The following is a 288,358-nucleotide window of genomic DNA, read 5'->3' as shown; positions in this document are numbered from 1 at the left end:
TTTAACTTTCTTTGTAAGACATTTGAAAAGCAGTTTTTAGTTATAACAGCATGTTTTCTACAGTGTGGCCATTTTTTGAAAAATATATCATTTTCTATATTTATTTATTGAGTTTGTTTAAATATTAAATTCATCTTTTTTTATGTGCATTATTCCTATTTTGTAGCCCGTTATTTCTTTTTTTGAACACTGTTGACTCTGCACTGATTTCTTCTCCAGTAAAGGTAAATTGAATTTTAATCTACAGTCTATAGTGACCGTTTCTGGGGGACGTTGTAGATTGATAGTAAGGTTGTTACTTAAATGTTAATGCCATTTTTTGGTTAAAGTTAGCATTTAATTTTTTCATAGTTGTATTCAGAGGTCCCCTGCTACTCCTGCGGGACCCAGCACAGATTCCCAACTGAGATGGCACATGAGGGTTCCACGCTGAGTCCCAGGGGCTGAGGTTTTTCTGGGGGGCCATAATGTAAGGGAGTCGAGGTACTGCTACCCATCTTCTTTATATCTTAATGTTTTTTTTCAAGTTTCAGGATCAGTATATGTCCTTGTTCTGCTCCAGTATTACAACATTTACTACTTCACTCCATAAGATTACTAATGTGTCCTACAACAGCAACTGTAACATCTCTGTTTCTGTTGTTGGCAGCCAAACAGATTGCTTGGTCCCACCAGTCCCTGGGCACCAAAATGGCCTAAGGGAAAAAAAGGCTTCTCGACCAAACTGAGCACTCTATTTTTGAATTTACAGTGCTGCAAGACCACTATGGTACTACCACAGGATGAACCATTCAAATATCACTAAAGGTTTAGTTCTCAAAACAGCTGAAACGATTTACATCAATTCACAAAAAGTATGCTTTCCAAGTAAAGATCTACCATTCTGCCATATTTGGTGTACTGCTTTTCAGGTGTTTTTCCTGTAAGGCTTTTTAAAATTCTTATGGTAAATTGCAGGAGGTGAACACATTTTGGGATCTCCATTTTGTCAGTCCCTGCTTGATGGGACACAACAAAACTACAGAAAGGAGCTGAGGTGGCTGAACTTTTTTGGGAATATTTTGTGAACACTCATCAAATGGTGCTAGAGTTATTAGAAAAACAAAACACTTTGGAAACTCTTCCCCAACTATAAATACACAGGGGCTTTAGACATATTTATTTTTTTATTTATTTTTAGCAATTGTTAATCATTTTTCTTTTGTTTTGTTGAATGGATGATATTTATTGTGTCTTTATTACTTGTTTTCAATATATTTGATATGGTTTACAGCAATGTTTTTATAGTCAATGTTTATGTTGTATGTATAGGATGGTGATATTTCTTTTTTCAATGTTTTCTCACAATATTTTTGTATTCAATATTATTTATCTCAATGCTATTTCATATAAACAATACGTTTGTGGCCACACTGAAATTAACATGGATTGTGAATGAGTAATCATGATATCTTACAATGAGACACATTATTTGCAGCTTATATTGAGTTTGAATGAATAACATGTGGGAAATAGGCATTGATATTTAAGAGAAACTGCATATATATGTCAATATTTGGTTGTGAGGTAATGGACTAGACACTTACAGTTTTTAGAAATTGGCTTTGGCCCTCACCCAACCTAGGCCGATGGCACATGCATGGATGCCACTCCTTGAGTGTCATATGGAGACATTGAAATTTGAAGCTACAGGGGGAATTTGCAGCAGAAAAATAAAATCATTGGCAGTGGCCTTACCAGTCTATCACAATTCATCATTTGATAGGAGAACATACAAATAAAGTTGTAAAAAAGCAGATGATGGACACAGGATGAGTGCTAGGTTTATCTAGAATCAAGAGGTGAGTCTTTAGTGGCTTGGATGAAGTCCTACTCATTGATCCCAACACTAGTAGAGTTGCTGCCTTGAAGAGTTCAGTATGAGGAAGAGTGCACAGTGTCATGTGCCCCAGCTTGAGGGCTGGGTGGTGACACGACCCTCAAGAATTTTCTGTGACAAAGGCACATTCTCTTTGATATCCTGCTTGGAACCACTTGTGGAGAGGGTAGCTTGGACAAATCGATTTTTCCTAAAAATGTGTATAAAGTTAAACCTCTATTGGTGCAAGTTTATTGTGAGATGGAAAGTTTGATAATCAATGCATGAAATAGAATGGGCATGCAAATAAATATTGTGCACACATCAACAGTGTTCACAGTGATGCGTGGACATCACATGTGACAAATATAGTCAGTGAAAAATAAGTCATTGTATACATGAATTGATCATTTTCAATGGACACAGAGTATGTATTGTACACAACAGGGTTTTGTCTTAACCTGTAGGGTGCCTTGGACGAGGTGATCTCGTCCAAAGCACCGGTTCTCAGGTGCCTTGGACGAGATCACCTCGTCCTGCACCAGACCCAAGGGGGAAGCGCTAGCGCTCCCCTGTGGGCCCCCCTCCCACACCCCCGGGTCGTGGATGGAAGGGAAATCCCTTCCCCTTCCACCCGACCCCCTCCTCCGCAATCTGATGACGTCAGCGCGCTCACAGCGCGCCGACGTCATCAAGTATTGCCGGGACACACTGGAAGCCATTTGCTTCCAGCACGTCGAGGAAAGATGACTCGGAAGAGGTGAGTCCTTCCCTTTTTGGGGGTTTGGGGGGGAAACAGACACGGGGGGAAAGGAAAGAGTTTTTTCTTTCCCTCTGTGCCTGTTTTCAGTGGATTCCTGCTCCACGATCGTGTCCCCACTAGGCACCAGGGATTTGTTTTTATCTTTAGTTTTGTGAGCGACCCCTTGGGCAAGGGTCGCTCCTATTGGGGGCTATTTTTTTTCCTATTTCGGCCCCCCCTGAGGGCAGATCGGCCGATTTTTCTGCTGACCTGCCCCCATGGGGGGCCAAAAACCACTAGACACCAAGGATTTGATTTTTGTAATGTATTTTGGGAGCGACCCCTTGGGCAAGGGTTTGCTCCCATTGGGGGCTATTTTTTTAATCCTATTTCTGGCCCCCTGGGGCAGATCAGCCGATTTGTCAGCCGATCTGCCCCCAGGAGGGGCGAAAACCACTAGACACCAGGTATTTGATTTTTCATATGTATTTTGGGAGCGACCCCTTGGGCAAGGGTCGCTCCCATGGGGGGCTATTTTTATTTTCTATTTCAGCCTCCCCTTAGGGAAGATCAGCCGATTTTTCAGCCGATCTGCCCCCAGGGGGGCCGAAAACCACTAGACACCAGGGATATGATTTTTGTAATGTATTTTCGGAGCGACCCCTTGGTCAAGGGTTGCTCCCATTGGGGGCTATTTTTTTATCCTATTTTGTCCCCCCCTGGGGGCAGATCGGCTGATTTTTCAGCCGATCTGCCCCCAGGGGGGGGGGTCCAAAAACCACTAGACACCAAAGATTTTCTTTTCTTTACGTTTTTGGGCAGTGACCCCTTAGGCAAGGGTCGCTGCCCCAGGGGCAATAACTTTTTTATATGTTTTGGCCCCCCTGGGGCTAAATCAGCCATTTTTTGGCCAAGGATTGTGTGGTGTGTGTGTTTTGTGTGTTTGGGGCACCCCTTGGGCAAGGGTTGCCCCCCCAAAGTGGGGAAATTTTGTATTGGTTATCGGGCAGATGGGCCTATTTTTGTAGGCCCATCTGCCCCCAAGGAGGGCAGAAACCACCAATGCGCCAGGGATTTTTTTTTGTTCCCCTTTTTTTGTTTTGTGCTGGGGGTGCCCCCTTTGGCAAGGGTCGCCCCTAAAGGAGGCATAGAGCTGTTGGCCATTTCTGCCCCCCTTGGGGGCAGATCAGCCAAATTCTTTTATGCCCATCTGCCCCCAAGGGGGGTAGAATCCACTTAGGCACCAGGGATTGTGTGTGTGTGTGTGTTTTGTGTGGGGGGCTGGCACCTTTGGCAAGGGTCACCCTCCAAAAGGGGGCACATTAATGATGGCCATTTCTGCCCACCTTGGAGGCAGATCTTCCCCCAAAGGGGGCAGAAGGCAACAAAATATCAGAGATTTTTTTTTTTTGTTCCCTTTGTTTTTTTTGTGCTGGGGGCATCCCCATTCGCCCCCTTTGGCAAGGGTCGCCCCCCCGAACAGGGTGCAGAGCTGTTGGCCATTTCTGCCCCACTTGGAGGCAGATCAGCCTATTTTTTTTTTTTATGCCCATCTGCTTCCTAGTGGGGCAGAAGCCACTTAGGCACCAGGGACAATTTCTAAGTTCTTGGTGGCGGGTGTTTGTCAACTAGCGAAATATTTGTATTTGTGATTATAACAGTTTATTTCTTCTTTTTGTTCTAGTTCAAAGCTTTTGTTTCCTTTGCTGTGGTTCCTCACGGTTTTGGCAGTAGCTGTCCTGCGGTTTGCATAGTTGCATGTTTTAGGTAAGTGAAAGCAATTTACTCCAAAGGAGTATTGTTGACATGCATGAATGACATATTTGTAGGTGGTGTACTAAATGCAGTATTGTGTGTCAAATTGTCCTTAGATTTGAGCACAATGATATTTGTGTTGTCATATGTCTAATTTGCTTTTTTCCTTTTTGTTTTTAGTGGGATATCATTGGTGATTGATGTGTCTGTGCAGAGTAGTTGCTGGTGAGTTGCTTTTTCAGGCTAGTGAGTGGCATAGTTTTTTAGTACATAACTCTTTGTGATAAAGCTCAGCAGGTTGTTGGCATGGTCTTTGAGTCATCTTCAGACCATGATTACGAGACTGACTCTGCATCTGAGGCAGAGGAGGAAGTGAGAGATTCTGGCAGTGAGTTTTCTGTCCGAGAGTGTTCTTCTGATGAGGAAGCTACTCTTAGTGCAGATGAAGGGCCTGTGTTAGAGGAGGACATTGATGTGCCAAGAGTGCAGCATCCTGGGGCTGAAGGGTTTCCCATTAGAAGGCCTGACACCTGGATTGCCCCAAACATGGAGCAGCCACAGTTACCTGCATTTACTGGTCTCCCAGGGTGTAGAGTCAATACGGAAAACTTTTTGCCTGTCCATTTCTTTCACTTGTTTATGGACGATGTGTTTTTGGAAGATATTGTGGAGCAGACTAATTTGTATGCAGAGCAATATTTAAGGGCCAACGCTGCCACACTTAGGCCTCAGTCTACAGCTACTCAGTGGGTTCCCACATATCTGGAAGAGATGAAAACGTTTTTAGGTTTGACTTTTTTGATGGGGTTGATAAGAAAGTCGTCACTGGCTTCTTATTAGTCTACTAGTCCCTTGATGGCAACGGCTATATTTCTTTGCAACTATGACACGTAATCGCTATTTGCTTCTTCATCGTATGCTGCGTGTCTAAGTCTTACTTGTGGTATAAAAAGTTGGCCCTGCATTTATTTCATTTGGCAACTTTTAATGCTTTTATTGTGTTCAAGGATTGTTCACCTGAGTCAAGGATGACATTTGTTAAATTTCAGGAGTCAGTGATAGAGAGCCTTATTGTGGTGGAATGGGCAAGAGTTCCTAGAGTAGAAGTGGTGGAGGAAGTGGCTAGATTGAAAGATCGCTACTTTCCAGATCACATTCCTCCCACTCCCAAAAAAGACTTGCCCACAAAGAAATGTAGAGTAGGGGCCCGGAGAGCAGTCCAGAGGTAGAGCCGGATGTACTGCCCTGAACTCCCTTCAAAGCCTGGGCTTTTTTGGGAAATACCGTGAGCGGAATCTGCCTGTTTTATATTTTCATATGTTCAGTTTCATGGTTAGCATTACTGTCATGTATTTAGTTAGAGCTTTGGGCCCATATTTATAATTTTTTAGCACTGCATTTGTGCCGCTTTTTAACGCAAAAGCAGCGCAAACTTACAAAATACAATTGGATTTTGAAAGTTTGCGCCGCCTTTGCGTAAAAAAGCGGCTCAAATGCAGCGCTAAAAAAGTATAAATATGGGCCTTTGTGTTTGTAGTTTTGTACTTATTTTATAATTAGTTAGTGGTTTCTTTGTTGTTTATAAACAAAATAAAAGTGATGTGCGTGGGGTGGCGCTTGGCTGGTGGTGTGCGTGGCGTGGCGCTTGGCTGGCGGTGTGCGTGTGGTGGCGCTTGGCTGGCGGTGTGCATGGGGTGGCGCTTGGCTGGTGGTGTGCTTGTGGTGGCGCTTCGCTGGCGGTGTGCGTGGGGTGGCGCTTGGTTGGCGGTATAGGTGGTGTGGTGCTTGGCTGGCGGTGTGATTGGGGTGGCGCTTGGCTGGTGGTGTGCTTGGGGTGGCGCTTGGCCGGCGGTGTGCGTGGGTTGGCGCTTAGCAGGCGGCGTGTGTGGGGTGGCGCTTGGCTGGCGGTATGGGTGGGGTGGCGCTTGGCTAGCGGTGCCAGCCAAACGCCAGTCCACACACTCATCAGCTGGTGTGATTGCTGTATCAGGCATGTGGGCGTATGAAAGTGATGGGCACTTGACTGGCACTGTCTCTCGATGCGAGTGTTGTAATGTGCAGGGCCCGTGGTTGGCGGCGTGAATGGTCTTGTGCATGTCATGTATGAAAGGTGTGTGAATGGACCGTAAATCGGTTGGTGCCTTGCCGTGGCTTTACAGCTCACGAGCTGTGAGTCATTGGTTCAGTTTTTTTGGCCTTTCAGTTATTACCAGTGCATTTCACTATTGTGAAATCTCTTGTTAATAAAATTTGATCTACTGAACCATCGCTCACCCTCGTACCAAATCCAACCAGTATGTGTGGTAAAAATTCAAAAACCTGCTCTGCTGTAATCAGGCGTCGCAGCACACTTGTGGCACGCTAGGTGTCTCAGGTGGGACCCCAATGATGAAGCATGCCACCAAGTTGGTGAGGGGTCTTTTTCACATAACCTAAGTGCCTTTCTTTTCACAATTTTAGTGTTTGGCACATCACAGACGTATGTGGACACACCAAAATGATATATTACAAAACTACCTGTGTTTGGGGTGGAGGGGGCACCTATGTTTTTGGTCCTGGGTGCGGCCTTCATCTAGGGAAACCTACCAAAACACAGACATTTTTTTAAACTAGACACCCCAAGGAGACCAGGGAGGTGTAGCTTGCGTGGATCCCCCAACATTTTCTTACCCATTCTCCTCTGCAAACCTCAAAATGTGCTTAAAAAAGCATATTTTCCTGACTTTTGTTTGCACAATCACCGATCCAGCACAAAATTCCTACTCCCCAGCGTTCCCCTCAGTCTCCCAAGTAAAATGACACCTCACTTGTGTGGGTCCCCAAAGCAGAGTCAGCCTAAAGATGTATAAAAGTAGAATATGTGCTTATCAACTCACTGTGCTATCCCCAAAATCTCTACAAGTTTGTGGCCTTTTTCTGTTGCAGACGCCTGGCCCACACCCACAAGTGAGATATCATTTTTATCGGGAGACTTGGGGGAACGCTGGGTGGAAGGAAATTTGATGCTCCTATTAAATTCCAGAACTTTCTGTCACCGAAATGTGAGAAAAACGTGTTTTTTAAGCTACATTTTGAGGTTTGCAAAGGATTCTGGGAAACGGAACCTGATCAGAGCTCCACAAGTCACCCCATCTTGGATTTCCCTAGGTCTCTAGTTTTCAAAAATGAACCGGGTTGGTAGGTTTTCCTAGGTGCTGGCTGAGCTAGAGGGCCAAAATCTACAGGTAGGCACTTTGCCTAAAACACCTCTGTTTTCTGGAGAAAAATGGGATGTGTCCACGTTGTGTTTTGGGGCATTTCCTGTGGCGGGCGCTAGGCCTACCCACACAAGTGAGGTACAATTTTTATCGGGAGACTTGGGGGAACGCTGGGTGGAAGGAAATTTGTGGCTCCTTTCAGATTCCAGAACTTTCTGTCACCGAAATGTGAGGAAAATGTGTTTTTTTAGCCAAATGTTGAGGGTTGCAAAGGATTCTGGGTAACAGAACCTGGTCAGAGCCCCACAAGTCACCCCATCTTGGATTCCCCTAGGTCTCTAGTTTTCAAAAATGCACAGGTTTGGTAGGTTTCCCTAGGTGCTGGCTGAGCTAGAGGCCAAAATCTACAGGTAGGCACTTTGCAAAAAACACCTCTGTTTTCTGTAGAAAAATTGAATTTGTCCACGTTGTGTTTTTGGGGCATTTCCTGTCACGGGCGCTAGGCCTACCCACACAAGTGAGGTATCATTTTTATCGGAAGACTTGGGGGAACGCTGGGTGAAGGAAATTTGTGGCTCCTCTCAGATTCCAGAACTTTGTGTCACCGAAATGTGAAGAAAACGTGTTTTTTTAGCCAAATTTTGAGGTTTGCAAAGGATTCTGGATAACAGAAACTGGTCAGAGCCCCACAAGTCACCCCATCTTGGATTCCCCTAGGTCTCTAGTTTAAAAAAATGCACAGGTTTGGTAGGTTTCCCTAGGTGCCGGCTGAGCTAGAGGCCAAAATCTACAGGTAGGCACTTTACAAAAAACACCTCTGTTTTCTGTAGAAAATAGGGATGTGTACACGTTGTGTTTTGGGGCATTTCCTGTCGCGGGCGCTGGGCCTACCCACACAAGTGAGGTATAATTTTTATCGGGAGACTTGGGGGAATGCTGGGTGGAAGTAAATTTGTGGCTCCTCTCAGATTCCAGAACTTTCTGTCACTGAAATGTGATGAAAATGTGTTTTTTTAGCCAAATTTTGAGATTTGCAAAGGATTCTGGGTAACAGAACCTGGTCAGAGCCCCACACGTCACCCCATCTTGGATTTCCCTAGGTCTCTAGTTTTCAAAAATGCACAGGTTTAGTAGGTTTCCCTAGGTGCTGGCTGAGCAAGAGGCCAAAATCTCCAGGTAGGCACATTGCAAAAAACACCTCTGTTTTCTGTAGAAAAATGGGATCTGTCCACGTTGTGTTTTGGGGCTTTTCCTGTCGCGGGCGCTAGGCCTACCCACACAAGTGAGGTATCATTTTTATCGGGAGATTTGGGGGAACATAGAATAGCAAAACATGTGTTATTGCCTCTTGTCTTTCTCTACATTTTTTCCTTCCAAATAGAAGAGTGTTTGTAAAAAAGACGTCTATTTGAGAAATGCCCTGAAATTCACATGCTAGTATGGACACCCAGGAATTCAGTGATGTGCAAATAACCACTGCTCCTCAACACCTCATCTTGTGCCCATTTTGGAAATACAAAGGTTTTCTTGATAGCTATTTTTCACTCTTTATATTTCAGCAAATGAATTGCTGCATACCCGGTATAGAATGAAAACCAACTTCATGGTGCAGCTCATTTATTGTCTCTGGGTACCTAGGGTTCTTGATGAACCTACAAGCCCTATAAATCCCCGCAACCAGAAGAGTCCAGCAGATGTAACGGTATATTGCTTTAAAAAATCTGACATTGCAGGAAAAAGTTACAGAGTAAAACGTAGAGAAAAATTGCTGATTTTTTACCTCAATTTCAATATTATTATTTTTTCAGTTGTTACTTTCTGTAGGAAACCCTTGTAGGATCTACACAAATTACCCCTTGATTAATTCAGAATGTTGTCTACTTTTCAGAAATGTTTAGGTTTCTGGGATCCAGCATTGGTTTCACGCCCCTTTCTGTCACTGACTGGAAGGAGGCTGAAAGCATAAAATCTTGTTTTTTATAATTTGGTATGTCCCAGTAAAATGCCAAAATTGTGTTGAGAAATTGGGTTTTCTGATTCAAGTCTTCCTGTTCCTGAAAGTTGGGAGGCTGTTGATTTTAGTGCAGCAAACCCTTTGTTGATGCCATTTTCAGGGGAAAAACCACAAGCCTTCTTCTGCAGCCCCTTTTTCCCATTTAAAAAAAAAAAAAAAAAAAATGTTCACTGTATTTTGCCTAATTTCTTGGCCTCCTTCAGGGGAACCCACAAAGTCTGGGTACCTCTAGAATCCCTAGGATGTTGGAAAAAAAGGACGCAAATTTGGCGTGGGTAGCTTATGTGGACAAAAAGTTATGAGGGCCTAAGCGAGAACTATTCCAAATATGCCAAAAATGGCCTGGCACAGGAGGGGGAAAAGGCCTGGCAGCGAAGGGGTAAAAGAGGATGGCTGACACCCGTAAACAAAGTCACATACGTAGTTCTACTACATAAAATGTCTTTTGTGATACTCTTATGAGTGTAAATATCACACCTAGCTGGTGAACGAGTAAGAAATCATTAGGCATTTAGTGGGTTCATGTGCAAGGGTTTATGCATGTGTCATTGAACCTAGTTGCATGTTACCCTGATGTACAGCCTACATATGGTGGATGAGGTGGCATATCACATATTATCTTGGCCAGGAAGGGCAGAAATGGCCACCCTGCGTGTGACATTAAGGAACTTTCATAATGCTTATGGAGATGCAACCAATATGTTTTTTACTGAATTGATGAGGAGACACTGCAAATGAACAGCTATATGTCTTGATGACACAGTAAACAGGGATGCACATATTTTAGCTTTTATACCACTCTGAATCAGCAGAAAAGTGGCCCCAACTTGTCAACTGGACAATCAAGCAACAAAGAGTCATGGGCGGTTTGATTATGGCTGTACCTAGGCCGATAGCCCTCTAACGTGGGTTTAAGGAAATATCCTTGGGACATGGAGTTGGTCAAAAAATGTATGCTGGTCTTTGAAAACACCCTAGCGAGGCAAAAAGGTGCCAATACGAAGGAAGCATGGGGTCTCAATTAGAAGCTAATAGACAGTCAGATAGTTCTGCCTTTTGAAAAGTAATCAATGACCCTTGCTTAAGGGAAATGGCTTGCCCCACTCTGGAAACAGTAATCCCACCACCCCCACAGAGTGGGTAAACACTTTAATTCAATCTATTCTCCGGGGAAGTTGTGGACAATAGAGGCTATTTGGAGCTCCATCATGAGAAGGAGGAGTTAATAGCTAGCCCTTGCGATCAATGTTAGTAAGGCGATTAGTGCCATTAGGACTAGCCAGAAAAAGTAAGCCTCAGGTCAGGATGGTTTTTCTTTAGATTTATTCATTGGAAATATTGATTTTTGGTCCCCACAGTATTAAGATGAAAATGTAAACTTATCTCCTTGTTGGACACTACACTCAAGGTCATGGGAAGGGTACTGTTGGCCAAACTGAGATACAGCCAGGAAAATAGGGCTTGATTGTTTTGAACATGCTACTTTGCACAATCTGTTTAGTTAAAAAATTAATTACTGCTTAAAACTGCTTTTTAACTTGTTTTTATGATAGAAAGTAATTGATTCTGAAATCTTGATATTAACTGCATGTTTTTACTGATTTGGACAAGTTCAATTTTGTTTTTTGGCACCATCGATTACACTCTTGAATGCACTGTTTATCCCTTCAGTCAGTGCTGCTAACACTGAGTTAGGGCCTGATTAAGACGCTGGTAGTCAAAGTACCGCCAGTCACAGTCCGGCCGCCGCAATTGTGGTGGTATGACTACCACATTACAACCCTAAAGGACGGACCCACCAGGGGACCGCCATACCTGCTAGGAACATGATTCCTGACATGGTGACGGCGGTTTGAGTTGTACTCTGCCAGGGCGGTGCTGAACTCTGTGTCACCTGGTTGCTTACAACTCCACTTTCCACCAGCCTTTGCATGACAAGGACCCCACCATGGAAAGGTTTGTGAAAAGCCAGTGCAGGGGGCCACAAGAGGGCTGTGAGGCTGGCTGCCTTATGACCCAACCAGAATTTAGCTATTTAAGGAAATGTGTTATGCAACCAGGAAATGAAGGCTTGATTGTTTTGAATTTGCTCCTTTGCACAATGTGTTTCATAAAAAAAAAAATTCTGCTTGAAACTTCTTTTTAATGTACTTTTATTATAGGAAGTAATTGACTATGAATCTTTATTATTATCTCCATGTTTAAACTGGTTTGTACAACTTCAAAGTTGTTTATTGGCACAATTGATAATTGTCTTGATTGCAGACTGACTCAACTCTTACTCCTTCTGGTAGGCCTTACCCTGATGCCATTCTTGTTTTTGCTTCATATGGCAGATGTGTGCAGTGGGTGCACCCCGGGTGTGCCAAATGCATGCCAAATGCAAGCCTGTATGTATCAGTCCACAGATCAGTCAATGTCCACACTAGCTACATTGTCTGTTTCAACACCAACACAAGCAAATGCACAGGCCTGCCTCAATGACCTACTATAAGGTATGCTAGGCAATGCTTGAAAAGGATGGGGCAGGATTACTGTAATTTCAAGGGTAATAACCCTACCTCTACAAAGAAGAATGAGCTACACCTCACCCGAAGGATAATGTCTCCTTGAGGACCACACCAGCAACCTCTGTTAAATGTAACCTGGTAAAATAATACGCAATAATTAATGCATGTTTGTTGGTGAAACATGACATGGAAATTAGAGAGCTTCTAGTTGATTTAACATTTGATATGTTATGCATTTCTGAATCTTGAACTATTGATAATTCTGAAACCTAGGTGCTGCATGATATTAAGGTTTTAATGTGGTGCACTTGCCCCGCCCTGCATGTCAGGGGGTGGGCTGGCTTTAATATTCAAAGAGCATCTGATTTTTTTTTTAAACTCTCACTACTGATATTTTCTAGGTCAGACATTCTTGTTTTTTTTTTCTCTCCAAATATTCAGTTCTCTCACATTAACAGCCATTATCAGCTATTTTCCTCCAAGCTCAGCAGTAGCGTTCATTGAGGAACTGGTTGATTTAAGTATGCTGCATTCCTTTCTCACTCAATTTTCTTTCTATTTGGAGATTTTAACAAATGGACATATGCCTTCTTATAAACATTCATCTAATGAACTCATTGCTAGCTTAAGGAGTTGTACAATTTATCTCTGGTCCAACACATAAAACAGTTCATATGCTAGATTTAATCATTGACCCTGATATAGCAGAAATCTTAGGGCCAGATTTAAGAAAGGTTGCGCTGCACCCAGTGCAGCTACACTTTTCTTGCACCCCTTAGCACCTCCTAATGCCACAATTTGAGCGCCATCTAACCGGTAGTAAAGGATCTAGTGTCAACATTTGTAAAATAGCGTTTTTGGCCATCTAATACCACATTAGCGTAAAAAAATGATGCTAATGTGTTGTTAGATGGCACAAGGGGTTCTTAAATCTGCCCTTAGTGTTTTCCCTCATGTCACAGTGATCATCTATACATGACAATGTATGCTTTGTTAACTAAAGTACTAATAGTTCTAATTTAAATTGGTGCACTGAAGGACATAATAACGTGCATTCACTCTAGGTCAGCAGGCAAAACTCATGTGGTATAACATTTGAAATTTATGTTTGATGAACTAATGTGCTTCTTTGATATAGTTCATGACGTAAACTAACAGTCTGCATTTAAACAATATTTGATTTTATGTGGTAAATATTTTTTAAAAGAACCTGTAAACATGAAGAATACATTATCACCCTATAGTTACATGAAAGGGTAAACAAAATCTTTTTGTTTTGAAGTTACTGTAACATGAGCTAGTTTAAACGTTTTTTTAAATATGAATTTAAAGTTTAAGCATGCCAAATGAATAATAAATGCAGAAATGAATGTGCCACTTTAATTCAGTTGCATTAGCCTAAATGAGGCCTGTGAGGCTTTGCTTCATCACAGTGCAGAAAATGTTTAGTTAATCTTGCTAACGTGAACTTTCTTTCACATATCATTCCCATGAGAAAGCACTTGGAAATAGATATTGCATTTTATATTATGCATAGCAGGAGTATGAGTTAAATCTTGATCCTCGAACATTCAGGAACTCCAGACTATATATTTATACAATTGCATCAATTTTGCATTGAAGAGTACAGATGGAACTTGTTCACATGAAGTCCCTGAGAAAGTTCTTCAATGCTGCAGTCTAAATTGCTTGACTGTTTGCCATTGGACACTTCACCTTTTGTGTAATCTGGAGAAATGGATGGACATTGGCTTGCCCTATGAACTGTAACATACCATTCCCATACTTCACTTTTGTCAGAATCAAAAGAATCCCTTCCATTCTTCACTGCTTGCTGAATCCCTTGGATTCTGAGAGGTATATTCCTCCCTCCTCTTTGCCCTTTGAAATGCCTTGCTGACACTTTGAAAGATTTTCCACTGACTGTAAAGAAAAAGTCACATGATCGTGCTTCTTACATGTTAATGCCTTTCCTTTTTACCTATTTTTTGTCAACTTTAGTCTGTTGAATCCCCAGATTTCCGTTTTCCAAATTCTTTGTGTCCTTTTTGTACTTTTTGGCTTTTTTCCCCACATGTATTTGTCCCAACACATGTTAAATGGATTTGCTAATTTGTAGGGTTGCCCTTGTGGAGGCTTCTAGGGAGTGTAAGTTTAGAAAGCTAAATGACGAAAGGAACTTAGCAGCACATGTTTCATCCCTTTCAGGATTTTGTATTGCTCTTGTGTGTTGCTGTAATTGAGTGTTTACTTTTTCTAATGTTAGTTTGTCTGAAATTCTTTAGGAGATTTAGGTAGCGTATAATGGTTTTGTATCTTTATCGTCTAGTTCTAAGAATTAAGTCAGGCGAGGAAGGTGGCGAATGCCAAGAGGTGCTTGCACATCTGCAAAGATTATATCAACAGTAAGATCAGAGCCAAGTCACAAGTTCAAACAATATGGTGTTGGGTGCCGGGCTAGCCAAGACACCTGCCACCACAGGTGTCGGAGGGCCACACACTGAGGAGTGGGTAGTTACCTATATATTGAAAGAAGAGTGGCCAGGGCACACCAGTATCATAGATCCTGAAAATTTTCAAGAATTTAACTTCAAGTCAGTTCTTGGAAGAAGATGTGTAGGAGTTTATTGTAGATGCAGGTGTAAAGTAGAAGTCTCAATCAAACAGGCTGCATAGTACAAAACGACCATGTGCCAGAGGAGCCTGAAGGTGATCAATGTTCAGAGTTACAATAGTGTGTTCAAATGTAACGATAAATCCATACAGCAAAACAGCCAACACGTGTTTCGTCTTCAAGACTTTGTCAAGGCTGTTCTGTGAGAACACTCTGGTTGAGATTGCCTGCCACCAGACAGACTTTATATTTGTGCGCAGTGCAAGAGGAAAACACTGCTTTACATGTAAACCAGGAACAATTTGCCACCTTGAGTATGTGGCACAGACAGGGGAGGACAAGAGTGCCCCTGGAACTTTGGATTAGAAAACTATCTGACTTTGTGGAGCGCTGTACTCCTTTTGAAAAACAGCTTTTGGCTTGTTATTGGGCTCTAGTGAACACTGAGCAAATGACATTAAATGATGATGTCATTCTAAAACCTGAATTATCAATGATGCAGTGGGTGACGAGTTCACCTAAATCTCACAGTTTAGGACAGGCAGAAGAGGCTAGTATCATGCACTGGATCTGGTACGTACAAAACAGGGCTTGAGTTACTGCAGCCCTACATGAACATGTGTCACAAGCCCCTTTACAGGATGAGGAGAGGGTGCAGGGAGTACCACAGGTAAAAGAGTCACTAGTGAAACTGAGTGCACCATTTAAATTATTGTCCCCTGAGAATAAAAAGCGTGTTTGTTTGACTAATGATTCATTGAAATGCATGAGTACTAAAAGACAATGGAAAGCAGTGTTATACAATCCAGTTACTGAAAAGTTGTTGTCTACCACAGGAGAAGGAAAATGTAACCAATATGCAGAGTTGTACAATGTGTGTCAGATTTCAAAGCAAGAGTTGCTTGAGACGTGTCATTTTTACACTGATTCTTGGTTCACTGCCAATGGATTAGCCGTTTGGTTTTCCACATGGCTTGTACGTAACTGGTTCAATTCCCTTGTAGATGTTAAAAAGAAAAATTCAGAGACAGAAGTGTCCACCCAGAATTCTGACTTAGTGGGGATGGGGCTAAGTGGGTGTACCAGAAATGTGGACATCTGGGAAAAAAAGCCATTTACAGGTGGGCAGAGATTAGAGAGATGCACATTCCCCTACATTTGATAAAAACTGTGATTTTGCACTGTCCTATTTGTTAGCACACACAACAGTGATCTGTCCCACTAACAGTCAACGATCAGTTGGGAGAGTAAAGTTACCAGGACAGATATGGCAAATTGATCAGGTTTTAGGGGGAGTGATTGCTGCAGATTACCAAGGAGAAATTAAAATTATGCTGATAACTAGAAGAGAATCTGATTCATTCATACAGATTGGAGACAGAATTGCCCAACGTGTCATAAGTGCAGCGAATGGAGGTTTGGTAAGGAAGGAGTCTGCCCCAGCCCTTCCAAATCCCTAGGTGACCCTCCAGAACCTGCAGAAATTATAGCAAAGGGTCCCAACAATGTTCTGTTGATCATGAAACCAGGACAGGAAAAATGGGAACATATTCCAGATAACAAATGTTATTTGCAAGAAAAGTCACACTTTTTTATTTTGCAGATCCTACCACGACTCGCCACTGACCATGAGTGTGCTGTGTGGTCTCCCTTCGGGTGTGTGTGTGTGGGGTCTCGGGAGGGACCGCCCCCCCCCCAACCAGAACCTGATTGATTAAAGTACAAACCACATGGATCCATTTTGTGTAACTGGCGCCTTCAGTTCAAGTTCTACATAGGATCAATATAAAGTTTGTCAACTTGTTTTATTACATTCTTCCACTGGAACTAAGCAACATTGCCAGTTAACTGTTTGTTTTTTCGTGTGGAACTCTGACTTTCGCTTACATTCCAGCAAACCTTTCAGGTGTACCTTTACATGAGTAGAACTCATGCTACATCAACTTGCTGTTTTAGAGACACTATTATCCCAATCAGAGTATATAAGTTTCAGTCTTTTCATTGTAGATGTATCTGATTTGAAAGCTTATGCGATCAATATGTTAATCCACTTCCATTGCTTTACAGTGATTACTTTTATCATTCAAATCTGATTTGCTTGTAATGTTTTTTTGTGTTGTTGTTTTTTGTTTTTGTTTGAAATAAGAGGTGTGTAAACACAATTCATTGGTCTTAGGGTGGAGATGTTATGCCATTAATTGTGTTTAACCAATGATTTTGTGTTTCACCACTGCGCATATTAGTTGCTCAATGTTCACCAGTAGCACATTACATGTTCTATTCAGTTTAGCTGCCTATTGGCTTTAACGTGGCATTAGACATTACATTTGGTATTTAGGTTAGCTGCCTATTGGCTCTAACATGGCATTAGCCATTACATTCTGTATTCAGTTTAGCTGCCTATTGGCTTTAACACGGCATTAGACATTACATTTGGTGTTTAGGTTAGCTGCCTATTGGCTTTAACGTGGAGTTAGACATTGCAGTTGAGACATTGCAGATGAGCTGTGTTTTTCCACATGGTTGACCAAGCTGTGTTTTTTAAATTGAATTCACAAGAACCCTAACGTGATAAGAGAGCGTATATTTGGTGTTTTCCTTTCTGCTTAGCCTTGGGAAGAGGAGGGGCCTAGGAGATTTTGCCAATCTCCAATGGCTTGTTTTATTTCCCAAGTCTGAGAGGAAGGGGCAGGTTTTTGTAACGGTGGCCCCGTGGCAGCAGCAAGGAGAGATCTTTCAGGAATTCAGTCAGGAGCGGATGTCAGCTGCCTGGCTCCCGTTTGGGTGGAAAGTCTCTTTCTCTCAGTTGAACCGGAGTCATCAACTTGAAGATAGGAGAAAGATGACAAGCAGTGGTAGGCCCTACGGTGATGCAATTTTGACTTTTATTCTTTGCTTTGAAGTTATGCTATAATATAATCACATGTATTTGCTGTGTACATTGCAACTGAGAAGTACTTTGATATATTTTGCTTTCATTGGTGCAACTACTTTTAAACGAGTGCTTCCAACCTACTAATCTCGTCTTTCAGGAACCTCGTGGTGAAGTAATAATAATAATAAATGTCTTCTATAAAACTAAGAAGTGCATTCCAGAGAAGTTTTGTCAGCTCGGTCATAAGATAAGAGAAGGAAAGCAAAACAGTGGGAGAGGACCATATAGAGTGACTGGAAAAAGGGGAACATTTATTGTTAAATGGCAAGGGTTTAGGGAGGAGTAAGGAAGGGTTTAGGCATGGGCATAGAGGGGTTTAGGGAGGGACATAGACGTGCCTGCTGTTTTGTCATGTGTATAGAATTAATTCCAAGTTTTATCTTAGTAAAAATTTAAGTTACGTTCATTTATACATCAAAAAGTTTGTTAAAATATTGTATTATTAAATCATGATTATGTTTTTAATTTAGATAATAAACATTAAATTACATTAATTCATATTTTTTGTGATTTAAAAAAAAATTAATTTAACTTAACATTGTTTCCTTTAGGATATTAAGTCCACATGGGAGGGTACTGCAATATGAGTGATTGATCAAGTGTGGTGGTAGACTTACTACTGTTTCGTTCTGGCAGCAATAACTTACACTTTTGGTTAGATCCCCATTTCCTGCTGTGGAGGTGTGTAAGTCTATGCTCTTAAATAACTCTCCTTTATGAAAAATTTAAAAATTGCTACAAAGTACGGGTGTAATCTACACATGTAAATTACTCACATGTGCATGTTACCTTTATGAATAGCCCCAAATGTATCTAACCTGAGAGTCCTTTCAGATCATAATTAATTGGTTTTCCCTGCAGATGGATTTTTACCTCCTTAAATGTTTTCTATTTTCAATGTTTTAATGCCAGTACCAATGAGGATACACCTCTATGGCTACAATTTCCACTGCTTCCCAACTTAGAGCTTTTTAATGTGTGAGACTCCAGCAAGCTACAAAATCAAAGTATCTGACCTTGTTGAGCCCTGCTCAATTACATCTTTGCACCATGCACTGCTGATGGATCTTGATTTCCAAATATGAAACTGAAGGATAAGTTATAGTTTGGTGAAATGGGTAAATCATTGTAAACTTGTGGTTCACCAGAAACGTCAGACTTGCCGAACTCACACCTCATTTATAGGAAGGAGGATCCAAAGTGTTTCCAATGGCTGAGCCTCAGTTAATTTCACAATAATACAACTCTTCCTGGAGGTTTGCTAGCCACAGGACTGCCTGGCTCAATGCATTTTAAGGTTATGATGCTCAAATTTCCTGGGATCATCATGTGACACATGACAGACTTAGAGAGTTAAAATTGTAAGTTACCTTCAATCCCAAGGTAAAAACAATAGGGCTAGCATTGTTATCAAATTTTTGTATTTCAAAAGAAAACTCCAGCGTTGTTTTTTTTTTCCTGTAATACAAATCAAAAATGTTGACAGATGCCATGATAGGGTGCGTCATCACCATTATTTTGAAAAACAAAAATGATACAAGCACATCAGATGAACCACTTTCACGAAAACTATACCACCTACCCTTTATTACCCTTTATAAATGACTACTAAGTCAAAAGGTAAAATTGATGAGCTGGACAAACTTCCAAGCTTTGCTTGACCTCGATCTATTACCGACCAGCCTAAATACAGGAAAAAGTGCAAGTCGTCTATAAATCATACTCACTTCTTCCTGAGTCCTCTCCATCACCACTCAACCTTGGAGTAACCGTCATCATTCTATTGAATATTTTTTCCAGCATGATCTATGGACATTTTAAAAAAAGAAATTTTACAACTCTCAATCCCTACATTCTATTTTAGCCATTTTGGTGTCATTTTAGTTAAGCCATTAAAATATATATTTAATTACTTTGGCTTTGAAATTTCTTTTTACCTACTTTTGACCTGAAATGCTTTTTTGATATTGCTGTTCAAACTACATATGCTTTTTCTTCGAAGAAAGACTTCTCTGCTTGGGCAAGATCCCAAGTGTAAGCTTGTAGTTTCTTTTTGAAACCTATTTGCTTAATAGGAACAATGTTTTTTGACATTTTGAGAGCTCTGGCATTATGTACATCAACACTGAAGCCAGTCTCCACCAAAGTTTAACAATCTGGCTCCAGATAGAAGTCATAATGTTCATGAACGCTGAAAACATGCTGACAGAATGCAAACACAATGACAATCAACAAGACAGAATACCCATAGCCTCCAAAGAATAGAGGCATTGTTTCAGTGTTTGGAAAACTGACCTACTGTAACTGAGAAGGTAAAAAATCTCCCTGTAACTGAGAAAATAGCACTTGCTCCCATTTTAGGCTTAAGTGGTTTGATCCCATAAAGAGGGATACTTAGAACATGGGACCCCTTGGGCCCTTACTCATCGGGGACCAAATATGTTGATGAAGGAAAGAAGACCGTGGTCTGACTCACAGCACAAGTGCAAATCAAAAGGCACAAATGGCTTATTCTAACTGGCAGCTGGCAAGGAAAACTGGCACTGGACCAGTGAGTGAGCAGCATGATCATTAAAGAAGTAATCACCAAATGATAGAACAAAGAGGGTGTTAGCTCACCAGGTAGAGACAACACTCACCTCACCTGCATATGTCATAGTCTATTATTTGGAAAGGATACCTACAGTTTGTAATAAGGGTCACAGAAGGATTGCTTTAGACTTCTTGAATTGGTGAATGGCTTCCACAGTTGCAAGGTCAACAAAATGAAAGCAGGCCACAAAGATTTTAGGAGGACCATCATGCTTGGTCAGAGTCAGCAATGAATGTGACTCACCAAGGTCCACAGTTGTGTTTGTTCAAGTTCAGCGGACTGTAGGGAAGCTCGCTGTATTGTTTGGCAGTTCAGAAACATTTCAGTAACAATTTAAGCCAGTGCTTTCCACAAATGTTTACATTCATTGAATCATGCTAATGCAGTAACTCCTTCCTTTGAAAGCGTCCTGTCAACACAATCCCTTTCCCTTTTCTGTATATGACTTGTGTGGCAAATGTCTATATGCAGATTGACAGTCTACCTTCCATGGGGCTGCTCATGTGGAAAATCCATGCTATTCACTCTAGTTTGAAATGGAAACTAAGAACAGGAAAGAAAAATGAAACAGATGAGAACACATTGTTGTTGCCTTTTGTGAGCAACACCCAACCTCATTTACAATTATTGTTCTCACTAATAAATAAACATTCACAAATATCTAGGGATAGCTAATGATGAGGTACAGCATGAGTGTTCACAAAGCATTTCCCATGCTCACACATTCTTATTGCAGTTAATTTTGCCAAAGCTATGTTGCTATAATCTTTTTTAAAATACACAAAATAATAAACATAAATAAGCCACCATCAGCCTCAAGTACCCGTATATGGTTTACAGAGGGAGGCAACAGCCCTCTGGCTACTACATCAAGCAATACTACCAACCACTGTGCAAGCAGACAGAGTCAAAAGGAGCAACCCATTTGAGAATATAGAGGTGAAGGTCCAATAGAGGATCTGACAGTGTCTGGACACAACTAAAGGTCCGTGATGAGCAATGCTTTGCAGTTTGAGGAGCCAATGAGTGTGTGAGTGTGTTATTAAGTAAAAATGAGAACCAATGAGTATGAGTAAGTTTGTACGTGATTAACAGTGTGTGGGAGTGAGTATGAGTGAGAGAATGTAAGTTAGAGTGAGTGAGGGGTAAGGAGTGTGAGAGTGAGTAGCCTTGAGTGAGGCAAATGTTTTTTAAAAATGGGATGAGTTTCTTGCCAGTATTATGCCACACCACTTTCAACAATCACCAGCTGCAAAACAGGTTTAAAAAACTGGTGTCCAAAAGAAAACAGACCTTTGAAAGATTAAATAGAATGTCAGCTGTGACAAAGCTGCATTATACTTTGTGGATTGTTTTTCCATGCTGTTAGGACATATGGTAGTGCTAGGGTTAGGCTGGTGTATGTCATGTCATGTCATGGTTATGTTATTCAGATTTGTAGAACATACTATCACCTAGCAGGGTATCCTGGCACAGAGCAGGTATGAGCCTATCTAATCCTGTGGTCTAATGGGAATACCCCAAAAAGCCAGATCTTCATATTTTTGTGGAAAGCAAGTAGTGAGTTGGAGGTTGTGATGTGCGGTGGCAGTTCATTCCACATTTTAGTGAGGGTGTTGGAGAAGGCCCGACCACTGGATCTCATTCTATAAATCAGTGGGATGTGTGAAAGTAGGACTTCAGATGAACGGAGGTGTCTGGAAGGTTTTGAAAGCAGATGTGATTGTTGCGGTATGCTGGGCTAGTGTTATGTAGTGCTTTGAAATTGTGGGTGAGAAGTTTGATTTGTGCTCATTTGTATATGGGGAGCTCCTTCAGGTGATGTGTGATGTGAGGGCGGTGTGGTGTGGAAGGTCAAGAGTGATTCTGGGTGCCAAGTTTTGAATGGTCTGCAGCCTTCTGCTGAGTTTTTTTGTTGATCCTGATATCCAGAGTGTTCTCGTAATCTAGCTTGTGCATGACTTTTTTTCTAGATATTAAGTGGGACTCATTTGAAATTCTTCCTCAGCACCTTCAAGGTATGGAAGCGTGAGGGGGTAACTACACTGACTTGAGCTTTCGTGATGAATTTGGTGTTGATTATGATCCCAAGGTTCTTGGGATGGAGCGTGGGGGTGGATGTCGGTCCCAGCTCTGTTGGTCACTAGGTGGAGTCCCTGAGTGAAGTGCTTTTCCTGAAGATCACAATTTTAATCTTGTCAGTGTTCAGCTTTAGATGGATAGGGTCATCCAGTGGGCAATATCAGTCAAGCAAGCAATGAACTTGATCCAGGTACTGGGCGTCTTGTCCATGAGGGAGAGAATGATTTGGGTATCGTTGGCATGGGTGTTGATGTTGTGAGAGCGGATGATGCTAGCTAGAGGGATCATGTATATGTTAAAGAGGGTCAGGCTCAGAGAGGATCTTTTTGAAACTCCCCAGGTGTTGTCTTGGGTTGTAAGGTGTACTTTGCCAATCTGAATGACTGGGTCAGGAAGGAGAAGCTCCATCAGAGTGCATTTCTTGGATTTCAATGTCATGTAGGCACCGGATGAGGATGGGTTAGAGACCAAATTAAACACTGTGGAGAGGTCAGGAGGATGAGGGCTGTAGTGTCTCCTCTGTCCAGGGCTATGCAGATGTCATCCAGGTTAGCGATGAGCCCAGTTTCTGTGCTGTGATTAGGTCTGAAGCCAGACTGAGTGGTGTTGAAGAGTTGGTGATCATTGAGATATGTGTTAAGGTGTCTGCTGCTTATTTTCTCTAAGCTCTTGGCTCAGAATCTGAGCAGGGAGATCTGTCTGTATTTATCGAGTTTTGAAGGGTCCATGTAGGGTTTCTTTCACAGTGGGAGGACACGTGTGTTTAAAATATATTGGATGATTGTGGAAGAAATGGAGGCAACTAGACTGGGTGTGAGCAAGAGGATGATGGGTTGCCGTCCTCTGGAGTAGGCATGGCAGGGCCAGGGGTCCAATGGGGCCCTTGAGTTGATGACTTCATGGCGGTTTCTTCTGGGGTGATCATGGGCCATGTGGTTTGCATTGGTTCTTTAGAAAATATTGGGTTACATTTTGCAAGGTCTGGTTGTGGATTTAATTTGTTGTAAATGCTGATGGTTTTGTTACTGAAGAATTGAGAGAGATTGTTGTGGAGGTCCACTGAAAGGGCTATCAATTTGGAGGAGGCCACTGATGAGGTTAAACCCTTCACAATCATGAAGATTTCCATGCTTCTGTTGGTGCTGGCATCGATGCAGTCCTACAGAGCAGCACATTGGATGGTCTGGATCACATAGTGGTGGCCTCTCAGGGCAACTTTGAATGTGCTCAGGTCTGTATTGTCTTGGTTCATTTTCTAGTTGCAGTGGTGTTTTATCAACCTGAGTGTGTCTGTGGCCTAAGGTATAGATCGTGTTGTATTGCTGTGTATGAGGGGGGTTAAGGAGTGGGCACAGGAGGTGATCCAATTTCTGAAAGTTTTGATGGGTATGGGGAGGCTGTTTCTGTGGTTAGGTTGGTGGGTGTTGCGAGCAGTGTCCTTCTCAATGATGCTATTCCAGTTTCAGCAGCCTGGTCTGGAGGTGGTACATGTGAGTTTGACTAGGATGAGGATGCTGAGCTTGATGAGGTTGTGGTCTGTCCCGGAGACTAGCACTGGCTTGTTGAATCTGATGTTGACAAAGGTGGTGAAAATAGGGTCCAGAAGTTGTCCAGCAATGTTAGTAGGTTCCTTTACTCATTGGGTGGGACACAGGCTTCCAAGGCATTTGATGAGTGCTTTTGATTTGGGGTCAGAATGGTCTGCCAGATGAAAGATCAAGTCTCCAAATAGGATGTATTTGCTAGTGTGACAAAGTCCATGATGGAGGTCGTGAAGTTGGTTTGCACTCCCCATGGTCTAAAGATGAGAATGACACTTTCGGTGAAGTGGGCTGTGATGTGGATCTTGAACAATAGGTGTTCATTGTTGGAGAATGATGTGTCCTTGGAGGTGGTGCAGCTGGGCTTGTGAAGTCTGTCTTCCCTGATGCTTTTGTAGCTTGGGTGTTGGCTGTGGAGATGTCATATGCTAATGCAAGGTTAGTCAGGTTTCCATGAGAACAGTTAGGCATGGGGTGTTGTTGTACAGCAGATCTCAGATCTCTGTGTTGTGGTTGGTGAGTGAGCAGATGTTGAGGAGCATGGATGTGAGTGCACAATGTTGTGTGAGTGGTTGTAGGACTGTGCGAGTGAGGGAGAGTGGGGTGTTAGGTGCTGTTGGTTTGGGTGCAGTGAGTGTTTGTTGTGAGTAAGTGTATGAAAACCTGCATGAAGCTCAGAAGAACCCTCCCTTGGTGTTGTGGTAAAGCAGTATTATGTGGAGCGGCAGCCAGAGTAGAGGTCGTTGAGGGTTGTAGTGAGGTAGTGGCAGGAGTGGGGAGGACAGAGTGCCTGGTGCTGGGTTGGGCTAGGTGTGGAAAGATGTAGGCAGGCTTATCTTTGATGCAACTTCAGCATGCCAGTGACGCACCCAGTGAACATGTACACTGAACACAAGAGCTACCTTGCCATTAGGTAGGTCCTAGGAGGGAGGATGAGCGATGTCACTTCCTGTGTAGATGGTTGATTGGAAATTTTGCATACATTCCCTGGAGTACACCAGGAAAATTGCACCTGGCACAGCTTTCCAGACCCACATCTCTGAACATTGAGGGGGATATTTGCAAGGGGACACAACTACAAAGTCAGGTTTATCAAGCCACATAAGGCCAGCTTGAGTGCCCCTGCATTGCTTGATAAATCTAAAGTAATACAACTCAGAGCAAAGTGCTGTGTTGCACTGCTCTGCCCCAGGAAGGCATTCCATGGGTGGATCATGGGAGTTCCCACACATCTACCTAAAGATTTTGGTCTATTCGCGGCATTCGTAAACCTGGGACTGCGTCAAAATGGTATGCCTTCACAGGGGACGCACAACGATGAGAAATATCTTTATTACTTCTTGTTGTTTCCTCTTTCTAAGTGTTCTGGGGTTTGCAGCACACTTAGAAAGAGAACATGCCTCAGAGTATTGATTTTGTGCAGGAAGGTACACCTTCCTGCACAAAACAATCTGCGTACAAATCATGTACCCTTGTACCATGACACAAGGGTGCCTGCGTTAGCCCTAGCCAGCCCAAAGGGTGTCTGCACAATGAAAGAACATGTTTGCATCATGTGATGTTCAATACAACACATTCCTGCCCTTTCTCTTTCAAGCTGAACAGCATAGCAACATGGTTGTTGTGCTGTGCTGTACTGCTCTGCAGGAACGTTTGATAAATGACCCCCTGACTGAACTCAAGAGAGTCATACAACTACATCCAGGTGGAGGTAAAAATCTCTACCTGTAATTTCTTCCCTTTGTTTGTAAATCTGGCCTAAGATGTGTTATGGTAACTGAAAACCCAAATACTTTACATAATTTTCACCAGCAGAAACTGGTAAAGTAGAAAATACTTATGTGAGGCATCTTCTCTGGTTGATACCTCACATGCCTTTTCAAAGTGGATATGCTCCCACATTCACTTTTACACAAGATAATAGGAAGTTAATTTTGCTAAATGTAATGTAATTTTATACAATTTCGTAAATTAGCTCAAAGTTTTAGGTAGAGGAAATTCACATTTTTGTAAAGCCCTAGACAAAATGGGTTTGAAATCTGCTACCGTTAAGCTCATATGGTTGGTGGGTACTCTCATTTCAAGGTCTATCTGCCATCTTGTCATTCAGAATAGTTCAGCCAGAGGTATGATGGTGTCCTTGTCTTCTGCCCCTCATATTCAATTAGTGTATGGCTGCTGGGCAGCCTAACTACCTGATCCTTCCGGGGTTTTCCATCCTTATCACTTAGAGGTTACTGATGATACTGGTGCGGTGAGCAATAATTTGGTGGTGTCTTTTCAGTTGTGACATTTCTAAAAATGAATATATGCTCTGTGGTATATCATATGTTGGCAGGTTTTTGAATGAGGAAGTCATGATGCAACATGATTGTCTGATTTACTTGGGGGTACTCTTCATTTTGACTGTTCCTTCACGTCCTTGTTACACTACTGACCTCTCTTTCTCCCTGCCATGCAGAGTGGTGTCATGGTATAAAAAGTGCATCTCTTTTACCCATTAGTTGTTGGTTGAGAAGGGGCAAAGCTCAACCCAGGAGAGGAAGTCCAGGCAAGAGCAAGAGAAAATACTTTTGCATGCAAAGCCAGTGGCTTTGTGCATCCAATGGTGAGGACGCAATCCCCATGTATTCTAGGACTACTGCTAATTCCTGTTTCTGGTCATGCTGATATTTGTTTTAATTACGAGAGTGTTTTGTAAATGTTCAATATTGAATCAATGGACTGAAAGCGTAGTGTATCTCCACATAATGTATGACACGTGCACTGATGCCTTGTGCTTTTTGACGGGATTCCTCCTTTCATCTAAGTAGAACAGATAGTCATGCTTTTTATGCAAATGACATTGTGTTTCCAACAGGTATGAGGACATGATATGCCAACATAACTTAAAACAGAAAATAATCAACTGAATTGTGATAGATGTGTCAGCTATTGCCAGGGGGGCTACTGCTTGGTAGCAGTGCCTTCGAGCGGCCCACCATCTGGCACGTGAGACTCTGATTCTGATTAACAGAGGCTTCGAGAGGAAAGACAAGGGGAAGGGAATTAGAGAGGGTACTGTGGGGAGGGAGATTAAAGTTTGTCAGGTCGCTAAATTATAGACCATGCTCCATGAACATATACTGACACCTTGAGAGATTATTACCTGTGAAATGAAAGATGACTGTGCTAATTCCCAGGTCCATGATTTCTGGAATAAACTTGGTTTTACAGAATGTTCAAGATATTTGCAAATCACCTTAGATAGGACTTTAAATTCCCAATATCTGATTACTGTTTTTTGAAGCAGACTTGATGGCCATGGAACAATTCACACCTGTTCATTGTTCCTCAGATTCATGTCTCATACACAAGGACTTGGATCTACCTGTTTTAAAATGTCTGAGGTCTAGAAAAAAGGAGTTATGCATAAACAATAGTGTCATACATTCAGTAATGCTGAGTGCTCTTGGTTAGGCTTTTGTCTCGGAAAGTCATACACAGGTTTCAAAACAAACTATTCAGAGTGATAATCATTTCAGATAGCGTCTCTAAGTCAAGCTCATATGACAAACAAACCTCTTAAATATGCAAACTTTTCCCAGTTTTACTTGCAAAGTTCAACTATCTATAGAACAAAGCGAGCAAGTTCCATCTCGCTTTCAATAATGGCGAGCTATTCTAAATCTCGCTTGTCACAGTAAAATGTTTTCAAAGCAAGTGTGAGCAATCTCCAATTTCACTCATAACTCTAATGTCTCAAGAACACATGCAAGTGATTTCCAAATCTCGCTCAGAACTGTAAAATGTTTCAAACGTTAGTGCAAGCAATTTTATGTAAAAACCGGAGGCGAGTATTATGCTTCTCTAACTTGCTTTATTTAAACAGCAGCAGTCAAGAAACTACAATTCCCCTGAGGCTTAGGGAACAGAAAGCAAATGGGAAATAAAAACGTATCTTCACATGCACCAATAGGAATCCCAGGAATAATATAATCACTACGCTTGACTGCGACCAGCCCTCTTTCTTGCTGCTTGAAGTCAAGATAAGTGACTATTCCTTATTCCGCAATAATGTCCTAATCTGCTATTGATTTTTAGCCTTGACGCTCACTTTCTCTGTTACTATTTAACTTTTGCACTGTGTTTCAGCCTTCGCCTTCCCTGAGCACTCGGGCACTTCCCCTTGTGCTTGAAATGGCCAACAACAGTTTCTGTCAGGGTAACGGTCGTCGGCTCATATTTTACCTTGCACTTTGTCTGGTGCCTCTAGTCTTCTACGCAGCTGCTCGTCCAACTCCCTCCTTGCTTGTTTTCACCAAGGATTTTCCAATTTCCAACTTCCAACTTCTGCCTCTGCAGCGTCAGTCACGCCCCGTGAGGTGTGTACTTTCTTCAATTTGTTTAGTTTCTGTCAGGAAACTAATCATGGCTTTTGCTGCCAAGAGTTATTTTGCTGTGTTTTTTTCCCTTGTTGCAAGATACATTGGAGCGACAGAGCTCTTTTGAGCACCTAGATAATGATGATGATATTGAGGCTTTTATTAATAAGGCTGTATCCAAGGCTGAACATGGTTTTCAAATCCTTGATGGCCCAATCTGTGGGGGATAGCAGCAAACGTAAACTAAAGGATTAGTCAGCACAAAAAGCCCTCCCCAAAGTCACATCGGATGGCGCTTCTTTGACTGGTGAAGTTTCCTCACCCCAGATTGAGGACGAGTCTCCTCCCAGGCCTCCTTCTAAGGAGGGAATTCTAAGGTCTCTCACGAAAAATGTAAATCAAAAATCAGACATACTATGATTGCGCCTAAAAAGATTGTAATTTCTCATATTTCAGATACCGATGATGAAATGGGTGACTTGAATGATTTGGACGACAGTTCAGACATTTGGGTCTCACAGTCTCAATCCTCCCCTCCTTCCAAGAAACCTAAGCTAGATCCTTCTCCTTCTATCCCCTTAGCAGCCAAAACAATTTAGGATTCTGATGGTAATCCTATGCTCAACCTTTCTCTCCTTCATCACCCCAACTCCATGGAATGGTGTCCCTCGTCCCATGTTGGGGATTATATTGCCTCTAGATTAAGACTCCTGCTGGGGAAGGCGCGGTCGTGGATGGGTGCGCTGCGGGGGCGTGAACATCCCCTCCGGGGCACATAGCTGATCGGGGGTGACGCGCAGGGGGAGCCGCCTCACAAGAGTGTCACGGAGCAAGAGCTCTGAAGGAATCAGCGTCGCGGTGAGGCGGCCCGAGAGGGGCCTTGTAGCCGCGACCTCCAGTTGCATTGGGGCCCGCCGCCGCCGAGGGAGGCCGCGGGGCTCAGGGACGAAAGGAGCGCCCCTGAGCCTATCTTTTTCCTGGGCCCATTGTCGATCCTGCCCCTCGCCAGCGCACCATTCGTCCCTCCGCCTTGCAGATGGGGCGCTGCGCGAGGTGGGGGCAGAGAGAGCTCTGCGAGGCTGGAGCCCCGGAGCCATCTCATCCTGGATGCTGGGGCCGATCGCTGGGACTCGGCAAGACGATGACACCCTGGGGGCACAGAGAACCAGGGGGAGCCTCGTGAGGAGTTGGGGACCCTGGAAAAAAGTAAAATAAACACAGAGGGAAATTAAAGAATGAAGAACTAAAAAAAAAAAAAAAAACAGAAATGAAGGAACAAACCACCAACAGAAAGTGAAGGAGAAGGGGGAGAAGAGACTTTGCCTTTCCCTCTCACTGGGGGCCTCCCTACTCCCCTCGCGTATACCTGCCCCCCACCTTCTCACACACCTGGATCAGGGAGATGGGAGACAGTGAGCGAACGACCCAGTGAATCAGAGGAACGCCAGGGGTAGCGACGGAGTAAGGTGGGGCAGGTCGGACTACCTCTTACTTCTCAGACCTCACCGCTGGGCACACTGCCACATCTACTGGACATAGCCTGTCTGCCCCCCCTCCACACTGTGTGCCCTGAGGTGAATGAGCAGTCTGGAGGAACTATCATCACGGGCAAGCCAGCACCTACCACCGTGATCTAACTGACATCCTCACTGGGTTGCTAGCTGCATCTCGCCCCCGCCCCGTCACAACAGACATGGTCTGGTGGACTTGTTGTGCTTCAATGTGACGATAGTGCCAGTGTTACACCTATTGCAGAGACCTACGGAGAACGGCCCACACGCAACAAAAATAAGGGGATCCGGTACCCCTCCCTTACCTACCAGAGTATCCTGGCTCCGGCACGCGAAGCCTGCAGTTTGTGACCAGCCGCCCCCCCCCCCGTTTTGCCATCGCACCGGACACCTCCCTTTCCTCCGGATTGCGACCTTTTCCACTACCGGAGCACGGGTGACGCGGCGGCCTCTGAGGGGGCGGAATTACCCCTTAATTACCCGCTGACCAAACCACGGTGAGACCGGGAACCCTTTGGTTCTCCCCCCCAACCACCTACTCACCCACGCGGAGTGGGACCAGCTACAGCCCCAGGAGGGGGCCTCGGAAACTCCAGATCACCTCCCCCCCATGCTATTGCCATCAAGCCCTATGACGAAGGCCGGAGATGCCAGGCAGAAGGTCATCTCACAAGAACACGGGTAAGCCGGCCCGGCAGTCACTCTTCTCTGAGACCTTGTTCCAGGCAAAGGAGGTCCCTCCACCGACGGCAACACAGACCTCTGCCGGGCACTAAGAGAAGGCAGACCCAGCCCAGGAGCCCACAATGGACCGTATCCTTCAGAAAATCTCAGAGGGGATGGATAGCGCAATGGTCTCAATGGCGGGCGAAACAAAAAACATCCGTACGGAAATTGCAAGCTTTTAGACTTGCGTCCTGGGACTGGAACAACAAGTGTCAAAATTGGAGGCCCACGTCTCTACTTTCCAGGACAGAGATCAGGAACTCCTCTTCCTTCGTAGCAGGTTGACGGACTTGGAAGACAGGAGTCGAAGAGACAACGTCCGTTTCGTAGGATTTCCTGAAAACATGGAGATTGAAGACCTCCACAGATTTCTGCGAGACACGCTGCCTAGACAGACTGCCATTACCTTTGAGCCACCCCTGGAGTTCCAAAGAGCCCATAGACTGGGCCCCCGGAGAGCTGGCACGGACGCTCGCCCCGACTGATCATAGCCTGTCTCCTTCGCCATACACAAGCCTGTCAACTAATACAGAGAGCACACACTCAAGGTCCCTTCCAACTAGATGGACACACAATTCGAATGTCAGCAGATTTCTCCAAGGAAACCAGTGACCGGCGCAGGGCATTCCTGGCCCTCCGTCCGCGACTCTGCCAGCTGGAGGTGAAATATGGCCTGTTTGAGCCGGCAAGAATGTGGGTAACAAAAAACGGCGCATCCAAAGACTTCTAAGATTCGGAAGACTTGCGCTCTTTCTTGTATGGTCTGTCTCTCATAGACTCTTCCACCTCGACTCCACACCGAGACGCAATGGCTACAGACCAGAACTTTTCATCTCAAGAACTTGACCGAGGAGGGTCAGGGTCTGCCCAACAACCTCCTTTCCCCTGCCCCAGGGGACGGGATATGGAGAGACTGGAGGCTGGAGAGACCTTCTCAGTCACGACGACAGGGGACAGGTACTACACGCAGTGGCGCTCCATATGCAAGTGGCAGACAGAGACAAATCCCGCTTCCCCTTAAAGCCCCTAGCGGAGCCTACTTGAACCTGCCTTATCCTCTGGGATGCTTGAAAATGAGAACATTGCGACCATGGCCCCTCCTTGGTCTTGAAACAGCAGACTCTCCACTGACCCGTTGACTGGCTGAGTACAGCTTTTTTCTACATAATGTTCAATGTTTTTCCTTCTTTTTTTTATATTATACTTTCATTATTTTTGATAAGCAAAGTCTTCTTTTACATTCATCAAGGTGGGGTCAAACTGCATGGACTTATGAAGATTGTTTATACTCCAATGGGTTTGATGTAATGTGGGATAACTCATACTCCTTAAGTTTTATAGCCCTGTAGTGGCTTTATTGACATAGCTGTTAACAGAGTGAAGAGTGCAGTGCGAGTTGATTATTTTTTATAGTTCTGTTTCCGATTTGTAGACCCTGTTCTGCTCTCTACACCTTCTCATCCCTTTAAGCTGAAGTTTAAGTTTAGATTTAGCCATTTCTATTCCGCCCCGTCACTCCCTCCCCTTCCTTCCCCTCACCCTAGGTGGGCCTATCCCTCGGCGGTGTGACACTGCGTTACCTTGCCACCCCCTTGTTAGAGGATATCAAGCCAAAATATATCTTCTCATGATATGCCCCTACCGAGGGGGAACCCGACACCGGGATTATGGGAAGCTGGTCTCAAGGGATAATGGAGGCCCGCACTGCGACCCCGTCCCTGGCCGTGGCCTGGCCAGCCTTGCCCCGTGCTGGGACTAGTATATCCGGGTATAGCCCCGCAGATTAAAGTTTAGGTTCCCTGGGGCCTCAGTTAGCTCCATCCTCCTATTCCTCCCCCTCCTTCCTGCTTCCTTAATTTTAAATCCCCTTCTATTTTTTATTTTCTATTCCCTATTTTTATTCTCTCTTCTTTCCTCCTTTCCCTCCACACACTTATTCTACATTCTTATCTCCTATCTCCTGTCCGTTCCGCCTCCTCCCCCTCCTGGTGTCTCTCTTTATTTTGCCTACCTCTCCTCCCATCCCCCCTCCACACGCCACCTCACCATTTGCAAGCCACCTAGGCCTAAATTCAGCAGCATCCAGCACCTTCCTCACCCCTTTCCTTGACCTCCTACTCCACCTCTTTATATCTCTCGCTCTGCTGCCTCTAAAAGTTTTTCTCCATGGCTGGACATGCGCATGCCCCGCCTGCCCTGTTACGGGTTATTTCCTGGAACGTCAACGGTCTTACCCACTTCATCAAACGGAAGAAAGTACTCTCATACCTTAATACCAAACGAGTGGACATAGCCCTCCTTCTTGAAACCTACTTTACTAGAATCGAATCTGATAAACTACGGAGGGACTGGGTAGGGACCGTGCTATCCAGCTGTAGTACCCCACCACTGGATGATCAGAACGCAGTGCCGCAGAAATGTGGGACAACGATATTGCTGCGAAAAAGCCTACCCTTCACTGTTACCAAATCATGGGCCGATCCGGAAGGAAGATATGTATTTGCTAAATTGAAGTTGGGAGGGGCCTCGTTATGTGTGGGAACCGTCTATGCCCCAACAGAACCCAAGAGACAATTTTGTCTCCGTATTAATCGTCTCCTGACAGAAATTGGATGCCCGGTACATTATTGGCAGGGACTGGAACCTAACCCGAGGCACCGTATTAGACAGGACAGGGCCTTTAGACACCATCAATAACGGAGACAGATCCTTACAGTTCGTTGTATTGCAGGATAACGGCCTGGTGGAACCATGGAGACTGACGCACCCGAATGATAGGGAGTACACTTTCTTATCCCCAGTCCAGGGCACCCAATCCCGACTGGACTACTTCCTTATCTTGCACAACCTCATAGCACAAATGCGGGACTCTCGTACTCTGAGCGGGGGCTTGTCAGACCATTCCCCGGTCTTGTTAGCCCTTCAGCTGGGCATGGTGTCCCCAGGCCGCAAACCATGGCGCTTTGCTGCCCAACGTTACTGAACCCATCAGGGGAAGGCTCAACTACAGGCACATGCATCCACACATATCCAGGACAACCTTGGGTCAGTGATATCCAAAAGGATAATCTGCGCTGCGGCCAAAGCCACGATACGGGGACAGATAATGCGTGATGCCGCACTGGCGAATAAGGATAGGGTGGAACGACAAACGGCCCTAGAGACTGACATAACACACCTGGCGTGGCGCTACACACCCCACCCCTCCCTTCCCACCCACAGGGACTTGGAGAGAGCCCGCATGGCTTTGAACAAACTCTTTACCTCCCAGGCTGAATACACGCTGCAACGCTTACAGGGCAGGCATTATGAACAAAGGGAGAAGGCTGGGCCTCCCCTGGCCGCACAATTTTGCCAAAGAGCATCGTCCCTAGCTATACCAGCTATCAGAGCTCAGTCGGGAGAGACCCTCACGCATCCGCAGGACATAGTGGACGAATTCGCAACCTTCTATCGTTGCCTCTATACCTTGGGCTCACAGTCCTCTCCCACTCAAATAGAAGCTTTTCTTAGTACTATCACCTTACTCTCCCTATCCGATGAAGGCCGGGAACTTCTGGGGGGGGGGGACATCACACGCCAAGAAATTCTACATGTTGTTTCCGGTCTCCCGAACCACAAGTCACCAGGTGAAGACGAATTCCCTGCGGAATTCTATAAATGGGCAGGAGAAGAGACGCTTGATGTTCTACACGAGGTGCTGGAAGAAGCCTGTCAGACCAATTAGTTGGGCGCGATATCCAACTCCAACGCCATTGCTGTCATACCAAAACCGTGTCGGACCCCTTGCTCTGCAGCAGCTATCGGCCAATATCTCTCTTGAACGGGGATATTTAAATACTGGCCAGCGTCTTAGCGGCCCGACTGCGTAGGGTCATACCGTCCCTTATACATCAGTCACAGGTCAGCTTTTTGCCAGGCTGCAACTCACAGAATCCTCTTCGTACATTATGCCATGCCCTCTGGGGGGTCTGGAATACACCTGAGGCTGCTCTAGCACTGTCCCTCGACACTGAAAAAGCGTTTGACCGAATAAAATGGCCAAAGCAAATCAAGGCACTGTATGCACCCGACCATGATACTAACCAGTTCACCTCCACAATGTAACTCTCACCCTCTCCATCCACAGGTGCCACTGCCACCTTGCAGAGGATGCCAGAGACAGCCAGCCCTCCCCAGGATAATGGCCCCCATTGAGGACTTCTACTCTGGATTTCTGGACAGTGACAACTTACATGGCCCATCTGGGACAACTGGTGAGTCCTACATCTGAGCCCCCTACTCCTGTGGCATCGACATCACAGCCATCTCCTTGTCCCCAGACCTGTGTCCCAAGGCCTGTTCAATCAGCAGTGTACCCCACAGTACAGGGACCAGAGTCTACCCCATACACCCAGGACAATGAAAGCCCTGGTGTAACTGGGAGTGGGGACACTGTGCCAGGGGCCCAGGCACTGGGGGCCAGGGGCAATGGGAGAGCACCTGTGGGCAAAGGGATGAGGCCCCCAAGGGAAACAACTGGCCAGGAGGCCCTCAACCAGGTTCTGGGACCATACCAGCAATCACAGGACAAGATAGACCAGATTATTTCAACCTTACAGGAGAACCAGAGGCTGCAGAGGGAATACCACCAGGAGACCATTCAGTACTGGCAGGCACACAATGCCACCATGGCCTCCATTGCAGGGGTGCTCTCAGAACTCACAAGCATCCTGCGTGTGTCCTCCTCCCACCATCAGGCCCCTTCCACTAGCCAGTTATCAACTGTGCCATTCACATCAGCCGTAGCTAGTGGAATGGAGGCCCTGCCAGAAGACCCACAGGCCACTTGCACCCCTGCCTCTGCAGCTGAGGAACCCCCACGCAAATGAGGTCGTCATCAAGACATCCTGCAGGATCTGATACCAAGACCAAAACCACCGCTAGCAAGTGATCCCTCTCTTGAACATTCTCTCTTGTATGCCACTGAGAAACTATGTCAGCTATGATATCTCCAGTTTCCCATGCCCCCTTGGATACTGAACCTGTACTACCTACAGCTGGGCCAACTACTCCGATGATTTCATTCCCCATGACCCCACTTATCACATATTGCACTTGAAAATCAAAATAAACACCATTGAAAACAGCTACTGCTTACGTGTCTTTATTGTAACAAGCACTATTTCATGTAGTGTAACATGTAATGTCAGTCCAACCATTGAGCAGAAAATGTCTGTAAGATGGACATAGAGGGCAGCAATTTGTAGCAAGTACAGTAGTACAACAGACATATTCTGAAATCCTATTTCAAGGGAGCCACCAGCCAAGCCAGGAACCAGTGAAACACCACACAATAAGACCAAGACAGGGACAACCATCATGATAGGTGTCAAGGTTGGCCACTCAACTCACATGCAGTATATATTTGTCCTTGTGGAATTTTAACACAATTTACCATGGCAGGTCGGCCTTTCCAAGACATGCACTCACAATGGACTATTCCTCACAGCTGACATTACCCAACTGAAGGCAGATTCCACTGTCAGTAAAAGTCAGGTACCATAATCGCCCATTGGGAACTGTGAGGATAAGTAGCAATACTGATGACACTACTTTGGAAGTTTACATAGAAGTCCTGGGAACATACAACATGCCCAATCTTTTGCAGATGTGATGCTAGCCAACAGCACAATTCAACATTACTCTAACAGTTGTACAGTAACACTTCCCCTGATGGGCAATATATTTCCCTCAAAAGCTACACAAAGGAATAGCTGCACTTTACACCTCCACTGATGCCACACACCAGGAGGAGCAATGTCACAAGGCAGACAGGAGTACAGTTCACATACAATATAGTTTGCACATACCTGAAGTTCAATGGAAGTATTTGTGGATCAACTCTGTTCTACTGACAGCTGCCTCCTCATCATCTGCCTCCTCATCACGTTCTATGTCACCATCATTAGCCACTGGTCCAGCTGCCACTTCCACTACATCCAGTAATGGTATGTGAAGTCTCTGGGCCAGATTGTGTAGCGTGCAACAGACAACAATGATCTGGCAGACTTTTTGTGGTCTGTAGAGCAGGGCACCTCCTGAAACGTGTAGATACTAGAATTTGGCCTTTAACAGCCCAAACGTTCTCTTGATGACACACCTCGTACTTCAGTGGGCCTCATAGTAACTGTTTTTCCCATCTGTTGTTGGGTATATCACTGGTGTCAGCAGCCAGTGATGGTTAGGATAGCCAGAGTCACCTGTGTGCACAAAGGTTGGACGTATTGCAAAGCCGGTAGTGACACAGGGCAGAATGTGAAGAAAGGTGGCATTACAATTGGACAAATGCAATGGGATACATACCAATGAGACAGGCTCTCTCTCTCTGCAGTTGTACCATCATGTGTGGGAGATTGATGTTCCTCAGAATGTTTGGGTCATGCACAGATCCAGGAAACTTGGCTGCCACTTGTGAGATATACTGGTTAGCGAGACACACCACCTGGACAGTTAGAGAGTGAACGTTTTTCCAGTGCTTGTACACTTGTTCATTGGCCCTGAGAGGAACCAAAGCAATGTGGATGCCATCTATGGTTCCTACCACATGAGGGATGTGTGCAATATCATAGTCGTCCAATTTAATAGTGGCCTGATCCACACATTGGAACATGATGTAGCTGTCTAGGTGTTTGAGTAAGGCACACAGTACATCCTGCTACACTATACTGAACATCGGCTGTGATCCCAGCAGCCAAGCTCACTGTAAAATGGAATGAGCCAGAGGCAAGGAAGTGCAGCACAGATAAGACCTGTACTGTGGGAGGGATAGCATAGGGGTTACGGATGCCAGGCAACAGATCCAGCTCCATCTGGGTACACAGTTCCATGATGGCCTGATGGTTCAGACAAAAGAGCAGTAAGATGTGGCGTTCCTCCAGAGTAGCTAGGTCGACTACAGGCTGGTACACTGGTGGATGCCTCCTGCGCACTATTGCACTGTATCTAGGAATGGGATAGAGGAAAGGCACAAGTTCAAGTCAACAGTTTACATGACAACTGACACAATACTTGTAGCTGAAGTATACATTGACTATATGGGGCATGAAGACTGAACGTCTGTGCAATCGCAAATGACTGTGCAAGACCCAGGCAAACTGATCGCAACACACAACATATGTGGAACTTCCATGTAACAACACCCTAGTCCCCCAGGTAATGATCTGTATGTAAACTGCACACATACAGATATGGTAATCCGGTCTATGAGGCAGCAAATGATTGCACATGTCCTCTCATAGTCATCAGTACACTGTCCACGTATGGCACAGGTGTGAACCCAGGTTTGATGTGCAAACATTGTTATTCCATGCACATATCAATAAAAATCATCCATGACACACTTATAAATCACCTACAACACTGACTACATGTAAAATGTCAGCCGCCTGTCCTGCATGGACAGGACAGATGGAAGTGAGCTCATTCCACCAGTGTTAGATGTCATGGAGGTAGGCAGTCACAACCACCATGCAACTCCTCATTGGATTACATTGTTGTCTGTGGCACACTGGGACGAATGATGATCACCACCAGCTGCGAAGGTCATGTTTGCGGCAGACGTCCCCGCCATTTTCTTCAGCCTACCTCACTTGACTCCTGACACGCATGCAAGCAAGACCTCCACCGCATTAGCTGCTGTGTTCTGTCTCTGAGAGCCATGGTGCCACATCCTGCAGAAGATAGGACCCCTGCCTTCACAACTGGAGAGGCTGGTGTATGAGGTCCTACCCCTGTACGGACAGTTGTATGGGGCACCAGAGCAGCAGGTGAATCCAGTGTTACTGTCCTGTCAAATAGTGGTGTGTGTGTGAGGCTGGAATACAATCTGCATACGGATTGGATCACAGTGCATACGGATTGGATGCATGCTCGTGGCAAAGGAGTGAGTCCGTTAGTGCGGTTAACACACATTTGCATGGGCATGAGATGTGTTTGATGTGTGAAGGTCAATGCTTTTACTGTGATGCCACTCAACATGACTCTCTCCTTGTGCCTTTGTATCCCATGCAACTCAGCTCCTGTCAGAAGAAAGGGATCTGGCGTGCCATCGCCAAGCAAGTGCGGACCCTGGGGGTCCATAGCTGGCAGAGCACCCACTGCAGGAAGCGGTGAGAGGACCTGAGACGCTGGGTCCAGAAGACAGCTGAGGCCCAGCTGGGGATGACCTCCCAATGATGGAGGGGTGCCAGTCGGACCCTTATCCCCCTAATGGGCTGCATTTTGACGGTGACCCACCCTGATGTGGATGGGTGCTTGAGAACACACAGCAGCCACAAGAGGCTGGTTACAGACTGTAACATCTCACTTTTTAGCCCTTTTATGGATTTGACTTGATTACCTTTGGGAAGATGTGGTGTATCTCATTGGTAGATGCACATCGACTATGGGTGTTAGGGTCTATCTAGCTTTTGTGTGCCAGTACCATGCTGACAGTGACATATGAGGTGACTCACTCCATGTTTGGGTTTCTCTGGATACCCTCCATATATTTAGGTAGAACAGCTCCTTCCTTCAGCATCAGTGAACCAGAGGTGTTAGGCCAATGCCATCTGTATAGGTCAGCCAGTATGACAGTGGTAATGTGTGTGTTCTCGACCAGCTGCCATGTACAGATTATGCAGCTGGCCGCAGAGGGGACAAGGAATTAATGACCACATTGTTTAGGGATATGTGGCCATGCAACCTTAACATGCAGAGGCAATTTGAGTTGTCAGTGCAGTACATGTCTGTGTCATCTAGCATGGGAATGTGCCATCCATTCTGCTACTATGCATTGTTACAGGCTTCATTAAGTAATTCAGTGAAAATATGCAGCAAGCCACGCAACATCTGTGTGCGGACCAGTGTGGCCTGGGATGATGAAAATGTGCAGCAGGAAGGCCTAGATTATGAAGAAAGGGAAGAAGAGGGCCAACAGCCAAATGAGGCCCCAAGTGCACCGAAAAGAGCAGTTTGCAAATAATTTCTTCATAGAGGCCTGAGAAAAATCAAGTCACAAATAAAAAGACTGTGGACGAGAGTACAGGTCAATAAAAATGCATTTTGTACAACCTGCAATTAGTAAGCATTCTGCATTCCAATGTATATAAAGCAAAAAACTGCAAATCTGAAGTCCTAGTCACCGGCAAGCAACAAAGGTACTTAGCACTGTGTAACAAACAGGGCTGGACTACATCATGTAATTTTAAAATAGAGAGCTGTGGCAAATGCAGACCACAAAAAATGTTTTGTAATGTGTCAAAGGCAGGACTGCTCTTCATAATGTGGCATGTAGCATTGCAAATAATATCAAACAACACAATTCCATCAAAACTGTTGACACAGGGCTGCACCGCACCGCAAGCCTTCTATCTACAAGTGCATTCCTGTCCCTGTCTCCTGTACTCATGCATAATGGGCTGCATGTGCCAGCGCAGGCACCCTTCGATCCATGCTAGGGAGTGTGTAGTGCTCCCAGAGGTCTGAACTAGGGGCTGTGCAGGAAGGAGGTCCCACCTTCACCCTGCTAGGATGGCTAGTGATTAGACACATCACAGTGCTGAGCTTTAAAAGCTGCATGGCCATTGCTGGCCAAAGGAATTGGTCCACAACTGAAGTACGAAGCTCCACCTACCCCATACATCTTCTAAGGTGGGCAGGTGAGAATATTAGGAGGTAGACACTCCCCTAAGGCTGAACACACCTCTAGGGTGGGCCAGCTGGAATGGACCATGGCAGATGACCTGTGCCATGTTTAAAAGGCTTAAGAATAGAGGGTTCTGGGTAGTTTAGTGATGTACTCCCCCGGATGTGGTCACCTCAGGTGTAGGTTAGACACAAGTCTAGATAGCCATTGACCACTGGTCCTCACTCCCCTTAGCACCCCTAAATGTAGGAATTAAGGAGCATCCCTGACATCAGAACCTCAGATCTGCTGTGAAACAAAAAGTGACCCAACTCTAAGACAAGGCAGGACTTCACGAAGAAGAGGCAAAGTATCTGCACCTGCTGGAGCCACTCTGCACTCTGCTGGACTTCGACTTTCCCCAAATCAGAGACTGGTTCCAAAAGTGAGGATGAGCGCTGTGCAAACCAGACCCCTTTGCCAGGACTCCCTAGAACTAAAGGAACTAGTCCCCTGATGACAGCAGGACCAGACCACGTTTTCCATGACCACTGAAGTACTGTCCACTAGGCCCAAAGCATGGCGGCTCAAAAGTAAATGGTCAGTAGTCTTCAGAGAATTGTAAATTGAACCTTTAGCAAGGCTCAGCTTAATGGATCCTTCACCTGGTCCTCTGGAAGAAAATTTCTCAAACCACTGTGCTTGCCGGCACCAAGGCTTGTTGTTGGTCTGCCCGAATATTACCTGCTTTTCTCAACGCTCCACATCAAGGAAACATTGTCACTGTGCAACCACCCACCTCAGTGGCTCCGTCAAACAGTCTTTGCATCTCCTTTCACCCTGCATTTGTAAGTCTTGTAAAGCCAGCACCTGATCGTGCTCAGCACTCCGGACAGCAAGGAGTACCTCTGCACCAAAGTCACCGTAGTCCCGCAACACCAGCCAAAACTCAAAAAGCTTCACTGCCTGGTGATTTCTGATCCCAGCTCCCCACTCAAGAACCAAAGGACATTGCCTAATTCGACCTGCAAGATACCTTTTTCTAAGGTGCCACTCCAAGTTCACAGGTACTGCTCAGCACAAAGGACAGTCAGCACCGCTTTGCATCCCGGCCCCACAAGCCAGGTAAAATTGTACAGACTGTTGCATGGTCTGAGGGTCCGCAAGACCTTAACCCCAGGTGAGTTTCACTGAACTCACCCCACAAGTGACTGATTGTGTTTTCTCCTATTGACCGCAATGATAGAGTTTGACCATGAAGTCACGCACAGCTATGCAGGCTTGCTTTGCAATGCACAACCAGCATCAATGAGAGTCCTGTGCACCACAACATTCAAGAAAGGTAGTTTCCTGTGTGGCTGGATCTGTTAATATTAACAGCATAATGACATGAAATGTAGAACATTACTGCTTCAATCGGCTACCAGTCTGCACCACTATTGCACTACTATTGTTACAAATCCATTAGCCAACTGGACAAAACTCAACACAAAAGAGACTAACTGACACCCCTTGTGTGTGTCTCAGTAACATTATTACTCATCAGTGTCCAGTGCTGCAATGCATCACATTTCATTCTGAAATACAATCCACGTGGGATACAGAGCCATTATCCTGCATCCACACATGTTTATCAGGCAATAACTGATTAGACAAGGCCTATAACCCAAGTATTGCAACTTTACCAATGCATCACATAGGATGGCATGGCCATGAGAGCAATATGTCTGAGACATTGTCATTGACTATTCACATGTGTGTGGTATTGTGCAACAAACATGGGTAAAATTAAGAAACTGCATTTGTTACTTTTTGTGAATGAACTGGTCGCTTCCGCCACATAAACAATTGTAGAAACAACACAGAAACCCTTGCAACATGCAGCAAAGGTGCCTGAATTGCTTCCTGTCTGCTTGCTGACCTAGCAGAGCTGCTGCTTCGTGTTCAAGGTGGATTCCTGACCTCTCCATCACACAAAGCACATGCCATCAACTTGCTTAACTTCACTGCATAGGGTCAATGATTAGCCTGCAAGGGGATCTATGCTAGCCAAGTAAACCAAAGCTCTGTGTCCAAAATGCAGTTGTCCTTGAAATATTTCTCTGTATATAGCTTTGCCATGCAACTACCATGGCAATGCGTCTTTGCACCCAAACCCTGGCCTTAGTTAAAATTGAAAAATGTATGCATTTTCAAAGTTAATGCAGGATGCACCGCTTGTAAGCTGTGTGGTTTTTCAATTATACAAAATGTCCAACATAGCTATGGGTTTACTTGAAAGTCCCTTGCACCGGTAGTGCATCATATTTTGTGATGCATCAGCAGTGCATAGTGCATGACCATATCAACAAGCCCATGCATAGGCACTTTGCGTTGCTTTTCCTGATCCCATACATATGGTATAAGGCAACTCAGTTCAAGGCACTATGTTGCAATACACTGCATCAGGGAGGCCTGCCAAGAGTTTTGCAATGGGTGTTCCCATGAAACAACCATGGCTTCGAAAGCATTCGCAGATTTACAGGAAAATGTATACCAGGGAATGCATCACAATTCTATGCCCACCCAGGCGAGGCATAACAAGTAGAGAAAGATGGATTTCTTTTTGTTTCAGCCCTTGCTATGTGTGCTGTATTCTAAGACAAGCATGGAAAGTGGCTGGACTAAGGGCCTTATTTATGAGTTTTGGTGCAGGACAGGTCCGCAAGGTTATTTGATGCACTGACCAGCAAAATAAAAAAGGACAGGAAGACTCTGTATCTATGAGATACAGTGCAATTATTGTACTTTTCCCCTCCACTGATGCACAATGGGCTGGCATGTACTGACACGGGTACCTTTGCACCATGGTACAAGGGTGCCTGCATTCGCACGATGAAGCCAGTTCTGCCCCAGTGCAGGGGGAACGTATAGAAATGCACCATATCTTGTAGATACAGCCCATTTCTGCTTTTTCCCTGTGCAGCTAGGTTACCTTCTGTGCTGCCCTGCATTACATAAGCCTCTGTTAGACCTGACAGCCTTAGGGTGGTCACCGCTAACTTTTTGCCTGCCTCCCTCCACTTTTTAGATACTGTTTTTGCTGGTTTTAAGACTCTGCACACTTTACCACTGCTAAAAAGCGCTAAAGTGCATATGCTCTCTCCTTGTAAACATTGGATCATACCCAATTGGATTATTTAATTTACTTATAAGTCCCTAGTAAAGTGCACTATATGTGCCTGTAGATTAAATACTACTAGTGGTCCTGCAGCACTGATTGTGCCACCCACTTAAGTAGCTCCTTAACCTTGTCTCAGGCCTGCCATTGCAACGCCTGTTGGTGCAGTTTCAATGCCAATTCGACTTGGCATTTAAAAGTCCCCTTTTTCACATATAAGTGACCCCTAAGGTATGCCCTAGATAATCCATAGGGCAGGGTGCTATGTAGGCAAAAGCCAGGACATGTAGCTGTGGAGTTTTCATGTCCTGGTAGTGTACAACTCCTAAATTCATTTTTACACTGCTGTGAGGCCTGCTCCCTTCATAGGCTAACATTGGGGCTGCCCTCATATGTGGTTTGAGTGGTAGCTGCTGATCTGAAAGGAGTTGGAAGTTAATATTTAGTATGGCCAGAATGGTGATACAAAATTCTGCTGACTGGTGAAGTTGGACTTAAAATTACTACTTTTGAAATGCCACTTTTAGAAAGTGAGCATTTCTCTACACTTAAATCCTTCTGTGCCTTACAATCCACATCTGGTTGGGTTTAGTTCACAGCTCCCTTGTGCATTCACTCAGATACACCCCAAACATAGGATACTCAGCTTCACTTGCATATATATGCATTTTGAATGGGTCATTGTGGGCTGGGAGGGTGAAGGCCTGACACTCGCATTTCCAAGGACAGTAGCCTGCCCGTACACAAAGGACTGCCACATTACTGGGACCTTGGCAGACAGGATTGAACAGAAAGGGGACCTTGTGTACTTCTAAGCCACTCTTTGAAGTCCCCCCATTTCAAAGGCACATTTGGGTACTTAAACAGGGCCTCTGCCCCTACCAACGCAGACACTTCCTGGAGAAAAGAACCTGAACCAGAACTTGCATCATGCCAAGAAGAACTGCCTGGCTGCCCAAAGAACTCACCTGACTGCTTTCTGTGGAGGACTGCTGCCTTGCTGTTACCCTGCTGCCTTGCTGCTCTCTGGCTGTGGTGAGAAGTGCTCTCCAAGGGCTTGGATAAAGCTTGCCTCCTGTTCCCTGAAGTCTCACGACCAAAAATACTTCATCTCTACAAGAAGGACTCCTTATGCAGCGAAATTAGACACACAGCCTGCCAGAAACGATGCACAGCCTGCACTGCAGCAAAAAATTAACCGGACGCCAAACTGGAACGACACAGCCCGACTTCGCAACAAGAAGATCGACACAGTGCCAGCGTAGCAAGCGGAAATTCAACGCACGGCCCACTCGATCGATGCTCAGCCAAGCCAGAACATTGCTGCTCGACTTCCAGAGAGGAATCGACACAGCGCCTGCAGTGCAGTAGAAATTTTCATGCAACGGCCACCGGATCAACGCAGCCCCTGTGACTTCGTACTGTCAGCGCTGGAAATCCATGCAACGTCCCCGGGGTGTCCAAAAACACCAAATCCTGAAGAGGATCTACGACTGAGCACCAGAAATCGACGCACAGCTGGCCCTGCATGAAAACTAAATGACGCATCGTTGTGTGCGGCCTGAGAAATCAACGCACACCCCTTTGTTTCCACGCATCTCCTCCTCTGCAGTTCTTTGCGGAGATATTGAACGCGAACCAGGTACTTTGTGCTTAAAAGAGACATTTATTGCTTTTTAAAGACTAAAGACACTTTATATCACTTTTACAGTTATATCTCAACATCTACCTATTGCATTTTACTTGTTTTGACCTGCCTTTTATCAGATTAATATAATATATTTTTCTAAACATTGTGCGGTGTATTTTTGTGGAGTTCTACTGTTTCATTGCATGATTTATTGCACAAATACTTTACACAGTGCCTTCTAGTGCCTGACTGCTCAGTGCCAAGCTACCAGAGGGTGGGCACAGGATAATTTGGATTGTGTGTGACTTAACCTGACTAGTGTGAGGGTCCTTGCTTGGACACGGCGTAACCTGACTGCCAACCAAGACCCCATTTCTAACAGTCTCTTATTGGGTTTACAGTGATGCAACCACTCACACATACATGCACACTCAGGGCCTCATTTACAAACAGCTTGCACCACCAGTGCATCTTTTTTTTGACTCCCCTGTGGTGCAGACAGCAGGCCCATTTCTACAAGCCATGCAAAGCCAATTTGTGTGGCTTTACATGGCCTTGTACATATGGAGTAAGGCAATGCAGTGCAGGTCGCTGTGTTGCCTTACTCTGCATCAAAGAGGCACTCCATGTTTGTTGCTCAATCAATCAATCAATCACTGCATTTGTAAAGCGTGCTACTTACCCGCAAGGGTCTCAAGGCGCTGGGGAGGGGGGTGCTACTGGTCGAAGAGCCAGGTCTTGAGGAGTCTTCTGAAGGCCAGCAGGTCCTGGGTCTGTCGTAGGATGGTGGGGAGAGTGTTCCAGGTCTTGGCGGCGAAGTAGGCGAAGGATCTGCCGCCGGCGGTGGTTTTTCGGATGCGGGAGACTGTGGCGAGGGCGAGGTTGGCTGAGCGGAGGCTTCGGGTGGGGAAGAGGAAGCTGAGTCGGTTGTTGAGGTAGGTGGGTCCGGTGTTGTGCAGTGCTTTGTGTGCGTGGATCAGGAGCTTAAAGGTGATCCTTTTGTTGATGGGGAGCCAGTGCAGGCCTCTCAGGTGGAGTGTGATGTGGCTGCGGCGGGGGACATCGAGGATGAGTCGGGCCGAGGTGTTCTGGATGCGTTGGAGTCGTCTCAGGAGCTTGTTTGTAATTCCTGAGTAGAGGGCGTTCCCGTAGTTGAGTCTGTTGGTGATGAGGGCCTGGGTAACGGTTTTTCTCGTGTCGAGGGGGGATCCATTTGAAGATCCTGCGGAGCATACGGAGGGCGTTGAAGCAGGACGCAGAGACGGCGTTGACTTGCCTGGTCATGGAGAGAGTGGAGTCGAGGATGACCCCCAGGTTGCGTGCGTGGTCCGTGGGTTCCGGGGCTGTGCCTAGTGACGTGGGCCACCAAGAGTCGTCCCAGGCTGATGGGGTGGGTCCGAGAATGAGGACCTCTGTCTTGTCTGAGTTCAGCTTCAGTCTGCTGTCCTTCATCCAGTCGGCTACGGCCTTCATTCCTCGGTGGAGGTTAGCTTTGGCGGTGTGGGGATCTTCGGTGAGGGATATGATCAGCTGGGTGTCGTCGGCGTAGGAGATGATGTTGAGGTTGTGTAGTCGTGCGACGTGGGCGAGGGGGGCCATGTAGATATTGAACAGTGTCAGGCTGAGGGAGGATCCCTGTGGGACGCCGCAGATGATCTCAGTGGTTTTGGAGCGGAAGGGTGGGAGGCGGACGCTCTGGGTTCTGCCGGAGAGGAAGGATGTGGTCCAGGCCAGGGCCTTCTCTTGGATACCGGCATCATGGAGGCGTGCTGATAGGGTGCGGTGGCAGACCATGTCAAAGGCTGCTGATAGGTCCAGGAGGATGAGGGCGGCTGTTTCTCCCTTGTCCATCAGGGTCCGGATGTCGTCAGTGGCGGCGATGAGGGCGGTCTCGGTGCTGTGGTTGCTGCGAAAACCGGATCGGGAAGGGTCCAGTTGACTTCGAGGTAGCGGGTCAGCTGTTTGTTGACAATCTTCTCGGTCACTTTTGCCGGGAAAGGGAGCAGGGAGATGGGCCGGAAGTTCTTGAGGTCCTTGGGGTCCGCCTTGGGCTTCTTCAGAAGGGCGTTGATCTCAGCGTGCTTCCAGCTTTCTGGGAAGGTTGCTGTCTCGAAGGAACAGTTGATTGTTTTCCGGAGGTGGGGCGCGATGGCTGCGCTGGCTTTGTTGAAGATGTGGTGAGGGCAGGGGTCCGATGGGGATCCGGAGTGGATGGAGTTCATGGTTTTGATGGTGTCTTCGTCGCTGACGCTGGACCAGACGGACAGGCGACTGGTGCGAGTGGTAGTCCCAGGGGTGGTGGACTCGGTGGTGGGTGCGGGGGGGTCGGGGTTGAAGCTGTCGTGGATGTCAGTGATCTTGCGGTGGAAGAAGGTGGCCAGGGAGCCGCACAGGTCTTGAGATGGCGGGATGTCATTGGTGATGGAGCTGGGGTTGGAGAGTTCTTTCACAATGCTGAAGAGCTCTTTGTTGTTGTGTGCGTTGTTGTCTAGGCGGTCCTTGAAGGCGGACTTCCTGGCGGTCCTGATGAGTTGGTGATGTCTGCGGGTGGTGCTCTTGAGGGCTGTGTGGTTGTCTGGTGTTCGGTCGTGGAGCCATTTCTTCTCCAGCTTCCGACAGGTGTGCTTGGAGATCCGGAGGTCCTCGGTGAACCAGGCGGCTTTCTTGTTGGTGTGGTTAGTTGTAAAGGTCTTGAGAGGGGCGAGGGTGTTGGCGCAGTCGTTGATCCACTGTGTGAGGTTGGTCGCGGCAGTGTCTGGGTCGGTGAGTGGTCTCAGGGCAAGGGCGGTAGTCAGTTGGTCCTCGGTGACCTTGCCCCAGCAGCGGCGTGGTAGCTGTTGGGTGCAGTGGTGTGTGGTGGGTTTTCTGAAGGTGAAGTGGACGCATCTGTGGTCGGTCCAGTGTCGTTCGTTGGTGTGGTTGAAGGAGACGTGGGGGCTTGCCGAGAAGATGGGGTCGAACGTGTGTCCAGCGGCGTGAGTGGGTGTCGTTATGAGCTGCTGTGAGTGTTCCCATGAAACAGAGGTTTTGTAAACCTGGGAAGGAAAAAGGAAGACGCAATGAGGAGAAATACCTTTTTTTGCCTTGTTTTTTCCTTTTTCAAGCACCCATAGAAAGAGGAAAAAGCCTCTTGTAATTGTTTTTGTGCAGGAATGGGTTCCTTCTTGCCCAAAAACAATCATCCCCGCAATGCAGGCATGGGTGTCTGAGTTGGCGCATGGCAGCCCATTGTGCACAAGTGAAGGGGAAAAGGACAGGAATGTGCCGTATCCTGTAGATATGGTGCATTCCTGCCTTTTCCTTTTGACACAGGGCAGCGCAGCAGGAAGGCTTGCGGCACTGCCCTGCATAACAAGATTGTAAACATGCCCCTCAACATGCACATGGCACCCATTCATATACACCAATCATATCCTCTACAATAGTCTTATGCAATGCACTAATCCAGAAGCTTTTTTACATGCATTTCAACACACAATACACCATAAACACACATTTGCACCGTTGCGTTAAACAAACACTCATTCAAGTAATGCATGCATTTTTGCAGCAAGTGCTTCATGCAAATGTGAAGCATCTCAGCAGGCTTGTGCAAAATTCACGCATTGGTGATGTGTTAATTGGCTATGTGAAATAAATGACGCATTAGCTAAAGACGTGACACATCCACCCAGAGAATGATGCAAACAAGGAAGTGAGGAATTAGTTTCACTTTGCTTCACAGTCTTTTTGATTGTGCTTGGTGGAGGTTGTGTCGTGGCTGTGCTGGAGAGTGTGTTGGTGTCTTTAAACAAATATTGTAGTGTGTGCTGTCCCTGTACTGTCCTTGCAGTTTGATATTTTGTATAGTAATTGTGTTTCTTTTGGGATTTAATTGTAGTTAGGGGTAGTTGTGTTTTTTTTGGACTACTTAGATAGTGTGAGGGGTCATATTGTTTTTGTAGAGGGCAATACCTGGTAAGGGAAGGGCAAAGAACAAGAATGTCCAGGAGTTCTCAGGTTTCCTGTGGCTTGTGTCTCATTACCTGCCAAACATGATAGCAACTGGTGGAAGGGTAAAACAGGGCTACCCCACACATGATCGTAAGAATGTATTGGAGAAGGTGCAGAAACACATGCTGCAAATGTTTGAGAATGAGCAGATGGTTCACCAACCAAAATATCGCTGGGAGGACGCGATGAGCCGTGAGCGTGACATGCTGCACTACATTGCCATCGAAGTCAGTGAAGAAGTTGTTAAGTACACATATTTGGTAATTACTTACCTGTGTGCCATTTTCCCCAAAAATATTTGGGTTCATGCGTTAATGGCCAGATTTGCAAACTTATGACGCAGGGCAGCACCGCAAGCCTTCATTCTGCACTGCCCTGCATCAAAAGAAAAGGGCAGGAATGCCGTATCTACAAGATACAGAACATTCCTGCCCTTATCCTCTGCACTGGTACACAATGTGTTGCCATGTGCTAACACTTTCATCTTTGCACCATGATACAAAGGGGTTCTGCATTGTGGGGATGATTGTTTTTATGCAGAAAGAGACCCCTTCCTGCACAGAAGTAATCACAAGAGGCATTTTCCTTTTCCTATGTGTGATGCAGAATGCAGCACACATAGAAAAAGAAAAAACAAGGAGAACTAAACCTATTTCTACTCATTGCATCTCCCTTACTCCTCCTCTGGGGAGACATAGGCTTTTGATCCATTCACAGGTTTATAAAACCTTTTAAATCTGGGAATGCCTCAAAACCAATGAATGCTGGGTTGGCGCACCCACTGCAACAGCCATGGAATGCCTCCTTGTTGCAGAGTGAGGCAATGCAGCGACTTGCACTGTATTGCCTTACTCCATATCTACAGGACCACGAAAAACCACACAGCCGCACTGTTGACAAGAATGTATTTAGGCAGGAAAGAACACCTTCCTGCACATTCAAAGGCATTCAAAGGAGTGTTTTGACTTTTGCAATGTGTGCATTGTAATACAGCACACATGCAGTACTGAAAACAGTTAAGACAGATGTTGATGCGCCTTCTAGCTATGCCTCCCCTGGGTATGGCAGCCAGTGATGAGGCATTACATGCTCCACATTGTTTGTGAATCCTGTGAAGATATAAAAAAATATGTTTGTTGTGTGGGTCAGCTGTTGCAATGTTAAAGGTATGACTCCTTGATGTAGAATAGGGCTTCACTGTGCTTTACACTGCCTTGCCTCACTCCATAACTGATTGCATGGCAAGCCATGCAGGGGGGCATGTCATTGCATTCTAGACATGACTGTAAGGGCTGGCCACTGGAGTGCTTCTCATAATTGACACTCCAGTTGTTCATACCTCCTATAAATGTGTCCAGATGTCTGTTACAGGGGACCCCACTCACATCTAAGTTTGTCGCAATGTATGACAGACTGTATTAGACACATCCGAAAGTATCTCATACATGTTGGTGTTTATTTTTCAAAATATCATCTTTGGAGCTGCACAGGGCATATATGGAAAATCTGTGGTACTATGTAGCATTGACAGGTAATAATGTCAGCTTTGTTAGGGAACAATAATGGCCACTGTGTGATGTGTAAAGCAGAGTAATGGACATGAAAAGACAAGAGAAAGACACAGTAATTGTAATACCTTGCAAAGTAGGTGTCAGAGCCATGAAAGTCAGCCACCCTTGTGACATTCTGGAGTAGTGCGTAATTCAACTGGTACCACAAACTGGCCACCCGATGCATGGTGCCACATCCAATGTGTATCAACTACTATGGGGGTCATTCTGACCCCGGCGGTCTAAGACCGCCGGGGCCAGGGTCGGCGGGAGCACCGCCGACAGGCCGGCGGTGCTCCCAAGGGCATTCCGACCGCGGCGGTAAAGCCGCGGTCGGACCGGCAACACTGGCGGTCTCCCGCCAGTGTACCGCCGCCCTTTGGAATCCTCCAAGGCGGCGCAGCTAGCTGCGCCGCCGAGGGGATTCCGACCCCCCCTACCGGCATCCAGTTCCCGGCGGTCCGCCCGCCGGGAACCGGATGGCGGTAGGGGGGGTCGCGGGGCCCCCGTAAGAGGGCCCCTACAAGTATTTCACTGTCTGCTTGGCAGACAGTGAAATACGCGACGGGTGCAACAGCACCCGTCGCACCTTCCCACTCCACCGGCTCGATTACGAGCCGGCATCCTCGTGGGAAGGGAGTTTTTCCCTGGGCTGGCGGGCGGTCTTTTGGTGACCGCCCGCCAGCCCAGGGAAAAACTTAGAATACCCTCCGCGGTCTACTGACCGCGGTGCGGTATTTCGGAGGGGGGAACTCTGGCGGGCGGCCTCCGCCGCCCGCCAGAGTTAGAATGACCCCCTATCTGTCTTACCAATGTGTGTAGTTAAAGCATGTGAACTGTGCATTTGAAATAATTCCAAACTGAGCAATTACATGGCTAATTGTTATTCATAGCTACTGTGCTTCACTTTCCCACAGTGTATGTGTTTACCAGTCAGAGAGCAATATTTCTGGTTATGTCTTGTAGATGGACCAGAACCATACACAGTTGGAGAGATTCAAAATTTCAAGGACCCTGATATTCCCAGTGAGTGAAACCGGAATGGTTATTGTGCAGTGCTGGGATAGACCGTGATGTTGGATACTGTGTTCAATGCCAGATTCAATGAGCATCCCTAACACAGAGGCCCATATTTATAACGTTTTGTGATGCACCAGTGGCACAGGCTGCAGACCCAAATCAACAAGTTCGGGCAAGGTCCTTTTGCGTGGCTTCACATTGACTTGTAGATATGGATTATGGCAAGGCGGAGCAAGTCACTGCGTTACCTTACTTCTCATCAGGGAGGCATTTCCATGGGTGTTGCGTGGGTGTTACCATGAAACACCAATGGGGTTTGACTCATTTCCAGATTTACAAGATTTCACAAATCTGGGTACATGTCAAAAGCCTACTCCTCCACAGGGGTGGTGTAAGGGTGGGGTAAGAGGGAGAAATCACATTGGTGGTCATTACAACCCTGGTGGACGGTGTTAAAGCGGCGGTAAGACCGGCAACAGGCCAGCGGTAAATATTTAGCAATTACAACCGTGGCGGAAACCGCCAACAAAGACAGACACTTTAACACTCAGACCGCCACGGCGGTACAAACAAACAGCGCGGCGGTCACCGCCAACAGACAGGCGGGAGACAATGTACCGCCCACACTATCATGACAGGCCAATCCGCCACCTTTTCCGGGGCGGATTCACTGCGGATAAAAACACGGCGGAAACAGGCATTTCGAAGGGAAAACGCTCACCTCTACACACTCCACGAGGAACGACGACACCATGGAGCCAGAACTCCATATTCTTCTTGCACTAGTCTTCCTGCTCCTGTACCAGGAGCACCAACACCGGCGGCGAAGACCACGGTGAGTACTGCACCTACGACATAGGAGAGGCAAAAAACAGGGACACACACACGCAACACTCCCACCCCGACCCTCACCCACTACAACACACACACCAATGCATATCCAAACATTACAGTAAGACCCTCCCAGCCCCCCTGGAAGAATGCAAAGACAGAAGGAAATGACTGTAACCATTGTAATATATCAAAATAGAGTAAGCAAATATATACATATATACACTATTAACAAAATATACACCACAAATAGTAGTCCAGGTATTGCACCATTCATAGTCCGTGGACCACTGGGCCCAAAATGCATGGGCGAGGCCCACACAAGATACCCGAACATGACGGAGAGAACACTGCAGGGGCATCAGTTAGAAATACAACAGGCACCTCAGGGGGAAGGGAAGGGGGGGCACCTCAGCCGGATGAGTGCGCAACGCCAGATCCACGAGGGGGCTCCATGCCCATTGATGTATCCTGGGGAGTGCAAAGCCACAGTCTCTCAAGTCTCTACAGTGGGTGGTTTGCCTACTGTACCATCCTGGGGAGTGCAAAGCCACAGTCTCTCAAGTCTCTACAGTGGGTGGTTTGCCCACTGTACTATCCTGGGGAGTGCAAAGCCACAGTCTCTCAAGTCTCTACAGTTGGTGGTTTGCCCACTGTACCATCCTGGGGAGTGCAAAGCCACAGTCTCTCAAGTGGATAACAGTCTCCACTGGTTCTGGAGGGGGCCTGGTGCCCAGAGTGCTTCATCCTGCCAAGGACAGACGGAGTGGATGCAGGTCTCCACTGGTTCTGGAGGGGGACTGGTGCCCAGAGTGCTTCATCCTGCCAAGGACAGACGGAGTGGATGCAGGTCTCCACTGGTTCTGGAGGGGGACTGGTGCCCAGAGTGCATCACTCACCCTGTGACGGTCCCTGTTGCATCACTGCCCCTGCCGCTCATGGGCTAGCGGTGCTTGAGTTGGCGGTCCTTGCCCTGTTCAGCGCTGCTTTCCTTGGTGGTCCTTGCCCTGTTCAGCGGTGCTTGCCTTGGCGGTCCTTGCCCTGTTCAGCGGTGCTTGCCCTGTTTAGCGGTGCTTGCCTTGGCGGTCCTTGCCCTGTTCAGCGGTGCTTGCCTTGGCGGTCCTTCATTGCCCAGCTGGGCTGGGGCTGGCGGTCCTTCATTGCCCAGCTGGGCTGTGGCTGGCGGGGCTCTCCTGGGCAGCTGGGCTGTGGCTGGTGGGGCCCTCCTGGGCAGCTGGGCTGTGGCTGGCGGGGCCCTCCTGGGTAGCGACGATGGGGCTGGCGGGGCCCTCCTGGGCAGCGACGATGGAGCTGGTGGGGCCCTCCTGGCCAGCGATGATGGGGCTGGCGGGGCCCTCCTGGGTAGCTGGGCTGTGGCTGGCGGGGCCCTCCTGGGCAGCAACAATGGGGTTGGCGGGGCCCTCCTGGGCAGCGATTATGGGGCTGGCGGGGCCCTCCTGGGCAGTGACGATGGGGCTGGCGGGGCCCTCCTGCCCAGCGGGGATGATGGCGGTCTTCTCTGCCATGCTGCTCCTCCCAGACTTTGCGGGTTTCTTCTGCCCCTGGCTCCGTGATACACTGGCTGGCCTGGTGGCCGGTGCACTCCACATACCTGTGACAACAGGCACCACTGGTCCCGGTGATTTTGTGGCTGAGGTGCTAGTACGGGACCTGTGAGTTGGACGGGGGGTAGTGGGAAATAGGTTAAGGGTGGACAGGAAAAGTTGTTTGGAGACACTGGGACGGGTAGCTGGAGGGGGTTTGGGAGTGGAGGAAGAGGAGGTGGTTGTAGGAGGTGTAACTTTTGTGGCTTTGGGTGCAGGTGCATGCGCTGGAGGCTGTTGTGAGGTGGATGTATGTTGGGTGGGTGTGTGCCTGCGTTTGTGTATCTTGGGAGGGGGCCTCACAGACACACTGGGAGAGGACACAAGGGACGTGTGGATGGTAGTGGGGTGGTGACTGCACGTGAGCGGGGTGTGCTGGTGGGTGTGCTGGTGCAGGACGTAGTGGCTGTAGAGGTAGTGCATGCAGGTGTGAGTGTAGACGAGACTGGGAGGGAGGAGGGAGACAACGAGGAAGGAGACACAGTGGAGGCAGTGGATGTTGGTGTGTCTGTATGTGTGTGATGCTTGCGTGAGTGCCTGTGGGATGTGTGGTGCTTATGTTTGATAGAGCTTCCCTTGTGTGTTGAGGTGTGTGCAGGCTGGTCGGATGGTGTGCTTGGGATAGGCAGAGGTACAGGGGATTGGGTCTGGGTGGAGGAAGTTGGAGGGGGGAGGAAAGACACAGGGACAATGGCTGCCATCAGTGCTGAGGCCAGAGTTTGAACGGTTCGATGAAGGGCAGCCTGACCAGAATGAATGCCCTCCAGGAATGAATTTGTGTGTTGCAACTCCCTTTCTACACCCTGGATGGCATTCAAAATGGTAGACTGCCCAACAGTGAGGGACCTGAGGAGGTCAATGGCCTCCTCACTGAGGGCTGCAGAGGTGACTGGGGCAGGGGCTGAGGTGCCTGGGGCTAAGGTGATGCCCACCCTCCTGGGTTAGCGGGCACGGGGCGAAGGCTGAGGGGCTGCTGGGAGGGCGGTGCTGGTAGGGGGGGTGGCGGCTGTACCTGTTGAAGTGGGGGGCACAGATGTTGCCACCACCACAAGGGAGCTCCCATCGGAGGACGAGTCCGTGTCGCCGTTTTCAGATCCTGTGATCGCCGTGGTGCTCCCCTCGCCCTCCGTCCCACTGGTGTATTCAGAGTCCGTAGTGTGGGCCTCCATGCCCATGTGGGATGTATTTCCCTCGTGCTCCGGTGCCACTGCACCTCCGCCTGATGATGCTAATGCACACAAGAACAGGGAGCCCGCAAAAAAAAGGGGGGGAAACAGAAGAAAGACATGCTGTATGCATGCATTACCACTACCGTTGGCGGACAAGACAGACACAGCAGCCCCCTGCACTACGTCGTGCTGTTGGGCTCTACAGTGCAATTCCTGGGAAATGGCCTACAAGCTATGGACGACATCTGCACACATAGATGACACAGGTGCATGAATAGCTGTACTTGGCACTCTACAGAGGTGGGGTGGGGGGGCCACAGGGCCATGCCTTACGAAGAGGCCTAGCCTACAGAACTCACCCTGGCCTAGGGAAACCCACAGCCCTTCTCCCCACCCAGACCCCCCCACTGCACGCAAAGTCAGCAGAATGAGACTGTACTCACCCCCTTGTGTCTGCTGTGATGCCCTCAAGCGCCCATCCAACTCAGGGTAGGCCACCACCAGGATCTGGAACATCAGGGGGGTCATGGTTCGACGGGCACCCCTCCCACGTTGGGAGACCATCCCCAGCTGAGCCTCTGCCGTCTTCTTGCTCCAGCGGCGAATGTCCTCCCATCTATTCCGGCAGTGGGTGCTACGTCTGTGGTGGACCCCCAGGGTCCGGACGTCCTTGTCGATGGCACGCCAAATATCCTTCTTCTGATGGGCGCTGACCTACATGAAATGTACAGGGGAAGAAGAGAAGTCATTACCAACTGCACCATCAAAGTGAGTGGCCCCCATCCCTACCCTTGCCATATGGCACATGCACCCACCGTCTTTCATGGACGCAGAAATCTGCCCCCTTCCTTCTTACAACCAGCCCTCTCCACACAGGCATAGCCCATACAGCATACTCCCTGTGTACTTATCTGTTGGTCTGGAATACCGTAGAGTAGCGTGTACTGGGGGAGGACCCCGTCGACGAGCTTCTCCAACTCCTCCGATGTGAAGGCAGGGGCCCTTTCCCCAGACGCACAAGCCATTGTCTCTTCCAGACTGAGGTCACAGCAGCACTTGCAGTGTAGTTCCTCTCCTGTCGAATATCAGGTATTGAGTGATTCAACAGCTAGAAAATGGCGGTCACGTCCGCAGCGGTCATGTCCGCAGCGGTCACGTCCGCGGCAGTGCGTACCATCACCGCCGACGTATATCGTCATTGGCTCCTGGGACCCATAGGGTCCAATGTTAACCAATGCAGCATTGCGCTGCGGTCTTCGACCGCCTAAAGCGACGGTGTACAACACCAGCGCTGTTACCTCACATCCTATTGTCCCGCTTTAGATGTCAGGCAGCTGCCATTTCAGGGGCCAACATGGCCTAATTACCAACTGCGTCACACATACCTAGGCCTACTCTCAACACACATACAGGCCAGATTGTGTGTATGGATCGTGTTCTGTCTAGACTGTGGGTACATACCTCTGAGTTGTTTGACTCTGTGCTCGCTGTTGTCCTTCATAGGCACCGTCTGCTGGGACATGTGAGGAGATGGCGGAATCCTCCGGTGTACCGACCGCTGGTGGACCTGTCGACAATGGAGGAAAGAAATTTGATCATCACCTATAGGTTTGACCGTGCCACAATCCAGGAACTGTGTACTCAGTTGGAGCCAGACCTGATGTCAGCAATCCGCCATCCCACAGGAATCCCCCCTCAAGTGCAGGTGCTATCAGTGCTCCATTTCCTTGCAAGTGGGTCTTTTCAAACAACTGTGGCCATGGCATCAGGGATGTCCCAGCCTATGTTTTCCAATGTGTTGTCCAGAGTGTTGTCTGCCCTGCTGAAACACATGCGGAGCTACATCGTTTTCCCTCAGGTGGAGGACTTGCCTACAGTGAAAGGTGACTTCTATGCCCTTGGACATATCCCCAACATCATAGGTGCCATTGATGGGACCCATGTGGCTTTGGTCCCCCCCCCCCACAGGAGTGAACAGGTGTACAGGAACCAGAAGAGTTATCATTCCATGAATGTACTGATGGTATGTTTGGCAGACCAGTACATCTCCCATGTGAATGCCATGTTCCCTGGCTCAGTGCATGCCGCCTACATCATGCGGAATAGCAGCATCCCTTATGTGATGGGTCAACTACAGAGGCACCGGGTATGGCTATTAGGTGACTCTGGTTACCCCTACCTGTCATGGATACTGACCCCAGTGAGGAATCCCAGGACCAGGGCAGAGGAATGCTACAATGAAGCCCATGGGCGGACTAGGAGGGTGATCGAACGCACCTTCGGCCTCCTGAAGGCCAGGTTTAGGTGCCTCCATATGACAGGTGGATCCCTATTCTACTCACCAAAGAAGGTGTGCCAGATAATCGTGGCCTGCTGTATGCTTCACAGCTTGGCTTTCCGACGACAGGTGCCTTTTCTGCAGGAGGATGGTCCAGATGGCGGTGTTGTGGCAGCTGTGGAGCCTGTGGACAGTGATGAGGAGGAAGCAGAGGAAGAAGACATTGACAACAGGGACTCAGTCATCCAGCAATATTTCCAGTGAAACACAGGTGAGAATACATTCCTGCCTAATACAAGTACTTTTACACTTCTACCTCTCTCCTGTCTGTCGATTTCACCCAGTGTATGGTCACTGAGTTGTCACTTTCCCTTACGGTTTCACAGGTGTGGGTCCCAACGTGTGTCATCTGCTTAGATTCCTCATGGACTAGAGCTGTGTGACATCGGTATGTTGACATTACTATTTCCTGGAAATTTTGTCACTTTAATTGCAAATACACTATTATAGTGATGGCGGAGGAGTGTCCATGGCAGAGTCCAGTCTATTTGTCTCATAGGTGCATTGCTCATATGGGCAAAGGAAGTGGAGCTGGGGCAGTTCCAATATGGACAGGGTGACAAAGTGGGACAGTGGGTTGACAATCAGGGTGGTCTCATTTCTTGGTGGGGGTCTTGGCATCGTGCTCTGTCTTGTTCCTGGATCTCAGGGACCACTTGCGGGGTGGTTCTCCATCTGCAGGGGGTGGGGTACTGGTGTGGTGGTCCTGTGGCAGTGCCTCCTGTCCACTAGCGCCGGCGGAGGTAGTGGGCAGTTCATCGTCCATGCTAGTGTCAGGGGCCCCTTGGAGTGCCACAGTGTCCCTCCTGGTGTTGAGTATTTCCTTCAGCACCCCTACGATGGTGCCCAAGGCGGAGCTGATGGTTCTGAGTTCCTCCCTGAACCCCAAATACTGTTCCTCCTGCATGCGCTGGGTCTCCCGAAACTTGGCCAGGACCGTTGCCATCGTCTCCTGGGAGTGGTGGAATGCTCCCATGATGGAGGAGAGGGCCTCGTGGAGAGTGGGTTCCCTTGGCTTGTCCGCCCCCTGTCCCACAGCAACCCTCCCAGTTCCCCTGTGTTCCTGGGCCTCCGTCCCCCGGACCGTGTGCCCACTACCACTGCCCCCAGGTCCCTGCTGATGTTGGGGCGGTGGGTTATCCTGGGTTCCCTGTAGTGGTGGACACACAGCTGATTGACGTGTCCTGGGGACAGAGGTATAGGACCGCTGGGTGGGTGCTGTGCTGGTGTTACCAGAGGGTGGAAGGTCTGTGGTGGCCTGTGCCTGTGTGAGGGGAACCGACTGTCCCGAGGCCCACAATGGTCCGGGCTGGTCCTCTAGATCCAGGTGGACAGAGCTGCTGTCATCACTGTGGGCCTCTTCTGTGGGTGGGGTGGAGATGTCTGGACCCTCCTGTCTGGTGATGTTGGGTAGTGGTCCTGCAGGGGTGGAAAAACATGATTATTGCATCTGTGTGTGTCATGGTGTGCAATGGGTGGGTGACCGTGTACCCCAGTGCTGGCATTCCTTTGTGGGGGCTTGTGTGATGATGGTTTAGGGGGGTGTTATGGCTATGTGCATTGGGCATGCTTTAATGATGGGTGTCCATGCTTTGGTGTTGCATGCAGGGCTTGGTGTTGGGATGGGTGGTTTGTGATATTGGGACATTTGTGAGGAGTTGGAGTGATGGGGGTGAGGGTGGGGGTGTGTGATGGCATGCAGGTAGGGTGGGGGATGTAATAGTTAAGATTTGTCTTACCAGAGTCCATTCCTCCACCGACTCCTGCGAGGCCCTCAGGATGCAGAATCTCCAAGACCTGCTCCTCCCATTTTGTTAGTTGTGGGGGAGGAGGTGGGGGTCCGGTGCCAGTCCGCTGATCGCCTGGTGGTGTCTTGAGACCACGGAACGCACCTTACCCCATAGGTCGTTCCACCTCTTCCTGATGTCGTCCCGATTTCTTGGGCGTTGTCCCACTGCATTCACCCTGTCGACTATTCTTCACCATAGCTCCATCTTCCTTGCAATGGAGGTGTGCTGCACCTGTGCTGCAAATAGCTGTGGCTCTACCCGGACAATTTCCTCCACCATGACCCTGAGCTCCTCCTCCGAGAACCTGGGGTATCTTTGCCGTGCCATCGGGTGGTGTAGATGATGTGTGGGGTGGTGTGTGTGGTGATAAGTGTGGTGATATGTAGTGGTGGGTGGTGTTTTGTGCATGGAAGTTGTGTGGGTGATGGTGTTGAGTGCCTGTGGATGCTAGTTTGTAGATGGTGGTGTCTCTCTCTGGCCTTCTCTCTGTAATAGTGGTCGTAGGGGTTTGTGGGTGATGTGGGTGTGTGTTTTATATTGTATTGGTGTGTGGGAGTGGTGTGCGTATGTGTATCAGGTGTGTATTTCGAATTGTCCAATGTGGCGGTGTTTTGTATGTGTGTGTGTATTTTGAGCGCAGCGGTGTGTACCGCCAATGGAATACCGCGGTTGAAAGACCTTCGCGTGGATTCGTGTGTCGTGATAGTGTGGGCGTATTTCTGTTGGCGTGACGGTGGAGGTTTTGTTTTTGCCAGTTTATCACTGACCTTTGGTGTGGCGGACTTGTGTGGGTGTCAGAATTTTTTCGGATTTCGAGATGTGGGTCATAATAGCTGTGGCGGAATTCCGCGGCCGCGGCGGTGTGTTGGCGATCTTCTGCACGGCGGTAAGCGGCTTTTACCGCCAATGCTGTAATGACCCCCATTATTTCTCTTATGTTTTTTTCCTTTTTCTATGTGTGCTGCATTCTGCTGCACACATAGAAGGAGGAAATCATCTCCAATAAAAACTTTTTATGCAGAAAGGTGTCCCCTGCTGCACAAACACAATCATCCCTGCAATGCAGGCACACTTGCACGATGGTGCAAGTGTGCCTGCGTTGGCGCATGGCGGACAAGGACAGGGTTGCACCATATCTTGTAGATATGGTACATTCCCGCCATTTTGGTTTAACACAGGGCAGCGCAGCAAGATTGCTTGCAGTGCTGTCCCCTGCCAAAATGTTGTAAATATGGCCCAAAGTAAGCATACATCATGTGAAGGTTATATATTTGAAAGCTTCATTTAATGTTTTGCTTCTGTAGCTGGACTAGACTTTTGTCAGAGTGAATATATCGCCAATATCTGATGGACAACATGAGAAGTGGGCTGAGATAAGAGTAATGACCAAAATGGCATATTCAGTGAAAACATGTTGTAGTGTGTTCTTATGTGAACATGGCTGGGGATGGTAACACTTCAGAATGTATGTCAGATGTCCAGTTCTAACAAAGATAATGAGATTGCATTCTCTCTCCAAATTGTTTGGCAAGTCCACACAGGAGGGTCTGAATGACACAACAATAAGCACAAAGCTTACATGGGCTATCTTTAGAAGAACATGGAAAGCCAAGTAGGCTGACTTCATGTATGCTATTAAAAATGGCACTGCTGTGTGTGCCACAGGACCGTCACTAAAAGTTAGGTCCTGGCATTACAGAGGGACTTTACAGTAAGCCCCTAAGCGAATCAAACACAGGTGTCAACAATCGACACATGATAAGGAATTTTAATGTCCCCCTCATGTTGTGTAATTTAGCATACTCCACGGTAGGTACATGAACATACCTTTGCCCTGATTTATCTTAATGCCAAGATCAGTCTGATCAGAGGCATGTCTGCACAGCATAGCAATCCAACATACCATTGCCCAATCAACCTTCAGATTGTCCCGCACATGATATTCTTCGTTATTTGTATCAATCAGGATCACACTTGGACAGCAATAGCGATTTAGATCACAGGATACCTGGGCAGATGAGATGTAGAGTATGCATGCACACATCCATCACATGGATATTCTGGGTGCTGATTTGCAGCAAGATGACATTTATATCTGACATGTAGGAACATACATTTGGCTGTGTGGAGGGACATGTGCTATTACATTAGCTGCATGTTATGGGCTATGACATACTTCACCATGGGATTTCATGAGTTAATATAGGATATGTTCCTGACCTGTCTGTGTGATATGAGTTATCTATCCACCCCCATTTTGAGATATCATACCTGGCACATGCTAATTCTATGTAGCAATGTGTCCAGACTTGTGTCCTTGCAGTATCAGCTACCCACTGTTGTTATACAATATATGTACTTTGCAGACACTGCTCAACTTACTCTGGCTGATGCCAGTGGAATCCATGCCATTGCAAGATGCAGAAGGGGCACTAATGATCAGTGGTTATGACATGTGTGCCACACCATAGGTACAAAACAGCATTTTCCAAAGCCTTCTCTGTACTCTTGACAATATACCTAGATGTAGTAAGATGATGCAATTATATTAAACAAGCTTTTGTATTCCTAAATCTTTTGACCCTATTAAATTTGTTGGAGGGAAATATGTGAATGTATGCTCACTATTATCTTTGGGTTCATTGTTAGGAATAGGAAATACCACATACCACAAGATTAAAATTTGGTTTAATCTTGATTAATCCAATTCCTAGTGACCCTTGGACTGACAGTTTTCATTCTGCTTCCACAGACAACATGACTCCAGAGCAGAAAGGGCAACACTACATCCTGGCCTAATGCTTCAGCCAAATCCTGAATTGTCTGGAAAGCCTTTAAGGCAATGAAAAGGAAATATGCTAAGTAGGTCGCCTCTGGAAAATGGTGCATCACAACTGAGGCACCCACAAAGAAGGATAAGTTAAAAAAAAAGGGATGACAGTGCAGACCGGAGTGATCAGCAGGACCCATTGCCAGCACCTCACAAAGCCAGCTAAATGGACCAGCATTGCCACCAGTTACGAGTACAGGACAGAAAAGCTCATTTAAACAAATGATTTTGAAATATGTATTGGATCTGAAGTACAGGGAAGCTGGACTTGGTATAAAATGGACTCTGTGATCCAGCTGTTTCAAGAAATAAAGCAGGCTGTCCAAAAACATTTTCAACCATAAAGAGCCACGGGAATTATTGGTGTCCTTCCCCATATACATAGTTATTTTTAGTTTAAAATATTTGCTTAGCTTAGTGTAGGTTTTATGCAAATGTAGTGTAGGTTTAGTATTCCGTAGTTTATAGGTTGGGTAGGTACAATTTTAGTGGCTTGGGGGTTGTGGTGCTTTTAGGTGGGGGGTTGATGTGTTGTATATAAATTAAAAATAAATAAAACAAATCTTTAAAAAATACCAAATATATATTTGTTTCGGCTTATATGTGTAGTAGCTTTTGTATAAGTGTAGTGTATGTTGTATCTGTGTGTAGATGTGTTGTAAGGTGGGTGGAGGGTTGATGTTTAGCCTGTTGTGTTATATGTTTAGAGTAAGCTAAGTTAGGCTAGTTTTAGATGTTTTTTAGGAAAAGTTAGTGCAGGTCATATAGCTTAGTTTAGAATAGGTGCAGTGTGGTTTCAGCAGGTTAAGGTAGTGTAGTTAGGTTTTGTAATATAGTATCTGTTCAATTTTAACATAAAATCTGTTTTAAATCAACATAAGAGTCTAGCTCATGTTTTCAGTGTAGGTGTTAGTGTAGATGCCTACGTAATGGTAACTACATGCATTTGTATTTTTTGCATTGTTTTTTAGTCATGCATGACTTGGGAAATGCATATGAAGAGAAATCTGTTAGGTGTGGCATGGAATGACCTTATGATTGGTAAACAAAAGTTTGCTATGTAAGTAACACTTAATGTGACAGGGGAGACAGGCCAAACCATGTTGTTTTACTTCATTTCTTTGTGTGTGTGTGTGTGCCTCATGTCAAATGCATTGTGGGTTACTTTGATTGTGAACCATTGTCAACTATCTGGGCACTCCATGGTAACACACTGTTTGACAGAACATTACTCACTGATGCTCTCCTCATTTGCTTGTCACAGCAGTGTAGTTTGTAGCCTAGTGTCCATGAATAGAGTACCCACCAGGAAGGTAGCTTATTTTACCCTTTACATTGACAAAATGTGACAAACTAGTCTATAGACACATAGGCTTAACATGACCAAATACCCTTGGACGGCGGTGCTTTGTCCAGGGCACCATTACACCTGTGTCATTTTGAAGAGTTTGTTTCATTTGGAACTCACACAACACCACAGGCTGTATTTATTACATACTCTTACAGACATACAACACACAGATGTGATTATGTATATTCATTTTTATGTGGAACGTTGTTTCAATCAGAGGCACAGTTGTTGCAGTAACTCCCACAACCCTTTTTTGCCATCAAATGTCCAGACAGAGTCCATGTACTGCATGTGTCATGGGGAGTAGAGGAGTGGTTCAGTGAGGAGGAAAATGAACAAATTGCCATTAGGGAAGGCCACTTTGACAGAACAGACATGGTTGAGGGCAACAGATGGGACAACAAAATTATATGATTACCAGATGTGAAGTTTACTGGTATAGTCATAAGCAGGAGAAAGTGGTTTATTGGCATAGAAAACTGCTATTGGGAACTTTTACACTGGAAACAAGCGAAGCCCACATCTTCCTCGTCTGATGTGTGTGTTGTTTCCTGTGAGCGTGGTGTTGTAGGTGCTGAAGGTGACAAGGGAGGCACATACACATTAGGGCAGAAGATGTGGCTCCACAGTCCGCAGCAGCATTTCTCTCTGCCAAGAGGTGAACAGCAGTGCACTGAGAATGGCCTTCTGGTTTGACAACACAGCACCAAGGTTGCAAGTTTGTCTGTGTCCTGCTTCCTCTACAAAGACTCCAGGATCTGATGTATAGCCCCCGGCTGTGTGGCACCCTCACTGGTGCCACTTTGGCAGGGAAGTTGTTCATGCACCTGCCTCAAGACACCAGCAATATCTTCCAGTGACTGTTGTAGTCCTCAGAGTGGAGTGGAGGTGCCCCGTATAGCAACTGAGGTCTTCATCCCCACCTGCACCACATCTAGCATCTCCCGCTGACCTCCTACTGCCTGATGTTGAGAATCTACTTGGGGTCCTCAGAGTCCAGGGCTGGGGGTGCTGTAGCAGGTTGTGGTTTTTGTGTGCTGGGTGGATCTACAGGAGGCCCCACAACACTGTTGGCCCTTCCCACAACCAGAGATGATGTGTCAAGGGAGCCCAGGATTTTCAAGGAGGCTGTCTTGATCAAGGATGGGAAGGCTGACATCCTCAACCAGGTCCTCATTCTGGACAGGCAGCTTCTCAGGAAGAGTAGGTACATCCTCTGCAACGAGAGAGAGCAATGTTAAGGGTGTCCTTTGTGAGATGCTGACATGGCTAAACTGTTTGACTATCTGACTTGGTATTTTTTGACTTTCAAAACATTTTTGTCTAGGATGTATTTTACACAGTCATGGAACACAAGTTGTATTGTAATTGCCTTTCAAATGACAGAATCTCTGCATTATCACTGCAACCACTGTGTGACCTGACCGACATTTATGCTCATATCACTTATTGCAACATTGTTACATAGGTCAATGGGCCTACCTCTCCTGGACATATGTAAAGACATCTTGAACACATCTGTCAAGTTGATTTACATTGGTTGACATGATGCCCCTAGTGATTGTGTTCAAACATCTTGACCCCACTGCTGTTGTGATTCCACCTATTCCTCAGGTTGGCTGCATTCCCTGTGCCAGCATTCATCTCACGGCTCCTGTGCATGTGATATGGCTCTGCTTATGACATTGTTATGATCCAGCAATCTGGGTTTCACACTGTACACTATGAGACTCTGCCTTGTTGTGCTGTTTACCATGTACATCATGTATTAATGTGTTCAAGGGTTGAATTTGTTACACTTATCCTGTACAACCCTACAAATGTTAGAAAAGTGATAGACTGCTAAAATTTGTGTGTGCATGTACTTCCCATTTAGTACCTATTTCTGTCTACTGCAATGTCTAACTCCACGTTAAAGCCAATAGGCAGCTAACCTAAATATCAAATGTAATGTCTAATGTCATGTCAAAGCCAATAGGCAGCTAAGCTGCTATTGTCATGTCAAAGCCAATAGGCAGCTAACCTAAATATCAAATATAATGTCTAATATCATGTCAAAGCCAATAGGCAGCTAAACTGAATACAGAATGTAATGTCTAATGTCATGTCAAAGCTAATAGGCGGCTAAACTAAATACAGAAAGTAATGGCTAATGCCATGTCAAAGCCAAAAGGCGGCTAAACTGAATAAAACATATAGGGCCTGATTACAACTTTGGAGGAGGTGTTAATTCGTCCCAAATGTGACGGATATACCACCAGCCGTATTACGATTTCCATAGGATATAATGGACTCGTAATACGGCTGGTGGTAAATCCGTCACTTTACCGTCACTTTTGGGACGGATTAACACCTCCTCCAAAGTTGTAATCAGGCCCATAATGTGCTACTGGTGAACATTGAGCAACTAATATGAGCAGTGGTGAAACACAAAGTCATTGGTCAAACACAATTAATAGCATCACATTCCACCCTATGACCAATGAATTTTTGTTTCACATACCTCTTATTTCAAACAAAACCAAAAAACAAAAACATCAACACAAAAAAAAACATTATAAGCAAATCAGATCTAAATGATAAAAGCAATCACTGTAAAGCAATGGAAGTGGATTAACATATTGATCTCATAACCTTTCACATCAGATACATCTACACAGAAAAGACTGAAACTTGTATACTCTGATTCAACAGTGTCTCTAGAATAGCAATTTGATGTAGCATGAGTTCTACTCATGTAAAGGTGCACAGTCCACCTGAAAGGTTTGCTGGAATGTAAGCGAAAGTCAGAGTTCCACACGAAAAAACACAGACAGTTAACTGTTAAGGTTGCTTAGTTCTGGAGGGTCACTTGGGGCTTCAACCCACACCTCAGCACTGAGGTTTTTATCTGCTGCACCACAGCTTCCCTTTTCTTGCACTCTCAGAAGGGTTGGGGCAGACTCCTTCTTTACCAAACCTCCATTCACTGCACTTTTGACAAGTTGGGCCATTCTGACTCCAATTTGTATGAATTAATCAGATTCTTTTCTAGTTATCAGCATAATTTTAATTTCTCCTTGGTAATCTGCAGCAATCACTCGCCCTAAAACCTGATCAATTTGCCATATCTGTCCTGGTAACTTTCCTCTCCCCAACTGCTCTGTGACCGCTTGTGGGACAAATTGCTCTTGTGCGTGTTGCACAGTTTTTATCAAATCTAGGGGAATGTGCATCTCTCTCATCTCTGCCCACCTGTAAGTGGCTTTTTCTCCCAGCTGTTCACATTACTGATGCACCCACTTGGCCATCCCCACTAAGACAGAATTCTGGGTGAACACTTCAGACTCTGAATTTTTCTCTTTAACATCTGCAAGGGAATTGAACCAGTTATGTACAAGCCATGTGGAAAACCAAACTGCTAAACCATTGGCAGTGAACCAAGAATCAGTGTAAAAATGACACATCTCACGCAGCTCTTGCTTTAAAGTCTGACACACATTGTACAAAACTGTTCCTTCTCCTGTGCTATAAAACAGCTCTTCAGTCAATGAATCATTAGTCAAACACACATGCTTTTTATCCTCAGGGGACACAAATTCAAATGGTGCACTCAATTTCACTGGTGACTCTTTTACCTGTGGTACACCCTCTACACATCCTGAAAAGGGGCTTGTGGCACCTGTTCATGTAGGGCTGCAGTGACTCTAGCCCTGTCTTGCATGTACCAAAACCAGTGTATGATCCTAGCAAGGGGCACTCTTTTCTTCCCCTGTCCCTGATTTACATGTAAATCAGTGTTTTCCTCTTGCACTGCGCAGAAACCTAAAGTCTGCATTATTTCATTTGCCAAATCACAAGCGCACAGCTGCTTATATTTTTTCCTAGTGACTTTCTACCAAAGTGTTAGGATTTCACTCAGATGAGGGCTATACTGTTTCCAAAAATCAAACAAGGTAATGAAACTCGGTGTCTCTTGCTTAGTGCAAACAGTAAGAAACTCTAAAATCTTTTGTTTTAATTGTGCCAGTAACTGCACATTTTGCGACGGTACCTCGTAAATCACATTCTGAGCTCTGTTCTCCGTATTATCAGTTAAGGAATGCACTTCGACTGCCAAAAAACCTGGCTCACACGGAGGCTCAGACTGGCTCACAGCGGTCTTAACCCCCTCATTACTGGAATGGGAAAAGACAGATTCTTCTAAAACAGCATTTTTATACATTTCAGCATTATCTTGCATTAATGTGTTCTGGCTAATTTGCTCACGTAAGTTCTTATTTTCATGTTCTAACTGCCTAAATCTCTCCTGCATTTTTCTGTAAGCAGATAAAAGTATTGAAACCCTTCTGTCCAGAACAAAAGGAACATCATTGCTTTCAAAAGGCACATTTTCTAAATATACTTTATCACAGCAAGAAAACATGTTTCTCACAGCACCATCAGGCAGTTTAACTTCACATGCATTTTCAAACATGGTCTGCCGTGCTTCTGTAATTCTCTAAACAACAAAAAAACAATTACACTTTTAAATTGTGCATGTAGAAATCTCCAATTTCCAACTCTGAAAATTGACGCTACGCCATAATGTTCTGCTTTCCTACATATCTCCTATCGGAGCTTACAGAACCTCTCTGGAATGCACTTCTGAGTTCAAAGAAGACCTTTATTGTTGTTAATTCTCCCCCACCCACAAGTTCTTGAGAGACAAAATTAGTAGTTTCAAGCACACGTAGTCGCAGCAATGAAAGCAAAATGTATCACAGTACTTCTCAGTTGCAATGTACACAGCAAATATATATGATTACCGTATCAAAGCAAAGCATAAAAGTCAAATTCATCATCTTATGGGCAAGGCGGCAGGGCCTATATATTCAGCTTCATCTTTCTGGGGTCTGCACGTTGATGACTCCGGTCAACTGAGAGAAAGAGATTATCTACCCAAACGGGAGACTGGCAACTGACGTCTAGCTCCAGCCTGAAGTCAAGCAGATTCGAATCCCACTCACTGTAGCCCAGAGTCATCCTTAAAAGCAAACTCAGTGTGAGATTTGAACGACCTTGGAGAATGGCCAGTTCTCTGAGCCATTCCGCTCTCAGACTGGGTTGCGAGGTAAACACAAAATCTACGTGCTCTTATCAGCCAAGGTCTGGTGTGAAGAAAACAGCTTGGTTCATCTTGTGTAAAAACACAGCTTGGATTCTCAACTGCAATGTCTAACTCCACGTTAAAGCCAATAGGCAGCTAACCTAAAATTCAAATGCAATGTCTAATGTCATGTCAAAGCCAATAGACAGCTAAGCTGCTAATGTCATGTCAAAGCCAATAGGCAGCTAACCTAAATATCAAATATAGGGGGTCATTCCAATATTGGCGGGCGGCAGGCGCCGCCCGCCAAGCAGAAACCGCCAATTGGCCGCTCCGCGGTCAAAAGACCGCGGAGGCCATTCAGACTTTCCCGCCAAGGGAGCGCCCGCCGGCCCAGCGGGAAAGGCCCTGCAACACAGAAGCCGGCTCCGAATGGAGCCGGCGGTGTTGCAGGGGTGCCTCTGGTGCAGTTGCACCCGTCGCGATTTTCACTGTCTGCTGTGCAGACAGTGAAAATCTTGCTGGGGCCCCCAGGGGCCCCACGACACCCGTTCCCGCCATCCTGTTTCTGGTGGTGAAAACCGCCAGAAACAGGCTGGCGGGAAGGGGGTCGGAATCCCCATGGCGGCGCTGCTTGCAGTGCCGCCATGGAGGATTCTCCCAGCCGGGGCGACCGCGGCTGCCTGTTGGCGGTGCTTCCGTGGACAGCCACCCTGGCGGTCTATGACCGCCAGGGTTGGAATGAGGCCCATAATGTCTAATATCATGTCAAAGCCAATATGCAGCTGAACTGAATACAGAATGTAATGTCTAATGTCATGTCAAAGCTAATAGGCGGCTAAACTAAATACAGAAAGTAATGGCTAATGCCATGTCAAAGTCACCGCCCGCCAAACTTACGCCGCCAAATGACCGCTCCGCGGGGGCCATTCAGACTTTCCCGCTGGGCCGGCGGGCGCCCGCCAAGGGAGCACCCACCGGCCCAGCGGGAAAGGCCCTACAACACAGAAGCCGGCTCCGAATGGAGCCGGCGGTGTTGCAGGGGTGCGACGGGTGCAGTTGCAACCGTCACGATTTTCACTGTCTGCTATGCAGACAGTGAAAATCATGCTGGGGCCCTGTTAGGGGGCCCCTGCACTGCCCATGCCAGTGGCATGAGCAGTGCAGGGGCCCCCAGGGGCCCCACGACACCCATTCCTGCCATCCTGTTTCTAGCGGTGAAAACCGCCAGAAACAGGCTGGCGGGAAGGGGGTCGGAATCCCCATGGCGGCGCTGCTTGCAGCGCCGCCATGGAGGATTCTCCCGGCCAGGGCAAATCCGGCGGGAAACCGCCGGACCCGGCTGGGCGACCGCGGCTTTTTTGGTCGGAATGCCAAATGAAGCACCGCCAGCCTGTTGGCGGTACTTCCGACGACATCCACCCTGGCGGTCATAGACCGCCAGGGTTGGAATGAGGGCCATAATGTGCTACTGGTGAACATAGAGCAGCTAATATGTGCAGTGGTGAAACACAAAGTCATTGGTCAAACACAACTAATAGCATCACAGCCTCAAAGGCATCCAGCTCCTCATGGGGTGAAAGGCTCCCTCCTCCGATCTGCACTGCTGCCTTCAAGTTATTTGCCAGTTTCTCCTTTGTCCTGTGCTTATAATCATGCCAGCACTTCTTGCAGTCAGTAATGGTCCTTCTCACTTTTCTCACGCTGTTGACTTTCTCCATGTTGGCCTGCCAAAAGGCCTCTTTTCTCCCGAATGACAATTTTGAGGTGACAAATAGCTAGTGTTGGTGCTGGGTGACATCAGGGATCAAGTTGTCATTCTCCTCATCACTGAAGTTACAAATCCTCTTCCTCATCCTCTGTGAGTCTCTCTAGACAGGTGTTGGGTTGTTGACTCTGCTGCTACTGCCTTCTGCCTACTCCATTTCTGCCTTATGTGGTGTTTGACATTTTTTTTAATGCATACTTTTTTTTACCGTTTTTGACGCATTCCACACTCAAAAGTGACACAGGGTCGATCTGCATCACTTTCTGTGCTGCAAGTCAACCCTGTGCCACTTTTGCAGGAGAAGTGTCAGAATTCTTCACCACATGGTGCACAGGGATTGTAAATATGACGCATCTAAGTAGGATTCTGTTGTACCGCTGCACATGTTTTTTTGATGCATTGCTGACGCAACGCAGCAGTGTGTAATTTGGTTCACCATACAAGCACAAATTAACATACTTTGAGTTTTGACAAGGACCCCTTGGGGTTCTACATTCAATGGTAATGATGCTAAAGATGAACCTATGTCTGACCGGAAAAACAGATATGCAAAAGCTTGTGGTCATGGGCCCTGATTTATACTTTTAAATGCAAAACTGCATTAGCACAGTTTTGGGTGTTGAAGTATACTGCAGGCTAGTGCCATTCCTGGATGCCGTATGGGTGCCATAATAATGGAATGTCGCTAGCCTGCCGGTAATGCCTGTTTAGTGTCATTGGAAATGACTCTAAACGAGAGGGGGAGGTGTAGGTGGAACCGCACGTTGTGCGCCAAATTATGGAGCTAAACTGTTTAGAGGCTAAAAGATGCCTCTAAGCAGAGTATCGCCATTTCCTGGTTCACAATCCCCATGGACATAGCTCCTGTCTTAGTAAAAACAGGAGTCATGCCCACCACCCCAATAGCCATACCCAGGGGACAGATGCCCCCCGGGCATGGCCATTGCAGCCAATGCCAAGCAGGGGGCCCCAAGTTAGGGCCCCCGAGAGGGAAATAAATAAATAAATAAAATACTTTCCAGGACTTACTTGGGAAGGGGTCCCTCACCCTGTGGTGTCCCTCTGATGTGGGTGGGGGTGTCCCTGGGGCCAGGGAAGAGCACCTGTGGGCTCTTTCCATGGTCTCTGACCACGGAAACATGCCCACAGATCCCCTAACGCCTGCCCATAAACAAGCTTATCACCATTATTTAAGGCTTCCATGCCCCCGTGCTTAATTTTAGCACTGGGGATAAATATGGAACTAAGGCCAATTTTCATTTTCTGCACAGGAACGCCTACCTTGCATCTCGTTGACGCAAGGTAGGTTTTCATGTCCATAAAATGACGTTAACTCCATAACTTTGGCCCCAGGTGGGTCTAGCGCCAAAGTATAAGTATTAAGTTATTATTGTGCTGAAGTAGCATCATTTATTTTGCTGCTAATTTAGCACAAAGCAAGTATAAATATGCCCTATAGAGTCCTTGAAATGCCCTGGAGCATGATGTTATTTCTGCTCTGATTACTGATCTATATGATCAATATTTTTTAACAAACATAATCAGAGCCAACTGTTTGGCCATAAATTGTAACTTTCCCTAGGTAGTATTTGAAATTCCTCATTTTATTGAAAACACCAAGGTAATTATTATCCCATATCAAACACAGTTTCCTATTGGGAGTAATGTAAGGTAATTATCAACCCCAAGTGTCACTGCCACCTTCAACATCTGGAAGACATCCAATTCAGGTTTGCCAGTAGTTACAAGCCTTTGATACCTTCTTGAATAACAAAGAAAAGCTTTGAAAATAATGTTGAAGGACCTAATCATTCTCTCATTCTTTAAGTGCTGGTGGTGCAAGATATTTTTGTCTTCCTTTTTGCTTCAAGTTCTCCTCAATATTCATTTCATCACATGTAACTGACTCCTCTGATTAATAGACTACTGCTGTTTCTTTACTGATTAATATTGCTTCAAGGGTCGTGGCGAGTGTAGTTTTTTGTTTCTCATTCATTTCCCTCTCTTTATTCAAATCAGGCCTTCAAGACTCTACTTAGGAAAATTTGCGTTTGTTATGTCTGATATACAATTCTTAGCAAAAGGAAAAAGAGGAGTGTGGTAGTCTTTGAAATATGTGTTCTGTGTGAACATATCAGGTTGACATAGTGCACTGCAGTCGCAGGAAAAGGAAACAGCAGGAGGTAATTGAGAAGGAGTAATGGATTCAGGCATCTTTACACGGATATGTCCAAGCAATTTATTTCCAGCCAAAGCTATGTAAAGCTTAGAGAGAAAGTGCCAAAAGGTATGTTGAAATCTGTGCAAGAAGATAACTTTCAGCATTTCACTTAAATGAAATGGAGACAAAAAGGAAAAGGAACAAGGTCAATACAAAAAGATAAATTTAGAAATAAATTGTTGATAATAATCGCTTGCCTGACAGAAAGACGCAAAATGTCCTTTCTTTTCTTGTGTTGCTGTATTCTGTGCAGCCATGTGTTAGTATATGATATCGTGTTCGGTGGCAACTCGTTTAAAGTTGGTGTAAATTCGTCAAACTTTTCGGCCAGTGTTTAAACTGCTAGCCTTGATGTGGATGTGTTTATCTGATTCCTTTTATACTACTGTCATTTGTAACTTGCGTCTAGACATTTTAAATCCATTTTTTTCTCCTGGGAAAAGTTTGAACACTGCACCATCTCTAAACTTTAACCTAAGGGTGAACTCCATATCAAACAATAGCATCTAAAATTAACCGGTTTTGCGAAAACTTACAATTAGGTAGAAAAACTAAAAATAATTCCTTGGTCTCCATACTTTTTAACAGCATCAATCAGTTTTGATGTATACATAATATTAAAATTAATGTATATAATTCTTATTTAATTTAAAGTAATAATGCAAAATAAAGTAGTGTTTAGCAAAGCATCCAAAGAATAAAAATGCATTTACAATCGTTACACGCTCGTTACACGCTAAGCATACGAAGTTCTTTCTTCAGGAAAGTACATTATTATAGTTTATATAGTTTAGAAATACGAAAACATTTTTATATAAGTCTGAATATTACCTATCTAAGACTACTCATTGACTCCCTCTCAATTAAGGCGAACACGTCGAATAGTGTTACAATCTTTACTATTTCTGTCAGCTTTTTTTTCAATTGTTTTTTCTTAATATTTTCTCAGCTTCTAAATGTGTTTTGTAATTTACAGAGGTTGTCTTCATTACTGCAATCCCATTGAAGGAAATGCGTTGCTGGACTTTAAAAGACTTGGCCAATAATACGTTCTCACAAGTAATGAACTTTGTCACAATAGCTAAAAGAAATATCAATGCTCCCTTCCACCAAATACCGAAATATTTCACAGTTAGCAACCCCAATCAGTCATATCTCAAGATGTCCAAACAATGATAGGCCTAGGTAGAGATCACGGAGTTCCACTCTGCGGAATTCCGTGGAGTTGATTAAGAACTCAGTAGAATTCCATAAAGGCGAAGTTCCCAGTCCTGAATGTGCCTGATTTTGGAAGCACTAAGCTTTGGAGAGCAGGCCAATTCAGAAAAGGGCCGTAGGCAGTGAAAGCTGCCGTTTTAGTCCTCTTGTGCACCGGCCTGTCCCGTGTGAAGTTCACACGGGGCAGGCTGGTGCACATGAGGCCTGAAATTTCAGCTTTCTTTCGCTGTATGCATTTAGGCCAGGACCATAGGCAGCAAAAGCTGCCAGGCCTCTTGTGCACCGGCCTTCCCAAGTGCACTGCATACTAGACAGGCCGGTGCACAAGAGGACTGAAACTGCAGTTTCACTGCCTACGGCCCTGGCTTAATTCAGGCCAGTGCCATTTCTGGCCTCTTGTGTACCAGTGTGCACAAAAGGAAAAAAAAGGAACAAGGACATACCTGGGTTCCCCAGGGGGTCCTTCTCATCCTCTCTGCCACCTTCCTAGAGGCCTGGCTCTCTGCCTCCCTCTGCCCTCTGGTCCCGTGCTGCTGGCAGAAGGAGCCCTGGATCGGTCGCCGGTGTGCACTGCAGCCCAGTTATGGGCTACAAAGCACAAGTTCAGACTGTCTGCGCTGGCACTCTGTAGCCCATAACTGGGCTGCAGTGTGCACCAGGTCAACTCCGCTCCACCAGCAGAGCAGAGCTCGCTGCCCTCTCCTAAACAACAGCCATGTGAACCTATTTACTGGGTAACCCTTTATTTAATCATGGAATTCAGAGGCCCGAATTGGAAAGACAGTTCTCAGTAATATTTTATTGATTTTAACATTTCCAAAAGTTCTAAAAGTAAGACTTGCCTAAGAAAGAATGTACTCTATTACTATGCGGAACTAGTGTAAAAACAAGAGTTAGAGCTATTGGCATCATAAATCCATAATTGGACCTTTCTTGCCACATAAAGTGGTCAACCCTGCTGCATAATTTGGTCCTCTCCTGCCATATAATTCCAGTGACTCTGCATATAACTTGAGTGCTTTCATTTCTATATCTGCAGCACAAAATGAAAATGTTGCCATTTAGCATCCTAATTCAAATCTGCCATGCTAATTGTGGGATGTTGCCTATCTATTTAGTGTACACAATTGACATGCCCTGTGCAGAGAGTCAGGCAACTCCACCCTAGTTTAGAGAGGTGAAAACTAGACCACCTAATGCTGTAATTGTTACGGTAGCTAGTCGAGCAGCTAAGCCAATTTGGAGAAGTGCTAAGCATTTGTTGTACTCACAGTATCAATAAAGGTGGACACACACTCATAAGAATTACTCTAGATCAATTTACAGAACAACTTCTGATTTTTATAAACATTTTAAGACCAAAATCATCAAAATCAGGTAAGTACGTTTTAAGTTATGATTTTTCAAAGTTTAGCAAAAATAGTCTTTTGTGCGTAATTACACACCATAGGAATCAATGGGAGAAAACTTTTAAAATGCATCTAAAATCAGGCAATGTGTTTACCAATGTCTCCTTCCATTTATAGGTCCAGGTTTTTGAGATGTTCTGTGGACCAGCTGGGGAAGTTCGGATGGCTGCCAGTTTCAGTGGGAGCAGCATCTGAAAAGTCCTTGGAGCTGGTGCAGGACTACTGAGGGGGACCACTTGGAAAAGCAATGCACACGTGGACTTCAAAATGAGTCCGGTGGGTCCCTTTGGAGCGTAGAGGTTGCAAGGCATTTGGGACCCTGAAAGCACAGCTGGTTCTCCAGTGCTGGGTCTAGGGAGACCAGGTGCAGAGCAGTTAGCTGGGCCAAGAACTATGTTCAAAGTTGGCTGTTTCTTATGTGACCTGAAGTACCTCGACTGGAGCTTGCTCATGCACCTTTTGGAGTCTGGAGTGGACTTTTCTTCTGGTTGTTCAATGCTGGGGCCTCAATACTACTGGCTATTGCATGATTCAGCCACTGGAGGTAGCAGTGTCACCAAACTTGCCACACTTTAAGAATTTGTCCTCCGGGTCCGTCAGGTGGAAATGGTCGAGGTGCTGTGTCCAGTTCATTGGTCAGCGGCCGATCAGTAAACTAGACTTCACAGTTTTTTTGCTTTTTTGTTGCAGTGAGTGATGCCTTCCCTCTGGAGGGAGATCTTTGGCAATTTTTTAGAAGGGTGCAGGTCCTCTAGGGTTTTGTAGAGTCCGTATGATGTTCATGGAACCCCTAACCGGCGATTGTCAAGTCCTGGGAGCAGCAGGCAAGGTTTGGCACCTTTTTCTTTGTGCAGCAGGAATCTTAAGCCTTGGGTCTTCTTTGTTGCAGGCCTTCTTGTGTCCTTTCAATCTGAACTGCAGGTCTAGGACGTGTCCTCACTAAACATTGCATTTAGTGGGTGTTTACGGGAGTCCCTAAAAGTGACCAATGGGTCATCTACCTTAGGGTAGCTACACCCACTATGTGACCACTTTCTGTGGCCAGAAGTCACTTCCCTATTCCTTATTGTCTATTACCCTACCATGCTAGATGGAGGAAAATGAAATGGAGAGGTCACCTTGCATGCAACACCTTAGGGGTGGTGCAAGCTGGGGGTGGCCACTCCTCCTGTAATTGGTGCGTTTTCCAGCCATTGATTCCACCAAAGGTATGGGTTTGCAATGGGGGCAGCCATTCAGCTGCTAACAGCAGGGCTGGGGATGGAGTTTCAAAGGCAACAAGTCCTATGAAGCTCACTGACAGGGCAGTGCACATTCCTAGGGTAGGAGGAGTAACCCAGAGAGCAAGGGCTCTCACCCGAGGGTTCCAGAATCTTGTCTGCTGGTGGCATGGCCACCAACCATGCTAGGATTCATTAGCTTTTGTAGAGGGCACTCTAAGGTGGCCCCTGGGTACAATCTAATACCGATACCAGTTTTGATTTATTGTTCTGAGTTGTTTGACACCAAACAACCCAGGGTTTAGAGTGGCCACCACGTAGCTGTGAAACTCGTACTGATCAGTGTCCAGCACAGGCATTTAAAATAGCTGCTCTGTTCACTTACTATGTCCCAGGTTTGGCAAGGACACAGTAGGGTTATATTGCTCATGCATCAATGCCCACACATGCATTACCGTGCACCCTGCCTTAGGGCTGGAAGGCCAGTCAGAGGGGTGGCTTACCCATATTGCCTACACTGTATAGTGGTCAGGTCACAAAAGCTGTTTGCCATGTCAGTTTTGCATTTTGGGATTGCACCAGGACACTCAGCCTCCAATGGTAGTGTTGGGTGCACTTGGATGCACGGTCCCTGAAGATGGCACAATTTGTGCTGCTGCCCTCAGGGGCCTACCCTTAGTACCCCATGCCCTGGGTACCTAAGTACCATTTACTAGGGACTTATAGTGGCATCTAAAGTTTTTGCCAATTGTGCTAATGTACGACAAAAGTTTTGGGAAAGAGATCTGGCCCAGGGAACATGGTTATGAGGGGCCCTGGGCATGAACAACTTTGAAACCACATCAAATACTAGGCAAAACGTGGGTGCTAGCCATGTCAAAAAAGGCCCTTTCTCACACTAATTACAAAAGAATATGATTTTCACCACCCCACCATCAGAATTGCTGGTTGCCTAACACTATCCCAAAAATAAACAAAAAGACTCAAGACAGCATAGAGGAGTAACAAGAGTGCAGGTACATTAATGGAGCTGGAAACTGTCAAGAGAACGGATGGGCTACAGTGGTCAGATATTGACTGAGGGAGCTTAACCTGCCAAACAAGTTTTATACTACACTCCCAAGCACTATAAATTACAGGCGTTGTTAATATGCAATCTTTATTGTACTCAAATTGTCTGTCCCAGTGGCGGCAGTCCCGCACCATGTACAGCAGTGGGCACTTCATAATTACAGGTACAAACAACAACTCATAACCACAAAGTTGACAGACACTAGATTCACTGATTGTGGCAGAAGGTGCAGGGGTGCACCTCAGTCATGGATAAGGTGGGAGTCAATCAATAGAGCATCACATGGAAGGCTGGGAAGCTGAAGCCACCACACACCCACCTAAGACCCAGAGACAGTGAGTGGAGCAGCGACACAGACAGACAGACACCCCCCCACCTTCCGAGGGAGCTCAAGGGCCACAGAAGGCCATTATTGTTCAAAGCAGATTTTATAGACTCTCTTCTTACTGCCAGAGTCTGCGTACAAGGGCAATAACGGGAGAAGACACAAAAGCATTCTCAATGGCCAGCTGTATACCGTGACCCTGTCCTCAGGCAGAGTATTAACCCTAATTTCCATTAGGCTGTTTGCTTCCCCTGTTAAATATTCACAGAAAATTATATAAACAGCATTTTGACAGTCCCACCAGGCAGCTCCGATTGTCCCACTCACCCTCACAGCCATTACCAGAATCAGGAAGAGCACAGCAGGAGGCAAATCGCAGCCCAGGCGTGGAACAGGCTCTCTCTCAACCTCAGATAGCTTGCCTCACTAAAGCAGTTCCGGAAGGATCTCAAGACCTGCCTCTTCGAGTGAGGAGCACACCCGAAACAGCGCCTTGAGACCCCATGTGTGATAAGTCATGCTTTACAAGTGATTGATTGATTGATGAAAAATAAAGATTATTTTCTGGGAAATCAATGCCGATTTGTCACTCATGTCCAGACCAGGTCTCCTAAATCAGTATTCTATCGTGAAAGGAACATTAGCACACATGATGGCACCCACCACACTCTCGAGGCATACACACACACACAAACACAAAGGCACGCACACACACAATTGATGACTGATTGTGAAAATAAGTTGATAGGTGCTAATTTCACCCGAAGGTAACATACATCGCAGATAAAAAGAAAGAGGATGAGAATGTGCCCCCTAGAGCAAAAGCAAAGACACTCATATTAATTTAATCTGCCAAATATATTCCAGTAACAAACCTCAAAGATGACATTACTTGCACAGTGCTGAAATGGCAGTCTTGCTCTACTGTAAATGCTTTAAATGTACAAAGAAAGGGCAAATGGGGCAATGACCACGAACAGAGGCATTGTATTGTTAAATATGTGTTTAGTGAGCTCATGACATGCAGGCCGCAGTGGCACGAGGTCACACAAGGCTGTCTATTGTTAATAAACCCAAGGAAGGAGGGAGGCTGAGGGCTCAGGGCTGGTCGGGAAAGGGATCTCTGAGGCCCACAACAGATTCCACACAGCACAGCGCCAGCTTCTGTGAGTGGATGCAGGGACGAGGTAACATTCACTGAAATGCAGAAGCATGTCACTACAATGCATTATAATTAAATACAAACTGTACAATTATGTATGCAGTAAAATTAAGTTTAAAAATGGCATGAACAATACAAAAAGCAGTGCACTAATTACTAATGAAACTTCAACCCAATGATAGTTCCTCACATCACGATCTGTGGCATCAGTGTGCACTTTATTTGAGCACAAGCCCTGGGTTGTTTTCATGTAGCCAGCTATAATAACTGTGTCGCTGGTAGCGCGGGATAATTGTCAAGGAAACCCATTGCTAGGTTTGTTGACCTACCCACAAGTAGGCCATTTCCATAGTGTACATCCTGGAAGTGTTTGTTGATCCTGCTGTGCTGGAATATGTAGGTGTCATGCACACTCCCAGGATGCTTGGCCAAAATGTTAGTTAATAGTCCCCAGTGGTCCACTATGGGCTGCACATTTATGGAATGCATGTGCTTGCAATTCCGGTATATGTGCTCAGGTGCTGCAGGTGGCACAGGTCGGACATGGGTGCTGTCAATTGCACCAAGCACATGGGGGAAGCCATGAAATTGCTAAAACCCCTATTTAATATCCTGCTGCTTTTGCTGGGGATTGGGAAAGCTGATGTGGCGGGATGTCATGGAGATTATTGTGTCTAACACCTTTGGCAGGAATACAGAGAATGACGGCTCAAAGGCAACGCAGAAAGCAGGAGAAGGTACTCAGAAACAGGACAATACTCCATGGCCTAAGGGAACAAGACATCGTAAGGACATACAGACTCAACCGGCAAGCCATACTTCACCTGCTGCACCACATTGAGCCACAAATCACAGCCAGCCTGCAGACCCCACACAACATACCACCTGTGACAAAGCTGCTAACTGTCCTGGACATACAGGCAAGTGGCTCATTTCAATCAACGGGTGCCCTGGTTGCTGCTGTGTCACTGCCGTCATTCTCAGACATCAGATTGTTATAATATATCATTGTCCACTCAAGTGTAAAGAAGAAATTACTATGTGGGTGATGCAGTCACAATATCTTCAGAAGCATAAAAGAGATTCAATTTGCAAAGCATTTCTATACCAATGTCTATATAAAAAGTCTACCAACAGGCCAGAGTAGCTGTACTATAGTTTGCCTTTAAAATATGATTAATTGCAATAGTTAAAATTAAGAGGGTGAAATATAGATCCTCATGCCAAGTGGCTGCTTAAATTATGATACGTGTGGTAACTCCTTTTTCCTCATGGGTCAGAATTATGAGAGTGATGGATTTTATCATACTCTTTACATCTTGGAATGCGATAAAAAGTACCTCCATGGATAAACTTTGTTAGGACACCCTGTCAATATTTATCCATGGAAAAATGGCTGATAAATATTGGCACATTAATAGTTTGGTGTGATATGCACCAAAATCAGCATGTTATTCATGATCAATTTTAGGGGGGAGTCATAAGGAAAACTTATTTATCACACACTTTGCTGTTAACACTGATCCGCTCTTAATGAAGGTCTTTGTTTATGTAACCCATAACACATTTATACACAAAAAAATATTTATGGTCATGAATAAAGCTATACATCTCATTTTGTAACCAAAGGTTTTATAAAGATGATAGTGTCATATTATTTCTATTTTGGCTTTTGAAGCAGTGACATACCTGAAGACTGATTCACCAGTCATTCTTCCACAAGTAGTTGTGCCTTATTCCTGGAAATTTAGAAGTATGTCAGGAATAAGTAAGGAGCTGGGTAAGTAGTTCCTACTCACATCTAAATCCTTAATAATTGAACCAGTGACCGCCATAGGTTTATTTAGAAGCAGGAATGGGTGCAATTCAGCATGTTTTCTGTATAGAATCCTACACATTGTTTTATTAATAGTATGTTTAAATTCAAACAGTCAAGGAAAAGAAATACTGCATTTGTATCTGGCAAGTGTCAGACGTAATCAGAGTGATTTGACCTAAAATGTTGGAAACATTTATAAGATGTCACAAACTTGTGAACCTTTCGGAGGTATCAGGAAATTCATACAGAAAGAGCAACCATGTGTGATATACACATCGCTTTGAGGAGTTTGAGATAAAAGTTGCCAGGTGTAGTAGACCTGTGGTAAATGTTTAGCATGTACAATGTAACTCGATCATTCATTTGCTTTTGTTTTCTGTTAGTTGCTTAATGATTGTTGATTCAAACTCTCTCTGCATGACCACACATTATGGGCCCATTCATCGGAGTAGGATGGTAAGCCATTCAATAAAAGATGACTACATTACATTGGCAACACAAGACAGAATCAAAAATGGCAAGATATTTGAAATCTGTATGTAAGTGTGTTACCACAGTTGTGTCCATGATAATAAATCCACCACATGAGCAAAGCAGACGAGATGCCGCAAGGGAACCAATGGGGTTATAATGCATAAAATAAGGCTTCTATGAGTAACCACTGAGAATATCATGAGGAATATATTTATTTTCCCTAGAGGACAGAGTTGGCAACTTACTTCTAATTGATCAATCAGGATGGAGAGGGGAAAATTTAACATCTCACATTTCTTGATGGCGGAGTTAAACCAAATAGTTTTTTGTACTCCATAAAGAAGCCTTGGTATTTCACATGACCTGAGCTGGTGAACACAGTTAGGAACAGCTGAATAAGGAAGAATGGTAGTCAATTTCGAGAGACATTGGAGCCTTTTCAAAAGGTGGCATCTGAACACAAAATGCATCTGCATAGTTTGATTCAGTTTGTGAGACTTCAATGTGCTACTCCAAGGAACAATCTTAGGCAACTGAGAGAGGCGACCCATGTCTACTCACTTTTCTTTCTTCTTCTCTTCACCACCTTCTCTGTACCCTGACAGGTTATTCCATCTCTTACCTCAATACTGTCTTTTCTTTTATTGCATCCTCAGTACCTACCGCTACCTTTCCATATATATATGTATTTACATTTGTGTAAAGGGCTAGTACTCTAGCCCTACAAGGCAAATGTACCCATACACGTACAAAGAACATTTTTCACATATGTATGCTTAGCATCTTTAGCTCTCTCACAGTACTTTAGGTCCTGCCTAAAACCCATTACCCTTACTCCCACTTTACCCTTTCACTACCATCCCTTCCTATACCCTATTAAATATCCCTATGCATCGTGTCCCTGTCCTTAACTATACTGTATTGCTCTCTTATCCCATGCCAATAGCCTGGCATTTCTACTGGTGCCTATACCTCTGTATCCCTATTCTAATTGCACCTTACTGTCTCTGCAGCTATCCATACCCTCAAAACTCCACCCTCATGTATGCCTAGTGCCTCTACAAATTCTGGTACTCTAGCACCTCAACCATCTGTTGTAAGTACTTCTACACCTACCTAGCTTTTCACTCCACATTTACCCTAGTATCACTGTCCTAGATATACTATTTCACCTCTGTCCAAAATTATACTATTGTACTTCTATCCTGTTTATGCCCTAGCTCTCTACTCTTACCATAGTACTTCTACCTATGCCAAATATGTAATACCAATACTCCTCCTGTACTGTTTGATCACTATTTCTACTTACAGCCTATTATCTATAAACCTGACTGTACCCTACCTCTAATCAGCGGCGGTCGCCCCAAATCTCAAGAGAGGGACGAGCGGGGGAGAGACAAAGTTGGGGGGAATAAAAAAATTATTACATTTTTAAAAAGTACCTCTTCCTGGCGCCGCTGTCTCCTGCCGCCTCACTTGTCGCCCCTCTTCTTCTGGTGTCCAAGCATTCACTAAATTCTAAAGCTAGCATGAAAGTAGCATCAGGATTGGTCTGAACTGCTTGGATTGCTGCACTACACAGCCCTGGGGTCTGTGCAGTTCCTCCAACCCGGCTGTTTAACACAGCCTGGCTGGAGAAACCTAAGTGTGCATGTGTGTTTGGCCATCCTGAGTCGGCCAACCAAACGCACAGGCGCACTTAGGTGCACTCTCTCCACATCCCCCCTCTCACCTCCCGTGCCGCAGCCTGCCCCTCCCTGCACATGCTACTGGCTGAGCCAGCAGCTGAAAGATTAAACAATAAATACATTTTGTTTTATCTTTAAGCTCCTGGCTTAGCCAGGGGGCGACGCTCCTTCGGAATTGCAAAGGCACACCCCTGCCTCTAATATGTCTCAAACTCTTACCACTACCTGTGCCCTAGTATGTTGACATCTACCCAAGTAGTGGCTCCCCTTTCCATAAATGCTACCCATTTTTTCACCTTAGTTGTTTTCTTGTGCCTTTTTCGTATGTCTCTTGTCCCTTTTCTTGGAGGAATCACTGTTTAATTTCTTGATTTTTTTCTCATTTTGGGTGTCTGCTGAACTGGAATTTCACCATCCTTTGATAAAAAGGAATGTTTTCATCATTTTAGGAATACCTTGCTTTCTTTTTGTGAATTAAAGTTGTATAATCCACCCAGCATCAATTAAGGTACCTTTGTAATTCTAATGAGATGTTTCTTAAGTTTAAAAAGCGTATTATGTAAAAAAAAAAAAAGTAAGGACTATAAATTGAAGGTGGTGCATATTGATGGTTTAAGCTTTGTGCTAGAGATTCTTTTGCATGGTTTGCCTCGACTCTTTTATTCTAAACATTTTGTTTTAGAATCTGCTTACATTGCATTGAGGAAGGTGGGACAAAAGTGAGCCAGAAGAGAGAGCGGTCTTGTAGGAGAGATTTTGGAAACAGAAAAGCCAAGGAACCAGAGTGCTGCATTGGATGGGGCATCATGTGAACAGGTGCTGATGTTGAAGGCTTCAGAGAGTAATATACTGATTTAGTAATCCAATAGGATCGGTGAATCAGTAGAGTTAAAACCCCTCCAGAAGGGGCACCTTTGGAGCTACTGAGACAGTGGGTGAGGTTTGGGTAATTCCTTTCTCGAATAAAGAAAGTATGTTAGTTTTATTGTGAGGAAGATGTATCGATTGGTTTCACAAAAGTGCCTGTGGATCATGACATAGGTGTTTACTAGTAGGTCGGGTGTTGTTAGAAATGTGTCTTTTATTCTACAAAAAAAGGTACATTTGTTTCCACAAGATAGAATTGACAACATTTAGAGGTAGGGCATTGCATTTCTACCTTGATATTAATTACTACTCTAGTGATATTTGAGTAGAAGCGTATGTGCTTTTACAAACTGCTTTTATCTATACTTTTTTTGACCTTTGTGCTGACAAGCTGGTTGAAACTGATAAGTGGCACATGCTCTGTAGGAGCTATTACATGCAACTTTCTTTGTAAAAGCTTTGTTGGTTTTAGGAGATGTGCCAGCAAACGAAAAAAGTAGCTCCTCTGCATGGTTTTTAAAAGGATGGTTTTTCAGAAAACTTGCCTACATGTTACTGAGGTGTCAATTAAATGGCATAATATATGAAGAGAGTGTAGAGGAAAAATTTGCGTAGCAAAAGCCGAGGAAGATTTGCCAATCTTTTGCAAGATTTCAAGTAGGCTCTAGTAGTAGAATGGAGAAAGGATTGTGAATCATAAACGTTTTTAGATGAGTAATCATGTTTTCCAAGGTAATGTACTAATATGGCCATAATCCAGCACAAATCTTATTAGGAAAGATCTACAAGGGGGAGTCGAACTTGAAAGGTTGGAAGATTTCCATTACCTTGTATTAAGTTAACAAATAACATGTCTTGGAAGCCCCACATTGATAAAATGGCCACGAAACAAAGAGTGTCCGTAGGTGTCTTATTGAAAGAGCAATGTGTATCCTAAAGCAAGGCAGTAAGACACGCTCTCCAGATCTACGATGTGAAAGCTGTGGGGTCGGCTGTATATGGTGCAGAACTTTGGGGAGTTTCCAACACCATTGACTTAATGAGGACAGAACAAAAGTTGTGAAGGAAACTAGTGCTACTGCCGGGTAGTAACCTCGACATCCCTTAAAGCTAGATATGGGTAGAAAATAAATCAAAGACAAAGCTTGGTTGCAACCACTGTTGTTTTGGAGGACACTGGTTTCTACACCAAAGCTAGCATCTTATGACAACACTCTTAAGGAACTAATTAGACTGGACAGATCCCATCAAATGGACTGGTTTGGTAATATTAATATGGTTCCATGTTCCCTGGGTTTGCTGGCCTTTATCTTTTCTATGTTGGAAGTCATCCCTTCAGAAGAGCAATTGAAGAGACACTATAGAGAGTGGGTTGCTCAAAATATTGATCTAAATGTTACAAGAGAGGCACTGACAAGAGAGTATGTACATTGTGAACCTGCCTGCCCACACACGCACTACCTGGACAGCATTACAGACCTATGGACAGGAACCTCTATATCCAATTTGGGTGGGTTTATTGCCACTCAAAACATTTACAGAAAGTGGTCCTCAACATTAACTACATCCCTACTATGCCCAGGCTGCAGAACAACCAATAACACGATGGCACATGTTCTATTTGCCTTGAGAGCCTATACTCAATCTCGATCTACCTGGATTAAGCAGGTATGTAGGCAGTTGGGAACTGGTCAACATGAGGTGGCCCATAGATTATTGAGTTCTGGCCCTAGTCCCTTGAATGCCTGCGCTGTTGAAACTTTTTAAGGCAGGATGTGGATTGACCCAGGTCTAAAGCTTCTTGATTTTATTCCACGCATATTGCTATAACGAGAGGCACCTTGTTTTAGTTGTGGACTAATTACTTGCACTAATGCTTCTTACTCACATTTTCTAGATTCATTACTCTGTGATTTAAAATGGAGGTTACCTAACAATGCCTCAGTCTAATAATGCCAAAGGTGATATTGATGTTTATTTTGTTATGATACTTATCCTCTTTTAAGGTGTAATTTTAATATTTGTTGTTATGAGAATGAAATGGTTATCAAATGTACTTCCATTATATTGTATGCCTAAATCTTTCCTGGCACATTCTGCCAACTAAAGAAATGGTGCTACTACTACGAATTCAATCACAATAAAACCTGGAGTAAAACACATCTATTAATGACCACAAATGTTTTGAAACATGTTAAATACATTCCATCTCATTGGTAATCTTAAATAGAGCCTTTATACATCTCGCTGAACCTGTCCCAAATCAATAATGGTTGTTGAATGTTCCAATTTCTGGCGAAACCCAACCTCATGTTACCACAGTATATAAGACTAATTTACAGCTAGACCAAAAATACCTTTTGAGTCTGGAACAATATGCTCTTGAAGACTGTTACTAAGAATAGTGAAAATATAATGCCAATTGTTAGAAATGGGGTCTTTGGTTGGCAGGCAGGTTACCCCATGTCCAAGCAAGAACCCTCACTCTAGTCAGTATAAAAGAGCATCACCCTCAGCTAACCCCTCCTTACTCCCTTGGTAGCTTGGCACGAGCGGTAGGCTTAACTTTAGAGTGTTAGGTGTAAAGTATATTCCAACACACACAGCAACTTAATAAAAACACCACAAAATGACACAACACAGGTTTAGAAAAATAGAAAATATTTGTCTAAACAAAACAAGACCAAAACGACAAAAATCCATAATACACAATTCAAGTTATCATTTAAAAAGCAAAAAGAGTCTTCATGTAGTTTTAAACACACACTAACACCGTTAGCGTGAAAATGTACCTTGGGGGCACCAAAAATAACCCCCACGGGCGAGTATGTGCCAAAAAGGGCTTGCGATGCGTCGATTTCACTCACGAGCAAGAGTTTGCGTCATTTCTCCTTTTATCAGGTCGGGCACATCGTTTCTTCTCTCCGCAGGAGAATGATGCATTGATCTGGTCAGCACTCCCTGATCCGGGCAGGCCTTGAGTTGTTTTCACACGCTCAGCAGTATTTGCGTCCAAAATCCAGCGGCATGATGATCCGGAATTCACGCAGCATGGGTTGCGATCTCCCAGCCTCCGTCAGCGATGCTGCGCATCATTTCTCCAGCTCTTTGCGTCAATCTTTGGTCGCGTTGCAGGCGAGCGTTGATTTTCAGCCACGAAGCCAGCAGCACATCGATTTTTCAGCCGCAGATTGGAGTCGCGTCGATCTTTCCCTGCACGGCGCTCTGTGCGTAGATTTCTTCCTCTTAGGCTGACAGCTTCTCCTTTCAGGGTCCCAGGAACTGGATGGGCACCGCAGGGCAGAGTAGGAGTTTCTCCCGAGACTCCAGATGCTGGCAGAGAGAAGTATTTGCTCTCCCTGAGACTTCAAACAACAGGAGGCAAGCTCTAAATCAAGCCCTTAGAGATCTTCATAAGATGGAAGGCACACAAAGTCCAGTCTTTGCCCTCTTACTCTGGCAGAAGCAGCAACTGCAGGATAGCTCCACAAAGCACAGTCACAAGCAGGGCAGCTCTTATTTTTCAGCTCTACAGCTGTGCTCCAGGCAGAGGTTCCTCTTTGCTTGCAGAAGTATTCTAAAGTCCGTGGTTTTGGAGGCCCTGCTTATACCCATTTTCTCCCTTGAAGTAGGCCTACTTCCAAGCAAAGTCTCTCTTGATTGTTAAATTCTGCCTTGCTCAGGCCAGGCCCCAGACACTCACCAGGGTGTTTGAGACTGCATTGTGTGAGGGCAGGCACAGCCCTTTCAGTTGTGAGTGACCACTCCTTCCCTCCCTCCTAGCACAGATGGCTCATCAGGAAATGCAGACTACACCCCCGCTCCTTTTGTGTCACTGTCTAGTGTGAGGTGCAACCAGCCCAGCTGTCAAACTGACCCAAACAGGGAATCCACAGACAGGCAGAGACACAGAAATGGTATAAGCAAGAAAATGCTCACTTTCTAAAAGTGGCATTTTCAAACACACAATCTTAAAATCAACTTTACTAAAAGATGTATTTTTAAATTGTGAGCTCAGAGACCCCGAACTCCACATATCTATCCGCTCCCAAATGGAATCTACACTTTAATCAGATTTAAAGGTAGTCCCCATGTTAACCTATGAGAGGGACAGGCCTTGCAACAATGAAAAACTAATTTAGCAAAATTTCACTGTCAGGACATATAAACCACATTACTATGGCCTTCATTACAACCCAGGCGGTCGGTGTTAAAGTGGCGTTGATACCGGCAACAGGCCGCAGGTAAAAAAAATGGGATCACGACCACGGCTGAAACCGCCAACACACACAGCCACTTTAACACTACGACCGTGACAGCGGTAGCAACAAACACAGCAGCGGTAACCGCCAACAGACAGGCGGACGTCAATGTACTTTACTGCCCACCCCATCACAACCCGCCCATATGCCAGCTTTTCCTGGGCTGTACCAATGCCATCAAAAACACGATGGAAACAGTACCCAGAAGGGAAACCACTCACCTCTCGACACTCAACGAAGAACCAGGACGCCATGGAGCCCGAGTTGCAGGCCCTACCAGTGCTTAATTTTTGCTTGTTGTTTCCGGTGCTGAGCACCGGCACTTTTTACTGAGGGCCGGTGCTTAGTTTTGTGTCTCAAGCATTTACTGCGAGCAAAAGACACGTGGGAAAGACGGAGGCAGAGAAAAAAGAAGAAACGTCATAAAGGAGAAAAGCAGGAAGCTGCAAGAGTGAGCTGATGGGGCCGGGAGTGGCTGTTAATGAATTGAAGAGGCCCGAGATGGTTTTAGGATTACACTGCCTCTTATACTTATAATTGCAGCAGCCGCGTGTTTAAGAGGAGAGCTTTTAGCACCAGCACCTTTTTATTTACAAATTAAGCACTGGGTCCTACTCATGCTGGTCTACCTCCTCATCTACCAGGAGTATGAACGGTGGTGGCGACGACCACAGTGAGTACTGCACCTAGTACACAGGGGTGGGGGGAGGAAAAATAGACTGACACATAGACGCAGGACCCCCACCCTCACCCACAACACCATACACACAAACACATGCATCAACATTACATTTACACCCCGTAACCCCCTGGAAGAATGCAAGAACAAAAGGAATAGAGTCAAATCAGTGATATATTAGAAATAGTCAGATATACGTAAGAATTTGAAAAACAGTATTTACAAAAAAATCCAATATGTACATAAGGCGGTACATTGTCCACTCAAAATGTCCGTGGCCACTGGGCAAAAACTCATAGGCCAAGCCCACACTTGACTCCTGCCTCAATATGGAGAGTACACTGCAGGGGCATCAGTTTGAAAACTCACAGGCACCTCAGGGGGACGGGGAAAGGGGGACACATCAGCGGGAATATGGAATAACGCCACTGCTCCTGGAGGGGGCTCCATGCCCACAGCGATGTCCTGGGGAGTGCAAGGCCACAGTCTCTTAAGTGGGTGGTTTGCCCACTGCTTGGTCCTGGGGAGTGCAAGGCCACAGTGTCTCAAGTGGGTGGTTTGCCCACTGCTTGGTCCTGGGGAGTGCAAAGCCACAGTCTCTCAAGTTGGTGGTTTGCCCACCGCTTGGTCCTGGGGAGTGCAAGGCCACAGTCTCTCAAGTGTGTGGTTTGCCCACTGCTTGGTCCTGGGGAGTGCAAGGCCACAGTCTCTCAAGTGGGAAGTTAGCCCACTGCTTGGTCCTGGGGAGTGCAAAGTCACAGTCTCTCAAGGGGGTGGTTTGCCCACTGCTTGGTCCTGGGGAGTGCAAAGCCACAGTTGCTCAAGTGGGTGGTTTGCAAAACTGCTTGGTCCTGGGGAGTGCAAGCCATCGTCTCTCAAGTGGGTGGTTTGCCCACTGCTTTGTCCTGGGGAGTGCAAGGCCACAGTCTCTCAAGTGGATGCAGTCTTCCACTGGTTCTGGAGGTGGTTTGTGCCCAGTGTGCTTCATCCTGCCAAGGATAGCGTGAGTGGATGCCTTCTTCCACTGGTTCTGGAGGGGGCATTGTGCCCAGTGTGCTGCATCCTGCCAAGGATACGGTGAGTGGATGCATATCTCCAATGGTTCTGGAGGGGGCTTTGTGCCCAGTGATGCAACACTTGGGGTGCGGCAGTTCACAGTCCCTCACCTGGGTGTCTGAGGCACGAGATTTGCAGGGACCAGGTTGCATGATATCATGGAGGCAGTGCTGGACTCCGTCCTGCGGCGGCTACAGCTGCAAACTGGTAGTAGTGCCGGTGCTGGTGGGGGTGCTGCCAGTGGTGGAGGGAGGCTCCAGCCCTTCTCCTGCAGCCTCAGGCGGCTGCCCACTGTGGCTGCTGCTGCTGGTAGAGGTGCTACTGTCAGTGGTGCAGGTGTTGATGCTTGCGGCGGTGCTAGCTGCGGTGCAGGTGATGGTGCTGGCTGCGGTGCATGTGCCGGCGCTGCCAGTGGTGGAGGGACGCTCCAGCCCTTCTCCTGCAGCCTCAGATGGCTGTCCACTGGGGCTGCTGCTGCTGACAGTAGTGGTGCTTGCGGCGGTGCAGGTGGCGATGCAGGTGGTGGTGCTTGCGGTGGTGCTAGTGGCGGGGATGCTGGCGGTGCTGGCCGTGGTGCAGGTGGCGGTGCTGACAGTTGTGCTGGTAGCTACCAGACCATCACCTGCAGCCTCGGTTGGCTGAAGTGCCTTGCCTGGTGTTTTGTGCCCCTTCCTCACCTTGGCAGATGGTAGTGTGAACTTGGGTCTGGCAGCTGGAGTCTTTGAGGTGGCCCTGTTGGGTGGTTGTGGGGGTGGTGACTGCCAGTCAAGGGTGTGTTGTGTTGGGTGTGCTGGTGATGGAGGTATCGGATGACGGATGTAGTGCATGCAGGTTTGAGTGGAGAGGCTACTTGGAGGGAGGTGGATGAGGAAGAGGTGGGGGACACAGTGGAGGCAGTGGAAGTTGGTGTGTCTGCATGGGGATGGTGCTTGTGTGAGTGCCTGTGAGATGAAGTGTGGTGCTTATGTTTCCCTGAGCCACTTCTGTCTGTTGATTTGGGTGAATGCTGGTCTGAAGGTGTGCTTGGGATAGACTGGGGTTGAGGGGATTGGGACTGGGTAGAGGAAGTCGGAGGGGGGAGGATAGAGACAGGGATCATGACTGCCATCAGTGCTGAGCCAGAGGCTGAAATGCTCTCTGTTGGGCTGCCACGCCAGAGTGAATGCCCTCCAGATATGCATTTGTTTGTTGCAAATGCCTCTCGACACCCTGGATGGCATTCAGAATGGTTGACTGCCCAACAGTGAGGGATCTCAGGAGCTCAATAGCCTCCTCACTGAGGGCAGCATGGACTGTGGCAGGGCCTGAGGTTCCTGGGGTGAAGGAGATGCCCACCCTCCTGGGGGAGCGGGCAGAGGAAATATGCTGAGGGGCTGCTGGGAGGGCAGTGCTGGTAGGTGGGGTGGCGGCTGTACCTGTTTTTGGGGTGGGCATGGAGGTGTCCACCACCGCCAGTGAGCTTCCATCGGAGAAGGAGTCACTGTCTGTGGTCTCCCCTCCTGTCCTCGTCGTGGTGCTCCTCTCGCCCTCCGTCCCACTGGTGCACTCACCATCGGTGGATTCGGCCTCCAGGCCCAAGTGGGATGTGGTTCCCTCCATTGCCGGTGCCTCTGCTCCTCTGCCAGATGATGCTGATGCACACAAGGACATGGTGAAAAAACAAAAAGGAGGGAGAGACAGAAGATACACATGGTCAATGCCAGCAACAACACTACAGTTGGTGTACACAACACTCTGGGAGCAGCCCTATGCACTAGGCCATTCACTACCAGTTACAAAGATAGTCACCAACCACTATTAGCTGCATACCTGAAACCCACAGGACCCTGCCCAGTAGTAGATGCCCACTAACACTATTGGGCTAGGAGTGCTTCAGAGCCTGCCCAACAAGGGACCTACCCTGCCATGTTCGCTCTGGTCTAGGGGCACCCACAGCCCACATCCCCCACCCAGGTAAACTTTAACGCATGCACAGTAATGATTTAGAATCTGTACTCTCCGCCTTGTGGCTGCTGTTATGCCTTTAAGCGCCCATCTAACTCAGGATAGGCCACTACCAGGATGTGGAACATCAGGGGGGTCAGGGTACGACACACACCCCTTCCTTGTTGGGAGGCCAGCCCCAGCTGGGCCTCCGCCGTCCAGCGGCACAAGTCCTCCCATCGTTTGCGGCAGTTGGTGCTCCAGGGTCTGCACCTCCTTGGCGATGGCATGCCAAATACCCTTTTTCTGATGGGCGCTGACCTGCAGGAAAAAGACATCAGAGAAGGGAATTAGTTAACCGTCCAGACCGTCACACTCATGGCCCACCATATCCGTCGCATTCCCTGATGCACATACATTGACCACCATACATGCAGCACTCTTCCCAGGACACCTCAGCCCCCCCCACATGTGGCTTACAGACACAGCATTCCATACATTCATGGCCCACGCTTCATGCTCACAGTGTACTCAGCTGTTTGTCTGAAGGACCGTAGAGTAACGTGTACTGGGGTAGGACCCCATACACCAGTCTCTTCAACTCCTCCGAAGTGAAGGCAGGGGCCCTTTCCCCAGACACATGAGCCATTGTCGCTTCCAGACACAGGTCACAGCAGCACTTGCCGTCTAGGTCCTCTCCTGTTGAAGGTCAGGTAGCAAATGAGTGAATAGATAGAAAATGGCAGTCACGTCCACGGCAGTGCGTACTATCACAACCGACGTACATCGCCATTGGCTCCTGGAACCCATAGGGCCCAATGATAGCCAATGTGAAGTTGCGCTGCAGTCATTGACCACCTACTGCAACGGCGCACAATGCCAGCGGAATTACCTCATTTCCACTTGTCCCACCTCACAGGTCAGGCAGCTGCCATTTCAGGGGGGCACAGGCCACAGCACCTAACTGCGTTACAGTAGACATTGGCACAGCAACTGACTTTCGGATTCACATATAGATTCCGTAAAGGAGAAGCTGCATCATTATTTCAATTGATGTATGAATATGACTCTTTGCTCACCGTTTTCCTCCATAGGCTTCAACCGCTGAGGATGAACATGAGATGGCAACATCCTCCGGTGTACAGACCCCTGGTGGACCTTGCGACCTTCCTAACATACAGAATTGATCGGGCCACAATCCAAGAACTGTGTGTCCAATTGGAACCAGACTTGATGTCAGCTATCCGCCAGCCCACAGGTATCCCCCCCTCTAGTGTAGGTCCTGTCAGTGCCCCATTTCCTGGCAAGTGGTTCCTTCTAAACAATAGTGGCCATGGTATCAGGGATGTCTCAGCCAATGTTCTCCAACGTGTTGACCAGAGTGTTGTCAGCCCTGCTGAAACACATGCACAGCTACATAGTATTCCCCCAGGTGGAGGATTTGGCCATAGTGAAAGCTGACTTTTATGCCCTGGGACCTATCCCCAACATCATTGGTGCCATTGATGGTACACATGTAGCATTTGTCCCCCCCGGAGAATTGAACAAGTGTTCAGGAATAGAAAAAGCTATCACTCTCTGAATGTGCAGATAGTTTGTTTGGGGGACCAGTACATCTCCCATATGAATGCCAAGTATCCAGGCTTTGTGCATGACGCCTCTACCTTGAGGAATAGCAGCATCCCATATGTGATGGGCCAACTCCAGAGACACCAGGGTGTGGCTAATAATGAGCCCAAGGTCCTCATCCAGTATAAGTTGGTGTCTGGGTATGGGGTTGTCCCTAAGGGTTAGTGTGTGTCTAACAGGTATCCCTCGATATTTTCAGGTGACTCTGGTTACCCCAACCTCTCATGGCTACTGACCCCAGTGATGAATGCCAGGACAAGGGCAGAGGAACGTTACAATGAGGCACATGGGCAAACAAGAAGGATAATTGAAAGAACCTTTGGCCTCCTGAAGGCCAGGTTCCGGTGCTTCCATCTGACAGGTGGATCCCTGTACTACTCACCCAAGAAGGTGTGCCAGATCATCGTTGCATGTTACACAACCTGGCCTTAAGACGCCAGGTGCCTTTTTTGCAGGAGGATGAGCCTGGAGGTGGTCTTGTGGCAGCGTTGGAGCCTGTGGACAGTGAGGAAGAGGAGGCAGAGGAAGAAGATGTGGACAACAGAAGTAATATTACACAGCAGTACTTCCAGGGACACACAGGTAAGACACTGTAACTTCACTCAACTTTTCAATTTTCTGCTGGACATTGTACATGGTAGCCTGATTTACCTATGTCTATGGCCACTTACTGTACCCTTTGGCATCTCTATTTTCAGATCTCTGTGGCCCACTCTGGCTCCTGATATGTTTACTACTGCCCACTAAAGGTAATTCCAATGTAAATATAACTGTACATATGACTTGCAATGCTTTGATAATGTTGTACTAATACATATTTGAATCGTTTGACAGACTCCAGATTTGTATTTGTTCCAAGTGTGTTTATTTAAGTGCTCATAAGTAGAGGGGAATGTGCAATGGGCTGGAGCGGTGGTGGAGGAATGTCCACTTAGAGTCCAGTCTATTTGTATCACAGGTGCATTGTCCAAGGGAGCATAGGAAGGGGAGTAATGGCAGTTCAAGGTGGACAGGGTGACATAGTGGGACACAAGGGTGACTATCAGGATTCTTATTTCCTGGCGGGGGTCTTGGCAATGTTCTCTGGCTTCTGCCTGGATCACAGGGACTGTTTGTTGGGTGGTTCTTCTTCTGCAGGGGTGGGGTGCTGATGGCCTGTTGGTCCTGTGGCGGGACCTCCTGTCCACTAGCGCCGGCGGAGGTGGAGGGCTGTTCTTCGGTGTGGCTAGTGTCAGGGGCCCGTTGGTGTGCCACTGCCTCCCTCATGGTGTTGGCCATGTCAGCCAGCACCCCTGCAATGGTGACCAAGATGGTGTAGATGTGTTTGAGGTCCTCCCTCATCCCAAGGTACTGTCCCTCCTGTAGCCGCTGGGTCTCCTGCAACTTGGCCTGTATCTGGCCCATCGTCTCCTGGGAATGGTGGTATGCTCCCAGGATGTTGGTGACTGCCTCCTGGAGAATGGGTTCCCTGGGCCTGTCCTCCCCCTGTCGCAGAGCAGTCCTCCCAGCTTCCCTGTTGTCCTGTGCCTCTGTCCCCTGAACCGTGTGCCCATTGCCACTGACCCCAGGTCCCTGATCATCCTGGGTTTGTGGGGTTGCCCTGGGTCCCTGTAGTGGTGGACACACTGCTGATTGACGTGTCCTGGGGACAGTGGCATGGGCCCACTGGGTGGGTGCTGTGGTGGTGTTTCCTCAGGGGGGAGGCTCTGTGGTGGTTTGGGACTGTGGCAGGGTAACTGACTGTCCAGAGGTCCCTGATGGGCCATGTTGGTCATCTTGATCCAGACGTTCAAAGCTGATGTTGTCACTGTGGGCCTCTTCTCGGGGGGGACTGGATGTTGCTGGTAACTCCTCTCCGGTGACGTTGAGTGTGGGTCCAGTGGGGATGCAAATGCAGTGTATTGTATCTGTGTGTGCCATCTTGTGCATGGGTGTGCTTCTCTCTATGGTTGTGATTTCTCTGTCAGCTTTGCCTTGCGTGTGTGGTGATTTAGTGGGCTAGGTGATTCTCTCTACTGGACATGCTGTGGTGATGGGTGTCCATGCAGTTCTGTGATGGTGGTCCATAGATTGTTGTGGCATGCAGAGCTTGGTATTGGGATGGGTGGGTTGTGATAGTGGGGTATATGTGAGGTGGTGGAGTGATGGGAGTGAGGGTGAGGGTGGGGGTATGTGATAGCATGCAGGTAGGGAGGGATAAAGTAGTAAAGATTTGACTTACCAGAGTCCAATCCTCCTGCTCCTCCTGCTCCTCCTGCGAGGCCCTCAGGATGCATGATCACCAAGACTTGCTACTCCCATATAATTAATTTTGGGGGAGGAGGTGGAGGTCCACCACCAGTCCTCTGTACAGATACCTGGTTTCTTGCAACCACGGAACGTACCTTCCTCGTAGGTCGTTTCACCTCTTCCTGATGTCATCCCTTGTTCTGGAGTGCTGTCCCACGGCGTTGACCCTGTCCACGATTCTCCGCCATAGCTCCATCTTCCTTGCAATGGACGTCTGCTGCACCTGTGATCCGAATAGCTGTGGCTCTACCCAGAGGATTTCCTCCCCCATGACTCTTAGCTCCTCCTCTGTGAACCTGGGGAGTCTTTGGGGTGCCATGGATGTGGTGTGAGTGGTATGTGTGAGGATGTGTGGGGTGATGTGTTGGGGTGTGGTGTGTGAGGTGCGTATATGGTGTATGGGTGATGGTGTTTTGTGGCTCTGATTGAGTGGGTGCTCCTGGCTTGTCTCTTTCTGTTTACTATCTTTTTCCTTTTCATAGAAAGGGTTGTGGGTAATGTGGGTGGGTGTTTTATAGTGATGTGGGTGTGTGGGTGTGGTGTGTGTATGTGTGTCAGGTGTGTGTAGTTTGAATTGTCCAATGTGGTGGTGTTTTGAAAGTGTGTGTGCATTTTGAGCGCGGCGGTGTGTACCGCCAATGGTTTACCGTGGTTGAAAGACCGCTGCAGTGATTCCTGGGCCCTGATACTGTAGGCGTATTCCTGTTGGAGTAATGGTGTGGGTTTTGGTACGGCCGATTTATCACTGACCTTTCGGTCTGGCGGACTTGTGTGGGTGTCTGTATAATGGCAGATTTCTCTGTGTGAGTCATACTACCCGTAGCGGAATACCGCTGTGGTCACGGTATGTTGGCAGCCGTCAGATGGCGGTAGGTGGCATTTACCGCCAGGGTTGTAATGAGGGCCTGTATGTCCTACCTTAACCATACACTGCACCCTGCCCTTGGGGCTACCTAGGGCCTACCTTAGGGGTGTCTTACATGTAAAAAAAGGGAAGGTTTAGGCCTGGCAAGTGGGTACACTTGCCAGGTCGAATTTACAGTTAAAACTGCACACAGACACTGCAGTGGCAGGTCTGAGACATGATTACAGGGCTACTTATGTGGGTAGCACAAGCAGTGCTGCAGGTCCACAAGTAGCATTTGATTTATAGGCCCTGGCACCTCGAGTGTACTTTACAAGGGACTTACTAGTAAATCAAATATGCCAATCATGGATAAAGCAATCAACCATACAATTTTCACATAGAGCATATGCACTTTAGCACTGGTTAGCAGTGGTAAAGTGCTCAGAGTTCAAAAGCCAACAGAAACAGGTCATAAAAAAATAGGAGGCAGGAGGCTAAAGATTGGGGTTGACCCTGCAAAAGGGCAAAATCCATCACCAATATTTTGTGTGACCTTAGAAAGTCCAGAACATATGTAATCTATTAGCTTGGCCAGCATTACATCATAAACCTCTATCGGACTCTGATTTGCAGCACTAAAAAGTCTAAAGGGTTTTACATTTTACCTGTTTAAAATCTTTATCTTACTTAACTTACACAAACGTTTTATAAATGAAATACTGATAGTATCCATTTTTAATAGTTAGATAAATCTGTTGCCAGTGGCAGCAAAGTGATAATCTCTAATCAGAGTCCAGCCATACCACAGCAGCAAGCCTATGACTCCTCCTGAAACTCTTTTGTTCCCAGATAAACTGGAAACCCAAGTCCTCTACCATTCTCTGCCTAGTATCCCTATCCTGTTCTGAATAGTCTTTCTTCCATAGATTTGCCACAGAGAATGCAATCCCTCATTGATGGACACCATCATCACACAGAAAAAGAAACCGAGGCAAAGCCACTGCTGTTTCATCCATTTTAGCCTCAGAGAAAAGGAAAGGTAACCTTTTTCTAGTTATTAACATAAAGGCTACAATTAATGAAAGACCATAATTTAGGCCACTGTGAACGAGTTGAAAGACAATCCTCATATATGTGTTCAAGTTCAGAAGCAAATGTAATCCAATCAACACTTTGTTCTGATGAGCAAGCCAGTAAACCGGGCGGAGAAACTGCATTATACGTAACAACAAATACCAATTTACATGCAATTGGCAAAACAGGATGTATAAATAAGTGAATGAATAAAAGGAAAATTTATAAAGTACTCTTTACCCTTAAACGAGTGTCCAAATACTAAGGGAAAAGGAAAGTTCCTAGTAAGGTAGTATGGTATATACATATACTCCACCCCATCCATGCACATCAATAATTTTATTGCAAATGTTGAAGTGATATTTTTACTGAGGGAATAGAAGATGGCATGACTGATTAATATATGGGATAATTAACAGTGCATGGTGAGGACACAAGTTACCTTAGGGCATGAGTTATAGTTTCTTGAGATAAGTTTAACTGTAACTGCTGAATTTCTACGGTTTTGTGTGTGTAAAATCCATTCTAACTTTAATGTCCATATAACCTTTGTTTTTTTTTGTTAATTTTTAAGTTTTTAAAAATTATATTTCCTGACTATATCATCCCGGTAACCTTTTTTTCAGTGAATTTCTAGGACTTTTTTCTAAGTAAAGTAGTATTACATTACTATACATTAGTGCAACTGTCGCTGGGCATGGTCTTGTGGAATCTATGTATTCTCCTCAGGACCTGGCCCACCTGGAAACCACACTTATTTTTTTTATAAATGTTTCCCTGGGATACCTGGATTTGCAGCAAAATAAAAAAAAAAAGTTTTAACCCCAAGCCGGATCTCTGGGGGACTACATCACCATGCTCAGGAAGTCAGGGTATTCTGCCCCTTATGTTTTTTTTTGCATTTTCTCTTGAGACTTTGCCAGTCCTAAAGTGCATGTGCTCTCTCATTAATACACAGTAATATTTGCTCATATCTAATTATCATATTTAATTTACTGATATGTCCCTAGGAAAGTGCAGTACATGTGCCTAGGGACTGTAAATGAAATGCTACTAGTGGGCCTGAAGCACTGATTGTGCCAACCACATAAGTAGCCCCTTAACCATGTCTCAGGCCTGCCATTGCAAGGCTTGTGAGTGCAGTGTCACAGCCACTTGAACTTGGCATTTAAAAATACGTGCTAAGCCCTGAACTGTCCTTTTATTTCATATACGTCACCCCTAAGACAGGCCCTATGTGACCCACAGGGCAGGGTGCAATGTACCTAAAAGGCAGGACATGTACTAGTAAGTTGTACATGCCCTGGTAGTAAAAAACTCCCAAAGTAATTTTTCACTATTGAAAACCTACTTCTCTAATGGACCAGCATTAACAAAACTCCATTGTATACTGTTAAGTGGTAATTTCTGATCTGAATGGAGTGGCATTGTCATGTTTGGTATGGTTGGAATGGTAGTGAGAAACCCTGCCTCCTAGTAAAATTGGATTTAACATGACTATTTTAGAAATGCCACTTTTAGAAAGTTGGTATTTCTCTGCTCTTACTACTCTCTGTGCCTTACAGCCAGTCTCCAATCCATATCTGGTCTGTGCTGGGTTACAGCTCCCCTTGTGCATTCCACTGAGACAGCCATTATCACAGGGCACTCAGCTCTAGCGTCATTGATCTGCATACTGATGGTCTTCCTAGGCAGGATGGATGGAGGGGCTCTCACTTGCACTTCAAAGGCTAGTGGCCTGACCCCCACACCACAAACTCCAAAAGATCTCCTGGCAGACAGAACCCGGCTGAAAGGGGAACTAGTGCACTTCAAAACCAATGTTTAAAGTCAACCTTGTACTGGGGCTCAGACCCCTCAAATCTGATACTTCTGGACCTACAACTGGACTCTCCCAGAAGGACTGCGGTGCTGCTCAAAGGACTCAACTGGACTGCATTTTTGGAAGTACTGCTTTTCTGCTTGTTGCCCTGTTGCCTGCTTCTCCCTGACTTTGTTGGAAGGACTTTGCTTTCCCACCACAAGTGATCTCCAAGGGCCTGTTTGCTTGCCTCCCATTCCCAAGTCTCAGATACATCAAAGACTTGAACCATCTGCAACTAGACTCTATAAGCTATGAGTCTGCCCTGCCTTGAAAGTAGGCCTGAGGTGTTGTACCTTCTGTGGTCTTCATCGGAACTGCCACAAAGCAACACGAAGCATTGCTGCGCAGCTGCCAGACTCACTGGACTAAACACGAAGCCCCATAAAGCATTGCCGTGTAGCTGCTAGCCCATCGGAACCAACGCATAGCATTTGAACTGAAGCTTAGCGAAGCCAAGACTGCAAAGTCTCCCTGCACAGCTCTCCAGGATCAATGCAAAGCAACACAAAGCCCTGCAAAGCATCGCTGCATAGCTTCCTGGGATCAACGCAAAGCGACGCCTAGCCCTGCAAAGCCTCACCGCACAGCTTCTCAAAACTGACACCAGGCAGAGTGTTGCCAAGCATTGACGCACATTCCACTCAACTGGATTTAAGCTACTGTGTTCAGTGGGCCCAAGTGGGCCCTGATGCTGGCACGCTATCTGTCACGATGTGCCTTAACTTGTGACTTTGCCCTGGTCTAGCACCACTAGATAACCACAGTTATCTCTTTCTGATTCTGTGCACTATTTTCACCTAAATCATTAAAATTGCCTATCTCAGGATCTACGCACTGGATTTTTGTCATCTTGGTCTTGTTTTATTTATAAAATCATAATCTATTATTTCAACCTTCTGTGGAGATTTGCATTTTTAATACATCCTATACGTCATGCCTCTGGCTGTTTCTACAGGTGGAGCCATGGTGTTTGAGCTGGCTGAGCTGGAAGATTAAACAGTTGAAAAGCATTTGCAAAGGGATGGGGTACCTACTCGGGGAGCCACCAAGCAGGTAGAGTTTCAAATGGCACTGAGGGCCTAGGCAGATTACCGCTCCCAAGAGGATGATAAGTTGAGGGAGCCTGTGAATGGCTCTTCCAAGGAGCTACCTGCAGCAGTTGAGGGATATACCCCTGGGTTTGTGCTACCTGTGAGGGCAGGAAGCAGTGTCTCTAGTCATAGCATTACCCCATAAGAAAGGTGAGAGGAGAGAGAATTCGAGCTGCAGTTGGCAAAATAAAAAATGGAGTCTGAGAGGAAAGCCAAGTGAACTGAAGCTGAGAGAGCTGAAAAGGAAGCTGAAAGTGCCTTAGCAGAAGAAATAAAAAACTACTGCTGGCTCAGCGAGACAAGCAGGTTCAAGCAGTGATGGTTGCAGCATACATACAGTGCCTGATCGAGAAAATAAATTTCTTATACCCAAGTATTTGGTGCCAAGTTATGTTGTGGGAGATGACATTGACAAGTGATTTTCTACTTACCAAGTTGTACTGAATGTACACAGGGTTCCTGAGAAGCACTGGGGGGTGGGTCTGTGCAAACACATACCAACACTTCGGAGGGACACACGTCTAACACTAGAGGTTGGGGCCAGACCAATTACACCCCTAAGAAAGCCATTTTGCTTGCCAAATTTGGACTGACCCATGAGAAGGATTGCCAAAGATTCAGGGACAGTCAGAAGCTCCCCAACCAATCCTGGTTAGATTTAGTTGACTACTGGTGACTGCCAAGCAAGGGGGTTTTCTCTGCAATTCCATGTTGAAAAACACTCAATGGAGGTGAATGCAATCTTGCGCTATTGAAGCAATATCACTTCTGTGATGCAGTGACAAGCAGGATATTTCCTGGTGACAGCAGAATTCATCCCTTTAGTTACTACCAGTATGCAAATGTACAAAATGACCTTAAAGCTCTGCATGTTTGGATCTGCTTCATATGTATTAGTGTATGAATCAGTCATCCCTTATTTTTCCAGCCTGATATACAGCTTACTAAAAAGCTCCTGAACCTTCCTGATGCATAGGAATATGACCACATTTCCACGAAACAAAGAAGCACTTACTTCATAGTATTAAGGGGAAGTAACTTTGTTTGATGGAGATGTAATTCATTGTAGAATAGCTGTATTCTCTATATGAGGATTCATATTAGCACATATTTCAGTGGGATGAGGATTGGGGGAACAGTCACAGTGCCAAAATTGCACCAGACATGGTCACTGGATGCATTACCTTGTGGTCCTTTAAGCAGTGGTAGTTTAGATTGTGCACTCTATATATCCCAATGAGGTAGCACTTAATAATTAGCCAGTAGAAAGTGCTCCAGTTGGGTAAACATTCTATGCAAAACTGTGGACTCTTCTTGGATAACTAAGTAGGTGAGGATCCATTCTGGAACCGATGCTCATTTCACAGACATTAAACCTCAATGGTAAGCATTTACGAATATAAACATAGCAGGTGCCCCAGTTGAATCTCTACTTTTGTAAAGGACAAATCCTCCCAACTTCTTGAGCTTATCCAAGCTAAAGCAAGGGTATTTTCTCTGCACTTTCATGTTGAAAAATGCTCTGAAATACTTTATGTGGGTGAATGCATCCTTGTTTACCCCAGTGTCTAAAAAAGTGCACAATTGGTGCCCTGAATGAGACCCAGGCCAATCGACCAACCCACGCTACGTACGCCAAAGGCTGTGTGTGATACAAGATTGGGAGCCAATGGGTGGTTGGCCCAATGGCCTGGCCACTGGCCAGACTCTGCTGCCAAACCCTGCCATGATGCAGGGCTGAATGCCTACATGGGGTTAGGGCTGGATACCTCTATGGGGTTGGATTTAGAGTCTGGCCACCGGCCAGGCCCTGCAGCCAACCCCTGCCATGCACAGCTGAAGGCTGTGCGTGGTGCTGGGCTGGGTGCCTGGGGCCAACCCCTGCCATGCAAGGGTAAATGCTGTGCATGGTGTGGGTTTGGGTGCCTACGGGGGTTTGGCTGCCGCAGCCAGGCTCTGCGACCAACCCCTGCTGCAACACCTGAAGGCCGTGCCTGATGAGGGTAGGATTAGCGTGAGGTAATTTAATATTACTACTTTAAATAAACCTTAGGAATTTACTAAAGAAAAACAAAAGTTAAAGGGACTTTATATTTAGAAAATAGAATTGAAAAGTTTTTACAGGCAAAAAAACATGGGAAGTCAACAGTTATAGCTATACCTATCTCAAAACACTATTCCTGGTGCTCTAAGGTAACTATAGATCGCACCCTCGCCATGCAATGCTACTTACCTGCATATTACACCAGTAATGTCATGTTTCATGACATAATTTATAATATAACTCCAACATTTATATCAAATTATTGATGAGAGAACTGTGCATGGCGGGGTGTGAGTTATAGTTACCTTAGAGCACAAGTGTGATAAATAACCTACATCTGTGTCCACTCTAGCTATAACTATCTCTTTTACCCATTTCCAAGTGATGTTGTTAGTTGTTAAGAGCCAACACCTAACCTAACACCCCAGAGTAGGTTTTAAACCAGAGTTATCAAAGACTGTTAGGGTTAGTGCGTGGTGGTCACTATCCAATCTATCCACTACTGCCATGTATTACCAAAAGTAGTCATTCCTACACTGATGACTGGCATATTATATGTCATTCTTCCAAGGCAGCCGTATAGTGTTCTACCATTTGTGGATCTAAGATCACAGTTAAGAGTTAATGCTAATACCTGTGCTGCTTTAGGGCTCCATCTCATACATGGCAAATCAAGTTGAGGAAAGCACCACAGATTGTCCCAAACTGCTGTCTGTTCAGAAGGGTTGTCAGTTAGAGGTTCAAACGTGGTGTTTAAATCCCCTGCCACCAGAAGAAAGCCATTTTCCATATGCTGAGGTAGCGATAGGTCCAGTGTGTTTAATACCAAGGACTCTGCAGGTCTAGTTCCCACTTTGTTATAAACATTAAACATTTTCAAAAACATTTTCAAAACCAGACCTGATGGAAATTCAAGCCAGACTGCCATTACATCTGGTGAATTAATACAAATGTCTCTGATCTTACATTTTAGGGAGGTTTAGACCCAGATCCTCAACCCCCTAGGGGGTCTGCCCTTTTAACTCTGTACTTCATTATCACTAAAGGAAGTAAATCCACTCCTATGAAAAGGGGAAAGACACCAGTTCTCTTGAAAGAGACAAATATTGTGGGAGTCTACGAAATTGCCCCATTCCATCTCAGAAGCCAATTTAGTGATCCCTGCTATATTCCATGACATTATTTTAAGTAATGGCTCGTGGGGCAAGGTTTTGGGGGAGGGTCGTCATTCCCCAACTCTGCAATCAGGTTTATAATATCAAGCACACACTGCTCCCAGCTCCTTGGGGATTGGCCATTGAGCCTAAGGCCATTGGCATTTAGATTTTTTTGGCTTCCCCCTTGTTTCAGAATGAAGACTTGATAACAAGTAAGGTTCAGTGGCTTGATTGAACCAATTTTTTGTAGGTCTCACTTCATCTACATTATTTTCCTGAGCAACCAAACATAGTCAAGGATAAGACTTGTTTGTCCCAAAACTGGCATTCCCTGCAACGTGAGCAATACTGCCTGAGTCCATACTGACTCCTGTTCCCAGAGGCAGGTATTTTATCAGGATGCATGTATTACTAGTGGGATGGATCTAGCATCAACGGCAATGAGACCACTGACTATAGACCTATGGGAGTATTGAAACTTCACCTGATTGTGATCTTTCTCGGGCTAGACAGCCTTTCATCTCCCACTATATCACTCCTGATGATGGGATAGCAATGGCAAACTTCACAAAGGAAGTGTGTGACTTTATTGATGAGAAGTTTTCGAGCTTCACTTGTTCAGCCTGACAAATTTGGGACAGGTGTAAGATAAATTGTGACCTGCTGATACCCTAGCTGGCTAGAAATATAACACCCAATTCTTACCACCTGTATAGATTGAACCATATGAGGACTCTCTGAGGGGACCCACATGACCTAAAGATTCTCTTTCTCCACCTGAGCCTACCCCAAACTCCCTCCTTAGGGGTCCCAACCCAGGGGAACATGACTGAGGTTCCCCGTGACGTAGACTGTCACTAGGGTGGGTGGGGAGGAAGGAGCAATGAGGGAAGGTTGGGCAGTGTTTTCCCTTGGTGGCTGATGAATGGTGTCAGTGTGCAACAATGAATGAGAATCCCCATTACCTACATTCATATGAGTTCCCACCCTTTCCTGGCTCGCCACTGCAGTATAAGTTGGGCTAGGTTTCCTATTTTCCCTCTCCTCAAAACTCTCCACTGCCATCTTCAGAGTCGCTACCCAGTCCCTCAAATCCCCTATTACACCCCTCAGGCAACAGAGCATTAAATAACACCCCTAGCTGAGGCCACTAGAAATTGGTACAAAGGCCCTAGTTTAGATCAGCATCGGGCCAAAGGATGGAAAAACGATTCCGGCACTTGATTGCAACTTCCTTGCATACTGCTGAGGACTTCAAAGGGGCACAAAACACAGAAGGCTCAGCATGATTACCCCCTGATGGAGCCCCCATAACCCTCTGGGATTTATTAAACATCTGGAGTATGCGCTTGGTAGCTGCTGCTTGGGCAAGTTCAATATCTTTTCCGCTAGGTGGGGGAAATGGGTTTGCAAAATCCACATATTCAGAAATAGGATTGTCAATTTGGTCCAATACTCAATTTTCAGCTGCCGAGGATTGAGACTTCTTTTTAGCTTTTGAGGACAGTGGGGCCCCTTCCCCTGCTTTTATTTTGCCCATTTTGTGATCAGCTGATACTATTCTTCCCAGAGGACCTCTGCTGTAGCAATACAGAATGGGCTGGTGGCAAAAGGATTGAAAGATATTATCAAGGTTTCCCCCAAGTTTTATCAATGATGTCCCCAGCTTAATATGGTTCAGCCAAAATTCTTCTTATATAAGGACACAAAACAGAGTCAACAAACCAAAACACAAAAAGGATAGGAATACCTTGTAGTGTGGAAAAAAAGAATAATCAAAGTGAAAAACAATAAAGGTGGACCAGAATGAGAAAACCAAGGGGGTGGCCTTGCCCTGCCTTTTTCTGGTGATGAAGGGTGCAGGATGGCCGGCCCTTGGCCTGGGCCTTGTCTGGGTGTGAACAGCATGTGACCGATGCAGCAGGATATGTTGAAATGCTTTAAAGTGTTGGCCATTTGAAGATGATTGCCTGGGGCCACTTCCTGGAGCCCAAGGGATGCTGGTTATTGTAGTAACTTCAGGATTACTGCCAATGCTTTCTGAGTGGTGGGTCACAATGAAGCACTTTAAAGCGTTGGCCAGGTGAGGATGGTTGCCTGGGGCTGCCTCCTAATGCCCAAGGGATGCTGTTTATGGTTGTCCCTTCAGGATCACTGTTGATACTTCCTGCGCAACAGGATGCAATGAAGTGCATTAAAGCCCTGGTCAGGTGAGGATGGTTGCCTTGGGCCTCCTCCTGGGGGCCAAGGGATGCTGCTTATGGTAGTCCCTTCAAGAACACTGCTGATATATGAATTTTATTAGCTTAACACTGCCACCTTTTTAATTGCTCAATGGTGTAGTGGGTGCACAGTTAAGCTGTTAGTATGTTAGTCCTAGAGAAATCTCAGATTCATACCCCTGAAATCTCCCTGATATGCATCCGACTTATTTTTAGTCTGGGATCCTTCGTAGAGAAACCACAAATACTTTTTTCTGCCTGCTAAATCAAATACAACGGAAAAAAATTACTGTTTACAATAACCAGCTAATACTACAGACACGCATCACTAAGAATAATACAAAATGTGTTTAGTTGGTCCGACCCTGAGTGGAAAAGAAATATGCTCTCCAAAGCCCTTCAAGAAAATCTAAAGTCACCAATATCCACACGTTGGCAAAAGGCTGCAAACGCTTCACTCCTTAAAACCACATGTTTTAGAAAACCACACACTTCCCTATAGTTTTTTTGTAAACAAATTTTATTAGTTTCTTATTTCAATCAAACTAATACATGAAATGTAGAAGTATCAACATTTTTGACAACACAGAGTGGGATGAATATCGTACATTAGGCTATTACCGTGTATCATGCGTGTTGCAGTCTTAACATACTGACAATGAGTGGACCAGCCCCATCCGGTGCTATACTCTCATCCTCTACTCTGGCTGTCAGTTGCAGGCATCTAAGGAAACTAAGTGTGTGATATGAAATCTCCGTTGAGTGTTACTATAATATAACACGTAAACGTCTAAACTCTCAGCTCCCCCATGTCCCCGCCAGCCCCCCCTTGCTACCCAGTGTTAAAGTTATTCATTATCCTTCCCCCATGCAACCCCATGTACCTCGCTGTGCCCTCAGGATGAGGGGTTCGGGCATGCTTCCTATTTTCCAGCATTAGCCGTCTAGTGAACTATTGTGTGTTGCGTCCTGTCGAACAGTGGATGCGAAAGCTGGCTCTACTTCCCTTGTGCAGGGGCGCAATGTCTCACCCAGTAGCTTAATAATAAGCTGATCCCAGGCTTCCTTCAACTCCGGAGAACCTCCACTCCTCCCAAGCTCTATGTGAAGGACCATTCTTTCACTCTCTGACCATTTCTTTAGTTCTCTTCTCCAGTTGGGAAGGTAAGGGCCAGCTATGCTTTTCCATTCCTTCGTCAGCTCTCTTTTAGCAAATATGAATGCAAGATCCTGAAATCTGCTAGTTGCCCGGTTCCTGGGGGTGTGAGAGAACCAGTGTAATAAACAATGTGCAGCAGTGCCAGCAACTTCACGTTCTATGATATCCGCCACTTCCCTCGCCACTGTGTTCCAATATGCCTTTAGCAGAGGGCAATACCAAAGCATATGTATGAAGTCTGCCGCCTCTGTCCCACATCGGGGGCATTTCGCATCAGGTACCCAGAAATGATCCCGCAGCCTCGGCGGGGTGAAGTAAGCTCTGTGTAAGATATAAAATTGTATGAGCTGAAACCTAGCATTTCTGGATATCTTCGGCACCCTTTCTAGTATTTGGTCCCAGTCATCTTCCAAAATCTGGGTCTCTAGATCTACCTCCCATTTGCGTCTCAGCTCCTCGAGAGGTCCTGTTTCCCAGCATTGATTGCCCTGTATAAATTTGTAACGACCATCTGAATACAGTCCGAAGTTAATATATAGATGCTTGGGTGATGAGGCTTCCAGTGCACTCGGATTGCGTGTGTGATTGCTCGGTGCAGTAGAAATTGGCCTTGAGATAGCTCATGAGCTTGCCGAAAGTCTTCAAATGGCAAGAGACTGCCCTCCCAGTAGAGATCCCCCAACTGCGGGGCCCCAGCCTCCTCTTAGGCCAACAGTCACCTCCAGTCCCCTGCCCGGGGCAACCACTGAAGCTAGGTCAGTGAGATCTCTGGTGCATATGGCACAGTCAAGTCTGAGTGCCGAAGACAGCACCTCCAACACTGGCCGAGTACCCCAACCTCAAGAGAGAGCTCTGGGCTCAGGGCAGGGTGGCCCAAGAACAGTCTTGCCAGCAACGACACCGGGGGAGCCAAAGTGTACCTCCCTCACCACCCCTCGTTCCGCCACCCAGGACTCAAAATCAGGAATCCCCAGCCCTCCCCCCGCTCGGGGTCGCTTCAGCTTGGTGAGTGCTACTCCACGTCTCCCTTTTCCCCAGATAAACGCTGTGAGCACTGAATCTAGCTCCCTGACCATCGCCGCAGGGATCCAGACCGGCAAGGCCACAAAGTAATACAACAGGCGTGGAAGTGCTACCGTTTTAATGACCGCTATTCCCCCAGCAACAGATTGCGGAAGCGAGCTCCAGAAAGCCATGCTGTTTCTCAAGGCCCTTATGGCACCCCGATGTTACCCTCTAATAAGTCAGGTCTAGAATGATATATTTTAACTCCCAAGTATGACATGAACAGGGGTTTCCATGTTACATTTCCCAATTCCTCTGGCGGATTGTTGCGCTCAGACAAGGGAAACAAGAAAGATTTCTTCCAATTGACTTTCAAGCCTGTCAGTCGGCCAAATAAAACCAGCAGAGACTGCCCCCTCAACTACCGGTCAGTGTTCTGTAAAAACAACAGCAGGTCATCTGCATATAGTGCTATAGTATGACACCTGGTGCCCTGCAGCAGCCCCCGATACCAGGCAGCAGTTCGAGTCTGGACAGCCAAGGGCTCCATCACCAGTGTGAATAATAACGGTGATAGGGGGCAACCCTGCCTGGTGCCCCCCTTCACAGAGTACTGCTCTGATATAATGGAGCCTGTTCGGACTCTTGCCTTCGGGTTCGTGTATAGGAGCCTCATCCAGTTGGCGAAGCCCTCGCCCAGCCCCATGCGGGCCAGCACTACATATAAATAATCCCATTTGATACTGTTGAATGCCTTTTCTATGTCCACAGCCATTACGGCAGCCGCTGTCATCAGAGGGGCAATGGTATCCATAATATGCATTACTCCCCGAATATTCTGGGCAGTATTCCTGGAGGGAATAAAACCCGCCTGGTCGGGGTGTACCAATCGAGACATATGCAGGAGTAATCTGGTCGCCAATATTTTGCTTCATATCTTGTAGTCTTAATTTAACATGGAGAGGGGTCTATAAGCCCCACTATCACTTGGGGGCTTACTGAGTTTGAGCAGAGAGACAATCAGGGCCTCTCCTGTTGAATGCAGAAGTTGTTTTGCCGCACGTGCAGTGTTGTACAACTGTGCCAGCTTTGGGGGCCAATTCCAGTGCATAAGTGGCATAGAACTCGATCAGCAGGCCATCAGTCCCAGTTGTTTACCCTCAGGCTAGTCCTCTAATGGCGTCTCTGATTTCTAGCGCCATTATGTCGTCTCCCAGTGCCTCCCTCTCCGCATCACTAATGTACGGGCGTGGGAGTGCGTCTAAAAATGTCCGCAGTTCTTCCCCTTCCCCCCATAAAGTACTGGCATACAGAGTGGGGTAGTATTCGAGGAAGTGGTGGTTAATATCGACCTGCTGGTAGAGCCTGACTTCCGACTGGGTGTTAAATCTGTAATGGGGGAACCTGAGGAAATTCGATTTTTAATACGATCGTATCGACCCGCCATTTTGTGGCCTGCCGCCATTTTATGTTGCCTTCACTCAGGCAGCACAGCGAACGAAGTCCATTCTGCCTTTTCTGCTTATTCTGCAACATGGTGTTCAAAACAGCCTTCTGCCTCTATCTTTACAAGGCTGGTATTAAGGTCTGACCGAGTACACTAATCCCTGTCTGGTTTTCTAATCCTTGTTTCAACTATCTGTAGGCTCACACTATTCTCCGCCGATCTTATCTTATCGTCTGGCCTTCGCTGTCCTTTGCTAGTATTCTCTCATTTCACAACTGTCCTCCAAACGCACACAAACTTATCGCACCACATGCAACTTCGTTGTGGATCGGTTAATGAATTAGTTCAAGGGAGGGGTGACAAACACAGCTGGAGGGGAGGCAACCTTAAGTCACTTGATACTTTGTTTTCCAATTCCTTCTATTGGTGCTGTCTTGTTTTCCGACATTTCTATTGGCTCTGTTCTATCTTTACATTATTCTTACTGGCTCCTTTCTATGTGTTCTGGGAGTGTATGTAGTTAATAAATGGTTTTTATACGGTATATAAGATTGTGCGCCACAAAGTAAAGGGGCAGTCTCCTGAGAACATACCTTGTGTACTTCTTGGACAACTGTACTAGCTGCAGCTAATAAAATCTGATCTTTTACGCCTGACAGAGTGTCCCGTGTCTCTGTTAGTTGAGGCAGGTGAATTCAAGGAGATTTCAGGCATACCCTGCGCCGCCAGGCCCATAAGGTTCTGGTTCTTCAACTGGCGCCCAACGTGGGGCGGCTTCAGCGGTTCCGGTTCTGCCTGAAGGTCGTGAGGAACCCCGCAAGAAAATTCTGGAGGAATCGCGAGCCACGTCAAGCGACCCCTGTATGTCGAAGTGGTCCGAAGGTCTTTTTCAGCGCGGTTACTCCTTCCTGACGGCTACTGACGACTGCTGCCCTGACTGCCGCCCTGCCTTGGCCCTTTCTTTGATGATGTATGGTAAAGCGAGACAATAGACGGGCCTCTGTTGGTGTAAGAAGACATCCTTAGTTAAGTATTTGGTGGGTCGCGCCCACAAATTTTGGTCTTTGTTTTGTCCTTAGGTCCTTAGATTTGGCCATTGCAGTGGCCAAAGCCGAGGGGTAAGTGCATTTGTGCTGTGTAAACTGAAAGTTTTACCCCCTTGATGTTTGTGAACAGCCAGTAAAAATCGTGAGATGTCTGGTCTGACTAAGTTTGGAAAACTTTGTTGCTTTGGTTGTAATAGGGACTCCCAGCTTGAGGACTCCTGTCCGATTCCTTCGGTTGGAACTCCCACATATGAGCTCTATTCTAAACATGGTGTTGGTCCTATTGCCTTTAATAAGACATGGACCCGATATACAAAGAAAGATGGTGTTTTAAAATGGCCAGAAAATGGTAGTTTCGAAACTGATGTGCTAGATAATTTAGAAGCAACGTTATTTAAAAGAAAAGCCCGGCCGGCAATGTTTGACTCTTTTCGCCTTTGGCGTAAGGAAGCCAAACAGAGAGAAATTAAACAAGCGAAACGAGATAGGAAAACACAGGGAATGACGATTATACAGGCTGCTCAGCAATTCAAAGATGATGAAATAGATAATGCAATGGAAATTTCAGACAGACAGCATCGAATGGCAATAGATAAATGCTATCCGACGTTGCCTATCTCTTCCCTTGATAAGAGAAAAGATTTTGAGGAAGATTCCTTAATGTCCCACTTATTGAAATTGCCTCCGCCCTATGTACAAGGTGCTAATGCACCCCCGATGTTACAGCCTGTTCAGCCGCCAGTTGTGCTTCCGCCTGCTCCAGCTTTTCCACATTTGCCTCCTCAAGTATTGCCTATGCCAGCTTTGCCTTTAACTCCTTTGCCTTCTGCTCCTTTGGCAATTCCTAATGCTCCTTTAGTTAATTCACCTAATACCTTGTCCCCTATCCTTATGTCAAATTCTCCATCTATGCGTAAGCGATTTGCAGATACTGTCTCTGGTCTCTTATCACCTTTCTTTGAAGCTTTAAACGTGTCTCCAGCTTTTTCTCGAAGACAGTCTCGTAGTCAATTCCCAGACTCCGAAGAGCGAGAAAAATTGGACTCACTTGCTTGTAGATGGATCAAGAAGGGTCCCCAATATAGTACGTCTGATATTATGTCCACCTTTCTGCAATGGAATGCACCTACGCAGAGATATGTTTTTAAAGTTATGTGCGATACTCTCGCTAAAGAATGGGAGGATATGAATTTGGGTTCGGTCCCACAGAATCTGTTAGATGTTCAGGCTGACTTTGACAAAGGACTTATTGTGGGTCCTAAGGTTGAAAACGCTGTCAGAACACTTATTTCTTTCAGATCCCTATTGTTCTCACAGACTTTTCCTGATTCTGATCCTTCAGTTAGGACAGCACTGAAAAACTATCCCATGAGAGAGGTTTCTCCAATATGGAAGGAAGAAGTTGCAGCAGCAGGTGCTAATCCAGCTATTCCTGCGCATTTTCAGCGCATATGGATACATGTCCCCTGGAAAAGGTCTGAAGTTTTAGCACTTAAACAGTCACTACCAGATTCACCCAAAAATCCTGCTGGTTACTATAAAGAGTTGTCGCAAACAGTTGATGCATGTACTATGAATCTAGCAGATATTGACATGTTGATGGGAAATGTAGTTCCACAGACAATATGGGCTAAAATTCGCAGAGAGGATCACGCTCAAGAATTAGGCGGCGATTGGAACGCTATTATTGCCGCAGATAGAGGTCAAGTAGGTGGTGCAAAGCCCGACGCTTTGATCTCAGAACTCCCTGGTAGGATTATTACATTAATGAAAACAATGATGCCTGCTTTGAGAGTTAATTGGGATAAGCTAGCAGCATGTAAACAAAAGAAAGATGAAAGTGTTTCCGATTTCTTTACCCGATTCGAGGAGACATTCATTGATCACAGTGGTCAAGATATGGCTACAGAAGGGGGACAGCGATTATTTGTGGATAAGTTCGTATATAACTTGCTTCCTGAACTATCACACAAGCTAAAAGACTCCGAGAGTTCATGGGCAGTTTCTTCTTCCGCCCAGATATTGGCTACTGCACAATATTATGAAAATAGAGACAAAGAAGAAAGGGAAAAACAAGAGAAAAAGACGAAAGAATTAAAAACTAAAGTTCTCTTGCAACAGGCTTATCCTCCTCGTTATGTTCAGCCTCAGTTTCAACAGCCTCCGCAGTTTCAGAGGTTGTATCAAAAGCCTGAACCATTCATTCCAAGACCTTTGCTAGGTCCCAATCAATGTGCTTATTGTAGGGAGGAAGGTCATTTTAAGAACAGTTGTCCGGCATTGTTGCAGCGTAATGGAGCAACATCTGCTTCACGAGGTCGTGGTGGTCCTCAGTCAGCAAATAGAGGTAGAGGTCGAGGTGTGTTAACCCAAGAGCAGCGTTCTTTTGTTCCTCCAAATTCCGGAAATTACTTTGACCAGCAAAATGTTAAGTCTAAACAGTATTACAGTGAGGATCAGTATATTGAAGGAGGGAATGAAAGTCTTCATTTTGAATAGGACAGCCATGGACAAAGTAAGGGGGTTACGTCAATTCCAGTGGATCAGAATGGACCTTATGTTAATGTCACTACAATGGGTGTTTCAGAGCCATTTCTTTTAGATACTGGTGCCATGAGAAGCTCTATCATTCATTCTAAACTCCCTGGCGCACCTTTGTCTGGCTTAACGAATGTATCTGTAGGATTTTCTGGCGCCCCTGTTCGCAATCCAGTTTCTTGCCCTTTGCCTGTTTCAATAGGCCCTTATGATTTAGAAGCTCCGCTTCTTCTGACGAATGGTTGTGGTGAAAATCTGTTGGGTTTAGATCTATTAAAAAGAATGCATGCTACGATATATTGTTCACCTTCTGGTGTATACCTCACTCTAGGACAGAAAATGACTAGTCCAATGTACTTATCAAAAGATCAATTCCCACCTGAATTGCTTTCTCTTCCCGAAACGCTTTGGGCTACGGGTCCGAATGACGTTGGTTGTCTTGAGATCCCACCTTATGTTGTTACTCTTAAGCCCAATGCTGAAATGCCACGTATTCCGCAATACAGAATCTCTACTGAAGGTGAGAAAGCACTTCTGGAAATTGTCCATGATTTGATTCAGAAGGGTGTGGTTGAGGAAACGAGAGGAAATACATGTAACAGTCCTGTTCTTCCGGTTCTTAAACGCACTGATCCTTCTCAGCCTCCTGTTTATCGTTTTGTAATTGATCTTCGGGAGGTAAACAAGATTGTCGTACCGCAGTTTCCTGTAGTCCCAGATATCACTGCTCTGTTGACGATGATACCTTCTACAGCGACTTGGTTTTCAGTTATTGATCTAAAGAATGCTTTCTTTAGTATTCCCATCGCTGAAGAGAGTAGAGATATTTTTGGTTTTTCCCTCGGAGGCCGAAGCTTCCGGTTTAAACGTGCACCTCAAGGTTATTGTGAAAGTCCCTCTATTTACAGTCAAGCTCTAAAATGTCATCTTGATGCCTTTTCCTTACCGTCCGGTGCCGCTCTCATTCAGTACATGGATGACTTATTAGTTGCCGCTGATTCAGAGGAGATTTGCAAAAACGTGACCGTTGCACTGTTGCGTCATTTGTTTGATCTGAATCACAAGGTTTCTCCTTCTAAATTACAATATGTCTGTCGCGAGGTGACTTATTTGGGTCATCTCTTGTCAAAGGAGGGACGACGATTGACCCCCGAACGAATTCAGGCAATTGCACAAATGTCAGTGCCATCCACACAAAGAGAGGTACGTGCTTTTTTGGGCATTACTTCTTATTGTAGACAGTGGATTCCGAGTTTCTCTTTATTGGCTAAACCGCTGTTGGCGCTAACTTTAAAAGATACGCCTCAGCCTCTTCCGTGGACTGACGAGTGTCAGAAGAGTTTTACTGATTTGCGTATTGCTTTGTGTTTTGCTCCTGTATTGGGTACTCCTGATTACAGTAAGCCCTTTACGCTCTATGTCCACGAAAGAGAGGGTTGTGCATTGTCAGTCTTAACGCAGCGTTTTGGAGATCAACAGCGACCATGCGCATATTTCTCAGCTACGTTAGATCCAGTAGCTAAAGCATTGCCTAGTTGTCTTAAGGCAACAGCGGCAGCAGCAATTTCTATTCGACAGTCTGCTGGAGTAGTGCTAGATAATACTCTCATTGTTATGGTGCCACATGCAGTGGATACTTTACTAAATAGGACAAAAACGCAGCATCTTACGAGTGCTCGGTTGTCCGGATATGAGCTGACGCTTTTGGCTAGTCACATACACATCAAACGATGTAATACCCTGAATCCAGCTACTTTGTTGCCTCTTCCAGAAGAGAGAGATGTCTCTGAACAGCATGATTGTTTTCTCCGTACTGAAGAAGAGACTAAGGGTAGAATTGACCTAAAAGACACGCCATTAGTGAATCCAGATGGAACACTATGGGTAGATGGTTCTTGTTTCAAGCTCCCGAATGGAGATACAGTTTCAGCCTACGCTATTACTACTTTGCATACGATTGTGGAGACAGCACGCATTAGACATAATTCAGCTAAGGCAGCTGAATTGATAGCCTTAACTAGAGCGTGTGTGTTATCCAAAGGAAAAAGAGTAAACGTGTACACTGATAGCCAATACGCTTTTGGTGTAGCGTTTAACTTTGGGCGCTTATGGAAGGAAAGAGGATTCTTTACTTCCCATGGTACTAAGATACAACATGGTCAATTAGTGACTGAACTTCTTGAGTCACTTACAATGCCTACTCAGATAGCGATCGTGAAGTGTAGTGCACACAAAAAGATTGTGGACGATGTTGGTCGAGGAAATGCATTTGCAGATGAGGTAGCGAAAAAGACAGCCAGAGACAACACAAGTCGAATGTATGTTGCAGGTCCCGCAAACTGCGTAAGAGAAAAGGGAATGTGTGAAGATACAGTAGAGAGTGTGAAATCAATTCAAGGAGAGGCTACGGAGAATGAGTTGAGAAAGTGGAAGGAAAGTACAGGAATGTTAGATGAGATGGGATGTTGGGTTGAATTATCAGAACATCAACGTTGGCTGTTACCAGATGCTTATGTACTACCTGTAGTTACTATGGCACATGGTCCAGCTCACCTAAGTGCAAAAGGAATATGTAAACTTCTGGCTCCAGTGTGGCAAAATGAGGGGATCCCAAAGTGTGCAAATAATGTAGTAAAACATTGTATTGTTTGCTTGATGTACAATCCGGGAAAGGGAACCCCAACTCCAGCAGGTCATTTTGCTCCTCCAACATATCCATTTGAGGTGTTGCAGATCGATTATATTCACATGGAACGATGCAACAACCTCAAATATGTTCTGGTGGTAGTATGTGCTTTTTCTGGATGGGTAGAAGCCTACCCTCTGAAGGACAATACTGCTTTATCAACTGCCAAAATACTTTTGAAAGAATTCTTCCCTAGGTTTGGTTTGCCGCGCATTGTCTGGAGTGACAATGGGAGCGAATTTGTGGGTCAAGTCATGCAAAAAGTTTGTGCAGGTCTTGGCATAAAACAGAAGTTCCACGCGGCGAATCACCCACAGTCGGCTGGTTTAGTAGAATGCTACAATGGAACCTTGAAGCTTAAAATTGCTAAGGTGCAAGCTAGCACAGGACTTAATTGGCCTGATGCTTTACCATTGGCTCTTCTGTCCACCAGAACAGCAGTACACTCTCGTTTGGGGCTTAGCCCTTACGAAGTGATATTTGGTCGCCCAGCTAATGTATGGGGAGTTCCTCGCCCTAAGAAATACTCAGACTTGCCATACCCGATGTTGATTGACTACTTGCATGACCTTACAACTAAATTGCGTGTTCTTCATCAACAGGTTCAGAGTGCTCTACCAGAGGCTTCCACAGACCCAGGTCATTCCATCCGACCAGGTGACTGGGTCTGCACGAAAAATTTCCAACGACAGAGAAATTTGGAGCCCAGATGGAGAGAGCCACGCCTGGTTCTTTTGACCACAAGAACAGCAGTTAAAGTCGAAGGAAAGAAAAACTGGGTGCATGCCGTGCACTGCAAGAAAGTGCCTTTGCCCTTGCCTTTCGATCAGTGGGTCCGTAGAGGCATCAGTGACTCTGAAAGTGAGAAAGTTCCGCAATTTGTACCATTCAGTGATGCGCGTCTAATTGGAACACTTTCTGAGAAAGAGGACGACGACATCCTTCAAGAAGCAATACTATGGCATCGTCGCTTGAACACGACAAATCCAGGAACATTGTTTCAAAACCAGACTGCCTCTGGACAGGAACGCTATAATTTGAGACCAAGACCAAAGAACTTGTAAATTTCTCTCCTATGTAGTACTCTATCCCGGTTGCAGGGTCACGGTAGGAGTCTTAGTTACGACCTGAGTAAGTGGCAATAGGCCTGCAGGACCTCACAGTGTCATAGGACGGTAGATAATCGTGACTACAGTGATTGAGGAAGATTGCCGTGAGCATCCACTTAGAAAGATGGAGGCTACATTAGATAAAAGAGAAAGTAAAAATGTAAAGAATAATTGTAAAGAAATATGTAGTCGTTGTAGTATTGCTCTATGCGTCATTATATTGTCGTGTCTTCTTTTGGCATCTGTAAACTGGATCATTATTACTCTGCAGCAAAAAGTTGTCTCTTCTCCTACCTCTACATCTTCTTCTACTATCTCTCCGCACCTATTTCACACTCTTCCCCAGCATGAACTCATCAGAAGAACTGAATACTTTAACAATTCCTTCGTCCAGTTGTTACATCAACATCAGTTAGTGATCAATACAACTGACTGTTGGGTGTGTGGACTCATACCACATACGGTAGAAAAAGGAATGCCATATTTAGTTCTTCCATTCTCCTATGAAGGTTCTGCTTGGGCTTATTTTGTCATTTTCAATAATGCATATCAAAGTAAAATTAAACAACCTGTCAGTTCACATAGTGTTGGTTCAAATTTCAGTCATAGTTTATTGATAAAGGGAATGGTAGCTATGGCTAAAATCATGGAAAAAAGTGAAGCTTCCATAGATGAAAGAAAAGCATATACCAATTGGAACATAACTAATTACATTTCCAGCCTCAATGATAAGGTTAAGCAAGGAAAATCTCCTCCGATACGGGTCATACCCCAACAAGGAAATTTCTGTCTGCAAATAAATGGTAGAACTCCAAACACCGGACAAAGAGAAAGTTTATGTTCCCATACATATGTTTATTCAGCCCTGAATTCACTGCCGTTAGTACCATCTCAAGGTACATACTTCGTTTGCCACGAGAGGGCTTATACATGGTTGCCAGCTGATTTCTCTGGTACTTGTTATATAGCCTTTCTTCTTCCCCCTACATACACCGCTCCTGCGAACCATCATAAAAATAGATATGGCAGAGGGATTGTGGATTCGAAAGACACAGCAGGACAAGAGGGAGGAGATTTCCTCAAAGGATTTCTTCCCTTCTGGGGTCCAATGGCCAACAGCAGAAATATAAGGCAATTGGTTCGTGTCGTAGAAACCACCATAGACATCACTGTAGGAGCTTTAAGTAACATTACAGCTGAACTACAGGCTGATCGTCTTATGACCTTGCAGAACCGTGTTGCCTTAGACTTTGTTCTTGCGGACCGTGGTGGAGTATGCAAATTGGTCGGATCAAGTTGCTGTATTTTCATACCTAATGACGCTCCGACAGTATACCAAGCTATCTCTAAGTTACACATAATCTCCGAGTCGATTCATCAGGACGAAGGAGATTGGTCCTTTTCAGAGTGGTTTTGGGGATTACTGTCCAAATGGGGTTGGAAGGTATTGACATTCTTTGGAGTAATTTTAGCTTTTATATTCTCTTGTTGTCTTTGTATGCAGTGCGGTCCTGCCATCTGCAACCTATGTGCTACTGCATGTATTCCCAAACCCAAGTCACAAAGAGCAGAGAATATCAAAATGATGGTACAGCAACAGCTTGATGACCTCATGGCCATAGACATCGACTCAGATTAACATGAGTTTGTGTATCTTGCCTGAGTTCTGGCAAAAGGAGGGTCTGAGGAAATTCGATTTTTAATACGATCGTATCGACCCGCCATTTTGTGGCCCGCCGCCATTTTATGTTGCCTTCACTCAGGCAGCACAGCGAACGAAGTCCATTCTGCCTTTTCTGCTTATTCTGCAACATGGTGTTCAAAACAGCCTTCTGCCTCTATCTTTACAAGGCTGGTATTAAGGTCTGACCGAGTACACTAATCCCTGTCTGGTTTTCTAATCCTTGTTTCAACTATCTGTAGGCTCACACTATTCTCCGCCGATCTTATCTTATCGTCTGGCCTTCGCTGTCCTTTGCTAGTATTCTCTCATTTCACAACTGTCCTCCAAACGCACACAAACTTATTGCACCACATGCAACTTCGTTGTGGATCGGTTAATGAATTAGTTCAAGGGAGGGGTGACAAACACAGCTGGAGGGGAGGCAACCTTAAGTCACTTGATACTTTGTTTTCCAATTCCTTCTATTGGTGCTGTCTTGTTTTCCGACATTTCTATTGGCTCTGTTCTATCTTTACATTATTCTTACTGGCTCCTTTCTATGTGTTCTGGGAGTGTATGTAGTTAATAAATGGTTTTTATACGGTATATAAGATTGTGCGCCACAAAGTAAAGGGGCAGTCTCCTGAGAACATACCTTGTGTACTTCTTGGACAACTGTACTAGCTGCAGCTAATAAAATCTGATCTTTTACGCCTGACAGAGTGTCCCGTGTCTCTGTTAGTTGAGGCAGGTGAATCCAAGGAGATTTCAGGCGTACCCTGCGCCGCCAGGCCCATAAGGTTCTGGTTCTTCAAACCTCTCCGGGTGGGACTGGCCAACCACGCCATCAATGCTCCCGCTTTATCACTTTCCGCACGCCCTTGGCCATGTAGTGTTTGTAGTCGAAGCACCGAAACTTCTCCGTGTACTCAGCTACCCTCTCCCTAGCCGCCTGAAGCTCCCCCTGTAAAACAGGGTTCTCAGGTACCCATCCCTCCAGCAAGCGGAGGTCTGCCTCAGCCCTCTCAACTTCTCATAGCAATGTTTTCTTGACCCCCAATAGATGCAGCAATTCAGCGCCCGCGTATCACCACCTTGAACACTTCCCACAGCATTTTAGGGGAAGGTGCGGGTGTCTCATTGTCCTAAATGTATTGTGCAGTATGCCCCCTTATTTGGTCACGATATGCAGGATCTTCGAGGGAGTCAGGCTTGAGACGCCAAGTGGGGATGCTGGCGTTAGCCCTTATCCATGGTAGGTGCATTAGTATGGGATTGTGATCTGAGAGAGTTCTCTGAGTGTGCATTTCTGGTGTGCATAGGAAAGTGTCAAGTCGCACATGCAGGTCATGCACTGCGGAGTAGTATGAATAATCCCTGGTTTGCTGATGGAGGGTCCTCCAGGAGTCTAACAGTTGCCAGCCCAATTGCCAGTCGAGAATTCTTTTAGCTAAGGTATTCACTGATGAGTACCTCAGTTGTGGGTGGGACCTGTCTAGACCCGGGGCAGCCACACAATTAAACCCCCCCCCCAAATCAGCACTGAACTAAGCAAATGAGGAGCCAGGGTATTCGATAACTGATCTAAAAATGTGCCTTGTTCAATGTTAGGTGCATATATATTTATCAGAGTGATATCACGTCCTCCTAATCTGCCGGTGACCACAACATATCACCCGTTAGGGTCTATTAGAGTATTAGTAATCTGAAATGGTATTCCCACCCTTATCCAAATGAGGGTGCCCCTTGCGTATGCAGAGTAAGCTGTATAAAAGATTTGGCCCTTCCACCTCTTCTGCAACGCAGCTCCCTCCGTCGCCGTCAGGTGAGTCTCCTGCAGCATTGCTATGTGAGCACCCCTTTTGCGTAGATACAAATATACTTTGTAAAGCTTAGCCATATTGTGCATACCTCTTATATTCCAGGAGATCACCTTATACTCTTGGGGATCACCCATGTGAATATCGCAATGTTGTTCTGTTTCTGCACTCTGTCCATGCATGCAGTAACTGTAGGGCAAAGGCTGTCAGGGTTCTACTTCCTGCCCTGGTGGGGTATATGGCAGGTTCTCAAAACTCTAAACAAAAACTTCCCCAACTCCCCTTCCCCAGGACAGGTGTCGGAACAGCCTCCCATCCAAACTTGATAAAAACCAACAGTCAATGCTTACGAGGTAGTTGAAAAGAAAGCTCGGTTCGGGTAAAGCCACTGGCTCCAGGGTGACCTCCAACAATATCCTGATATTTAGAATTCTGCCAGAGCACAAAGGCGTTACCCCACCGGGGCCCCCAACCTTATTTGATTTTCAAAGCCTGGGTTTTATTTCATATTATATTCTCGGAAGTTCCTGGTGTCACCACAGGCAACTCAATGCTCAGGGCCACTGAGCTCTCCGATTCAGCGTCCGTGTCCGAGCCTCGATCTTCTTTCCGTGTCCCTGTGGATCATGAGCTAGTCTCTCCTCTGCTCAAGTTCGCAACATCCACAGTGGCCCGCTGTTGCTCTGCCTTGATCTCCTCCAAAGTGGGTGCCACCCCCGTCAAGGCCCTCATGTCCGGGGCCGTCTACTTCCAGATCTGGGTCCCCGAGGACCTCCAGCCCGCGTGGGGGCCTTTTCGCTCATCGAGCCAGTCCCTGGCCTCTTGGGGTGTCCGGAAAAATCTGGCTCCTCTGCCGTCCTCCACTCGAAGCGTAGAGGAGAAAAGCATAGCACACTGTATGTTCAATATTCGCAGTTGCCTTTTAATCTCCAGATAGGATGCTCTTTGTCTCTGAACCTTGCGTGAGAAGTCGGGAAAAATGCAGACTAGTGTGTTTTCCACTCTTAGCTCTCCGGCCTTCCTAGCCTGCGCTAGTATACGATTGCGGTCCCTATAGTGCAACAGTCTGGCCAACACTGGTCTCGGCTTCGCCCCCGGTGGGGAGCCCTCACTGGCACTCTATGTGCCCTTTCAAAGGCAAAGACGCGTGAGAGACCCTCTGGGGCCACCTCCTCCATTATCCATTTTTCCAGGTAGTCAGTTAAGTCCTATTGCTCAACTTTTTCAGGTAGGACAATTACCCGGATGTTGTTCGTCCTAGATCTATTTTCGGCATCCTCAGCACGGACCATGAGCATCCCCACTTGCTTTTCGAGGGCAGTTACCCGATCTCCAGTCGTCTTAAACTCGGGCTTGAGTTCCTCAACAGTTTTTTCAGTTGTCGCCACCCTTTCCGCGAGTCGGCGCTTGTCCTCCCTCAGCAAGCCCAAATCCAGCTTAAGGGTATCAATTTTAAGTTCCTGGCTTTCCTTTGATGATGTAATGGCCTGCATAATGTCCCCCAGCAACGGGCCCTCAGTGGTCAATGACTGGTCCGATCCGAAATACTGTGTAAGTGGAATGCGAACCACAAATGCACCCCTAGGCAAGTGTAGTGTGTAGAGGGTCACTGGGAGTGTGAGAAAACACTAAGGGCCATATTTATACTTTTTGACGCAAAACTGCGCCAACGCAGTTTTGCGGCAAAAAGTTTAACGCCGGCTGTCACAATTTCTTTGCGCCACCCGGGCGTCAAATCTATACTTTCGTGCTGTGTAGCGCAAACCACGGGTTAGAGTAATTTTTTTTTACTCAAACCATCGCGCCACATCGTAAAGAAAAACAACGTTAACGCGGCGGAAATGACTTTTATCTGGTTTACGACATCGCAAACCGGATGCGCGCCTTTTTTCACCACAATAGCAATAAAAAGCAGTGCAAACAAAGCAAAATGTGCAAAGGAGCCCCAAAATGGATCCCAAAAGCCATGAGAGACCCCAGGAAGACTACAACCGACCAGGAACCAACCAGTAGGACCCAGACAAGACACAGGAGAGGGAGAAGAAGAAAAGGAAGTGCATGTTCAGTGCAGAGGAGCAGGAAATACTGGTGAAAGAGGTGAAGGAACACCATCATCAACTTTTTGTCACCTCAAAATTGCCAACTGGGAGGAGAGAGGCAATTTGGCAACAAATTGTGGCCAACATAAACAGTGTGGTAGAAGTACGGAGAACAGTCACTGAGTGCAAGAAACACTGGCATGACTGCAAGCACAGGACCAAGGAAAAGATGGCAAGGAACAGGAAGGCAGCACTGCAGACTAGAGGTGGGAGTTCAGCACCACAGGAGGCCCTGGACCAGATGGAAGAGATGGTGGCAGCCGTCATCCCAGAGGAGATCGTCACAGGGATTCAAGGACAGGACAGCATAGACTACTAGGAAACAACACAGATGCAGGGTAAGTTGCATGGGGGACAAACATGTCTAAATGTTAATGGTTAGCAGGGTGGGGGAACATACCTACTACACAATGCATGTCAGCCATGTTAATCAGGTTGTGGAAAGGGCAAAGTGGCACAGAACAGGTACATGGGCTGTGTAGGGGAAATCTGGGGCACAGCACAACACTACACCAACAACCTTTGCATGGGGGTACTCTGCCATGCCAAGAATGTTGGAAAGGCAAAGGCAGTCCAGGAGAGTAGGGTACAATGTAAAACTGGCCTGCTGTCACACTACAGCTGAAATTGTCGCTACATGAACTAGGGCTCAATTTCCAGCCTCAGGCCATATCCGCGAGTGGTATTTACCAATGACAACAGTTGCCACTACCACCTGTGCTGTGTGTGCAGGTTAAGTAGCTTATGGCAGTTACGTGCCCATGGATCAAACAAACCCAAAATAGAGAGTTCAGGATGATGACGTTATCAATCCCCTGTAATTCCTAACAAAGTGCAAATCGTGTCAAATGCTCATGCCTATAGGCGCAATAAACATCAGGTATTGTTATGAACATTATGAAGTACACAGCAGTAATGTTATACCCATGCTGCACATTTCAGGTCTACCCCGTGCCTGTGTTACAATAGCTGCAATGCCACCTTGCAACATCCCAACTGTCATACTGCTAAGAAAACAGCATTGAGGGGGAGAACATATGTGTCTAGCTAGTTAAACACACCCGCACAGACACAAGAGGAAATGGAACACTGCCCGGACCATCAGTGCAATCCAATGTAGCACACATTCCCCAACCTCAGCATTACACACTACCAATGCTGACACCTGCATCGTGCCATGCCAATGGCATACATAGTATATGCTAGGTCTCAGCAACATATAGGTGGATGTGAAATATCTGAGACTGGGTCAGTTCCAGATTGTTAAGTGTGGTGCAAGTGGCATCAGAACACCCATATCCAGTTCAAGGCCTCACCATGCTAATGGAAGTAGATGGAGGGTTGAGTAGGACAATAAGGTGGCAACATAGAATAGAGGATGTGACGCAGACAATTCCCCAAACTGCCCACACTACATGTGACATGCAGGTGGGGCATAAGCCAGTGAGAATGCTAATCTTAGTGATAGGAACAATGAACAGGAACCAAGATTACTATGTTCCACTAATAGGAAGTCTAATTGTAAGATATCTAATTTCAGAGGATGATGGCTCTCCTGGGGATATGCCTGTCCTGGACTTCCCTGATTACATGGATGACGAGCTGACAAACATTAGCCAGCAGACCCTCCAAGATGTCCTTGGAACCCCCATGCCCCACCTTCAGTCGCAAGGAGGAGCACAGAAGTAGCAGCCATCACAGAGGACCCACCTACCACCCCAATAGTACGACCTGCCAGCTCCAACCCAGCTGAGGACTCTGAGGACACTGGTACCACCTTTGAGAGGACTGTAGTTGGAGTACAGTGGGAGCTGGCCAAGGAGGCAAGGGTGTGGAAGCAAAATATGGCAGCCAGCATTGAGGGGATGCGTACGTGCATGATGTCATCTGCAGAACAGGCAGCAGGCATGCAAGCGCTAGCATCCACCCTGGAAGGACTACAACAAAGTGTAAGGGAATTCACCACAGCAGTAAGGGAGTTGCCACAATACCTAGCATCCCAAACCTTTCACTGGGTGCACAAATGCAATCATGACCCCCTCAGGGCCGACCTGGCTGCCTACCACAGTGATATAGCTGATATACTCAAGAACCTCCTCCTTGCTGCAGTTATGCCCTTAATAGCCCCACACTTGGCAGCTACCGGGAATTCTGACTCCACATCTTCAAACACTGAAGTGTGTGTTGCCCCTTCAAACCCACCACCATCAAGGGGAGAGGAGACGACACACACATCAGAAGATGAAGATGTGGAACAGATCACCTTCACCCGTTGGAGTACCCGGTAGAACCAGTGCATGCCACATGGGCACTGATGTCCTAGGGCCTGTGCTTGTTAACATGCCAGTCTTGCTACAGTTGGTCACATGCACTGTTCTCCAGCACACTGTTTACCTTGACACTATGGCGGTCATTCTGACCGCGGCGGTCGGCGGTCGCCGCCCGCCAAGCGGTTCCCACCGAAAGACCGCTCCGCGGTCAAAAGACCGCGGCGGCCATTCCGGCTTTCCCGCTGGGCCGGCGGGCGACCGCCAGAAGACCGCCGGCCGGCCCAGCGGGACAGCCCCTTCAACAATGAAGCCGGCTCGGAATGGAGCCGGCGGAGTTGAAGGGGTGCGACGGGTGCAGTGGCACCCGTTGCGATTTTCACTGTCTGCACAGCAGACAGTGAAAATCTTTGTGGGGCCCTGTTAGGGGGCCCCACGGCAGCCGTTCCCGCCATCCTGGTTCCGGCGGTGGACACCGCCAGAAACAGGCTGGCGGGAAGGCGCTCAGAATCCCCATGGCGGTGCTGCAAGCAGCGCCGCCATGGCGGATTCCCTGGGCCAGCGGGAAACCGGCGGGAAACCGGCGGGAAACCGCCGGCTCCCCTTTTCTGACCGCGGCTTTACCGCCACGGTCAGAATCGCCCAGGAAGCACCGCCAGCCTGTTGGCGGTGCTTCCGCCGCCCTCCGCCATGGCGGTCATGGACCGCCAAGGTCAGAATGACCCCCTATGTTCTGTGATTGTCTCTCACCACCTCCTTGGCAATTCATGTTCCTCTGCACTGTATGACACTTCACCCCAGCATGTCCACTGACATGTCCCATTGCACTTGTGTTGCATCACAATAGAAGGCGTCACACTGATGGACTCACAATCCTGGACTATGTAATTATTGTACTACAGCACTTGAAAATAAATAGCACTTACACAACCACTTTGTCTCTGTGTAATGTGACATATCAACTGTGTAGGAGATTAGTGATGTATATCACATTTCAATGGCCATAGAATGTCAATACAACTGCGTTGAAAGATTGTGTGCTGATAACTATGCACTGGGGTCTGGATTGTATCATCATCTGCTCTTCAGGATGCTTATTTCTGAAGTAAATTGAAAACAAACAGTATAATGCTGTGTTGGACTGAAAAAGTCAGCTTCAAGGTATGTAAAAGCTGAAATTCAATGTGGCCAACATTCCTTTCAAGACAATCTTAATGTATGTGACATCTGACTATAAACATTCATCACACACACACACCATACAGCAGGAATGGATGTGTACGAGTGTATGGACAAATGTGTAACCTGGGAGTACAATGTAAGAAATGATAGGTGTGATTTATGTATACAATACTACATAAGATTATAGCATCACTCAGCTTATCAGGGTTCACATGAACATCAGGCTGCAGGCAGACGCACCACATTGCCCAAGATTCCAAATGAGGACTCAAACGATGACAGATTTAATAACACATCCAAACTTCACAACACATTCGGAACCATAGTAACCTTGAGTGGTGGGTGCAATGGATGGCAGATGCATAGAGAAGTAGCTTTGGTGTAGCTGCCAATGTGACAGCACATTAGGAATTGTGAATAACCATGTCAACAATGGGATTCGGATGCAGGATGGAACACAAATACTAAATTGACACCGTTCACCCATGCCAAGGCAATGATCCCCAAGCATATGACACATGCTGTAAAAGAGTAGCTAAAACTTTATTTAACAGTAATAAAGGATACTAAAACTAGGGGAAACACCTTAACTAACCTAACCTATCCTAACTACACATTACCCACAACTGGCCCTAACTACCCCAATCTAAACTTACCTATCACAATCAACTAAACACTCTAAACATCAACCCCCAACCTCCTTATATGATGGGACACATGTAGGACAACATATACTAACCTAAAGACATACTATCTTATCCCAAACAAAAATATATGTATGTATATATATATATATATATATGTATATATATATATACATATATACACATAAACCCCAACATCATCCCCCATCCACCCACCCACCAAAAAACAAATGTAATAATAGAAACCCCTCCACCCCCAACCCACAGGGAGGGGAGGGAATCGTGGCTGAGGGTCCAAAAGTCACAAATTGGCCCTCCGCAGGATTTTCTTAATACCCCACAGTCTCCTGCTATTGCGGGACACCTCCTGCTGCAGCCTGTCCATCCTGCGCAACATCCGTTGCATGTCACATCTCATGGACTGAAATTCTGCATTGTCTACCACAGCAGCTGGGGTTGTCTGTGTTCCACTAGTTTATGGCATTGCTGGTGCCGGTGCAGTGCTTGGAGGGGGAGGTGCAGGGGCTGCTGTCTGTGGGCCTGGATCAGATGAGGTTGACGGACCTGCAGTAGTGGCTGTCATCGTTTGTCACATAACAAATGCTGCAAGTATTCCACATGAGACAGGCCAATTAATGACTATCTTCTGGATGACAATCAAGGCCCACAAGACCTGTTAATTGTAAATGGAATTGCCTGGACGGTATGCAGTTGCTAATCATGAGGGGGGTATCCTAGGTTGGAACAAATGAATGTTGGAATTACATGTCTGTCTTCTACACTGGGATCCTCACACCTAGGTACACATATTTCATAACCTTAACCCTGTGCCTCAGGGGGTGATGAACATGCAACACTTACTTTCAAACATCAAGGACAGACAGGAAGCTTTGGACAGCTGTCCATGGGTTTAGTCAGTCCACCACAGGTAAGGAGGGCTGCCAACTAGGATTGACTCAAACATTGGACAATCACATCCACATTTATGTTCCGAATTGCTGACAATTGTCAACATCATTTGATCTCACTGATACCTTTCCAAAAACAAGAACATAGATGCAAGCACCCATCTAGGCTTCAGCTGCATGCACACCTGTGACATTCTACTCAAGTGCCACATAAAAGGAGCACAACATGTGGAGCTAGATGCTGCTAGGAAGTCAAACATACAGTCCTACATTTTCAATAATTAACAGGGATGCTCAAGTCTCTGGGTAATACTTCGGCATCACTGGTCTGTGTGTGAATCAAGGTATGAGTTGCTGACTAAATCATGAAAATGGTCACCTCCAAATTAATCATTGGCATACATGTAGCAACAAATATCACCCTGTTCACCTGCCCATGCCTATAGCGCAGCACTCGACTCCCAATATATGACTCTCCACCACAGATTGTCCAACTTAAACATGGAACAAAATGTCAAACTCCGGTCAAGTCACATATCAGATCATATGCCAACACATCATACCTTACAATGAGTCCAACACACAGGAGTCAATCACACAACAGCTGCAAACAAAACACAGGACAAACATATCAACACTTACTGGATATGTCTGGGTCCGCAAACCGAGCCACTTCACAAATTGTGTAGGGGGCTGAAATGTGCTCAATGTCTGCTCACTGTATAGAACTTGGATCAACAAATTATTGTGTGTGACATTTTATATGATAGAGCAGCACATCAGGCATGTAGACACCCCAACAGACATACTACTGCAAACATGCATTGACCCAGTCACTCCAGTGAGTGATAGACACACATATGCAGAAATGCACTGGCCCTAACAATCATGTAGTGCCAAAAATGATTACTCAATTTAGTGCAGAATTATTTCTAGAGGGTACTCCAATTCATCATTTGTTGTTATGAGAGACACGCAAAGCCACATTCCTGGTGCACTGCAAAACCACTCACTCAGGTATTGTGGCTTATGCATCAAGGGCCAATGAGTTACTGTGTGATGCTCATGTGGGTTGAGTTTAGTTCAGGAATTATTGTGCTTTCTATGGTCCATTATATGTGTGCCTGTGTTGTATGTAGGCTACATATGCCACATTGGCAGTGTACCCAGAGCCGTATATGCCCCCTATGACACCATGATAGCAGGGATCCTGTGTGTTACTTGATGACAATGTTACAATAAACATGGATTGGCCATTTATCTAAATCAAAACAACAAAGAAATATATGCTGACTGTGTCTAATTTGATCATCTGTGACAGAATGCATGGGCACAGGTGTAGTCATTGCACCTGAAATGTGTTACTCAGGGCCCTGTGTACCTATATCAGGTATGTTAGATCACAGCCACATTCATTATCTTACATTTGCTAAGTTGGGTGATCTGTGGTTATACAACCAAACTGACGCTGTCCCCTAATTGAAACATAGTTTAGCAAATGTCCTACTTCGTCAATCTTGATGACGTAGGTCTGTATTTGTATGCACCTTGGGAATGGCGGCACTCACAGGAATGCTGGCCTGCTGATCTTAGCATACACCCATATCTGTGATAGCCTTCATACTGAGAAGTTAACAATTGTACATATGCTGCACTAGATCAGCAGGGTTGTACCAAATGTAAACTACCAAACTATTTTGGCACTCTAAATATATGATGGAAGCAGTCGGGGGTCCCTTGCACAACATCATGCAAATAAATAATTTTTGACGATGCATTCACAAAGTTCAGGGATCCCATGATGATCCATTAACTTTAGAAATTTGTTTGGCTATAAAGTGACACAGATGGCAAATGAACCAGCTCTGTACCAGCAATTGTGCCCAAGGCAAAAAAAATGCATATGAACAATGAACTTAAGGCCAGATGTTCTTTTTTTATGTATAGCATTTGCTTCATTTGTTTACGCTACATCTATGGAAAGTAGCACAAAATATTTAGATATTATCAAGTGTGAATTACTTTGGCATCTATAATTAATTTAAATGCAGCACAAACCAAGTCAAAATATCAGCCTAAGATATCACCAGAGGTTAGGAAGATCTTTGTACGTATGGCCATGAATATTGTTCAGACATGTATTAAAAAAATTGGGGACTACATTGGTTCCTTGCATTAGCATGTGAAATACATCTAATTCCTGGTACAATCACAGGCCCTGAATAATACTTTTGTTTGTGCCGCATTACCATCATCCATTGACGTCAAACAGCACTAATTTACAAGATAAAGTTGTCTTTTGTAAGTTTGTGCAGACTTTGCGTCAACAAATGACGGTAATGCATAAAATTTTATAAATCTAGGCCACTGTTTGTTCAACTTGCATTGCACGTACCCACAAACATTGCATGCAGCATATCACAAAATCCGCCACTGTCACTACAGAGCATTTTACTGTACACATTAATCTAATTTGTACTCACCAACAGGGCCACCAATCACCACACCCAGGTGGTCCAGCAGGTCTTGCTCTCTGGCCACCAGGTCAGTCCAGCGATGTTTAAGTTGGTGGTCGTTGTGCTGGCACTCTCTTTAGCTGGAACAGCACCTTGGACCACATGAGCCTCCTCGCCTGGGTGTGATACCCCTGTATCACCCTGCCACTAGCCTCTAACATCAGGGGGAAGAAGTGGAACACCAGCCAAAAAAAAGCCCCCAGCTCCTCTTCACCAATTCTCCCCAGACGTGGCCTTGCCAACATCTAAAAAATAATAGAGATAGGAAAGGGAAAAGAGGGAAATACAGGGAAAGGAGGTATGGAAAAGAAACTTAAAGAACCCACAAACAGCCCACAATACCCCAACTAACAATACCCACTACACACTCCCAATAGTACAAAGACAAATCTAAACACAAAAAATGACAAAAACACACTTACACTGATTTACACAGACACTTACAAAAACAGCAGATGACAATGGAAATTGCACACCGGAGACAAAAGCACAATATTGACAGACACAACTCTCTCCTCAGCCACACCGTCTAGAAGAATCACAGACTGCAAAGTGAAAGTGAAAGTACACCCACTGTACCATTTCTGTAAACAGGATATCCTATTACATCACTTCCTGTCTCAAATGCGGTGCGTTTTTTTTATGATGCGTGGAATTTTATGACGCTTACGGGCTTTGCATCAATATTTTTTTACGCATATGCTTAAAAATTCACCCGAATTCAACGATCAATATTTTTTTCCTGGATAACCGATTTCATGGGGTGCAGTATTGGAATTAATGCTAGGGACCAATCGATGTATAATGGGTGTGAGCGCCATTTTTTAACAAATATACGTCATATTTTGATGCATATGCGTCTTTTTTGACACTTTTGCGTCAAAATATCTGTCTATAACTGTGTATGTGTCATTTTTCTCTTTTTTAACATACATGAAGGCTAAAACTATACAATGATAGAATGTTAGGGCCTGCTGTGTGTGTTCTAGTGTTTGGGCACATGTGGCAGACCACACTATTGCAGACCATAATACTCATGTTGTTGTGCCGGATTAGCACTCTTAACTGACGCAACAGCAACACAAACTTTTGGAATTCAAATTTGTATTTCCTAGTTTGAGCAGGTGTTGCATCAATAGAGGATAGCAAGGCTACGCAACTTAAAAAATTCACTCATGGCCTGTGTGTTTATGTCTGTGAATTAGCTATTTCAATTGTTGTTGGGCCTCTGTGTGAATGTCACAAGAAGTGTTTTGCATAATGTGCTTGTATGCATGTGTTGTAATTGTGAATAACCATCAGATGCTATTCATTGAGATACATCAGTCATGATATGTCTTTGTCATATCTGTTGCATCTTATGCTGTGTGAACTTCCATGACTTTGGGGACAAAACATCTCCCATGAAAAACTATACACAGGATAGATAGAGGAAGGTTGATAATGGCAATGTAAAATATGTAAGCCATCACATGTAATGGAATGTTGGATACCACTTCATGGTCACTTGTGTGTATACTACCCATGAGTCAGGCATTGAGCATACTAGGTAGGTACAGTGTTTGTGACACAGAGTCACAACTCCAATCCAAAAAAGGTTTGGCACACCACAGTTTGAGTCATGTAAATGACCTATGTTTCTCCTGTGGCTGTGGAGGACCAGCAGACCATGCTGCATGTGTTCACATATTTCCATTGGTTCATTGCACAAAGGTATTAAGTACAAGTGTGTGGCCATGTGTACCCTGTGTCATTATTGGCCTCCATGTTGTCATAGTTATGTGCAGGTCTAGTCATGAGTCTGTGGAACCATTTTCGGGTTTAACAGAGTATCCTTCAAAGCAGATTTGCCCTAAAACCAAAGATAAACTAACAACACACATGGTGATAGCCCAGCTATGGCACAGCAGATGCTTTAGAAGGCTGACAACAGAGCAACTTTGGTGTGCTCAAATACGTTATGGATCCGTAATATGAAATAGGCAGGTTTCTTCACAACATTTGTACACAGTGGGGGCTCTAAAATTCCCACTGTAACAGGGAACATCAGTGCCTCTGTGCTGATTAATCTCACAGCTAATCACCACGAAAGCCCCATCAGAAGGTGGTGGCAGAAGTGAATCTATGTCTGGACTGTCAGGGCACACACATGTTTTGTCCTTACAGACACATTAGCAACCCTTGTTTGTTGTGCTGTAGGCACCGTACCAAATCCATGCATACAGCCATAGCACACTGTCACTGTTTGGCACTAATGAATACATGCAAAACCAGACAATGGATTGGGGCTATAGTAGGCCAATTAAATACATGTCACAGAACAGAATAGGATAAGTAAAATGATTAAACTATACTGTACATTTGAGGATTCATTGTAGACCTACCAGACACAGGGGGTCATTCTGACCCCGGCGGTCTGAGACCGCCAGGGCCAGGGTCGGCGGGAGCACCGCTGACAGACCGGCGGTGCCCCGCAGGGCATTCTGACCGCGGCGGTTCGGCCGCGGTCAGATGCGGGAAACCGGCGGTCTCCCGCCGGTTTCCCGCTGCCCTGCAGAATCCTCCATGGCGGCGGAGCGCGCTCCGCCGCCATGGGGATTCTGACACCCCCTACCGCCATCCTGTTCCTGGCGGGACTCCCGCCAGGAACAGGATGGCGGCAGGGGGTGCCGCGGGGCCCCTGGGGGCCCCTGCAGTGCCCATGCCAATGGCATGGGCACTGCAGGGGCCCCCGTAAGAGGGCCCCACAAAGTATTTCAGTGTCTGCTATGCAGACACTGAAATACGCGACGGGTGCCACTGTGTCAATTCTGAGCCGGCGTCCTCGTGGGAAGGCTGATTTGCCCTGGGCTGGCGGGCGGCCTTTTGGCGGCCACCCGCCAGCCCAGGGCAAATCCCAAAATACCCTCAGCGGTCTTTCGACCGCGGAGCGGTATTTTGGTGGGGGAACTTCGGCGGGCGGCCTCCGCCGCCCGCTGACGATAGAATCACCCCCACAGTACGCCAGGAGGAAACAGAGGGCATGGAAAGCAACTATGAGACAAACGTAGCCACAGGGAACGTCTCTGGTTAACGCAAAGACTGGAACCAGTCTGGCTAACAGGATGCAGGCTCTGTCAAGAACAAACATGAACAAGGCAAATACACAGTGAGCAGACTCTGACTGGGACAAGCAGGAACAACACTGTGGAACAAAAAACTGTGCTGTGGTCTGCACTGTTACACAAATCCCCCAAGGGCTCTGGTACACAAGTGATTTTTACGCCAATGCACAACAAGGATATTCAGAAAATGGCAGCTTCTAAGCAGTTCCAGGCAGCAGCAAGGGCAGGGCAGAGTCAAATGCCTGGTCTGCATGGTAGTGCTCACAAATGTGTGCAGCTTCAGTCTCTCACAAGTTGTGGTGTTGAGAATCAAGTTTAAAGGGCCAAGTAGACCTTTCACACGGAAAGCAATGGACAGCTGATTACAGGTCTTACCAACTACCAGGCAGTGCATTATTTGACCTGAAGTCCATGCAGACTGATGAACTATGACTATGGCATGCCATCCTGAAGTGGGATGCACACAGGAGTCAGAATGGGAGTTTGGGTGTGTGTTGCTCAGGAAATTCAGGCTACAGATAGTCCATTTACAGGGTGACCTAGAAAGGTGTAGGGAGAGACTTAAAACATGGCAGTGGCAGGACTTATTACCTGAGATGGACCGTGCAGGGCATGTTTTGTGAGCAATGCTTGTCATACGTGGGGCACTTGTGCTATCCATTTTCAGCCTAGATGGATTTCTTGTCACACATGCTCCTTGCAGAGATAGCTGATGTCACACTTACTGCAGTCAAGGGTCTGGTCATACATTCCTGTTACCAATGCAATAGCACATCCACTGCCTCATGTATGAGACATTTATTTTCCTTATGATTGATGGTGTCTTAGTTGTGTGTCATGTGCTGCAATGGACCATGTTGGCAACATGGATGTGTCTCATAGCTGTGGCCCTCTGATATTGTCCTTCACATGTGAAATAGACAGGATATATGTCATTTACACTGTGTGTGATGTTGGCTGTACATTCATACCCATCAAATGTGATGTGGCTTTTTCAGTATCCTAATCTGTATTTCTGCAATTCTCCATGAGGCTACACTCTGATTATGATTCCTAGGGATCATGTGATGCATAAAAATTACCCAGAGCATGATTGAGTGATGGAGGTAGGTGTTTAATGACATGTGATAACAAAGTGGTGATGGTGACTATAGTTAGAAGAAGTTTTGTACAATGTGTTGTCTCTGACGCAATCCTGCTGCAGTGTTTGGATGTTCCCCCTCATTTTCACAGACAGCATCCTCCTCTTCCTCCTCTTCAGGCATTTGTGGTCTGGTTCATGGAGGGGAATGTTCCTCCTTACACAAATGTTGTGCAGGATGGCACAGGTCAAAATTATCTTGCAGACCATTTCAGGTGAATATAGGAGGCTGCCTTCGGTGATGTCGAGGCACCTGAATCTGGACTTCAGGATGCCAAAAGTCCTCTCAACTATGGTGCGTGTCCTACGATGTGCCTCATTATAGGCACGCCCTGTTGCTGTGCTTGGGTTGACAAATGGGGTCATGATCCATGGCTGGATCACGTAACCCTGATCAGCTGAAAGAGAAAATGAGGGTAAATATTTGAATGTTGGTTGCACCTTGATTATCACTTTGCCTTTGCTGTTGTTACCTTGTGTCTTCTCTGTTTGTGTTAGTGTGTGGGATCCTAGGCTTCTAGGATGTTCTTTCTGCATTGGGTTGTTTAACTATCAAAACTGGTGTTTGGCTGATTGACCTAATATCAGCGGTATATTTGTAAACTTGCAGTTCTCTGTTTGTGTTAGTGTGTGGGATCCTAGGCTTCTAGGATGTTCTTTCTGCATTGGGTTGTTTAACCATCAAAACTGGTGTTTGGCTGATTGACCTAATATCAGCGGTATATTTGTAAACTTGCAGTTCATTGTGTATCTCCCATGCATTCTGTCATGTGAAAGAAGCGTCCATGTGCCTTCACTGGAAATGACATGATACTTCCACACATACAATTGATTCCTCCTTGGTGCTAACACGGTTGCACTATATGGCCTGACCATCCCATCCAATTCAACATATGTAATTGCATGTGAAATACAACAGTTAGGCCCTATGATGTGGCTAGATGACAATGTACAACACATCTCCATAAGTTGGCAGCACTGAAGTGTTCACAATTGACAATGCACAAATATCCCATGTGCGACAAGTTCTATGCAAACCTATTGTTGTGCCCTCACTGAGTTGGCTGGTGTGCAAACGTGTACCTATACTACTGAACCTGCTCCAGGTAAGCTGGCTAACTTGGTTGTGGGGGTGAAGGTTAAGTGTCAGAAGGTCCATGTGCCTGTACATCTGTTATGTATATGTGTAATTGTCTCAATCCGTATGTGTAGCAGTGTGCACTTTGAATTTGTGTCACACCAATTTGTGTTCATAGCCCAGTCCACTTTGTTATTGCTAGCGGGCAATGTCACCCCAGGAGTGATGTGAGTTGGTGGTACTGCCTCAATGATTCCATATAACCTTCATTAGAGTCAGCATCATCATACTATGGGGGTCATTCTGACCCCCGCGGGCGGCGGGAGCCGCCCGCCTGGAGGGAGGCCATTCTGGCTTTCCCGCTGGGCTGGCGGGCGACCGCCAGGCGGCCGCCCGCCAGCCCAGCGGGAAACCCCTCCCCACGAGGAAGCCGGCTCCAAATGGAGCCGGCGGAGTGGGTATGTGCGACGGGTGCAGTGGCACCCGTCGCGTATTTCAGTGTCTGCAAAGCAGACACTGAAATACAAAGTGGGGCCCCCAGGGGTCCCACAACACCCCATACCGCCATCCTGTTCCGATGGCGGTATGGGGTGTCAGAATCCCCATGGCGGCGCAGCAAGCTGCGCCGCCATGGAGGATTCTGCAGGACAGCGGAAAACCGGCGGGAGACCGCCGGTTTTCCTGTTCTGACCGCGGCTGAACCGCCGCGGTCAGAATGTCCTGAGGAGCACCGCCAGCATGTTGGCGGTGCTCCAGCATCCCCGGCCCGACGGTCCTTGACCGCCGGGGTCGGAATGACCCCCTATGTGTCTCATGGTGTTTGACCTGCAGCAACACACATTAGACACCCCTTACACAGTAAGCTTGGAAGGGTGTGTGATTGAGTGTTATTGATATGATATTGAAAGATTTATCTTCCAAGTTGTACTGCCAGTTAAGGCCATGTCATTGTCACTGTGTGGTTTTAAATTGGTCCCTTGTGGATCTGGAATGGCATCTGTTGTTATTTGAATCTGTAATTTGTCCATAGGTGCGTATCCCATTGGGTCAGGATATCAAACATAACTAGCAGTGTCACAACCTCAGTGTCTACCTGGACACGTGTCAATGTAGTGGTGTATGTGTTATGTGTCCTACAGGGTTGCTGTGCTGTGTGTGTATAACTAGGTTTCTGTACTTACCAATAAGTAGGCCTTTGACATATTGTCCATCCTGGAAGTTTTGATTGATGGTGCTGTGGCGGAAGATGAATGAATCATGTACATTCCCAGGATACTTTGCCACGACGTTGGTGATCAATCCTCGGTGATCGACAGTGGCCTGCACATTGATGGAGTGTGTGTGCTTCCTGTTGGATATAGATGCCCCGTTGCAGCAGGTGGCACAATCCGTACATGTGTGCAGTCAATGGCACCAAGCACATGTGGGAAGCCATTGGTTTGATAGAAGCCCTCTTTGGTCTCCTGCTGCTGTGTGTTGGGGAAGTTGATGTGGCGGGGTGTGAGGGAGATGATGGCATCCAGTACCTTTGGTAGGAAGGCAGAGAATGAGGGCTGTGAAATCCCGGCAACTAGGGCACCAGTGATTTGAAGAGAGACACTTGCCAACATGTGCAGGAGAGCTAGTAGCTTGATCTTTGGTGGAAAGATGTGGGGTGTCTGCAAGCTGGGTGCCAACTGTGGCTAAATGTGGCGTAGCAGCTGCTATATGGCTTGCCAGTTTAGTCTGTACCTCTGGATGAAGTCATGTTACCTGAGGCCCTGAAGGGTTGTCCTGGTCTGGAATACCCTCTCCTGTCTTCGTCGTTGCCTTTGGGGTCCCTCTTGGTGTGGTGGAAAATGCTGCTGTTGCTCCTGTGCTCTGCGTCTTCATGTATGATGGATGAATAGCACCTCCATGTCTTCCTTTTGGAGCTGTGATGTTGCTTCTGTGGGTTTTCCTTATGTACTGGTGTGTTTGCCACATTTTAACGCCTGCCCTGACCCAGGTGTTAATTTTTGGGGAAAATCGGGATTTGCGCCATTTTCCGGCTCCGCCTCCCAGCCATGCGGCATTTTTGCGCGGTTGGATAAATATGGTGCACAGGTGTTTAAGTCATTATTTCGATGGGAACGCCAACCTTGCATCTCATTAACGCAAGGTGGTTTCACGGATCCAGAAAATGACGCACACTGGAATATTTTGACGTTAGACGGGTCTAGCGTCAAAGTATAAATATGGTGTAATCTTTGCGCCAAATTTGCGTAAAAAAACTGATGCAAATCCAGGGCAAGCAGAGTATAAATATGCCCCTAAGGGTATAAAGGAGACCCCACCCCAGGACATAGGAAAGTAGGAGCAAAGTGCCACTATTTCCCCCAAAACACACTAAAGTAGTGATAAAGGATTTTGCAAGGACCACAACAGACTGCAAAGCACTGAAGATGGATTCCTGGACCTGAACACCTGTAAAGGAAGGGGACCAAGTCGAAGAGTCGCTAAAGTGTCCAGGGGGGGGGCAGGAGCCCACTAAGCACCGGATGAATGTGAAAAATGGCTGTCTCCAGTTGGAAGTAGATGCTGGTTTTTCACAAACAAAAGGAGGTAGGAGGTTCTGCTTTATGCAGAAGATGTCCCTCGGTGTGCTGGGGGATGCAGAATTGTTTCCTTGACAAAATACTGCAAGAGTCACGGTTGAAGAAAAAGGGTGCTGCCCAGGCCCAGGAAGGACCAGGATGTTGCCACTCAGGTGAGGAGACAGAAGGGGCCCTCAGCAATGTAGAGAGCCCACTGAAAGGACGGAAGTAACTGCAGGACTCCTTGAACACTGGTTCAAGAAGACTGAACACGGTGGTCGTCTCAGCACTGCAAAGAGAGGTCCCACGACACCGGAGGTCAACTCAGGGAGCTGAGCATCACAGGGCGGAGTTCTGGGGTCCTAGGCTCAGCTGTGCATGCAGGCTTTCTTGGAAATGTGCACAGAAGTCCTTGTAGCTGCAGATTGCATGGTGCACAGGATTACTGTGTGGGGAGGGGAGGCAAGGACCTACCTCCTCCAAATTTGGACAGTTGGACCACTGGACAGTCTGGGTCACTTCGGTCCACCACCTGTGTTCCAGGGGCCATGCTCGTCAGGAAGAAAGGGGACCCAGATTAAAGGTGAAGCTGAAGTTTGGTGCCTGATGGAGCAGGGGGAAGATTCCGTCGACCCACTGGAGATTTCTTCATGGCTTCCAGTGCAGGGTGGAGGTAGGCAGCCCCCATAGCATGCACCACCAGGAAACAGTCGAGAAAGCTGGCAGGATTAGGCGCTACAATGTCGCTGGTAGTCTTCTGGATACTTTGTTGCAGTTTTGCAGGATTCCTGGAGCAGTCAGCGGTCGATCCTTGGCAGAAGTCAAAGAGAGAAGTGCAGAGGAGTCCTGCTATATTCCTGCAAGTTGTAATCTGAAGAGAAGCCCACAGGAGAGACGCTAAATAGCCATCAGAGGTGGATTGGCTACCTAGCCAGGTATGCACCTATTAGGAGGGGTCTCTGACATCACCTGTTGGCACTGGCCACTCAGAGGCCTCCAGATTGTCCTCACACCTCTGAAAACAAGATGGCAGAGGTCTGAGACACACTGGAGGAGCTCTGGGCACCATCCCTGGGGTGGTGATGGACAGGGAAGTGGTAACTCCCCTTTCCTTTGTCCAGTTTGCACCCGACCAGGGACTTGGGCTCCCTAAACCGGTGTAGACTGCCTTTTGCAAGGAGGGCACCATCTGTGGCCTTCAAAGCATTTCCAGATGCTGGGGGAGGCTACCCCTTCACAGCCTTTAACACCTATTTTCAAAGGGAGAGGGTGTAACACCCTGCTCTCAGAGGAAATGCTTTGTTCTGCCTTCCTGGGACAGGGCTGCCCAGATCCTAGGTGTGCACAACCCTGTCTGTGAGGTGGCAGCAGCTGTAGCTGCAGTGCAAGCCTCAGAGACCTGGTTTAGCAGTGCTGGGGGTCCAAAGCTGAGCCCCCAGGATGCATGGAATTGGCTCCCCAATACCAGATTTGGAATGGGGGGACAATTCCATGATCTTGGACATGTTAAATGGCCATATTCGGAGTTACCATTGTGAAGCTACATATAGGTATTGACCTATATGTAGTGCACCTGTGTAATGGTGTCCCCGCACTCACAAAGTCCAGGGAAATGGCCCTGAACTATGTGGGGGCACCTTTGCTAGTGCAAGGGTGCCCTCACACTTAGTAACTTTGCACCTAACCTTCAGCAAGTGAAGGTTAGACATTTAGGTAACTTATAAGTTACTTAAGTGCAGTGAAAATGGCTGTGAAATAACGTGTGCGTTATTTCACGCAGGCTGCAATGGCAGTCCTGTGTAAGAGTTTGTCTGAGCACCTTATGGGTGGCAAAAGAAATGCTGCAGCCCATATGGATCTCCTGGGAGCCTAATGCCCTGGGTACCTAGGTCCCATATACTAGGGACTTGTGAGATGGGTCCAGTATGCCAATTGAAATTGGTAAATGTAGTCACTAGCCTATAGTGACAAATTAAAAGGCAGAGGGAGCATGAGCACTGAGGTTCTGCTTATCAAAGCCTCAGTGACACAGTTAGGCACTACACAGGCATGCACATTTAGGCCACAAACTACGAGCACTGGGGTCCTGGCTAGTAGGATCCCAGTGAGACAGGCAAAAACATACTGACATACATGTAAAATTGGGGGTAACATGCCAATAAAGAATGTACTTTCCTACACAACCGCACCCCCAAACGAGGGACAATAAGGCTAACCTCCCCCAGATGAGTCTTCATTGTCTAGGTGGAAATATCTGGAGAGTCCATCTGCATTGGAGTGGGTACTCCCAGGTCTATGTTCCACTGTATAGTCTATTCCCTCTAGGGAGATGGACCACCTCAACAATTTAGGGTTTTCACCTTTCATTTGTTTAAGCCATAATAGAGGTTTGTGGTCTGTTTGAACAATAAAATGAGTCCCAAAGAGGTATGGTCTACATTTTTTCAAGGCCTAGATCACAGCAAATGCCTCCCTCTCTATGGCAGACCAACACTTTTCTCTAGGGGTCAACCTCCTGCTGATAAAAGCAATAGGTTGATCCTGGCCCTCTGTGTTTAGCTGTGATAGAACTGCCCCTACCCCTAATTCAGAAGCATCAGTTTGCACCATGAATCTTTGGGAGTAACAAGGGCTTTGGAGGACAGGTGCAGAGCACATGGCCTGTTAGAGCTCATCAAAAGCCTTTTGACAGCTAGCTGTCCATAATACCTTTTTAGCCATCTTCTTTGATGTGAGGTCATTAAGAGGGGCAGCTATAGTGCCATAATTCTTGATGAACATCCTGTAATACCCAGTGTGGCCTAGGATGGCTCTCACTTGGGTCTGAGTTGTAGGGGGAGTCCATTCCATGATGGTTTGGATCTTCCCCTGCCGTGGTGCAATCTGTTTCCCACTTACCAGGTGGGCCAGATAAACCACTTTCCCCTGCCCTATCTGGCACTTTGAGGCCTTCATAGTGAGGCCTGCCTTTTGCAGGGCCTCCAAAACTTTCCACAGGTGGACCAGGTGATCATCACCGGTGGAGCTAAAGACAGCAAAATCATCTAGACATGCTGCACTAAATGCTTCCAATCCTTGGAGGACTGTGTTCACCAACCTCTGAAAAGAGCCAGGTGCATTTTTCAAACCAAAGGGAATAGCTGTGAATTGATAACGCCCCCCAATGGTTGAAAATGCTGTCTTTGGTTTTGCATCTTCTGACAACTTAATCTGCCAATACCCTGCAGTTAAAACAAAAGTGCTTAGATACTTGGCAGAAGCCATTGCATCTATTAAAGCATCTGCCCTGGGTATAGGGTGAGCATCAGTTTTGTTATTTGATTGAGACCCTTATAGTCCACACAAAACCGCATTTCTTTCTTTCCTTCTTTACTATGATGTTTGCGGACAAGCACCCAGGGGCTTTCAGAGGGCTCAATCACTCCAAAGTCTAACATTTTCTGTACCTCTTGTTTGATACAGTCTCTGACATGGTCAGGCTGTCTAAAAATGTTACTTTTGACAGGTAAACTGTCTCCAGTGTCAATGGCGTGCTCATACCAGGTAGTTGTACCTGGAACTAGTGAGAAGAGTTCAGAGAATTGTCCAAGGAGATTTATGCAGTTGTCCTTCTGCTCAGCAGTAAGGCCACCTGCTAGTACAACTCTCTCAACTAAGCCATTAGCTTCAGTGGTGGAGTGGAGGTCAAGGAGAGGGTCACTCTTTTCTTCCTGCCCCTCATCTGTGGCCATAAGCAGGGTTACGTCAGCCCTGTCATAGTAAGGTTTAAGGTGATTGACATGAAGCACCCTAAGGGGGCTTCTGGCAGTGCCAAGGTCTACCAAATAGGTGACCTCACCTTTCTTCTCCACAATGAGATGTGTTCCACTCCATTTGTCCTGGAGTGCTCTTGGTGCCACAGGCTCCAATACCCACAACTTCTGTCCTGGTTGTTACTGAGTCAGGACAGCCTTCTGGGCATGCCATTGATTTTGGAGCTCTTGGCTGGCCTGAAGGTTTTTAGTGGGCTTTTTCATGTTTTCATGTACTCAGCCATCCTTGATCTGAGGCCAAGCACATAGTCCACAATGCCTTGTTTGGGAGCTTTTAAGGGTTGTTGCCAATCCTCCTTCACAAGACCAAGGGGACCTCTTACAGGTTTTCCAAAGAGGAGTTCAAAGGGGCTGTAGCCCACTCCTTTCTGGGGTACCTCCCTATAAGCAAAAAGGAGGCATGGCAACAGGACATCCCATCTCTTCTTGAGTTTTTCAGGGATTCCAATGATCATGCCTTTGAGAGTTTTGTAAATCTCTCAACCAATCCATTTGTCTGTGGATGATAAGCAGGGGTGAACTTGTAGATAACACCACACTCCTTCCACGTTGCTTTGAGATATACAGACATGAAGTTACTACCTCTGTTTGATACCACTTCCTTAGGGAAACCCACTCTGGAAAAGATTTTCAGGAGGGCTTTTGCCACTGCAGGAGCTGTAGTGGTCCTTAAGGTTAAAGCTTCAGGATACCTAGTGGCATGGTCCACTACTTCTGGGATGAATCTGTTTCCTGAAGCTGTTGGAGGGTCAAGTGGGCCAACAATGTCAACCCCTTCCCTCTCAAAGGGCACCCCAACCACTGGAAGTGGAATTCAGGGAGCCTTAGGTGTGCCCCCAGTCTTGCCATTGGCTTGGCAGTTCACACAGGAGCGACAGAACTCCTTTGTTTCCTCTGACATATGAGACCAATGAAACAGTGGAACAAGTTTGTCCGAAATTTTACTTTGGCCCAAATGCCTAACCAAAGGAATGTCATGAGCCAAAGTCAGAAGAAACTCCCCATACTGCAAAGGGATGACCAATCTCCTGGCAGCTTCAGGTTTAGGGTCCATTGCCTCAGTATAGAGAAGGTTGACTTCCCAATAGACTTTGTGGGTATCAGTGACATCCCCATTTGCTATTTGACAGCTTGCTGTCTGAGACCCTCTAGTGTGGGACAGGTCTGCTGTGCCACACTCAGCTCTTCCCTAGCAGACCCCCCCCTGCACCCAAAAGCTCAGCGGTGTCAGCTGCCAGCTCCTCTGGTATAGGTTCTGCACAGGGAGAGTAGTCCTCTTCCTCATAAGGGGAATCTTCTGGAGAGTCAATACCACCATCAGAGACTAAAACAGCCTCTGTGGTCTCCCTAACTACCTAACTAGACCAACCCCCTACTACATTACCAATGGTGAGCAGAGCTACACCCTTTTTCTGGCTATTTGTAGTGTTCTTCCCACCACCACTGCTATTACTAGGGGCACTAGTGGACGCAGTTGGTGTTGTGGTGGTGGGATCCTTGGTGTTTTTCTTTGGGCAAGTGGGATCACTTGACCAATGGCCTTTACTTTTACATGAATAATACCATGGCTTCTTTTGACTGTGCGAAGAGGATTTGGACCCACCTTCCTTAGAGGATTTTTGTGGGCCTGATGAAGACTCAGAATTATTTTTGTCTTTGTCCCCACCCTTGTCATGAGACTTATCATCCTTTTTCTTGTCATCCTTGTCACCCCTTGTACGAGCTTATCTGTTCACTCTTGTTCTGACCCATTTGTCTACCTTATTTCCCAATTCTTTGGGAGAGGTCAGATCTGAGTACCAAGTAGTGATGCAACAAGTCTGACACACAATTATTCAAGATATGCTCTCTCAAAATTAGATTATATAAGTTTCATAATCAGTCACCTTACTGCTATGTAATCATCCCTCCAAGGCCGTCACTGAACAGTCTACAAAGTCTGTCCAGCCTTGAGAAGACTATTTTCTGGTATCTCTGAACTTTATCCGGTATTGTTCAGTGGTTAAGCCAAATCCATCTAAGAGTGCATCCTTCAAAACTTTGTAATTGTTGGCATTACTCTCCCTGATAGTAAGGAGCCTGTCCCTACCTTTGCCAGTGAAAGATAGCTACAATATAACAGCCCACTGCCTTTGAGGGACCAACTGTACCATACAGGTCCTCTCAAGTGCAGAAAACCACTTTTTAATGTCATCCCCCTCCATGTAAGGGGGAACAATCTTATGCAGGTTTCTTGAATCTGTTTATCTAACAAGATGACTATCAAGATTGCTCCTGTTGCTGTCACCTGTATTTCTCTCTCTACATCTAAGGATTCCATATCTAAGGCCAACTGCTGCTGCTTTAGCCTCAGTCTGGCCTCTTCCAGCCTCAGCTTTCCTAGTTCCCTGTCTAGGGTGTTATCCTCAGGTGGGAGGTTTGGGAAGCCTCTGATACAGAGGAAATGTGAGAATTTGCAGAAGTGGACCTTTCTATGACTGCCTGAACCCTAGAGACCTGTCCTTTAGGAGTGAACGGTGTCCTACTGCTGTGTGACCCTCTCCCACTACTAGCTTCTCTAGGTGGCCTGTTAGGTGAAAGGTCTTTGGAAGTACCCTCCCAGAGTTCTCAGGACCCCCCCCCCTGAATCTAGCTGGGTACCCCCCTCCCCTACCTCCCAATCCTGGGTTTGACCAGTTTGACTCTCGTCACTTTCAAGGAGAAGGTTAAGAAGGAGATCCTTGGTAGGTTTCTTACCAATCCCCAAACTTCTTTCTATACAGAGACCCCTCAAACTTTTAAAGTTTAGATTGTCATAAGTTGTTTTCAAACTTTAGGAGTAGCCTCTACCATAGACATGGTGAAAAGAAAGAGGTTAGGTATAAGAGAAAAAGTTTTGAGCATTCAAGAACAGAGAGAAAAAACGTTTTCAAACTTTTTAGAAACTTTTCAAAAAGATTTTAGAGTGAAAGTAAGACTGTTAAGTTTACTTGTGTATATATCTAAGTATTAGGAATATGGTTTTCTCATGAAAAGCACAAAGAGGTAATGCAGCTACACAGACTTATCCCGCCGCTGCACAACCACTGTAGGAGTCTAGTCTGGCCTGGCTTGTAGTGGGTACCAAAGGCACTTACACCTTATACCATGTCCAGTTATCCCTTATTAGTAGAGTGTAGTAGTGTTCTAGCAGCTTAGGCTGATAGAGGTAGCTATAGCAGAGCAGCCAAGGCTGAACTAGGAGACATACAAAGCTCATGCAAAACCACCTATATCATATAGGTACCATATCATAAGAAATACAATACTCATAGGGCCAGATGTAGCAAAGGGTTTTTCCCATTCTGTGTCAATGGGAAAATGTGTTCGTACATATGGCCCATAGTTACTAAAAATAAAGGTACTTTATTTTAGTGACAATGTGCCAAAAATATCTCAGAGGATATACTCCCTTAGGAGATAAGTAACATACACAAAATATACACAACTAACCAAATCAGGTAAGTAAAACAGTCAGAAAGTAGTGCAAACGCTGTAAAACATGATAGGATGCAATAGGCCTAGGGGCATCACAAACTTAGTAAGTGGAATGTGAACCACAAATGCACCCCTAGGCAAGAGTAGTGTGTAGAGGGTTGCTGGGAGTGTGAGAAAACACTAAGGGTGTAAAGGAGACCCCACCCCAGGAACCAGGAAAGTAGGTGTAAAGTACTACTATTTCCCCCAAAACACACTAAAGTCGTGATAAAGGATTTTGCAAGGACCACAACAGACTGCAAAGCACTGAAGACAGATTCGTGGACCTGAAGACCTGCAAAGGAAGGGGACCAAGTCCAAGAGTCACTAAAGTGTCCGGGGGGTGAGAGGAGCCCACTAAACCCCAGATGAAGGTGCAAAACGGCTGCCTCTGGTTGGAAGAAGATGCTGGTTTTGCACCAATAAAAGGAGGTAGGAGGTTCTGCTTCATGCAGAATATGTCCCATAGCGTGCTGGTGGATGCAGCATTGTTTCCTTGGCAAGTACTGCAAACAAGCCTTGGTACCTGCAAGAGTCGTGGTTGAAGAAAAATGGTTCTACTCGGGCCCAGGAAGGACCAGGATGTTGTCACTCAGGGGAGGAGACAGAGGGAGCCCTCTGCAACGTAGAGAGCCCACTGAAAGGAGGGAAGCACCCGTAGGAGTCCTTGAACACGTGTTCAAGAAGACTGAACACGGCGGTCGTCTCAACACTGCAAAGAGAGGTTCCTCGACACCAGAGGTCAAGTCATGGAGCTGAGCATCGCAAGACGGAGTGCTGGGGACCTGGGCTCAGCTGTGCATGCAGGAGTTCTTGGAAATGTGCACAGAAGCCCTTGTAGCTGCAGATCACATCATGCACAGTATTACTGTCTGGGGAGGGGAGGTAAGGACTTACCTCCTCCAAATTTGGACAGTTGGACCACTGGACAGTCTGGGTCACTTGGGTCCACCACCTGTGTTCCAGGGTCCACGCTCGTCAAGATGAGAGGGGACCCAGAGTACCGGCGAAGCTGAAGTTTGGTGCCTGCTGGAGCAGGAGGAAGATTCAATCGACCCACTCGAGATTTCTTCATGGCTTCCAGTACAGTGTGAAGGCAGGCAGCCCCCAGAGCATGCACCACCAGAAAACAGTCAAGAAAGCAGGCAGGATTAGGCACTACAATGTCGCTGGTAGTCTTCTGGCTACTTTTTTGCAGTTTTGCAGGCATCCTAGAGAGCAGCGGTTGATCTTTGGCAGAAGTCGAAGAGAAACGTGCAGAGGAGTCCTGCTAGATTCTTGCAAGTTGTAATCTGAAAAGAATCCCACAGGAGCGACCCTAAATATCCCTAAGAGGAGGATTGGCTGGCTACCTAGCCAGGAATGCACCTATCAGGAGGTGGGACCCCCTTTTGTTGTGCTCCACCATTTGCAAATTGCATCTTCTTTTTCCCCATGTCCTGGGACTCCCGCGGGTTCTGCCTGGTCATCTGTGGGCTTTCTAAAGTGTTGGGAGCTTCATCTGCCTCCTCATTCCGAGTTGAGGCTCCCAGGTCCCTCCAGGGTCCAGGCAGAGCCATTTTGACGCAAACCGCAACTTTGCGTGAACCAAGGCTTTTTGGACGAACCAAGCGATGCAAACAGCCTGCATTCAACATCTTGATGTGGGACTTCTGCACCACACAGGAACCCGCAACCATCTTCTTTGGTGCTCTTCTGTCGACTTCTTCTAATCAGAGAATCCTCTTTTGCACCATCTTTTGGGTTGGCAGGGGCTCCGGTCCTTCCTGAAATCTTCTGCAACTTCTGGACTTGGTCTCCTCTCTTCACAGGTCTTCAGATCCAGGAATTCCCCATTTGGTGCTTGCAGTTTTGCTTGGCTCTTGCAATAACTCTTATCACAACTTGTAGTGTGTCCTGAGGAAACTTTCAGTACTTTACTCCTACTTTTCTGGGCTCTGGGATAGGGTATTTTACTTACCTTTGGTGTTTTCTTACACTCCCAGCACCCCTCTATACACTACACTTGCCTAGGGGGGAATTGGTGATTTGCATTCCAGTTGCTTTGTACATGGTTTGTATTGCCCCGAGGCCTATTGCATTCAATTGTATTTTCTACTGTTTGCACTATTCTGTGACTATTTTCTTACCTGAGTTTTGTCTCTAGTATATATATATTGAGTGTAATACTCCAGAAAGAGTATTGCCTCTAAGATATTTTTGGCCTTATGACACTAAAAGAAAGTACCTTTATTTTTGGTAACACTGAGTATTGTCTTTTATTGTGTATAAGTACTGTGTAACTATAGCCTAAGCTGCTCTTCTACAGCTACCTCTAGACAGCCTGAGCTGCTAAAACACTGCCTACATTTCACTAATAAGGGATAACTGGACCTGGTGTAAGTACCAAGGGTACCCACTACAAACCGCAAACCAAGCAAGCCTCCTACGCACACTACCTGGAGGCAGGTAGAGCTCAGGTCTCACTTGAAGAAGATGGGATTGCTTGAGTAGGTCTGCATGACAATATGGTCCATGGCTGCCATGAGGTAAGTCAAGGGCATCTGGAGCCTTTGAGAATGGCCCAGACAGCTGCCAAGGAGAGGGGTGCAAGAAACTGGTCCCAGAAGTTTCCGCGGTGAAGGTTGACGGAGTCCCTGAGGAGGAGGCCCCTGAGCCAACCAGGGAGGACATTGCAACCCTAGGTGACCTTCCTGAGCTTACTGGCTGGCAAGTTGGGGGTGGGCCTTTCAAGGAGGAATTCTGCAAAGCGCAGAAGGAGTGTCCTACTTTAAGGGCTTGAGCCAACTGGCCTCAGCCCATACAGCAGGTCAAGCTCCAGGGGTTCACCTAATTTACTGGGAGAATGATCGCCTACATAATGAGCCTAAGGCTCCGGATAGTGGGGCAGAACGTGTGCTGGTGCTTCTTCAGTGTAACCGGGGCTTCCTACTGGGGTTAACTAACGACATACCCCAGGAAGGACATTTAGGTCAACACAAGACATTTGCCAGGCTTCTCACCCACTTTTGTTAGCCTCAAATGAGGATAGCCTCAGATATATTGTGCAGGTCCCGTCCCACCTGCCAGGCCATTGGGAAGTTCAACTTCCCGTTGTTGACACCCCCTTTGAAAGGGTGGGCATCAATGTCATTGGTCCATTGGACCCCAAGACTGCCCTAGGCAACAAGTTCATACTGGTCTTGGTGGACCATGCCACCTGCTACCCAGAGACTATCCTTCTGAGGACAGTGACTGCACCGCTGGTGACCAGAACCTTGATGGGGATCTTTACCTGTGTCGGGTTCTCAAAAGAAATAGGCCCTTATTACAACCCTAGCGGTAAATCCTGCTTACCGCCATGCAGAAGACCGCCACCATACCGCTGCGCCCACATAACTCCGCTACAGGTGTTACAACCACAGCTCGGAATCCGCCACAATACAGACACCCACACAAGTCTGCCACACCAAAGGTCAGTGATAAACTGGCGATAACAAAACCGACACCGACACCGTCACGCCAACAAGAATACACCCGCACTATCCTGACCCATGAATCAACACAGCGGACTTTCAACCGCGGTAAACCACTGGCGGTATACACGGCCGCGCTCAAAATACACACACATATACAAAACACCACCACATTCGACAGTTTGAAATACACACCCCTGATACACATACACACTCCACACCCCCACACCCAATCCAATATAAAACACACACCCAAATTACCCACAAACCCTTACTACCAGAAATTTGAAAGCAGGCCAGAGAGAGACACTACCTTAAACAACACCAGCATCCACAGACACACAACACCATCACTTACACAACATCCACGCACCTCAAACAACACACAACAACACATCACAACAGACAGCACCTCACACATCACCCACACCACATAATGGCACCTCAACAACACCCCAGGTTCTCTGAGGAGAAGCTCAGGGTCATGGTGGAGGAAATCGTCCAGGTAGAGCCACAGCTATTCAGATCACAGGTGTAGCAGACATCCATTGCAAGGAAGATGGAGCTGTGGCGGAGAATTGTCGACAGTGTCAACGCAGTGGGACAGCATCCAAGAACTAGGAAGGTGTGTTCCGTTTTCTCCAGACACCAGATTGCAGTACCGACAACTAACAACATGGGAGGAGCAAGTCTTGGCAATACTGAATCCTGAGGGCCTCGCAGGAGTAGCAGGAGGACTGGACTCTGGTAAGGCAAATCTTCACTACTTTATCCCCCACCCTGCCTGCATGCCATCACATACCCCACCCTTACCCTCACACCCATCACCCCAACAAACCACAGATACACCACCAATACAACCCAAACATCCCCAAAACAAGCCCTGCATGTAACACCAATTCATGGACACCCATCACCAAAGCATGTCCATAACAGATACCCACACAGACCCCAAACCAACTATCACACAAGGACCAATGAAAGAACTGGAGTAGACGGTTACTCACCCATTGCACACAATGGCACACACAGATGCAATAATCATGCTTTTACACCCCTACAGTACCCCTACCCAACGTTACCGGACAGGAGGTGCCAGACATATCCAGTCCCCCCACAGAAGAGACCCACAGTGATGACAGCAGCTCTGCACAACTGGATCAAGATGACCAGCCTGGGCCATCTGAGACCTCAGGACAGTCGGTTCCCCTGACACAGTCACAAGCCACTACACCGCCTCCCCCCTCAGGAAACACCAGCACAGCACCTACCCAGCTGGCCCATCTCTCTGTCCCCAGGACACGTCAATCAGCAGTGTGTCCACCACTACAGGGAACCCAGGCAACCCCACTAACACAGGACGATCAGGGACCTGGGGGCAGTGGGCACACGGTTCAGGGGACAGAGGCGCAGGACAACAGGGAGGCTGAGAGGACTGCTGTGCGACAGGGGGAGGACAGGCCCAGGGAACCCACTCTCCACGAAGCCCTCTCCAACATCATGGGAGCTTACCATCATTCCCAGGAGATGATGATAACGATACTGGCCAAGTTTCAGGAGACCCAGCGGCTGCAGGAGGTACACTACCTTGGGATCAGGGAGGACTTGAAGTCCATTAACAAAACCCTGGTCACCATTGCAGGGGTGCTGGCAGACCTTGTCAACACCAGGAGGGACACAGTGGCACAACAAGGGGCCCCTGATACTAGCTTGGATGATGAACAGCCTTCCATCTCCGCCGGCGCTAGTGGACAGGAGGAACTGCCACAGGAACACGACACCAGCACCCCACCCCCTGCAGATGAAGAACCACCCCGCAAATGGTCCCTGAGATCCAGGAACAAGACAGAGAACATTGCCAAGACCACCGCCAGGAAATGAGACCCCCCGAATGTCATCCTTCTGTCCCACTTTGTCACCCTGCCCATCCTTAAACTGCCATTGCTCCACTTCCTATGCCCCTTTGGACAATGGACCTGTGAAACAAATAGACTGGACTATGCCATGGACAGTCCTCCACCATCCCTCCAGGCCATTTTACAATCCCCTCCACTTATTAGCAATTCAATAAACACACTTCAATCACAAAACAATCTGGAGTCAGTCTGTGTTTTCATAAATGTGTAATTGCAATAACCATGGAATACAGCAATGTCAATTTACTTGTGCACATACTGATGTAACACAGCTGTAGGCCAGGAGGAAATATAGCAGAGGGCACAAAGTGGGACCCACATCTGTGAAATGGAAAGGCAAAGTGACAAGTCAGGGTCCATACACTGAGTGAAAATGACAGACTTATACTAGCTCCAACAATAGTATGAGAAGTGGGAGGCAGTGACAACTTCTTACCTGTGTCTCACTAGAAGTATTTCATGATTATGTTGTTTCAGTTGTCGATATCCTCTTCTTCACTGTCCGCAGGCTCCACAGCTGCCACTAGACCACAGCTGGCCCATCCTCCTGCAGAAAAGGTACCTGCCATCGCAAAGCCAGGTTGTGCAGCATACAGCAGGCCATGATTATCTGGCACACCTTCTTTGGTGAGTAGTATAGGGAAACACCTGTTGTATGGAGGCACTGGAATCTGGCCTTTAGGAGGCCGAAGGTGCGTTCGATCACCCTCCTAGTTCGCCCATGTGCCTCATTGTAGCGTTCCTCTGCCCTTGTCCTGGGATTCCTCACTGGGGTCAGTAGCCATGACAGGTTGGGGAAACCAGAGTCACCTGCAAATGTCGAGGGACAACTGTTAGACACACACTAACCCTTAGGGACAACCCCATACCCAGACACCTATTCACACTGTATTGGGTCCTTGGTCTTACCTATTAGCCACACACAGTACCTCTGAAGTTGCCCCATCACATAAGGGATGCTGCTATTCCTCAAAATGTAAGCGTCATGCACTGCACCAGGAAACTTGGCACTCACATGGGAGATGTACTGGTCTGCCAAACACACCATCTGCACATTCATCGAATTGTAGCTCTTCCGGTTTCTGTACACCTGTTCACTCCTGCGTGGGGGTTCTTATGCCACATGTGTCCCATCAATGGCACCTACGAAATTAGGGATATGTCCCAGGGCATAGAAGTCACCTTTCACTGTGGGCAAATCCTCCACCTGAGGGAACACGATGTAGCTGCGCATGTGTTTCAGCAGGGCAGACAACACTATGGACAACATGTTAGAGAACATTGGCTGGGACATCCCTCATACAATGGCCACTGTTGTTTGAAAGGAACCACTTGCCAGGAAATGGAGTACTGACAGGACCTGCACTAGAGGGGGTATCCCTGTGGGATGGTGGATAACTGACATAAGGTCTGTCTCAAACTGGGAACACAGTTCCTGGATTGTTGCACGATCAAGTCTGTATGTGACTATGATGTGTCTCTCTTCCATTGTCGACAGGTCCACCAGGGGTCTGTACACTGGAGGTTGCCACCATCTCATCACCTGCCCCAGAAAACGTGCCCTATGGAGGAGAACAGCGAGCAGATAGTCAGCCAACACTGAGGTATCACAAAATGTAATTTGCAGAAGTTTATTCATCCGCAATGTGTCTGTAACTGTGTGTATTCCAGGCCTAGATAGGTGTGACGCAGTTATTATTCATGCCATGTGGCCCCCTGAAATGGCGGCTGCTTGACCTGTAAGGTGGGACAAGGGGATATGAGGTAACTGTGCTGGCGTTCTACACCGTCGCAGTGGGCGGTCGAAGACCGCGGCACTATTCAGCATTGGTTAACATTGGGCCCTACGGATCCGAGGAGCCAATGACGATATACGCCGGCGATGACGGTATGCACCGCCGCGGATGTGACCGCCATTTCCTGTCTGTTCATTCACTTGATACCTGACCTTCAACAGGAGAGGACCTACACTGCAAGTGCTGCTGTGACCTGTGTCTGGAAGTGACAATGCCTCATGTGTCTGGGGAAAGGGCCCCTTCCTTCACTTTGAAGGAGTTGGAGAAACTAGTGGATGGGGTCCTACCCCAGTACAGGCAACTGTACGGTCCTCCAGACGAACAGGTGAGTACACTGTGAGCATGCTGAATGGGCAATGCCTGCTTTGAGTGGTGTGGCTGGAAGATACATGGGGGGGGCTGAGGCCTACATGTGCGGATGGTGAGTGTATGTGCATCATATCATGGGTGGGACCTGGTGGGCAATGATTATGATGGTCCGGTTGGGTGAGTAATGTCCTTTCCCCCAGTACCATTCCTCTAGGTCAGCGCCCACCAGAAGAAGGCTATTTGGCGTGCCATCGCCAAGGACATCCGGACCCTAGTGGTCTACGACAGACAGAGCACCCACTACCGTAAAAGATGGGAGGGCCTGCGCCGCTGGAGCAAGAAGACGGCTGAGGCCCAGCTGGGGATGGCTTCCCAACGTGGGAGGGGTGCCCATTGCACCATGACCCCCCTGATGTTCTGGATCCTGGTGGTGGCCTATCTGGAGTTGGATGCGTGCTTGAGGGTATCACAGCAGCCACACGGGGGTGAGTACTCTCTCATTCAGCTGACTCTGCGCGCATTACGAGATGTCTGGGTGGGGGAGGTGGGCAGTGGGTTCCCCTAGGCCAGGGCGATATTGGTAGGCAAGGTCACTTGTGAGGCAGGCTATGTGGCACCCCAACCCCACTAGTGGTAAGAGCTATCTAGACCTAGTCAGGCTCCTGTGACTTCCAGGTGTGCAGCAATTGGGTTTGGGCCTCGTACGCCATGGGCATGTGAGAAATCTAGGAACTATAAGTGCATGGTGCAGTGCAGAGGGATGCTCACTGTCTGTTGTGTCCGCCAACGGCAGTGGTGTTGCATGCACTGAACATGTCTTTCTTCTTTCTTTCCCTCCCCTTTTTTGTGGTCTCCCTGTTCTTGTGTGCAAAAGCATCATCAGGTGGAGGAGCATTGGCACTGGAGCAGGAGGGAGCTGCATCCCACTTGGCGCTGTAGGGTGAAGCTACGGAGTCTGAAGCCACCAGTGGGACAGAGGGCGAGGGGAGCTGAGACCAGCGACAGCGACTTCTCCCATCAGAGGAGAAGTCGCTGTCGCTGGTCTCTGTTCCTTGCGGTCCCTCTGTGCCCACCACATCAACAGGTACAGCCGCCACCCCACCTACCAGCACCGCCCTCCCAGCAGCCCCTCAGCATCTGTCCTGTGCCCGCTCACCCAGGAGTGTGGGCATCTCCTTCGCCTCAGGCACCTCAGGCCCTGCCCCAGTCAGCCCTGCTGCCCTCAGTGAGGAGGCTATTGACCTCCTGAGATCCCTCACTGTTGGGCAGTCTACCATTCTGAATGCCATCCAGGGTGTTGAGAGGCATTTGCAAAAAACAAATGCATACCTGGAGGGCATTCATTCTGGCCAGGCAGCCCAACAGAGAGCATTTAAGACTCTGGCCTCAGCACTGATGGCAGCCATTGTCCCTCTGTCCAGCCTACCCCCTCCAACCTCCTCCACCCAGACCCAATCCCCTGTACCTCTGCCTATCTCAAGCACACCATCAGACCAGCATGCAAACACATCAACACACAAGAGTGGCTCAGGCAATCATAAGTACCACACATCCCACAGGCACTCACACAAGCAACATACCCATGCACACATACCAACATCCACTTCCTCCACTGTGTCCCCCTCCTCCACGTCTCCCTCCTCCCTCCCAGTCTCGTTTCCACTCACACCTGCATGCAATACATCCTCAGCAACTACCTCCATCACCAGCACGCCCAACACCACACACCGCTCACGTGCAATCACCACCCTCACTACCATTCACACATCCCTAGTGACCTCTACCAGTGTGTCTGTGAGCTCTCCTCCCAAAGTACACAAACGCAGGCACACACCCACCCAACAGCCATCCACCTCACAACAGCGTCCAGCCCATGCACCTTCAACCAACAGACATACACCTCCTACAACCACTACCTCTTCCTTCACTCCCAAACCCCCTCCATCTACCCGTCCCAGTGTGTCTAAAAAAACTTTTCCTGGCTAACATTGACCTCTTCCCTACACCTCCCCCCCTTCCTTCCCCTAGGGACAGGCTTTCCAGGTCCCAGCCCAGCACCTCAGCCACCACATCCCCAGGCACAGTGGTGCCAGCAACTGCGGGGTCATGGAGTGCGCCAACCATCAGGGCTGCCAGTGTGCAAGGGCAAGGACATTCCACCACCTGCCAAGGTGAAAAAGGTGCCCACATCCCGGAGGGAGATGCTGAAACCACCAGCCACCATGGGGTCAGCGAAAACGAAAAGGGATAGTGGCAAGACAACTGCGCCGCCATCAAAGGTGGGGAAGGGCCAAAAACAGAAGGGGAGGTCAGGAGAGGGCATGGTGGCACAGACTGAGGGACCAGTGTCACACCTTCTGTCCACGTCCACGCCAACCTCTACGGCGGTGAACACCACCACCTACACCGCCTCCGGCAAGTCTACAGCCGCTGCGACAGTCCCCAGCATCTTCCCCGGTGGGCAGACGTCCGAGGCTGCAGGAGACATCCTGCTTTCTCCCTCAGCAGGTGCTGACACATGCCCCCTGCCAGCTGCGCCACCACTGACCCCGCCACCAGCACTGCCAGCACAGACCCCATGGCCAGCACTGCCACCACAGACCCCACGGCCAGCACCGCCACAACGGACACCGCCGCAAGCACCGCCACGAGAGACACCGCCGCAAGCACAGCCAGTGGCCCCGCAATATCCTCAGACAGTGGCACCACCGCCGACATGCCTACCATCCCCAGTGGTCAGTCGTCCGAGGCTGGTGGTGAGTTCCAGGACCCTGGGCAGCTTCCATGAAGCATTACTGTCATCACTGTTGGCACCTGCAGGTGGAATGTGAAGCCATTGGGGCATGTTGCTGATTCCATGGAGTATCATGCTACCTGTACCTCGCCAATGTCGTGCCACGCACACCCAGGTGAGTGAATTGTACCTGTCACACTGCACGTGGAGCACTCTGGGTACCAGGCCCCCTCCAGAACCAGTGGAGAGTGCATCTACTACCTCAGTCCTTGACAGGATGAAGCACTCTGGGCACCAGGCCCCCTCCAGAACCAGTGGAGGATCACATTCATTATCTCAGTCCTTGGCAGGATGAAGCACTCTGGGCACCAGGCCCCCTCCAGAACCAGTGGAGAGATACATCCACCTCCTCAGTCCTTGGCAGGATGAAGCACTCTGGGCACCAGGCCCCCTCCAGAACCAGTGGAGAAAGGCATCCACTACCTCAGTCCTTGGCAGGATGAAGCACTCGGGGCACCAGGCCCCCTCCAGAACCAGTGGAAAGATTCATCCACTACCTCAGTCCTTGGCAGGATGAAGCACTCTGGGCACCAGCCCCCCCCCCGAACCAGTGGAGAAAGGCATCCACTACCTCAGTCCTTGGCAGGATGAAGCACTCTGGGCACCAGGTCCCCTCCAGAACCATTGGAGAGATACATCCACTACCTCAGTCCTTGGCAGGATGAGCACTCTGGGCACCAGACCCCTCCAGAACCAGTGGAGAATGACATCCACTTGAGAGACTGTGGCTTTGCACTCCCCAGGATGAAGCAGTGGGCAAACCATCCACTGGAGAGACTTGAGAGACTGTGGCTTTGCACTCCCCAGGATAAAGCAGTGGGCAAACCATCCACTGGAGAGACTTGAGAGACTGTGGCTTTGCACTCCCCAGGATAAAGCAGTGGGCATGGAGCCCTCTCGTGCAGCAGTGGCGTCGTGCGTTCATCTGGCTGAGGAGCCCCCCCCCGTGAGGTGCCTGTTTCATTTTGATCTGATGCACCTCCAGTGTTCTCTCCGTTTCCAGTCAGGTATCTAGTGTGGGCTTCACCCATGCATTTTGGGCCCAGTGGTCCACGGACAATGATTGGTACACTATCCGGACTCGTGTAGTTGGTGTACATAATTGTATTTACTGTATTTTGAACTTTGATAATTGCATTTCACATGATTACATTCGTTCAAATAATTTCCTTTTGTCCCTGCGTTCTTCCAGGGGGTGGTGGGGTGTATGTGTACTGTTGCTGCATGTATTTGTGTGTATGTTTTGTGGGTGAGGGTGGGGGTGGGGGTGTTACGTGTTGCATGTGTGTGTCACTTTCTTTTCCCTCCCCCTCCACTGTGTTGTAGGTGCAGTACTCACCGTGGTCGTTGCCGCTGTCTTTGGTGCTCCTGATAGAAGAGAGGGAAGACCTGCATCAGCAGTATCTGCAATTCGGGTTCTATGGCGTCCTGGTTCCTCGTGGGGTGTGGAGAGGTGAGTGTTTTCCCTTCTGTATACTGTTTTCGCCGTGTTTTTGTTCGCGTTGGTTCTGCCCCGGAAAAAGTGATGGATAGGTCTCTTGTGATATGGTGGGCAGTACGTTGTCTTCCGCCTGTCTGTTGGTGGTTACCGCCGTGGTGTTTGTTTCTACCGCTGTGGTGGTCGGAGTGTTGTAAGTGGCTGTCTATGTTGGCGGTTTCCGCCATGGTCATGATTCCATTTTTGTTTCCGCCGGCCTGTTTGCGGTATTACCACCACTTTAACACCGACCGCCAAGGTTGTAATGAGGGCCATAGTGTCTGACAGAGGCACTAACTTCATGTCTGCATATATGAAGTCCATGTGAGATGCATGTGGTGTACCATACAGGTTCACCACACCCTGTCACTCTCGAATCCAATGGTCAAGTTGAGAGGTTCAACATGACCTTGAAGGACATGATTACAGGCCTACCTGAGGCCATGAGGCGTATGTGGGATGTCCTCTTGCCATGCCTTCTCTTTTCTTACAGCGAGGTGCTCCAGAGGGGTGTAGGGATTAGTCCCTTTGAGCTTCTCTGTGGCTATCCTGTCAGGGGGCCCTTAAGCATTGTCAATGAGGGGTGGGAGAAAGCTCCCAGGAAATCCCCCAGGATGTGGTCAGTTACATGCTAGCCCTCCGCAACTAGATGCACCGCTTCTAGAAAAAGGCCAAAAGTAACCTTGAAGCCAGTCAAGAGGTAATGAAATGGTGGTACGACCAGAACTCCACTTTGGTGGAGTTTCAACCTGGAGATAAAGTGTGGGTCATGGAACCAGTAAAGCCGAGAGATCTCCAGGATCACTTCACTGGCCCATAAGAGATAAAGGATCATAAGGGGAGGCCACTTACTTGGTGGACCTCCAGACCCTTAGGAACCACCTAAGGGTGCTCCATGTAAACAGACTGAAGCCTCACTGTGAGAGGTCTGAAGTAAGCATGATCCTAGTGACAGATGAAAGTGTGGAGGAGGAGAGTGAACCTCTCCCTGACCTCATCTCTGCATAGGAAAGTGGTGAGTCAGGAGGTTTGTCAACCTCTCTGACTGCCTGACCCTAGACCAGTGAGGTGACTGTTATCAGTTACTGCAGCAGTTTTCCTCCCTTTTTTCCCTCACCCTTGGACTCACACACCTGTGTGTCCATGATAGTGACACGAGAGACAGACCCCCTGTAAAGAACAAAATGTACAGGTTGTCAGACAGGGTAAAGGTCAGCATCAAGAATGAAGTTACCAAGATGCTAGTTTTAGGGGTGATTGAAACCTCCAGCAGTCCCTTGGCCAGCCCAGTCGTATTGGCACCAAAGGCTGCCCCATCAGGCACCAAACCAGAATTTTGGTTCTGTGTGGACTACCAAGGTCTCAATTCAGTCACAAAGACTGATAGACACCCCATCCCATGAGCGGATGAGCTCATTGACAGACTCTAGGCTACCAAATCCCTCAGTACCTTTGATTTAAAATCAGGGTACTGGCAGATCGCCTTCACTGAGGGGGCAAAAGAAAGGTCTGCATTCTCAGACCCTACTACCTCCCAAAGGTTGGTTAACAGGGTCCTGGCAGGTAAGGAGGCATTCTGTGCCACTTACCTAGACGACATTGCCATTTTAAATGCCAACTGGGAGGAACACCTGCTTCACCTCCAAGAGTTAATCCAGGCCCTGAAACAGTCAGGTCTGATAATCAAGGCCAGCAAGTGCCAGACTGGGCAGGGTTTTGTGGTGTACTTGGGACACCCAGTAGGCGGTGGCAAGGTGTAGCCCCTCCAGGCCAAGAATGAAAACAATCATGGCCTGGCAACCACCTAGAACTCAAACTGAAGTGAGGGCCTTCCTAGGACTCACTGGTTACTACCACAGAATTGTTAAGGGATAATGCACCATTGTGGTCCCCATAACTGAGCTGACTTCCAAAAAGCAGCCCAGGTTGGTGATCTGAACAGATGCTTCTCAGAAAACCTTTGATTCTCTCAAGGAAACCATGTGCATACCACCTGTGCTCAGGGCCCCTGATTACTTCAAGGAATTAATAGTGCAGGAGGACGTTTCGGAGCATGGCATAGGGGCAGTCTTAGCACAGCTGAATGAGGAGGGCCTAGACCAACCAGTAGCCTTCATTAGTGGGAGGTTACTTCTACGGGAACAGAGGTGGAGCAAGGGTCAGCGACCCTTGACCCAAGGAGCGACCCTTGACCCAAGGGTAGGTCGCTCCCCCTGCCGCTGCAGCTCCTCCAGCTCCTCCAGGTTCCTGAGACCCACCTCACAGTAAGTACCCCCCACCTCCCAGCCCCTCGCCCTGCCCCGCGCTACTCACCCTCTCTCCTGCTCCTGCTTCTTTTCCTCCTCTCTGTCTCTTCCTCCTCGCTCCTCCTCTGCAATCTTCTTCTGTACTCTTCTTCTCCCCGTCTTCTCTCTTCTTCTGTGTGCTCCTCAGCCTCTCCTGTCGCCTCTCTTCTTCCTCATCTTGCTCTGTGGTCTTCTGCCTTCTGCTCTTCGTCTTCTGTATCTTCTTTGTTGATCTTCTGTTTGTCTGCTCTTCTGCTTCTTCGTCCCCGGCATCTTCCTCTGTGTTCTTCTGTTCTTCTGTTCTTCTGTGTTCTTCTCTTCTGTTCTTCTGTGTTCTTCGTTTCTTCTGTGTTCTTCTCTTCTGTTCTTCTGTGTTCTTCTGTTCTTCTGTGTTCTTCCGGTCTTCTGTGTTCTTCTCTTCTGTTCTTCTGTGTTCTTCCGGTCTTCTGTGTTCTTCGCTTCTTCTGTTCTTCGGTCCTCTCCGACTCCTGTCTCTTCCCGCCCCTGTCTCTGCCCTCCTGCTCCTGCCTCACCCCCTCTATCTCTCCACCTACCTCTCACTATCACCCACATCTACCCTTTCGCTACCTGCCTCCCTCACTCCTCTACCTATCTCTCCACCTAACTCCCTCACTCACCCCCTCCTCCTATCTACCTATTTTTCTATCTCTCCACCTATCTCTCCATTTATCTATTTCCCTATCTCACCCCCCGTCCCGACACCCCCTCTGTTACCTATCTCCCTATCCTCTCACTCTACCTCTCACCCTCACCCACCTCTACCACCCCCCCTCCCCTATCTTTTCAACCCTACTCCTATCTATCTCCCTATTCTCCTAAAACTCTAACACTCACCCCCCTCCACCCTTAAGCCCCCCTCCCCCAGCTCTTCTCACTCTACCTGTCCCCCTCCCTCGCGCTTTCCCGCCGCGACCTCCTGCACGCCCCGCCCCCCAGCTCCCAATCGCCCCCAGCTGACCCCTCCCCCCCCCTCCCTCTTAAGGCGGCCGCTGCGCGCCCGTCCACCCCTGGCCCGCGCCCAGCGCCACGACCCCTGGTTCCCAGCCCTCCCCTACCCCGCTGACCCGCTACGACCCCACCACCCTCTACGCCCTCAACCCCGGGCGCTTCAACACCTGCTTCCAAGCCCACCCCAAGCGCACCCATGGACCCTTCGCCTGTAACACCTGCAAACGCATCTTCCACCACGCAACTACCACGACCACCAGCCCACGCGCCATCAACCACCTCAAGTGCATCCTGGTCAACGCTCGCTCTGTCCACAAGCACGCCGTTGAACTCTGGGACCTCCTGGACTCCACAGCTACGGACGTCGCCTTTATCACGGAAACCTGGATGAACGCCTCATCAGCTCCAGACATCGCCACTGCCATCCCCGAAGGCTACAAGATCTCCAGACCAACCAAGTAGGAGGAGGTATCGCCATCGTCTTCAAAGACTCCATCAGCGTCACCACCTCCACCGAAGACACCCCTCTCGCCGCTGAACATCTGCATTTTCAAATCCGCACCGACCCCAGGACCACCCTCAGAGGATCCCTCGTCTACCGTCCCCCCGGACCGCGCGCCCCTTTCAGCGACGCCATCGCCGACTTCATCTCCCCGCACGCCCTCGCCTCGCCGGACTACATCCTCCTAGGCGACCTCAACTTCCATCTGGAACAGAACAACGACCCCAACACCACCGCCCTGCTCGACAACCTCGCCAACCTCGGCCTCAAGCAACTGGTGAACACCGGCACCCACATCGCCGGACACACGCTAGACCCTATCTTCTCCGCCAGCAAACACATCTTCTTCAGCCACACCTCCGCTCTACACTGGACCGACCACAGCTGTGTCCACTTCACATTCCGACGCGAGACCCGCCACCTCCGCACTCAACCCATCGCTCGTCGACAGTGGAACAAGATCCCCGAAGAGCAACTCTTCTCCGCACTCGCCGCCAACCAACCCACCCTCACCACCGACCCCAACGACGCAGCCCTCAGCCTCACAAACTGGATCTCCAACTGCGCAGACAACCTTGCTCCCCTCAAACGCATGCATCGACAGACCAACACCAAAAAACCTCTCTGGTTCTCTGACACCCTCAAAGAATCAAAGAAAACTTGTCGCACCCTCGAGAAGGCCTGGTGCAAGGACCACACCGCTGACAACATGACCGCCCTCAAGAACTCTACCCGCGAACACCACCACCTGATCCGTGCTGCCAAAAGGAACTTTTTCACCGACAGTCTGGACAAAAACAGCCACAACAGCAGAGAACTTTTCAGCATTGTCAAGGAGTTCTCCAACCCCAACGCCAACGCCAACGCCGTCACGCCCTCACAGGATTTGTGCGAATCCCTCGCCACCTTCTTCCATCGCAAGATCAGCGACCTCCACGACAGCTTCGGACACCAGACCCAACCAAACATCACCGAACCCGCACCCCCTGCCTTCACCCTCAACAACTGGACCCACATCAACACTGAAGAAACCAAATCCATCATGAACTCTATTCACTCCGGCGCCCCTTCGGACCCCTGCCCTCACTTCATCTTTAATAAAGCCGACAACATCATCTCCCGCACCTCCAGGCCGTCATCAACTCTTCTTTTTCTTCTGCTACCTTCCCAGAATGCTGGAAACACGCCGAAGTCAGCATCCTCCTAAAGAAACCTACGGCTGACCCGAGCGACCTGAAAAACTTCCGCCCCATCTCTCTCCTGCCTTTCCCAGCCAAGGTAATAGAGAAGACCGTCAACAAACAGCTGACCACCTTCCTGGAAAACAACAAACTGCTCGACCCTTCACAAACCAGATTTCGAACCAACCACAGCACGGAAACCGCCCTCATCTCAGTCACAGACGACATCAGAACCCTGATGGACAACGGTGAAACAGTCGCCCTCATCCTCTGCGACCTCTCGGCTGCCTTCGACACCGTCTGTCACCGCAATCTAATCACCCGCCTCTGCTCCACCGGGATCCAAGGCCAGGCCCTGGACTGGATCGCCTCCTTCCTCTCAAACCGTTCCCAAAGAGTTTACCTCCCACCGTTTCGCTCAGACCCCACCGAGATCATCTGCGGCGTACCTCAAGGCTCATCGCTCAGCCCGACACTCTTCAATGTCTACATGAGCCCCCTCGCCAACATCGTACGCAAGCACGACATCATCATCACCTCCTACGCCGACGACACCCAACTTATACTCTCCCTCACCAAGGACCCCGCCAGCACCAAGACCAACCTACAAGAGTGGATGAAGGACGTCGCAGATTGGATGAGGCTCAGCCGCCTAAAGCTGAACTTTGACAAAACGGAAGTCCTCATCCTCGGCAACACCCCGTCCGCCTGGGATGACTCCTGGTGGCCCACGGCCCTCGGCACCGCACCGACCCCCACAGACCACGCCCGCAACCTCGGCTTCATCTTGGACCCCCTTCTCACCATGACCAAGCAAGTCAACGCCGTGTCCTCCGCCTGCTTCCTCACCCTCCGCATGCTCCGCAAGATCTTCCACTGGATCCCCGCCGACACTAGAAAAACCGTGACCCACGCCCTCGTCACGAGCCGCCTGGACTACGGCAACACCCTCTACGCTGGGACCACTGCCAAACTCCAAAATCGCCTGCAACGCATTCAAAACGCCTCGGCCCGCCTCATCCTCAATGTACCCCGTAACAGCCAAATCTCTGCACACCTGAGACACCTGTATTGGCTCCCAGTCAGCAAAAGGATCACCTTTCGACTTCTCACCCACGCACACAAAGCCCTCCATAACAAGGGACCGGAATACCTCAACCGACGCCTCAGCTTCTACGTCCCCATCCGCCTCCTCCGTTCCTCTGGCCTCGCGCTCGCTGCCGTCCCTCGCATCCGCCGCTCCACGACGGGTAGGAGGTCTTTCTCCTTCCTGGCAGCCAAGACCTGGAACTCCCTCCCCACCAGCCTCAGGACCACCCAGGACCACTCTGCATTCCGGAGACTCCTAAAAACCTGGCTTTTCGAGCAGCAGTAACCCCCCCCCTTTCCCCTAGCGCCTTGAGACCCGCACGGGTGAGTAGCGCGTTTTATAAATGTTAATGATTTGATTTGATTTGGAGTGTCATTGAAAAAGAAGCATTTGCTGTGGTCTGGGCACTGAAGAAGCTGAGACAATACCTGTTTGGTAATCACTTCGGGGTTTGTACAGACCACAGGCCCCTAAAATGGCTCATTCAGATCAAGGGTAAAAATCCTAAACTCTTGAGGTGTCTATCTCCCTACAGGGAATGGACTTTACAGTGGAGCATCGCCCGGGGACTAACCACGCCAATGATGATGGTCTCTCCAGATTCTTCTGCCTTAGTGATGAGTGCACTCAAGGGTTTGGGTAGCTCTCCCCACTTTCAGCTGGGGGACACATATGTTAGACCTGACAGCCTTAGGGTGGTCATCCCCCAACTTTTTGCCTGCCTCCCTCCACTTCTCTGACACTGTTGGTGCTGGTTTTCATGACTCTGATCACTTAACAACTGCTGTCCAGTGCTAAAGTGCATATGCTCTCTCCCCTAAACATGGTAATATAGGTTCCCACCCAATTGGCATGTTAAATTTACCTGTAAATCCCTAGCAAAGTGCACCACCTGTGCCCAGAGTATGTAAATTAAATGCTACTAGTAGGTCTGCAGAACTGATTGTGACACCCACATATGTAGCCCCTTAACCATGTCTGAGGTCGGCGATAGCAAGGCCTGTGTGTGCAATTTTACTGCCACTTCGACTTGCCATTTAAAATTAATTGCCAAGCCTTAGAACTCCCCTTTTTCTACAGATAGGTCACCCCTAAAGTGGGCCCTAGGTAGCCCATCGGGCAGGGTTTTATGTAGGTTGAAGGCAGGACACGTTCTTATGTGTTTTATATGTCCAAGCCTTTGAACTCTCCTTTATCTACATATAAGTCACCCCTATGGTAGGCCCTAGGTAGCCCATAGGGCAGGGTGCTATTTAGGTTGAAGGCGGGATATGTACTAATGTGTTTAAATGTCCTGGTATTGAAAAACTGATGAATTCATTTTTGACTACTGTGAGGCCTGCTCCTCTCATAGACTAGAATTAGAAGTGCCCTCATAAATGCTTAAGTGGTAGGTTCTGATCTGGAAGGAGTAGCCATGTCTTTTTGGTATTGCAAGACTGGTAATAGAAAATCCTGCTTACTGCTGAAGTTGGATTTAATATTCCTATTTTAGAAATGTCACTTTAAGACAGTGGGCATTTCTCTTCACTTACTGCCATCTGTGGCTTACAGCCTGTCTCCATTCCACATCTGGTATGTGGCGGTTGACAGCTCCCCTTGTGCATTCCTCTCCGAACAGCATAAACACAGGACACAGTCACATCTGCTCTCATCTACATGCTGAATGGATCTTCCTAGGCAGGAAGGGTGGAGAGGCTCACACTTACATTTCAAAGCCCAGTGGCCTGCCCTCACACAAAGGACTGATAACCCCCATAGGGATTCTGGCAGACAGGACTAGGCTGAAAGGGGAACTTGTGCACTTCAAAACCACTCTTTGAGATTTCCCCTACTTCAAAGGTTTTTTGGGTAGTTAAACTGTGTCTCTGACTCCACCAAATCAGACACTTCTGGACCTACACCTGCACTCTGTCAGAGGAACTGCTTGGTTGCCCAAAGGACTCATCTGGACTGCTTTGCTGCAAAGGACTGGAGCCCTGCTTGTTGCCTGCTGTCCCTCTGTCCTCTAGCTCTGCTGGAAGGACTCTGTCCCCTGAAGTGTTCTCCAAGGGCTTGGATTGAGCTTGCCTCCTGTTTCTGAAGTCTCAGGGCCAACAAAGACTTCACCTCTTCAAAGAAACTCCTTATGTGTCGAAAATTGATGCAACGCCTGCAAAAATTGATCCAAAGCTCGCATCATGGTTGAGAAATCGCCACACCGCTGACTGGAAAGATGAAGCACCAACTTCCCAACTGGAAATTCAATGCAGCACCTGCCTTGCGATGGAAAATTTGACACACGACCTACTGGATAGACAGTGATTCTGTTCCTTCTACCAGTGCATCTAGGATTTTCAATGCATCGTCCCTTGGTGTCAAAATACCTCCGCATCATAGAGAGGAACCAGACTGCGCACCGGAAAAATGAAAACACCTTATTTTTCCACGCCTCTCCTCCTCTACTCTCTCCGTGAGTCATTATTTTTGACCCATCCCAGGTACTGTGTGTTACAAAGAAAGAACTATTGATTTCTTAGGATTGAGACTTTTTAAAACCTCTTAAAAGTGATATTTCAACTTGTGCTTATTGGATCTTTGTCATTTTTAAATTATTTTATTCAGATAAATAGTATCTATTTTCCTGAACCTCTGTGGTGTTTTCTGTCCTGTATGATTTATTGCACAAATACTTTATGCATTGCCTTCTAAGTTAAGCCTGGCTGCTCAGGGCCAAGCTACCGGAGGGTGGGCACAGGATAATTTTGATTGTGTTGGACTTACCCTGGCTAGGATTGTGGTTCCTACTGGGACAAGGGTGTATACCTCTGCCAACTAAAGACCCCATTTCTAACAACCACAAAAAAAGATTTTGTATTTTTCAGCACATCATACAAGCTTTCTCTGAGATCTTTGGTTTGCTAGATCTTCTATGGCTACCTCCTTTTAATTTGCATGGTAGCTTTGCAGGATCAAAACATTGCTCTGTCTTCCAGAATGTACAATTGCCATCCAGCAATGTCAAGAAAGAGCACATATGGTGGAGTTCTGTATGCTATGATTTTAAAACTAGAGGACAGCTCACATACCTATTACACTAATGAAGAAATACAGTATACATGCAAATTATATCTCCACTTTTTTGATGGGCAAAATGAAGATAGGACATTGTAAAACGATTGCCAATGATGTATTTAAAAAAATCAGAAATCATATACAATTATGGGCGCTATTCACAAAGGGAAAAGAAAAAGCGTGGGCAAAGATCTAAGCCTCCACCCGAACGTACTTTTACATTTTTCTCTGTTCACCAATATTCCCAGTTGTTAAGCCTGGAAAGCTTTGAATGGCATAGGTTTCTGGGTGCATTCCTGGGAAAGTCAAGCACATTTTTCTGTAGGACCCTATTAAAGTTGTGAGTAGTTCTTCAAAGTAGACAAGTCTGCATAGGAGAAATAGGATCCCAAGTGCAAACACACACTCGTTTTTCTCCGTTGGCAAAATATTTTTGCTTATGGAGAAACACTTTCTCCTACACCTCCGCCAAATCTGGAGGTGGCCCATTATACTTCCTTCACTCGAACTGGAATGCAACCAGCTCTGTGATGGAGTAAATGTTTGATTCTTGCAAAGGGGAAAAAAGTGTAAAGGGAGTTACACCAGAAGTGTATTGGAGTACATTTACAACACTCTCCAGAGCAGAAAGAGACGGGATTAGAATTTAAGAATGGCAAGAAATGTCAGTGTTTGTGGGTGTTCCTAAAATTCCAAGACAAGCCATGTATTGGAATTAACTTTTTCCACCCCGTTGTGGAATATAATAGTCATAGAGCTCCATATCCATGACAGAGTTCTCTGCCCCCGTAAAGAAGTTTAAATCTTCCATGAACCACATTGTGAATTCCTGACAGGAACAAAAAAGTAAAAGTTGTTCGTAAATTAACATTTATGACCAAATTTCCCATTGTGAATAGCCTCCATGATTTATAAATAAAAAATCCTTTTTCAGACAATAACCTTGGCTAGAAAAATAAAGACATCTAATTGTGCGCAATTAATGCCGTAAATGTAACGGGAAAAACATATGTTAGCTAGATAACATTATTTTGAAAACTATGCAAAACATAAACAAAATATTGAATACACTTTTGACACCTGAGCTAAGGATGTGACAGAAGAAAGGTTGCTACAAAAAAATAAAATGGTAAACTGTTTTATGAATGAACTTCTACTCCATACCTAAAGGAAAGCTGAGGTCATTGTGGATGTGTTTTTGGCAAAGAGATCAGGACGTGATCCACACATTGTGAATGTGTGTGGAAAGAGAGAAATGAAAGACAGTGGGCCACATTGACAACGCCCAAGGTGCAGGGCGCTGCACGGCACCACCGGGAAAGGGCAGAAATGCGTCATAGAAAGAGGAAAACATGGGGAGAAATAAAGATATTTCTCTCCGTTGCGTTACTGTTATGCTACCCCTGAGGTGGAGTAGGAATCAGATGCATAGCCAGATTTGTAAAGCTGGGAATCTGCCAGATTCCTTCGGTTTCCATGGGTGTTGGTGGGAACACTCCAAGCAACACCCAAGAAATGACCCTTTCACGCAGTGCCATGCGTGAAATAGGTCATTATATAAGAGGCTGTGAAAAGCCATGCAAGGTGGTTTTGTGTGGCCTTGTAAATATAGGCTGGCACACTGCAGTGGTGCAGTGTGCCACTAGGGCTTGTAAATGAGACCTAGAGTCTCTAAAAGGAAATCAAAGATGTAGACCAGGCCTAGTTGTGGGGCCTAGCGTAGCTAACTTGTGAAAATGGTATTTCTGAAATGAACAGCCTACTCAAAACATATGAAAATATTAAATAACAGTTCACTTTCTCAAACGCCCGGATGGTGGCCCGCATAGGACAGCAGACCTCCATGACATGCTCATATTTTCAATGTGCATCTCTCCCTTGTAGGGACAAGCCAGGTATTACTACATGCAGGAACAAATTTAAAATGTGGCTTCAGAGAGCGCAGCCATTGGTCAAAAGGACCATTGTCTGCACCTGGTTTGTTTCTGGGGCCGTGTATTATTATGTATGTTTATCGGTATACTATTCCAAAATGACCACGACATTGCTTCTAGATGGCATTTGCTGGCAATCTTGAAATGGTACAAAATAAAAATCCAAGTTGGTCACATGGCAATATTACCTTTCTACAAGAAATGGCAAAGCCAATGAAGGTAGCAAACAAGCAACCGATTGTCTTTGCCAAACTTTGTTTAACTAGCGGAAAAGCTCAACTGTTTTAATATGCTTAGAGATACGATACTACACTGCCATTTTATCTCACAGTATAAGCATAAAACTTAAGTCATAATTTTTCCCATTTAGGCCCATATTTATACTTTTTGACGCTAAACTGCGCTAACGCAGTTTAGCGTCAAAAAATTTAGCGCCGTCTAACGCCATTCTGAAGCGCCATGCGGCCGCCGTATTTATGGAATGGCGTTAGCCGGCGCAAGCAGACCGGCGCTGCCTGGTTTGCGTGGAAAAAAACCACGTACACCAGACAGCGCCGGCGTAGGGGGAAAATGGCGTATGGGCGTCTTAAAATGGGGCAAGTCAGGTTACGTCGAAAAAATTGTCGTAACCAGACTTGCGCCATTTTTTTTCGACGCCCATCCCCCATCAACATGACTCCTATCATTGTAAAGATAGGAGTCATGCCCCCTTGCCCAATGGCCATGCCCAGGGGACTTCTGTCCCCTGGGCATGGTCATTGGGCATAGTGGCATGTAGGGGGGCACAAATCAGGCCGCCCTATGCCACAAAAAAAAAAAAAAAAATACTTACCTGAACTTACCTTAATGTCCATGGGATGGGTCCCTCCGTCCTTGGGTGTCCTCCTGGGGTGGGCAAGGGTGGCAGGGGGGGTCCCTGGGGGCAGGGGAGGGCACTCTGGGCTCATTTTGAGCCCACTTGTCCCTTAACGCCATGCCTGACCCAGGCGTTAAAAAGCGGCGCAAATGCGCCGTTTTTGGCCACGCCCACTCCCGGGCGTCATTTTTGCCCGGGAGTATAAATACCACGTAAAGGCCTGGGAGTCATTTTTTAAGACGGGAACGCCTCCCTTGCATATCATTAACGCAAGGAAGGGGTTCACGCTAAAAAATGACGCACACTCCGGGCACTTTGGCGCCCGAAGCGTCTAACGCCATAGTATAAATATGGCGTTAGTTGGCGTTAGTTTAGCGTCGAATTTGCGTCGAAAAAAACGACGCAAATTCGGCGCAACCAGAGTATAAATACGGCCCCCAGAGTATAAATACGGCCCTTAGAATTTCATAATGTCGCACAACAATTCGGTGAACATTTGGAGCCCAAGTTCAAACAACCTGGTAAATATTGTTAAAAAAACGCAAGTTTCTTCCGCCATATTCGAATGCCGAAAAAATTGAAGTAGTACGAGCTGAAACATTATTTCCTTTTACAATTTCGAAATGTTTCCTCAAAGACATTTTCAATAAATAGAGGGAGGCATACGTTATTATCGTTAAATCTTCCGGTAATTGCACGAAGAGTTTGTAATGCACTGGAGTAGAAAAATGTTCGGGTAAATTGCTCGGTAGCATCGCATGACCCATTTACACCGAAAGGAAAGCTGCCAGGTCTGATGCATCATTCAAGTTTTCGAATAAAAAGGGAGGAAGGTGAACAAAGGTATCTTGTCTAAGGCACTAAAATACACCCAATACCAGCTCTGTTCATCGTGCCTTAGGATGATGGTATCACATTGAGATATAACATTGCCTTTATATGGTAGACCCCTCCTTAAAAGATAGATACATTTTGCATTTGTTCAATAGCTGTCAGCATAACTGGTGAATTATGATGAAGATTTGTTTCAAAGCTTTGTAAAGTAGCTGAGGCAGAATGAAATAATCGATTACTTGGTACGGCTTGGGTAAATCCAAATTAAGCTCAGGGCCAGAGATCGTCCATACTCCAGTGCATTAATGTGCTAAGTAAATTGTCACAGTGAAGTGAGAGTTGCTCAGAAAACAGGTAGCATTGACGGGAAAATAATACACGTTTAGACAGTGAACTCAAGTATGTAAAACAACTGAGAAACGTATCCAGAAAAAGGCAAGAGCCTGCTTCAGTTCTTGGAAAGGTATTCATTTACAAGTTGATGGATTTTTTTTATTTTTTATAAAAGCATGTAAACTACTGCTGAAATGTTCACGTATTGTTTGTGCTACAGGCAGCTGGTACAGCGCTTAGATTTTCGCGCAGCACTCTAAATCTAGTCAGATCCTCCTCACCTGCAATTTTTTCACATCTGTAATGAAAATAGAGGTGAATTCTTTGGAGTGTATAAAGTCAAGAAGTCGCCCGAAGTGAGGTATGAAAGCAGAGCAGCAATGTATCTCCAGACACTCCAGCTATTGAACTTTCCATTTGCATTTCAAAAGGAAATCTTCACTCAGTTTTGACCTCCATTGCAAGCAGCTGTAGAGTCATCAGAGAGAAGCACGATCACGTACAAACTGAAGGAACCCACCTGGTGCACTAGGCATTCAGATCAATACTTCGAGTCACTGTCGAATACAGGGACACTTTACCCTACATCAGTTTCATTCTGCATTCAAAATTCAAATAAACAGGCAAGTAAACAACCCTCTATCATTCTAAATGTTTATTTGTTGATAAAATCCTTTCTCCTTATCCACAAATCTCTCAAGGAGAGGCAAGCATATTAGCAATGCGAACAACCTGTATGGAATTTAAAAGTGGTCTAGAAATAGGAAAATGGGTCACGTTTAATTAACTAAGATCAGTCTCCTGGCTTGGGGATAAGAAAAGACTCTGTGTAGGTCGTGTGGGTTTGGGGAAGAGAATACCATGCATTTGAGTTATCTGTGCAGAGGTCTGTTAGGTGAGAGGAAGGCCCTGTTGAGGGTCGCTTTTAACCAGAGAGGTATTCGCACTTTGTAGACAAGCAGTTCTTAGCTGCTTTAAATCAACTTTAAAACCTAAGGTAACCTAAGGTAAAAAAATATTTGCAACAGGCGTCAAAAAAGCTGCATGGTTGTGATCAAGGTTTAGTTAACGGGGCTGTAGGTTGATAAGGTTTACTGCCCTCCTACTGCTATACAAAATGAGTCATATCAGGTTAAGTGTGTAATCTTTTTAAAATGGTGGATGGAGGATGGTATCACATTTTAAAAAGTTTTTCATCCCACAGGGCTGTAGCAGCAAGGGTCACTCTCCTACAAGAGTCGTTGCTTGTGTGAAACGCTGGAGGTATTGATGTGTTTTTAGTAGAAAATAATTTCTTATCACTTGGGCACTTTCACATCCAACACTTTTTGGTTGTTGGACTGTAGGTTGTGTGTATATTTTGTATGGATTGTATTTGTATAGTATGTGCTTTTAAACATGTATTCAAATAGTTGTGTAATGTTTTAAATTAGCTTTGCACTTTTTTCAATAAACTGAACTGAAACTAACATCTAATGGTAAAATAGATTCCAATTGGATGATCCAATAAACACACACATACACACACACACACACACACACATCCTACTGCACAGTACTACTAGAATCCAGAGACCCCTGTCAAAACTGTTTCTACCATTTGAACCAGTTGAACCATAGAACAATACACAAAAACACAGAAACAATAACTCACCAAGCAAATACACAAAGTCTGAAAAATTAAATTTGCAAACAATAATATCCAGAAACTGAACTTTTATTTTAAATGGGAAGGTTGGAGTGTTTATATTGTATTTTTTTCCTTAAAGATTAAACAATATGCAAGACTCTAGTATCTTGCTTTAGGTCTGATTTAGAGTTTGGCATACAGAGTACTCCGGGGCAATGACAAAAGTGTACTCTTTCCACCAAACCAATGTTACCACCCACCTCATTGAGACTGCCTTTTACTTTTCTATAGGTTATAGACAGAAAATGGAGAGTTTGCTTCTTGATGGTGTCCAAGACTCCTACATGTTTCTGAATTCAGTGTTGGGACCTGCAGATGAGCAGATCCCGGACCCGCAGATGAGCAGCAGCACTGAGGAGTATAATGGAGCAGCCGCTGCAAGGAGGCCGCGAAGAGGCCAGAGCCAACTGCAGCAGCAAGTCAGTGAGTGTGGTGCAAGAGAGGGGGAGCGGGTAATGGTACTCATGTGACACGGGCCCTGCAGTGACTGGAGGCGGTAGTAAAGAAATTCGGTGCCAGAGTTGCCAGGGTTGCTGAAGTTCAGTACTGGCCATTGAGCACCTTTCCCTGCGCCCACCCATACTCTGCCTGTAACCTTGCATCTCCTTAATCCATCTCTCTCTTGCTTCCCTCCCTGTGACACTCCACCTGTGATTCTCAGCCTCACCCATTCTCTCGCTGCGCCCCCCCAGCAGTCCGATTACAACAGCTGGCCCCAAAATGCCCTACTTCAAGTGTGCTGACTCCTGACTACTGCTGCAAGGAAAAAAAGGAAAATAAAAATCAAAAAGTAGAAATAGAAGCATGGTAGTACTGGGATCTGTCAAAAGCAGGCAGATAAAAAAAAACACTGCTGGGTGTGTGTGGAAGGGTGGTGGGGTTCAGTGGGTTTAGATCCCACTGTCTAAATTGGTTGAGCCCTGTGTCGCTGAAGTGGCCCGGCAAGGTTCTGGTGTGTCTTGTGACAGGGTGAGCTCCCACCCCTCCTGCAGACATCAGATCCATTCAAACCCCCGTAGCCATAAGAGACTAGAGCTTATCTAGTCTGCCAACTGAAAAATCATCAGTTTGATTGTGCCCCCACCCCGATTTTTCTACACAGGCAACATAGGCAACATACGAGGGTGAGGCGGCGATGGGTAAGGCTACAAAAAAAAGACCTATCCCTGCCGGGATACTACTCTGAGAAGACGACGGACACATTTTCACCTTGGAGAGCTTGACACTAACTAGCCATCACATTCCACTGCATTTAGTCGTATTATAGGGCCTGCAGTTTCACCTCAGTCTGACCAGCATAACAAATACATGAAACAATAAGCCTCTTTTCTGAGCAGGAAAGCGCAACCATTCATACCTCACATAGGGTTATTCATTAGGATGATACCAGGTAAATCCAGGGATCAGGCCCACCTGGGCCAAAAAAAGGGAAGCCTGAGTCACTTCCAGGGGAGAGGGCATCAAAAAGGAAAGTTAAAAGCATGGTGGGCAAACCTGCCTCTGTCACAGGAGCAAGCCTGCAGGACATGGGGTGGGGTTGCTGCTGGCCAAGCTACTGGATGGGTCCAAGGTCTGTTACACACCCAAAGATCTCAGACTTTCCCAAGTCTTTAAGAAGAATTAGAGATGGATCAGTCAACAGTGGCACATGTGGTAGCTACTACACTGGGATGGAAGACAGTCCAGTTGCCCAAGTGGCAGCACAAAGCCATGTTGCACCTTTAACATCTGGATCTGTAGGGGAAGGAAGCAACACAATATCTTTAGAGAGTCCCCTTCTAATTCCTCACTCCCTAACATAGTGGTTATAAGAAACATAAGTCCTTTGTCCAAACCGGAAAAGCCAGTCTTGGAAGAGCCATGTAGTTATTCCCTCAAGGATGTTGAGTCTTCAGCTGTCTGCCAATCTGCCCAGGCAATCCTCACTCCAGTGCGCACAACCTGCTCCAGCAGCCCAAAAAGCTCTCAGTTTGTGTATAGTGCATTTCCATTTATTTATTTTCCTCCTCGTTTTTTGCTTTTTCGATGCACGCATAGAAAGAGCAAAATGCCAGAAATGATTGTTTATGTGCGGGAAAGTGTCTCTTCCTGCACATAAACAATCATTTGAACATGACGCTTTGGCACTTCTGTGTGTGCTGCATTGTGCAGCACACACAGAAATGCCAAAGCACCATTAGTGATTGTTTATGTGCAGGAAGGGACACCTTCCGGCACATAAACAATCACACCCCTCAATGAAGACATCCTTGCACAATGGTGCAAGAATGCCTGTGTTGGCGCTGGCAGCTAAATTTAGTGCCAGCGCAGGGGGAATCGCAAGGGTGCGCCATATTCAGTTACATACAGCACATCTCCACGTTTCTAAAGTGACGCGGCACGGTGCTGACAATTTTGGCGCAGCACCGTGCTGTGCCACTTTTCAATAAGCTCCCAGCTATCTTTAAAGAAGTCTTGTGCGAAGTGAGGACAAGCATCACCCCAAAATGTGATTACCCAGGTACCCTCACAGGTACTCCAGCACCCAATGTACTGATAAAACCCATCACCCTGGAAGAGTGTAATGTGCATGGCACAAAGGAGGAAAGGAGGGATGCCCTGTCGGGCGAGACTGTGGGGTGAGGCAAATCCAGAAACCAACCTGGACTTGGACACTGCAACGGCGTACCCCATTTGACGAAAAGGAAAAGAAAGAATGCCAGAGATGGCAGAAACAAGCCCACACACAATTCAGACCCTCGGGATGAAGTGGGCCCCTTCAAAATCACCCACATGCCGCAGACAACCCTGAGCCATCAGGAACCTCATTGGCAATTGATAATACCCCACAACCCAAAGAGAGCAGCAGCCTGCCAACAAAAACCAATGAAGCTGTGAAACACACCTCAAACAACAAAGATACCTGCCAGCCTAAGGTCTGTAGTCAGGAGTCATACAGAGATGTTCTTATTTATAGGTGTGCATGACAGCAAGAAGGCCAACTAAGCCCAAAACTTAGCCTAAGGCCGATAGTCTGACATCATATAGAGATGTTCTCACTTGAAGGTGTGGTACGACACCAAGAAGGCTAATTGAGTCCAAAACCTAAAGTAAAATAATTGGGAAAGAAAAGACGCTATGCTCTCCAGAAAATACTTGCACCAAAATAAAGCATATGGAAGGATTACAGGCCTTTACTCCTAGGCAAGGGAAATAATCTGGTGAATCATTAGGAGTGACTGAAATCCCAAAGCAGATCCCAGAAGAATAGAAAGACTAAGAGCTCCGAATTTAAGTCCTAGAAATTAAGTCCAGGGGCACCCAGTATGTTTTAAATCATACAGACATGCTTAATTTGATAAGGGCACTACCAGGCCTGGAGTACGTAGTGTCAGAGGCATGTTTTCCAACAACTTTCTACCAATGAGAGGAAGGCAGGTTTTGAAACCCATCCATATCACATTTTCTGCACTGGGTCTCCCCCCAAAAAAATTATAGAGAAAAAAGCTGTTAAAGGGTAGGGGTGGAGAGGTTGTAGCTTTTTAAGGAGATTGATATCCCCCTTTATTTTTACAGTAATACCACCCTATTAAGGGGACAAGTTCCACAAAATCAATATTGAGATGTGCTTTATGGTGTCATCCCCCCACTGCACCCTTGACCCCCTCCGCCAATCACTTCAGCCTGACAAACTATGTAAAACCAGAGTACAAGTCTGCTGAGCAGAGAAGGATTATATGGAGGTAAAACGAACCAGCATGCTTGAGCTGGCTGCCATGTGCCTTACCTGCAACCACCCCTAAGGATTGAATAGTGGTGCAATCTAGTGTCATAACTAAGTAACGGAGTGGCCTAACTAAATGTTCATGGAACCTGGGAGGATTGCAGTCTAAAACTGAGGACGCCTGACAGTGGAATACCTAAACACATTTGTGCCCAGATTTATGGCAGCCTAGTGCCATTGCAATGCCACATTAGTGTCATTTTTTTAACGGTAATGTGATGTTGGAAGGGCAAAAATGGTGCACCATATTTACAAAGTGGCGCAGTACTTGGACTGAGCCGCTTTGTAACCCTTTGCACCGCATTATGACAGCACCAGGCATAATGTATGCAAAGGGAGCTTTCTGGTGCTGGGGGGCTGCATAAATGGCACAAAGGAATCTATGAGATTCTTTTGCGTCATTTTCATCTGCATTTTTTAACGCCTGCTAAGTGCAGGCACTAAAAAGAGGCTCCCATTGTGTTCAATAGGCCTCTGGGTGCTTTGCAGGTTTAGCGACAACATTTTTGAAGCTAGTCCTGCAAAGTGCCCGACTAAAATTATGATGGTAGTCCCCCTGACTACTGCCATGCTGAGCTGTATTTTAAATACGGCGCACATATGGTGGCATTAGGAGGGTGCTAAGGGGTGCAAGAAAAGTGGTGCTTCACTAGGTGCAGCGCCACTTTTCATAAAACTGGGTCTAGATATCATAGCATTTCAGGAAGCATGCACTCTAACCAGCATCTCACTCATGGGTACATGGAGTATAGTAGCCCTGCACAAACAAGCAGCCTTTTAAAAGAGCGAAGGGTGGTCTGGCAGTTTATGTAAACTCCAATCTAACTGCAAAAATCACAGTGCTGGACATACAAAATCCTTGGCAATTGGCCCTGTGTTTGGATGGCTGAAACAAGATGCTGACGGACCTTTTGATTCTTGTAAAAGTTTATATCTACCCTTAGGTAAATCTGTGACACTGGACACATGAATTTCAAGTAAGATGCAGTCCGTCAGTCATCCAACCTGTTAAATCACTGGAGACTTCAACCTAAACTTATTCCATCATCTGAGTGCTAATTATGTTGACATAATTTGTGTACTGCTAGATCAATGTCATCCATGTTTTAAGTTTCAAGTTATGGTTGGACAAAAACTGTTAAGAGTCTTTAAATTGGCCGGCAAGCGGTTCTCAATGGTCACTTCCAGGGTGATAGTCCACCATCAGGATCAGATTGTCAGATAAAACTGTCTCATATCTGGACTACTCCATGACCAGCTTTTCTCTATATAGTCAGGTTGTGGATTTTAGAATCACACGCCGATCAGAGAGCGACCACCATCGTCAGATTATATTGATTGGTATCAGTAGGAGCAAACATGGCCCTGCAAGACCCTTGCAAAAAGATGCCCACTCTGAAAGCTTTAAATGCTTGAAGTGGAATTCTAGCACCATCAATGATTTGTAGAGTGCTGCTGTGGAGATCTTAAAGTCCATTGCTTCTAAGGACCCTGGGAATGTTTCACTGACTGTTTGATGGCTAATACCCAGCCAAAAGTTGAAATAAGGGGGAATTGTGCATCAAAAGAAGTTAATCATGCTGAGGTCCATCTGTCTGTTGAGATCTAAAATTGGCAGAACCCTCAAGCAACTAGGGCATCTTCCCCAAAACAGATAACTGCTACAATTATTACATAGGGACTGGAGGGCCATAAGAAGAGAGGAGTGGGCATGAAAAACAAACAGCTAAGAAACCTTGTGAGCTAAGCTCCTATGTGCCTCAAAGCAAAAAGATCTGAAAATGTTTTGGAATTGGTTAACGAAACCGACAAAGGCACGAGGGCAGCAAACAGCACTAATATCACTAAGTACACCGGGATAGAGTACGAGCAGTTGAACCTTGCAGGAAGCTCAACCAGCCTGGCCTCCTCAGAGCCATCCCACTCCTATTTGACGAGCTCTGTCTCTAACCCTCTGGAGTACTTGGCCTTAGCGATAAACAAGATTATTGAGAACTTGCATTCTGACTGTGCTCCTGGACCGAATAGGATCCCTCCAGCACTCTACAAACAAAATGCTCCAGTATGGGCAATCTTCCTGACAGAAATGTTTAGGACTGTATTTGCGGAAGGGACCACTCCAGGCAGTGGGAAAGGCTCAATTATCAATCAAATTCTTAAAGGGGTTTGACCTTGCCTCCAATATCTACCATCTAATGGCACTATTGAACGCGGACCTTAAATACTTCTCATCATTGATGTTTCAAGACCAGTCACATGGGCACATGAACAGTCAGGCTGCCTCTAAATCAGATGGCTTCACAAAAAGCCAAAGGATGCTTTCAAACCTGATGACTGTTGGACTAATCAAGAAAAGAGCAAATGACACCCCTACACCGTTAAATTAGTGCTTTGTTGATTTCAAATCAGCATTTGTTCACATCTGGTGTGACAAGCTCTGAGAAAAGATTCGGCCATGGGGGAACATTGTCAACCTCCTGGGAGCAATTAGACTGCTCAGCAAACACCTGTGTCAAGATCAAGGTTGGAAATGGAAGCCATTTGTCAAGGAAGGGGAAGACATCGATTGGCCTGAAACAGGGGTATGTCCTCACCACTTTCTTCTTCTGTCTATATATCGCAGACCTTTCTTCAGCGCTTGAAGAGTTGGCATCCCATGCCACACGTCTCTATCGTCTTCTTCTGGCAAACATCCTCTATGCAGATGGCCTGCTTGTTCTTTGTAATACCAGAATAGGGCTCCAAAGGCTAATTAACCACTTAGATGTATGTAGTTGACAACCAGCTGGAGATCAACCTTAAGACAACCAAGGTCATCCTGCTAAACCAATGTATTTCCAAGCAGAGCAAATGACTTCCTAATGTATCCAAAATAGACAAGACAGCCATCTAACCTTTTCTTGGAGTTAAGATAGACTTGAGGGCCCCATTTGCTCTGCAAAAGAAAGCTATCAGAGGAAAATCTCTGGCCCTAAATTGTGCTTTTTTGACTCTAGCTAAAACCCTCTGAGGCCATAATCTCAAACCCCCGGTTACAGTAATCAAGTCAAAACGGATGCAAACCCTGTCATATGGAAGTGAAATAATGTTGGGTTCAGATGCCAGCATATTAGATAAAATTGCAATGAAGACTGTCAAGCAAGTCCTCCAACTACCAAGATCAGAATCGCTAGTGCAAGTTAGGCTTGAGTTCTCGCTGGTGAAGCAGACACTCGCCAGGCCTGGGGCATTCATAAAATGTTGTCACAAGCTGAAAAATGCTGCCAATAAGTAATTAGCCCATTATACCGGGCCCAAAATTATCCTCCAAAGAGTAAAGGTTAGCTATAAAAAGTATCTTTAGGAAAGCTTTAAAAAACTCAACTTGGGTGAGCTGTAGCAGCTAGACACAAGTGAGCAAGTGTTCAAGAGACTAGTGAACAAAGGTGTCAGGCTTCAGAGCCAGGTAGAGGATAAAGGAATAGTGGCCACACGAGTGCACGGATGGCTGGTGTTAAGCACCTATGATGAACAAAATGGCAGGATGAAGGGCAATGGGGGTCATGATGTGCCGGTTTTATCATCAGTCAAATGAAACACTACATAATGTCCTATGCATCTGTCCCTGTGTAGGCCCACTGTGGAGGACTATGTTGCAAAGTGAATTTAAGACCATAGGAATCAGGAAAGGCAGTTCAGCAGCAATGCAATTGTTAATCAACAGAACATCATGCTCAGTATTAGGCTGGTGCAGTTTAATGACTTTTTTAAGGAACTGGTGAAGGCCAAGGACTCTTCATAGGGCATGTTAAGGCATGCTTGAGCTGGAGCCCTTTCGGGGGCAGCAGGCATGTACTGATGCTCTGAGGATTTGAAAGGGATGTAGTATGAACAACAACAAGTTAACCCCTTATCCTGGCTTGTTGGGTCAAAGGTGGACTGCTAGAGGGTCAATAAGTCCAAAAAGGCCCTGTCCCCCACCCCACCCAGTTGAAGGTTTGCCACTACAGCCTCCATAGCATGTATTTCAGTGCTTATGGATAACGGCTAGTCGGTCCTCTTCAGGCCAGAGGCGGGCTGCTAAGTAGTAAGTTCAACAATGTTCTAACCTCCTATTCTGCCCTGTTGAGCACCCTGATTATATGCAGATCTTATATATACACCTCTGTACTTTACACATAGATGGTAGTCCCATCTTGTTTAGGTTAAGGGTAGGCTGCTAGGGACACATCACAGTATAAAAGTGTTTTAATCCACTATCTCACTAGGTTGAGGTACTGGCCTATGCAGGTTAGGTAGTATGTACTCGAGCATCTTATGATGCAGAGGGGTCCTTATTGGACAGTAACATGGTCAGCATCTTCTATAGTGACATCATAGACCAAGTTGGGACATAGCACCTCTTGATTCTAGATAAACAACCTATGCAGTTTGCCACCTTATGTTTCTGCATTCTGCTGGTGACCTGGGGACCAGCTAGTCAACCGTGTTCAGTCCAAAGGCAGGCTGCTGGGGGTGTCGTAAGTTCAACAATGCTCTAACCTTCTATCCCACCCTGTTTAGTACCATGTTTATTTGAAGGCTTTATATACGTCCCCTCAGCACTTTACATATAGTGGTTATCTCTCTTCGGTAGGTTAAGAGTGGACTGTTAGGGGTACAGCCAAGTATAACAATGTTTTAATCCGCTAGGTAAACAACCGATGTACTTTGGCACCTTGCGTATATGCCTTTCAGCTGGTGCCTTGGGGGCACTGACAATGGCTGTCATAACAACATGTATTTTACCTTCTGGTTAGGGCTAATGAGACTGCCATCCCGTAGCAACATAAGTTATGGTGGGGAAATGTGTAGCGCAATAGCTTCTCCAGGTTAAATGCTTAAGGGAGGTTTTCTTTTATTAAGATGTTTATTATTTTTACATTTTCCTCTTCTAATAATTATTTGAAAGCATGTTGAATGTATGTTTTGTCATGTTTATGTTTCTTATTAACTAATAAACTCTATTATGCCATTCTCATTGAAAGGTGGGTGTGACACTGACTACTCCATTTCTGCCACTGACATTCTCCTCTGACGGCCTCATGAAGTACGGGCTATTGGAAGTTTGGCCATTCATACAAATTGACATTTTTAGAGAGGGTGGACAAATGACCAGTTTGTACTTTCACACGCACCATCCAAAAAGTGAAGGTAAATCATTTTAATGACCCACCCACGTCATGGGATAAACCTTTCACGGCCAAGGGTCATTGCTACTTTTATTCTAAAAGTAAATCCCACTTTGGGATACCATGGTAAATGTGTAATGTCTATCACAGAGGTAGACTTCTACCAACGAGATCCAGAAATCACTGCTGGAATTGGTGTGATGCACCAGAGAGTAAAATGAATAAACTCTTTTCTCCCCCATTTTTTACTCCAAACATCTCTTAGTCCCCCAGCTCTATCATCTGTTTCAGTACACTTGCGGCAGAAGCATGGTCACTGCAACTGTGATTGTTACAGTTGAGCATGGGCTGCATAGCCAGGTTAAGGTCTCCTCCCCATACAACATTCCGTACTTTAATTTGGCTGCATAACTTCATGAATGCTTGAATAATGCAGGGGCGTAACCACTGGGGGCATAAATATTGAACAACCTTACTGGTATGTCCTTCAATATGTCAGTCCAACATATAAATCTGCCTTAGACATCTCTCTGGAGATCCTCTTAAAACAAAGGATTTTTTATTCAATTGACAACTCCTGAAGAATATGTGCTGTAGGAAGCAAAGTACACATTCTGACCCCATATCCTGGCAAATGTGTAAACGTCAGCTACTACTAGATGTATCTCCTGCAGCATCGAAATTTCACTATTGTGCATTTCTAGATGTGTGAGGACCTGTTCTTTCCACTTAGAGTTTCCCAGTCCTTGAATATTCCACATTATTATCTTAATCCTACTCAAGGGAGACTAGTAGTCTGGTAGATAGAGAGACAGGTACACCTGACCCTGTGTGAGGTTGAGCTTGTGCATGTGTGTCTGATATTGACTTATTCATGGAGCTTTTTATAGTCTTCATAAAACTAAAACCCCCTCGATAGCCGTTACCTCTTTAGGCACCCCAAACTCTACTACATCTACCTTTCCAAATATCCCACCTCAACAAATAATGGTTCAAGCACATCCCTTATTAGGTGGTGATGGAGCATTTCAAGTATGCTCTAAATGAGGTTGGCAAATCTTTCCACCGTAGCAGGGGATAAGAGGAATTAAACATGATTTCAATCAACATTTAATTTACACTATGACCGATTTGGCCTTGCAATGAAAACCCATATCTGAAATAAAGTTAAAGGGTTTTATTACAAATTAATACTCAGATTAATGTAAAATGTAAATAACTTTCAAAAAAGGCTGTAGAGGTACAGTAACCCCATTGGTTGTCCAAATCTCTGACAGATGTCTGTACAGTGTGCTGTGTATTCACTTGAGCAGTGGAATATTTCGCAACTGTTGGCGGTGCTTCTGTCATTTTAGCCCTGGCGGGCACCCACCACCATGGTTAGAATGACCCCCTTTGTTACCCGCCCCCCCCAGACACTTTCGCGACTCTTGGACTTGGTCCCCTTCCTTTACAGGTCCTCAGGTCCAGGAATCCGTCTTCAGTGCTTTGCAGCCTGTTGTGGTCTTTGCAGAATCCTCTATCACAAGTTTAGTGTGTTTCTGGGGAAGTAGTAGCACTTTACTCCTACTGTTCAGGGTCTTGGGGTGGGGTCTCCTTTACACCCTTAGTGTTTTCTCACACTGCTGGCGACCCCCTACACACTACACTTGCCCAGGGGTGCATTTGTGGTTTGCATTTCACTTTCTTAGTATATGGTTTGTGTTGCCCCTTGGCCTATTGCATCCTATTATGTGTTACAGTGTTTGCACTACTTTCTGAATGTTTTACTTACCTGATTTGGTTAGTTGTTCATATTTTGCGTATGTTACTTACCTCCTAAGGGAGTATATCCTCTGAGATACTTTTGGCACATTGTCACTAAAATAAAGTACCTTTATTTTCAGTAACTATGAGTATTGTCTTTCTTATGATAACGTACCTATATGATATAAGTGGTATTGCATGAGCTTTGCATGTCTCCTAGTTCAGCCTCGGCTGTTCTGCTATAGCTACCTATAACAGCCTAAGCTGCTAGAACACTACTACACTCTACTAATAAGGGATAACTGGACCTGACATAAGGTGTAAGTATCATTGGTACCTACTACAAGCCAGGCCAGCTTCCTACATTGGTGGTGCAGCGGTGGGATAAGTACTTGTAACTGCTTTACCACTTTGTCATTGGTGCTTTTCATAAGAAAATCATATTCCTAATACTTAGAAATATACACAAATATACACCTGTCATTCAGACCGGTTCTGTATTGTGTGCAGCCTGTGTTTCGGTACCTCTGGTGCTCTTTCGAATATGCACTGGAAGTATGTCTTTCACAGCAGCGCTTGCCTGCAGTAGATGCTAATCTGTTGATGATCTCGCTGAGGGTTCATTACCAGACATGCGCATTGAGGTTGCGTTTGCTGCGTGAAGCTAATTATGAGTTACCCTTCCTGGAGGAAGTTGTCGACAACTCATCAATGGGCACTCCATCGGATGCCGCCTTGGTTGACACTGGGGCCATGGAACACACTTGCTCCTTGATGCTTTTTGCCGAGGACTTTCCGGTTTTGACATCTGCCAAAATGGAAGATCTCTTGTTCTCCATGACTCGTACCTAGTTTGGAACTTTTTCTAAATTGTCTTTTAAATTTGGTTCTAAGTCACATGCTCATGTTTTCAATTGCCACTCAGTATGCTTGTGTGTCCTTTTAACTTGTCCAAATTGACTTGACTTTTATATATATCTTAGGTTGAGCTTTTAGCAATGTAATTTTAGTTTTGGCTTTGAACCACTTTCAACCGACAAGGGGAGGGTGTTGTGTAGCCATTTTAGTTATAGCTCCATGCACGTTAGTTTAACACACTAGGCCACCGTGCACTTTAACCTAGATGTATTTTATTAGGCTTTGCATTGTTATTTTTACAATAACCAGTTTTACGGTCTTGTTTTATTTCTATCTATCTAACTGTTTTGCTTAGCCCAGCACCGTGTTCTCAAATAAGACATTCTTGATCACTCTGTGCTTCATTCAAGGCTGTAGTTTGGTAAATTGCCGGAGAACGTGGTAGACGTTTAATCTCCAACATTCGTAGAAAATACACATCCTTACGTAGGGACATTTTCTAAGAATATCAGCTGTGTTATTATAAAAACACTTCCTAGTCCCATTACACGTTAAGAGGGAGATTCCAGCCAGGGAACCACAACTGTATGCTGATTACTGAATGCTTCACTACAGATGCTAACACAGATTATAGGCCTTTGCTCAGGTATGAGGGTTGATGTCTTCCCGCTGGAACCTGAAAGGCAGAATTAGAGCTTAACTTGCTGTGCTCAGATTATGACTTAGATAGGAAATAGTCCATCTATCTTAGTGACATTATGATAGCGTTATTCTTATGCTTCACTCTCCTTGTCACCATTTTAATACTGTCATGTTGTGTCGTCCTGGTTATTGCAGCTCACACTTTGCTATCTAAGATGCAGTCATTTTATTAAACCAATCATTGAAACATATACTGCTTCTGTTTGTCATTTATATATGAGACTGAATTGTGAATGAGAGAACCGGATGCGACCTGAGTGACCACGACTTCCCTGAGAAGCCTAATATGTCATGCACTCGGTTGCCCAATCATCCCTATCCATTGGTAGAGATGAGGCACTGCTAGTTAGCCGGAGCAAAACCTGGATTTAGAGCGACAGTTGTCACTTTAGAGTGGGTCAGACTCAGTCTCCTACACCGTGGACGATCTTGCTGCTCAAAATCCAGTAGTCTCATTGGAGCAATGAGAGCCTATGTGATACCCGGATGAAGGTGCAAAATGGCTGCCTTCCGGATGGAAGAAGCTGAAGATTCTGCAACAACGATAGGTGCTAGGAACTTCTCCTTTGTGCAGATGTCCCACTGAGTGCTGGAGGATGCAGAGTTGTTTCTTTGGAGAAAGACTGCAAACAAGCCTTGCTAGCTGCAAAGGTCATGGTTGAAGTAAAAGGGTGCTGTCCGGCCCAGGAAGGACCAGGATGTCGCTACTTGGGAGAGAAGGCAGAGGGGGCCCTCAGCAACACAGAGCTCACACACAAGAAGGCAGCACCCACAGAAGTACTTGAACACGGGTTCAAGAAAGCTGAGCACCGCGGTTGTCTCAACACTAAAAAAGAGGGTCCCATGAAGCCGGGGGGCAACTCAGGAAGATAAGCAATGCAGGATGGAGTGCTCGGGACCAGGGCTTGTCTGTGCATGCAGGATTTCTTGGAAATATGCACAGAAGCCCTTATAGCTGCAGATCACACAGTGCACAGGATTACTGTCTGGGGAGGGGAGGGGAGGCAAGGACTTACCTCCTCCAAATTCAGACAGTTGGACCACTGGACAGGGGTCCACCACCTGTGTTCCAGGGGCCCCGCTCGTCAGGATGAGAGGGGACCGAGAGTACCGGTGAAGCTGAAGTTTGGTGCCTGCTGGAGCAGGAGGAAGATTATGTTGACCCACAGGAGATTTCTTTGTGCCTTCCAGTGCAGGATGAAGTCAGGCAGCCCCAGAGCATGCACCACCAGGAAACAGTCAAGAAAGCTGGCAGGATTAGGTGCTACAATGTCGCTGGTAGTCTTCTGGCTAGTTTGTGGCAGTTTTTCAGGCATCCTGGAGCAGTCAGCGGTTGATCCTTGGCAGAAGTCGAAGAGAGAAGTGCAGAGGAACCCATATGAATTCTTGCAAGTCGTAATCTGAGGGACAGCCCACTGGAGAGACCCTAAATAGCCCTCAGAGGAGGATTGCTACCCAGTCAGGTCTGCACCTATCAGACGGGGTCTCTGATGTCATCTGCTGGAACTGGCCACTCAGAGGCCTCCAGAGTGCCCTCACACCTCTGAAAGCAAGATGGCAGAGGTCTGAGACACTCTGAAGGAGCTCTGGGCACCACCCCTGGGGTGGTGATGGACAGGGGAGTGGTCACTCCAATTTCCTTTGTACAGTTTTACACCAGAGCAGGGACTGGGGGTTCCCTGAACCGGTGTAGACTGGCTTATGCAAGGAGGGCACCATCTGTGCCCTTCAAAGCATTTCCAGAGGGTGGGGGAGGCTACTCTCCCCCAGCCCTTGACACCTATTTCCAAAGGGAGAGGGTGTAACACCCTCTCTCAGAGGAAATTCTTTGTTCTGCCTTCCTGGGACTGGGCTGCCCAGACCCAAGGGGGGCAGAACCCTGTCTGTAGGTTGGCAGCAGCGGTAGCTGCAGTGAAAACCCCAGAGAGCTGGTTTGGCAGTACCCAGGGTCCACAGTGGAGCCCCGGGGATGGATGGGATTGGCACACCAAATACCAGATTTGGCATGGGGGACAATTTCATGATCTTAGACATGTTACATGGCCATATTCTGAGTTACCATTGTGAAGCTACATATAGGTATAGACCTATATGTAGTGAACCTGTGTAATGGTGTCCCTGCACTCACAAAGTTTGGGGAAATTGCCCTGAACTATGTGGGGGCACCGTTGCTAGTGCCATAGTGCCCTCACACCTAGTAACTTTGCACCTAACCTTGACTAAGTGAAGGTTAGACATATAGGTGACTTTTATGTTACTTAAGTGCAGTGTAAAATGGCTGTGAAATAACATATGCGTTGTTTCACTCAGGCTCCGATGGCAGTCCTGGTTAAGATTTGTCTGAGCTCCCTATGGGTGGCAAAAGAAATGCTGCAGCCTATAGGGATCTCCTTGAACCCCAATACTCTGTGTAGCTAGGTACCATATACTAGTGAATTAGAAGGGTGTTCCAGTGTGCCAATTAGAATTGGTGAAAATGGTCACTAGCCTATCATGACAATTTTAAAGGCAGAGAGAGCATAAGCACTGAGGTTCTGGTTAGCAGAGCCTCAGGGACACAGTTAGTCACTACACAGATACACACATTCAGGCCACAAACTATGAGCACTGGAGTCCTGGCTAACAGGATCCCAGTGAGACAGGCTAAAATAAACTTACATACATGTAAAAATGGGGGTAACATGCCAGGCAAGATAGTACTTTCCTACAGTCACTTCCGCGCTCCTGCAGGCACCCTTCTGCGGCAACGACTGGTTCCCTGGGACTCCTCTCCTGACAACAAGCGTGGTGGACCGATGTGACCCAGACTGTCCTAAGGTCCAGCTGTCCAACCTTGGTGGAGGTAAGAGCATGCCTTCCCGGTTTGCGACAGTACCCCTGTGCACCGCATTATCTCCAGCTCCTTCATGCATGGTGTAGCCCAGGTCCCCAGCACTCCAACCTGCAACACACAACTCGCTGAGTTATTCTCCGGCAGCGTGGGACCTTCTTTTGTTGTGCTGCACCAACCACACTTTGCATCTTCTTTGTCACCATATCCTGGGACTCCCGCGAGTGCTGCCTGGTCTTTTGTGGGCTCTCTCCAGTGTTGAGAGCCCCCTCTGTCACCTCAGTCTGAGTTGAGACCCCCAGGTCCCTCCTGGGTCCAGGCAGCGCCATTTTGACGCAAACCGCAAACTTGTTTGAACCTAAGTTTGTTGGATGAATCCAGAGACACAAACAGCCTGCATCCAACAACTTGATGTGGGACATCCCCTGCACCACGCAGGAACCCACAGCCATCTTCTTTGGTGCTCTTCTGCACACTTCTTCTAACCAAAGAATCCACTTTTGCACCATCTTCTAGGTTAGCAGGGGCTCCTGTCCTTCCTGGAATCTTATGCAACTTCTGGACTTGGTCTCCTCTCTTCACAGATCTTCAGGTCCAGTAATACACCATTTGTTGATTGCAGTCTTGCTTGGTTCTTGTAATATCTCTTATCACGACTTGTAGTGTGTCCTGAGGAAACTTGCAGTACTTTGCTCCTACTTTCCTGGGCTTTTGGGTGGGATACTTTACTTACCTTTGGTGTTGTCTTACACTCCCAGTGCCCCTCTACACACTACAATTGCCTAGGGGGAAGGTTGAGATTCACATTCCACTTTCTTAGTATATGGTTTGTTTTGCCCCTAGGCTTATTGCATTCTATTGTATTTGCTACTGTTTGCACTATTCTATGACTATTTACTTACCTGATTTTGGTCTCTAGTGTACATATCGTGTGTAATACTTACCCCCAGAAGGAGTATTGCCCCTAAGATATTTTTGGCCTTGTGTCATTAAAATAAAGTACCTTTATTTTTGGTAACACTGAGTATTATCTTTTATTGTGTATAAGTACTGTGTAACTATAGTGGGATTGCAGAAGCTTTGCATGTCTACTAGTTCAGCCTAAGCTGCTCTGCTACAGCTACCTCTAGACAGCCTAAACTGCTAGAACACTGCCTACATTTCACTAATAAGGGATAACTGGACCTGGTATAAGGTATAAGTACCTTAGGTACCCACAACAAACAAGGCCAACATCCTGCACCCATTTGCAACGTTACCCAATGAGGAGTTGCACAGCGGTTGCGACTGTCTACCACCATGACAACACACACTGGCGGAATTAGCTCACATTCATGGCTTGTAGAGCAAAAATAAGTGTGTCATAGCAGACTTTTGTTCACCATGCAAAGTTGGCCTATGTTTTGTCCTCATGGCTGGGCCCATACATGTGCCATTAATGGCACAGTGAAGTAAGGGGTGTGGCTGTCAATTCCAGTACACGTGTAGCGACTTGCTGCCTCATTGGTGGGATAGTCATATGTCCCACTGAAATTGATAGATACATGTTCTGGTCTGGGGAAATAGGCTGCTGTATCATGGAACATCACACAATGGTTTGTGTGTGACATGCTGTTGACCCCGGGCTTCAATGGGAAGCTAGGATGGCATTCACGGTCCATCAACATACCCAATATGGAATGTGTATACTTTAGCACCATGTCTACAGTGTTTGTTGTGTGCTACAGGTTTAGTCTTAGCCGGCTTGAGTATAGTGAACATCAATTTGTACATTTTCCTCTCTATGTACTAGATACCGTGCAATGGCACATGCACCGGTGTACCACCCCCTAGTCGACCTTGCTACCCTGGAGGAGAGGCACATCATACACACCTATCGTCTGAATCATCGGACCATCATGGAACTGTGTAATCAGTTGGAGCGTATCTATTGGCTGCCATAAGTAATCCCTCTGCCAACCCTTCTACAGTACAGGTTTTGTCAGTGCTACACTTCCTTGTCTCAGACTTCCACATTACAGTGGGCTTGGCAGCAGGGATGTCACAGCCCATGTTCAGTCTTGTGTTGAATAATGTATTGTGTGCTTTTCTGAAACATCTGGACAGCTATATCAGGTTCCCCCAACGTGCAGATTTGCCCACTGTGAAGGCTGACTTCTATGATAAGGCACACATCCCTCATGTGATAGGGGTCATAGATGGCACCCACATATCTTTGGTTCCTCCCAGGGCCAATGAACTAGTGTACAGGAACAGGAAAATCTTGTACTCAATCAATGTCCAGGTGGTGTGTCTCGCTGAACAATATATCTCCCAAGTTATAACAAAGTTTACTGGATCTGTGCATGACTCCTACATTCTGAGGAACAGCAATTTCCCACACATGATGACACAACTACAGAGAGAGAGGACCTGGCTAATTGGTACGTATGCAATATCATGTATGCAACTGTAATGTCACATGGCATCCTATTCTGCTCTATGTCTCTACCAGTATAGTGACAGGTCCTACCTTTGTGCACAAAGGTGACTAAGGATATTGTAACCTTCCCTGGCTGTTGAAACCAGTGAAATAACCTACAACAGATGGAGAACACCATTTCAATGAGGCCCACAGCAGGACAAGGTGTGCAATACAAAGGATGTTTGAGCTACTGAAGGCCAGATTCAGGTGCCTTCACATATCTGGAGGTGCCCTGCTCTACACTCCTCAAAAGGTCTGCCAGATCATTGTTGCCCTCCGCATGCTACAAATTCTGGCCCTGAGTCGTCACATACAGTTATTGGATGATGAAGAGTCAGCAGCTGGACCAGCGGCTGATGATGTTGACATAAGAAGTGATGATGAGGCTGATGATGAAGGTGCAGCTGACTCTAGGGGTGAGCTGATCAACCAATGTGTCCAGTGACATTCAGGTATACATAATGTGTATTGTCAGGTCTCTGATTTACTATCTTCCTTCTGACATTGCTCCTCCTGGTCAGTTACATCAGTGGAGGTGTTCAATGTAACTGTCATGCTTTGTGACCTGTGATGGGTGACAGGTTGCCAATCAGGAGCTGTCTTACTCAACTCAAGTCTGACATGTGTTGATAATGCAGGTTGGTAGGTTGACATCTCCTATGTACAGACATGTGGTATGTTCTCAGTCCTGCGAACTCCAATGCAGATGTTTTGACAACTATAGATTGGGTAGTGTGCATCACTCCTTATCCTTCCACTCCATTAATGTACACTGGGGTTTGCTAACAGTTGTGAGAGTCTTTTGATACCTCAATTCAACTGTGAGCTAGTGAGCAATGGAAATGTGTTTCCGGAGATTGTGAATGGGGCATGGTATACTGATTTCCCATGCCACTTGGCAATTCACACACGGGCAGACTACAATGTACTGCATATGTGTTGTGTGTGCCACTATGACTCCTATCATGATGTTTGTCTCTGTGTTGGTCTATTTGCAGGTTGGATTAGTGGAGCTACTCTGGTGTCTGTCTGAACTAGTGGCTCCCTTTGAAAATCGATTTTGGAACATGTCTTAGGTACTGTATGACCTGCTGGTGAATGCTCCTTCTCCTGTCCATGTAACAGACTTATGGTGAATGCGAATTGACACACATTACTTATTGGTGAGCACACATTGGAAAATGTTAGAATAAAGACACAAGTGCAGTAGGTGTGTACTATGGTGTTTATTGTGCATCTATTGTCCAGTTGGTGATGAGTGGGGGCATGGTGGATGAAATCATCAGAGTAGGTGGTCCAGCTGTAGGTAGTACAAGTCCAGTGTCCAAGGGCCAATGGAATAATAGAGAAATTACATTGCTCAGTCAACATGGTGTCTCTGTGGCACACAAGGGAGAATGTTCACAAGAGGGTCACTTCCTGGCAGTGGGGTTAGTCTTGGCATCAGCTCATGCAGGATGACTGTATGGTCAACCATGTTTGTGGGGGGTTCCTCAGCTAAAGAGGGAGGGTTGCCAGTGGCCTGTGGTTCCTCAGGCAGGGCCTCCATTCCACTAACTTTGGCAGATGTTGAAGGTTTGGTTGGTATGGTATTGGTAGGTACCTGCTGGTGGGTATGTAGGATGGTGATGAGTTCCTTTAGCACCCCAGCAATGTATGGAGATGGTTTCCTGGTCAGTTGAGTCCCTTGGGGGCCCCATCCTCTGGCCCACAGCATCACTCCCACGCATCCTGCCCCCATGCCAGTGCCCCTGGCACAATGTGCCCACTCCCAGTTGTACCAGGACATTTGTCATCTTGGGTGTGAGGGGTTGACTCGGGTCCCTGTACTGTGGAGCACACTGCTGATTAAACAGTCCTTATGACACAGGTCTGGGGATGAGGGGTTGGCTGTGCTTTTGATGCCACAGGGTAGTGGGGCTCTGATGTGGGCAGGGTGAGGCTGGTCGTGGTGGACTGATCAGTAGTCCCAGATGGTTCAGGTAAGTCATCACTGTCCAGACATCAAGAAGGGCATAGTCCTCACTGGTGCCTTCATCCTGGGGAGGGCTGGCTGCCTCAGGCATCCTCTGCACGGTGTTAGTGGCGGGGGTACCTGTGGATGGATTGAGAGAGAGATACTTAGTGGAGGTGTAATTGGTATTGTCATTGTGTGATGCATACTGTGGTTTGACTTGTATCACAGTCATGGCAATGACAGATGCAGAACTGTTGATATAGTTTGTTGGTCATGGATACAGATATGGGTACCATGTTCCATTCCGAATTGAGGAATCAAGATTGCATTGCTGCAATTGCATTGTAGTGGTCCTCAGTCGTAGCATGGGGTAGGTGTAGCGGGTGCATTAGCAACCCATGCAGGTGTTGCAATGTGACGTGGACATTTCTGGTTATCATGTAGCTGAGCAGGTGCATTGTGGGAGTTGTAGTAATGGTTCTTGGTTGTGGTACTTGTGCACTGGGCAGAGACTGTGTGGGGATAATGGCTGGGTGGTAGTGTGTCATGCAGGAGAGGGGCATTTGGTGACTTGGTGGGAGGGGGAGTGGGAGATAGGGTGACTTGGTGAATGATAAGTGGTAGGGATGCATGCTGGACAGGAGTACTTGATGCGAGGGTAGTGTTATTCACTTACCAGAGTCCAGTTCTCTGGTTATTCCAGTCAGGCCCTCCGGATTCAGGATGGCCAAGACCTTCTTCTCCCATGATATGAACTCTGGGGGTGGAGGTGGGGGCCAACCACCAGTCTTGTTGATGGCAATCTGATATCATGATACCTTGGAACGCATCTTCCTCCATAGGTCGTTCCACCTCTTCCTGATGTCCCCCCTGATGAGTGGATGTTAGCCCACTGAGTTGACTCTGTCGACGATCATCTGCCATAACTCAATTTTCCTGGCAATCAGTGTTTTCTGGATCAGTGTGTCTACCAGTTGTGGCTCTACCCTGACGATTTCATCTACCATGACCCTCAACTCTTCAACTGTGAAGCATGAGTACTTTTGATGGGACATGGTGTTTGGGTTGTGAGTGGGGGGTGTTGTTTTCAAGAGTGCAGTATAGGGTGCTTGATGGGGTGGGGGGTGCTTGGTTGTGTCTGCTGGTTGTTTTGTGGTGTTTGGGTGCTGTGTTGATGTGTTTATAGTGTTTGTGCAATTGTGTGGTGTGTGGTGTTTGATGAGTGAGATGTGTAAATGTACCTATGGCGTACAAGTGCAAAATCATATGATGTTGTCTCTTTGCTGTCTGTGATCGTCATTTGAGTTGCAAAGGACTGTGAATTGTGTGGGGGTATGTTTTATATTGGTGTCTGTAGGTGTGTCTGATGTGTGAATGTGTGTTAATTTGGGGTATTCGAATTGTCCAATGTGGTGTGGTGTTACGACTAAGGTATGTTTTTGACCGCAACGGTTAGTACTGCCAATGGTTTTCTGCCGTGCAGTGACTACTGTCCTGATTTGTGGGTCATAATATGGAGGGCAGCATGTGGTCGGCATGGCAGTGCTGGTGGTGGGACCGCATATCTCCTGCCCTCCATCATCCTGACATTCTTGGAGTTTGTGGTTGTCTTTTGGCTGGGTGCTGTGTGTGACTCGTAATACGGCAGGCGGGATACTGACACCACTGGTGGTCTTTTGGCACCCACAACCACAGCGGTCCTGCCAAAAGACTGCCAAACACGTAACTGTTAGACACTTCAAAAGAATAATATATATTAGCAACAATACAATATCTGCATGATTCTTAACTTTCAAAGCAGACGATGGTCACATCAGTAAATCATCAAAATACAATTTGACATTCAATTAAAGATTTCAGATTACGCAGCTGGGCCATTCCGAACATTAACCAGAATTAGGACTTGCATGCGTGGAAATGGGTTAACACATGCAGACAAAACCAAAAATAAAAGAAAGACAAAAATAATTTGGAAAAACATCTAACTAGGATAACTTACTTAAAAATATGCTGGTGTAAGTCACTAACTAAAGAAAATACGAAACCGCATTTAGTTATACCTCTCCTCGTGGGACAACAGCCAGGAGCAGTTCATCAGGCAGGATGGTCACTTTCTTCGGGCGTCAGTTGACAGCTGCATCAAGACAGTGCAGAACACAAGCTGCAAGGGGACATAATTCTGCAGTTCAGAATTAGTTGGCCTTATTAGTACTGAACCACATAGCAGGCTAGGGCAATTAAGACTATGATGAGGATACTGGTCAGGGTACTCAGAAAAAGAATGTGACAGCAGACTCAAACAGAAATAAAAAACCACACTGAGGCAGGGGAGAAATAACTCAGAGTTTCAAAGTCTCTCACTAATTAGAATAACTGAAATCCATTTGATTGGTCCTTCAGGTGGGCAAATTTCATACATCAGATTCAGCATCCAATCACTGCAGATGGCATTACCAAATTCTTCAATAATCTTCTCAGCAAAACCTCGCTGTCATCGGATGAATTCACGTTACTAACAACATATTACATTCTCTAATTATTTGTTACTTGAGATCCTTTTATCACGGCACACAAGAAACTGAACTAATCCATTTCACATGAGAACTACAAATTTCCTGTCCTGTTCCACAGCTAGAACACATAATATAACATTGTTGCTTCTAAAACATCTCTTGCCTACAATACAATAGGGCATTCAACATTCACATTAACAACTTAGGAAAATAATTCAGGTCAGAGGGGACGGAATAAAGAAATGATTTTTGCATTACTGAAGCAACAGTTATATTTTTTAGGCCTAGTCAAGTCAAGAAAGCCCTAGTGCACATGAATACATTAATAAACCCATTGCACACCTTACAATTCATATGTAATGCAAATGATGTCTTCACAAACAGCATTTATAACATGTTAGAGCTAATATTTAAATGTGCAATTATTTTTCGCCATACATGAAACTTACATTCATGAAATCCATGTATTCAAATAGAAGTATGATTAATTCATATTCATGTATTACTTCAATTGTTAATTTACATATTAATAAAATATTCTTTAACGTTAGCTCAATGTGATACTTTCATTCAATAAAATGCAAAACACTCATGTCAATATGTGGTGCACAATACGAATGGTGGCCACAGGGCTCACTATAATTTAAATGTGCACATTTTACAATTCATCTCATTCTATTTGTTGGGCTTTTGAATACAGGTTAACTTGTCACCATATGGTAACTTCTATGCCACTAATTTATTATTAAGATGTGATCTCTCTCACTACCTACCATACATGAAGATAAACCGCTCCCTGAACCAACAGGAGGGAGCTGGTGTGGTGGGAGCTGCGCATACGAAAACACCACCACTGTTAATGGAAACCGTGAGAGAAGAAGCCATGAGATGTCTCCAGGAAGCATAGGGTGGGTGCCCCTGCGCAGCTTCAGACTCAGAACTGACAATGCCAAATCTTGCCAGTTTGTTAGGAACTGAGACAAAGGCATCCATTTGCATAAGGACAGTGTGTGCTGCTAGGCTGTTTGATTGGTGTTCCATGATAGACTGCCTTTTTCTTATAAAGCTTATGGCTGGAACAAGTGCTGTTGTTGGGGGAAAGTTAGGACACTGGATGTTAGACTTGGCATCATTGGCATCTCCCCTAACTTTTTGCCTCCACTTCCCAGGTTGCTTCTGTGTGCTGGACTCTGTTTTTGTTGATTTTGTTTGCTCTGGCTACTTTACCACTGCTGACCAGTGACAAAGTGTAAGTGTTCCATGAATAAATTGTATGTGTATATTGGCTTATCGATGATTGACATATTTAATTTACTAGTAAGTCCCCAGTAAAGCGCACTAGAGCTGCACAGGGCTTGTAAATCTAATGCTACTAGTGGGCCTCCAGCACTGGTTGTGCCTCCCACATTAGTAGCTGTAAACATGGCTCGACCTGCCACTGCATTGTCTGTGTGTGCAGTTTTACACTGCCAATTCAACTTGGCAAGTGTACCCACTTGCCAGGCCTAAACTTTCACTTTTTATAGATGTAAGGCACCCCTAAGGTAGGCCCTAGGTAGCCCCATGGGCAGGGTGCAGTGGTATGTTAAAGGTGCGACATGTACTTAAGTGTTTTACCCGTCCTCACAGTGAAATACTGTCAAATTTAGTTTTCCCTGTTGCAAGACCTATCTCTCTCATAGATTGATGAGGGGGCTGCTTTTAAAGATCAATAAAGTACAGATTCCCTTTGGGAGCAGATAGACATATTGAGTTTGGGGTCTCTAAACTCACAATTTAAAAATACATCTTTTAGTGTAGTTGGTCTTTAGATTGTTTATTTTTTTAGGCATTTTCTTGCTTAAACCATTCTGTGACTCTGATTGTTTGTGGATTCCCTGTCTGGCTCAGTTTGACAGTTGGGGTGTTTGCACCTCTCCTCTAGACAGTGACACAAAGGGAGCTGGAGTGTAGCCATATCCTGTTGGGCCATCTGGGCTGAGGGGAGGATGGGTCACTTACACCTGAAGGGTCTGTGCCTGCCCTCACAAAATGCCCTGGGGCCTGGTCTGGGCAAGGCAGGATTATGAAAACAAGATACCTTCTCTTTGAACTAGGCCTATTTCAAAGGCAGAAAGGGGTATAAGAAAATCAGATTATTTCTCAAACCAAGAGGAACCTTTGCAAAGGAGAAGAGCTGGAAGCTGGAGGAGGAGTACTGCCCCTTTACCTGTGACTGTGCTTTGCTATGTTGGCCTGCATTAGCTGTTTCTGCCTGAGAGAGGAAAAAGACTGACTTTTGTGTGACTTCCCATTGGTGAAGAATCTCCAAGGGCTTGAACTGCGCTTGCCTCGTGTTGTTGAAGTCTCAGGGAAATCAAAGACATCTCTCTGCCAGCATGTGGGCTTTCTGCTGAGAGTCCTGCCTGCCAAGTGGTGCCCTAACCTGTCTTTGGGCCCTTGAAAGCCCTAATGGAAAAGGACAGAAATCCATGCAAAGACTGTCGTGCGAGGAAATGTTAGACGCACAACCCGCTTTGTGCCTGATTAACAACGGGCCGCCAGCCTTGTGGCTAAAATTGATGCTCCACCTGCACCGCAGCTGGGAGATCGACGCAACGCAGCTGGCGAAATGACGTGCAACACCTGCAGCGGCTGCTGTTAACGACACAAGCCCCCACGCATCGTGGTTTCTTGACACCGTGTACCGGATTTCAACCCAACATCTCTGGGCATGGAAAATCACTTCCAAGCCTGCCCCGGCCCCGAGGTGCCCGCCCGGACTGACGCATCGCTCTTGCAGGAGAGAAGAAATGACACACATCGACCTGATCGGAGGAGGAACAATGCACGGTCTCACTTCTAAGTGAGAAATCAACGCATTGTTGGACTTTTTCAAGTCACACTTACCCGTGCGGCTTTATGTTGACACTACCTGGGTACTTTTGTATGCTAACAACGTTCTCACTGTTTTCTAAGGATTAAGACTATGATTCCTTTTAAAATTCATAACTTGACTTGTGTATGCTGGATTTTTGTTGTTTTGGTCTTTTTTTTTAGAAAAATATTACCTGTTTCTAAACCCGTTTTGTGTCATTTTGTAGTGTTTTCACTGAGTTACTCTGAGTGTTGGTACAAATACTTTACTACATGCTTCTGAAGTTAAGCCTGCCTGCTCGTGCCAAGCTACCAAGAGGGGGAAAGTGAGGGTTAACTGAGGGTGATTCTCCTTTACCATGACTAGAGTGAGGGTTCTTGCTTGGACAGCGGGTAACCTGACTGCCATCCAAAGAGCCCATTTCAGGTACTGGACATCTCATTTAATTAAGGTCTCTGTTTCACTTTCCTTCCTTCATCCCAAGGGTAACCCTGGAATATTGATTTAGGGTCAGCAGGGCAGTCTTCTATTTACTGTTTCTGCCTTTATGTTTCTAAAATATCCTGAGCAGTTTAAACAACTTATACTTGAAATTATTTTGTACAGTGCAGGTTTGACCCTAAGCAAAGGGTTGCAGAAGACTTCACATGTTGACTACGCAGAGGTTGGACAGAATAAGGATGTATATTATATATGTATAGTATGCATATTGGAAGTTAAACATATATCAGGTGACATATTCCACACATTTTCTGTAGATAATTCTGACAGCAAAACATACATACTGTACACATTAAGAAATAAATATACTTAATGTGATATGAAATTCAAAATTAATATTAGGAATTTGTGCAAAAACAGTAGGAGCTTTCATAGGTGTCAGATCTGAAGTGGTGTAATGAGGTCTGAAGCAAATTTAAAAAAAGCTACATTTATCAAAGTATTCCATTATCTGGTGGAGGGTAGATTATTTTTAGGCTGTTTTGAATAACATGAGCGAGTGGGTCATGCATATCATAGTCATAAAGTGTGTTGTACGGTTGAGGTTGTGTTGTACTTGAGAAGACTGACGCTTACTGAGGCTTTACATAGCAGCTATCACTGTCCAGTAACAAAATATGTTTTCTGATAAAAACTGGATGTCAACCTCACCCATGTAATTAATGTCTGATTAAATTTACAGCCAATCTCCGTTGGAGAGTTGTGTCTCATTTTGGCAGCTGGCAAACCAGAAGATTGTAAAACAGCTCTTCAGGCAGGTTCTCAGCTATGGCCTATTGAGAGCCAATCACATATATCTCATACTCTAAATCTCATAAAACAAGACTGCGATATGGTCTATTCCACTATAGCTCTATTCTTCTTCTCTGTTCTCTCCTCTCAGCTTGTGTATATGAATTGTCCCATCTAAACCTCTAGATTGGTTGACCTAACAACTGTGTTTAGCACAGGTGGGACACTACAAATATTAAATAAAATAACATATAAAAGGCTCCCAAACTATATATTCACTGACAGCTTGTTACAATACAAAAATATGTGTTGATCACACATCTTAGTCCATTAAACTGCTTAACACCTCACTAAAAAACAAGATAGGAGCATCTCTCTGGTTATTCCTGCACACTAAAACACTGCCCATTTAGAACAAATGCAAAGCTCTTTCAAGCATGCGCTCATCTGGCTTGCATGTTACCATCACAGAATGTGCTTTAGAGTTAAACACAGCTGTATGAAGTTCTATAGAAATATTACAACTAATACAATACATGAATACCACTACTATTAATTTTCTGGCTCATATTTATACTCTGCACTGGATTTGCGTCATTTTTTTAACGCAAATCCAGCGCAAACTTAACTCCATATTTATTTTTCCGCGATTGACCCGTCTAGCGTAAAAAATATGGAGCCGGCGTCATTATAAGGATGTGTGAAACCGCCTTTCGTCAATGAGATAAAAGGCAGGCATTCCCGTCCAACAAATGACTCAAATACCTTAGCGCCATATTTATCCAACAGGGCAAAAATTACGCACAGGTGGGAGGCAGACCTGAAAAATGACCCTAAGCCTGATTTGCATAACATTTTTACTTTAATGCCTGGATCAGGGCAGGTGTTAAAATGAGGCAAACACCCCACTACTTAAGGAAAACACACACAAGCAAAATCATAGCCCAACAGGACAACATGGAGATGCTACTAATGCAGCTTGGTAGACGATGCAGAGCACAGGACCAACAGCAGCGGCCACCACCACCCCAATGTGGCCCCCAAAGTTGACACAGAAGGCAGGAGAGGGTTTTCAGGAACAGGACAACCCTCCATGTCCTCAGGGAACAGGACATCATCCTGAGGTATATCCGGAGGTATATACTCAACTGGGAAGCCAAACAGAAGGTACTGCGCCAAACTGAGCTACAAATAACAGCCAGCCTGCAGACACCACACAACATACCAGCGGTGACCAAGCTGCTAGATGTCCTGCATATGTTGGGAAGGGTCTCCTTCCAAACAACAGGTGCCCTGGTCGCTGGGGTAACACAGCCCTAATTCTCCAACTTCCTACCCAAGGTCGTAGATGCCATCATCTCCCTCACACCCAGCCACATCAGCTTCCCCAAAACCCAGCAGAAGAAGCAGGAGATAAAACATGGGTTTTATCAAATCCAAGGCTTCCTGCATGTGCTTGGTGCAATTGACTGCACCCATGTCTGGATCGTACACCTGCAGCAACGGAGCATCTATTCGGGAACAGAAAGTACATGCACTCAATGTGCAGGCTATAGTTGACCACAAGGGATTGTTCACCAACATCTTGGCCAAGTATCCTGGGAGTATACATGATTCCGTCATATTCTGTCACAGCACGATCAATCAGCACTTCCAGGATGGACAATATGGCAATGGCCTTCTTGTCGGTAAGTCCATAAACCTAGCAATATACACACAGCACAGCAACCCTGTAGGACACAATGCATACACCACTACATTGACATGTGGGCAAGAAGACACTGGCGTGTGACACAGGTACTTATGTTGTACACCCTGACACAATGGTATACACACCTATGGACAAATAACAGCTGACACAAACATTAGCTGCCACTCTAGAGCTACAAGTGACCAATGTCAAAGCACACAGTGACAAGGACATGGCCTGCATTGGAAGTACAACTTGGAAGATGAAGCATTTACATTACATTAGGCCACATAGTTAAAACAACACCATCCCAAGCAATAGGTAGCATTTAAGGGGTGTGCAATGTGTGTTGCTGCAGTTCTAACACCATGAGACACATAGCATGATGAGGCTGACTCACATGGAGGTGACACAGAAATACTGAAACAGTCCCAACATAATACATCACTCCTGGGGTGCCGTAGCCAGGTAGCAATAAGGAAGTGGACTGTGCCTTTGAACACATATTGATGTGCCACTAATGCAAACCGCACACTGCTGCACACACTGAAAGAGCCAATTGTATATCAAAATAACATATGTACTTGGAGATTGCCCTTCCTGCACAGATACATTCACCTCCACAAGGCAGTTAGCCAGGTTACCTGGAGCAAGTTTGGTAGTGTAGTTTCACGGTTGCACATGAGCCACTGGTAGAGGGAACAACAAAGGTTTTCCTAGAACCACTTCACACATGGGGCAATTGTGCATTGCCAATACTGAACATCTCAGTGCTGCCAACATATGGAGATGTGTTGAGCATTTTAACCAAGCCATATCAGAGGGCTTCACTGTTGTATTTCATCTGCAATGACAGATGTCTAATTGGATATGATGTCCAGGTCATGTAGGACAACCATGTTACCACCACATCGGAATCTATTGTGTGTGTGGGAGTATCATGTCCCCTCCAGTGAAAGCACACTAAAGCATGTAGGACAATACACAATGGTACATACATACTGATCAGCAGTTTGGAAACAAAATCATAGATCCCAGGTCAATGAAACAAATACAAGTTGTCAAGTCAAACAACCCACAGCAGAAAAAAACTCATAGAAGCCCAGGATCTCACACAATACCACAAACACATATGAGTCACAGACAACACAAGATATCAACTGCCATGCTACATGACATTCATGTTGCAAACACTAACAAAATACTCACTCCTATTTCCTTTTGCATTGGATTAGGGTTACGGGATCCAGCCATGGATCATGACCCCATTCCCCAACCTATGCAGAGCAGCAGATGGTGCCTATAATGAGGTACATCAGAGGACACGGACCATTGTAGGAAGGACCTTTGGCATCCTGAAGTCCATATTCAGGGGCCTGGACATCACAGGAAGCAGCCTTCAAATGCCCCACACATTGTTTGCAAAATCATAGTTACATGTGCTATCCTGTACAACATTTGTGTGAGGAGGAACATCCCCCTATATGAGCCCGAACAAGAAATGCCTGAGGATGAGGAGGAGGAAGATGGTGCCAGGGAAAATGAGGGGGAACATCAAAACACAGCCGGAGGAATGCGCCGCAGACAGGACATTGCTCAAAATGTTTTCAACCAATAGTAAATCTACACACCATGTTAGGATATGTAATCCAAAACCTTACTTGATCACACAATCCAGCTCTGGTTTCTTCTTTCTCCATCACATGTTCTTTACGAATGTGAGTATTACCTCAGGGAGCATGTTACAAAAACAAATCTGACTACTGATGCAACATCACATGTGATGCGTATGATTGTACAGCAAACATCACACACATATAAAAAAATACTCACATTGTGAATTTCACATATGAAGGACAAAATCAATGGACCACAGCATATGACACACCTCCGCATTGCCAACATGGTCTCCTGCAGCACATGACACACAACTATGACATCTCCAGTCATAAAGTAAATAAGGGCCCCATACATGAGGCAGTGAATGTGAAATATCAGTGGAAACAGGAATGTATGAACAGACCCCTGACATTAGTAAGAGTAACATTTGTAATCTCTGCAAGGAGCTTGTGTGACAAGGTGGGCATCATTGCTGAAAATGGATAGCATGAATGTCCCAGGTATGAAAAGCAATGTTCAAAACACATGCCCTGCGCAGTCCATCCCTGGAAATAAGTCCTGCCACTGTCATATGAAAAGTCTCTGTCCTCCCATCTCTAGGGGACACTGTAAATGGACTATCCGTACCCTTGAAATCATCATTAACACTCACCCAGAGTCCCTTTCTGACTCATGTTTGTTTCCCTTTTCCATATGGCATGCTATAGAAGAACTACATTAGCTTGCATGGACTTCAGATCCCATAATACACTGCCTGGTTGTTGGTAAGACCTGTAACATTCTATCCATTGCTTCCTATGGGAAAAGTCTGGTTGTCCTTTTATACTGGATTCTTTCCTCCATGACTTGTGAGAGACTGAAGCTGTCCATACCTGTGACGTCTCTTGTGCAGCCCAGCCATGTGACTCTGCCTTGGCCTTGTTGCTACCTGGAACTGCTTAGAAGCTGCCATTCCCTGAAGCTCTTCGTTGTGCATTGGAGTACAATATCTATTTGTTCAATACTCCTTGTTGGATTGTGTTACAGTCCTGATTATGCCCTAACCTGCTCTTTGTTTATCAAGTCCTGTTCCTGCTTCTTCCAGTCAAAGTCTGCTCCCTGTTTCTCAGCCTTGTTCATGTTTGTTTCTGACAGAGCCTGCTTTCTGTTTCCCAGACCTGTTCCAGCCTATTCCCTGTGCCTGACTTTGCCTCCTAGTTGGTTCCCTTGCTTTCTTTCCTCCTGGGTTATCATGTCTGGTAAATGTCCTATCAGTCCTCCTATAAGTGTTTTCCTTTGTATTTGGTTAGGCACCTGGTTTCCAGGAGGCAAATCAAGCCACCCATTCCTTGTCTAGTGTTGCATGTAGTCATTAGTGCCTAACAGTGAGAGTGAGCAATGGCTGTATTCCAGGAATTGCCACTGTGTCTCCAGTCGAACCCACAAGGGCTAGTCTTGTGTATGTAAGTACAATCCTTGTTTATGCCCGAAGGGTCCAGACACAGAATCACTTCTGCTGCCTCCTTCTATGGGCCTTGCATGGTGACTAGCTGTAAGATTAATCTGCAAACAGGCACTGACGTTCCCTGTTGCTGTGGGAAGTTCTGAGCTCTACCTTGTGTACAGTCTTAATGATAAGCCCTGCATGTTTGTCCATTACTGACCCGTTCCATCTTTGTTCACACTAAGGTTGCTCTGTCTTCACATTTCTGTTTGTTCTGCCTTACCATAGCTGGCCTTTCCCCTTGTATGTCTTGAGCTGCTCTTCTGCTTTGGTAAACTACTTTCTTCCGAGATACTCTGTGAACTCAAGGTGTGCCCCTAACAGACTCCTGGCTAAACCGTAGCACCATGGAGCCCAAACCTGACACAGGATACACATGCCCACACACTTGAACTGGACACTTCTGTGGAATGCACATCTGAATATAGGTGAACACATGCAGCCAGGGCAGAAGGTTCACTAAAGCAACATAAGAAACATAGGTAATTCTTATTAGTCAAACTGACATGTACCTAACATTTTATGGTGGAATTAAGGCACAGTGAGTCAAACACTGTACTTGCCAAACATGTACACAAGGCCGACATATGGGTAGTTCACACAGAAGTCACCATGAAGTTGTAACCAACTATTAATGACATATGAGGGGTAACATATCCGACATAGCACTCATCAGCCATCCTCAATCATCCCTGAGTTTTGTTTGTCGTGTGAAATGTAATGTCCCCAATGTCAAACAACTACACACATCAAATGAGTCAACACATACTACAAACGCATATCATCACTGTTGTAGCTCACTGATTGCCATCAGATGTAGACATCCATTTGTAACACATTCATACATGAGCATTACGTCCAATGTATTGCATGCCATTTGTTAGAAATGGGGTCTATGCTTGACAGTAAGGTTACCCCCTGTTCAAGCAAAGACCCTCACTCTAGTCAGGGTAAAAGAGAATCACCCTCTGCTAACCCCTGCTTACCCCCTCCAACACCATTCCTTCCGAAACACACATATTGCTGTTACAGATCATTCACACACAAAACAGAATGCTCTTCCACATGTGGCCAACCACTATACCACACACTGCAGGCCATACCATTCTATCTTCATTTTGATACAGGGTGCATGCATGTTAAATAATTGAAAATCACGCTATCAAAGTTTAAAATGTTGAAACAAATGCATCGAAAAATCACGCAAATGCTAACTAAACATACCTGAGACTTTAGAGTTAATTCCACTCGTGCACCACACGCATGCGGATATCCATTGAAATGGAAGTTTACAGGTAATGTGTAGTATTTTGCCGCACATGTAGGTTATGCATCGAATATATTCACGCAAACATTCTATGCGTCCAAAAAATACACACATGATGGAAAACAGGCCGCAAAGGGGACAGGAAGTGAGATAACAGGAAATCCTGTTCACAGGCATGGTACAGTGGATGTACTTTCATTTTTACTTTACAGTCTGCTTTTTCTTGACTGTGTGGCTGTGTCTCGATGTTGCTGGTATCTGGATTGCATTTTTTGTATCTTCTGTAGTCTCTCTTGTGTCTTTTGTGTATTCTGTTTGTTTATTGTACCTATGTATGTGCGTTTGTGTAGTTTAGTGACTTTTGGATTGTATTTGTACTGTCGGGTTTCTGTTTGGGGGTTAGATTAGTTGGGTTAGTTGAGGTACTTAGGTTTGGGCTGTAAGTTTCCTTTTTTTACAATTATTTTTCTTACTTTTCACACTTTTTATGCTTTTCTTTGTTGTGCAAGGACATGTCGGGAAAGGCGAGGCTGACCCGCATGGGGGTAGGAGGAGCTGGTGTGCCATTTCTGCCATTAATGCTAGAGATGGGTGGGTGTGTGACAGGGGTATCACACAGAGGCAAGGCGGCTGCGGTGGGGAAAGTGCTCTACCACCTCAAACGAGCATTCCACATGAGCAGGAATGAGCACCAGGGTGTGGTTATTGGTGACCCTGTTGCTGAGTATCACATTGACAAATATGTACAGTAGAATGCTCCTGAGTGACAGTAGCAGATGTCTTGACGTGCTGCATGCAATGTTTGTGGCGATGTTGAATGCAAGCAGAACAAAATGTTAGTGTCCCAGTACTGAGAAGTAGTCCACATGTCTATACATGTTAACAGTGCAGTCCTGAGGTTTGTTGAGTCATCTACGACTATCACTTAGGGCCACATGCACCAAGCTATTTTTAATTGTCACAAACGGTCTATTTTTCTGAATTTGTGTGTTTACGTCAAGAAAAATGTTTACTCCAATGCACATCCCCAATTTTGCCATTCTGTAATCACATTGCCGAATGACAAAACAGGGTTTGCTAGTGGCATTTAGGAAAGGCGTTCCCTTCCTATTAGCGAGTCACAGTCCGCTGATTGATTGGTAATCACCAATGCTGGCACTAAACATTTGCAGTTACCACCAGTTTCAAGTTGGTGCTAACCCATTTGCAAAAGGGGAGGGGTCCCTATGGGATCCCTTCCCCTTTGTGAATGCATGCCCCAAAAATGTTTCAGAGCAGGAAGTGGTCCCCATTTTTTTGAAATGCTTTCTGTTTACCCTTGATAAAATAAGGCTGCATTTGTACAAAAAATATATATCTATATTTGAAAGCAGTCATAGACATGGTGGTCTGCTGAGCCCAGCAGGCCAGCATCCCTGTGAGTGCCGCCATTCCCAACGGATTTGCAAAATGAGACCTATCTCATTAAAACTCATGAGGTAGGCCATTTGCTACCCCAATTGTGATTTGCAAAAAGTGTCATTGACAGTGTTGTACCTCAAATCATCCTACTTGCAAATTCCAAGTTGCTAAGTCTTGAAATGTGTGAGTCACAAAATGTGGTAATCGTACATGTGGCCCTTAGTAACACATTTCAGGTACAATGACAACACCTGTGCCCATGCATTCTGTCAATGATGATCAGGTAAGGCACTGTCAGCATACCATTTTTCCATGTATCAGGACAGCAAAGTGATCAATCCATGTTTAGCACTACATTGTCATCATTACACACACATGAACCCTGCCATCATGTTGCCAAAAGGGGCATGAACGGCTTAGGGAACACTGCCGAAGGGGTATTTGTTACCTACATACAACTGTGCCACATCTGTTATGGACCACTGAATGCATGATAATTGCAGACTGAAAATTGAGCTACATGTCCATCACACAGTAAGTCAGTGTCCCTTGAGGCACAAGCCACAATACCTGAGTCATTTGTATTGCAGTGCACCAGGGACTTTGCCATTGGAATTCTCACCCAAATACAAATCATGACATGGAGTACCACCTGAAATAGATTAGCCACAAATGTTTGTTGTCAGGTTAAGCACCACATGATTGTTAGGTCCAGTGCATGTGTGCAGATTTCTGGCTAGCACTCACTGTGAGTTTGCAGTGGTATGTCTGTTGGCGTGTATGCATGCAGGATAACCATCTCACTCATGTAAAATGTTACACACTGTGATATGTTGTCCACACATTTGTACAGTGATCTGACACTGAACATATATTTCCATTCCATGTCTTACAGGTGAACCTGCCCCCTATATCATTGGGGAAGTGACTCAATTTCAGGACCCATACGTATCCAGTAAGTGTGATAACGTCTGTCCTGTGTAGTGATTGCAGCTGTTGAGGGTGTGACTCTTGTGCGTTGCACTCATTGCAAGATATGATGAGCTGGCATGTGATCTGATGTATTACTTGACTGGATGTTGACATAGTGTTCCATTCAAGGGTTCACAGACAGAGAGTCATAGCTTGGGAGCCTTGTGCTGGGCAACAGGCAGCAGTGTGTGAACAAGGTGATTAGTAGCCACATGTAGGCCCACATGTGACTTGGAAGTGCTCCAGTGTCAGAATATTTTCACTGAGTTATACCCTCCTTCTCACAAGACAGTGATGCATCAGTTTTACACACAAAATTGCGCATCCATGTATTGTAATGTACATGTAGGACTGTAAGATTCACTGTCCCCCAGCATCTAGCCCCATAAGCTGTACTCCATTTACGTGACGCTCATGTGGTGTGCAATAGGTGTACAGGCAGGTCAAGGCCAGAAGTGTGCTGGCATCAATGTGGGTCTTTTGGGAATTGTTTTGGCAGATCAGGTGTTGATGGTTGTCTACAACTGGACACATGAATGTAGATGTGAATGACCTATGGATACCTTATTCCTAGTTGGCAGCCCTCCTCACATGTGTTCCACTCACTAAATCCATGTACAAGTGGACATGCCTTTGTGGTTGTCCTCGACAGCTGTGATGATGTATTGCATGCCCATCCCCCCTGAGGCATAGGGCTTGGGGATCAACACATATGTAGGTAGATGTGATGGTCACAGTGTAGATCACAGTCATCTTATTCAAGCAAGCATGTGTCCCAAACAACACTGACCTCTTATTGTAGCAACCGCATACCATCCTGCCAATTACATCTACAAGTCACTGGTCTTGTGTGCTATTGAGTTGACTCAGATGGTAAAGATTAGTCAGCCTGGCTCATGTGAAGTAGTTGCTACCTTTGCATTGTGACACATTGCACTACATCAATGCACAGATCACTTTATTTGATCCAACGCCTTTTGTGCTTTGCTGTGGTGTAAAAGACATGATGGGTAGGCAGGGTTGCCACTTCATTCATCAGGGACATTATATCATCTGGACTGTGATCTGGACTACATGTGCAAATTGAGGCAGAATGTTAGAATATCATCTGTACATGCATCACACATTGATGACACTGATATTTGCCTGTCTAAGTTTTACAGCTGTGAAAATATGGATATAGTGAAGATTAGGGCTTTCCAGAAGCGGGCAGTGAGATGCAGACACATATTTGATGTCGAGTCTGGGTACTGAAGGATGGCAAGACGCTATCAGAGGGAGCGAGCCACAGGAGAATGGCAAGCTTTCAGCCACGGGGGACTGACATTGGCCACAAAGGTTGTAGCCACCACCACAACTGCAGCCAGTATCACAGCGGTCACCGCCACATCAGCCCCATCTGCTGCACCGTCAACCTCGGCACCACCAACTACCACACCGGCTGCACCTTCAACATCTGCACCACCAACCACCACACATCAACCTCGGGAACACAGACTACCACATCTGCTGCAATGGAAATGGCCGCAATTGCTGAGCTCCAGAGGGACATGAGGAAAGTGTTGAAAAAGCTTGACACAATACAGAGGGATGTGGACAAAAATACCCAGAAGCTCAAACCAATAAAAAAGACACCTGTGAACTCTTGCCTCCCCTAACTCCTAATTCAGTCCTCCCCCTCCTCATTCCTTATCCTGTTTTGTAGTGGGTTTAGGGGGTTTAGTGATAGGTTAGAGCAGGATAGTAGTTTAGATAGGATAAGTAGTTTGAGGGCTTTTCATATAATCACATGTTAGTTTGTGGGTGGATGGGAGGCAGTTAATTTGGGGCTTTTGTGTATTTAAAAAAAAGATTACAAATAAAAAAAAAATATATATATATATATATTTGTTTATTATTATTAGTTAGTATATAAGTTTAGGTTATAATACATTGTCCTACATGTGTCTTTTGATATAAGGTGTGTGGGGGGCAAATGTTTAGAGTGTGTTGTTAACTGTGGTAAGTAAGCTTAGCATTGGGTAGTTAGGGCCAGTAGTGTTTAATGTATAGTTAGGATAGATTAGGTTAGTAGAGGTCTGTTACATACTTTTAAGTTCTGTTTCGTACATAGTTATTAAAGATTTAGGTACTCCCTTACTGCATGTGTCATATGCTTGGGGCTCAGGGTCTTTGCATGAGTATACAGTGCCAATTATCTGTTGGCCTGTGTATTTTGTACTGCATCCACATCCCTCCCTTGACATGTTAATTCCCACTTCCAACTGAGCTGTCACATTGGCAGCTACAACAAATCTAAATCTCAATGCATCTGACATCCATTGTACCCAGCAAACAAGGTGACTATGGTTTCCATGTATTGGACAGGTAGGTGTGCTTTTTAAGCTGTAATCGTTTTGATCCTGTGTCATGATGTTGGGCACTGTGGGATGTCTGCCTGCAGCCTAAAGGTCATGTCAACACTGCTAAACTGAGTTGTGCCAATTTCAGATGAGGTCAAGTATACAAATTTCACGCCTATGTGTTTTACTTGTACTCCCAGCTGACGTTATTGGCCAAACACTCTTACACAGCCATTCCTGTTGTATGTTGTGGGTGAGGTGAGTATGTTTTAAAGCAAATGTCACATACACAATGACTTGCTTGTAGGGAATGTGGCCAGCATTGACTTTCATCTTGTAGATACCTTGGCCCTAATGTATACTTATTTAGCACTTCATTTGCGTCATTTTTTGGCACAAAAGCAGTGCAAACTGACACAATCCGATGATATTTTGTAAGTTTGCGCCACTTTTGCGTCACAAATGACGCTAATGCTGTGCAAAATAAGTATAAATCAGGGCCTTTGTGCCTAGATATCTGCCACATTATTTCTGTACTCTGGTATTGATACTCTGTGGCCATAGACATGTTACATGCATCACAAATCTCCAGCAAAGTAGATGTGTCACATTACACAGATACATAGGCCCTCATTATGACATTGGCGGCAAATGCCGCCTACCGCTATGGCGATGGCCACCAACATACCGTCGCCAAGGCTACCAGCCGCCCACCCGCATTATGACCCTCGACAGAATTCCGCCAGAAGGCTGGCAGAATACCGTCAACTGTCATGGCTGCAGACGGCGGTAAGGTGTCAGCAGCAGCGCCACGTCATGCCATCACAACACAGCCTACCGTATCGTGAGCCATGATACAGCCTGGTGGTGTTTTGCTGGCAGACGCTGCTGCTGACAGCAGCGCTGCGTTCTGTCTCCTGCCGGAGGACCCCCTGTTGTGTATGTGTGTCTGTTTTTGTGTGCGTGCATGCAGGTGTGAGTTGCGCTGAATCTGTGCGTGAACGACTGAAGTGAGTGTACATGTATGTTGTGTGCTGTGAATGCGTGTGCGAAAATGTAGGTTGGTGTGTGTTGCGGTGTGTGGGTGTGTATGAGTGCATGCGTGGGTGGATATGGGTATGCATGTGTGTATGATTGTGTGTGTGCGCGTGTGGGTGTGTAAATGTTGGGGGGCAGGAGAGGGAGGGGGAGAACTCTGGGGAGGAGGAGGGGGTGGGTGAGACCCCTATCAGTGCCAGGGAAGGAATTTCCTGGCACTGATAGTGCCTATCACCATGGTTTTCAAGGTGGAACGCTTGCCACGAAAACCGTGGCGATAGGCGGGGTCATAATCCAGAGGGTGGGATTGTGACGGCCGATGGGGTAGAGACTGAAGTCTCCAGCCCAGCGACCGTTTCCACCCTAGCGTGTGGAGTGGTACTTTGTCGGTTTGGCTTGAGCCAAATCGCCCATGTCATAATTTGGGAAAAGGTACCGCCAGCCTGTTGGCAGTACTTTTCACCAAATTGCTGCCTACCGCCAGGGTTGTAATGAGGGCCAAAGTGGTTGTGTAAGTGCTGTTTATTTAAAAGTACTGTAGTGAAATATTTACATAGTTCAGGTCTGTGACCCCATTAATGTAAAGCATTCTATTGGGACGCAACACAAGTGCAAGAATGAGGGACATGTCATTGGACATTCTGAGATGAAGTGTTGTTCAATGAAGAGGAACATGAATTGCCATTGGAGTAGTGAACGACAATTGCAGTCCATAGTAGAAAGGTTAACAGTGTGTCGGTGAAGAGTGCATTTCACAAACTGTAGCAACACTGGCATGTTGTCAAGCACAGTAGAAGGAAAATCAGTGCCCATGTGGTATGGGATCGTGCTACGGGTACTCCTACTGGTGAAATCTGTTCCATATCTTCATCCTCTGATGTGTGTGTCCTCTCCTCTGCCCTTGATGGTGGTGGTGGTGGATTTGAGGGCCAACTCACACTTCAGTGGTTGGAGAAGAGGACACCAAATTCCCAGCAGCTGCCATCTGTGGAACTACATATGGCATATCTGCAGCAAGGAGAAACTGCTGATTATTGAGTATGGCAGCAACATCCCTGTGGTAGGTAGCCATGTCTGCCCTGAAGGAGGTCAGTTCCCATTGTGTGGAGTCCAGCTTGTTGTCATGCATGCAGCAGCAAGATTGGGAGGGCAGGTGTTTTGGCAACTCCCTCACAGCAGTGGTTAGGTTCCTCAGACACTGTTGGACTCCTTGCAGTAGGGATTGTGTGAGTTATATGGCTGCTGATTGTTCTGAGGACGTCATCATGCACATGTGCATCCCCTCAAGGATGGCTGGCATAATTTGCATCCCCATCAGCACCTCCTCGGCCAGCTCCCTCTGTACTCCCACTATTGTCCTCAGCTGTGTTTGAGCTGGCGGGTCATACTATTGGGGTGGTGGGTGGGTCCTCTGGGATGGCTGCTACATGTATGCTCCTCCTTGCAACCGGAGGTGGTCTCTGGAGGGTTCCCAGAACATCTTGGAGGGTTTCCTGGCTGATGTTGTCAGTTGGTCTTCCAGGTGATCAGGGCAGTCCAGGACAGACAGATCCACAGGACAGCCATCATCCTCTGGAATGAGATATTGTACAATTACTGTGTCTGTGTTGTGCCTTTGTAATGTGACATCACTGACTTCCTATGGTGGTACATTGTAATCTTAGTTCCCAAGCATGGTTCCTGTAAATTAATGTTTGCAGTCTCCCAGCCCTATGCCCCACCTGCATGTCACATGTAGTGTGGGCAGTTTAGGCAATTGTCTACGTCACATCTTCTAAGTAATTTCTTAACGCCACCCGTGCGTCAAATTTATACTTTGATGCTGGGTGGTGCTAAAAATAGGTTAGAGTCATTTTTCCTGACGCTAACTATCGCACCTTGTTGTAAGACAAAATGATGTTGAGGCAGGAAAAATGACTCTAATCAGACTCCACAAGATACAAGAAAAGCAATTCAGATACCAGCTACACTGAGACACAGCCACACAGTCAAGAAAAAACACAGACTGTAAAGTGAAAGTGCAAGTACACCCATTGTACCATGCCTGTAAACTGGAAATCCTATTACATCACTTCCTGTCTCCTTTGCGGCCTGTTTTCTGTCATGCGTGTATTTTTTTGACACATACGATGTTTGCGTAAATATTTTCAACGCATAACCTACATGTGTGCCAAAATACCATGCATTACCTGTAAACTTCAATTTCAATGGATATCCGCATGCATGTGGTGCACAGGTGGAATTAACGCTAAGGGCCCATGTATGTTTAGTTGGCGTTTGCATCATTTTTTGATGCATTTGCATCAACATTTTTTACTCAAACTGTGATTGCATGATTTTCAATGATTTCATGCACCCTGTATCAAGATGAAGCTAGGATGGTATGGTCTGCTGTGAGTGGTATAGTGGTTGGCCACATTTGGTAGAGAATGCAACTGTGTGTTTTGTCTGTGAATGATCTGTAAAAACTATATGTGTGTTTCTGAAGGAATGGCATGCAATACATTGGACGTAATGCTCATGTATGAATGTGTTACAAAGGGATGTCTACATCTGATGGCAATCAGTGATCTACAACAGTGATGATATGCGTTTGTAATATGTATTGACTCATTTGATGTGTGTAGTTGTTTGACTTTGGGGACATTACATTTCACACAACAAACAAAACTCATGTATGATTGAGGATGGCTGATGAGTGCTATATTGGATATGTTACCCCTCAGATCTCATTAATAGTTGATTACAACTTCATGGTGACTTGTGTGTGAACTACCCATATGTCGGCCATGTGTATATGTTTGGTACGTACAGTGCTTGAGACACTGTGCCTTAATTCCACCCATGAAATGTTAGGTACATGTCAGTTTGACTTATAAGCATTACCTATGTTACTTATGTTGCTGTGTGGACGTGCTGCCCTGGCTGCATGTGTTCACATATATTCAAATGTGCCTTCCACAAAAGTGTCCAGTTCAAGTGTGTGGACATGTGTACCCTGGGACAGGATTGGGCTCCATGGTGTTACGGTTTGGTGCGGGTCTAGTCAAGAGTCTGTTAGGGGCACCCCTTGAGTTCACAGAGTATCTCGGAAGGAAGTAGTGTACCAAGGCAGGAGAGCAGCTAAAGGCATACAAGGGGAAAGGCCAGCTATGATAAGGCAGAGAAAACAGAAATGTAAAGGCAGAGCAACCTTAGTGTGAACAAATGGAATGGGTCAGTAATGGATAAACACACAGGGCTTTTCATTAAGATTGTACACAGGGTAGGGCTCAGAACTTCCTATAGCAACAAGGCACGTCAGTGCCACTGTGCAGATTATTCTTACAGCTAGTCACCACGCAGGCCTCATAGAAAGGAGGCAGCAAAAGTTATCTGTGTCTGGAACCTTAAGGAACAAACAAGGATTCTACTTACATATACAAGACTAGCCCTTGTGGGTTCAGCTGGAGACGCAGTGGTAATTCCTGGAATACAGCCAAAGCACACTGTCACTGTTAGGCACTAATGACTACATGCAACACTAGACAAATGATGGTGGCTGTATTTGCCTCCTGGAAACCAGGTGCTAGACCAAATGCAAAGGAAAACACTTCTAGACAGGTGGGGAATGATAGGACACTTACCAGACACGATAACCCAGGAGGAAACAGAAAATGAGGGAACTAAGCAGGAGGCAAAGCCAGGCACAGGGAACAGGCTTGGGTTGACGCAAAGCCTGGAACTGGTCTGGGAAACAGAAAGCAGGCTCTGGCAGAAACAAACATGAACAAGGCAAAGAAAGAGGGAACAGAATCTGACTGGAAGAAGCAGGAACAGGACTGGGTAAACAGAGAGGAGGTTCAGGCGTAATCGGGACTGTAACACAATCCAGCAAGGGGTCTGGAACACAGAGGAATCATACTCCAATGCATGCTGAAGAGCTTCAGGGAATGGCAGCGTCTAAGCAGTACCAGACAGCAGCAAGACCAACGCAGAGTCACATGGCTGGGCTCCACAAGAGAGGTCACAGGTATGGGCACCTTCAGCCTCTCACAAGTCCAGGAGGAGAGAAGCCAGTGTAAAGGGACAACCAGACTTTTCCCATAGGAAGCAATGGACAGAAGATTACAGGTCCTACCTACTACTAGGCAGTGCATTATGGGACCTGATGTCCATGCAAGCTAAGGTAGTTATTCTATATGATGTCATGTAGAAAAGGGAAGCAAACAGGAGTCAGAAAGGGACTCTGAGTGAGTGTTAATGATGATTCCCAGGGTACAGATAGTCCATTTACAGCGCCCCCTAAAGATGGGAGGGCAGAGACTTAACACATGACAGTGGCAGGACTTACTTCCAGAGATGGACTGTGCATTGCATGTGTTGTGAACATTTCTTGTCATATCTGGGACACTCATGCTATCCATTTTCAGAAATGATGCCCACCTTGTCACACAAGCACCTTGCAGGGATTGCAAATGTCACACTAATGTCAGGGGTCTGTTCATACATTCCTGTGTCCACTAATATTTCACATCCACTGCTTCATGTCTTGGGCGCTTATTTACCTTATGATTGGAAATGTCATAGTTGTATGTCATGCCCAGCATTAGACCATGTTGGCAACGTGGTGTGTGTCATATGCTATGGTCCACTGATTTTGTCCTTCATATGTGAAATTCAAAAGGTGAGTATTTTTTATATGTGTGTGATGTTTGCTGTACAATCATATGCGTCACATATGATGTTGCATCAGAACTAGTCAGATTTGTAACATGCTCCCTGCGGTAATACTCGCATTCCTAAAGTACATGTGATGAAGGAAGAACAAACCAGAGCAGAATTGTGTGATCAAGTAATGTGTTTAATTACATATCCTAACAAGGTGTGTAGAGTGACTATTGGTTGAAAAGATTTTGAGTACATTGCTCTCTGTGGAACATTTCTGCAGCCGTGTTTTGATGTCCCCCCTCATTTTCCCTGACAACATCCTTCTCCTCCTCAGGCACTTCTAGCTTGGGCTCATATAGGAGGCTGTTCCTCCTCACAAAAATGTTGGGCAGGATAGCACATGTAAGAATGATTTTGCGAACAATGTGTGGGGCATATAGGAGGCTGCCTCCTGTGATGTCCAGCAACACAACACTAGGAATGAATGTTTTACATTGTTCAGCATTCCATCCATCACTTGTTCTTTTTACCTTTGTCGCCCCAAGTGGGAAGAGTATGCCCAGATGTGGGTCCGGTGTTCCCCATGCCACTGGAATCAAGGTAGCCTGGCTGATGAAGGATGATACCCTGAAACTGGTCCTAGGATGCTTGTTTCCAGTCCAGGGAGGACCTGGCTTGGCTGGTTGGGCTGGACTGTTCCCATGGGGAACTGGGTCAAGACTGCTTTGCATATAACTGGGTCCAAACTGAAATGGCATGGGTGGCAAATAAATGATGGATTTAGGCCCAGTTCACTGTACTGGGGGCGAATGTTTGACATTGTTCAGCATTCCGTCCGTCACTTGTTCTTTTTACATTTGTTGCCTGAAGTGGGAAGGGTATGCCTAGACTTGGGTCCCATGCTCCCCATGCCACTGGAATCAAGCTAGCCTGGCTGATGAAGGGTGATACCCTGAAATCAGTCCTAGGATGCTTGTTTCCAGTCCAGTGAGGACCTGGCTTGGCAGTTCGGGCTAGGCTGTTTCCATGGGAACTGGGTCAAGACTGATTTGCATATAGCTGGGTCCAAACTGGAATGGCAGGGGTGGCAAAAAAATGATGAATTTAGGCCCAGATCTCTGTACTGGGGGTGAATGTTAGACATTGTTCAGCATTCCGTCCATCACTTGTTCTTTTTACATTTGTCGCCCCAAGTGGGAAGGGTATGTCCTTCCGTGGGTCCTGTGCTCCCCATGCCACTTGAATCAAGCTACCCTGGCTGATGAAGGGTGATACCCTGAAACCGGTCCTAGGATGCTAGTTTCCAGTCCAGAGAGTACCTGGCTTGGCAGTTCGGGTTGGACTGTTCCCATGGGGAACTGGGTCAAGACTGATTTGAATATATCTTGGGTCCAAACTGGAATGGCATGGGTGGCAAAAAAATGATGGATTTAGGCCCAGATCTCTGAACTGGGGGTGAATGTTTGACATTGTTCAGAATTCCGTCAATCACTTGTTCTTTTTACATTTGTCGCTCCAAGTGGGAAGGGTATGCCCAGATGTGGGTCCTATGCTCCCCATACCACTGGAATCAAGTTACCCTGGCTGATGAAGGGAGATACCCTGAAACCGGACCTAAGATGCTTGTTTCCAGTCCAGGGAGGACCTGGCTTGGCTGTTCGGGCTGGACTGTTCCCATGGGGAACAGGGTCAAGACTGATGTGCATATAGCTGGGTCCAAACTGGAATGACAGGGGTGGCAAAAAACTTATGGAGTTAGGCCCAGATCTCTGTACTGGGGGTGAATGTTTGACACTGTTCATCATTTCGTCCATCACTTGTTCTTTTTACATTTGTCGTCCCAAGTGGGAAGGGTATGCCCAGACGTGGGTCCCATGCTCCCCATTCCACTGGAATCAAGGTAGCCTGGCTGATGAAGGGTGATACCTGAAACCGGTCCTAGGATGCTTGTTTCCAGTCCAGGGAGGACCTGGCTTGGCAGTTCGGGATGGACTGTTCCCATGGGGAACTGGGTCAAGACTGATTTGCATATAGCTGGGTCCAAACTGGAATGGTATGGGTGGCAAAAAATGAATGATTTAGGCCCAGATCTCTGTACTGGGTGTGAATGTTTGTCATTGTTCAGCATTCATCCATCAGTTGTTCTTTTTACATTTGTCACCCCAAGTGGGAAGGGTATGCCCAGACATGGGTCCCATGCTCCCCATTCCACTGGAATCGAGCTAGCCTGGATGATGAAGGGTGATACTCTGGAACCTGTCCTAGGATGCTTGTTTCTAGTCCAGGGAGGCCCTGGTTTGGCTGCTCAGGCTGGACTGTTACCATGGGGTCAAGACTGATTTGCATATAGCTAGGCCCAAACTGGAATGACAGGGGTGGCAAAAAAAAGATGGATTTAGGCCCAGATCTCTGTACTTGGGGTGAATGTTTGACATTGTTCAGCATTCAGTCCATCACTTGTTCTTTTCTACAATTGTCGCCCCAAGTGGGAAGGGTATGCCCAGACATGGGTCACGGGTATGGGCACCTTCAGCCTCTCACAAGTCCAGGAGGAGAGAAGCCAGTGTAAAGGGACAACCGGACTTTTCCCATAGGAAGCAATGGACAGAAGATTACAGGTCCTACCTACTACTAGGCAGTTCATTATGGGACCTGATGTCCATGCAAGCTAAGGTAGTTATTCTATATGATGTCATGTAGAAAAGGGAAGCAAACAGGAGTCAGAAAGGGACTCTGAGTGAGTGTTAATGATGATTCCCAGGGTACAGATAGTCCATTTACAGCGCCCCCTAAAGATGGGAGGGCAGAGACTTAACACATGACAGTGGCAGGACTTATTTCCAGAGATGGACTGTGCAGGGCATGTGTTGTGAACATTTCTTGTCATATCTGGGACACTCATGCTATCCATTTTCAGAAATGATGCCCACCTTGTCACACAAGCTCCTTGCAGGGATTGCAAATGTCACACTAATGTCAGGGGTCTGTTCATACATTCCTGTTTCCACTAATATTTCACATCCACTGCTTCATGTCTTGGGCGCTTATTTACCTTATGATTGGAAATGTCATATTTGTATGTCATGCCCAGCATTAGACCATGTTGGCAACGTGCTGTGTGTCATATGCTGTGGTCTACTGATTTTGTCCTTCATATGTGAAATTCAAAAGGTGAGTATTTTTTATATGTGTATGATGTTTGCTGTACAATCATATGCATCACATATGATGTTGCATCAGAACTAGTCAGATTTGTAACATGCTCCCTGCAGTAATACTCACATTCCTAAAGTTCATGTGATGAAGGAAGAACAAACCAGAGCAGGATTGTGTGATCAAGTAATGTGTTTAATTACATATCCTAACAAGGTGTGTAGAGTGACTATTGGTTGAAAAGATTTTGAGTACATTGCTCTCTGTGGAACATTTCTGCAGCCATGTTTTGATGTCCCCACTCATTTTCCCTGACAACATCCTTCTCCTCCTCAGGCACTTCTAGCTCGGGCTCATATAGGGGGATGTTCCTCCTCACAAAAATGTTGTGCAGGATAGCACATGTAAGAATGATTTTGCGAACAATGTGTGGGGCATATAGGAGGCTGCCTCCTGTGATGTCCAGCAACACAACACTAGGAATAAATGTTTGACATTGTTCAGCATTCCGTCCATCACTTGTTCTTTTTACCTTTGTCGCCCCAAGTGGGAAGAGTATGCCCAGACGTGGGTCCGGTGTTCCCCATGCCACTGGAATCAAGGTAGCCTGGCTGATGAAGGGTGATACCCTGAAACTGGTCCTAGGATGCTTTTTTCCAGTCCAGGGAGGACCTGGCTTGGCTGGTTGGGCTGGACTGTTCCCATGGGGAACTGGGTCAAGACTGCTTTGCATATAACTGGGTCCAAACTGAAATGGCATGGGTGGCAAATAAATGATGGATTTAGGCCCAGTTCTCTGTACTGGGGGCGAATGTTTGACAATGTTCAGCATTCCGTCCGTCACTTGTTCTTTTTACATTTGTTGCCTGAAGTGGGAAGGGTATGCCTAGACTTGGGTCCCATGCTCCCCATGCCTGGGTCCCATGCTCCCCATGCCTGGGAACTGGGTCAAGACTGATTTGCATATAGCTGGGTCCAAACTGGAATGGTATGAGTGGCAAAAAATGAATGATTTAGGCCCAGATCTCTGTACTGGGTGTGAATGTTTGACATTGTTCAGCATTCGTCCATCAGTTGTTCTTTTTACATTTGTTGCACCAAGTGGGAAGGGTATGCCCAGACGTGGGTCCCATGCTCCCCATTCCACTGGAATCGAGCTACCCTGGATGATGAAGGGTGATACTCTGGAACCTGTCCTAGGATGCTTGTTTCTAGTCCAGGGAGACCCTGGTTTGGCTGCTCGGGCTGGACTGTTACCATGGGGTCAAGACTGATTTGCATATAGCTAGGCCCAAACTGGAATGACAGGGGTGGCAAAAAAAAGATGGATTTAGGCCCAGATCTCTGTACTTGGGGTGAATGTTTGACATTGTTCAGCATTCAGTCCATCACTTGTTCTTTTCTACAATTGTCGCCCGAAGTGGGAAGGGTATGCCCAGACATGGGTCCCGTGCTCCCCATGCCATTGGAATTAAGCTAGTCTGGCTGATGAAGGGTGATACCTGAAACCGGTCCTAGGATGCTTGTTTCCAGTCCAGGAAGGACCTGGCTTGGCTGTTTGGGATGGACTGTTCCCATGGGGAACAGGGTCAAGACTGACTTGCATAAAGCTGGGTCCAAACTGGAATGGCATGGGTGGCAAAAAAATGATCGATTTAGGCCCAGATCTCTGTACTGGGGGTGAATGTTTGACATTGTTCAGCATTCCGTCCGTCACTTGTTCTCTTTACATGTGTTGCCCCAAGTTGGAAGGGTATGCCTAGAAGTGGGTCCCGTGCTCCCCATTCACTGGAATCAAGCTAGCCTGGCTGATGAAGGGTGATACCCTGAAACCGGTCTGAGGATGCTTGTTTCCAGTCCAGGGGGGACCTGGCTTGGTAGTTCGGGCTGGACTGTTCCCATGGTGAACTGGGTCAAGACTGATTTGGATATAGCTGGGTCCAAACTGGAATGGCATGGGTGGCAAAAAAATGATCGATTTAGGCCCAGATCTCTGTACTGGGGGTGAATGTTTGACACTGTTCAGCATTTCGTCCATCACTTGTTCTTTTTACATTTGTCGTCCCAAGTGGGAAGGGTATGCCCAGACGTGGGTCTTGTGTTCCCCATGCCACTGGAATCAAGGTAGCCTGGCTGATGAAGGGTGATACCTGAAACCGGTCCTAGGATGCTTGTTTCCAGTCCAGGGAGGACCCCGCTTGGCAGTTCGGGATGGACTGTTCCCATGGGGAACTGGGTCAAGACTGATTTGCATATAGCTGGGTCCAAACTGGAAGGGTATGGGTGGCAAAAAATGATTGATTTAGGCCCAGATCTCTGTACTGGGTGTGAATGTTTGACATTGTTCAGCATTTGTCCATCAGTTGTTCTTTTTACATTTGTCACCCCAAGTGGGAAGGGTATGCCCAGATGTGGGTCCCATGCTCCCCATTCCACTGGAATCAAGCTAGCCTGGATGATGAAGGGTGATACTCTGGAACCTGTCCTAGGATGCTTGTTTCTAGTCCAGGGAGGCCCTGGTTTGGCTGCTCGGGCTGGACTGTTACCATGGAGTCAAGACTGATTTGCATATAGCTAGGCCCAAACTGGAATGACAGGGGTGGCAAAAAAAAGATGGATTTAGGCCCAGATCTCTGTACTTGGGGTGAATGTTTGACATTGTTCAGCATTCAGTCCATCACTTGTTCTTTTCTACAATTGTCGCACCAAGTGGGAAGGGTATGCCCAGACATGGGTCCCGTGCTCTCCATGCCACTGGAATCAAGCTAGTCTGGCTGATGAAGGGTGATACCTGAAACCGGTCTTAGGATGCTTGTTTCCAGTCCAGGAAGGACCTGGCTTGGCTGTTTGGGATGGACTGTTCCCATGGGGAACAGGGTCAAGACTGACTTGCATAATGCTGGGTCCAAACTGGAATGGCATGGGTGGCAAAAAAATTATCGATTTAGGCCCAGATCTCTGTACTGGGGGTGAATGTTTGACATTGTTCAGCATTCCGTCCGTCACTTGTTCTCTTTACATGTGTTGCCCCAAGTGGGAAGGGTATGCCTAGAAGTGGGTCCCGTGCTCCCCATTCACTGGAATCAAGCTAGCCTGGCTGATGAAGGGTGATACCCTGAAACCGGTCCTAGGATGCTTGTTTCCAGTCCAGGGGGGACCTGGCTTGGCAGTTCGGGCTGGACTGTTCCCATGGTGAACTGGGTCAAGACTGATTTGGATATAGCTGGGTCCAAACTTGAATGGCATGGGTGGCAAAAAAATGATTGATTTAGGCCCAGATTTCTGTACTGGGGGTGAATGTTTGACATTGTTCAGCACTTGTTGGGAAGGGTATGCCCAGACGTGGGTCCCATGCTCCCCATTCCACTGGAATCGAGCTAGCCTGGATGATGAAGGGTGATACTCTGGAACCTGTCCTAGGATGCTTGTTTCTAGTCTAGGGAGGACCTGGTTTGGCCGCTCTGGCTGGACTGTTACCATGGGGTCAAGACTGATTTGCATATAGCTAGGCCCAAACTGGAATGACAGGGGTGGCAAAAAAAAGATGGATTTAGGCCCAGATTTCTGTACTTGGGGTGAATGTTTGACATTGTTCAGCATTCCTTCCATCACTTGTTCTTTTCTACAATTGTCGCCCCAAGTGGGAAGGGTATGCCCAGACATGGGTCCCGTGCTCCCCATGCCACTGGAATCAAGCTAGTCTGGCTAATGAAGGGTGATACCTGAAACCGGTCCTAGGATGCTTGTTTCCAGTCCAGGAAGGACCTGGCTTGGCTGTTTGGGATGGACTGTTTCCATGGGGAACAGGGTCAAGATTGACTTGCATAAAGCTGGGTCCAAACTGGAATGGCATGGGTGGCAAAAAAATTATCGATTTAGGCCTAGATCTCTGTACTGGGGGTGAATGTTTGACATTGTTCAGCATTCCGTCCTTCACTTGTTCTCTTTACATGTGTTGCCCCAAGTGGGAAGGGTATGCCTAGACGTGGGTCCCGTGCTCCCCATGCCACTGGAATCAAGCTAGCCTGGCTGATGAAGGGTGATACCCTGAAACCGGTCATAGGATGCTTGTTTCCAGTCCAGGGGGAACCTGGCTTGGCAGTTCGGGCTAGACTGTTCCCATGAGGAACTGGGTCAAGACTGATTTGGATATAGCTGGGTCCACACTGGAATGGCATGGGTGGCAAACAAATGATGGATTTAGGTCCAGATCTCTGTACTGGGGGTGAATGTGTGACATTGTTCAGTATTCCGTCCATCACTTGTTCTTTTTACATTTGTCGCCCCAAGTGGGAAGGGTATGCCCAGATGTGGGTCCCATGCTCCCCGTGCCACTGGAATCAAGCTAGCCTGGCTGATGAAGGGTGATACCCTGAAACCTGACCTAGGATACTTGTGTCCAGTCCAGGGAAGACCTGGCTTAGCTGTTCGGGCTGGACTGTTCCCATGGGGAACTGGGTCAAGACTGGTTTCCATATAGCTGGGTCCAAACTGGAATGGCATGGGTGGCAACAAAATTATGGATTAAGGCCCAGATCTCTGTACTGGGGGTGAATGTTTGACATTGATCAGCATTCCGTCCGTCACTTGTTCTTTTTACATTTGTTGCCCCAAGTGGGAAGGGTATGCCTAGACGTGGGTCCCGTGCTCCCCATGCCACTGGAATCAAGCTAGCCTGGCTGATGAAGGGTGATACCCTGAAACCGGTCCTAGGATGCTTGTTTCCAGTCCAGGGAGGACCTGGCTTGGCAGTTCTGGCTGGAGTGTTCCCATGGGGAACAGGATCAAGACTGATTTGCATAAAGCTGGGTCCAAACTGGAATGGCATGGGTGGCAAAAAAATTATGGATTTAGGTCCATATCTCTGTACTGGGGGTGAATGATTGTCATTGTTCAGTATTCCGTCCATCACTTGTTCTTTTTACTCCTGTTATATCCAGGCACCTGAATCTGGACTTCAGGATGCCAAAGGTCCTTTCTACAATGGTGCGTGTCCTCCGATGTGCCTCATTATAGGCACGCTCTGCTGCTGTGCTTGGGTTAGGGAATGAGGTCATGATCCATGGCTGGATCCTGTAACCCTGATCCGCTGCAAAAGATAATACGAGTATTTTGTTAGTGCTTGCAACAGGAGTGTCATGTAGCAAGGCTGTTGATATCTTGTGTCGTCTGTGACTCATACGTGTTTGTGGTATTGTGTGAGATCCTGGGCTTCTGTGATGTTTTTTCTGCAGTTGGGTGTTTGACTTGACAACTTGTATTTGTGTCATTGGCCTAGGATCTATGATTTGGTTTCTAAACTGCTGATCAGTCTGTACGTAGCATGCATTGTGTAGTGTCCCACATGTTTCAGTGTGCTTTCACTGGAGGGGACATGATACTACCACACACACAATAGATTCCAATGTGGTGGTAACATGGTTGCACTACATGGCCTGGACATCACATCCAATTAGACATATATCATTGCAGATGAAATGCAACATGAGGCCCTTTGATTTGGCATTGTGACAATGTACAATACATCTCCATAGGTTGGCAGCACTGAGGTGTTCAGTATTTACAATACCCAATTGTCCTATGTGTTACTTGGTTCTAGGCAAACCTTTGTTGTTCCCTCTGCCAGTGGCTCATGTGCAATCGTGCACCTATACTACCAAATGTGCTTCAGGGAACCTGGCTAACTGCCTTTTGGAGGTTGATGTATCTGTGCAGGAAGGGCCATCTCCCTGTATATATGTTATTTTGATATACAATTGGCTCTTTCAGTGTGTGCCGCAGTGTGCAGTTTGCATTAGTGGCACATCAATATGTTTTCATAGCACAGTCCACTTCCTTATTGCTACCTGGCAACAGCACCCCAGGAGTGACGTATGATATTATGACTGCATCAGTATTTCCGTATCACCTACATGTGAGTCAGCATCACCAAGCTATGAGTTACATGGTGTTAGACCTGCAGCAACACGCATTGCACACCCCTTCCATGCTACATTTTGTAAATGGTTAATCTTTCAAGTTCTACTTCTAGTGCAGGTCACGTCATGTCATTGTCACTGTGTGCTTTGACATTGGTCCCTTATAGCTCTAGAGTGGAAGCTAATATTTGTGTCAGCTGTCATTTGTCCATAGGTGTGTATCCCATGGTGTCAAGGTGTACAGCATAACTACCTGTGTCTCCCTGCCCACTTGTCAATGTAGTGGTGTATGTACTGTGTGTCCCACAGGGTTGATGTGCTGTGTGTATACTGCTAGGTTTATGGACTTACTGACAAGAAGGCCATTTCCATATTGTCCATCCTGGAAGTGCTGATTGATCCTGCTGTGGCGGAGTATGGAGGAATTATCTACACTCCCAAGATGTTGGTGAACAATCCCTGGTGGTCAGCTATGGCCTGCACATTGATTGAGTGCATGTGCTTTCTGTTCCGGAATAGATGCTCTGTTGCTGCATGTGGTATGATCTGGACATGGGGGCAATCAATTGCACCAAGCACATGTGGGAAGCCATGGATTTGATAAAACCCCTGTTTTATCTCCTTCTGCTTCTCCTGGGTCTTGGGGAAGCTGATGTGGCGGGGTGTAATGGAGATGATGGCATCTAAGACATTGGGCATGATAGTGGAAAATGAGGGCTGTGATACCCCAGCGATCAGGGCACCCGTTGTTTGGAAGAAGTCACTTGCCAACATATGCAGGACAGCTTGCAGCTTGGTCACCTGTGGTCTATTATGTGGTGTCTGCAGGCTGATTGTTATTTGTGACTCAATTTGGTGCAGCAGCTGCAGCATGGCTTCCCAGTTGAGTCTATACATCCGGATGATGTTCTGTTCCTGAGGCCATTGAGGGTTGTCCTGTTCCTGAAGACCCTCTCCTGTCTTCTGCGTTGCCTTTGGGGGCCATGTTGGGGTGGTGGTGGCTTCTGCTGTTGGTATTGTGCTCTGTGTCATCTAGCAAGCTGCATCAGTAGAACCTCCATGTTGTCTTGTTGGGCTATGATGTTGCTTGTGTGTGTTTTCCTTAAGTAGTGGTGTGTTTGCCTCATTTTAATGCCTGCCCTGACCCAGCCGTTATAATTACAAAAATAACAAATCGGGCTTAGGGTCATTTTGCCTACCCTGTATCTCACTGATGCAAGGCAGTATCATGCATCCTTAAAACGAAGCTGATTCCGTATTTTTGGCACTAGATGGGTCTAGCGTAAAAATATAAATATGGAGTTAAGTATGTGCTGGATTTGCGTGAAACAAAAATATGCAAATCCGGCGCAAACAGAGTACAAATATGGGCCTAGATTTCCCTCAAATGCCTCGTCTAGCACTTTAGGCCATTAAACCTTTGTATTATGTCTCCATGATTCTTTGATGTCATACTACTATATGCAAACACTGCCGGGATCTGGTATCCACTATCTGGTATCTACCCACAATGTTCAGTATGCAGTTGTATTACTACTGCTCTCCTCCTTCTAACTACTGCCTAACATCCCAACAGCATTTTTTAACAACAGCTCTCAAACATATCTACTGCATATCTCTGTTCCAAAAACATTTTCAGTCTCTTCCATTTGTGCTGCTGTACCCTTCATTCAATAGAGTGAACTTGCCAATGTAGCCAACTTTATTTCAATTCCTTGGCTCATCAAAACACCCTATCCTCTATACTCACAGTTCTTAATCAATCTGCTACATTTGATATTATCATTTATTCTACCTACCTTTTCTCGCTCCACAATGTTCACCTAACAGGCTTTGCCCTACAATGTTTGTCATCATACCTATCAGCTGATTCTTTAGCTCACAATGGGATTCCAAGTTATCAACTTCAACTTTTCTGCCAGGTGCAGTCTCTCAAGTCATGGTCTTACTCTGACTCCTTTTCTTTCTCTATTCTCACTCTGTTTGTGATATCATCTTTTCTCTTTGTCTTCCACTGTCTCTACATTGATGGCATAGAGATTTTGCACTTCATTTGAACCTGTTCTCCCTTCCTCTAATTGCATATCTCTGGTTTTCACTCTGCCATTAGTCATTTGATGACATTCTGAACTCTTCCAAAACCAAGATCCTCTACTTCATCTGCACACAATCTTCTATATAGTTCCATGAACTGCCTGCCATCTTGACATCCTTCCACTCAGCTAGAACTCTCTGAGCGTGAGACAGCCCCTGGAAACGTGTGTAGTTGTTTTCTACTACTTTACTTTAATAAATCATTTCACCTGCGCTTACTAAATTGGATTACTTCTACAGTCTGCTTGCAGTCATCCCTCAGCATCCCTTCTCCCCAGTGGAAAGGTTTATTAACTTTTCTTTCAAAAGATTACTCTGCTTTTTCAAACACTGGCCAACTACATACTTTGGCTCAAATTACTATAGCTTTCACCTAAAAAACAGGTATTCTCCAAAAAACTATTGATACGAGTATTAGCTAGTAGTCATAATGTTGCATCATCCTTTCCCTCGGCTGCTCTTTGAATTTTTTGATGCCCCTACAACCCAGCAAGAAGTAATGACCTGGTAGCATTATTGCCCCTGTCATGTCATAATCATTATGTGGAGCATCCAAAATTTAATCTCTTTCTAAAAGTCCTCACCCCCTTTTGCTGTCCGGAAATCCACCCCACACAGTGAATTTCAAAATCTCTGAGTCATTCAGAAATATAGAGCAAATAATTCTACTCAATAGTTGTAAACGTTAAGGGCCATATTTATACTTTTTGACGCAAAACTGCGCTAACGCAGTTTTGCGCCAAAAAAATTAGCGCCGGCTAACGCCATTCTGAAGCGCCATGCGGGCCGTATTTATTGAATGGCGTTAGCCAGCGTTAGCCGACCGGCGCTGCCAGGTGTGTGTGAAAAAAAACGACGTACACCAGGCAGCGCCGGCGTAGGGAAAAATGGCGTTTGGGCGTCCCAAAATGGGGCAAGTCAGGCTGAGGCAAAAAAAATCGTCTTAACCCGATTTGCGCCATTTTTTTTGGGCGCCCAGACGCCATTAACATGACTCCTGTCTTAGCAAAGACAGGAGTCATGCCCTCTTGCCCAATGGCCATGCCCAGGTGACTTATGTCCCCTGGGCATGGTCAATGGGCATAGTGGCATGTAGGGGGGCACAAATCAGGCCCCCCTATGCCACAATTAAAAAAAAAAAAAATACTTACCTTTTCTTCCCTGGGATGGGTCCCTCCATCCTTGGGTGTCCTCCTGGGGTGGGCAAGGGTGGCAGGGGGTGTCCTTGGGGGCAGGGGAGGGCACCTCTGGGCTCATTCTGAGCCCACAGGTCCCTTAACGCCTGCCCTGACCCAGGCGTTAAAAAGAGGCGCAAATGCGGGGTTTTTTGCCCCGCCCACTCCCGGGCGTCATTTTTGCCCGGGAGTTTAAATACCACGCACATGCCTGGGAGTCATTTTTTAAGACGGGAACGCCTACCTTGCATCTCATTAACGCAAGGAAGGTATTCACGCACAAAAATGACGCTAACTCCATGAACTTTGGCACTAGACGCGTCTAACGCCAAAGTATAAATATGGAGTTAGTTTTGCGTCGAATTTGCGTCGAAAAAAACGACGCAAATTCGGCGCAAACGGAGTATAAATATGCCCCTAAGTTTGTGAAACTATAATTCATACTTGGTTAAATTTTATGTTTGCAGTTTATTTGACAAAAAAAAGCCATTCCTCTGTCTGTGTGCATGTGATTTAACAATAACATCATGAAAATCAAAAGAATCTGAATGAAAGACCCTTTAGTCACATTGATAAGGCTGATGGGGCCTGTGGGCTGCAGACAAATGGCTGAAGAGCACCCCAGATTTGGGAGCTTGACCAGGAAGTAAAAAAAAATAATTATAAATAACCCATAGTAGTGGGACATCTTGCGTGATCAAAGTGAACTACACGCTCACAAAGACTGGGAGCCTCATTACGAGTGTGGCGGTCTATAGACAGCCACACACAGGGTAGCGGTCTGACTGCCACATTGCAACTCTGTCAGTTGGACCACCAGGGAACCGCCAGCTCCACCAGGATCTTGGATCCCAGCAGTCTGGAGGTGGCAGAGGCCCTAGTCCACCAGGGCAGCGCTGAGAGCAGTGCTGCCCTGGGGATTATGACCTCGTTCTCCACCAGCGGTTTAATGGAGGTAACACCACCATGAAAAGGCCGGTGGAGAACATGTGCAGGAGCCTACAGGGGAGCCCATGCACTGCACATCCACTTGGCATGGGCAGTGCAGGGGTCCTCCTTGCAAAGTTCACTGTCTGCAAAGCAGACAGTGAACATTGCGAGGGTGCTGGTACACTCTGCATGTGACAGCATTGCCACATGCTCGATTATGAGCTGGAGACAATGTTGTAGCCTGTTTCTCGCTAGTCCAGTAACAGAAAACATAAATTAGCTCCGGCGGCATAGGCGGCCACCCTGTCGGGAGCTTGGCGGACATTTTTTTCTATCCACCAAACTCATAATGAGGTCCTGAGTGAGGCCTTGGAATTCAGAGAGGGGATGTGCTACATGGTAGTATGGTAAGAGATGTAGTAGGAGTGGTTCATGTAGACATTAAAAAAGAGAGGAGACACTAAGAAGAGACTGGTACCTTGGGAAAGGTAAACTCTAATTGTCACATTCTATTACTTTTGGTCCAGGAATGATTGACACTGACTTGAGAACTTCCCCCCAAACATGGGCATGGTTTAACCTGATGGAGCAGTATATACACAAGGTATGAAAGGAATTTATAAAATCAAACGAAACATCCAAGTTTCAACAGTTAGTGCCAGCCACAGCAAATAGGTCAAGAAGAACAAGTAAAAATAAACATCTTACATTTGATTCAAACTTAGTGACATTTTTGTTGAATGTAAATTGTCAAAGGGTATGGTAGTTCCTGTACTAAAAGAGTCTTTATATGCCACCAGTAAGAGCCAGACCTTGCTCTCATGCAGCCGAATATAATTAGCCACACGGCAAGTAGAATCCTTTCATGTAGCTATAAACATTAGGTTACCTTATATTCTTCAGCTTCACCGTGAGAGATGGCCTATTGGTGTTAAAATAAATGTCTGCATCAGAGAAAGTTTTCGAGAAGTCACTAGTAAGTGCCAGAAAGCAGAATGCTGTCGTTGCACCAGTGTTTGGTCTAAAATGTATTGATTTTATGAGCAAATATCAGTTTTTCGTTTGGTGGTTCCAACAGTTGGTTTCTAAAAAAGGAAAAAAGAACTTGAGCTCACGTTACTGAATAAAATACGAAAACAGCCATTTAGAGAAAAACACCGGTTGTGAAAAATTGCCACATACCATGTTTTCTTTTTGTTTTCCCCTCAATTGGCAAATATGTCTCACATTATACTGCTTATAAGTTAAATATAATTTCAAACACTTCTACTTTTCAATTCCATTTTAGTGCGACTTGTGGAGTGATTCTATTTTAATTTTAAACCTACACGTTCACCTCCAGCACACAGAATACTTTTAAGAACCCTCAAAATCGAACACATTGAACAAATTTGAGGAGTGCGCCGCTAGCAAAAGCACATTGTTCATTTAGCCAAACAAAACTGTGGATCGAATAAGTGCTACATTCCACACACTGTCAACATTTTCTTTTGTAGAGCGCTTTATTTAAACAAGGTTGCGCTTTATTGACTGAGTCTTTACATAAGGAGGAGTGCCTGCACTCGAAAACAGCCACCCATGTTAACCCTCCTCTGCACAATTTGATTCTGATTCAAAAAATGGTGCTTTATAGTAAGTTTAGTAGTACTGATAAAGTACTATAAAACGCTGTTCACAAACCTATGAGTGTAAACCTCCACTGGTGTTCACAAACCTATGAGTGTAAACCTCCACTTCGTTGTCTCCTATCTTTTCTGTGGGATATCGTCACACATGTAAGTTCACTAATTAGTAGTAAATATGGGATGGGGGTCAAGAGGCTGTAAAAGGGGGTATACTTACTACTAAATAGGAGGGATTTAGGATTGAGACGAATAAAAAGGGGTTATGGAAGGGTAGAGAATGGGTAAGGAAGGGACCTGCACCCACCCACAAAAGAGTAAGTTCTGTGCTATTTGCAATTTTCACTTCTAAAGTTATTACAGCCAAAAAAGGGATCTCCATGGTAGGAGTAGTGTCTGTGTTTGTTGGATGTGTGCCTGGGAAGAGTACAGCACAGGTATGGAGCAGTATTGTGCAGTACATGTGAGATTAGTGCATCTGTTGAGTGTATTATGCTGGTGAGAAGTACTTGACATAAACAAGGTAGTGCTGACCAGTGCCTATGCAATGAGAGCGTGTGCTCGGTGTATTTGTACTTCCATGAAATACAATACATGAAGGGTGAAGTATTGTGCAGCATGCATAGTGTTTGTGTGCGCGCTGGCAGCCTTTGTGTTTCTAAATAACACACCCTGCTTAAAGATAGAAAATGTCATTGCTGAACAGTGTGGGGAGCTTAAGTGGGGGTGTACTGAATGCATGTGTACATGTAAGAGTACAATGCATAGAGGTAACAGTTTTGGACCCAAAGTGTGCTGCAAATGTACATTGGATGAGGACCATGGGTTCCATTTTTGGAAGCCCAGGCCTGCCTATAGTGTGCATGAAGAAGAAAGGAAATCCCACAGATGTGTTCATTGCTGCATTCCTGTGAGCTAGGAGGGACACACACTGGAAGGAGACTCGCTTGACACTTCAAAAGACTGCTCTTTGATTCAGTGATAGATTACAAGGAAGGGGCCTGGACACAACTCAGGAAGGCAGATGAGGCTGATAAGGGAATCATAAAGAATAGGGCTGGGGGGTCTGGGACTGACATTTTGATGCACATAACACTGTAACTAACTTTCAGGTGAGAACTCTGGTCACTCCATTGAATTTTGTTGTGGACAATCAGCTTCAGAGTCTGCTGTGACAGGCATCTTAAATGAAGATAGAAGAAAAGGAGAAGTGCCCACTTGAAAAGAAACAGACCCCCAATATAAACTTTAAAGACCCAGGCCATAAACCACATTTGGTGTAAGGAAAAGGACTATAAGAAGGGGAGGTTGAGTCCCCTAAAACTTGTCATCTGCGAAGCAGCCAGAAGGGACTGTATGAGAAGGGGAAGCTCGGCAAGACTTCTGCCTGTGACTAGGACGTGGAGCCGAGGCCTGCTAGTCTCCTTGCTGGTAGAGGGTACATCACCCAGAGAAACCAAGACCACCTGCCCTGGAGCCTAGAGCACCAGAACTGGCTTGCTTGCCAAGACCTTTGTGCCCTGTGACGAAGAAAAGAAAATTGGAGAAAGCGAAATCCAGAGGGGAGCCTTACCGTGAGGATTCCCTGTGCGAAGTGTGAGGATTCAGCTGTCCACTGATCGGGCTGAAGCCCATGTGCAAGACTGTTTGCCGCGATGTATGCCAGGAGACAGCTGTAGTTGACTGAGCCAAATATTGAGTGCTTGGTGGAGGACACTGAAACCATATAGCCTCATTACAGTGACCATGTGTGTCAGAGTGGCTGCAAGGACCAAAGCATTAAAGACTTTAGCCCACTGCCCATAATGGTAATAATAATAATAATAATAATAATAATAATAATAATAATAATAATAACAATAATGATAATAATATAACAACAACAACAATAATAATAATAAGAATACTATTAATTATTAGTATTAGTATTATTATTATTATTATTATTATTATTATTATTATTATTATTATTATGCTTGTTGTTGTTGTTGTTATTATTATTATTATTATTGTTATTATTATTATTATTATTATTTTTATATTAGAAATGAGAATGCCAACTTCCATGAAATCTTATTCACAACTCAAACATGATTATTTATAACAGAGGATCCATTTCAGATTTCATACTGTGAATAAAACAGACTTGCACATCACGTTGCAATAAAAAATTACATCAGTAAATGTACATTCCATATTTTTCAATTAAATATAATTAATCAACATAGATAACCCAAAAAAGGGAAAACTTACAACAAAAAAAAGTATGACAATCATAATGCTATTTTGGAAAAGATTTTCTCTAATTTAAACCACATACCGAGACCAATGCCTGTGCATCCATTGTTACACACTAGCAACCGTTTGAGCACTACCTAATAGCAATGCAAAAAAGCATTGACAAAACCACTAGCTCAGCAATTTACAGCTAGACTGTATGGACCTTGTATTTTCCTGCTAAATGATGTATGCACTAATAGAAGGGAGGAGGTAGTTTGTGGGTTGTAAACAGAAAGATACTATTCTTAGGGGCTTGTTGTGGAATCGCTGTATTGTTCCTAAAGAAGCTAGTTCTTTGGACTTCAGAAGGCTAGAATAATAGGTGTCCTGGAGTGGCAATATTTACACTGGTTATGTGGGCAAACATTTATTCTGCATGTAATCTTAGCCACATGTGAAAGCCATGGCCATCCTGCTCAAGGTGTTATAACATGGATCAGCTTTTTTGGGATCTCATGTTTACATACATCAACGAGTTGATTTATTTTCTATTGTCTCTTTAGATGCAACCAGAGATGACATGTAATGGTACCTGAAAATTGTAAGTGTATTTACATAGCACTTACAACCCCAGACAAGGTATTGGACCATTTTTTTCATTACTAGCACACTACTCTGGAACCCAACATTAGTTGATAGTAGGTTAGTACAATTATTATCTGTTTGTTTTTTCTTGTGCAATAGTTGAGATAGGTTTGTGCTCTAGATTTTATGTGTGTTTAGGAGAGGTTGGAGTAGGCATAGAATGATAGGATTGGTTTTGAAAAGGGAAAGAAGTATGTTTTGGGATGAAACAGTAAAAGAAGGTATGGGAAGGATGGAAGGGATCTTTGTTTAATTTTTAACAGCAAAATATAAATAATTTATGCATACCTATATATATACATGCACACGATGAATGGTTGATATCTTTGCTTGATTAACCACTCCATATGAATACCCATATGTACATTGAAGTAGCAATATTTACATTGTGAGATATATATATATATATATATATATATATATATACACATACACACATATATGTGTGTATGTATGCATATATATATATATATATATATATATATATATATATATATATATATATATATATATATATATGGCTTTTCTCTAAATGGCCCCTGTCTGGGCGCGCTCCATTATGTCGGTGCTCGTGTCAGGGACGGGCCAGCCCTGTAATTAATTCTCCACCAAATGTCACAAAGTCATACATGCCACTCACAGGAATCCCTTTGTTTGTTCTTTATTCTTCCAACAGAAACGAGTAACCCAAACACCAACAACGCGTTTCAACCAACAAGGTCTTGATCACGTGATGGGGAGACTATATATTACACCACAAGATACATGTGTGTATCAGGCCATGTCAAAATGTATATATAACACTTTCTACAAAAAGCTCACATCTGGCCACAGTTTCACTGTATAAATGTGAAGCTTATAGACTAAACTCTCAATGAGAATCCGACTGATAAACAGCTATATGGAATTCAGAAGAGCAGGACATCCTAAGTCATGTTTGGATATGATGTGTGTGACTCTATCCTTGCATAATTTTGCTTTCGGCTTCATCCATAGACTGATCACATGCCACTATGATATGCTTTAGGGCACATCTACAGAACAAGTGCATAAATATAAGACACTCAAAATATTGTTAACAGGGCAATGGCTGTTGGAGCATAGGGGTAGAGATACTCACAACCTTTCTTCCATAATTCAAAAAAGGAATATTAGAAACTGAACAATCACATCTAATAGGCATCATTGAGTATATGTGATCTCGTTTAGCGGTGGTGCCAACCAAGGGCAAGCCCTTTGAACCTACTCTGAGAAACCTTTACTGTACTGCAGGAGTGACTACCCAGATCTCAATAAAATGTAGCTTCTCTCCTCACTCCAACAAGAATGAGTGGGATCTTAATACTGAGGTGAAAGGTTATGCCATTTAGTTTAAAGACTGTTCACAATTTTTAACATGATCAACAACACTTAGCTCAGAAATTCATGTAGAAACAAGGTTGTATACTATGATATCCAATCATTGCTATAGAAATCAGAAGAAGGTTCAGAATCCTCATTAGCTCGGTGATTTTTTTCATTTTATTAAATAAGTTGTGAAAATTGGTAATTATTGGGAATAAATCAAAAATACCTTAATTGAGTTACTCTAAATCATTTGTCGTTGCCATGCAAATACTGCAGTCCATCATTCCTTTGCAAATAGAATGTCACGTTATACAAATGTGCATGAAGTTCACAATATGTTAATTATGAAATAGCACTACTGTGACTCAACTTTTAGTTCTCACTGACACTGATTAAGTGCCTTTCACATGCAATGGGTATCCTTCATCATTACCTGATGTGGCGGTTTGTGTCAGGCAAATTTCATAATCTTTCACAGACATTAATGAACATCAGAAGTGTGTTCATTTGTTTAGGGGTGTGAGATCTCTGTGAGAAGGCTTTGTCCTCCAGCAGGAATTGGAACTTGATCGATTTCCCAGCTGCTTTTTTCAAGGCGATGTGCGTAATTGAGGTCTTCCAGAGGTCGTTAGCCCTGTCACCCTTAGTGAGTAATTCAGATAGACCCTCAATGGGGAGGTGTTCTTGCATTCAAAATCCTGCCACAGATGGTGGTTAAGGGACTCTGAAGTGGTGCCTCAGGCTTTACTCCAGAAATTAATATATGCACCACATCTTGGCACGGAGTGATCCAGTAGGCTGAACTCCAATCTTAGTTGAGCTGGGGTGGTAAATTTAGGAAGATTGAAGATCATCCGGTACACTTTGCTTTAGTATGTGATTTAGGATTTCTGTGTCTGTGCCTTTTTGAACTTCATATCAGTATGATATTGTGGGCAAGAGTTTGGCATTTAGTACTTTTAGGAGGGGGGTGTATGAGGGACCGTTCAAGTGTACTTTTAGCCTCTTTAAAAATAGTTCTATAGATAGGCCTTTTCCCATTATACACCCTTTTTGATCCACAATGACCCTGATTTGTCAATGATGACACAGAGGTATTTGTACCTTTTTGTTTGAACAAGCAGTGTTGTACCCCAATACAAAACACTTGGGGGCACCTTGGTTCTGATTGACATTGTGTGTGCTTTTTCGAAGTTTGCAGTCAGGGTGTTGGCAGCTGGGGAGTGTTGAGTGGCATTTAACAGGCTCTTGAGCCCTATTTTCAGGTGGCTAATCAGCACAAGGTCATCCTCAGACATGAGGCACAGTACCTCCAGGTCTCCAATCTTTCGGGCGTGTGTGTTTGTAAGAGCGAGTAAGCCTTCCAGGTTTGCTAAGTATTAGTTAAAAAGTGTTGGGACCAGAATGCAGCCCTGTTTTAGACCTTTGGTTGTTGGAATCCTCCTTGAGAGATGACTGCCTGTTCCCAGTTTTATCTGGACCCATGTATTGGTATGAAGGACTATTATCAGGTGTAAAAGCGGATGTGGAAGTCCCCAGTTTGACAGCTTCTTCCACAGCAAGTTCCTTTCCATGGGATCAAATGCGGTCTTAAAGTTGACAAAACATAGGTGAAGCTGCCCTTTCTGTGTCTTAGATTTGTCGATTAAGAGTCCAATGGCCATAATGTTTGTTATGGTACCAGTTTGTATGGAGAAATCTGTTTGGGTCTTGGGAATTATTCCCTTTTCAACAATCAATGCAGACAGGTGCTCTAATAGCAGAACTACAAAGTACTTTGCTTCATTGTCAATTAGGGCAATCAGGCAATAGCTATTTGCGAGCGACTTCTCCCCATTTTTAAAGATGGGAGAGATTGTGGAACCTTTCCAGGGCTATGGGAAGATGCCGGTGTGGCTTATTTCCAGGTAGAGAGGTTTTAGGATCTTTCTCCAGAGGGGGATGTTGTGCTTGAAAATTGGGGAGAGAAGACCGGGGCACCTTCTCTCCTGCCTTTAGCTATCTGGTCCTTTACCATGACAGAGTCAGTGAATACTGAGAACAGTGTCTTCTCTGGAGACTCTTGAGGAAGGGCAGTTCCTGCAGTTAACAGGATTTGTGTGGATGTGCTGTGTAGTGCCTGGATTGAGTGCTGGCAGTTGAAGTGGACTCCAAGGTGTTGAGCCCAGATAGCTTCTCGTATGTGTGATTTAATACCGCTGTGTGAGGGGCATGTAAGATTACATATTGTGTGACAGAAGTATGGCTGCTGTTGTTACTCCTTGTGTCTGAGTGTAGCTTGGCCCATAAGACTTCGCTGCGATTCCTGTTGATTACCCACTTCAGCTTTTTTAGCGACTATTTATTGGCACCTTAGGATTGGCTCAGGTCTGGGTCTCATGGCCTGCCATGGAGATCCCTTATGGTGGAGATAATTTTCCTTTTTGCATCTTGAAGTGAAGTTCTGTGGACCTTGGCAAGTGAGTTGTTGTTGATGGGGCTGAGGGTAGTCTGGTAGTGATTGGTTCTGCACAATTGATGCTTAGCCTAGTAGTTAGTTGCTCCCTCTTCAGCACCTCACTGCTGTCATTCACTTCTAGTTCAACTGCCAGATCCATTGCTGCTTTAGATACAAGATCTATATTTGCTTTCAATGTAGCACTGCATAGAATCTACACAATGGGGGTTATTACAACTTTGGAGGAGGTGTTAATCCGTCCCAAATGTGACGGATATACCACCAGCTGTATTACGAGTTCCATAGGATATAATGGACTCGTAATACGGCTGGTGGTATATCCGTCACTTTACCGTCACTTTTGGGACGGATTAACACCTCCTCCAAAGTTGTAATAACCCCCAATGATTGTTGTCAGTTTAGGTAGGCACCCCTATTTTTTATGTCAGGTGTTCCTTTATGCTGGAACCCCTTAGTCAGACATTTAATGACCTTCTTGATGACCTTCTGGCATCTGTTGTCAAAAGACCAGTAGTACAAGGTCCACCTGTGCCTTGTTAGTTCAAGGACTTAACTAACTATAGTTTTCTTGCCATTTGCCCTTTCCTTGCCCATTCATGCACATGTTCAACTGTAAATTCATTCCTCCAGTTAAAGCAGGTAAAATGAGTGTAATGCCATTTTACTGCTACTTCATATTCAGTGAAAGGCAGTCCAGATAAGGGGAAATAATATGTCAGTAATATGTTACATCAAATAATAAGGGTCAGGGAGGTGAAGTAAGAGCTTGAAGCCCAGATGTACAACACATTGCAATGGCCGTAAACGGCCAATCAGGCCATTTGTGAGCAGTAAAATGCATTTTGCCATGTACCAAAGGCAAAATGAGAGTCAGTAACATGTTACCTACTCGCATTTTGCTTTTGTAATTCAGTATTAGGAGGGGGGGTGGAAAGGATATCCATTCCTAATAGTGAGTCGCACTGGTATGCATAAATGTCTTGCGACCGGTAATGGGGTTGCAAAACATTCATATTTTACTTACCTAGAAGGCAGTAATCCATTCACAAATGGGAAGTCGTCCCCAAGGAGCCCCTTCCCCTTTGTGAATGCAGGCACCAACATTTTTTCAGAGCAGACAGTGGTCCCATGGACCACAGCCCACTCACAGACCCAAGAAGACCACCATCCTTGTGATCGTCAGCCTTTCCCAATGGGTTGCAGATTGCGACCTGCCTCGTGAATATTAATGGAATCGCAAACAGTGTCTCAGACACTGTTGTAGATCAGTGTTTACAACTCACAATTTGTGAGTCACAAAAATTGCAAAATGTGAGTCACAAACTCTGAGGGTCATACATCTGGCCCTTTGTGAGACTTGCTGAGGAGAGAGGTTTCTAGATAGATCTTACTCTTCTGACTGTATTAACAATCTATCTCCTGGAGCTGAGAACTGTCAAATGGGTTATGTTAATAAGTTCTTGGCAAGTTGAAAAACTGTCTTCCACTGTTATATGTACAGTGCACTGATATACTCATATAGAGTGCATTTTATAGGAATATAAAAAGAAAGAAAGAAAAAAGAAATCAAAGTAAAAAAAAATGAAATTTTGCCTAGTTTAGCACACAAAACTGGTGAAAACCTGTGCAATGTTCCAATGCGTGTGTTGCTTGCAACTGGTGCTGAATCTGAAATGCCAGTGAAGATGATGCCCAATACCTGACTCACATTTTGTTGACGTGTAGGAGGTCTAATGAGCCACTGTCCACAGGATGATAAAACATAGCTCTTCTTTGCCCAGTGGAGATATTCAATCCAGGTGTTCCAGTGAGCTATTGGAGCACTGCTGCACTGAAGAAAGCAGTCTATAGCACTTTGCCATCATCATGCTGCTTTTATAGAAGGTTCAAAAAATCTTCTGTTGTAAATAAGTACAGCTTGCACTCAAGTAAACATGTACACAAACGTCTGACAAGCACTGCAGCGTGATGTTCTGCTCAACGTTTTATTAATTTGCTGCCCACTTTCATTCATCACTTTTGCCAAACTTTAAGAAAGACTTTATTATCCCAAACTATTCAGCACAAATGTGTCACTCATTCACCCATGCCGGTTAAAGACATATTTGCTAAATCCAGGCTGAGTGATATTTAGACAACCGTAATTTTTCTTAATTTTAAGTAATTTGTGTTACACTTGTGATGCCTAGCGACCAATATTTCACCAGTGTGCCATGTCAAATAAACCAGATGTTTTAAGGGAAAAACTTTATAATGGCAGCAACGAAAACAAAAGAAGAACGCTTTACTCATTGTGAGCTTCTGTTTTAAGCACAGCTGCTTATTGGACAAAAGTTATTTCAAGTTGATTTTTTAACCAAGAGCACGAGGACACAACATTTTTTACAGGGGAAGGTCCATAAAGTGTGATAGTTACAGTAGCAACATCCACTTACTGTCATGAAGACACCTTTCTGTTGTTTGTTGAGTTTCATCGTGCTGAATTTAGATTCCAGAGGGAAAGCGTCATTTATTTCTTTGCCTGCATTATCATGTACCATCCACTTTTGGTTTTTTTGCCTTTTTTAGAAAAATCTAATAAATTCAGTTTCTTTTCAAATATTTGATGTTGAAGAAATGTCAAGTACCATCCATTTTTAATTCCTTATCTTTTGTCCTATTTGTTTCTGGATTGTCTGGAGGGTGTACTAAGGAGTGCAGGATAAGACAATGTGGCTTAAAGTATGAGCGTGCAGAGGCAATGGTCATTTTGGAGAAGTGGATGTTGGTAGATATATTTCCTCTTTTTTCTTCATCAAAATTTGGGATTATGCTTTAATATTTTACTGTTTGTGGGCCAGTCAGCTGTAGGCCATCAATGATTTTTCATGGTTCTGTTTATTGAATTGTCCCATTCCCACAGCTACCGTGCTAGAGATATATAACAGGTGTATGGATGGCATTGAATTTATGCCCAAACTAGGCTATTTTTACTGCATGTGCCTGCTGACAGCTGGGGAGGCTCAAAAAGGTCGGGCCTTGGCAGTCTGCCACTTTCACTTGTTAACAGCACTCTTATTCCCCAAGTTCTAGTCCACCATTGCTCGCATGCATTGTAGAGATGTTTCATTAATATGCCATTTCTGCAACTTTAAAATGTCTTCTGCTGAGGTAATTGTTGGCAAGGACTCTTTGAGTTTGTGGCAAATTGTTTTTGTCAGTTCACATGCTTCTGTGTTGTCATCAATTTTTATCTTCATTGTTCTTACATTTTCTGCTGGTTGGAGGTTTTACACAGATTTAAGCTAGTCTCTTAAAGCCGAGAAGTGCGTGAGGATTGTTCAGCATAATAATAAAATCCCCCTAAAATCCTCATATATGAGGTTCTGATTTATTGAAAACCGTACACAGGCTGGAGGGCCTTTGTAAGCACCACAAGGCTATGGATAGTTACTGTTAAAGCCATGTCAATTGATCTTGATTAGTCTGCCTGATTGAAATGTTTACATCCTTTGACAATCTGACACTGTAAGTTTGCATTGCTACAAATGCAGTTTCTTACAGTGGAACAAAAATGTACCAATGCTAATGAAGAATCTTTCCTCCAGGTGCAGCGGCAGGGGCAGGAGTCAAGCCCCCTAGCCCATTGGAGCTTCGGAAAGGGGCGGGAAGCAGCCCCTTTAAAAACTAACGGGCGCCCGCTGCCGCGGGTCGCGCTTTCCTCCAGGTGCAGCGACAGGAGCCAAGTCCCCTCGCCCATTGGAGCTTCGGAAAGGGGCAGGAAGCAGCCCCTTTAAAAACTAACGTGCGCCTGCTGCCACAATGTCCGAGAGAAGTTGGGTATACTAAAACAAAAGTTTTTGACACGGTTCTTAGCTGGAATATAGCAGGGCTGGAAAGTAAATTGCAAAGTCCTAGATGGGGCCAATTTATCGACGAACACCAGATTTGTCTATTCCAAGAAACATGGGCACTGGGACCCAAACACAGATTAGGCTTTAAAAGCTATTGGGTTGCAGCACGTAAGACGTCTGCTGGGAGATCATCGGGAGGGCTACTTATATGGTTAAGTAGTTCTCTTAGGTGCAAAGTTGAAGCCAGATACAGGCTGCCCTGATTTACAGGCCTTACTACGATTGATTTCTGAGGAGAGATCTTTATTAATAATTAATATCTATAATAGGAGTGTGGGCAGCCACTACGACTCTGACGCCCTGTCCTTATTGGATAGCTTTCTCCACAACAATATCTCATCCCATTTCATCCTGATTGGAGGGGACTTTAATGTTACATTTGATCCCAAACCCCTGGTCCAAGAGATATACAAAGAAGAGGATGCCTATTGGGGTATCCCTCAGCTAGCCTCAAATAAAAGACAGAGATTGAACAAAACAGCGCGCCTAGTGGCTGATATTACATTAACGCAAGGTCTCCGAGCTTGTAATGGTCGCTCCCGTTCAGACATTAACCTGCATCCCACTTTTAGGCGTAGAGTGCACAAGAGCCAGATTGATTATGTACTACTTGACATTCGACTGTGGGGCCACATGTTTGACATGAGGGTACAAGAGCACGATGAGAGTGATCATGAACCGTTGATCCTATCGACTAGAGGCCTCTTTCCTTCGCTTGAAGCACCCCACTCCAAGGCTTATGCACAACAGCTTGCCCTAACAAATAATAGACGCAATGTAAAATGGGAGTCTGTTATCACATCCCCTGAACACCTCATAACAATATACAATTTGTTAGCTGATCAAATGGAGTGTATGCTTCTATACAATGAGGATGGGGATGGTGATGGGCTTTTAGCAGCCCACACTGAACTGTTTAACTCTTTAAAGTATCTCTTTACAAAAGTGATTATTAGTAAACCCAAGAAAAAGTACTGTGCACAGTGGTTCAGTAACTCATGCAGGGAAGCTCAGCATAACCTATTGAGATCACTAAAAGAAGGCCACGTAGAGTTCATAAGAAAAGCAAGGAAGGATTATAAGCAGGAATGCTCTAAGGCGTGCAGAAGCTGGGAAGAGGCCAGATGGGCTGCTATCTTGGAGACTGCCAAATCAAACGATACTTCCAGGTTCTGGAAATTGATAGTAGATAACTACAGAGATCCTGCTTCTTTACCTGGCACCTCAATTCTCTCTGCAGCATGGGCTGAGCACTTTGGTCAATTATATGAAGGTCCATCTGAAGTATCTTTTAGGACTCTCGACCATCCTATAATCCATGGGGCCACCCCGATTAAATTAACTTTAGCCGGAACAAGAGCTGCAATCGATTCATTGAATTGGGGAAAGGCCCCTGGCCCTGATAAAATCCTGGGCGATTTATATAAGACAAGACCTGATATATGGGCACCTTATCTTAACCTAATCTGCAATGCAGTTGCAGCAGGAGCTCCTGCCCCATCTTCCTGGAAAGGGGCTGAGATAGTTCCCATCTTCAAAAAAGGTAGTCCCAATAATCCTGCCAACTATCGACCGATTTGTCTACTTGACAACTCCCAATAAATCTATGCGAAACAACTTTTGTTTCATCTTGATGAATGGATTTCGGAGTTTGATGCCATATCCGATTTACAAGCGGGGTTCAGACCTGCAGTGGCAATCAAATGGAAGAATGTGGACCTGGGGGGGAATCTGTATTTGGTCTTTATAGACCTTAGAGCTGCATTTGACTTGATCCCCAGGAATATGCTATGGTTAAAACTCTCCAATATGGGGGTCCCATCTGGCCTCTTGAAACTCATTACCCGATTGCATGATAACACCTATGCACAAATCAGATGCGGTAAGGAGGGCGAACTCACAGACCCTTTAGCCATTAAAAGAGGAGTCAGACAGGGTTGTGTCCTGGCCCCCACTCTTTTCTTGCTTTACTTAAACAACTGTATTCACTATCTAGAGAACTGTATAAACGACTCGACCAAACTGGCTGGAAAGAAAATCCTGTGTCTGCTATACGTGGACGACATAATTTTGCGAGCTAAATCACCAACGGGAATTCAAAATCTGGTCAACCAATTTTGTGTCTTTTGTAGAGACTATGGGCTGGACGTTAATATCAAGAAAACAAAACTTATGATATACAGTACCTCAAGGAAACAATCTCATGCAAGAATAGTAATGAATTCAATCCCGTTGGAGAAAGTAGAAGAGTTTGATTACCTAGGTATCAGGCTATCAAACACAGATAATTGGGAGGCAGCTATTGACAAAGGGGCACTTATTATAAGTTAAAGAGGTGGGGCCCTAGTACGTAGGTCTAGAAAGGCACTGAGTCCCCCCCCCCGATTACAATTGCGGAGATTTATAAAGTCCAAATCTGTTCAGCGGCCATGTACGGAGCGGAACTTTGGGGTTCGCACATAAAATTGGACATTTTACAAACTAAAGAAAACCATTTCCTCAGTCAGGTTTCCAGGTTAGGGATGGGCACACCAATGACCCCTCTCAGGCTCGACCTAGGATTAAATAGCATTAAAACCATAGCGGGCCTGAGAACACTCTCTTACTGGATCCGTCTATGGAAAACTGTCGAACTTGAATCATTCAGGGTGGCGATAAGAGAACTTATAGCTTCTCCCCAGGGAACGGAAAAAATCCCTTGGCTGAAGGAGATGAAATCTGCCTGTGACAAATTAGGATTTCCCCACTATTGGAAACACCCTGAACTGATCCCTACCAACGCTAGGCAACTTGTTAAAAGGAGATATTGGGAGAAAACTAATGAAGATTTTCTGCATCATAACAGTGCGGGCAGACTAACAATAGAATTCCTTCAACTCAAACATGACCCCCGGCCCGAGAACTTCATGGATCTCCCTATGCCTGCATATGCCCGTGCCTTATTTCTCCAGCTAAGATATGGCACCCTGCCTATTAACAGCTACACGGCTCGTTGGCCATCAAGCAACTCTTTGACTGACAGATGTATACTTTGCCACCACTGTAAGGAAACAATTGAGCACATGCTGTTTTTCTGCCCACTATACAAAAGCCCCAGAGGGAATTGGATCATTCCCCTCAGCAAACATGTATTACTGCAGGACAGAGCCAACGCCATCAGAATATGCAAATATGATACATCTAAACTGGTAGTTAGCTCAGTCACCAAATATCTATTCGAAGCCTGGTCTATTCGTCGCAGGTATATCTCAGCCAAGGGTCCCCGAGTCGGTTAAACACCTCTCTTGTTTACAGAAGGAGATTTCAATAAGATATATTTATCTCTGCTTTTAACTTTTAGATGTGTCATGCAATCTGATATTGATGTGAATTCTATTTAACTTTTATGTGGCCTCTTTAGGAACCTCTTTAGGAGCTTGCGGTCTCTTATATGAGCAGCTGAGACCCTATAAGTTAACAGAGATGAATTTCCAGCCTAAATTGCCACGACACTAGATAAAACATTGTAGACATGACAAGAAACTTATTCGTTCATAAATCGGCCATGATACTGAGTAAAGTTCCATGGAAGGCACTTTATATATCTGTATGATGGACATAAGCTTTTTTAAGTTCTTTTTTATTGCACAACTCTTTCATTGTATTTTAAGTATGATCATAGTCTTAGTTCTAAGGAACGCACCATCGTCATTTATCTGTTTACAGGCTATCAGGTTTTATCAATACTATGTAGGATTGCTACTATGAATTTTAACGGCTCAATTTTATAATGTAAGATTGTTATTTTTGAATTTTAATGGTCTAAACTTTTAGACCGAATGAACATAAATAAAAAATGAAGAAGCCATTGGTTTGGACAACAGCTTTATGCTTCATCTGGTTTTAAGTACCAGGTTGCAACCAGAGATTTTGGCCTCCGGAGACTACACATGTCCCACTCTAGTGTCTGTATAGAACAAATATGAGCTGTCTATTTTCATTGCCTTTTCAGCACGTTGTGTCTCCATTTATAAAGAAAAATTGATCATCAGTGCATTGGCTGATGTTGAAGTTGAAAGATTGCATCTTTGAGGGCAAAAGAATTCTGCTATCTTCATTAACCTTGGTAGAGCACAATGATGGCTCCAGCAGCACCAGTCATCACTAAAACACGCTCTAATAAAAGTCACATTTTCTGCTACAAAAGTGACTCATCACCTGAAATATATCCTGTGCTGTGTTGAATTTTAGGAGTTCCAAGACATATATCAAAATCACAGATGGAGAAAACTATGAGCAGCAAATTTCAAAGAACGCAATAGAGAAGATGTTACAAAAGCTCTTGAATGGCCAAGCAATAATCTGTTGATTTATGGAATGGGAAAGAAGATCAGTGGCATGAACTCAATAGGCTTACTACAAAATGTTTAGCCCTCCATATAGCCAAAATATTCTCAGAGACAGTTTTCAGTGCAGCTGGGGCAATTGTCACAGAAAGTTGCAGCAGTCCGACATTAAAAGTATGGAGAGACTCAGAATGATCAGAGTGAACAAGTGTTTAATCCCTGACTATTATCAGACTCAAGTAGACACACCAGCAGATGAGAGTAGTTTCTTTGTCAAAGTAGTGATTTGAGTGACCATTTTCTAAAGGATGTCCCTAAATATAAATATGAACTGCACATAGCAAGGGCATGAGTTATATGTACTTTGATTAACCATAACTGGTCAATTACAGTGGCTCTTTTTGGTTTAAAATTTATGTTTAAACTGACATTTTCACCTTACTATAATGTCAAGTATAAATAGAGCACACTTGCTTGGATTAATGAAAGGCTTTCAAAAGATTATTGTGATGGATATGAGGGGCTCACATAAACTTAGTGGTTTCAATGTTTGCGTAGTAAGATTGAACAGGCATATCTTTATAGTGGGGGTCTCCAACAGAGGTGAGGAGTCTCCCCAGCTGTAAATCTACTATAAGTAAAATTAAACCTGTAGTTTGTGTATTCCAAGAAAATAGAAAACGTTCTCAAACCTTTATATTTACTTTGTGAATCAGGTCCTGACAATGCACACTCCAATAGGATGAAGAGAGCAGGATTTTATGTTTCTGGCAAAATACACTCAAGATTTCCATGTAGAACCCAGCTGAATATCTATTGCATCCAACTGGCACCCTAAGAATAATGGTTGCGGGTCTACAAAAAGGGTTCTCTTAAATGGACAGTACCAGGATAATTGCTTTACAGCGTTCTTTGTTTTGTCCCCACTAACCTCCTCAGGATCTTGGAGTAGCAGGCGAAAACTGCAGCACTGTTCCCTATGTGAAGGGTGAAAGGTGTAGTCATAAGGTCTCAGTATTGCTCCATTACACCCACAAATGCTTTATCATCAGTGGATTGATGGGCAAAAGGTGCCATAGTAAAGAACCCACAACAGCCCCTACCAGGAAGAAGGCAGTAGAGTGAACTTGTCGTCAGCAATGTAAGGCCAACTTTAAAGATGTTTCCTCTTACTGAGTCTGAATAGCAATGACAACAGCTGCAAGTAGTTAGGGTAGAATGCACATTAGACTGGTACACATGAACAACAGCCCCCTTAAAGTTACCACGAGTCCAAAAGGATGTCATTTTTAAATGCATTGTAAAATAAGACAGGAAGAATTTAAAGATCACAGGGAGAGTTTTATGAGATGTTGTCAGAGGATTAAATTAAGAGATTTCTGTAACCAAGTGCATCAATTTGAATTCACCTCTTCCCAACTTTTTAAAACATATCCCTGCAGGTCACTAAAGGACTAGACTAGTTTCCAATTTCTGTAATGTTGATTAATATTTCAGTGTTATTTGATGTCTTTTCAATACTTGTTTCATATCAGTATAGCTAGAAGTAGTCAATATATCACATGTACATAGAAATATTTAATTTATATTCAAAACAAACAGTTGATTTAAAACATGCTTTGGTAGTGGTTGATAACAACTCAAAGTTTTCATATTTACCTGCACTTATTTCTACTTCACAATATCGACTACCAACATATCATCAAGGTAAATAAATAAGGAATTAAGAGTATTAAATGTATATTTTTATATGGGAGCTTATCTAGACAAGATGTAGTAAGCATATATGAGGGAGCCAATAAATGTTCAAGGACATATTATTGAATTTGGTATGTAGAATACAACCCTCTTAGCTGATGCACGTCTTTAGGAATCACTGAACATGTTTGACTAAATTGTTCAATCCCAGGGATTAAGGGGCATATTTATACTCTGTTTGCGCCAAATGTGCGTCACAAATTTTGACGCACATTCAGCGCAAACCGTGCACCATATTTAAACTTTGCCGCCCTAGCACGCGGACGTCAAAATTCCTCCATGTGCGTCATTTTTTGGATGCTGGAAACTGCCTTGCATTAATGACATACAAGGTAGGCATTCCCGCCCAAAAAATAACTTTAAGGCCTGTGCGCCTTATTTATACACATGTGTCATTTTGACACACAAGAGGGCCTTAAAAAAACGGCACACAGCCTGATGTGCGCCGTTTTGTAATGCCTGGGTGAGGACAGGCATTAAGGGACCTGTGGGCTCACTTCCATGATCTTTGACCATGGAAGGAGTCCAGAAGTGCCCTTCCCTGCCCCTAGGGACACCCCCTGCCACCCTCGCCCACCCCTGGAAGGACACCCATGGATGGGGGGACCCATCCCAGGTAAGTACAGGTAAGTTGAGGTAAGTATTTTATTTTTTAAAGTGGCATAGGGGGTATAATTTGGGCCCCCCTACATGCCACTGTGCCCAGTGACCATGCCCAGGGGACAGAAGTCCCCTGGACATGGCCACTGGGCAAGGGGGCATGACTCCTGACTTTGCTAAGACAGGAGTCATTTCAATGGAGGTTGTGCGTCAAACAATTTCGCAAGTCCGGTTTGAGGCATTATTTTTGCCTTAAACCTGACTTGCACCATTTGTTTGACGCACAACCCTCATTTTCCCCTGCGCCAGCGCTGCATGGTTTGAGTAATTTGTTTTGACTCTGACCAGTCCGCAGCACCGGCTAATGTCATTCCTTAAATAAGGCGCCCACATGGTGCGTAGAAATGGTGTTAGCCAGCGGTAAACTTTTTGATGTGTTTGAACTACGAAAGGTATACTGAGTTTTCCATGTCATTTTGCATGGTTCATCCTTTCAGAATTCATATTCTTCACATTGAAATTGTAAATGATATCATAGCATATGCTTAAAATCAACACCTAAAGTGACTAAGGGCAATGATGCATAGTTTTTCATGCTGCTATGCTATTTGACTGCTGGAAGATTAATCTATAGATCAAAACGTAATGGGCACTATTTCCTTTTTAATGCTAACAATATTTTGTCCATGCATTCAGCACACAAATTATCATATATCCTATTTACATTCAAAGCAAACACATTTTAACATAATTAGAAAAATGTATTTAAAATTGTATTCACAAATCACAGGGTATTTCTCTTATGGCCCTATCATGTTGCACATGCCATTGAAGAGCATTCTTCTTCTGTGCTTGGTTTACAAAGGCAAAGTGTAAAACATAAAATATACATATCAACCTAATTAGGCTTTTACAGTCTTTAAGGAAGTCTAAAATATTCAAGCTGCTAATCCCATTAAAGCTTACCATTTACTGCATTACTACATGATTCCAGGAACAACTGAAGTAAACTAGAGTCCTATATATTTTGAGGCACTTTAATAATGGATAATATTGTGTTCATTTACTAGAAATGCTTTAATTGACTTAGAGTTAGTGAAACAGAAGTATTCCAGAGAAAGTAGTAATAATATCATGTAATATTGTGATTACTCAACTTGATTTGGGGTGAATGGTAACTACATCTTCCACATGATACGTAACACACCTTTATATTACAGTGCACTTTTCTAACAATTACAACAGTGAAAAATCCTCAATCATGATTCTTATAAGAAAAAAATATTTTATGTTTCTTGCTTACTAGGCCAACAGCTGATTATCTGAGCAAATAGCTTGGCATAAAATCACTCTTACTGTAGACAAGAAGCCTGTGCCCTGACCTTGGTGCAGTGAAGAAAGAACTTTAGAAGTGGGTAGCTCTGCATGTGCTAGTGTATAGTAATAATTACTTTTCAGACAGAGCACAGTTACTTTAGAGTTGATCTAGATTCAATTCTATAACGATTCAAAACAAAAAACAGCAAACAACTGAAAATATCAGAATACTGACAGATACATGCAAGGATGTAAAATCACCACAATGGCAGAGATTGAATTTGCAAACTTACAAATATTCCTTACCTATAAGGTCCACTCACTGATCGCTGCCTATCCGTCCTCATACATATTTTATGACCAAAATATTAGATCATGATTCACAATGATAACTTACACTTTTGAGTAAGTTTAAACTTTTGAGAAAGTTTAATATGTTTATTACTGCAACTGAATTATAACACATCTAATGCTGAAATTGTTGTGATGTCCACTTTGCCTGAGTATTTCAAGATTGCTGGTCGCACATAGCACAGTTGCCATGTGTCCCTCCTTCTTTCTGCTTTATACATAAACAATATTTAAGAAATGATGGAACCACAGATTAAGCGAGTTATCATTAATGTCAATCATATTACAATAACATCATACCCAGTCAATACAGCCATGTTTAGTCAAACAGCCTGAGAAGCTGCATGTTGTCTTAAAAATATTACCTCACTATTCAGGTGGCTAAGTATATCCAAAACACATATTCTAGTCAACTACAATACCACTTGGGCCCATCCTAAAATAATCTGAGATGCCCAATATTCAGGCATTCACATCATACAATTAGCCTATTTAAGAACCCAGACTGAAGAAATGTGATAAGTGCATAAATGGGAGCAATATGCCCATTCCTTTAGTTTGTAGATGTAATGTAGTTAAAATGCCAATTCCTCCCACATTTCTATACTCATTCCTCTAAGGTTCCCACTCATTATTTTGTCAACTCAATTTCATCATCAGTTGTTTATTTGGGATCATAAAACAGCTTATTGCACCATACCATTCCTGAAGCTGCCAGTGTTAGAGGTTGTGATCAATAATGCTATTCCGGGGGATTGTGCTATTGTGTAACAGGCTAAGAAGAGGAGCAGATACAAAGATGCAATCAATTATCAAGGAGCACCCTTGACCTGAAAAGGTGGCAGGAATAGAGGAAATACAACTAAGGGAAACAATTTTATCAAAGGAAAAAAGTAGAGCAAACTCACTTAAAAAGATATTCAAGAAATCACCCTGACTGGCGAGTTCCATATGTAACCCACCAAGTTAATCATACATCTGAAAGGAAAGCTAGTATTTGATTGAAAACACTCACATAGATGAATGTTAAAATCTTCCAGTAACATCACACTGACAGGGGAACAATTTCTCTCCTCAATGCCTTCCAAGAAAGATCTCAAAAAGTATGTTATCCAATTTAGTAGATGAATGATTGGCAATATAAACCTTCATCAATAATAGTTTAAAAGCTTCCAGAGGATTAATCATTAAAGCTTGAAGATTAGAAACACCTGAAAATAGCTCCTCAATCTTGCCCTTCAAAAGAAGCAAAATCAATATAATCAATCTACCTATAGTTCGCCCAGAGTTATAACCACTAGGGGAACACCCATCTAGGGGAAAACTGTTAAAAATCACAAGTTTTCTATAGACAAAACATGTTAATGTATTTTATAAAACTTAACCATATCTCCTACTTAATCTTGCTAGGTAACTCCGCAATATTACAACTTTTGGATTTAGGGCCAGAGGGAGCTGTTAAAGTAGGCTTCATAGTAGCACGTATTTGTACATGTTCTTGAGAGTTAACCTTATGGTCCGAGGCACGTCAATCACAAAACTCTCCACTAGATTTAAAGGCTTAAACCTATTAGAAAAGAGGCCTGTCTGTCCTGTATACGGGGTATAGTTTCTCGCCTCCTGTTAGTAACTCAAAGAATATCTTACCTATAAAAAGAAAGGTAGTACTGAAATAGAGGAGTCTATGCTAGCTTTATAAGAATGAAGTATGAGTCAGTAGATGACCTGCTTTCCCAGCTCAATCAAATTTAATGACAACAAAGTCACCCTCAAAATGTTTCTTATCCTTCCCAATCTATTCTACTTTCTGACCATGTTAGTACGCTGAGAAATAGTTGTTCAATCGGACATGTGTCTTCCAATCCAAAGGGTTACCTTATTTTTAAGTTCGACAAAGGTTTCGCTCAAATCTTCCTTCAGGGGAGGTTCGTTACCTAAAATAACAAACATAAGGTGAATCCTCATGAGGCAAATTGATGAAAACTTGACTACAAATGTGGGGCCCTTATGTCTCTCCTTCAAGCTACCTTTGCCATATCCACAAAAATGGATTGAGTGGAACTCTTCTGGTGAGGGGGCATCTTAAGGCCAAGGAATTTGCAATTGTCTCTGTGAATATCTCTGGAGGGGGTGGTCAGAAGAGATTACTTGAGCAGACCTATCTACCATAGTCCCAGAGGTTCACTATTTGCACACCCACATACACACACACATCCTTGGACTCTAGTAAAGATTGCTGGAAAGCCACCTTTAAATGTCCCTCATCCCCTGCACCCAGCCCTACCTCATATACTATTCTATAGTCCTCCTTCTTAGAGGACATGTGGGGATCAATTTTAATATGAACAGATAGTTCAGACAGCGTGCTTTCAATTGATGCAAGACATTTAAAACAAGTCTCCAATGAGCTCTAAAGTGACCGTTGAATTTTGGAGAATATTGTGACCATTAAAGTGTCTGATGGGTTCCTCTCCAGAGTACCCGAGGACCTCTTTGATGGTTCAATCCCACCCTAAGATCTCCATTTGGGATTTATCCCTGAGATCCACAGGCTCTCTTCCTTGCCATTAGTTGTGATTCAGAGAGCATTTCCTCATTGAGAATCCTGGGTCTGATCATGACTGATGGACATCTGCCTAAACAGCCACAAGATTATTTACTTTGGGTAAACACTCTTCAGTGGGTAAGACCCACAAGATCTCCAATTAGGCGGAGAACAAAATAGTGCTGAATATTCCTGCAGTAGCAGGCTAAATAACAGATAAGTCAATGGGCACAGGGCTGACATGAAAGTTCAGTTCTTCTTTCGCATTAGTAATCTGTTCACTGACTGTCCCCATTGCTGATGATAAGTACCTCAGGAGACATGTTCAAGTTACAAGTAGTGGGCACCTTTAGTGGGGGCAACTTACACTTAGCCATTGCTCTGGTAGTCACACAGCAGATAAAAGATGTGCCCGTCTTGTCCTGGTCTCAACTTGGGCAGAGTCTAGGCACATGCCACACTGCAGGTCATGAGCACTTTAGAGAAAAAGGACCCCTCTTTTGCAGTCACTTTAGGGCAAAGGATTCTGGTGCAGGTAGTCCTCTAAGCACAAAACAGCATATCCCATACTGCATGACAAAACTGACCACTTTCTTGAGCAAGCACCCCTCCTTTCAGATCACTGCAGGGCAAAGAATTCTTGTCCAGGTAGTCCCCAAAGAACCAAACAGTTCATCCCGGGTGTGGGGCACAAATGAGCATTTTATAGCGCAAGCGTTAGTTCTTCGAGACCAATCTATGGCAAATGATTCTGGTTTTGGTAGTCCCTGAAGCACCAAAAATCACTTCTCTCTCTTTGGGACACAAATGAGCACCTTTTAGCACAAGCACACCTCCTTTGAGGTCACTACAGTGCAGAGAACTCTGGTCCAGGTAGTATCTGAAGCACCAAACAGCCCATCCAGGTCTGGAGGTCACAAATGAGTACTTTATATCTGAAGCTCCCATCCTTCCAGCTCACTGCTAGCCAAAGGATCACAGTCCAGGTAGATCCTGAAGCACCAAACAGCATGTCACATGACTTGTAGTCGTTTTGTGGGGGGAAGGGTTGGACATGTAATGCTTTATCATGAGTCATAGTGTTTGATATTTGTTGGATTATGCAATTTTTACAATTCAACAATTTATATTTTGTTTTTCCAATGTTCTAAGTGTATGCATCTGTGATGTGTACATATTTACAATTTGATTTATATAGGTTTGTGAATTGGCTAAAGTTATTTGCCGGTTTCATTTTCCTTTAATTTAACATTTGTTTACACTTAGGGGGTCATTCTGACCCTGGCGGTCATTGACCGCCGGGGTCAACGACCACGAGAGCACCGCCAACAGGCTGGCGGTGCTCTCAAGGGCATTCTGACCGCAGCGGTTTGGCCGCGGTCAGAAAGGGAAAACCGGCGGTCTCCGGCCGGTTTTCCGCTGCCCTCAGGAATCCTCCATGGCAGCGCAGCTTGCTGCGCCGCCATGGGAATTCCGACACCCCATACTGCCATCCTGTTCCTGGCGGTTCGCCCGCCAGGAACAGGATGGCGGTATGGGGTGTCATGGGGCCCCCGTAAGAGGGCCCCACAAAGAATTTCAGTGTCTGCTTAGCAGACACTGAAATTCGCGACGGGTGCAACTGCACCCGTCGCACCTTCCCACTCCACCGGCTCCATTCGGAGCCGGCTTCCTCGTGGGAAGGGGTTTCCCGCTGGGCTGGTGGGCAGCCTTCTGGTGGTCGCCCGCCAGCCCAGCGGGAAAGCCAGAATGGCCTCCGCGGTCTTTCGACCGCGGAGCGGCCATATGGCGGTTCCCGCCAGGCGGGCGGCGACCGCCACCGGCCGGCCTCAGAATGAGGCCCTTAGATATTTATGATGGTACTGTTATTCCTTGCCACCATTTTTTAATTATTGTTCCCTCGCACTACCTGAGAATGACCTTGTGTAGTGTTTGACTTTTCTTAACACTTGGCAGGTGTTGACTTGAACCAATGTGTGCTGTAGTATTACTGGAGTGAATGGTAGTGTAACCTTGGTGACTTGCAACTGACTTAAATCTTTTGTACATGTGTTTTCATAATTACATGTCTGTTGTACTTGGCCCTTTCTGCAGGGTCTTCCTCAAACTCTCCCACTGTCATTGTTGATGTCATTTTAGCTGGCCATGGGACTCTGCACACTTTACCACTTTTAACCAGTGTTAATGTGTGTGTGCTCTCCCCACGAAATATGGTAACACTGGCTTATTACTAAATAGCATATTTAATGTACTTTTAAGTATCTAGTAAAATGGAACTAGCTAAGCCCAGGGCCTATAAAGTAAATGATATTAGTGGCCTCACAGCACCGATTGTGACACCCACTTAAGTAGCACTTTAAACATGCCCCAGGCCTGCCTTTGCAGCCTGTGCACATGTAGTTTTAAACTGTCATTTCGATCTGGCAAAAATAACCTATAGCTAGTCCCAAACCTTCCTTTTTATTACATATAAGTTACCCATAAGGTAGGCCCTCGACAGCCCAGAACTGTTATGTTTTACATGTCCTGGTAGTGAAAAACTCCTAAATTCTTCTTTTATCACAGCAAGGCTTTCCTTTCATTGGATTTACCTTATTACATTTTATAAGTGTAATTTCAAAATGGGAACAGGTAACCAGTTCATGTTTGGTGTGTCTGAAATCACAATTTAAAATCTTAACTTCTAGTGAAGTCTCATTTTAAATTGCAATTCTGAAAATTCCACTTTTAGAAAGATGCCATTTCCTTGCTTTCCCTCATTCAGTACCTACACCCTGTCCCTGAGTCACATGACTGGGCTTAGGTGACAGTTGGGTCCTTCTAGAGAAAGCAGCCAGAGCTTTCAACTCCGGCTGATTTTAGTTTGATTGATGTTCAGGGACACTGCTCAGGTCCCTGAGCACCGATGTGAATGGGAGAGGTACCTTTGGAAAAGGTAGATCCTCCCCATTCAAATGGTACCCGCCTTAGTTTATTGTGGATTGCTGCTGGACGGTGACCCCGGAGCAAGAATCCATGTACCTAGACCACCACGTTGGTTTCATGGGGGGAATGGCACCTGTGCATGAGTGTATATTTCTCCCTCCAATTAAGCCCTAAACAGACTTTCTGACTCCTTTAGGTGCAGTTTAGCATATGTACACCATGTTTGCCTGCCCAAGCATGACTGAAAGCCCAATAGCACCAGAGAAATGAATAAAAAAATCTAATAGGATAGGGAGTGGCCCATATGGCAGTAAATGGCCCACCTAGGGCCCAGTCATTGTTTCTGCAACCCTGGGGCAGATAATGGATCTGACTAAGGGCTTAATTTACAGTTTTACAGAGGGGGAACTCTATCACAAATGTGACTGATACCCTGTCCACCTTATTTCAAGTTCCATAGGCTACAGTGGAACTGTAATATAGCAGATGGGATATCCGTCAAGTTTGTGACGAAGTAACCCCCTTCGCCAAACTGTAATTAATGTCCTTAGTCTACCCTCCCAGTGTGCAGAAAGCTCAGTAGTCACCTGGAAAAGTAATTTTTTTTTAAAGTATGACGTTGGAGGGCAGGCCTGCATGACATCAGGCTGTCCCCAGGTCCAAGATAATCTTTCTGCCGGCACTGGCAGCGGATTGGTGACATTACCCGCAATGTGCCCAGTAAAGAAGGCAAAAAGCACCACTAGACACCAGTGATTACCTTGGGGCATATTTAGCATTAGTTCATGCAATGCAGCTGAGTAAGCCACCTTGCTGTGCTGCAATAATGGGAAAGGGCAAGAATGCATCATATTTACCATAATACTGCACATTCCTGTCTTTCCTTGCGCTGGTGCACAATGTGCTGTCTTGTGTCAATGAAGGCATCCTTGCACCATGATGCAGGGGTGCCTGAGTTGTAGGGGGGATTGTTTTTATGAAGGAAGGGGCACCTTCCTGCACAACAAAAACTGAGAGGCATTTTCCTCTTACAAAGTGTGCTGCAGAATGCAACACACTTAGGAAAAAGAAACAATGATGAGAAATAAAGATATTTCTCCTTGCTATGCCTCCCCTGGGACTGTGCAGCATTTTGATCATTCCCAAGTTCCCATGGGTGAATAAGTAGGAACCCCTTTCTCCACCTATAGAATGCCTTTCTGGGGCAAGGCAATTTGCGCTGCCTTGTGTTACTCCAGATGTATCAAGTCACTTAAGGCCATGCATGTTGGCCTTGCATTGCTTGATAAATCTGACTTAGGTTTTGCGTCAGTCTTGCACCCCCTTGTGTGGCACAAGGGCGGTGCAAAACCATGATAACCCCTTTGTTTTTAATTTTGGATGGGTTGGAAGCAACCCTTATTGGTATCAGGTTGTACCCCTCCTCTCCACTCCAAAGCTTCAGACATTCTTCCTGCCACCCTGGAAGCCATATTGAGGAGTCTATCTCTACGCTGACCACCGTGGATGGGATGGCAGTAACCACCAATAGACTCCATGAATTACTTTTTATTATTTTAAGGTGGGGGCAGCCCTGATTCGTCATCTGGCTTTATACCCCCTGTGAAGTATATTTGGGAGCTTAGTCCATGCCTGCTCACCCAGGGAGTGGAGGAAATCTCTTAACACCAAGGTCCTCATTACGAGTCTGGTGGTTACTGGACCGCCAGACTAGCTGTGGAAGTTGGACCAAAGTAGCAGTCCAGCCTCCACAGTATGACATTGATGGAACCATCACGGTCCACTGATCTTAATCTACCACGGCAGTCCCCTCTCTGACAGCTTTTGCATGGCGGTGAGGGTCCAACACTATGCAAAAACTGGCAGAGATGTGGTACCGGGGCCTAACGGGGGCCCTTGCACTTGGCACACGCTGGACATGTCGCATCCAAAGCACTGCAACATTGCTGCCGGCTTGATTATGAGCCAGCGTCAATGTTGTGGCCTGTTTTCTGCTGGGCCAGCGGGTGGAAAACCAGAGTGGCGGTTTTCTGTCCTAAAGAGTTAGGTGGGCGGCCTCAGCTGATCAAGGGTAAGGCATACAGCCGTGGGTGATAACCCTATTTGCCAATTCCACAATGGTGGAAGAGCGGACCTACAATGAGGGACACAGGAAAGCCCACAATGTTGTGGGAAGGCCATTAGGGCTCCTGAAATCCAGGTTCAGGTGCCTGGCCCTGACAGAAGGAAACCTCTTGTAAGCTCCACCACTGGTTTGCAAGATAATTCTGGCAACGAGGAGGAAGAAGATGATGGAAAAGATAATGTGTGGGGCAACAGAACAGTGCTGCAGGAGTTCAGAGGAGTCTCCACATTGTTGAGAACTTCTACAAATAGGCCCTCATTATGACATCGGCAGTCTTTTTCCAAGACCGCCGATGCCTCGGGCGCCAATATACCGCTAATGCTGGCGGTATGTTTGGCACCACATTATGACATTTCTGCTGGGCCAGTGGATGGAAACTGCTTACCGCCCGCTGGCCCAGCGGAAATGTCACTACTACATTGAAGCCTACTCATAATTGAGCCTGCGGCAATGTTGAAGTGTGTCGGGTGCAGCAGTACCCATCGAGCATTCCACTGCCCGTAATTTGCCAAGTGCATGGGCACTGCAGGGGCCCCCAGGGGCCCCTGAGTCTCCCATACTGCCAGCCTTCACATGGCGGTGTTTACCACTATGGAAAGGCTGGCGGATAGGGGCTCGTAATCCCCAGGGCAGCGCTGCTTGTAGCACTGCACTGGCGGAAGCCTGGCAGTATCGGGGGTTATTAGCGTCACATCTCCGCCACGGTCATAATGTGGCGGTAAGTACCGCCAGCCTGTTGGCGGTACTACCGCCACATTATTGCCTCCCGCCGGGGCCATAATGACCCCCATAGTCACTATACTATAAACATCATATTGTAAATAGCAAAAATAAATTACTTTGCAACAAATTTGGTCTACTAATTCTCCACTACATACACCATTGGAATGTGACTCAAACCTCAGTGAGCAGGTAAGTAACAAAAAAGTGACAAATATGGTAGCAACATTGTTTGTGACGTAAGAGGGTCTATTGCCACTATCGTACATATCAGTGACACACAATTTATGGGCATGTGACTCCTGAAGGTCCAGATCCATGAACAACTACATATATTGTTTCGTCAAGTTGGCAAGGTGTTAATACCTAGCCCATGTACAATAACAACACTGTGCCTAACAGGACGAATGCAAGGGGAGCACACATCAGGTAGGGCTGTCAACAAATAGATATCAAGTTATGTAGGAACATAACACTGTCACAACTCATGGTGACAGTAGCTTTGCCTGCATGGTACATTTGTGACAAGGGTGGAACATCATTGGTAGCTGTGGTCTTTTGGTAAATGTTCAGGGAATGTAACTAATGTCTGATGCTGAGTCTGCACAGTGTATCCATGGGATTGTGTCATGGCACTGCCATTGGGAACAACCCTGGCACATGGTGGACTTTACCTCATGAATGCCACACACACTTTGGCTGTAGAGTGTGAACAGTTTGCCAGACTAAATTGTCAGCCATGGGTGCAGAATCACTATCCAAACACTTGACCGGTAGTCACGATCCATGGATTTATAGGGACAATGCACCATCAAATTTGTATCTGGGTTTACTGTAGGCAGTTCAGCATTGTTGAAAAATATCTGAGATACAACAACAAACTGAGTGGGAGTAGACCTAGCCATTTATGTTGCAATTAGAATATGTACAGTACAGCACTGAAATGATTTCACACCTCAATATCATTCAGTCATGGTCAGAGTTGCCTAGGTTGTGGCATGCTGAAAGAAATGCATAACCATGTTCAATGGAGGTTGTGGACAGACAGCTTTGAGGCACCCACAGATACTTGTAAATGCAACACTGGAGGTGAAATGGAGACAAGTGCTGTGGTAGGAGTAATGTCATGTGTGTGGGGAACTCATTACATCTCATGAATACCATCAATGGAACCGTAACTATCAAGTAGCCAGTAGAAGGAAATGTGTACATCTTCCAAATACACTAGTCACATGTTGCATCATGTCCGTGTATTACCAGACGATGCTGCTGTAGAAGATGTGTACAAAGTGCAAGTAGCCTAAAGAATGGGAGCAATGTAGGTGGGAATACATGCTTACCAGTACTGCGGGAATACATGGAGAAGAGACACACATAGACCAGCACTGACTGTACAACACATAAATGTCTACATGTCAACATTTAACATATGTACGAAGAGGGTGGCCAGGTCAGTACATAACCCAGTCATGTTGGCTACTAGCATATTATGGTATTTGCCCACCGCATGCCACCATGACAGGAGGCTGTGACAGACAACTCCAACTGTACCCTGGCACGTTTCCAATATTAAAGTCACAACAGATATACAAGCCCAAGAAGCTGCCCAAGGAAACAACTAAGGACATCAAATAATGTCACATGTCCCACATGTGCAAGCACTCAAGCTCTGTATATAAGTGGGTAAAGCTGACATCAAGTTCCTGCAGAGGAAAATTGCATATCCTGATTTGTATGACCACTTTGTGCATGTGTCTGTCTGCTCGGGAGTATGCATAGTTCTGCTGAGTCGCAATAATGAAAAGGCTGCATTAACATATGACATTGTCAGGGTCCTGATGCATGTGTCCAGGGGGCTAAGTAAACTGGAACTCGATTAACTTGCCCTTTCACATGCAACCATGGGTTTGCGTTGCCATACTAACTCACACAGTTGTGATGATGAGTAGGCTGCCATCCAGGCCAGACTTCAACACTGTTACACAGTGGTATGCCATTGTTTGTGACAGTCATAACAAACATGATGTGGACCAATGTTAGTGCCTAGTTAGTGGCATGCAAACATATGCCACATATCTCAGCACACATGTACCACTGTAATGGCTCAGGCCTGGTAATATGTATGAATTCTGAACAAAAGGCAACCTAGCACAAAAGTAAGGGCATAGGTATTACAAGATCAGTGACTGTAAGAAATGACCTTCACATGTGTTCCGACATACAGAAACATAGGTGACACTGATATGACAACACATTAATTTGTCAAATATCAACATGTGTTTATGCAGGAAGATAGTAATTTGAGGTTTCACATCCCATGAACGCACCACTGTTGTCATATGTTACAGAAATTACACAACACATGTCTATACACACACACAGCATATACCAACCTTCACCAACACATGTGTACATAACATCTCCTGCAACTAAGATGTATGGGGGACAAAATGGCACACATGTAGCAGAGGAACATAAAGTAATATCCAACAACACACCACAGAGTGGACACACATGCACACACAAATTGCTAGGGTATACGTGATGCCAATGCAGTCCAAGTCCACTGAATACAGTGAGTAGAAATTGTCATGGTTGTCACATGCTTTACCACGTGTTGAACATAGGCCATCAAATATATTGTGCTGTAGGTATGTGTATGTTTGTAGCTTAGACAGGACAATGTAGTCCACCCACAAATTAGTATACATACACATATGTACACACATAGCAAGAATGTGCCAACATGTATGTGGACACAGTGTAGCTACTCATGCACATATGCACAAGGTATGAGTAATCGCATGCAGCTACCTCATAAACAAACCTATAGGTTCAACATACCATTGTCACTGTAATGACATTACTGGGCAGGCATACACATGTTGCCATATCACATATACAACATTGTTGCTCAGCCCATGTGACATTTTAAGTTAATCAGGATGCACTCAAGGCCTTCAGTTCAAAACTCCACGCAATTCCGCAAAACAAATGACTTAAACGCATTAACTACACATTGCAATATTAGTAAAATGATACCTGGGCAGAGAGCAGCAATTACTCAAACACCTCTGCCGATGAGCTGGGGGATTCATCTGGCCTGTTTAGCGCTACTTCCCTTTGATGCTGCAGCTGGGTGGCTGTGTATTACTTGGCTACCCCACAGAGGCATGGCGGCAGTGATGGGGCAAGGTGTGCCACCACCTCACATAGATCTTTTTCAGTGGAAGAAACGACCACCAACTCAAACATCGATGGGCAGATCTGGTTACAAGGGAGCAAGATCTGTCGGATCATCTGGGTATTGAGATTGGTGAGTAGTTGGTAAGTCTCACATTTCCATACAAAGTACTTACTTTTGCATGTGCATATCATTGAGTGCTGCATGTAATGCTTGTGGATGTGGACATGTTGAATGCTACCTGTATGATGAGTCCCAGAGCCACCTTAGGCCTGCAAGTCAGATTTACAATAATGAAGCTGATGCTGGGCAGATGTACCATTTTCCCTGCACAACCATTACAAAGTGTTGTGATGCATGCATAGGGCAACTCAGTAATGAGCAGTATCAAATGAGGCCGGTGCCATGCATCATGTATGGAAGGTGGTCCCAAAACCTGTTTGGGTGGCATATGCATAAGCCACTGAGTAAGATGAGAAATCCCTTAGTTCAATTATACTGGCTGAGAGCAGGTGTGATATGTGGGCATACAAAATGTATGCAATGGGCCTCCAGTGTACTCAGCAGAAGTTGTGAGGATCTGTTGTACATCATTTACCTACACATAAATATACAAATGTGGACCCTACCTGTATCATGCTGTGCCTTAATTCTCATTGGGTGCGCACATGGCATGGGTAAGGGGTACACTGAGGGCCACAAGGACTGTATTAATGTGATTCGTGCTGCACCCATGTTGTTCTTTTCGCCCCTTTGTGTCATTTACCAAGGCCATGTAAGGGAGCTTGACCAGACACTGAATTCAGACTACTGCCCTTCCCTGTTCCAGTTCCTTGTGTATCACATACACCCTATACTACGTTTGTTATCACACACATGTGCAGAGTCAGTTCCCCAGGCCTGATGCTTCACACTGACAATATGGGGCTGCCCTGCATCTGCGCCTTCACTGGCACATCACTCAGTAACCTGCCCCAACAAATGCATCCTTGGACCGCAGAGCAAGTGTTGCTGTGTTGAGGCATTTTCTATGCCCATTTTGTTTTTGTTCCCTGGACAAATATTGGTATACCGTGGAAACGATCCCTGACCACACACTATTAGCAATACAACCATAATTTCAATCAGTCAATGTGCAGGTAGGTACAACAATACTCCCATAGCATTATTGCTCATGTGTGTGCCTTGTGATGGCACACACACACATCACTTCACTGAAGGATGTATCACGCCATTTCTTAACACCTTGGAATACTCACACAACCCCTTGGCAGTAGTTTGTCAGTTTCCTGTGACAATGAGGTAGATGTGTACAACGGCTGAGGCAGGCTCCAATGCTATGGGTGTCACAATGGGACAGCCACTGCAACAACCATTGCATGCCCCTCAGATGCAATAAACAGTGTTAAGCAGTCCCATATGGTCATGGAGGTGAAGAGCTAACAGACACCTGCATGACAATACCATCTATTAATGGTGCAGTGAGAAGTACCACAGGAGTGTCAGAGACAGAGATGGTTTGTAAGTGTGTGGGTCTACATTATCTGAGACTATGTGTGATTGACTGATCATATATGTTTTTCAGTTGCTCTGCTCAATAACTAGGATGACGTGCTGACTCAGCCTAACAAGTAAACCGTATACAATGTTGTCCATTAACTAATATGTACTAATTACACTAAGCAATGTTTTCTATCCATGTCTTGCAGGTGGACCTACCCGATACTGAAGGAAAGGTTTCGTGATTTGAAGACCCCAATGCATCCAGTAAGTGCCATCTTGTGTGTCATGGGTGCTATTCCAGGGTTTCGTGTGAGTCAGTCTGAAGTGTGGAATGCTATGAAAGATGGTTTTTGCCTGACCAATGGTCTAATATCATTGGAGAATGTATGGTGACATCATGTATGTTAGAATATTGTGCAATGAGAATGGCTTGCATGTAGTTCAAGGGGCAACGTGTGCTGGCATGGAATTGTGTGAAATGGGAATTGTTATGGCTGGCCAGTTATTCATGGGTGTCTACCATGATAGGTCTCAGGGAAGTGGTTTATGTACATAGCATACCTATTTACAACCACTTTGTCACAGCACCATTGTCAGCTCAGTGTGCCATACATAGCTAACACTTACTGACAAGATGGTACAGGTGTGGGTGATATCTGCAGAGGTCTCTAGGGGGGCTTATGTAGGAGACACATACACCAGAGGTGCAGGAGTACCTTTCAGATGTAATGAGTCTGTAGTACTGCAAGGAGCTATATTGTACTGCACAACAAACAGTAGTGTACACATTTAGTAAACAACTAACCTCCAAATGGTTGTGTGAAAAGTCTATGATTCTTCCCACACCAGATCTCAAGCAGTTTTGACAACATGGTCCTGCCGCCATGATATTTGTGTGTGATGTAGGTCACATCACATATGCATATGATGTGAATGCTGTGTGTGTACCTGGTACTTTGTTGATGCCTGACATGCATGTGCAAATGATGTACAATGTTTCTGGATACTGCTGCAGCACCCACTGCAGTGCCAAACTCACCTTGGGCCTAATGGCACCCATACAGCTACCATGTGTGTGCCGTTTAACATGTAGCACTACATAGCACAGGGTAGGGGGCTTCAGTTCTGTATTAGTTAACAACTCTGATGTGCAGCTCAGACATAAAGCCAAACTTTTCAGGAAGTTTTAATCAGTTGTACATGTGGGCACACCATGGGCAATGGCATGCCCCCTTGTTAAGTATGCTCAGACCAGGTCTTACAACAGGACACATTAGTGTTGATTTACCAAACCTTAGAATAGCAAGTGGGAAGTTACCTAATCCCTTATCATGTGGCCCACACCTTGCCTTCATGATGACTGGACAAGCCTTGACGTTTCACCAGGTGTGCTGAGGTGATGGATTGCATACACAGTCCCCCTTATGCACAGGGACACACGAAATCAAGACTTGTTGGAGCACATGATCCTCACAAGTAAGAAGACACAAATATTGATCTTGGACAATTTTGTCCACTAAGCTCTGGGCCCAGTTGTTTCTAAAAAGATTTCCGTCATCCCAGTGACATGTACATGATACTGATGATGGCCAGTAGGAAATAGCCATATATGAGGAGTAAGTTATTTTTGAGGAATGTGTGTTGGAATGTATATGTTATCTGCAGTTGCAGTGTACATTATGGCGGTCATTCTGACCCTGGCGGTAAAAACCGCCAGGGCCGTGGTCCGCGGGAGCACCGCCAACAGGCTGGCGGTGCTCCTTTGGGCATTCTGACCGCGGCGGTACAGCCGCGGCCAGAAACGGAAAGTCGGCGGTGTACCGCCGGCTTTCCGCTGCCCAGGGGAATCCTCCATGGCGACGCAGCTTGCTGCGCCGCCATGGGGATTCCGACCCCCATACCAGCATCCTGTTCCTGGCGGTTTCGGCCGCCAGGTACAGGATGGTGGTATATGGTGTTGTGGGGCCCCTGGGGGCCCCTGCAGTGCCCATGCCAATGGCATGGGCACTGCAGGGGCCCCCGTAAGAGGGCCCCACTTAGAATTTCAGTGTCTGCTTAGCAGACACTGAAATTCGCGACGGGTGCTACTGCACCCGTCGCACCCCTTCCACTCCGCCGGCTCCATTCGGAGCCGGCTTCCTCGTGGAAGGGTGTTTCCCGCTGGGCTGGCGGGCGACCTTTTGGCGGTCGCCCGCCAGCCCAGTGGCAAACCCAGAATGACTGCTGCGGTCTTTTGACCGCGTTACGGTCTTATGGCGGTTCCCGCTTGGCGGGCGGCGGAGGAATGACCCCCTATGTCTGTACATCCTAAACCCAAAGCTGATACTGTTGCTTGCTTCTCTTCATATTTCAGCTGCCAACATGACAGAAGTATAGAGGCGAGAATTGCACAAGAGGGCCAGACGATACTGCTACATAGTAGAGGTTGATGAGGTCTACCGCTGAAAGGCCAGGAGGTTCCAAAGAGAAAAAGCATCAGGAGAATGGCGTGCTTTTCCCAATGGGGACCTCCAATACAACCACAAAAGGACACTAGAGACAAGTCATCAGGGGTGAAGGGGGCCACAGCTGGACCAAGGCCCTCAATGTCAGCTGCAACACTGATCCCGCAGCCACCAGTACAGCCACCTGCAGCAGCAGTCCTAAGTCAGTTTGAGCAGGTCATGAGAAGGGACATTGGAGAGATTTTGGCCAGACTGACTAAATTGGAGGAGGATGCAGCAAAGGACCGCAAGTTGCTGTGATGCATAAAGAAAAATAGAAAGAAAAGCAGGAAGTGAAGTTATATTGTATCATACAACCTCCCAGTTCATGCCCCTCTCTTTTACTGTTTTGTATAGTTTTCTATGCAATTTTAGATGTGTAGTCTTAGGTTAGTGTAGGGTAGGCCTAGTTTCTGGTAAGTATAGTGGGGGTGGGTTTTTCTACATTGTTTTATTTTTGGGGGGTTGGGAGGGAGGGGGTCATTTTGGGGTATTTGTGTATATATATATATATATATATATATATATATATATACATATATATATAAAACTAAATATAGATATAGATATATATATTTATTTGTTTAGGCCCTAGGTTAGGTTAGTACATGTATAGTCATAGTTTAAATTGTCCTACTTGTATCTCATTTCTTAAGGGGATGGGCAATGTTTAGAGTGTGGTGTTACATGTGCAAGATGAGTTCAGAATAGGTTAGATAGGTGTAGTTTTAAATTAAGGATAGTTAGTATAGGTTAGTTTAGAACAGGGTAAATTTGAGGTTTTTATTTGCTTAATGGTTTTAAAATAAATTTTGTTCATCTTAGCCTAATTAGTTTTGTAATTGATTGTGTCTGGGGCTTGTCATGAGTGCACTGGCCAAGCTGAGGGAATGACCTAGGGTGTGCTTATTGTCTTGATTTCCCAGGTTTCCCATATGCATCCCCACAACCAAGGAGCTGTCATAATGGCTGCTACATTCTGTCTACTAGTGCATACATTTGCCATCCTGTGTTCCAGCCATTCATTATGTGTATGCAATCTTTATCTTGAACAGGTAAATATGGTATTTCACCTGTCATTGGTGGAGTCCTGCTAATTCATTGTTGGCAGTGTGGTACATCTGGCAACTCCCAAATTTGGAATTGTATCCTGCAACACTGACAGGTGGCATTCACTGATAAGGTTAGCTTTTCCTGTCCCACACAAATAAGTTGGACTGGTACTTCCATCTGTGTAAATTATAATTGATTGGGTAATGAGCAATTCATGCCATTTGTCTACTTCAAAGGATATGGGTTCCAAAGCACTTAGGCCCATATTTATACTTTTTGACGCAAAACTGCGCTAACGCAGTTTTCCGCCAAAAAAATTAGCGCCGGCTAACGCCATTCTGAAGCGCCATGCGGGCACCGTATTTATTGAATGGCGTTAGCCGACCGGCGCTGCCAGGTGTGCGTGAAAAAAAACGACGTACACCAGGCAGCGCCGGCGTAGGGAAAAATGGCGTTTGGGCGTCCCAAAATGGGGCCAGTCAGGCTGAGGCAAAAAATCGTCTTAACCCGATTTGCGCCATTTTTTGGGGGGCGCCCAGACGCCATTAACATGACTTCTGTCTTAGCAAAGACAGGAGTCATGCCCCCTTGCCCAATGGCCATGCCCAGGTGACTTATGTCCCCTGGGCATGGTCATTGGGCATAGTGGCATGTAGGGGGGCACAAATCAGGCCCCCCTATGCCACAAAAACAAAATTAAAAAAATACTTACCACAACTTACGTTTTCTTCCCTGGGATGGGTCCCTCCATCCTTGGGTGTCCTCCTGGGGTGGGCAAGGTTGGCAGGGGGTGTCCCTGGGGGCAGGGGAGGGCACCTCTGGGCTCATTCTGAGCCCACAGGTCCCTTAACGCCTGCCCTGACCCAGGCGTTAAAAAGAGGCGCAAATGCGGGGTTTTTTGCCCCGCCCACTCCCGGGCGTCATTTTTGCCCGGGAGTATAAATACCACGCACATGCCTGGGAGTCATTTTTTAAGACGGGAACGCCTACCTTGCATATCATTAACGCAAGGAAGGTGTTCACGCAAAAAAATGACGCTAACTCCATGAACTTTGGCGCTAGACGCGTCTAACGCCAAAGTATAAATATGGAGTTAGTTTTGCGTCGAATTTGCGTCGAAAAAAACGACGCAAATTCGGCGCAAACGGAGTATAAATATGCCCCTTAATATACACAGTAAGTTGAATTGTAGCTGACAACACCGTCATTCAGCTTTCTCATGTTTGGATCCTAGCGTGTGGCTTAGTGTCTGTCAGTCATGCTTTCATGCACTGACGTTCTCTACACATTGAAATGGATTGACATAATGCTAACTTTTAGCTGAGTAGATGGATCACAGTAAAGTTAAAAACGCTACATCTGTACAAGGTGCTTTATTTAGTGGTGCAATTGTAATTGTGATTTCTATACAATATCCATTTCACAGATCCTATGAGTGAACATTTGCCATATGTAGCACAATCGGAGTCCAGGGTTGAGGGACATGTCATGAGACATGGTTAGGAGTAGTGTGCATTATTGAGGAGTGGAAAAAATTGCCAATTGGTATGGTAGAGACAACAACAGCACATAGCAGACATTTCAACAGTGGCTAGATGAAAAGGGCACATTTAATACTGTCACAACACTGGCGTGATCTTAACCCAGAACTAAGGAGAAACTGTCCATGTGTTACAGACTGGTGCTACTGGGTGCTTTTCCTTGTGAATGTTATTCCTTCCACATCTTCATCCTCTGATGTATGTGGTGCCTCCTGTGTGAATGGGTGATGCTGTTGTAGAGGGAGAGGGGGGCCACACACCTCAGGGGATAAAGATGTGGAGTCAAAGGATCCGTCAGCTGCCATTTGTGGCAACACATAAGGCATCTCTGCAGCAAGGAGGAACTGCTGATTCTTCAAGACTGCAACATCAGCACAGTGGTAGGCAGCCATGTTTTCCCTAAGGTAGGCCACATCCTGCTGTATGGACTCCAGGTTGGGTATTCTGCATACTGATGGCATTTTGGGAGGGCATTTGTCGTAGCCTCTCATTCATGACAGAAGCTATATATGCCAGAGACTGCTGGAGTCCACATAGTGGAGAGTGGGTGCCTCGATGGTGACTGAATTGTCCTTATTTGGACTGAGGCACGTCCGCACTTCCTCTAGGCTGCCTCCCATGGTCTCCATCCCCATCTGAACCTGCTTTTCCAGCTTCCGCTGGACTCCTACCACTGTCCTCTGAAAGCTGATCTCTGGGTCCTCGGAGTCCAGGGCTCTATGAGTACTGGCTGGTGGAGTATGTGGGTGGCTCGGTGGTTCATGTGGAGACCCTGCAATGCTGTGTGTCCTCCCTGCAACTGGAGGTGGTGTATGAAGTGCTCCTAGGACATCCTGGAGGGTCTGTTCATTTAGGGTTGTCATCAGGAAAATCCAGGACAGGCAAGTTAGCAGGAGGTAAGCCATCATCCTCTGCAGTGAGATAGTGTAAAATCAATATTGGATTGCATCAGCTGTTGACATAGGACATCATGTATTTGCCACTGGAGGCTCAGTGACATCTCACTGACCCAAGGTTGTGGTTGTACTTATATGTAGCATTGTGCATCACACATGGGTCAAGCTCACTAGTAATGGAATATGATGGAGCACAATGCTGCGCTAAGAGTGGCAGTTCCCCACTGCATCAATTGCACAAAAAAGGATGTGTTGTATTCCTTTGCATATGACGTGCCCCTGTGTTGTCCCCTGCACTGGCACTGCATAGAGCTGCCTATCACCAATGCAGGCATCCTTGCACCATCGTGCAAGGATGTCTGCGTTGAAAAGTTTGATTGTTTTTGTGTGGGAAAGTGATTCTTCCTGCATATATACAGTCATTCATGGAGATTTGGCTCCTCTGTGTGTGCTGCAGAGTACAGCACACATAGAAACGATAAAACAAGAGGGTATACATGTATGCATCCTCGTTGTGCCTTGCTGACACCACCCCTGGGATGGCCTTAGATTTTTGTGCTGCCAGTGTCAAAATGGAATGGGTGTTGCCGTGGCACTCCCATCGCAACACCGATTGCACGCCCCTTCCACACAAAGTGATGGGTGTGAAGGGGTCGTACTCACACGGTGGCGTTAATGCACAAAAAGTGGCCTAACACCACCTTGTAAATATGCCACAGGGCATTGCACCACAGGAGCATCACAAAAAGTGATGCTCTGGTGGCGCTTGAGGCTCATGAATATGCCCCTAGTTGTTTTTGGGCAGATGTAGGTGCCCCAAATGCCACCTGAGTAACATTTAGTAGGGTTCAGGTGGCACAATGCTGTGCCTCATATGTATTAGGTGGCATGAAGCCACTTTACGTGCCTTGATGCCACCTTGTATATATGGCCCCTTCACACCCAACACTTTGCATGGAAGGTGTGTGCAATGGGGGTTATTGTGTGTGTACCACGGCAACACCAATTGCATTCTGACACTGCCGCAGATTTTTTACTATTTGTATTCTGGACACTGGGCCAAAATCTGACACCAGCCCATGGGTGGGTTTATCATGGCAAAATCTAGGAGTAGTGCTTAAATGTGTACTTCATTTCTTGTTATTCTTCACAACGGTGTTCCTTTTTGCTCATAAATATTCCTCCCCCCCTCAAAGCAGCCATCATTGCACAATAGTGGAAGGGTGGCTACACTGGTGCACAACAATCTGACTACCACTTGTGCAGGGAGGTGTACAGGGAGCAGTGTATTCTTATGTATAAGGTGCATCCCTGCCTCTTTAAAATGTCGATGAATTATGCTGCATAATTTTGCACATCAGCATTTTCTGTTTGACCTAGCCCACTAACTTTTCAAATGGTGAAACTGCAGCCACTTGTTCAGCTGCACACCTGATGTTCACATACATGCGCAATGTGTTGTATGCATTTTATTTCATGGCCATTACCATATGATGCATACGGTTGTGTGTGAGTTGTTGTGGGGTCAGCCTGTATGGGATGTGTTACACAGGTTGCAAGCTTTAGGGCAGATTGTTTTCATTTGGCATGGCTCAGGGCAGCTGCAAGATGTGTCGCAGTACACTGCTGCAGTTTCGATACGCAGCAAGGTGCCATATTTACCTGTATACAGTACAGCCCTGCAATTCCCCCTGCCTGCAATTCCCCCTGCAAAAATTAGTGCTCCCTGAACCAACACAGGCATTGTTGCAGGATGATGACGGGGTGGCTGCCATGAAGTGATGATTTGGTCATCTGCAGGGAGGTGGTTCGTCCTGCACATGTACAACCAATTTTTGCAGAGATGTCATTTCAATGTGTGCTGCAACATGCAGCACACATGAGTAAAGGCACTGTGACATTGAGGTAGGGAAGCATTTTGGTCTAACACACCACTCTGACAGCACCCCTGGGGTGGTATTGAGTATTGACTTCCGTCCTAGTCTCTGATGTGTACGTTGCTATTGGTACAGGAGATTTTGACTATATGCAAACAGTGTTCTAATGGTACAGTCACACTATTTGCATGTGCCTCCCAGGCAATGTGGTGCATATTTACATGGTGGAGGATAGCCATAGTGAGTGGCCTATGTAGAGGTTGTGTATATATTGGAGTGCATTGCACAACCAAAGTGTCTGTACATGTGTGGCTTAGGTGAGGATGTTGCCACTTGATTCAGACCCTTTAGCATACATTGATTGTGTCCTTTGTGCCTCCCCCTTCTGCCATTAGTGGAGTTCCAGATATCCCCACTGCAACTTACCCTGCATTTGTGGGGGTTCCTGGTAGTCTGCGCTGTCCTGTCCTGCTATTCCAATGACCAGCTACTCCTGGATGACCACTGCAACCATCTCCTCCAGCTCATCCAGGTCCTCCTGTGGTGGGGGACTTCCACCTCTAGTCTGCAGTGCTGCCTTACGGTTCCTGGTAAGTTTCTTCTTAGTCCTGCGCTTGAAATCGTCCCAGCGCTTCTTTTACTCAGTGACACTTCTCTTCCCCTCAGGGACACTGTTCATTTTGTCCACTATTTGCTGTCATATTGCATCTCTCCTACCAACTAGCAATTTGGGGGTTACAAATAGCTGTTGTTGGTGCTTCGACACCTCTCTGACCAGCTTGTCATGCTCCTCCTCACTAAATCGACACTTCGGCTTTCTCTTCTCCTTCTCCTGTGATTTTTCTGTACCCTCCTTGCTGGTACTTGGGTGTTTGTGGTCTCCTTGGGGTCTCTCCTAGCCTTTTGATTTCATTTTCTGTTGCAATTACTCTTTCCTACTTTTGCATTTTATTTTGATGCTAATGAAGTGTTAAAATGGCACTACCCGTTTTACGACATGTTTACATGCCGCAAAACTGTGAAGCACCATTTTTGCAGCATTAACATCATTTTTCCGTATGGAATTGCGGAACTGTTACTGTTGTTTTTTTACGCTATCCATTCCTCTACCTCATTTAATACGTATGATGCAAGGGTGGCACTAAGGAATGACACTAGCTTGCGTTAATTAAAAATTACGCACAACTGCGCTAGCGCAGTTGTTCGTATTTTTCAAAATATGCCCCTTAATTTTTAACATTGGCATAGATGTAGAGGGAGAAAGACATATTTAAGAAATGGCATGTGGAGCCTTAAGTGTGAACTACCCCAAATAGGCAAAAAAATTTACTCAGGACTGGGGGTGGAGGGGAGTCCCAGCAGCTAAGGGCTAAATTAACTCCCATCACTGCCAGATAGATGAAGATTTGATTCTGCTTTAATATGCTTTTTTTTTGCCTGGTCACCAAAGGAAGTAGGGCTCGAATTGCCCATAGACAGAATCTGGCATTATTTTACCTACACAGACTGAAAATTCTAAGAACATCCTGTGCATGTGGAGGCAGGCTAATGAGTAGGTGAGGAGAGCAGTCAATGGCTGCCAGTTCATATCTGTCAGTGGTGCAACCATCGTGGTTTGGGACCACAGGTAGGAGTGTGCACAGAGGGTGGCGGGAGTCAGCATGCCCAGCTCTGCCTGCAGTCATGTCAAACACACATTTTTTAGAAGGAATACATCATGGTATCCCATCCATCATTTCAAAATAGCCATCAGCAATTACCCAAAATATGTGTACAAATATGGTTAATAAATTTTTTGAGTATCATAAATATTACAGAGTGAATGCCTTCTATACATCCAATAAGAGACATGTGTCATAGCTAACCACAAATGTGTATCACATAGCACCGTTTGGCCATGACAAATTTCCTTCCCCAACTTTAAAAAATGAAGACATAATTAAAAAATGCGTCAAATTTCCACTCATACAGCATGGGCGTCATAATTTTTTCACGTACAGGAGTGCACAGAATGCAGAGTCAAAAAATATGATATGAAAATAAATTAATTAATAAGGTACATGACATGTCCACCATATTGTCCATGTTGCGTCACATTTCCACGCATACAGCATGGGCGTCATAATTTTTCCACGTACAGGAGTGCACAGAATGCAGAGTCAAAAAATATGATATGAAAATTAATAAATTAATAAGGTACATGACATGTCCACCATATTGTCCATGTTGCGTCACATTTCCACGCATACAGCATGGGCGTCATAATTTTTCCACGTACAGGAGTGCACAGAATGCAGAGTCAAAAAATATGATATGAAAATTAATAAATTAATAAGGTACATGACATGTCCACCATATTGTCCATGTTGCATCACATTTCCACGCATACAGCATGGGCGTCATAATTTTTTCACGTACAGGAGTGCACAGAATGCAGAGTCAAATATAAATTTTCATAAATGTTTCTCATATTTTGCCATGAAATTATAATTTTCAGATTATATTTTTTGACTCTGCATTCTGTGCACTCCTGTACGTGGAAAATGTATGACGCCCATGCTGTATGCGTGGAAATGTGACGCAACATGGACAATATGGTTGACATGTCATGTACCTTATTAATTTATTAATTTTCATATCATATTTTTTGACTCTGCATCCTGTGCACTCCTGTACGTGGAAAAATTATGACGCCCAAGCTGTATGCGTGGACATTTGACGCAACATGGACAATATGGTGGACATGTCATGTAGCTTATTAATTTATTAATTCTACACTAGAACTGTAAACTCAGCCTCACAATAATGTAGGGAACAATGAAGAAATTAATTTTGACTCTGCATTATGTGCAATGTTGTGCGTCAAAAAATATGGCGCACAATGTGTATGCGTGAAAATATGCCGCATAACGGGAAAATAAAAATGGCGGCCATTTTATGCAGGAAGTGATGTAATAGGATATCCTGTTTACAAAATCTGTACTGTGAGTTAACTTTCACTTTCACTTTGCAGTCTCAGATTTATCTAGACTGTGTGGTTGTGTGAAAAGTGTAGTCCTGTGTTTAACTGCTTTTGTGTCCTGTGTACCTTGTATTTTGTGTTTTTGCGATCATAGTCTTGTTGTCTAATATTGTCTTAGTCTGTTTAGTGTACTTTTGTCCAATCCTGTTTTTGTTTGTATTGTCTGTGGGAGTCTGTTCTGGGTAGTTTAACTTTGGGGTTAGTTGGGCTATTTTTCTTAAGTTAAATTTTTCCTTCACTACTCTACCTTTCCCCATTTCCCACTTTTACATGTTTATCTCATTTTTCACCTTTAAATTAGTTAATATGTCAGGTAGGCCTCGGCTTGCCAGGATGGGTGAGGAGGAATTGGGGGGATTCATTTGGCTTGTTTGCCATTTCCTCCCACTCATGCTGGAGGCTGGGGGCCGTGTGATACAGGGGTATCACACGGAGGCACGTAAAGCCCGGTGGGGGAAGGTGCGCCATCACCTGGTCCGGGTGTACAGGAGCATGAGGAATGAGCATCAACTAAAGCACCACTGGGCTGATCTCATATCCAGGGAGCAGGACCTGCTGGACCACCTGGGAATCAGGATTGGTGGCCATGTTGGTGAGTACAAATCAATTACATGTGAATAACTGAAATCTGTGTGGGGACATGTGATGATTGTTACCCAATCTGCTAGATAAGTAGCTGACTGTGTGTAATGCTAGGGAAACCTAATGTGTATTTGTTGCACAATGTGTAGGAAGACCAATGCTAGCAGTCAGATGGCTCATGTTTTCAACACATACCGGATGCCTGTAGCTGTATGTAATGTAGTGTTGCCTTTGTGTCAGACAAGCGACATGTTAATGCCTCTATGTGAACTCTCCAGGTCATATTGGCCAGTGAGAAAGTCATGTAGAAACAACATACCTACATATGTTGACGCCATAGCTAGACAGAAAATTGTAAACCCATGATGATGCTATAAATGTGTGGTGCCTTCACGTCACATGAAGTTAGCTATGTTGTCCACACATATGTCACATGTGTGTCTGGTTGCTGTGTGTTGAAAATGTCCAACTAGCCTGTTTGATTTTGAGGGGTCATGCAGTCCTCAAGTAACCAGCTTTTGGATGCCTCTCTGGGATGCACATGATGAGATGTATGCAAGCCATTATTGTTGGGGCATACTAATGGAGGTGTATCTTTGAAAACACATGACTGTCCTGGCCACTGCATGTGTGTAGTAGGGTGTGTAACTGTAGCAGGAGACTCATCCAATGTTAATGTTGAATAAAAATTCATCCATGCAGTAAGAGCATGTGGGAAAGTGTATCATTACCATGTCATATTCACACAGTGTCATAGTAACTGCAATTATTTGTCAGTGCACCGAGTCTGAGTATATTCTTCCTTTCATGCTTTACAGGTAGACCAGCACCGTACACCGTGGGAGAGGTGGCACATTTTGAGGACCCCGATACCTACAGTGAGTGTGGCCTGAGTGCTATATTTATTGTTTGCTAGTGATGCATGATGGACTACTGTGTGTTCAACAGAATTCATGATTTGATGCGCTGGCCGTTCATTGGCATTGTTGCTTTAGTGGGATTTCAAATATCACTTCTGTTTCTGTAGACCAATACTTAGCCATCTCTCAGATTTAGGGGCTGTAGGTCATTCCAGTTGGCCCGCTATGGGGAATGGGATGAGTCATGTGGAATACACTGGTTAATGTAAGAGTTGCTCTGGGACTTGGCTTGAACTGAGTCTGCATATCAGACTGACATTCTCCCAGATAGCTTTGGCAAATGGCTTGTATGAAATGTGCAGCTTCCTAGTTGAGGATGCACTGTGTACACTGTAGGTTGGATCTTCCGGGGGCATGTACTTCCACAAGTTGAACTAGAAGTGTGTGTGACTAGAGTGCAATGGCCTAGGTTTTCAGTCGACTCATGATCATGGGTGTTCTTGCTCCTCTGTGTGTGTTGTAAAACATGCCTCACTGATAGTATGTGAAGTTGGCCTGAGTCAGAGCATTTTGACATGTGTGGGCCTTGGATATGACAATGTTTGGCTGACTCCAACGTGTTGCTAGCCCTTCATTGGTGTTGTGTGTGGAGGCACATAGTTGTTGACCTTTCTATACACTCCTGGGTGTGCATTGAACCTGGGATTGTTGGTTGTTCTTCCCACCCCACCCTCAAAGACTGCCATATGATTGGGAATAGGGTACCTAGGACTATAGCAACCAGTATGTTACACGTACTTGTGACCTTTTGCAACTTTGTTTAGAACCTAGGGCCAGATGTAGCAAACAGTTTTCAAGTCGCAAATGGCAAAAATCGCCGTTTGCGAGTCGCAAACGTCTGTTTGCTATGCAGAAATGCATTTTGTGAGTCGGAACCAACTCGCAAAATGCATTTCCGACTCGCAAATAGGAAGGGGTGTTCCCTTCCTATTTGCGACTCGCAGTGGTATGCAATTCCATTTGCGACCGAGTACGTGGTCGCAAAGGGAGTCGCAGTTACCATCCACTTGAAGTGGATGGTAACCCACTCGCAAACTGGAAGGGGTCCCCATAGGACCCCTTCCCCTTTGTGAGTGGACCCAAAAATATTTTTTCAGAGAAGGCAGTGGTCCAAGGGACCACTACCTGCCCTGAAAACATCCGAAACTAAAGGTTTTTTTTTTTTTTTTCTAAGTGCAGCTTGTTTTCCTTTAAGGAAAACGGGCTACACTTGGGAAAAAAAAACCTGCTTTATTTAAAAGCAGTCACGGACATGGAGGTCTGCTGTTCCCAGGAGGCCTCCATCCCCGTGAGTGCCCATTGTCGCTAAGAGGGCGCAAATTGGGACCCACCTCATTGATATTAATGAGGTGGGTCTTTGCGACCCCATAGCGACTCGCAGACGGTGTCGGAGACACTGTTCTGCATAGCAAACTGCAAGTCGCAATTTGCCATCTTCCTACATCTGGCCCCTAGTGTACACATTCGGTTATGGCCCATGGGTTCAATATTAGCAAACAACAAATTACAAATGGCATTGAGTGAGGGTTGTGATAGTTAGCACATAGAGTGACATATGTAGTGAAGTCAGTATGCGGAAGAGGTTCAGCCATAATGTCAGATGCATTAGGCATTATTTGGATGAGTAGTTTAGGCTGATGTCATCCATCATGTAGAGACATGGATATGCTAGGTGTGGGATGCCCTTATGTATGCAGGCTTCACATGTACTTCCTCTGAGACTTTAAGTGAACTATGTTGTGACAATTGCTGCAACAAATACAGTACAAGTAATGTACAAATAACCCATTGTGCTATTCCACCCAATGCAATTCCAAAGGTAAATATTTGCCATTTCTCTTCACAGCTGCAAACATGAGTGCCGCAGATAGACACCAATTTGAGAGGCGTGCCATGCGATACAGGCACATCCTGCAGGTGCAGTCGGGGTACAGGAGGATGGCCCGAAAATATCAATCAGATCGGGCCTCCGGGGCATGGTGGGCCTCACCACAGGGTGGGCCTACATTGCCCACAACAGCCACCACCAGCACATCCACCAGGTCTCCCCAAGTGGCCCCAGCAACGTCGGGCACAGTTGACCCTGGCTCCTCATCAAGACCCGGACCCAGCCATGTTCAACAACCAGGACAGTCCAGTGGGCATTCAACTGCTGGCACAAGGTCCATCTCGGCCGGCACACAGACAGCATCAGCCCCTCCTGTGGGCCCAGCCGCATTCCTGGCATTGAGCCGTAAATTGGACAAGGTGTTTAATAAGGTGGACAAGCTGAGCCAGGATGTGGCGTATATAAAAAAAAGGGTTCGCTCCATGAGGCGGACCCTACGAAGGGCCAACATCTAGGACATTTGCCTTGTTTAACTTTTACCCCTCCCCTCTCTCCTCTTTCCTATTTTGTACTGATAGTTGGGTTTTGGGGATTAGTATTAGGTTAGTATAGTTAATTAGCTTAGTTAGTGTTAGGGAAGAGGGTGGGGGGTCCTTATTCTTTCTATCTTTTTTTTTGTGTGGGTGGGTGGGTGGCGGTCAATGTTGGGATTCCTGTTTGCTTAAAAAAAAAATACAAAAAAAAAAAAATACAAAAAAATATATGATTGTTTAGGTTAGTATAGTATGTGTGTAGGTTGGTAAGTGTTGTCCTGCATGTGTCCTGTCTCATAATGGTGGGTGGGGGGTTGATGTTTAGATCGTTTTGTTATATGTGTAGAGTAAGTTTAGCTTAGGTTAGTTAGGGACAGTTGTGGGTTAGTAGTAGTCAGGTTAGATTAGTGTAGGTATTACTTTTCCCTTAGTTGTGTGAATAAATAGTAATAAATATATAGTTAACCCTTTACATGATGCGTTAGGTGCTACTTTATCATGGCCTTGACATCAGTGTAGGTGAATGTTTTTGTATGACATTAGTGTCCTATGCTAGCCATCCCCAGGAAATGGAGGTTTAACATGCCAGCTACCCGTGTGATAACTTGGTAAGTATCCACCATTTGGGAGACCCACCATTGGTAGTTTGCATTGATCACCAAGGTTTTGTGTTGGTGAGTATGTATTCTACTTCACAAAGTGTGCTTCCAGACTTGTTATTGTGGGTAATTTCATAGGTCGGACTGCAGTGTGATGTTCAGGGAGATCTTTGTAGATGAGGTGTTGTTAACACTCTTGTCTAGTTGCCTTCATTGCTGACCTACATCATGTGTGTACTAATTCTGCATGACTTTCCTTCATGGAAGTATACTCAGAAAGGGTGATTGATGCAGTGTTATTTGTTCATGTTTGCTTACATTTTGCACCATCATTTCATGTTTTAGTATTGCATGGTGCCTACATATCTCAGCCACCATTAGTTGACTAGAATTGCTATAGATGGTGCATCATTCTGTCCAACACAGCATGATTGTGTGTGGTTAGTCCCTTCATCAGTTATTCTCCTCAGTATGGTAAGGCTATGATGCAATCCTGGCCACTGCACAGATGTATCAGACTACATGATGTCAGGACAGTTGTATTGACAAGCTACAGGGTTGCCACACAGGCACTTTGGAGTTATGTACTGCACAGTTGAAGTGTGAAATAACACAGAGACATATTAGGTGTGCAAGTGCTATTTATTGATAGGTGCTGTAGTGCAAAATGTCCATTGTCCATTTTTGCTGGGTCCGTTCTGGTGCATTCTTACATGGTGATCCTACAGAAGGGGTGTGGATGATGCTCCTGACATGCTGGGGTGATGTCACAGACAGTGCAGAGGGACAGGAATTGGCAAATAGTAGGAGAGAGACATCCACTGCCAATGGTGACAAGTCTTACAGTGGATTGCAGAACAGTCATTGAGTGTAGTTGTAGTGAGACTGGCATTTGACAAAACATAGGACCTTGGTCGAAGTAGGTCATGGTGCAGAGACTAGTGCTTCCGGGTACTCTTCCGTGAGAATGTGATCTGTTCCATGTCTTCTTCTTCTGATGTGTGTGTTGCCTGGTTTGTCCTTGTTGTTGTTGGTTGTGAAGGGGCAACACACACCTCAGTGTTAGAAGACGTGGAGGCAGACATCCCGGGGGCTGCTCCCTGTGGAGTTATTAAGGGCAGTACTGCAGCAAGGAGGGCCTGCTGGTTTTTGAGAATGGCAGCCACATCACGATGGTAGGCAGCCAGGTCGGCCCTGAGGGGTTCAATGTTGCATTCGTGCACACGTTGACTGGATTGCAGTTGTAGGTGTTGTGTCAACTGGATGACAGCTGTGCTGATTTCCTTCAGTGTTTTGGCAAGTTCCTGCAAGAGAGATGTTCGGGCTTGCGTAGCAGCTGCCTGATCTGCAAATGACGCCATGCACGAACGCACCCCCTCAAGGCTGGCTGCCATGTTTTGCATCACCCACGCACCTCCTTGGCCAGCTCCCGCTGTACCCCAACTACAGTTCTTTCAAAGCTGGTGCCAGTGTCGTCTGAGTCCTCAGCTGTGTTGGAGCTGGCAGGTCTTAGAATTGGGGTGGTGGGTGGTTCTTCTGTGATGGCTGCTTCTTCTGTGCTCCTCCTTGTGACTGAAGGTGGGGTCTGGAGGGTTTCAAGGACCTTTTGGATGGTCTCCTGGGAAATATTTATGGGCTCGTCATCCATGTCATCAGGGAAATCAGGGACAGGCATATCGGCAGGAGATCCATGTTCCTCTGCAATGAAACAGGGTACAATTAGTGTGTCTGTGTTGTGACAATTTTGCCATAAGATGCAAGCCTTTGGATGACTTAACTTTGTGCTCTGGTTTGGTCTTGGTATCTGCTGTCCTTCATATGGGCATTGTTATAGGCCTATGGCCCACCTGTGTGTCACATGTATGATATAGAGTTATCAGACTTGTCTGCCTAATTGCCTCTAGGTGTTGCTTTGTACCAATTTGGGAATAGCCATCTTTTGTCCTACTCATCCCTCCGTGTATATCTATTCTTATGGAGAGACATTTTGTCACGTGGGCTCTCATTATCCTACATGAGATTACTGGATTTCTAGGCAGCAGGATAGCTAATGGTGTGGGGGACTGAGTCTGACCCACTTGTAAATAACTCTGTCACCCTAATTCTTTCTTTTTGCTCTGGCTAACTAGCAGTGCCTCATGTCTCCCACGGCAAAGAAATGATTAGACAGCAGAGCGCATGACATCTTTGGAACTTCTCAGGGAAGTCGTGGTCACTCAGATTCAAACCAATTCTCTCTTTTCCAGTATTATCTCATACACAAATGACAAAGACAGTATTTGTTTTATATGATGATTTCATAAAACAACTGACTTTTAGATAATTAGGTGTGAGCCACAATAACCAAAACAATACAACATGGTAGAATTGAAATAGTCACCAGGAGAGTAACACATTTGAACAAAGCTATCATGGTGCCTAACAGTTTCTACTCTCCCTCTGCTTGTTCTATTTAGAGCACAGCATGTTAAGCTTCGAGCTTGCCTGTCTGAATCACTGGGGAGACATCAGCCCTCATATCAGAGCAATGGCCTGTGATCTGGTTCAGCATCTGCAGCAAGGCAGGCAGCGTCTAGTTGTGGTTCTCTGTTCGGAAACTCCCTCTTGCGTGTCTTGGGACAAGGAAGTGATTTTATAAGTAACATGTCATCGTGATGACAAAGTGTCCCTACGCATGAATGCCAAATTTTAACTCCTACCACGTCTATCGGCAATGTACCAGACTGTATCCTTGACTGGAGCACAGAGTGAATATGTTCTGGCAAACTCCAGTGCTGAAGTAGGCAAAACAGTGTGATTTGACTAAAAAACAACACCGTAGAACTGGCTATTTGCAAAATTAACTGATACGAAGCCTAATAAAAAGCATTTAGGGCCATATTTATACTTTTTGACGCAAAACTGCGCTAACGCAGTTTTGCGCCCAAAAAATTTGCGCCGGCTAACGCCATTCTGAAGCGCCATGCGGGCGCCGTATTTATTGAATGGCTTTAGCCGGCGTTAGCCGACCGGCGCTGCCAGGTGTGCGTGAAAAAAAAACGACGTACACCAGGCAGCGCCGGCGTAGGGAAAAATGGCGTTTGGGCGTCCCAAAATGGGGCAAGTCAGGCTGAGGCAAAAAAATTGTCTTAACCCGATTTGCGCCATTTTTTTGGGGCGCCCAGACGCCATTAACATGACTCCTGTCTTAGCAAAGACAGGAGTCATGCCCCCTTGCCCAATGGCCATGCCTAGGTGACTTATGTCCCCTGGGCATGGTCATTGGGCATAGTGGCATGTAGGGGGGCACAAATCAGGCCCCCCTATGCCACAAAAACAAAATTAAAAAAATACTTACCACAACTTACGTTTTCTTCCCTGGGATGGGTCCCTCCATCCTTGGGTGTCCTCCTGGGGTGGGCAAGGGTGGCAGGGGGTGTCCCTGGGGTCAGTGGAGGGCACCTCTGGGCTCATTCTGAGCCCACAGGTCCCTTAACGCCTGCCCTTACCCAGGGGTTAAAAAGAGGGGCAAATGCGGGGTTTTTTGCCCCGCCCACTCCCGGGCTTCATTTTTGCCCGGGAGTATAAATACCACGCACATCCCTGGGAGTCATTTTTTAAGACGGGAACGCCTACCTTGCATCTCATTAACGCAAGGAAGGTGTTCACGCACAAAAATGATGCTAACTCCATGAACTTTGGCGCTAGACGCGTCTAACGCCAAAGTATAAATATGGAGTTAGTTTTGCGTCGAATTTGCGTCGAAAAAAACAATGCAAATTCGGCGCAAACGGAGTATAAATATGCCCCTTAGTGCAAAGTGCACAGAGGCTCTTAGATGTTAGCAAATGAGTAGAAGTACATTCAGGGCAAGGTGCACAAAGGCATAAAGCCTAAAGCTAATGCGCAAAGTATACGTAAAACTTACCACACTACACTTTGACTGGCTGTGGTTGTTGTGAATGCCCTGGCAGCACACTTGCCTCTCAGGACCTGCCCCAAACACTTTTTATTCACATTGACCTAAATGTACATGTAATGTGGCATATCCTATGCATGGCAATGTTAGGATGTGGTATGGATGTAAACATTGTTGATGTTTCGAAATGATGTTGGGTAATGTGTGTTTAATTGGATTGCCCTGTTTATCGTATCAAAGTCCTATTTGGTTGTCAGACTGTGCAGGTGTGTTTCAGTGACCAGTTGCATGTGTCCCCTCCTCAATGTTGTTGTCTGAGCAGTAGGACATTAGTGATGTAGCCTTGTTAGCCAGGCACGTGAGGGACCCTGACGTATGCAGCATGTGTGTGTCCTTAGTGCTGTGTGGCTCCTATTGCTGTTTACTTTGGCTGATGTATGTGTCAAGTATGGGCATTGGCATTTGTGTACTGGTGCCTTTGTCTTATTTCTATAAATAGTTGCAGATGTCATCCTCACCCCCTAATTTAGGTATGTATGTTCCATGGGGAGGTTCCTGCCATTTGCTACTATAGCTGCACAGAGATCAGAGGTGTTATTGTCAAATGTTGTCGCAGTTACATTGCAGTGTTGTTTTGGCTACTGGATTACTGATAGGGAGCTAGTTGATGTTTTGACTGATGAGTGCCTGGATGTGAGTTTGACGTAGTGGCCTTCCCACCTGTCGCTGCTTTCCCTTGGCTCTATTGTTGTAATTACAGGATGGCCCCATGGGGCTGTTGTTGGTGCTGTATTTTGTTGTGCCCCAGCTTCAGTCTGTGCTGGCCATGCCCCCCTGCCGTGACCCTTTACCCATGCCACTTCATATATATGCTGACTTACATGCATTGTGTAGTAGGTATTCCCCCCCCCGGTTGCATGTATCATTATTGCATTGTAATTCCCCATGCGACTTACCCTGCATGTGCGTTGTGTCGTGGCAGTCTGCGCTGTCCTGTCCTTGAATCCCTGTGACGATCTCCTCAGGGATGACGGCTGCGACTATCTCCTCCATGTGGTCCAGGGCCTCCTGGTGTGCTGGACTCCCCCCTCCAGTCTGCAGTGCTGCCTTCCTGTTCCTGGCCATTTTTTCTTTTGTCCTACGTTTGCAGTCATGCCAGCGTTTCTTACACTCGGTGACTGCTCTGCGTTCTTCAGCCACACTGTTGATCTTGTCCACAATTTTTTGCCATATGGCCTCTCTCCTACTGATTGGCAATTTAGAGGTGATGAACAATTGGTGCTGGTGTTCCGTCACCTCTTTAACCAGGATTTCCTGCTCCTCTGCACTGAAGCGACACTTTCTTTTTTTTCTGAAAATGTCCTGGTTCCTGTATGGATCATCCTGGCTGGTTCCTGGTCTGCTGTCATCTTCCTGGGGTCTGTTGTGGCATCTGGGATCCATTTTGGCTCTCCTCTGCTGAAAGGGCAGTGTTCGCGGGTAAATTTGACGCTATTGCATCAAAATAAACAGCGCTTTCCAGGTTGCGCTGTCGTAAATCGACCCACAGTGATGTGCGTCGCGTTAACGTTGGTTTTCTTTACGACTTGACGCCGCTGTGTGCGTCACGAAATAATGACTCTCATCTGTTGGTTGCGCCGCCGTGCGTCAAAGTATAAATTTGACGCCCGCACGGCGCATCGAAATGGCGTTAGCCGGCGTTAACATTTTTGGCGCAAAGCTGCGTCGGCGCAGCTTTGCGTCACAAAGTATAAATATGGCCCTAAGGCCCATATTTATACTTTTTTAGCGCCGCATTTGCGTCACTTTTTAACGCAAAAGCGGCTCAAACTTGCAAAATACAATTGTATTTTCTAAGTTTGCGCTGCTTTTACGTCAAAAAGCGGCGCAAATGCGGCGCTAAAAAAGTATAAATATGGGCCTAAATGTCTCTAACCTGCCTAGAGTCATTTTCTGATGCAAAACCATCCATACCACATGTATTCTGTCTTTTGGGCAAAGCCATTACACCAGTGCCATGTAGGGGGGCCCATTTCAGGGCCCAGAATGGCACTTCAAAAAAATATATATACTTACCTGTACTTACCTATACTTACCTGGGATGGGGCCCCCCATCCTCCGCTGTCCCTCTGGTGTGGGTTGGGTGTCCCTGGGGCCTAGGAAGGGTACCTGTGGGCATATTCCATGGTGTTCTACCATGGAAATAGGCCCACAGGTCCCATAATGCCTACCCTGACCCAGGTGTTAAAAAATGGTGCAAAGCAAGCTTTGAACCATTTTTTGACCTCTCCTCCCCGCTGGTGATTTTTGCACGGGAGGATAAATAAGGGGCTAAGAGTCATTTTTTTGCCTGGGAATACGTACCTTGCATTTAATTGACACAAGGTCGTTTTCCACAGGCAAAAAATGACTTTGGCGCCAAAATATAAATATGGAGTTACGTTTGCTCCGGATTTGTGTCCAAGAAATGGTGCACATTCTGTGCAAACAGAGTATAAATATGCCCCTCAGGGTTTGTGGATTTCCCTGTAGGAGACCAACAAAATAGGCAAAATATAGCAACATTCTGAGTCTCTTTTTAGAAAAATATGCTCTAGATAAAAGTTATAGGGGGTCATTCTGACCCCGGCGGTCAGAGACCGCCGGGGCCAGGGTTGGCGGGAGCACCGCCAACAGGCCGGCGGTGCCCCGCAGGGCATTCTGACTGCGGCGGTTCGGCCGCGGTCAGATGCGGAAAACCGGCGGTCTCCCGCCGGTTTTCCGCTGCCCTTGTGAATCCTCCATGGCGGCGGAGCGCGCTCCGCCGCCATGGGGATTCTGACACCCCCTACCGCCATCCTGTTCCTGGCGGGTCTCCTGCCAGGAACAGGATGGCGGTAAGGGGTGCCGTGGGGCCCCTGGGGGCCCCTGCAGTGCCCATGCCAATGGCATGGGCACTGCAGGGGCCCCCGTAAGAGGGCCCCACTTTGTATTTCAGTGTCTGCTATGCAGACACTGAAATACGCGACGGGTGCCACTGCACCCGTCGCACATACCCACTCCGCCGGCTCCATTCGGAGCCGGCTTCCTCGTGGGGAGGGGTTTTCCGCTGGGCTGGCGGGCGGCCTCTGGCGGTCGCCCGCCAGCCCAGCGGGAAAGCCGGAATGGCCTCCGCGGTCTTTCGACCAATCAGAATGACCCCCATAGTGTTTTTCCCTAAATATGGCATCCACAAACGATTTGCTGTACTAAAGTCAGCATTTTCCCAGCTTTTAGGAGCATGCAGAGCTGAATCTAGAAATCTAATTTTGTACCACAGTTTTGGCATTTTGCTAAGACGTAGCTTAATCTCCCTATTTTTGGGCACTCAACCTACTTCCAGGTTGTGGTGGAAACCGTGTGAAATACATGGGTGATCCTGAAAAGCTATGCATTTCTAAAACATAGAAAATAATGTTTATTTCATCAAGGGGGCATATGTGCAGTACCCTTAAGGTTTTGCCAAGGAAAATAACTGGTGAAATAAAGAAATATTAAAATGATTAGGAAAAAATGGGCATTTGTAGCAACATTTTCATCAGTTACCTTTTGTCACAATGGCTGATTGACAAAATCTATATACCATTACATCAGCTGGACCCTTCTGATTACAGGGATATATAGGGTTTCCAGGTTCTCCAAGAAATCCAAGGTACCCAGAGCCAACAACTATGCACCTTACAATGGTTTTGTTTTGCATGGAGTACTGAGTATGGACCAAATCATGGGCAGAAAAATGGGCATCAAAAAATGTATGTATTTCTGAAATAGGCACAAGATGAGGAGTTTAGGGGTAGTGGTCATTTCTACATCTCTGAAGTTGTGGGTTCCCATTCTATTGTATGATTTGTTATGTTTCAAAATGCCATATTTCTTATACACTGGCTTACATCCAGGAAACTTCAATAGGTTGTAACAAATATTCTACTATTCCATGCTCCTACAAGTCTCTTAATAAAAATGGTACCTCACTAATGTGGGTAGGCCTAGTGCCCACATCAGGAAACAGCCTTAAAAGGAACGTGGACACATCACATTTTTCCAATGAAAACGTGTCCTTTTTTTCCAATGTGGGTAGCTCGAGATTTTAAACCCTAGCTCCGCTGACACCTAGGGAAACCTAGCCAACCTGTACATTTGTGAAAGCTAAACATCTAGGGGCTTCAAGGGTGGGGTGGCTTGTGTAGCTCACTATGCATTTTCTTACCCAGAATTCCTTGCAAACCTCAAACTTTGGTTAAGAACACATTTGCATCACATTTATGTGATGGCAAATTCTGAAGTCTGTAAGGAGCCACAAACTTCCTTCCACCCAGCATTCCTCCAGGTCTCCCAATAAAAATCAAAGCTCACTTGTGTGAGGAGACCTAGGTCCTGTGAGAGGAAATGACTCAAAATGCAACATAGACTCATCACATTTTACCAACAAAAACTGGTAATTTTTTTCCAATTTGGGTAGCTTGAGATTTTGGATCCCTGCTTAGCCCGCACCTAGAGAAACCTAGCCAACCTGCACATTTACTAAAACTAGACACCTAAGGGTATCCAGACTGGGTTGACTTGCATGGCACACTCTACATTATTTTACCCAGAATCCCTTGCAAACCTTATACAATTTCTGTGATGAAAAGTTCTGTAATCTGTGGGGTGCCACAAACTTACCTCCACCCGGCATTCCTCCTGGTCTCATGATAAAAATGGAAGCTCACTCATGTGAGTAGACCTAGGTCCTGTGTGATGTTCCCAACAAATGATTTCGAGAACTGAGTCATTTGTTATGTAAACAGAATTTAGAACACCAAGGGTGGAGATGTTGCGATTCGGTACTGGGAGTTGGAGCTTAGTCGTGGTTGATGGATGGGGCGTTATTATGGAATAAACATATTCTTGAAGTTATACTTGAAGAGTTGAATTACTTTTTCATCCCACTTTACATTGGCAATGAGCGATGGTGGTGTAACACCTCAACATTGCACGGGAAAATTGTGATATGAGGAGCTGCATTTTTCGATATAGGAAACGTACAGATGCACTGCATCTGATGTAATTGGGTGATTTAGTGCTGACAATGTATTGAAGGAAGGGCATTGGCAGTTAAATTGTGTTGGTGTGGGGGCGATTTCAGCCTGTGAAGGAGGAAGATTTCAACAGGCGTTGGTGACTGGATTATTTGTGGATTGTCAGGAGGGGCGTGCGTCAGTCGATAAGAGGAGCCTTAAAGGGTGGATCACCCTTAAAGGGGCAAGCAAGCTGAAGGTTTCCTCGCAAGGAAACGAGTAAAGGATTATTACTATTTTTTTCTTATTATTTGTGTGAAGATCAAGGAGCTTAAAGGGGTGACTCTGCTCAGTTGTGTAGAAGCGTTGAAACATTCAGAGAGAGTGCTGATGTCATGGCATCGCGTAACATTTTTGCGTTGCATTAAAGTGGATTACGTGGAAGCTGTTTGTTGTTCTTTCAGGACTCTTACTCAATATTTGGATTGTTTAAAAAAAAATGAAATTCATGATGTTTGACAGAGTTTTGAAGGATTATGATTTGAAACTATGAAAAAGGCATAGATGAACACAGTGACAGGCATACCTTTGTCTGTCCAAGAATACACAGTGACATGCACACCTTAAGAGACATATCTCAATTTGGAAATATTTTTTATGTTTTTTGGGTTATTTTATTTTTTTGTTATTGTTTTTAGTTTTTATGCAAATTCATATCTGTGTGTAATTAGAGAGTATTATATTGTATTTCAAGACACAGTGTTGTTACTAAGGAAGATTAGTCAGAATGCAGAACGTGACTCCACCCCCTTTTTCTTAACTAGCCCTGGTGAACAAATTTATCTGAGGACTAAATGCAAAAAGATGTTCATTCATTATGCAAGGGTGTGTGGTCCAACTCTTAGTGCTGAGAGGATGCATGCGCTGCTAATGCATTGTCTTTTTGGGGAAGGACAAGAAGTATTAGAGAATTTACCAGATCTGAACAGTGAAGAAGTGAGAAATTTAAATGAGTTTGAAATTTGTGTAATGAAGTTAGACAAACACTATTTACCAAGGGTAAGCACAATTATGGAGAGATATTAGTTTGTGAAGAGAGAGCAAGGGAAGGATGAGACCGAGGAGGAGTACATAATAAGTTTGCGGAAGTTAGTAGCTTTGTGCAAATTTGGGACTTTGGTGAATGAAAGGATTTGTGGCCAATTTGTGCTGAAATGTAGCAGTGATAAGATTAGAGACGAATTGTGGTTGAAAGATGAACCACCTTTAGAGGAAGTTATCTGTGTGGCAAAAAGAGATGAACACATGTTGAAATGTGTCATGGAATTGAGTGTGGTTAAGAAAATAGTATCAGTATCAGTACCAGTGAAGTTGTTCTCCTGGAAGGAGCCAAATTATTGATGTGCATTGATTTGTGTTCACAGTTGACTATTATTTCAAAACTGAGTTTTGATACTATAGGTACAAAGAGCAGGAAATTAAAGGAGATGGACGTGTGCCCTGGAGGTTATGATGGACAACCTAATAAGATGTTGGGCTTCTTTGAAGGGCATCTGGAGTTCAAAGGAAGGCATCTTGTAGGGAAAATCTATGTTTCAAATAAAGCTGACAATCTTTTAAGTTGGACACATCAAAAGTTATTAGGCGTAGTGCTTCATCCAAATGCTCAGCCACAGGTACAAATTCAGGAAATAGGTGATTATGAGTGCAAACTTGTACAAAAGTTTCCAGAAGTATTTTCAGATAGCTTGGGCTGTCTACAGGAATTTAAGCATACAATTAGGTTGAAGAAAGATGCAGTGCCTAGAGTGACAAAGTTGAGGAGGATTCCATTGGCATTATAAAAACCTAGAGTAGCAGAACTGAAGAGGCTAGACAATTTTGGTGTGATTGAGGAAGTTGAAGATACAGAATTGTTGGCTCCCATAGTAGTTGCAAAGAAGACTGATGGAGAGATTAGGATTTGTGTGGACCTTAGAGCCTTGAATAAAGAGATTGTGGTAGACAAATTTCCTCTTCCTAATATAGAAGAAATAGTTTCCATGATAAGAGGAGCAAAGTATTTTTCAACTTTAGATTTAGCATCTGCATACCTCCAGGTGGAGTTGGAGGAAGGTTCACAAGAGCTGACAGCATTTATTACACCTTTTGGTGCAGGATGCCTTTCGGTCTTGTTTCAGCTGCGTTGGTGTTTCAAAGGGTTATGGCCAAGGTACTGAAAGAGTTAAGGGGAGTGAAATGTTATCAGGATGATGTTTTGACTTTTGGTGATACAGCAGAGTAACATTTTGATCATGTGAATATGGTTTTGGAATGTTTAAGTTGAGCAGGTCTCACTCTTAAATGGAAGAAATGTCGTTTTGGTTTGGCTGAAGTTGAATACTTGGGACATCTGATCTCAGGTGATAGAGTAAGGCCCAAACCAGACTTAGTTAATACTCTCAAGAAGTTGGTCACTCCTCAGACTAAGGAGGAGGTTAGTTCCTTTCTTGGTACGGTTGAGTATCATGGCAGGTACATAAAGAATTTGGCAGGAAAATTGGTGAACATGAGGAGTCTGTTAAAAAAAGGGAGAAAATTCAAGTGGGATCTCTGGTGTGAAGAAGAATTTCTAAGAATAAAAGAGGAGTTAGAGGGAGCACCGTGTCTTCAGGCATTCAAATCTGGCAGGCAATCATTTGTAGTCACTGATGAGAGTGCCAAGGGTTTGGGTGCTGTGCTTATGCAAGAAGATAAAGGGAAAAAATTTTGATTGCATGTGCGTCAAAAACTTTGAGTGGAGCAGAAAAAAATGTTCTGTAATTAAAAGAGATTCTTTAGCCATTTACTGGGCTCTTAAAAAATGTAGGCCCTCATTACAACCTTAGCGGGCGGCGGAGGCCGGCCGCCAAGATTGGACCGCCGAGCGGCCACCTATGCGGCGCAAACCCGTCGGCCGCATTACAACATCCCCGCCGGCCCAGCAGGGATGTCGGCCGTAACATTGCAGCCGGCTCCTAATGGAGCCGGCGGTGTTGCGGCCGTGCGACGGGTCTAGCTGCACCCGTCGCACTTTTTACTGTCTGCTGTGCAGACAGTGAAAAGCAGGGTGGGGCTATGCCTGGGGGCACCTGCACTGCCCATGCCAAGTGCATGGTCAGTGCAGGGGCCCCCAGGGGCCCCACGACTCCCCTTCCCGCCAGCCTTTCCATGGCAGTCTCTACTGCCATGGACAGT

The sequence above is a fragment of the Pleurodeles waltl genome, chromosome 6 (genome assembly GCF_031143425.1).
Source record: "Pleurodeles waltl isolate 20211129_DDA chromosome 6, aPleWal1.hap1.20221129, whole genome shotgun sequence".
NCBI classification, from domain to species: domain Eukaryota; kingdom Metazoa; phylum Chordata; class Amphibia; order Caudata; family Salamandridae; genus Pleurodeles; species Pleurodeles waltl.
This window is presented reverse-complemented; position numbering follows the sequence as displayed.